General features: G+C 46.1%; 1 protein-coding gene and 1 long non-coding RNA gene across 3 annotated transcripts; one reads left to right on the top strand and one right to left on the bottom strand.

Annotated features, from left to right (window-relative positions):
- Positions 1-57,346: 57,346 nt before the first annotated feature.
- Positions 57,347-63,739, bottom strand: LOC138735562 (uncharacterized). Of its 2 annotated transcripts, XR_011339773.1 has the most exons (4): positions 63,651-63,733; positions 62,679-62,853; positions 61,744-61,994; positions 57,347-57,830 (listed from the first exon to the last, which is right to left on the bottom strand). It is a non-coding gene; the product is annotated as an uncharacterized lncRNA (long non-coding RNA). The 2 variants fall into 2 exon arrangements; XR_011339774.1 differs by lacking the exon at positions 62,679-62,853 and having other exon boundaries at positions 63,651-63,739.
- Positions 63,740-75,633: 11,894 nt separating this feature from the next.
- daam2 (dishevelled associated activator of morphogenesis 2) lies at positions 75,634-264,360 on the top strand. Its single transcript, XM_069887752.1, has 24 exons — positions 75,634-75,832; positions 95,055-95,144; positions 109,734-109,808; positions 113,020-113,114; positions 121,238-121,571; positions 125,824-125,934; positions 127,138-127,241; positions 136,708-136,774; positions 138,615-138,732; positions 140,489-140,627; positions 143,692-143,750; positions 146,763-146,953; positions 151,299-151,601; positions 166,352-166,459; positions 175,010-175,116; positions 184,800-184,884; positions 185,770-185,876; positions 188,601-188,689; positions 190,507-190,675; positions 192,632-192,739; positions 194,209-194,269; positions 207,181-207,312; positions 234,477-234,647; positions 258,043-264,360. The coding sequence occupies exons 1-24, from the start codon at positions 75,662-75,664 to the stop codon at positions 258,256-258,258; spliced, it is 3,210 nt and encodes a 1,069-aa protein (XP_069743853.1). The 5' UTR covers positions 75,634-75,661; the 3' UTR covers positions 258,259-264,360.
- The last annotated feature ends 23,998 nt before the right edge of the window (positions 264,361-288,358 follow it).

Raw genomic sequence — 288,358 nt, 5'->3', positions numbered from 1 at the left:
CATAGTACATGCTTTGTGGCGGTCTGTGGCTTTTCACGCATTTGAGTCACCATTCAGTCATGAAGCTAGTCGTGGAAAGAAGGTTTCTTTCTTTCTGTCCATCTGTGTCCAATAATTACATCACAGGCACGTAACCATGCAATTCTGTAATGAACAAAGGATATACTCATAGCGTGGATTCACCAGATTAATTTCTGGGGCAAGGAGAGATTGCGGTGATACTCACTGGAACTGAGAGGACTGATGAATCAGTTCATTGAGACATGCAGGATTACGTCGAACAGTCCAGCGCAGGAACAGACCCTTTGCCCCACCGTGTCAATCTGCATGTGTCCATTCTCTCTCTGCTCATGTAGCAATCAAAATGAGCAATGAGCAGTCAAGTTTAGTTGGTTTCTTCCGTACTTCCACCGACGACATAAAAAACATTTTGTGATTTCAGTCTGTGGCTCCCCTTAAATGCTTAAATGTGCTGTGGTAGGGGGGTGGGGATGTGCACATGGTCCCCATTGAGTATGGCTGCTCTCGAACATAATAGCCCAGTATGATCCCTTCAGTCCACAATATTGTTTCCCTCTCTCTCTACTGCCAATCTCAACCCAACCAAAATGCATTCAAACTTTTCCTCTCTCACAGTCCATAAACACATGCCTCCCCCACCCCCCCCCCCATTTTTATTACATCCATGTGCCTATCCAAAGCCTTCAATATCTCTATTGTAGTAGCATCCAACACCATGCCTGGCAATGCATTCCAGACAGCCACCACTCCCTGTGTGAAAAGAAACTTACCGCTGACATCACCCCTCAACTTTTCCCCCACTCACCAGACATCCTCTGGTATTGCTGTTGCCACCCTGGGAGAAAGGTGCTGACTGTCCAGTGTTACGAGCCCAGAGGACCCATAAACCTAGCAGCAGTAGATATTCACCAAGATAAATGGTTACTTAAACAAAAGTTGCTTTTAATTATCTTTAAACATGAAAACAGAATCAAACTTTAACTTATGACTATTAACTTAACTAACCTAACTTAACCCCCTTCTAATTCTAAGCGCACGTGTGTGTAATGTGTGTGTAAGTTCAGAAAAGTTCTTTGGTTCACATTTCAATTTCACTTCTAATTCCTCCAAGTTCACTGGTTGCAGGCAATACTTATACTGTGCACAGAATTTAACATGTATAAAGTTCACAAGGCTTTGGTGCTCAAAAGGTAAATGGTTACCGCTCAGGAATGTTCTTGTTGGTTTTCAGAGAGAGAGTTTTCTGATTCCAGGACAGCCATTCCAGTGTCTTGCTGACAAAACTTGCCCCCTTCAGGATTCTCCAGATGATAACCTCTTTCTTTTAGGTCACCACAGAGTTCCTTTTTGTTTCCATTATTCCAAGTGAAACATTAGACAGCCAGTCCTCTCTTCTTGCATGAACCACAGGGCTTTGATCAGGCTGTCTTCCAAAAGCTTTCCAGCTTGTCCTGTTCCAGTCCCAGCAACTTCTTACTGGTTGTAACACTGTCAAGTGCTCTGTCTCTATTTCTCTCTCTCTCACACACATACTGAGAGAAAGTCTGTTTGACTCTCTCTGCTTGCAAAACCACATGACCCTCTTACAACCGCAGAACTCTCCTGCAGACAATAGTGGTGCCAACATTCTCGTTCATCTATTGCTTTGATAAACTGCAATCCATTAGTGATGTCTTTTGAACTCTCTTTAAAGCTCTTGCAAAAAGATGTGAGAAGCCACTATGTCTAGCATAGCTCCAGTATTTCAAATAAGATCTGTTTTAAAGTGTTTGCATGTGACCTACTCTAACAAACCTTTCCCAAAACATTTCTCTATACTCTGCCACACCATCAAATCTACTTGTGCCTCTCACAGTGTTATACATCTCTGTTCAGTCGCCTCTCATCCTCCAAAGAGAAAAGCCATTGCTCGCTTAATCTTTCCTAATAATAAATGTTCCCTAATCTAGGGAGCCACCTTCTGCACCCTTTCTGTCACAGACATTCCCTTTGTTCTCTTCACTCCTCCCCCTTCTCTGCATGTTGAATTTTAAACTTTTTTCACATTTGTTGAAAGGACATTGCCAAGTATTCCCCGTATTTTCATTTTATTTCCAACAGTTAAATCTCATAATTTTATTTCTCTAACGTTTCTCCTCCCAACACGATGACATGCAACTCTCTCTTGACCATTCTGTCTCTCTGTATCCTTCACCCTTCCAACTTAGCATTGATTATGCATTTGCTTCATCTCCCTTTCTTTACATTCTATAATACCTTTCACTTTTCCAGTTCCGATCCAACCTTAACTGTTAACTTTTGTGTCTCCTCCATAATTGCTGCAAATCCTGCTTTATACTTACAACATTTAACACTTTTATCTTTATCTCCCTTTTCTCTGGATCACACTCCTTCTCACCCTTCTAAGATAATATACATCCTTTCATCTCCCTCCCATTTTGGAGTTAATTCTTTCACCTCTCTCTCTCTCTTTCTGACCCTCTTCCCCCACTTTCTCCCTCTCCCTCTCAATCAATCCGTTCTCTTCCTCCCATTCCCACTCCCACTCCCTGCCCTTTACCCCTCTTGACCCCACTTTTTCATCCCCGCTCTCTCCTCCCTCCCTGTCCCCTCTCCTACCCTCCAGCCCCTCCCTTTCCCCCCATCTCTCCCTCCCCTTTTGACCCCCCTCTTTCTCTCTCTCTCCCTCTCTTAAAATTTCCTGTTCAATTTCAGTGACTTATACATCCTGTCTATCCATCTCACTCTTTCACTCCCTCAAAGTTGTGGCATTAAAAGCAGGATCAATAAGTTGTTAAAAGAACACTGCAAGTCTCGGTGATTACCCAGAGTCCCAAAGCAGTCGCTCAAAAAGAAAAGCTGAGCCTGTGGAAAAACCTTAATTAAAAGATACACACTGCAGTCTCACCAGTTTCTGTCAGGAGAAAGAGATTGCCAGCACCATGACCAGACACGGCTCACCAGTTTCTGTCAGGAGAAAGAGATTGCCAGCACCATGACCAGACACGGCTCACCAGTTTCTGTCAGGAGAAAGAGATTGCCAGCACCATGACCAGACACGGCTCACCAGTTTCTGTCAGGAGAAAGAGATTGCCAGCACCATGACCAGACACGGCTCACCAGTTTCTGTCAGGAGAAAGAGATTGCCAGCACCATGACCAGACACGGCTCACCAGTTTCTGTCAGGAGAAAGAGATTGCCAGCACCATGACCAGACACGGCTCACCAGTTTCTGTCAGGAGAAAGAGATTGTCAGCACCATGACCAGACACGGCTCACCAGTTTCTGTCAGGAGAAAGAGATTGCCAGCACCATGACCAGACACGGCTCACCAGTTTCTGTCAGGAGAAAGAGATTGCCAGCACCATGACCAGACACGGCTCACCAGTTTCTGTCAGGAGAAATTGATTGCCAGCACCATGACCAGACACAGATCACCAGTTTCTGTCAGGAGAAAGAGATTGCCAGCACCGTGACCAGACACGGCTCACCAGTTTATGTCAGGAGAAAGAGATTGCCAGCACCGTGACCAGACACGGCTCACCAGTTTATGTCAGGAGAAAGAGATTGCCAGCACATTGACCAGACACGGCACACCAGTTTCTGTCAGGAGAAAGAGATTGCCAGCACCATGACCAGACACGGCTCACCAGTTTCTGTCAGGAGAAAGTGATTGCCAGCACCATGACCAGACACGGCTCACCAGTTTCTGTCAGGAGAAAGAGATTGCCAGCACCATGACCAGACACGGATCACCAGTTTCTGTCAGGAGAAAGAGATTGCCAGCACCATGACCAGACACGGCTCACCAGTTTCTGTCAGGAGAAAGAGATTGCCAGCACCATGACCAGACACGGCTCACCAGTTTCTGTCAGGAGAAAGAGATTGCCAGCACCATGACCAGACACGGCTCACCAGTTTCTGTCAGGAGAAAGAGATTGCCAGCACCATGACCAGACATGGCTCACCAGTTTCTGTCAGGAGAAAGAGATTGCCAGCACCATGACCAGACACGGCTCACCAGTTTATGTCAGGAGAAAGGGATTGCCAGCACCATGACCAGACACAGCTCACCAATTTCTGTCCGGAGAAAGAGATTGCCAGCACCATGACCAGACACGGCTCACCAGTTTCTGTCAGGAGAAAGAGATTGCCAGCACCATGACCAGACACGGCTCACCAGTTTCTGTCAGGAGAAAGAGATTGCCAGCACCATGACCAGACACGGCTCACCAGTTTCTGTCAGGAGGAAGAGATTGCCAGCACCATGACCAGACACGGCTCACCAGTTTCTGTCAGGAGAAAGAGATTGCCAGCACCATGACCAGACACGGCTCACCAGTTTCTGTCAGGAGAAAGAGATTGCCAGCACCATGACCAGACACGGCTCACCAGTTTATGTCAGGAGAAAGAGATTGCCAGCACCATGACCAGATACGGCTCACCAGTTTATGTCAGGAGAAAGAGATTGCCAGCACCATGACCAGACACGGCTCAGCAGCTTTTCATTCATTGTCTAGATTTATCATCAGTGACAAAGCTGGCGTTTATTGCCCACCGAGAACATCACAGCAGCGAAACAGGACCCTCAGCTCATCTAGTCCATGCCCAAATATTTTTCTACCTCATCCCAGATTGTGGTCCTTCATACCTCCCTCATCCACCTCACTATCCAAATTTCTCTTAAATGTTGAAATCAAACCAGCACCCACCACTTCTGCTCATTTCACACACTCACAACCGTTTGAGTGAAAACATTTCTCCCCCCCCCCCCAATGTTCCCTTTGAACATTTCAATTATCACCCTTTATCCCATGCCCTCGCGTTCTTGTCTCACACAACCTCGGGGGGATAAAGCCTGCTTGCATTAAACTTATCTGTCCCCCTCATAATTTTTTACCCCTCTGCCAAATCTCCACTCATTCTTCCGCGCTCCAGGGAATAAAGTCCTAACCTATTCAACCTTCCCCTGTAACTCAGTTTCTGAAGTCCCGGCAATCTCCTCTGCATTCCTTCAATCTCATTAATATCTTTTCTTAGTTAAGGTCCAAAATTGGACACAATGCTCCAAATTTAGCCTCATCAATGTTGTACACAGATTCAGCATGTCATCCTAACTCCTGTACTCCTGGGCGGGACAGTTGGCATAGCGGTTAGTGCAACACCTTTACGGCTCCAGCAATTGGGATCGGACTGGTATTCGAAACCCGTGCTGTCTGTAAGCAGTTTGTCTGTTCTCCCTGTATCTGCAAGGGTTTTCTCCTGGGGGTTCCGATTTCCTCCCACCATTCAAAAGGGTTCCGGGGGTGAAGGTTAAAGGGGTGTAAATTGGGTTGAACGGACTCGTAGGCCGATTTGGCCTATTACCGTGCTGTGTCTAAATTTAAAACGAAGTTAAGGCCAATGTTCCAAAAGCTCTCTTCGCGACCTCTCTATCTATGACGTCACTTTCAAGGAATCATGTATCTATATTCCCGATCCCTCAGTTCTGCCGCATTCCACAGTGCCCTATGGTTTACTGTGCAAGTCTAACTCCGGTTCGACCTCCCAAGGTGCAACACCTCACCCCCGTCAGCATTAAAATTCTGTCTGCCATTTTGCAGAATGCTGCCCGTCCTGTATTTGTCACAGAGAAATCCAGGAGGGAATCAGACACTTCATCCCAGTGAGTTTCCACCAATCACCAACCACCGATTGACACGAATCCTAGAACTGAAACGTGGGCAAAGAGTAATTAATTGCGGGATCTGGAAATCGATACAGGGCACGCCAGGTAGAGGCGACCGAGAGCATTGATGAATCGAGTGGGCTTTCACACCTTACAAAGAGAGGGGACTCGGCAGATCAGGAGAGAAGTGGTCAGTCAACCTTTTGGGTCATGACCTTTTGAACGAGACTCACCCCCACCCCCTCCCAGGCAATAAATACAGCCGAATTTCACAACAAGCTGGTCGGTCAAATATTTTTCACTGCAGACACCAGCTGTTTATTCCATATTCAGCAGGTCAATTGTAGTTTACAGATGTTTGTGCACTTTTTGAAAGCATTTCCCCTTCTCCCCCTCCCACTGATAGCAATTGTCATGCACATTGTACATATACACCGACACTCTTTCTTGTTGTTGCTGAACAGGTAGTTCATGAACAAAACCTACATAAGTTGAATTAAAAATAGTCAATAAATACAAAAGATGGATAATAAATATTCAGTTACCCCCAGTACAAGAAAATAAAAGTTACTTTACGAAAGTGACGAGCAGTCCTGGATTCATGCAACGAGGGGAGGTTCAAGAGCCTGATACCACGTTGGAAGGAAAGGTCTTTGTGCTGGTCTTTATGCTTCTGTAGAGCCTGTGACGAGGGTGATGGGTGTTGTTGGCTGCCTTCTTGAAGCACTGCCACATCTTCAGTGGTCAGATATCCTGTGGTTTACGGTCCCAGGGAGACAAATTTGGGCAAGAGGGATGAGTGGGTATCAGTTTTACTCCAAGAACAATAAACAAATGCTTTCTTCCCAATAAAACAATAGAGGGTGCCTTCTTACACGTATTTAAAGCACAGATAGATATTGGAATAGCGGGGCAATGTCAAACTGACAGGGAATGTACAACCCCCGTTCGTTTGGAAGGGTGGGAGGAAACCCACGCAGATGTGGGGAGAATGTACAAACTCCTTACAGACAGCGCGGGATTTGAACCCCGGTCGCTGGCGCTGTAACAGTGTGGCACTCACCGCTACGCTAACCGTCAATGTGGAGCATGCTCAATGGGCCACTTGGCTGACTCCTCTGTCTTACGTTCTTAAGCTGGAATTCACAGCCCAAAGGAGTTCAGGAAACAGTCAGTGAGACACTTCGAGAGGGAAGTGAAAAGAGAATAATTTGCAGGGCTGTCCGGAGAGAGTGTGTGAATGGCGTTTCTCTGCTGGGAGTTGACAAAGGCGAGGTAGTTCAACTCTGCGCTGTAACAGTCCAACTAACCAGAAGCTCGACTGCCTATTCTCAGCGTTTAACGTGCCCACAGGATGCACCTGACGTCATGTGTGCAGAAACGCCCACTTTTCTCAAAAGCAGAAGGTGGTGAATGCAGCTCAGACATCCCTCCACTTTCTGCATCTCCCGCTGCCTGGGAAAGGCAGCCAACGTGCTGAAGGACCCTTTGCACCCCAGATGCACGCTCTACTCCCATTGGGGAGAAAGTTCAAGAGTGTGAAATCATACGCCGACAGCCTTGAAGACAGTTGCTTCTTTGCAGCCATCAGGCTCCTGAATGAACCCCACAACCATGCTTTAATGCTTCCATTGCACTTTACAAATTGGCCTTTGCTCTCATTGTAACTCTATACTCTGTAATTTTGCTTTTGTTCTCCTGTGCTATATGGCTGAATGGATGTTCGAGATAACCAGTTAGGCTGCTTGTAGAAGAACCCTTCTCACATTACCAGATATAATATGAAAATTAAATTAAACTTTCATAAGAACTGTGTGGAATCCATTGAGAGTCTATAAACTCAACTGAGTTCTCTTGGTAAATAAAGAATAACTCCTGGGAAAATATTTCCCTGTGACCACATTAATAATTTTATGAGGCTGATGTCATGTTCCAATTTAAATGATTCAGCCATGACCGGACACATTCCACAATGATCTTCCCAAATCAAGGCTGACCACGTCATGTCTTTCTACTTAACACCTCCCCACCCCGGTTCTCTTTTATTGATAACTACTGATTAAAGGCAAGGAGATGCTCCATACATTTTATGATCAGGAACAATATTAAGGAGACCATAACATCAAAGTATAGAGTATAGGAGCTGGGATGTTGTGGTAAAGTTGTACAAGACTAACTAGGGAGTATTGTGTGCAGTTTTGGTCACCTAACCACAGGAAGGATATCAATAAGATGAGAGAGAGTTCAGTGAAGATTTACTAGGACGTTGCCCAGACTTCAGGAACTAAGTTACAGGGAAAGGTTAAATTGGTTGGGACTTTATTCCTTGGACCGTAGAAGAATGAGGGGAGATTTGATCGAGGTATGCAAAATTAGGAGGGGGACAGACCAAGTAAATACTGATAGGCTTTTTTTCCCACTGATAGTAGGTGAGATTCAAACCAGAAGACATGGGATAAGAGTGGAAGGGGGGAAAAGTTTAGGGGCAGCATGAGGGGGAATCTCTTCACACAGAGTGGTGGGAGGGTGGAACGAGCTGCCAGATGAAGTGGTGAATGGCGGCTCTATTTTAACATTTAAGAAGAATTGGGGCAGGTACAGAGATGGGAGAGGAAGGGATGGCTGTGCACTAGGTGTAGGTCAGTGGAACTAGGCAAAAAAAAAGGTTCAGCACAGACTAAAATGGCCAAAGGGGTTCTATCAGGGTTAATATTAAGGAGACAATAAATACATTAAGATTGGGGGTAATATCGAAGAGACCATACATACATGTTAACTCAGGGGTAATATTAAGGAAATGCAATGTACATATCAGAATTGGGAAATTTTAAGGAGACAACACATACGTTAGGATCATGGTTAATGTTAAGGAGACAATAAAATATGTTAACATCAGGTGTAATATTGAGGAGACAATAGATACAATAGAGTCCACGCTGCTGAAGATCCAGCTGCGCTGGGTGAGTCACGTCTCCAGAATGGAGGACCATCGCCTTCCCAAGATCGTGTTATATGGCGAGCTCTCCACTGGCCACCGTGACAGAGGTGCACCAAAGAAAAGGTACAAGGACTGCCTAAAGAAATCTCTTGGTGCCTGCCACATTGACCACCGCCAGTGGGCTGATGTCGCCTCAAACGGTGTATCTTGGCACCTCACAGTTTGGCGGGCAGCAACCTCCTTTGAAGAAGACCGCAGAGCCCACCTCACTGACAAAAGGCAAAGGAGGAAAAACCCAACACCCAACCCACCAATTTTCCGCTGCAACCGCTGCAACCGTGTCTGCCTGTCCCGCATCAGACTTGTCAGCCACAAACGAGCCTGCAGCTGACGTGGACATTTACCCCCTCCATAAATCTTCGTCCGCGAAGCCAAGCCAAAGAAGAAAGATACATTAAGATTGGAGGCAATGTTTATGAGACAATGCATACATGTTAAGATCAGGGTTGGCCATTCAGCCCCTCGAGTCCACTCCAACATTCAACAAGATGGCCACTGATATGATTGTAACCTCAACTCACCATCCCCAGTGAGCTTTCACCCTCCGCACATCAAGCAACTTTCGGCCTCATCCACCACCCTTCCAGGAAGATTCTCAACCTTCTGAGAGGGAGAAACGAAGTCATCTCATCTCTATGCCCAATGACTAGCCCCTCCATTTTTAACCAGTGACCCCTGAGTTCCAGGTCGTCCCACAAGGAGAAACATCGTAGGTAGAGGGACCCCTCACACCTTGGACAACTCCCTTCTCCCATCGTACTGCGATGCTCTAATTCAGCAGCTATATTTACCCAAACCCTAACCATCAACTCATCTGTCTGTCCGATTGAAACATCACTCTTTTTCTTGCCCTGCATTGTATCAGTGGGTGTGAACATTTATTTGACTCTCCTTTTATATTCATTATTTATATATCTGTTTTTTGCATATTGTCATTTAATTGACACTGGAGTAGTTGATGTAACACGTACATTTAGTTGCAGCAAATAAGAATTTTGGTGCATCCTTACATTGTACTTTTATATCCATATAACAAATAGAAATATGTGCATATATATTTTTTGTTGACGAATATTACTCAAACCATATGGTCCCGCTGGGTTTTCAGAAGCGTCCATGAGACCCCACAAGATATGACCTGTCGAGTCTGCTCTGCCATTCCATCATGGTTTCTCTGGGAAAGGGAAAGACTCGGGATGAGGCACCACTCTTTGAAATGGAGACGAGGGCCAAACTTCATTCAGTTGCGGATCTTTGGAGCTCTGGGCACATTGTTTCGAACTGAGATAGCTCGATGATGGGGCTGCAGTGGAATTGAGGTTTACCTAGAGTCCGACAGAAAAATGGAGAGGGAGACGGCAACGAGCAGCCTCGATCTTAGTGAACGTTGGGCAGGCAGGATGGGCCGCTTGTCCTTACCCCATTCCCGTTTCTTATGTTCCAATCCCACTTTGTAAGTTATGAAAGACCAAGTTGATTAACCAATCATTTGTAATGATCGGAGGGAGAGGAAAATGTAAAGCTGCAGAGCGAAAGCCAATCCTCAAGCTACAATAAAACCCCTGGTATCAGAATTTAAACCACCGGCAGCCTGAAGCGAAAAAACAGGAAAATAAATTTTCAAAATATAAAATTAAAAAGAGTAAAATGATAGATAAAACAATATGAAAGTTTAAAATTGTAGAAGTAAATGTTCTCTGAAGCAACACATAAACCTTCAGTGAAGATGGGGGTGAATACTTCAGCCAGCAAAGCGCCATGGTCGGGCTTTGCTTGTAGCAGCTGTTTGAATAAAGTTGTATGAAACAGAAATGGACGAAGAACTGGTTGATGCCGCTCACCGTTGGGGTGACTTTCTTAGTGTCTCGTTATCCCTGCTTAGTAAGAGTCGCCTCGGTCAGAGGCTTTTATCTGTAAACTTGGAGGAGGGGGGGATTAATTATCTATAATGTTATTGTTCATCTTTAGGGTGGCTCTGTGGAGGGGGAGGAATCTGCAGATGCAGCGACGGTTAAATGTTTTCAACGAAGGTGACTCGAAAGAAAGTAAAATGCTGTAAGGTTTATATAATTCATGCAAGTAAAGTTTGTTCAATGTAAGTAGAGTATTATTGTCTTTTAAACTGTTTGTTTTGAATGCAGGTGTATTAGTTAGGCATTGTAAGAGCAAGTCTTAAACAACCGGAAAATATTCTAATCCCCAAAGGTGCCAGGGGTCTTACTTTAATTGCTTGTGTTGAAGTTGTCACCATGGAACTAGGTGAATCAGCTGCCTAGCATTATGCTGAGATTAATTTTGTTGTCATTCGGCAGTTCCTGGAAATCTAGGGCCAGTCTAAAGGTGAAAGTGCAGATGAGTTTTGGCAAGAATAGCTGCCGAGTACAATTGGCAGACTGATGTCTTCTTCTGCTGGGCTCACTCCAAAATAAAGTGCAGTCCTGGAAAAGAAGAACAGAGAGCAATACAGCACAGTACAGGCCCTTTGGCCCTCGATGTTGTGCCAACCCATATATTTCTTCCTTCAAAAAATTACAAAACCCTTCCTACCCCATTGCCCTTTATTTTTATTTCATCCATGTTCCTGTCTAAGAGTCTCTTAAGTGCCCCCAATGTTTCAGCTTCCACCACCATCCCTGGCAAGGCATTCCAGGCACCCACAACTCCGTGTAAAAAGAAGTTAACCCCGATGTCTCCCCTAAACTCCCCGCCCCCCCCTTAACTTTGTACAGATGTCCTCTGGTGTTTGCTGATTCTACCCTGGGAATCAGGTACTGGCTGTCCACCCTATCTAAACTTATCATCTTGCAGACCTCTATCAAGTCTCCTCTCATCCTTCTACCCTCTAAGAGAAAAGTCCCAGCTCTGCTATCCTTGCCTCATAAGACTTGTTTCCAAATCCAGGCAACATCCTAGTAAATCTCCTCTGCACACTCTCCATAGCTTAAACATCATTCCTAAAATGAGGTGACAAGAACTGAAGACAATACTCTAAGTGTGGTCTGTCCAAAGATTTGTAGAGTTGCCACATGACCCCTCTACTCCTGGACTCAGTCCCCCTATTAATGAAGACCAGCATCCCACAAGCCTTCATTCTTTTTAAAATATATTTTTATTAATTTTAATAAAGAACTTATACAAACCAAAAAGAGTACAATTCAATAAGATGGACAGTTACACAAACTAAACAAGACGTTCTGTATAACATTAGCATACATGAATTATAAATCAGGTTGGGTCAGGTCACGTCAGGTAGCATTTTATTGTCACTTTAACAATTTAATGCAAAGCAGTGCCGCAGAATTAAAACGAGACAACGTTCTCGAGACCACAGTGATTTTACAAAAGCTGCTTTGACAAAACAGTACTACATACAATTAATTATTCAGAGATTAGACAATGGCACAAGTAAAGACTGGTTGCAAATTAAATGTTGAAAATGTTCGCCAGTTCAAGTGGAGAAGAATGTTCCCTGATCCTGAGGGGCCACTGTGGACTGATAGTCGTGCAGCTATCACAGGTCAGGTTATCGCCGCTCCAGGACAAGATGTTAAAAGTCCTCCAGCATTGAGGGAAAGCAGACCAACCACCACACAGTCATAGTTCACAGAGCTCCCAAAAGCTCTGCCGCCGTCCGCCGCGAGTCCCAGGACAATGCATCCTCCAGACCTCCGAGACTGGCACGGCTCCACAGCTCCAGTCGCCACTGAACGCCACTTCCCAACTCTGCCACTCCATCCTCTCCTCTCAACGACCAGCAACAGACACCTCCACCCCCCAACGTTGACCCGAAGCGTTTGAAAAGCTGCAAGGCCATAACAATGCAAAGTGGCTTGACCTCCTCCTCTAGGCCACATTCACACACACCATTCCCACTTACTGGAGCCCCATTCACACACTCCATTCCCATTTACAGGCCCCATTCACACACTCCAATCCCTGTCACTGCAACTCCAAGGCCATAATGACACAAAGCGGCTAGACCTCCTCCTCTATGCCCCATTTGCACACTCCATTCCCACTCACTGATGCCCCATTCACACACTCCATTCCCACTCACCAGATTCTGTCTGATCTCCATTCCCACTCAATGCGACCCCAGTCCTGCACTCCCTTCCCACTAACTGAAGACCCGTCCCTGTGTTCCTTATCCACTCACGGTGGCCCTGAGATTCTGCGTTCCCTTCCCAATCACTGGGAACCCATTCCTGTATTCCCTTTCCACTGATCAAGATTCTCTTTTACCTGATTTGGATTCCAGTTTCCTTAGGGTCGGCCCAGAACAAATGTTAGAGAGGGGTATTAGCGTGTTGAGGGGGTCACAGTGCCACACTCATAAACTCGCTCAGCCAGGGGTGGATTTGGTGATGGATGCTAGGACCTTCCTGCTGACGAACGTTAACATCATCTGCCCCTCTGACGTAGGTGTCGAGAGCGCTGCTTTAATTGCATTAAGCGTCACTAGATGCTAGTGACGCGGGAGGGAGGTATGGGCGGGTCTGACGGCAAGCGATGGCTGTGAGCATACAGAGAGCCACACAATGACCCCCCTTGGTGCTGACCTTAGGTTTGTTTATCTTACATTTCTTTTTTTACATACAATTTTTAATTGTTTACATGTATATGTTGTATACGGCTTTTTCTTGCACTACCAGTAAGTGATGAATTTAAATATACAGCACGGCCACAGGCCATTTCAGCCCATGAGTCCATGCCACCCAATTAGCCTACACCCCTGGTACATCTCAAGTGGTGGAGGAAACCAGAGCCCTCGGGGGAAAACCCATGCAGACCTGGGGGGGATCATACAAACTCCTTGCAGACAGCGTGGGATTCGAACCCCCGGCCCCAATCACTGGTGCCGTGAAGGTGTGGCGCTAACCGCTCCACCAACTGTGCCTAATTTTGCCAGGGCCACAGGCAAAAAAGAATCTCAGGGTTGTATGTGATGTCATGTATGTACTCAAACATCTGATACCCTAACATTTTCTGCAATCGTATCATCACGTGTTTACAAAAGAAATCAAATGGAAAATGTGCCAGCCCTACACCGCCCATCCCAAACCTGCCAGACTGGAGCTTTCCTGTATGTTTATCTGGTGCACGATGGCAACAGGAACACCACAAGGACGCTGAGGAATAATAACACACCACTTAAGTTACTGAACCAGCAATCTGGTGATCTAGGAAATAAACAAAATACTGCAGACTTTGGAAATCTGGACAAGGGCCAATAGAGCAGGTTGTCCATCACCCCACCACCCCCTTCACTCTGCCCTCATTTTGCTGGCTGTCTCCCCTCCACACTCTCAGTCCAAAGTGCCAACAATTCATTTTCTCCCACTGATGCTGCTCGAACATCCGAAATAATCCCAACCTTCGCCCTTCCCCAGCGCCCTGTAAGCATTTCTTTGTTTCCCAGTGGAGGCATTGAATTGTGGTGTGCATTTGCCTTCCTGGGGTTGTAGATGTGGTGGGGTCAACTCTCATGTGAAATGAAATCCCTGGTTATGTGACAGCTAGGGGATTGTGTGCAGTTCTAATTGCCACTCTGCAGGAGGGCACAATTGCCCTGGAGAGTGAGCAGGTGCTGTTGGAGGGTTTCAGTTATAAGGAGACACCGGATAGTCTCAGGGAGTACTGTGTATAGTTCCAGTGGACACACTGCAGGAGGGTGCAGAGGTGATGCACCAGGATATCGATGGAGTATTTTGGTTCTAAGGAGAAACCGGACAGGCTGGGGTTGTGGGGTTGTTTTTCCTGGAGCTGAGGAGACTGATGGAGGAACTAGCAGTGTCAAGTCAAGTCCAAGTTCATTGTCATCTGATTGCACAAGTCCAACCAGAAGAAACAGTATTTTCCAGTCCTTGGTTTAAAACACACAGCCAGATCTATCACACTCACAGACAAACAATACATATGCAGTATTCATATATACAAATAAATAAATGAATACTGTTTTCTACAAATGAGAACCTCGGATGGTCAGTGAAAGCAGTTCCTTTGGTCGTTCACCATTCTCACTGCCCGTGGGAAGAAGCTGTTCCTCAGCCTGGTGGAGCTGGCTCTGATCCTCCTGGATCTCTTCTCCAACGGGAGCAACTGAAAACTGTGTGTGGGGTGGAAGAGGGTCCTCAATGATTTTGCGCGCCCTCTTTAGACAACGATCCCGGTAGATCATGTCAATTGGGGGGGAGGGGTGAGCAGAGGGAGACTCCTTCATGGTCCTGCAGATTGACCTCCGATCCATTTCTCTGTAGCAACTGTACCACACTGTGATGCAGCCAGCCATGACGCTCTCAATAAAATTAAGACGGGTATGATTCGGATGGGGGATGAGAAACTATTACTTTTGGCGAAGGTATCTAAAATGAGAGGGCATACTTTTAAAGTAAATGTTAGTGGTCCTTTGTGTGAAATTATTTCTGGGAAAACTCCTTTAATCACGTCTATCAGGCAGTGGTCAGCACAGAACGTCCCAGAGACAGTTAGAGACAAGGACTCGATGGATAGTATGGGATGGTTCTCTTAACCGACTGTCCAGGTCATCTGGTGGAATGCCTTATCGCCAGTGCTCACTAATAAGCAGCAAGACTTGGCCTGGCTGGTGGTGAGAGGAGCCCTCCAGGTCAGATCCTTCCACACACGTTGTCCCTGAGATGACTGGTGGAATGGAGACAGTCGCCCACCTCTTTGCAGAATGTGGTACGCTAAGAATGTGTGTGGAAGGATCCAAGGGTCTTTGTCAGAATTCATCCCCAGCAGCAGTGTGACAGAGGACTCTCTTGAGTTATGGGCTGTTCCCAGGGATGCATGCAGAGACAGGGATCAAGAACTTCTGGAAGATCATCAAAGATCATTTGGTCTGCCCATAACCCGTTGGTCTTTCAGCACACAGAGATGTCGGTGAGGAGACGCTGCCGACCGACACATTCCTGGCTGCAAGAGCATGTGCTGAGTGACTCACTGAGGCTTGGTGCGGCCAACACGAGGGCGCAGTGGGGAAGGACCACAGCTGACAGTCCTTCCGCTACCAGGCATTGAGGGGCTGAGACTGAGGGGAAGTCCCTCAGAAAACAGAGGGAGGGGGAGTGACTACAGGTACCACAGTGCTAAATAGAGGATGAATGCAACAATATACATTGAAGCCTAATAGCCTGATAGTCGAAAACTAAGCAGGCTGAGGCCTGGTCAGTACCGCCCTGGAACACCAGGTTTCTGTGAGGGGTGCTGGACAAAGTGGCAACTCTCTGTCTGCCTTACGGTGGACAAAAGGTAAAGAATTTCATGTACGTTTCATTCCAAATGTGACAATCATGGAACCTTAATTTTTACCTTTGATGGAAATGTGTGGATATGGCGCTAGGGAGATGAAAAAGCTCAACGGGTTTCTTTTATGAATAATTTATTGTGAATAAAGTTTATAATTTGGGAAAAAGTAGTTTGGTCTTCACGGTATCCGAGAAAGAACATTTACATGAGAGGATCTTTGAATTGTACAATGCAATCAATGCCTGAAGGGTGTGGATAAGACAGAGAGGCTCACAGCACATAAAAAGTATCTGGACATGCATTTGAATCCCCAGGACACAAAAGGCTTTGGACAAAGAGCGAGGAATAGTGTAAATGGGTACCTAATGCTTGGCATCAACATAGTGGGCCAGTGCTGTGCGATCTTATGCAACTGGAAGTCTGGCCAAAGGGATGAGGAATGTTTTAAAGAAATGGTGAAGGGAGGTAGAGAAGGGAAGGCAGCTCCGGTGCTGAACGAAAGAACATAGAACAGTACAGCACAAGGACAGGTCCTTCAGCCCACAATGTCTTTGTCTAACATGGGGCACGGGATTCACATCCCTCCATTCGCTGCAGATCGAATAGTCCATTTGGAAGCTGCTTAAAAGTTACTGCCGTGACTGCTTCCATCCCTACCCCAGGCAGCTGACCACCTGGAGGGCAAAACACAAGACCTGTGGAGAGAAGCGGGGCACTTGGCATACCTGTATGTACAGCTGTGCTTGTGGCGCTGTGAGCATGTGTGGGCGTGTGCGAGTGTGTGGGTGTAAGTGTGAGAATATGAATGTGTGAGTTTGAATAGTTAATATATAAGTGTGTGTGTGTGTGTGTTTATCAGTCAACATGCGTGAATGTATATGTCATGAGTGTGTGCCAGTTGGTGTATGTGTGAGTGTGTAAGAATGTGAATGTGTGTGTGTGTATTTGTGTGTGTCTGTGTGCATGTTATGCAGTTTCTCTACGTTGTATTAGATCTGTGCCAGTTATAAAATATTTAAAACCACTTTGAATCTGTGCAGACTTGAGCGGGACTGGTGAATGAGATCAGCTCTCTTGATCTCAGGATGACGTGCATGGGAATCAATGAGGCATGGTGAGAGCAGGCAGTGCACTGGGGAGTGGAGAGATCAACAACAAAGAAAAGGATTAGAACAGCAACGTATTGAACTGTTGAGAATAAATAACATGCCAAACATTCAGATTGATGCCAGGAAAGATCAAGGGCAGTGCTTTCGTGCCCCCTTCCACCCACCCTCCCCTCTGTAGATGATCGCTCCATTCCACCCCTTCTCTCCACGCTCATTGTGTTATGCCTCTATTCCACCTTTTGAAGTATACGTGGATATTTTCATCTTTCTGGATGCGTCAAAGAACGTCAGAAGTACCGGTTCGGTGGTTAGAATGGTCTTCAGTCGTCCCCATTCTTCCTCGTGGTTGTCTGTCCACTTGAATTCACATTTGTCCCGTAACAACTTCCTCAGGTACATTGCTTTGGAAGACAGGTTTGGTATGAATTTACCAATGAAATTGATCAGTCCCATCACTCTCCAAACGCCTTTTTTGTCAGTGGATCTGGGCATCTCTAAAATGGCTTTCACCTGGCTCTTTTCTGGCTCCAAACCCGCCACTGACATTTTATCTCCCCGAAAGGTGATTTCCTTCACACCAAACTTCTCTGTTTAGCTTTAATCCCTACTTCTGGATTTGTTGTAGCACTTTGATGAGCCTCTCGTTATGTTGTTCTTGTGTGGATCCCCATATGATCACGTCATCCGCGTACACACGTACCCCATTTATGCCTTCGATGATGTGCTCCCTTGTCCTGTGGAACACATTCGGAGGTGAGGAAATTCTAAAAGGCATCCTCAGACAGGCCGAACGGTGTATTAAATGTACAGTATCTTGTGCTATCATCATGTAGTTTTATGTACCAGAAGCCCTGGGATGATTCTAATTTAGTGAAAAACTTTGCAACGTCTGCCTCCCTTGTAATTTCACGCCTGGTTGGAATCTAATAATCTTCCTTCTTTATATTGGCATTCATGTCTTTTGGGTCCATGCACATGCGTAGGTCACCGTTCTTCTTTTTGACACACACCATTGAATTCACCCATTCTGTGGCTCCTCAACTATTGTTATGACCCCTCGTGCCATCATTTAGTCGAGTTGCTGCTTGAACTTTTCTTTTAGTATCACTGGAACCCACTTCAGGGCCATGCACTACTGGCTGTGTGTCCTCCTTTAACTGTATCTTGTAGGTGAATGGTAGAACTCCAAAACCCTTGAAGATGTTGGGGAAATTGATAGAGTACTTTCTCTACACTGTTCTCTACATGGTCACTGTTAATGTGATACACCCTCTTGACTAGGTTTAAGTTTTCACATACTTTGTTATTAGGCAGTGATTCATGATCACCTGGGACTAATGTGAACCTGAGGTGGTGCTCTTTAGCTTTAACTTTCACCTTGAGTTTACATGTATCTTTTGTGTCAATGCTCTGTGTCATTGTATGCTTTGAGCTGTAAAGGATTTGCATGGATGTATGGCTTTATCTTCATTGCCCTGATGTCATGCTCACAGATCAAATTGACCTTCGCCCCGTGTCTAACTTGAAAGGAATATTTGTTCCATTTGCATGCAATGACACAGTCCATTTATCCTGCTCGACACTGTTCACTTTGTGCACTACCATGCCCACGAAAAGTGTATCACTATGGTGTCTTCTAGAGTGTGTACACTTTTATTTCTGTTTCCCTTTGGAAAATCATTGCTTTGCTGTCCTTTGCACTTGTAACAGACTTTTCCATAAACTGGGCATTGCTTTGGCACGTTTAGTCCCGCATTGTTTACAATTCAAAGTCTCTCCATCTTTTTGTTGGTCCCTGTATCTCATTTTTTGTTTATGTGTGTGTCGAGACACTGTGGCTACGACTATGCCTTCCTTTTCACTGTTTTTTACACTATCACTAAGCTTTTTCACGTGCTGCAGAGCTAATTCACTGGTGTGGCATATCTTCACAGTTCCCGCCAACGTAAGCTCGGTCTCTCGACGCAACCTCCCTCTCCCTTTCTTATCATTAACTGCAAACACAATTTGATCACAGATCATTGAATCTTGCAGCGATCCAAAATTACATGTTCTTGCTTTTAATTTTAAGTCTGTTTAAAAAGTATCAAAAGGTCTCTCCCTGCAGCTGCGTGCGCGAGCGAAACATGTGCCTCTCCAAGGTTTCATTTTGTTTTGGTGAACCCGAGTGTTCCGCTCCTGCCCAGGAGTTTGATGTCCACTGCTTGTGCCGGTGGGAGCCCGACATCCCCAGTCAGTTCGGCTCCTAAAAAAATTTTGGCTGACTGAGAATCCAATTTCAGATAATCGGAGTTGTACTGTATACTTCTACCTCCTAAGGACGTTGTGAACCTGGCTGAGTTCCTCCAGCATTTCTGTGTTTTGGCTACAATCTCAGCGTCTGCAGACTTCTGTGTTTCATAAGGGGGAATTTACCCCAGTTAGCCCACCTGTGGGATGTGGGAGTAAACTGGAGCTCCAGGGCGTGGGAGGGAGGAAACATTCAACAACTAAAGGAGCACGTTAACTTCACACAAGTTCAGGGTTGATGCCGGCTGCTTGGAGATTGAGGCAGCCGTTCTCGTGGTTCTTCCCACTCACATCCCACTTTAAGTAATCCCTATACCCTCGGTGCTCTGTGATTAGTCAGGGATTGCTTAAGGTGGAATGTTGGTACGAAGAAAAAGTTTGAAAATAATCATCCCTAATTGACTCGTTATGTGCACCGTTTCAGAACTCTGAAGGAAATGGGCCAATAACAATTTTTCTCAAGCAAAATATTTCAGTAACAACTGGGTCTAGAGCAGGGGTTCTCAACCTTCCCTTCCCCCCCACATCCCACCTTAACCAATCACAGAGCACCGATGGTACAGGGATTACTTAAAGTGAGATGTGAGTGGAAAGAAAAAGGTTGAGAACCACTGGGTCAGAGGGATATGAGCTGGACGTAGGCAAATGGGACCAGCACAGGGAGGCAACTTGGTCAGCAAGGGCTTGTTCCTGTTCTGTATAACTCCTCTGTGCATCCCTCTCTCATGAAAAGAGACTAAAATTGCTCTCAGGAGGAGTTGAGAAATTTGCCATGTCTTTTTTTTCCCCAAAAATAAATTATATTAAAAATAAATCTGCACACAAAGAAAGACCATACAAAGTCTTTCTGTATCCTTATAGTTTATTCATACATTCCGTTACTCTACATTGTTAAATTTGTTCTCTAATTGGCCATGTAGCTGTGGCCCCATGACATTACTCCTCCCTCTGTTGTTTGAGGAACTTTCCCTCGGTCTCAGCCCCTCAACGCCTGGTAACGGAAGGACCAGCCATTCTCAGCACGTTCTCCTGCAGGTAGAAGGTGATTTCAATGCTTGTGTATTTTTGAAAATCCAAAAATAGACTTTATTCATGATAAATTATTTACAGATTATTCACAACCTTAGTGTCATACCTGTGCATTTCCATCAATATGCATTTTTACATCTGCTCTCTAATCACAGCATTGCCACCACTAGAGGCTCCTTGTTTGAGGGACGAGCAAGAGAACTCTAGGCCGCGGTAGTATAGGCATTAGCTGCTTCAGGACAGGAAGGGTTTGGCACGCCGTGTCACGTCACCTTTTCAGAAGGTCAAGCGGTCGCTCGACGTGACCTCTGGGGAAGATTGTTGCCGTGACCCTAGGCAAACCTTTTATTTGGGGCCCAACCCCCCCCCCCCACCCATCCCCCAAAGCAAGGCCATACATTGGAACTTGCAAAAGGTTTCACTTGATTTGACAGCATTGACCTTGATTGGCTGAGCTGTCCCCACTTGTCCTGGGGGTTTACAATTTAGGTGCAGCCATGTGCGTGGATGCATGACCTGATAGAGCAGAGATTGCTGATGTGCTGTATTCGAGATCCGATGCTTTACTGGGACGAAGGCATTCAGTCAGACGAAACGTGTGTTCCTGAGGACTCCACGAGTGCCCTCTGATGAAGCAGTCAGTGGCTGAGACTGACCTCATCAGCTAACAGGTTGCTCCCCGACACTCTGTAACACATAGGGAAAGAAGTGCTGAAGGCTTACTCATGCCTTGGTGTGATTTGTTAGCTCCTCGATGGGCAGCTCGATGATCAGTAAGTCCCCCAGGTGATTTGTCATGTGTCTGTTCTTATTTGCAGCGATGCATTCAGATTCACATATCTCTGCCTGGGCTGGGTAGCCACAGCAGAGGAGAGATTTAAAGAGAGTGTGACTGGGGTGGGATGAGCCTTTTAATTTGCTGGCTGATTTTCTGAGGCAGGAAGGAAAGTGTGGGGGGGGGGGTGGAGGAGAAGGAAGGGAGGGGGTTGTATGTGATAGCATTGATGGAGGGGAGGGGAGGTGTGATGGAGGAGAAGGAGGGGAGGGGTTGTATGTGATGGAGTCGATGGAGGGAAAGGGGTGTGTGTGATGGAGGGGAAGGAGGGGAGAGGTTGCATGTGTTGGAATTGATGGAGGGGAGGGGGTGTGTGATGGAGGCTAAGGGGGGGGTGTGTGTGTGATGAAGGGGAAGGAGTGGAAGGGTTGTATGTGATGGAATCGATGGAGGGGAGGGGATGTGTGTGATGGAGGGGAAGGAGGGGAGGGATGTGTATGATTGAGTCAGTGGAGGGGAGGGTAGTGTATGGGATGGAGTGGATGGAGGGGAGGGGTTGTATGTGTTGGAATTGATGGAGAGGAGGGGGTGTGTGAAATGGAGGCTAAGGGGGGGAGGGGGTGTGCATGATGGAAGGGAAGGAGTGGAGGGGTTGTATGTGATGGAATTGATGGAGGGGAGGGGATGCGTGTGTTGGAGGGGAGGGAGTTGTGTGTGATGGAGTCAATGGAGGAGATGTGATGGACCCCATGAATGGGAGGGGATGTGTGTGAGGGATTTGCTTGTGATGGAGTTGATGGAGGAGAGGGGTTGTGAGAGAATGATGGAAGGGGAGGAGGGGGTGTGATGGAGTTGATGAATGGGAGTTGTATGCGCTGGATTTGATGAAGGGGAGCGGTTTGTGATAGAGTCAATGAAGGAGAGGAGGGTGTGTCTGTAAAGGAGTCGATGGAGAAGAGGGGTGTGTGTGATGGATTGAGCCATGCTCACAACCCTCTGCAGTTTCTTGTGGTCTTTGGCAGAGCAGTTCCCGTCCCACATGGTGATACACCCTGACAGGATGCTTTGAAAGGGGCACCTATAGTCGTTGTTAAGGGATGACATGCCAGATTTCCTCAAGTCTGTGAGGAAGGAGAGATGTGGGTGGAGACGACAGGTTACCGCAGATACTTATCCCAAGAAACCCCACAGGGCACAGCGATAAAATTAAGTTAGGGCGTTCCAGGTCAGGAAGTATCCACTCCGCACAGTACAAGTTGGTTCAATTGACACAAGCGTACCAGTGAAGGATTCAGGTTGTGCTCACCTCTGTTGGAGCCCTGCAACTTAATGCCTTTCTCGGCATTTACCCAGACTCCTTTTGGAAGTTGCTGCTTCACCTCCTTGTCGCCCATTGTCCCTCAGATCACACCAAGTTGCTCTTGCAGGGCAAGTTCTCTCCACCTTTCCAGTTGTGAGATAATCCAGAGCGTTGTCTCAGAACGTGGAACATAGAAACCTACAGCACAGTCCAGGCCCTTCAGACCAATGTGGTCATGACCTAAAAACTGACACTAACCACTGCCTAGAATTTCCCTACTGCAGACCACTCCAATTTAATCAGTTCCGTGTACCTATCTAATAGTCTCTTGAAAAATCCTACTTTACCTGCTTTCACCACCATTTACATTCCATGCACCCACATCTCTCTATGTGAAGAATTTACCATAGAACACTACAGCACAGAAAACAGGCCATCCGGCCCTTCTAATCTGTGCCAACCATTATTTCACTAGTTCTAATGACCTGTTCCCATTCCATACCACTCCAGACCTCTCCCATCCATGTATCTATCCAATATATTCTAAAAACAAGATCGAGCCCGCATTCACCAACTCAGATGGCAGCTCATTCCACACTCCCACCACTTTCTGAGTGAAGAAGTTGCCCCTCATGTTCCCCCAAACCTTTCCCCTTTCACCCTAAAGCTACATCTTTTCATACACATCTCCCCCAATTTAAGTGGAAAAATCCTACTTGCATCCACTCTAACTAAACCTCTCATAATCTTGTAAACTCTTATCAAATCTCCCCTCATTCTTCTTTGTTCCAAGGAATAAAGTCCTAACCTGTTTAATCTTTCCCTGTAGCTCAACTACTGAAGACTTGGCAACATCTTAATAAATCTTCTCTGTACTCTTTTAATCAGACTGATATCCTTCCTGTAGTTAGGTGGCCTGAACTGCACATGGTACTCCAAATATGGCCTCACCAATGTCTTAAAACAACTTCCACATAGCATCCCAACTCCAATACTCAATAAAGGCTAAGATGCCAAAAGCTTTCTTTACAACCCTGTTCACCTGCAATGCCTCCTTTGGGGAACAATGTCTCTGTATTCCCAGATTTCTTTGCTCCTCCGCACTCCTCAGTGCCTGACCATTTACTGTGTATGTCCTACCTTGGTTTGCTCTTCCAAAATGCAACATGTCACATTTAACTCTTACTCCCAAGCACCTTAAAATGATGCCCCCATTTCAGCCCTGGGAAGAAGCCTCTGGCCACTCTAATCATCTTGTACACACTTCACCCCTCATCCTCTGCCGCTCTTAGAAGTAAAGACCAAACCTATCCTCATAAGGCCTGCTCTCCAATCCAGGTAACATCCTTGTAAATCTCCTCTGCCCTGTCTCTATAGCATCCACATCTTTCTTATAAGATAACCAGAACTGAATGCAATATTCCAACTGGGGTCCAACCAAGGTCTTGTAAAGCTGCAACATTAACTCACTGCTCTTGAACGTGATCCCACAGTTAGTAAAGGCCAACACACCATACACCTTCTCAATAACGTTATCAATCTGTGCAGTAGCTTTGATTGTCCTATGAACACAGACCCCGAGATCTTTCAGTTCACCCACACTGCTCTAAGTCCTCTCATTAACATCGTATTCTGCCTTCAAATTTTACCTATTGAAATAGTGGTTCTTAACCTTTTCCTTTCCACTCACATAAAGTAATCCCTATGCCATAAGTGCTCTGTGACTAGTAATGTGAGTGGGAAGGGAAGGTTGAGAATCACTGCTCTAGACCCAATTATTACTGAATTATTTTGCTTGAGAAAGATTGTCCTTGGCCCATTTCCTTTCGAATTCTGAAACCGTGCACATAACAAGTCAATTAGGGACGATTAAAACAGTGGTTTTCAAACTTTATCTTTCCACCCACCTACCACCTTAAGCAATCCCTGACTAATCACAGAGCACCAATGGCCTAGGGATTACTTAAAGTGGAATGTGAGTGGGACGAAAAAGGTTGAGAACCATTGTTCTGAAATGAACCTCCTTGCACATTCTAGTTTAAACTCTACCTACTTCTTCTCAGCCCAGCTCTGCATCCTATCAGTGTCCCATGGTAACCCCTGGCAACCCTCCAGACTATCCACACCACCATCCACTTCTGTGTCATGAGCAAACTTACTCATCGACCTTTTCACTTCTTCATCCGGGTCATTGACAAAGATCACGATGAGGAAGGGTACGCTTCATCACGTAATATGAGCTCTTCTCCAGTTCAGTGGGCACCGTGGCTTCCCCCTCCACGAAATCACACCAGCGTCGTGTCTCAGCGACCCGCTATCAGTCATTTACTCGCCAGCCCATTTGAGCAATTACCAGAAGTTCCATGCCCAGAACTCTTATTCAGGGTTTCCCTCCTCCGTTCCATCCGAGGTTTTCATTTTGGCAAGAAGAATAAATCATCTGATTACAACCTGATGAAACAGCGTTCTCTGGTCCTCAGTGCAAATCACACGGACACACAGGCAGACCTAACACACATATAGACAAATGATACATATGCAGTATTCATATATGCAAATAAATCAATATAGGTTCATGAATATTAGGGTCTCTGATCACTTCTTTTTGTCGTTCAGCATTCTCATGCCTGTGGGAAGAAGCTGTTCCTTGGCCTGGCGGTGCTGGCTCTGATCCTCCTGTATCTCTCTCGACGAGAGCAGCTGAAAGATGCCGTGGGCAGGGTGGAAGGGTCTTTGATGATTTTGCACGCCTTCTTCAGACAATGATCCCAGTAGATCATGTCGATTGGGGGGGGGGGGGGGGTGGTTGGGGAAGGAGACTCCAGAGATCCTCTCACACGTATGGTCCTGTAGATTGACCTCCGATCCATTTCCCTTTAGCCACCATACCACACTGTGATGCATGCTTTTGAAATGGCAAGAGCTTGCAACGATGCAGAGAGCTCTGGGTTAATGCACAATCAACCAGGGCGCATCATGTGTTGCCCCTCCAGGCTGCAGCGGTGGGGTAAACCAGTGGTTCTCAACTTTTTCCTTTCCACTCACTCACCACTTTAAGTATTCCCTATGCTATCAGTGCTCTGTGATTAGTAAGGGATTGCTTAAGGTGGGATGTGAGTGGAAAGAAAAAGTTTGAAAACCAATGTTTTAATCGTACCTAATTGACTTGTTATGTGCCCGGTTTTAGAACTCCAGAGAAAATGAACCAATGACAATTTTTCTCCAGCAAAATATTTCAGTAACAATTGGGTCTAGAGCAGTGGTTCTCCACCTTCCCTTGCTACCCACATCCCACCTTAAGCAATCCCTTACTAATCACAGAGCACCGATGGCTCAGGGATTGCTTAAAGTGGGATGTGAGTGGAAAGAAGGTTGAGAGCCACTGGGGTAAACACTCTCCCTCCACAGATGCTGTCACCTCCTGCCTTGTGAACACCCCTTCCACCCACTATTCTTTTGTCCGGATGCCTCCCAACAGTTTTCCTTATCTTGGTGAAGGGCCCAAGTCCAAAACATTGATTAAGTAACTTTACCTTTGCTATATAAAGGACACTGCTGAGTTTTTCCAGCTTGGTGCGTTTTTACTTTTTGCACCAGATGCTAGCATTCCCTTGTGCCTTCAGTCCGCTCACTTATTGCACTGAGTTCAATCCCATTTATCAGCGCCGTCCTCGACATGCCCTTCCAATTAGTCTGCAGGGCATATCTTTCCTTTACTTGTGGCTGCTTTCTTTGTTGCTCTTTTAATCTCTGAGCTGTGACGAAAATGGAGAGCTGGTCTCAGAGACAAAAAGCCCCAGCAGTGGCTTTAGTGGAGATTTGAGTTCAGCTGACCTTGTTGTTCTGTGGCTGGAGGGTGACGTTTGTGATGTGTCGAGATTTAAACTCAGCTCCCTCAGATATTAGTGACTCCTGGCAGCAAAATTCATGTCCCTTTGCCCTCGGTCAGATCAATAAGCTGGCAAATGCTTTGATGGGTTTTCCCTTGCTACTTTCCGGAGGTTGCATCAGTCCTTGACTGGACAATTCTGAGCTCTGTGCCCAGTCTGACTGACTGCTCTGGTGGCTCCGTCATTGCTGCCTTGGCTGTGGGAGCCCAAACCCAAAGAGGAGGCCGGAAACCTCACTCGGCTGAGCAGAACAATCGGGGAATCTTCTCCCCCTTCTCTTCCCTTCCCTCCCACCTGTTGCTGGCTACTGAAGGCTTAATTCTCAGCGCTGCTGATGGGGAAGTCAAAGGCACAGTGGGAAGAAGAGAGAATCAACAGGAAATAGGAGGCTAACATTTTAAAAAAAGGTTAAGAATTGCCCAGGATCTGATGAGTGAACAAGAGATCAGGTGAAACTAGATGTTATATCACTACTAACATCTAGTTTCACCTGATCTTGAATTTGAGGGTAGGAGAGACAGGACAGATATGTGTTTTATAGAGACACACACACACACACACACACACACACACACACACACACACACACACACACACACGTATGAGTATTTGTGCACACACACATTCAGATGCACACATTTGAACACTCCCTCTCAGGGCATACCAGCGATAGCTGCTGTTTGTGAGGTGTGTTCCTTATTATGAAGGGCTGGGTATAAGACAGGATTGCCTCCCTTAATTCTGGCAGCTTCCTCCCCTCTAAGTGCTAAGGCTCTCTATCTGTCAATCCATGGAAGCCCAGCCGTAGTCAATGTCCAAAGGCTATTGCATCCTTTGGCCGAAGGAACACCTCATTAGTTTGCTGGGATGTGAACACAGGAGGCATAATTAATATGTTTACAAATGACACGCAAATTGGTGTTGCTATGGACACTAAGGAAGACCATCTGGGGCTACAGCAGGGCATGGATCAGTTGGGAAGCTGGGTGGAACGATGGCAGATGGAATTTAATCCCGTCAAGAGTGAGATGCTTCATTTTGGGAAGTAATTATAGGCAGGGCATATACAGTAGTTGGTAGAGTGCACAATTGAACAGAGAAAGCTGGTGGTCTTTCCGGAAAGTGACAGCATGGATCAATAAAGTGGCGGCGATGACATGTGGCATGCTCACCTTCATGGATTGGGTCAAGAACTGCTGGATATGATGTAACTTTACAAAATGCTGGTTAGATTACATGAAGTATTGTGTGCAGTTCTGGTCATGTGGTTGCATTAGAGAGAGAACAGAGGAGAATCACCAGAACATTGACTGGATTGGAGAACTTCAGATCAGAAGAGACTGGATTAGGATGGGCAAGTTTTCTCCGGCACGGAGGAGGTTGTTGGAAGGGCGATACTAAAATTTGAATTTAGACATGTAGCATGGTAAACAGTCCCTCTGGGTCATGAGCCCAAATACACTCATTTGACCAATTAAACAGCACGTCTTTGAAATGTGGGAGAAAACTGGAAAATCTGGACGAAACCCTCGTGGTCACAGGGAGAGCATACAAACTCCTTACAAACAGCGCAGGATCTGAACCAAGGTCACTGGCTAACTGCTATGCTAACCACAGATAAAAGTAGAACCATAGAATAATACAGCACTGAAACAGGCCCTTCAGCCCTTCCAGTCTGTGCCAAACTATTCTTCTGCCTTGTCCCACTGACCTGCACCCGGTCCATAACCCTCTATACCCGTCCCAACCATGCACCTGTCAAAATTTTTGTTAAATGGCAAGACTGACCCCGCATTCACCACTTAAGCTGACAGCTCATTTCACACCCCCACCACTCTCTGTGTGAGGAAGTTCCCCCTAACCTTTTCCCCTTTAACCCTTAACCTATATCCTCTCATTTTTATCTCACCTAACCTCAGTGGGAAAAGCCTGTTTGCATTGACTCTGTCTTTGTCCCTCATAATCTTATGTACCTCAGAAGTACATGAGATTGTGAGAGGCATAGAAGGAGTGAATGGTCAAAGTCATTCCCATGGTAGGGGTGTCAAGAACAAAAGGGCATAGGTTTAAGATGAGAGGTAGGGGTTTTAAATGAGATCCGAGAAGCAAGTTTACTTACACAGAGAGTGGTTGATATCTGGAATGCCTGAAGTGATGGTAGAATCAGATACAACTGCAAGTTTTAAGAGATATTTTCGACAGAAACTTAAATAGGCACATAGTTACAAATGGCATTAGTGTTTCTTTGGCTTGGCTTCGCGGACGAAGATATATGGAGGGGGTAAATGTCCACGTCAGCTGCAGGCTCGTTTGTGGCTGACAAGTCCGATGCGGGACAGGCAGACACAGTTGCAGTGGTTGCAGGGGAAAATTGGTTGGTTGGGGTTGGGTGTTGGGTTTTTCCTCCTTTGTCTTTTGTCAGTGAGGTGGGCTCTGTGGTCTTCTTCAAAGGAGGTTGCTGCCCGCCGAACTGTGATGCGCCAAGATGCACAGTTTGAGGCGATATCAGCCCACTGGCGGTGGTCAATGTGGCAGGCACCAAGAGATTTCTTTAGGCAGTCCTTGTACCTTTTCTTTGGTGCACCTCTGTCACGGTGGCCAGTGGAGAGCTCGCCATATAACACGATCTTGGGAAGGCGATGGTCCTCCATTCTGGAGACGTGACCCACCCAGCGCAGCTGAATCTTCAGCAGCGTGGACTCGATGCTGTCGACCTCTGCCATCTCGAGTACTTCGACGTTAGAGATGAAAGTGCTCCAATGAATGTTGAGGATGGAGCTGAAACAACGCTGGTGGAAGCGTTCTAGGAGCCGTAGGTGATGCCAGTAGAGGACCCATGATTCGGAGCCGAACAGGAGTGTGGGTATGACAACGGCTCTGTATACGCTTATCTTTGTGACGTTTTTCAGTTGGTTGTTTTTCCAAACTCTTTTGTGTAGTCTTCCAAAGGCGCTATTTGCCTTGGCGAGTCTGTTGTCTATCTCGTTGTTGATCCTTGCATCTGATGAAATGGCGCAACAAGGTCGGGTCAGATACAGCAATGAGCTCTCTGAACCCTTCTCCATTAACAATGGCGTGAAGCAAGGCTGTGTTCTCGCACCAACGCTCTTTTCAATCTTCTTCAGCATGATGCTGAACCAAGCCATGAAAGACCTCAACAACGAAGACGCTGTTTACATCTGGTACCGCACGGATGGCAGTCTCTTCAATCTGAGGCGCCTGCAAGCTCACACCAAGACACAGAGAAACTTGTCCGTGAACTACTCTTTGCAGACGATGCCGCTTTAGTTTCCCATTCAGAGCCAGCTCTTCAGCGCTTGACGTCCTGTTTTGCGGAAACTGCCAAAATGTTTGGCCTGGAAGTCAGCCTAATGAAAACTGAGGTCCTCCATCAGCCAGCTCCCCACCATGACTACCAGCCCCCCCACATCTCCATCGGGCACACAAAACTCAAAACAGTCAACCAGTTTACCTATCTCGGCATTAGTGTAAATGGGCAAAAAAAGGTTTCCTGGATGTGATGGGTTAGAGCCCCTGCTTTGTTGCTGTATGTCTCCATAACTACTTGCACCTTCAGGACAATGACATGACTGCCTCAGTGGATGTGTTCGTCGCTGGCAATGCGGGCTTTCACTGTCCACTGCTGCATGGACAAAGCAGAGGGTAATGCCAGAAGGTTAATTTCACGGTCTGGAAGCCTCTGACTAATGGACTGGGTGCTGGGCCCATTGTTGTTTGTCATTTCTTTCAATGACTGAGATAAAAGCATCCATGGGCACGATCAGCAAGTTTGCGGATGGCACCGAGTGAAAACGGTTGCCAAAAGTGGCTGCTGGATCCTGATCGGTTCAGCAGGTGGGTGGAAGAATGGTTGTTGGAATTTGACGTTGGAAAAGGTCAGATGTTGCAATTTGGGAGATCCTCCATGGGCAGGACCAACACAGTGAATGGTAGGGATCTCAGGAGTGTTGTACAGCAGATAAATCCAGGATTACAGATACATAGATTCAACATTCAATATATATATACCATATAGCAATTACTGTATGGAAACAGGTCACCTCGGCCCCTCTAGTCCGCACCGATTTAAGTGAACTACTCTAATCCCACCTACTCGCTCCCTGTCCATAACCCTCCAATCCCCTCACATCCATGCACTCATCCAACCTCCTCTTAAATGACAAAATTGACCCTGCTGCAACACCTCTTCCAGAAGATCATTCCACTCAGCCACCATTCTGAGTGAAGAAACTTTCTCTTATGTTACTTCTAAACTTTTTCCCCCAACTTATGACCCCTTATTCTAATCTCACCTACCTTCAAGGGGAAGAACCTATCTATTCCCCTCATAATTTTAAATACCTCTATCAAATCCCCCCCTCAACCATCTACACTCCAATGAATAAAGACCCAGTCTACTCAATCTTTCTCCGTATTCTAGATACTGCAATCCAGGCAACATTTTAGTAAATCTTCTCTGCATCCTCTCTAACATTGATATCCTTCCTATAATTTGGGAACCAGAACTGCACACAATATTCCAAATTTGGCCTCACCAATGTCTTGAAAAGTCTCATCATCCTTTATTGTCATGTAGTAATACAGAACATAAATGCACAATATTGTCTTCTGTCAGCCATAAAGCAGACAAAGAGTTGCCATTAGTGTTGGCCAGGACCCTGTACAATAAGAGAAAAAGAGAAGCAAAAGAGACTCGTTTCAGGATCGCTGAGTGTCCGTGGATTTGGCTCCAGCGCTCCTGCAGCCTCTTCAGCCGCACGGACTCCTGTTCGATTCATCAGCATCTCAAGCTCCAGATCCAAACCTCCTGCGCGATCAGGAAGCCTTCAGCGTCCGAGGCCCTTTGGGAGCCCTTCTTGCCCTCAGCACCCTCCCGAATCCCAGTTCCAAGACCTGGTTCTTTTGAGCCAGTTCCAGTAGCTCTCAACCCGTACGGGTCCCCCGATTACAAACCTCCCTCAGCCGCTGAGCCCCTCACTTGCCTACTACCATGGCCACCATTCTATAAGGTCGTCCCTTCTGCTTTTCCTTCTCAATGGCAGGTATTCTCCCTGCTGCTACCGGGCACTGGCACCCCATCTTGAGCACGGTCCTCCGTGGTTGCGTGATTTTACTTACAAATACTCTTGGCTCCATTAACAAGCTGGTTAAAGCTGTATGGAGCTGCCAGCAATAGGAATGGGCATTTGAACTCTTTGGATTAGCGCTGTTAGAACATAGAACGTAGATTACTACAGTACAGTAGAGGCCCTTTTGCCCTCGATGTCGTGCTGACCCATAAAGTCCTTTAAAAAAGTACCCTCCCTACTCCACAACCCTCTAATTTCGCTCCATCCATGCATCTGTCTAAGTGTTTCTTAAATGGTCCTAATGTTTCAGCCTCCACCACCATCCCAGGCAATGCATTTCAGGCACCCGCAACTCTCTGTGTAAAAAAAAGCTTACCCCTGATGTCTCCCCTAAACTTCCCTTCCTTCACTTTGTACACATGACCTCTGGTGTTTGCTATTCCTGGGAAACAGGCGCTGGCTGACCACCCTACCTATACCTCTCATAATCTTGTAGATCTCTATCAAGTCTCCTCTCATCCTTCTCTTTCCAAAGAGAAAAGTCCCAGCTCTGCTCACCTTGCCTCATAAGCCTTGTTTTCCAATCGAGGCAACCTCCTCTGCTCCCTCTCCACATTCTCCTATAATGAAGTGACCTGGACTGAACATAATACTCCAAGTGTGGCCTCACCGGAGATTTGTAAAGTTGCAACATGGCCTATGGACTCCTGAACTCGATCCCGAACTGTCTCCGCTCCCCACTCTCCCAGGTCAGCACAAGTGGCGGCATTACCATTGCCTTAAAACTGGTGTCAAAGGTGGATAGGGTGGTCAGAAGGCTTTTGGCATCAGTTGGAAAGGTGGTGAGGTCATGTTGCAGTTGTAGAAGACATTGGTGAGGCCACAATTGGAGTATTTTGTCCAGTTTTGGTCACTGAGCTACAGGAAAGATGTTGTCATGCAGAAGAGGGTGGAGAGAAAATCTTCGAGGATGTCATAGAAACATAGAAGATAGGAGCAGGAGTAGCCTGCTCCGCCATTCAACGAGATCATGGCTGATCTTAAAGTTCAGTACCCAGTCCCCGCCTTCTCTCCGTAACCTTTAATACCCTTATACTGAAGAAATAGATCTAATTCCCTCTTAAATATATTTAATGAACCTGCCTCTACTGCCCTCTGTGGCAATGAATTCCACAGATTCACCACCCTCTGGGTCAAGAAATTCCTCCTCATCTCGGTCCTAAATGGTTTGCCTATTATCCTCAAACCATGGCCCCGGGTTCTGTATTTTCCCATCCTTGGAAACATCCCATCTGCATCCATTCTGACCAGTCCTGCCAGAATATTATATGTCTCTATGAGATCCCCTCTCAATCTTCTAAACTCCAGCGAGTACAATCCCAATTTGCGCAATCTTTCCTCCTAAGTCATTCCTGCCATTCCAGGTATCAGCCTGGTGAATCGCCTCTGCACTCCCTCCATTGCAAGAACATCCTTCCTTAGATAAGGTGACCAAAACTGCACACAATACTCCAGGTGGGGTCTCACCAAGGCCCTGTACAGCTGCAGTAAGGTATCCTTGTTCCTATACTCAAACCTTCTTGATATGAAGGCCAACATACCATTTGCCTTTTTAACCGCCTGCTGTACCTGCATGCTCGCCTTCAGAGACTGATGTACAAGTACCCCTAGGTCTCTCTGCACTTCCCCATCTCTTAATCTGTTGCCATTCAAATAGTAATCTGCCCTCCGGTTTGTATTACCAAAGTGGATAAACTCACATTTATCCACATTGTAGTGCATTTGCCATGGATCTGCCCAGTCCCTCAATTTATCCAAATCACACTGGAGCTTCCTGACCCCCTCTTCTGTGCACACAACCCCTCCTAGCTTAGTGTCATCTGCAAATTTGGAGATATTACATCCAATCCCCTCATCCAGATCATTAATGTAAATTGTGAACAGCTGGGGTCCCAGTACAGATCCCTGTGGTACCCCACTGGTCACCGCCTGCCACTCAGAAAATGAGCCATTTATCTCAACTCTCTGTCTTCTACCTGCCAGCCAGTTCTCAATCCACATCAGTACTTTGCCCCCAATCCCATGAGCCTTGATTTTGGAAACCAGTCGTTTATGCGGGACCTTATCGAAGGCCTTTTGGAAGTCCAGGTACACCACATCCACTGGCTCTACCCCATCTATTTTACCTGTCACCATCTCAAAGAATTCCAATAGATTTGTCAAGCACGATTTACCTTTTGTAAATCCATGTTGACTCCGTCCGATCCCATCTCTGCTAGTCATATGCTCCGCTATTACATCCTTAATAATGGATTCCATCATTTTGCCCACTACTGATGTAAGGCTCACAGGCTGATAATTCCCCGCTTTTTCTCTACCCCCCTTTTTAAATAGTGGGGTAACATTAGCTACCCTCCAATCCATGGGTACTGATCCTGAGTCTTTCGAGTTCTGGAAAATAATTCTTAAACCATCTGCTATCTGAATGGCCAGGACTCGGGGACCCAAGTTATGAGGCGAGGTTGGACAGGCTGGGCCTTTATTCCTTGAAACGGGGGCGGTGATCCCATGGATAAGTACATAGTCATGAGCGGAAGCGATCGGGTGAACGCAAAGAATCTTTGGCCCTGAGTTGGTGAATCAGTAACCAGAGGAGTCAAGTTTAAGGTGAGGCGGGAGAGATGGACTGGGAACTCGATGGATAACTTTATTGCACAGAAGGTGGTGGGTGTGTGGAACCGACGGTCAGAGAGGTGGTTGAACCAGGTACTGTTGTAAGGTTCAAGAAAATATCCATGGATAGGTTTGGGTTTAATGGGATATTGGCCAAATGCAGGCAGATGGGACCAGAGTGGCGGAGACACTTTGCTTGGCAGAGTTGGGCCAAAGGGCCTATTTCCATGCTGTCTGACTCAGAAGCTCCATGACCAGGTTCCATCTGGAGGCACATCTCTGTCTGACCATATAAGAACGGGAGATATCCTTGGAAGACGGCAGCGGACCAGGTTGCTTTTAGCAACAGTGTATTTGTGCCATGATCAGCACCATGGAAGTGGGATCCTGCTCGGAATATCAGGTTATCTAATGACTTCACTATACATTCCCAGCTACTAATGTCTGTTGCAAACTCATGTCCTGAAAACCGGGTGCTAACTCTTTAACCACTGCACCACCGTGCCTTTAGATTGCCTAGGCAGAGGCTCGTAAATCTCCCCATCCTCCTCAAACCAGAGCGGATGGAGGGGGAGAAGTCACTTTATTAAGATGGACAAGATTACGTGGGGGAGAGATCGGGTGGAGAGCCAGCACATTTGTTTCTCTCTCCAGGGGAGATGATTGCAAATACTTGAGGACCTGTATTAAAGTGAAGTTTAGGCGAGACGTCAGAGGTAAGTTGACTACTCAGAGAGGGGTGGAGGCCTGGAGTGGTGATGGAGGCTGGGATATTCAAAACAGTCTTCGGCACATGGATGGCGGAACGATTGAGGGTTGTGTAGGTAGGGAAGGATTGGAGTAGGTCTATATGTTAGTATAATATCACAGACTGAAGGGCTTACAGGGTGCTGTAAAAGTACATCAATTATCTGTCTGCGCTGTTCACAGCATCAGTTTCTGAAACTGAATATTTCTCTCCTTTTATTATATTTATCCTCTTGTGGGACATTTTCATTTAGACTTATATATTTATACTGTGTATTTAATATACTCGTGTCGCTGCAGCAAGAAGAATGTCAGGGCATCTATACATGGTCCTTGTATATGACAATAAACAACATCCCCATCCCTGTCTCCGTTCCCACCATCATGGATTTCTCCATGTCCGAGTCCATTTGACATGTCCGTCTCCACAAGGAGAATAAGAAGGAAGGAGTTGGGGAAAGAGCGAATTATGACTTTAGGGCCAGTAAAAATAAAATGAAACTCCCATTTTTCGATGATGCATTGTACTGTTGAAATGTTCTTTTCTCTTTCTCACCTACCCTCCTCACCTTTGTTTCATGGTGACCCGATGTTGTCCTACGTAGAGGATGACTTTCCGAGATAGGATGCACCGTGGAGTTTTCCACAGCATTAGGTATAAATACAGGAGTAGGCATCATGGCCCATCAAGTCTGCTCCGATATTCAATCCAGAGTTGATCCATTCCCTCACTCGGCCCCACTCCCTGCCTTTCTCCCCATAACCTTTGACACCTTAACTGTTCAGGTATCTATCAACCTCTGCCTTCATCAAGTGTTTAGCCTGCACAGCTGCCCATGGTAGCAAATTCCAGAAGTTCACCACTCTCTGACGAAATAAATTTCTCCGCTTTACATGGACGCCATTCAACCCTGAAGTTGTGCCGCCTTGTCTGAGTGACCTATCCTGTGGGAAACTGCCACATCTCTTCTGTCCAAGTCTTTCACCATTGGAATTGCTTTGATGAGATCCCCCCTCATTCTTCTGACCTCCAAGATGCACAGTCCAAGAGCTGTCAAATGCTTCTCATATGTTAAACCCTTCATTTCACGAATTTTTCTTGTGAATCTTCTCTAAATCCTCTCCCATCTCAGCACATCTTTTCTTCAATCAGGAGCCTGTATTCCAAGTGAGGACTCACCAGTCCCTTATAAACCCCAAGAGGATAAACAATTCCATCCATTGACCCTTAATACTGACAAAAATAAAGCCTGGCTTGAACATCATGGTCCTACTTTGCTCTTGTGCCCTCTCCATTGTCCAGGGATTTTACATCAGGCTAATTGACCTAGAACTTCCCCATATTGTTAACCCTTCCTCTTTGGGAATTATACTTCTGTTTCTAACGGAAGGAAGTGGGTTATGTTTGTTCAGTTGTTTGAGAAGCGTTCAAAAGCTCTACGGCCCACGTGTGACATGGGATCACCAGATGTCCAGTTGAGGAGCGGAATCACCACAGCATCCCGACCACAAGGTTAACCATCTCTTGTAAAGTAAGAGAGTAGAGAAGGTGGTAAGGAAAGGGGAAACATCATGCACGCCTTCATTGGTCAAGGCGTTGAATGTAAGTGTAGGCAAGTCACGTTCAGAGAGTCCTCTGTTGCGCTGCTGCCGGGGATAAACAGTGACAAGGCCCCTTGCATCCTTCTCCCCACACTTGTAGCAGATCCACGCTCTTCAAAGAGGTGGGTGACTGTCTCCATTCCACTGCAGTCATCTCAGGGAAAATGTGCGTGGTGTGGTACATGAAGGATCTGACTGGGAGGGCTCCTCTCATCACCAGCCTGGCCAAGTCCTGATGCTTATTAATGAGCCGTGGCTATGACACATTCTGCCAGATGACCAGGACGTTCTGCTCAGGGAGCCACACCACAGCATCCCTCGGTTCTTGTCTCTTGGTGTTTGCAAGACCTTCTGTGCTGACCACTGCCTGATGAACTTGCTATCAAACGTTTTTGTCTGGAGAAACTTTTCCGCAAAGGTTAGGCAGTGCAGCAATGTCCAGCCGACTGGGAAATTGTGCCTCAGCGGGGCCAGGCCAATTCTTCGCAACACCCAACACGGGTAGGAACTCAGCACATAGGATGGACCCGCCTGTGCAGCAGTACCAGGAGCACCTTGCACCTGATGACCAGCTTCTTCCCTGCTATTGAGGGGGAGCGCCGCACCCACAGACCCAATTTTGTTTACCAGCTAACAGAGATTACATACTTGTGTCAACCTGCTTGCCTCGAGGCCGGCAATGCTCCCCCTTCCTCCCTCCACTCCTCCACCCCATTCCCCCATCCTGTTATTCAGACATCTGCCTGTTTTTCCACATACCCGAAGAAAGACTCGAGCCCGAAACTTGGGGTCCCCTTTACTTTCCCTGGATCCTACGTGACCTGCTGAGTTCTTCCAGCACCTTTGTGTATTGGACTAGACCCCAGCATCTGTAGATTTTCTAATTTACCTCTTTTCCACCTTGACACTGCCTGGATTATAAGGCACTGGTGAGACCCCACGGTGTAAGGTGAGCAGTTTTGGGGCTCCCCATTTAAGAAAAGATGTGCCGACATTGGAGAGGGTACAAGTGAGGTTCACGAGGAGGATTCCAGGAATGAAAGGGTTACCATCGGAGGAGCGTTTGACAGCTCTTGCCCTGTATTTGTTGGGATTTAAGAGGGGAATCTTATTTAAATATTTCAAATGTTAAAAGATGTGGACAGAGTAGATATAAAAAGGTTGTTTCCCTAACAATTTTTTTTTAATGCAGTCGATAAGAGAGATGTATGGAAAAAAACAAGTAGTAAATCGTGAAAATCTGCAGGCACCGTGGTTGAAGTAAAAACAAACTGCTGGAGAAACTCAGCTGGAATAAAACAAAACTTGACTGCTTCGCAGGGAAGGGGGAGCAGAGTACTAAATGGGACACAATAAGAAAAAACAAGGACAAGAGTGGGTAATTGGCTTGCTGCGTATTATCACCTCAGTTAGTGGAGAAAATGATTACGATAGGGCTGGAGGGTGACAGGGGAAAAGCAAACAGAAGGAGAAACTTCAATCCTCCAGTGCTCTTTGTGTGCAACTAATGGGATTGCCATGCTGGGAGCCAGCATGAAAACGAGGGGAGGAATGGCCTTTTTATTTCCATCCCAAGGATGTGGGCTTCACAGCATTTCATTGCCCTTCAGAAGGAGGCGGGAAGCTGCCTTCTTGAACCACCACATCCCAAGGGCTGTTGACCATCCGTGCCGTCAAATGCAAGCGGGTGATTGGAATACCCAAGTCATTTCTTGAAGAGCGCGCACCGTCACTCTGTAACATCTGATCACATTTCAGAGTCGCGGGGTCATGCTGCAGCTCCACAAAATTTCTGGTTGGACCACACTTTTGGAGAACCGTGTTCAGTCCTGCTCACCTCATCGCAGGAAGACTGAGGGTGCTTCAGAGAGGGTTCAAAGCAGATTTTAGCAGGATGTTGCTTGGATTGGACAACATGTCCCATGAAGTAAAGGCAGACAGAGCTCGGGTTTTTCTCTTTGGAGCGAGATGTGACAGCCGAAGAGTTAAGGGGCCTAGACTGAGTGGACAGCCAGCACCTTTTCCATGGGTCGAGGATAGCAAATACCAGAAGGGATATGTTTAATGTCAGGAAAGAAAAAATGTAAGGGAGATGTCAGAAGTAAGTTTTTTTTAACTCAAGAGAATAGTGGGTGCCATTGTGTACAATCAGGACATTCAAAAGACACTTAGACCAGCAAGAAAAATAGAGGGTTACGGGTGTGAGATAGAGAAAGATTAAATTGTTGTGAAATAGGTTTACGTAGGTCAGCACAACATCATGAGTGGAAGGGCCCACACTGTGCTGTACTCTGCAGGTAGATGGGATTCGTTTTAATTGGCACTGTGGTCAGCACGGACGTAGTGGCCGAAGGGTCTTTTCATGTACAATACTACTGCTCCATGTTCTATGAAAGAAGAGCCCAACTTCTACCAGTTTGACAGGTTCCTATAACCTTGTCCCGCGCAACCCCTTCATACACTTTGAAACCCTTCCTATCCATATGTCTGTCCAAATGTCCTTCGAATGTGGTCATTGTTTCTGCTTCTCTAGCCTACTCTGGCATCTATCACATCACTCTCTCACCCTCCTTCACCCCAGGGAAAACAAACCAGGCCCATCCCCAGAGGAAAATCCATCATTCCAGCCCATGTCCCGATGAACCGAAGTGTCGACTGTTCCATGCATGTTGCCTGACCCGCTGAGTTCCTCTGGCATTTTGCATGTTGGAATATCCTGGTGAATTTCCTTTTCTCTCTTTCCATTGCAGTCAGAACCTTTAAATTTAAAATTTAGACATACAGCATGGCCATGGGCAATTTCAGCCCATGAGTTCATTCTGCCCAAATTACACCGCAACCCCGATACGTTTCAAATGGTGGGAGGAAACCGGAGCCTCCCCCTCCCCCCCCCCCCAGAGAAAACCCGCGCAGACACGCGCAGAACATCCCAACTCCTTACAGACATTGTGGGTTTTGATCTCCAGTCCAGATTGCTGGCACTATAAAGGCGTTGCGCTAACTGCTACGCCAACCATGCCGCCCTATTTCCTCAGTGTGGTGACCTGATCTCCAAGTGTGGTCTAACCATTGTTCTGGCATGGATTCAGGGGCCTGCAGGGAGGTCTTCTGTGTTGTATCTCTATCGGGCAGAGCAGGCACACTCTCATCCATGGGCCCCTGCATATTTTGGCTTTGACATCCCCAGACCCCAGGCTCCTCATGCACCTGATGCTGAGGACCTTCGTCACTCAGACCCCAGTTAGGACATAGAAACAGAAAATAGGTGCAGGAGTAGGGCATTTGGCCCTTCCAAGCCTACACCACCATTCATTCTGATCATGGCTGATCATCTACTCAGTACCTAGTACCTTCTCCCTATACTCCCTGATCCCCTTAGCCACAAGGGCCAAATCTAACTGCCTCTTAAATATGAATAAGGAACCGGCTTCAACTACTTCCAGTGGCAAAGAATTCCACAGATTCACCACTCTCTGAGAGAATTTTTTTTCTTCTTCTCAGTCCTGAAAGACTTCCCCCTTATCCGTAAACTGCGACCCCTGGTTCTGGTTTTCCCCAATATCGGGAACAACCTTCCTGCATCTAGCCTGTCCTCACTGCCTGCTGTACCTGCATGCCCACTTTCAATGGCTGGTGTACAGCGACACCCAGGTCTCGTTGCATCTCTCCTTTTCCTTATCGGACACCATTTAGGGAATAATCTTCTCTCCTGTTCTTGCCTCCAAAGTGGATAACTTCACATTTATCCACATTATATTGCATTTGCCATGCCTTGGCCCACTTACCTAACTTGTCCAAGTCACCCTGCATCCTTTACACAGCTAACCCTGCCACCCAGCTTCGTGTCGTCTGCAAACTTGGAGATACTGCTTTCTATTCCCTCATCTAAGTCATTGATATATAGTGTAAATTATTGGGGTTCTAGCACTGAGGCTTGTGGTACCCCACTAGTCACTGCCTGCATTCTGAAAAGAACCCATTTATTCCTACTATTTGGTTCCTGTTTGTCAACCAATCCTCCAACCACCTCAATACCATACCTCAGCCAATACACAAACATGCTGGAGAAACTCAACAGGACACATAGCATCTCTTGGAATTAAAGCTGAACTGACTTTTTGGGCCCGAACCAGGGCATGAGGAAAAGCAGGCAGAAGTCTGAATATTATGAACTTTAAAATTAATTTTTTTAATTTTAAATGTAATTTTAGACACACAGCATGGTAACAGGATCTTCTGGCCCATATGCCCGTGCCACCCAATCACACCCCATTAAACTTCCAACACCCGTACATTTTGAAGGGAGCACCCAGAGGAAACCCGCGCGGACAGGGGGAGAACGCACAAACCCCTTACAAACAGCGCCGGGTTCTAACCCCTTGTTCTGCCCAACACCTGGACTCAAGAAGCATTGAGGGGGATATTTTGAACTTCAGTCCTTTACTCTTCTTCTCTTTGGCTTGGCTTCGCGGACGAAGATTTCAATACTAAAATAACAAGAAAGAAAATCTGTTGGAAGAACTCAGAGCTGAACAGAGTCAGTGGGAAGAAAGAGAATTATGGATGACTCGGGTTGGAAACCTTCATCTGGTCTCGGTGAAGGGTTCTGGCCTGAAACGTCGACCACTCTTTTCTCTCCCACTGGTCCTGCTAAGTTCCTCCAGCAGATTATTTGTTTTTTGCTCTGCAATCTCTCGCGTGCCTGCAGTTTCATAAAAATGAAGACCCCTGCATCTAGTATGTGGGTAAGTTATACTTAGAAACTGTGAAAGAGTCATTAACATTGAAACTAATGTATTAGAGGAAAAAAAATCCCTCTTCATTCCAAGCTGAGCAAATGGAAGAAATAGAATGATTATTCCCAGTTGAGGGAATTGCCTGAGTCATCTTCTCCTGAGTAACAGTCGGAGGTGGTCCTTGACCTTTGTATCCGGAGCTTGTCCAATGCCTGGGGCCATCAACTGCCCGAGCTTTTAATAATTTCCTCTTCACTAATGGTTCGGCTGGTCACTAGGTGGCTTGAGGCTTTTGGCAAAATCATGGATTTTAAATTTGTGGAAATCTCTGGCGCAAGCAATGAGCTACAATCAGCAGGTCAGGCTGCATCCATGGGTAGGACAGGCCAGCCAACGTTTCCGATCTGGCTTCTCCATCGCAGATGCAGGAGGCGGAGAAACCGACAAATGGTGACCAATCAAAATGACACTGCACTCGCTGTAAATCTGAAATAAAGGTCAGATAGTGAGGCGGCATCTGCGGAGGGAGAAGTGGTTAACCTTTCAGGTCTGGTGAAGGATTAACTGTTTCTCTTTCAGTGGATGCTGCATGGCCTGCTCGGTGTTTCAACCATTTTATTCTGTTATTAAAGACAGACATTAGAGTTTGGTAGGGCAAGAGATTGGGGTTAGAGTCAATGACCCTTGAATCACATGGCATGAATGAGGGCTGCACGGTTAGCGTAGGGGTTAGCTGAACGCTATTATAGCAGCAGTGACCCAGATACAAATCCAGCGCCGCCAATGAGGAGTTTGTACACTCTCCCCATGTCTGTGTGGGTTTCCACCGGGTGCTTCAGTTTCCAAAAAGCTTGGTATGTTTTGAAGGGTGGATATAAGGCGGAGCACCCGGAGGAAACCCACGCAGGCACGGGGAGAACGTACTAACTCGTTTGGACTGCGCTGGATTCTAGCGCAGGTAACTGGCACTGTGATAGTGTTGAGCTAACCGCTTCACTAGCCGTGCCACTGGAAAGTATTCTACTGCTGGATAGGAAGGCAGGGACAAAAATGGATAAGAGCAGGAAAAGGTCACTAAAGCCTGCCCTACCATTCTGTATGATTGTGGGCGATCTCAGGCGGCCTCTGCTGCTCTTCTGTGGAGATGGCCCTTAGCGCGCACACGTACACATGCATACACAAACATGCACACTCACAAAGACACACACTCACAAGCATTCACACACACATGCTAATGTGCACACATGCACACACACACACTCAAAATATGCATGCTCACACACATATAAATATACTTGTGTTCACATGCATACACACACAGCACACATACATGTAAACACATGCTTGTCTACATATGCATGCGTATTGTTATGACCCCAGAAGACCCCAAAACCCAGCACCAATATTCACCAAGATAAATGGTTACTTAAACAAAAGTTGCTTTTAATTATCTTTAAACATGAAAATAGAATCACACTATAACTTATCACAATTGACTTAACTAACTTAACTTAACGTGCATGTAATGTGTGTGTAAGTTCAGAAAAGTTCCTTGGTTCATAGTCCAATCTCACTTCTCACTCCATGTTCACTGGTTGCAGGCAATTCTTATACTGTGCACAGAATTTAACATTTATAAAGTTCACTAAACTTTGGTGCTTGAAAGGTAAATGGTTACCGCTCAGGAAGGTTCTTTTTGGTTTTCAAGGAGATATTTGTTGTACATTTACTTCCATCAGCCACTTCAGTGTTTTGCTGAAGAAACTTCCCCCCTCAGGGTTCTCCAGATGATAACCTCTTTTTTTCAGGTCACCACAGAGTTGCTTTCTGTTTCCGCTGTTCCAAGTGAAACATTAGACAGCCAGTCATCTCCTCTTTCATGAACCACAATGGTTTTGGACCAGGCTGAACAAAGCACTTAAAACCTGTCTTCCAAAGGGGGTTTTCCACAAGCTTGCCAGCTTGTCCTGTTCCAGTCCTATCTGCTGTTACTGTCTGTATCACTGCAGAACTGATCTCTGTGAGTCTCTCTCATTCTGAGAGAAAAGCCTGTTTGACTCTCTCTGCTTGCCAAACCACATGACCCTCTTAGAACAGCAGGTTTCCCTCCAGACAATGTATGGCTCTGACAAGCTCTTTCATCTGTTGCCTTTTCGTAAACAACAATCCTTTAGTGAAGTCTCTTGGGCACTCTCCAAAGCTTTTGCAAAGGCTCTGAGGCCCCTATATGTCTCGCATGAGCAGAGCTCCAGTATTTCAAATAAGATCTGTTTTAAAATGTTTATATGTGACCTACACTAAAAAAACCTGCCCCAATTTATCTCCAAAAAGCATATCCTTATTCTGACAGAGTCTGCACACTTTTGCCAGTATACACACGCATGCAGGAAGCCCTGATAAAGAGTTTTGATCCAAAACTTTGACCATTCCTTTTCTCCCATTGATGCTCCTCGACCCGCTTACTTCGTCCAGCAGACCTGCACCTAGTCCATAATCCTCCCACCCATGTACCTATCTGAACATTTCTTTAAAGTAAAAATTGAGCTCACATTAACCATTGCAACTGGGAGCTTGTTCCCTTCTCCCACCACTTTCAGTGTCAAGAAGTTACCCAGAAGAAATTTCAGCAGAAAGAAGAAATAAATGAATGGATCTGTGTTCAGGCACAGAGAATATGACATGCTATAATCAAAAGCCAAAGGCGTAATGGACAAGGGCCATCTTTCTTTTACTGGTGGATGATTAAATCTCATGCCTGATCTCTCCCACAGGACCAGAAAAGAATTTTATCTGTCAGGGCTATGAGCTCATCACTTCTCCCTTAACAACCCCTCAAATTCTTTCAAATCAACCCAGCAGATAACTATCTGTTTGTTGTGAAGGGCTGAAGAAGGAACTACGCTTGCCTGATGCTACCCTTGTGTGATTCCGTCGGGAGATGGGGCAGGAGGGGAAGGGAACCGGCTTCTCGCCCCAGACTGAGAGAAGCTCCAACACTTGCCCTGCGAGGGGATGGGTGTGGGTTCTGTTGAACAGGGCACCCATGCACTTGAGTCACTGTTGAGTCTTTTTTTTAATATTTATTGAAACCATGATACTTATATTTAAAAATCATATACAATTAATATATAAAACTTAGAAAAACAACATACATGGTATATTTATACAAACTAACCCCCTACAACCCCCTAACCAACCCACTCAACCCCACCCCCCATTAAACTATCCCCCAAAGAAAAAGGAAAGAAAAGGGGGACATTAACCAGAATAACAAATTTCATCAATTAATTACCGTGTATTAGAGAAACATCACCACCTTGCGGCCAGGGGGTTCAAAAACTCAAACCCGTATAATCCAAATAAGGGCTCCAAGTTTTACAATTAAAAAGATAATCATCATGTAAATTATATGTTATTTTCTCCAATGGAATACAAGAACTCAACCTCATATGCCATCTCTTCTCATTTTTCCAAGTAACTGCTCAACATTTTTTCGCTACAGTTAATGCCAATCTCAAAAATGCAAATTGAAATCTTTTTAATCTTAGTTCTAAACTCAACCTCTTAATATTACCCAACAAAAATACCAAAGGATCTAATGGAAGTTTCACTTTCAAAATCTAAAAATTCCTTAAGTCTATTCCAAAAAGGTTTTACTGTTTCACAGGACCAAATAGAATATAAAAAAGAACCTACTTTCTTCTGACATCTGAAACACAAATCTTAAAAAATTAAATTATATCTCCTTAATTTTTCCAGAGTTAAATATAATTGGTGAATAAAATTGTAATGAACTAACCGATACCTAACATTTATAATTTTAGTCATAATTCATCCAATCATCTTGATGAATAAGTATTCCTAATTCTTTTTCCCATTTCAACCTAAATTTATGCAAATCCAACTTAGGCATTTTTTTTCTGTAATAAGGAGTACATTTCAGATATAAATCCCTTCTTACCACCCTCTGTAAGTAAAATTTCAAACTTAGGTCGTCTAGGCAACCGTAAAGTTTGTCCAAAGTTATCCATAATAAAGCTTTAATTTGATAATAAGATAAAAGAGTATTAGAAGATATATTATATTTCTCTATCATTCTTTGAAAATAAATAAAATAACCCGCTTCATAACAATCTTGTATGAATTTAGTACCCTTTTGATCCCATAACTTCAAAAGTTGATTATTAAGTGTAAAGGGAAAAAGCTTATTTTGATGTTACGACCCAGAGGACCCCAAAACCCAGCAGCAATAGATATTCACCAAGACAAATGGTTACTTAATCAAAAATTGCATTTAATTATTTTTAAACATGAAAGCGGAATCACACTTTAACTTAACTAACCTAACAACCCCCTTCTAATTCTAATCGCACGTGTATGTCATGTGTGTGTAAGTTCAGAAAAGTTTCTTGGTTCACAGTCCAATCTCACTTCTTATTCCTCCAAGTTCATTGGAGGCAGGAAAGTTTTATACTATGCAAAAAATTTAACATTTATAAAGTTCACCAGGTCTTGGTGTTTGAAAGGTAAATGGTTATCGCTCAGGAACGTTCTTGTCGGTTTTCAGAGAGAGATTTGTTGTTCCAGGACACCCACAACTTATGTACTTCCTTCAGTCTCCTCAGTGTCTTGCTCACGAAACTTGCCAATTCAGGGCTCTCCAGATAATAGCCTCTTTCTTTCAGGTCACCACAGAGCTCTTTTTTGTTTCCCTTATTCCAAGTGAAACATTAGACAGCCAGTCCTCTCCTCGTGCATGAACCACAAGGGCTTTGACCAGACCGTCTTCCAAAATGGGACTTTCCAAAAGCTTGCTAGCTTGTCCTGTTCCAGTCCCACCTGCTTCTGCCCTCTGTAACACTGTACAAGTGATCTGTGTGTGTGTGTGTGTGTGTGTGTGTGTGTGTGTGTGTGTGTGTGTGTGTGTGTCTCTCTCTCTCTCTCTCTCTCTCTTTCTCCCTCCCTCCCTCTCTCCAAGAGAAAACCTGTTTGACTCTCTCTATTTGCAAAAACACACATGACCCTCTTAGAATAGCAAGCCCTCTTCCAGACAGTAGGCGGCTCCAACAAGATTTTTCATCTGTTGCCTTTTGTAAACAACAATCCATTAGTGAAGTCTCTTGGGCACTCTCTAAAGCTCTTGCAAAAGCTGAGAGGCCCCAACATGTCTATCATGAGCAGGGCTCCAGTATTTTAAATAAGATCTGTCTTAAAGTGTTTGTATGTGACCTACACTAACAAACCTTGCCCAATTTATCTCCCAAAAACATATCTATATACTCTATCACAGATACAAAGGAGTTTTGTCTGAAATCTTCCCTTGAGTACCTATAACTTCATTTATTTTATACCTTAATTCAATTAAATGTTTAAAAATAGGTAAATTATAATTACTCAATAACTTAGAATTCCATCTATAAATAAACTGATCATTCCTCTTCTCACCAATTGGAGATAAATCAATATTAGCCTATATCAATGAATTTTCCAAATCAAACACTCTATTAATAAATTTCAACTGTGCCGCATCATAATAATTTTGAAAACCACCTAATTTATATTTCCAAGTTAATTTTTGCCAATTTGCCAATTTATCCTTCCATAAAAATTTTCTCACCATAGAGTTCAAATCCTAAAAAAAAATGGAATCTTACAAAGAATAGATTGAAATAAATACTGAATCCTAGAAAAGAATATTCATTTTAATACAATTAATTCTTCCTATTAAATCTTTCCATCGATTCAAATCATTTTTAATTTTAGAAAGTAGCATAAATAATTTAATTCATATAAATGGCTGTAATTACTATCTACCTTGACACCTACATACTTAATTTGATCTGACCATCTAAATTTAACAATATGTTTATAAGGAGAATAATCCATGGATGCTAATCTCACTTTTTTCCTAATTAATTTTATAGCCTGATATTTCGCCATACTGTCATGTAACCGCTTCAAAGAATTCTAAGGATATGTTAAGTATATCAAAGCATCATCTGGAAACAAATTAATTTTAAATTCATCAGATTTCACTTTGATACCTTTAATATTACCATCTTGCCTAATTATCTGAGCTAAAGGTTCAATAACTAATGCAAAAAGGACAACCTTGTCTAATTGATCTACTCAACATAAAAGGTCAACATAACTATTTGGTGAGTCTTCTGAAAACAGAACCCTCCCCCCACCCACCACCACCTCAGACCCCCTCCAGCCTTACTTGTGGTGGTCAGAGGAAAATCCAAGGTGTGCATCCTCTAGGCAGTGGTGGAATCTTCCTGTGTTGTTCATCGTGGGCAGCCAGGCTAATGATAATAATGTCAAAGTCCAAATTTATAGTTGGAGCACATACATGACATCGCATATAACCCTAAAATTCTTTTCCCTGTGGGTCAGGCAGAATTTCCTATTACCCGTAAGCATAATGTGTACTCAAGAAGAAAGAAATGTATAAAAAAGATAGAAATGTAAGGAAAATTTAAAAAATGTAAACAAACTGACTGTGCAAAGGCATAAAATAAATATTCATTAGTAAATAATGATAAAGTAAGAGTCTTTAAATGACTATTGTCACATACATTGTACATTTAAATGTTTAAATTTAGATATACAGCATTGTAACAGGCCCTTCCAACACTGTTACAGGCGATTGGCTGTTGCTACCAGGCTGTTTTTGTTTTAAAATGACCCATTGTCCGAAAAAATCGTTCATCCAAAATAGGCCCAGTCCTGACTACTTCTTTTACGCAGCGGGTAGTGGGTACCTGAAATGCCTTGCCAGGGATGGTGGTGGAGGCTGAAACATTATGGGCATTTAAGAAACTCCCACACAGGCACATGGAGGAGGGTTACGGATTAGGGAGGGTTTAGTACTTTTTTCTTAAGAAATATGTGATACAGCACAACATCGAGGGCCAAAGGGCCTGTACTGTAGTGTTTTGTGTTCTAAACTTGGGTTAATTTCAATGGAGTGCTGGAGTTTGAAGGGCGAACTGATAGACTTTACAAAATTATAAGACACCCAGAAAAGATGGAGTGCCAGAACCTTCTTCCCCCCAGGGCAGTAATGTCAAATATTCAAAGGGATAGGTTTACGCTGAGAGGAGGAAAGTGTAAAGGGATGGGCAATTTTTACAGAGAGCAGTCAGTGCCTTGAATGGGCTGCTGGGGAAGCAGATAGGATAGTGATATTTAAGAGGCATTTACATAGACAAGGGAATGGATATAGATCACATGGAAACAGATGGTTTGTCAGCAGAGACATTTTGGGCTGAAGGGCCTTCCCTCATGCTCTTCTTCTACATTCACATGCATAAGGAAAGACTCGACTTTCCATTGCACTTTTCACGATGTACAGATATCAAAGTAGTTGCGGAATACACTCTGAAAAATGTCACCCCGTCTTACGTCTGCTGGTAAATTCCAGGCCGAATTCTACTTCCCATCACTCCCACTCGCTGGCCTGCATTGGTTTCTAACCTGACACTACCTCACTATTAAGAATCTTCCCTTTGTTTTGATGTCTGCGCTGGTGTCTTGCTATCTTGCAAACTTCTGAGCAATCGAAGCTTTGATCCTATAAAAGAGCTGGTCACCCATTCATGTCAAAGTTAAACAAGAAAGTCTGCAAAAGATGGCACGGTTGGTGTAGAGGCCAGCGATTGGGACTGGGGTTCAAATCCTGTGCTGCCTATAAGGAGTTTGGACGTTCTCCCCATGTCTGCGTGGTTTCCCCTGGGGGCTCAGGTTTCCTCCCACCATTCAAAACTACCCAGTCCTCAGTGGAGAGGATCAAGAACTTCAAATTCCTGGGCGTCAACATCTCCGAGGATCTGTCCTGGAGCCTCCATGTTGATCCGACCACAAAGAAGGCTCACCAGTGGCTATACTTTGTGAGGTATCTGAGGAGATTCAGAACGTCACCGAAGAATCTTGTAAACTTCTATAGGGGTACCGTGGAGAACATTCTGGTTGGCAGCTTCACTGCCTGGTATGGAGGTGCCAACTCTCAGGACAAGAATAAACTCCAGAAAGTTGTTAACTTAGCTTGCGTCATCAGGGGCACCAGACTTCACTCCATCTAGGGCATCTACATGAGGCAGTGTCTTAAAAAGGCAGCCTTTACCTCAAAGACCCCCACTACCCAGGCCACTCCCTCTTCACTCTGCTACCATCGGGGAAAAGGTACAGGAGCCTCAAGACGACCACTCAGCGGCACAAGGACAGCTTCTTCCCCGCTGCCATCAGATTCCTGAACGAACGATGAACCAAAGACACTGTCTTACCTTTGGTGCCCTATTATTTTTATTTATTTATTTTTAATAAGATGGTTATAATATGAATATTTACCCTGTCTTTCTTTGGCTTGGCTTCGCGGACGAAGATTTATGGAGGGGGTAAAAAGTCCACGTCAGCTGCAGGCTCGTTTGTGGCTGACAAGTCCGATGCGGGACAGGCAGACACGATTGCAGCGGTTGCAGGGGAAAATTGGTTGGTTGGGGTTGGGTGTTGGGTTTTTCCTCCTTTGCCTTTTGTCAGTGAGGTGGGCTCTGCGGTCTTCTTCAAAGGAGGTTACTGCCCGCCAAACTGTGAGGCACCAAGATGCACGGTTTGAGGCGTTATCAGCCCACTGGCGGTGGTCAATGTGGCAGGCACCAAGAGATTTCTTTAGGCAGTCCTTGTACCTTTTCTTTGGTGCACCTCTGTCACGGTGGCCAGTGGAGAGCTCGCCATATAACACGATCTTGGGAAGGCGATGGTCCTCCATTCTGGAGACGTGACCCATCCAGCACAGCTGGATCTTCAGCAGCGTGGACTCGATGCTGTCGACCTCTGCCATCTCGAGTACTTCGACGTTAGGGATGTAAGCGCTCCAATGGATGTTGAGGATGGAGCGGAGACAACGCTGGTGGAAGCGTTCTAGGAGCCGTAGGTGGTGCCGGTAGAGGACCCATGATTCGGAGCCGAACAGGAGTGTGGGTATGACAACGGCTCTGATAGACAACAGACTCGCCAAGGCAAATAGCGCCTTTGGAAGACTACACAAAAGAGTCTGGAAAAACAACCAACTGAAAATTTACCCTGTGATGCTGCCACAAAACACCAAATTTCATGACTTGTTCATGACAACAAAATCTGATTCTGGTATTAGGGATTGTCAGTTAATTGGATGCATTTGGGCAGCAAGGATGGAAATGGCCTGTTACCATGCTGCATGTCTGTAAATATCTATAAAGATGAGGTCAAATGCAATTCACCAACCTGCTGGGGAATTTCAACAGGTCATTCAGCCTCCATGGAAGTAAAGGGTAGCTAATGCTTCGACCCTGGGCCCTTTGTCATTTATATACTGTTGGTTATCCATTACTTTCCATGAATGATGCATGACCTGCTGAGTTTCTGTATTATATGGCACCCATTCACATCTGTATCTGCAGTGGCCCCCCCAACCCCACCCCCCATCGCCAGCTATGGAACTCTGTCCCTCAACCTTCCAGCACTCTGCCTCATTTCAAAATATACCCCTTTGTCTACAATGTTTATTCATTTTAATTTAGAGATCCAGCACTCTAACAGATCTTTCTGGCCCGCCCTGTCCAAATACACCAATTAATTGTTTTTTGAATGTAGACATACGACACGGTAACAGGCCATTTCGGGCCACGAGCCCATGCCACCCAATTTACATTTCAAACAGTGGGAAGGAACCGGAGCCCCCGGGGAAAACCCACGCGGACATGGGGAGAACGTACAAACTCCTTACAGACAGTGTGGGATTCGAACCCGGGACACTGACACTGTAATAGCGTTGTGCTAACCGCTACTCTAACCGTGCCACCCACACAGATGTTTCAGCCATTGATAATTAATAATGTATTTATTGTTCAGATGCACCGAACATCTTACTTGCTGCACTCAAGCCAGTACTTAGTAAAACAAAGCTCCACTGGTATACATTAAATTATGGACAAGGACTAGATATGCTGACATATCAACGCCTTTGCAGCACCAGCGATCGGGACCAGGATTTGAATCTGTAAAGAGTTTGTACATTCTCCCTGTGTCTGTGTGGGGTTTCCCTTGGAGCTCCAGTTTCCTCCTACTGTTCAAACATACTGGAGGAGTAGGTTAATTGGGTGTAAATTGGGCGACACGAGCTCGTGGGCTGAAACGGCCTGTTTCTGTGGTATATGTCTAAATTAAATTAAATGATCCAGTGAATGATGGTTTCAAATTCCACCAGTGGAGAATTTCAAGGATCGCAGCAACTTTTGGCAGGAATTCTGGATGGGTGGCTGCCAGCAATACCCACACCTTAGCAATGCACATCATCCAATGGAAATGGCTCCTTCAGCCCAACTCGTCCATGCCAATGAAGATGCCAATCTGAACTCATCTCATTTGCCTGTGTTTTCCCCATATCCCCCTAAAACTTACCCAACCCTACACCTGTTTAATTGCCTTTTAAACAAGGTAATTTTAACTGTCTGGGACTTGCCCTGGCAGCTCATTGCATGTACCCATCATCCTCTGTGCCCCTCAGATCCCCTTTGAATCCCTCTCTTCTCAATTTAAATCCATGCCCTCAAGTTATATACCAGTGTTTTTCAAACGTTTTCTTTCCGCTCACATACCACCATGAGTAATCCCTATGCCATAAGTACTCTGTGATTAGTAAGGTGGGATGTGAGTGGGAAGGGAAGGTTGAGAATCACTGCTCCAGACCCAATTGTTACTGAAATATTTTGCTTGAGAAAAATTGTCATTGGCCCATTTCCTTTGGAGTTCTGAAACCGTGCACATGACGAGTCAATGAGGGACGATTAAAACAGTGGTTTTCAAACTTTTTCTTCCCACTCACATCCCACCTTAAGCAATCCCTTACTAATCACAGAGCACCCTTAAAGTGGGATGTGAGTGGAAAGAAAAAGTTTGAGAACTACTGTTCTAGACTCTCTTATCCATGTGGGGGGTGGGGGGGGAACGGTGACTTTCTACCCTACCTATGCCCCTCACGATTTGATAAACTTCCCTTCCTTCTCCCCTCAGCTTTGCTGAAAAATTGTAGCCTATTCAATCTCCCCTTCAAACTAAATCCCTTCAGTCCAGGCCACGTCCTGGTGAACCTTAACCCTCTACTGCAGCTTTATCACATCCTTCCTGCAGTAAGATGAGAGTGATGGGGTCACCGGTTCCATTTTAAACGCTCTTTCATTTATTGATGGCACAGTAGAAGCTGATTCCAGTCATTTAAACCCATGCCACCCAATTACACCAAAATTGACCAACAGACCCCGTACGTTTTTGGAGGGTGGGAGGAATCCGGAGCACCTGGGGGAAACCCATGCAGACATGTGGAGAACGTAAAAACCCCATATGGACAGTGCCGGATTTGACCTGGGTCGTTGGCACTGTAATCTTCTTTGGCTTGGCTTCGCGGATGAAGATTTATGGAGGGGTAATGTCCATGTCAGCTGCAGGCTCGTTTATGGCTGACGAGTACAATGCGGGACAGGCAGACACGGTTGCAGCGGTTGCAAGTGAAAATTGGTGGGTTGGGTTTGGGTGTTGGGTTTTTCCTCCTTTTTCTTTTGTCAGTGAAGTGGGCTCTGCGGTCTTCTTCAAAGGAGGTTGCTGCCCGCCGAACTGTGAGGCGCCAAGATGCACGGTTTGAGGCGATATCAGCCCACTGGCGGTGGTCAATGTGTCAGGCACCAAGAGATTTCTTTAGGCAGTCCTTGTAACTCTTCTTTGGTGCACCTCTGTCTCGGTGGCCAGTGGAGAGCTCGCCATATAACACGATCTTGGGAAGGCGATGGTCCTCCATTCTGGTGACGTGACCTACCCAGCGCATTTTGATCTTCAGCAGCGTGGATTCGATGCTGTCGGCCTCTGCCATCTCGAGTACTTCGATGTTGGAGATGAAGTCACTCCAATGAATGTTGAGGATGGAGCGGAGACAACGCTGGTGGAAGCGTTCTAGGAGCCGTAGGTGATGCCGATAGAGGACCCATGATTCGGAGCCGAACAGGAGTGTGGGTATGACAACAGCTCTGTATACGCTAATCTTTGTGAGGTTTTTCAGTTGGTTGTTTTTCCAGACTCTTTTGTGTAGTCTTCTAAAGGCGCTATTTGCCTTGGCGAGTCTGTTGTCTATCTCGTTGTCAATCCTTGTATCCGATGAAATGGTGCAGCCGAGATGGGTAAACTGGTTGACCATTTTGAGTTTTGTGTGCCCGATGGAGATAGGGGGGGGCTGGTAGTCATGGTGGGGAGCTGGCTGATGGAGGACCTCAGTTTTCTTCAGGCTGACATCCAGGCCAAACATTTTGGCATTTTCCGCAAAACAGGACGTCAAGCGCTGAAGAGCTGGTTCTGAATGGGCAACTAAAGCGGCATCGTCTGCAAAGAGTAGTTCACGGATAAGTTGCTCTTGTGTCGTGGTGTGAGCTTGCAAGCGCCTCAGATTGCGCTAACCGCACTGCTCTCTATGCTAATCATACCACCCAAATATATATCTCTCTACCTTCCATGAATGCATTGAGATCTGCTAAACCCCTCCAGCATTTCTGTGTTTTTACCTAAGTCAACTCATAATCAATTATGAATTATTCCATCTCCAACTTTAATCATATTCCATCTTGGCAGTCTCCAATGATGTCAACATCGAACTCTGATTTCCATTAGACCCCTCCACTCAGTCTCTCTCTATTCCCTCATCCCTCTCATCTCCAGCTCCCCACGCTTCTCCCTTCTCCAATCAGAGCGTTCTCTTATTTGTCCTCTGGAGTCTCCCCCATCATCTTTCTCTTCTACTCTCCCACCTGTGCCCACATATTACCTCTCACCTGTTAGCCTGCATTCCTCCTCTGCCCCTCTCCTCCACCTTTCTCTTCGGGGCGGGGGTCTCCCTTGTTTTCGACACTCCTGAAGAAGGGCTCGGGCCCAGAACATCAACTACCTTCCACCTCCCACTGTTCGATACCTCCTGGGAGTTGTAGTGCCGCCACAGCGCCGCTACAGCTGGGTGACCTGCTGAGCTTCTCCAGCACTTTTGTGTACTGAACTGGACCCCAGCATCTGCAGACCTTCTTGTTTGCCTTCATATCTCAGGTCATGTGATATTAAAAGAAAAGTGGAGGGTGTATTATTACGGTAGGTCAAAGTGTGCTGGGTAAAGAGAAAAGTAGAGTTAATCAGTGAAAATGGCATCATCTTTTCGCAATGAGAGGACAGCTCAGAAGTCTGATAACAGCATGGAAGAATTTGGCCCCCGCCACTGCATTTGGTCTGCTGTGGCTTTGTCCGGTAGCTGCCTGGTTTGTTGGCCTGTTCCAATAATTCCACTTTTTACTGTAGATATCCAGCATCTGCAGTTTTTCTTCTGCTTTTCACTGCATTCCAGCCTCTGAATTAGATTGTAATCATTCAAAGCTGTGCAAAACACCTTTTGCTGGTCTGGATTCCTCCCCCATTGTTTGAATTCGAAGACTTTCTGATGCATCCTGCTTCTAATTTTTTTTTCCTTGAAGGAGGGCTCAGGCCTGAAATGTCAGCAATATGTCTTTGTCTCCTATGGATGCTGAAAAGACCGGCTGAGTTTCTCCAGCATTTTGGTGTGTTTACTACAAATAGTGTAAATGCAGATAGGCTTTTACTAGAGAGGTGGGGTGAGACAAGAACAGGGGTTAAGGGTGCTAAATAAAGGGCACAGTTCGACCTGATGAGTTTTTCCAGCATTTTTTCTGCAACCACAGTGTCTACAGATTTTCGTGATTTACCTTTAGGTTAAGGACGAAAGGTTAAATGTTTAAAGGGAACATTTTAAAGGGAACTACGTGGAGAGTGGTGGGAGTGTGGAGCGAGCTGCCAGCTGAAGTGGTGAATGCGAGCACGATTTTGATGTTTAAGAAAAATTTGGATAAGCCAATGGCGGGAGGGCTATGGAGAGCTCAAATGCACCGATTGACCTCCAAGCTTCATACATCTTTGGAATGTGGGAGGGAATAAAAACGGTGGCATTGCCCGAGCTGCTGCAATGGTGCGGGCCCCGGGAGAGCAGAGAGAAGAGAAAGAGCGCTCTGCCACAGGGTCCAACTGCCCACTTTTATACACTGTCTCTGTGCAGGCTTTAAAGCACATACCACCTTAGGAATTAGTAAGGGATTGCTTAAAGTGGATTGTGGGTGGAAAGAAAATGTTTAAAATCCACTGTTTTAATTGTCCCTAATTGACTCGTCATGTGCACGGTTTCATAACTCCCAGAATAAATGGGCCAATGACAATTTTTCTCAAGCAAAATATCTCAGCAACAGTTGGATCTAAAGGTTCTCATCCTTTTTCCCCCACCTTAAGTAATCCCTTACTAATCACAGAGCACAAAACAGTGGCATAGGGGTTACTTAGGTGGTATGTGAGTGCAAAGAAAAAATTTGAAAATCACTGCTTCAAAGGAACCAAATGTGGGTTATTTTAAAATCCTGTGACCACGGGTTCTGGGCCCAAGACGGCGACATCAATGATAGGCAGCAGTTGCAAGGGGTTTTACAGACTTTGGGGAAGCAGAGGACTGGCACTGGGGACCAGAAAACGGGGAGCACCACCCCCGTTCGAGAAGGAAAAGCAGAGGTGATGACTTTGTGGGGCGCTGAGCACGGTGGCTCTGAGCTGAAGAACCCACACGTGGCGAGCTGCTGAGGACTTGAGGCGAGGAATGTACGCGGGCTGCTGAGGACTTGAGGCGAGGAACGTACGCGGGCTGCTGAGGACGAGGCGAGGAATGTACGCGGGGGCTGCTGAGGACTTGAAGCGAGGAACGTACGCGGGCTGCTGAGGACTTGAGGCGAGGAACATACACGGGCTGCTGAGGACTTGAGGCAAGGAACGTATGTGGGCTGCTGAGGACGAGGCGAGGAATGTACGCGGGGGCTGCTGAGGACTTGAAGCGAGGAACGTACGCGGGCTGCTGAGGACTTGAGGCAAGGAACGTATGTGGGCTGCTGAGGACGAGGCGAGGAATGTACGCGGGGGCTGCTGAGGACTTGAAGCGAGGAACGTACGCGGGCTGCTGAGGATGAGGCGAGGAACATACGCGGGCTGCTGAGGACTTGAGGCGAGGAACGTACGCGGGCTGCTGAGGACTTGAGGCAAGGAACATACACGGGCTGCTGAGGACTTGAGGCGAGGAATGTACGCGGGCTGCTGAGGATGAGGCGAGGAACATACGCGGGCTGCTGAGGACGAGGCGAGGAACGTAAGCAGGCTGCTGAGGACTTGAGGCGAGGAACGTACGCGGGCTGCTGAGGACTTGAGGCGAGGAACGTACGCGGGCTGCTGAGGACGAGGCGAGGAATGTACGCGGGGGCTGCTGAGGACTTGAAGCGAGGAACGTACGCGGGCTGCTGAGGACTTGAGGCGAGGAACATACACGGGCTGCTGAGGACTTGAGGCAAGGAACGTATGTGGGCTGCTGAGGATGAGGCGAGGAACATACGCGGGCTGCTGAGGACGAGGCGAGGAACGTAAGCAGGCTGCTGAGGACTTGAGGCGAGGAACGTACGCGGGCTGCTGAGGACTTGAGGCGAGGAACGTACGCGGGCTGCTGAAGACTTGAGGCGAGGAACGTACGCGGGCTGCTGGCAAATGCGGTCAAGGGGCTCGCACCTGGCTGCGGACTTCTGAAGGAGTACCAGGTATGGGAACCCGGGGCACAAAAGGGCTTCCTGAATTTGTCAGACGTTTACCTCCAGAGCCCAGGCTTGGACTGATGTGGGATGCCTGGAGGCAAAGCCAAGGACACTCAGTGACTCTGGGGGGGGGGGGGGTGCGGGGGATATATACCCTCTCTCTGACTGTAAGGGGTGCTGGGCAACTTCTACTGATAGCAAATCATTTCAGTTGACTAAAGGAAATTTTGAGTAACATCACGTTTTCTGCTTATTACATGACAATAAAATAATTGTGATTCTGAAGCTTGAAAGCTGACCGTCCGGAAGGAACTCATATAAATCATCGGACGAGCGTACAAGCTCCTTAACGACAGCACTGTATTTTTTCCAATGTCGCGTAATATTCCAACCATGCCGCTATATTGGAGGTGATTAGCTCCCACCTCCCCCCCCACCCCCAGCTCCCCCTTCCTGCCTCATCATACAGTACCCATGACTAACCAGCCAACTCACTTCTGCGCCCCCTTGGAAGGAAACTTGGCACAAGCTGCTATAGAGTGAAGAGAAAAAGCTGTCACTCTCAGACAGTTTGTCTGGAGGTCGGCTCCAGCTGCTATAATTGATGTCCACGCTGCTCCACAGTGGTTAGGAAGATCACTGTGACATATCCACAGAGCCCTTTCCCTGCCTTTCCCCCCCCCTCTGATTTATTTGTGCGCGCCAACCGATGTTGCTTCAGTTGTGCCTGATGCGAGGTCTGAAGTCGAGTACGTTTCGGCATCCTTGCCTGCTTCATGAGATGAATGTTACCGGTAAATATTTGGGGCGAGATTGCCATGAACGCTCCATACTGCTGGTATGGCAGTGCTGTGCTTGTTCTGAGCATCTCCATGTTCCATTGAATGAAAGGTTTTGCCATGTGCAGATGCAACAAGATTCTTGCTTGCTGCAGCATCCCAGGTCCTTTAAAAAAAAGCAATTTGTAAGGAGAGAGGATAAACGATAATTGCCGTATATACTTGTGTAGTAGTCGATTTTTTTGGACCAATTTTTCGGGTCAAATTTGAGGGCGGTCGACTTTTACACAGATGCTACCTTTGACTGTGGTAGGTACTATATCGTTCAAGGCGTCGGGAGCTCGGATAGCTGGGTAAGTCTACGTCTGGGGCATCGGGAGCTTGGATTGGCAGGAAGCCTAGGCCCAGAGGAGAGTCTGTGGCCAGGGCTTCGGGAGCTCAGATGGGCAGGCGGCCAGGGAGAGGATCTGCGGTTGGGCCGTTGGATGGGCGGGTAGCTGGGGCCTAGATTCGTTATCAGAAGAAATTGCCCGGTGCTCCTTGCAGTCAGAGAAAGAGAAGAAAAAGAGTGAGACAAGAGTGTCAACTTCCCCCCCCACCCCAATGTCGCTGAATGTGCGTGGATTTGCCTCCAGCCCTCCCGCAGCCTCCAGTCAAACCATCGGCAACCCCGATCCAAGCCACTGACTCTATCAGTAAGCCCCCCAGTACCCTCTTGAATCCCGGTTCCAAAACCTGGTACCCCTGCAGCCAGTTTCACAAGATCACCAAATATAAGAGCAGAAGTAGACCAATCAGTGTAGAATATACAGCCAATCACTTGACCACAGTCGCCCGTGGCCTCTTTGGGTTCCTCGCCCTCGCCTCGGTGATCTGCCACTGTGGCCACCATCCTGCGGGTCATCTCCTCTGCTTCTCCTTCTCAAATGGTGGGGGGGTGATCTCCTCATATTCTGGTACCCTGCGCCAGTCCCTCCGCTTCTCCGGAATCTGAAACCCCTGGTGGCCACTGCCGATCATAGGTGCTGCTATCCTGGTTGCGGGTTTTTAAAATAAACTCCCACGGCTCTTTTAGCGGGCCGTTTAAAGCCTGTATGGAGTCGGACTGTGCGGATGGACCCCACGCGGGGAGCACGGAGACTTCGCTCCCCATTCTCTCCAGGTCCACACCAGCCATTACAGCACCTTCGGTTAGGATTGCAGTTATGGTAGTACAAGGAGGTTTAAGGGACTGATAGATGTTGAGGATAGAAAACTGTTCTCGAACCTCTAGGTTCTGGTCTTCAGGCTTCTGTACCTTCTGCGTGAAGGGAGTAGTGAGAAGGGGTTATGACCAGGACGATGGGGGTTCTTCATGATACTGGCTGCCTTCTTGAGGCAGCGCCTCATGTAGATATTTTCAGTTGTAATGAAGTATTTGGGAATGTTTTTAGGAGATAAATTGGTAAAATTAGAGTAGGTTACATACATACACACTCTTTAAAACAGATCTTATTTGAAATATTGGGGAATTCATATCCACAATATTTTGAAGAGGAACTGTGAGGAATGCTATGCACATTTCACAAGTAGGTGCTAATTGAAATGATGTCATGAAATGAATGGACTATTGCCTTAGAAGAGCCAGGTTGTCTGTTTTGGACCTTTTTGCAAGGCTCTTGACCTCTCTGCAAAGTGCTCACTCAGAGATCATTGAGAGGTTATTGTTTACCTAAAACAACAGATGGGAGCATAAGACTAATATATATTGTTTGCTGTAGAAGGTCAGGGGATTTGCAAGTGAGAGAGAGAGAGAGAGAGAGAGAGAGAAGGACATGCTGCTGGCAGTTTGAATTTCAGATCAAGAGAGAGAGAGAGAGAGAGAGACAGGAGGGAGTCTTTGACTGAGTGTGACACAGAAAGCTGTAACAAGTCAGGAGAAGCTTGATGGAACTGAAACAGAAGCTCCAGAATGGCGGATGGCTGGAAGTGCTATCTGTCTGATGTTTCTCTTGGAATGTGGAACAGAAAGGAAATCTGTGATAGCCTGAAAGAAAGAGGCTATCATCTGGAGAACCCTGATGGAGCAAGTTTCATCAACAAGACATTGAGGTAATTAATGGTGGTACCTCAGGGGTGGAAATCCTGGAAAAACACATCTCCCTCTGCAAACCTACAAGAACCTTCCTGAACGGTAACCGTTTACCTTTTGAGCACCAAAGCCTGGTGAACTTTTAACATGTTAAATTGTGTGCACAGTTTAAGAATTGCCTGCAACCAGAGAACTTGGAGAATGAGAAGTGAGATTGAACTGTGAACCAAAGAACTTTTCTTAAATTTACACACACATCATACACGTGCGCTTAGAATTAGAAGGGGGTTAAGTTGGGTAGCTAAGTTGATAGTGACAAGTTAAAGTTTGATTCTGTTTTCATGTTTAAAGATAATTAAAAACAACTTTTGTTTAAGTAACTATTTGTTGTGGTGAATATCTATTGCTTCTGGATTTTGGGGTCCTCTGGGCTCGTAACACAGTGAATGGGAGGTTGGTGCCCATGATGCATTTGGCTATTTTTGCCAGCCTTCTGCGATTCTGGGTGTTCCAAACCAGACTGTGAGTCAACCAGTCAGGTTGGTTTCTGCAATCAACCTGTAGAAGTTCAATAGGTGTTCAACGGCATGCCAAATTTCCTTAGAAAGTAGGAGTGTTGATGTCCGCATTGGACAGGGATATAAAGAAATTTCTTTTGCGAGAGAATGATAAATCTGTGAAACTGTTGCATCATGGTCATTGGGTGTTTTCAAGGGAGAGCTTGATTTGCCAGGGCATCATTGTCTTTTGAGGGAAGCCCAGGCACTGGGGCTGAGTGGGCAAATGGATCAGCTCATGATTAAATGGTGGGGCAGATTTGATGGGCTGAATAGCCTGTATTTGCTCCTCTGTCTTATAGTCTTATGTTCTTTACCTTTGCAAGGACCATGATTACATCAAAGAGTGTGAGTGGGTGTGAGGGGTTGTCAGTGGTAGAAGGGCGAGAAGTCAAAATGAAGAAGGCATATCCTGGAGAACTCATAAGTAGATCCTTTCATTTGACTTAATGAAGTCCATTTAAAACATATCTAAAATTTGGTTAGGCCACCCTCGGAATTCTGTGTGCAATTTTGCTCGTCCCATTACAGGAAGGACACGGAAGAGGTTTACCAAGTTGCTGACTGGACTAGAGGGTGAGAGTTATGGGGAGAGGTTGGACAAACTTGGGTTACTTGCTCTGGAATGTGAGGGGGAGACCTGCCAGAGGTTTATAAAACATACTATATGAGATGTATGGACAGAGGTGACAGAATCTTATCCCAGGGCAGAAGAAGGGGAGGAAGTTTAAGGGAAATGTGTGGAGCAAAGATTTGTCACAGAGAATGGGTGACTGCCATGAGTCATGTTGAAAACAGATACAAGAATAGTGTTTAAGAGGCTTCTACTAGATGGACACATTATAATGGAGAGAGTGGAAGGATAGGTCTCATGTGCAAGCAGCTTCAACTACTTGTGTCTGCGGACGTTCAATGTTTTACTTTTGTTTGATTTGCCCATCATGTCCAGCACAGGTGGTGTGGGTTAAATGGGCTTTTCCTGTGCCATACTGTTCAAAGTTCCATTAGAACTAGATCCATCAAATAAACAACTCTGAAACATCAAGTCCTCATTGCCTATCAACCTCTCTGCACTCATCCCACTTTAGAGTGGCATTGTTAGCATAGTGGTTCGCCCGATGCTGTTACAGCGCCAGTGACTGGGACTGGGGTTCGATTCCGCGCTGTCTGTGAGGAGCTTGTTCGTCTGTCATCCCCACCAACCCCCCCCCCCCCCACCTCGTGTCTACATGGGCTTCCTTAGGGGACTCCGGTGTGTCCTCCCGCAGTTCATAAACATACCAGGGTTTGTCAGTCAATTGGGTGTAATCCGGGGGCATGGGCTCGTGGGCCGAGAAGGCTAGCACCATGCTTTATGCCTAGATTTAAATTTTAAAATTATCTCCACCTTCTCATCAACTCCTTCCCGATTCTGCCATTCACCCATCAAAATATTCAATAATTTTACCAACCTGTACGTTCTAGGGCTGCGCTTGGAAACAGTAGTACCCCAGAGAAGCGGGAATCCCACAGGGCCGCAGGGTTAACGTGCAAACTCCACACAAGGCAGTGCTGGAGGTCAGGATCGAATGAGGATAAGCGCCAGTCCCTCCCGCTGCTCCACTCTGAATCCTTCTCTCCTGGCGCTGTATGATCATTTGGCACTCAGACAGAAGTAAATGCAGAATCCTTGAATATTTCCATGGCAGGAGGAGACATATATCTGATAAGCAAGAAAAAGTTAGCGCAGGTAGACAGGAGGCTCGGGTTACAATCAGATTAGCGGAGGATGAATGATATGGGAGATAGAGTTTCGATAGCTAATACCCAGCACTCCTTGGGGCTACATGTGTGTGGTTTTGTGTGATCTTCTTGCCCGATCAAACTCTAACTTTCTAGATGCCCAGATTTCCATCCAGTTTGGCCGGGCAGTCCAGATGTGAATTAGAGCTGCTTGGTTCAAAGACAGAAGAAGGAACAAAAAAGTGGTCGACATGGTTCAGTACATCACACAAATTTCCCTTCCCTCCATCTACATCTCCAGTTGCCCAGGACAGAACAGGCAGCCAACATGCTGAAGGACTGGGGGGGCGGGGGGGTGACACATGGTGGGGGAGAGGTGAAACACGAAAATCTGCAGGCGCTCTGATTGTAGTCAAAATACAGAAATGCTTGAAGAACTCAGCAAGTCTCACAGTATCCATAGGAGGTAACATATACCGATGTTTCGGGCCTGAGGCCTTCCTCAAGGTAATAATATCTTTATGTCCTGTGGACGCTGCCAGACCGGCTGAGTTCCTCCAGAATTTCTGTTATTTTGAATACTGAAGGACTTATCCCACCCTGGACACAACACACTCTTCTCCCTCCTGCCATGGGGACAAGGCTAAGGTGTGAAATCACGCACCAAACTTGAAGACATTTTCTGCTCCCACAGCCATCAGGCTCCTGAATGAATCCTTTCTTGATACAAATTCATCTTTTTTTCATTATTCTCTCTATTGTTCTGATTCACTTTGTACCCTGTATTATTGTTAGAGCTATCCTGCTAGAGTGCTCACAGAAGAAGCCTCCTCACGGTACTAGGTATAATATGACAAATAAAAAAGTCAGCGATGACTCAGACATGTCTGTCCAAGGCCTCATGTACTGTCAAATCGAGTGACTCCCCCCCCCCCCACCCACCTAAGTTCAGGAACAACATCTTCCACTCCGTCTCGGCACCCTCCAACCAGATGAAATTAATATCGACCTCTCCAATTTCCGTTAACCCCCCACCCCCCCGGTCTTTCTCTGACTCCCTTTCTTCAGCTCCCCACCACTTTCCCTCCCTTCTCCTATCAGAGGGCTACCCTCTCCCCTGCCACTTCTACCCTCCCACCTGTTACCTAGTGCTTAACCATCTTCTTCCCCATCTCCTTTCCACAGTTCTCTCTCTCCCTTCCTCCCTCTTCTCCTCCAACCAGATGGCATTAACATTGACTTCTCGGTTTTTGTTAGAGCCACTCCCCTCCACCTCCATCTTCTTCCCCATCTCCTTTCCACAGTTCTCTCTCTCCCTTCCTACCTCTTCTCCTGCAACCAGATGGCATTAACATTGACTTCTCGGTTTTTGTTAGAGCCACTCCCCTCCACCTCCATCTTGTTCCCCATCTCCTTTCCACAGTTCTCTCTCTTCCCCCCCACTCTCTCTCTCTCTCTCTCTCTCTCTCTCTCTCTCTCTCTCTCCCCTTCCCCCCCCCATCTCCTTTCATAGAGCCAAAATCAATTTTTACCCTTCCTATTATCTTATCCAGTTAGCATGTTTTGTTTGTTGGTCTCTACTCCTCCCCCTCCCGTTCTTTCCCCAGCCTTCAATTCAGTCTTTTTTCTCTCATACTTTAAGAAAGGCTCAAGCCCATAATGTTGGTGATATATATTTCCCTCCTATGGACGCTGCGAGACTAGCTGAGTTCCTCCAGCATTTCCGGGCTTTGTCCTCGTGCTTTGCTCCAGCCTGCAGCGTCTGCGGACTCTTTGTGTGTCAACAATTGTGAAAGTGACCTGAACATACCTCACTAGCCTCAACACCCACGCCTCCCCTCCCCTCCCACCGCTTCCCCCCCCACCTCCCCATCTAGGATGTGGCAACAGCCAGGTCAGATCAGCGGTAAAGAAGGCGAATGCTATGTTGGTATGCGTTTCAAAGGGGATTGTGCATAAGAATAAAAAGGTGTTGTTGAGACTCTTTGGGGCACTGGTGAGACCTCAATTGGAGCCCCATATCTTAGAAAGGAGATAGCAAGGTTGGAGATGCTACAGAGGACGTTTACCAGAATGATTCCAGGAATGAGAAGGCTAACATATGAGGAACGCTTCGCAGCTCTTGGACTCCATTCATTAAAATATAGAAGAATGAGAGGGGATCTCATAGAAACATTTCGAATAGTGAATGGATTGGACAGAGTGGATGTAAATAAGATGTTTCCCCTGTTGGGTGGTTCCAGGACAAGAGAGCACAATCTCAGAATTAAAAAGTACCCATTTACACAGAGATGGGGAGAAATGTCTTCAGCCAGAGGGTCGTGGATTTGTGGGCACATGCAGCTGTGGAGGCGGGATCTTTGGGGGAATTTAAAGGGGAAATTGATAGGTATCTAATTAGTCAGGGTATCATGGATTATGGGAACTTGGAACTAGATGCATGAACAATTTAGCTCAGGGAGATTTCACGGAGCACACTCGATGGGCCAAATGGCCTGCTTCTGTTCCTTTTTCTTGTGACCTTGTGAAAATGGATTTGAGGTTAATGATCAGATTTGGTCGTTACCTCTGCTGAGTGTTGAACGGGCCAGTAATCGGAGGTTGCCATGAGGCGGGTGAACACTCCAGCGCCTCAGTGTCAACCGGAAGGCTTCCAGATTGCTTCCATCAATGGAATACAGTAAACACCATGAATAAAAGTGTGGGACTGGTCTCTGCGTACTGAAAGTATGGATTTAACACTCGCATTCCTTCTGTGATTCACCAACCTCAGACTGCTGAGAAAGGATTTGCCATCCTCAAACACAAACAGTGAAATACTGAAAGGGTGCTCGCCTGTCGCTCTGACCCAGAGCTCAGATTAAATGTGTAGCAGTGTTGAGACATGGCAGCGGAAAGAGGAGGGAGACTTCAGCTTTGCTTCTGTAGCAGAAAGCAAGGTTCAAGATTAGAGGTTCCTTTTATTATCATGTAAGAATCACTAAAAATACACGATATACTTCAACTTTTGTCTGCCATGCATTGCTTGGCGCCCCAGCAATAGAAAGAGAAGCAAAAGAGAGGCTCTGAGTGACTGTGGATTTGCCAACATCGCTTACGCTGTCTCTGCAACTGCACAGGTTCAAACCCTCAGTGCCCCGAGCTCCAGATCCAAACCTCCAATACGTCCAAGAAGGCTTCAGCATCTGAGGTCCTTGGGGAGCCCTTCTTGGCCTCCTTTGCGCAGGAATTAAACCTTCTCTAATAATCATTTAGTTTCTCCCTTGAGCCCAATAAACATGCTCATGAAAAGGTTGCTTGGCTAAGTTTGTATATATCTAACAGTGAAAGAGAGCAAGTCACATCAGTCAGGAGATGAATGAAGTGGAGCTGGTTGGACTAGGCAGAATGAGCAGTTAACGCAACACCATCGCAGCAATAACCGCGCGGGTTCAAATCCGATGCTGTCTGTCCGGAATTTTCACCTTCTCCCCGTGACCTGCATGAGTTTCCTCCGGGTGCTTCGAGTTCCCCCATCATTCCAAAAAAAGCATACGAGATTAGTTACATAACTGGTCACTTGGGTGTATTTGGGCACCTCCACATTAAATTAAAGGAATGATGCAACTCTAAATGCATGGCCTTTGTGAGAGCGTAAGATCGCAGGAGTAGGCCACCCGGCCAGTCGAGCCTTCTCCGCCATTCAATGAGATCACGGCTGATCTGATCACCTACCTGCCTTTTCCCCACATAAAGCCCCTACAATGTAAAAATCTATCCAACCTTGTCTTAAATATATTTACTGAGGTCACCTCCTCTGCTTCACTGGTCAGTAAATTCCATGCATTCACTACCCTCTGGGAAAAGCAGTTCCTCCTCATCTCTGTCCTAAATCTTGAATCTACACCTCCTAGTTCTAGTCCCCCCACCCCCCCCCCCCCCCACTCCTGCCACTGGAAATGAGACAGCCCTGCCATTCAATGGCTGATCTGCTACAAGCCTCAACCCCTCTTCTGTGCCAGTTTTCCAAAGCCGTCAATACCTCTCTCCTTCAATCTGCCTTCAGTTCAATAAAGTTCCAGGTGAAATGCATTCTTTAAAGAGGCACAGACTTAAGTGGAGGAGAAAAAACGACCAGATGAAGTATGAATGGTGAGAGATATGTTGAAGACGGCTGCGACAAAGACTTCAAGGTTGTGAAACGACAGCGTGCACTTAATGTCTCAAGGCAAACATTGGTAACAAAATCAGTCATCGTACAGTGTGAAAATTCGACCAGTTTAGAATTCCTGGATAGTCTACAGTCAAAGTCAGTGAGATTAAGGGTGGGTGTATGATCAGAAGTCAATCTGATATTGGGCGTCGGGGCAGTCAATCTGATATTGGTCGTCGATCTCTTCGATGCTGCCAATTGACACTACATTTTCAGGAAAATGTGGGATATTCCAGGCCTGAGCCATTTGTTTGGAGTGCCAAAGGTCAGGAAGACACTCAAATAAGGAGGGGAGGTGGATGGTGGGGGGGAAGGAGCACAGAATGGTGGATACAGGCAGGAGGGGAAAGCTGAGGGGAGCAGAGGGCTGAGAAAGGTCCTCTCTGATAGAAGGAGGAAGGGAATCTGAGAGATGAGGGAAAGCGAGAGACGGGGTGGGGGGGGGGAATTTACTAGAAACTGGTGAAGTTGACGATGATGTCGTCCATCCAGGCAGAATATAAGGTGTTGTTCTCCCAATTTCCATGTGGTGCCAACCAGGCATTTCATGTGTGGACAGATATGTGAATGTGGCAATGGGGTGTGGAATTGCTGGCCACAGGGAGCTCCTTGCAGTTGCAGAAGGCAGAGCGAAAGTGCTGAATGAAACGATCTCCCACTCTCTTCCGGTGTCTCCGATGTAGAGGAGGCCACATCAGGAGTTTATGAGCGCGCGTACGAATGTGTGTGTGTGTGGGTGTGTGTTTGTGTGGGTGAATGTGTGTGTGTTTGTGTGTGTGTGTGTATGTGGGTGTGTGTGTGTGTGTGTATGCGCGCACACACATGCGTGTGTGTGCACAAGCCGACACTCATGTATTTTGCATATATGCTTGTGTGTTTATATCTGTGTGATATGTGTGTGAATATGTGTGTGCACGAGAAAGAGAGGGAGAGAGATTCTCAGGCGTAGCAAGATTGGTCTGTAATGTATTCTTCTCCCCTGGTTAATCTTCATTCATTTTTCAAACTCAGGTATAGGAATAGCTCCACAAAGTCAGGCCAAGCTCCCTTGAGTTCATTGCCGCTCATCCCAGCATAATGCATTGATAATGGAGTCAGTTTTTTAATGATACAAATCAACTTCTTATCTGCTGGCACACTGCCTGAGCCATGAATGGAAGTTAGCTCCTGGAGAATATTGTAATTCTAAACAGACAGCATGTAAAACTGTGAAAGGGCTTCGCTCTTAAAGGGACATGCACAGTAGAGAAAGGCTTTTGTTAAAAGCTATTACAGTGCCAGCGACCTGGGTTCGAATCTGGTGCTGTCTGTACATGTTCCCCATGGGCTTCCTTCGGGTGTTCTGGTTTCCACTCACCCTCCAAAGACGAACGGGTTTATGGGATTATTGGAGTATTTGAAGGGCCTTATAATGTGCTGTATGTTTAAGTCTTAAAAAATTAATCAGATTGGCAGTCAATGGTGAGACCTGAATCAACAATGAGAAAATAACTCTGTTTCAACATCATCTCGGACAAAACGGCCCCCTGATTAATACCCCAATCAACAGCCCGAGCATGCATTCCCTCCACTGCACTACAGTTATTTCTGGAGGTTACTCCATCACCAGCTCCCAAATCTGTAGCTTCTACTGCCAAGAAAGGCTTGAGCAACAGGGTGATTCTCAATGCCACCACCTTCAAGTTCACCTCCAAGTGGCACATCCAGCTGGATTTCAAATGCACCAATCCTGGATTCTGGAATTCTCGTCCTCAAAGCATTGATGAAGCTAGTTATCCGAACAGCATGGGAAAAGGCCCTTCAGCCCAATGTGTTTAGTGGGACAGTACCCCAGTGAAGGTCAGTGTGTGTGGGACTGTAACCCAGTGAGGGTCAGTGTGTGTGGGACTGTACCACAGTGAGAGTCAGTGTGTGTGGGACTGTATCCCAATGAGAGTCAGTTTGTGGGACTATCTCTAATTCTTAGAGATAGTACTTATAAACATCTGGATAGACAGGGTCTGATCAGGAGCACTCAACATGGATTTGTGGGAGGAAGGTCATGTTTGACCAATCTGATTGAATTTTTTGAAGAGGTGACTAGGAATGTGGATGAGGGTAGCACAGTGGATGTTGTCTATATGGACTTCAATAAGGCCTTCGATAAGGTACCACATGGTAGGTTAGTTAGGAAGGTGCAGTCTTTAGGTATAAATTTTAAGATAGTCAAATGGATTGAACATTGGCTGAAAGGGAGAGGCCAGAGAGTGGTAGTGGATAATTGTCTGTCAGGTTGGAGGCTGGTGACCAGTGGTGTGCCTCAAGGATCTGTATTGGGCCCATTGTTGTTCGTTATATACATTAATGATCTAGATGATGGGGTGGTGAATTGGATTAGTAAATATGCAGACGATACTAAGATAGGTGGAATAGTGGATAATGAAGAAGGTTTTCAAGGATTGCAGAGGGATTTGGGCTGCTTAGAAAAGTGGGCTGAAAAATGGCAGATGGAATTTAATGCTGATAAGTGTGAGGTGCTTCATTTTGGTAAGAAGAATCAGAATAGGACATACGTGGTAAATGGGAGAGCATTGAGGAATACAGAAGAGCAGAAAGATTTAGGAGTAACGGTACATCGTTCCCTGAAGGTAGAAACTCACGTGAATAGGGTGGTGAAGAAGGCTTTTAGTATGCTGACCTTTATCAATCATTGGATGGAATATAGGAGTTGGGAGGTGATGTTGAGATTGTATAAGACGTTGGTGCAGCCTAATTTGGAGTTCTGTGTGCAGTTCTGGTCGCCTAATTATAGGAAGGATATAAACAGAGTGGAGAGAGTGCAGAGAAGGTTTACCAGAATGTTACCTGGGTTTAAGCATCTAGAGTATAGGGAGAGATTGGACAGATTAGGTCTTTATTCTTTGGAGCGTAGAAGGTTGAGAGGGGATTTGATAGAAGTATTTAAGATTATGAAAGGGATAGACAGAGTGGATGTGGATAGACTATTTCCGTTAAGAGGAGGAAAGATTAAAACAAGAGGACATGAGTTAAGAATTAAAGGGCAAAGGTTTAGAGGTAACATGAGGGGGAACTTCTTTACTCAGAGAGTGGTAGACGTGTGGAATGAGCTTCCGGGAGAAATAGTGGCGGCGGAGTCAATTGTATTATTTAAGAAAAGGTTGGACAGGTATATGGATGAGAAGAAGATGGAGGGTTATGGGCATTGTGCAGGGAGGTGGGACTAGAGAGGGGTGTTTGGTTCGGTGCGGACTAGAAGGGCCTAATGGCCTGTTTCCGTGCTGTAAATTGTTATGTTATGTTATGTTATCCCAGTGAGGGTCAGTGTGTGGGACTGTACCCCAGTGAGGGTCAGTGTGTGTGGGACTGTATCCCAGTGAGGGTCAGTGTGTGTGGGACTGTACCCTAATGAGAGTCAGTGTGTGTGGGACTGTACCCTAAGGAGGATCACTGTGTGTGGGACTGTACCCTAATGAGAGTCAGTGTGTGTGGGACTGTACCCTAATGAGAGTCTATGTGTGTGGGACTGTACCCAAGGAGGATCATTGTGTGTGGTGCTGTACCCTAATGAGAGTTAGTGTGTGTGGGACTGTATCCCAATGAGAGTCAATGTTTGTGAGACTGTACCCCAAGGAGAGTCAGTGTGTGTGGGACTGTACCCCAATGAGAGTCAGCGTGTGTGGGACTGTACGCCAGTTAGGGTCAGTGTTTGTGGGACTGTACCCCAATGAGAGTCAGTGTGTGTGGGACTTTACCCCAGTGAAGGTCAGTGTGTGTGAGACTGTACCCTAATGAGAATCAGTGTATATGGGACTGTACCCCAATGAGAGTCAGTGTGTGTGAGACTGTATCCCAATGAGAATCAGTGTGTGTGGGACTGTACCCCAGTGAGGGTTAGTGTGTGGGGGACTGTACCCCAGAGAGGGTCAGCGTGTGTGGGACTGTACCCCAGTGAGGGTCAGTGTGTGAGGGACTCTACCCTAATGAGAGTCAGTGTATGTGGGACTCTATCCCAGTGAGGGTCAGTGTGTGTGGGACTGTACCCCAATGAGAGTCAGTGTGTGTGGGACTGCATCCCAATGAGAGTCAGTGTTTGTGGGACTCTACCCCAGTGAGGGTCAGTGTGTGTGGGACTGTAGGCTAGTGAGGGTCAGTGCATGTGGGACTGTACCTATGTGTGGAAGAACACTTTATGTTTGATGATGGTGGTGGTAGGATGAAATGCTTCAACTCTCACAGGATGAATATCTATCCATTAACTTGCACCCTCCTCCAACCCACTCCGAGCACCAGGAATTTGCCGATATTAAGCACCATAGGTGGAGTGGCTGACGTTTCTTCCCAGGTTCTCTGGGGTGTGGCTGGCCACCTACGACAGGGGAGTTGACTGCAATGGCCATCAGCCCTGGAGTGTGTAAGTGGCAGTGTCCAGCAGGAAGCTAGCTGCTGGCAGCTGGTGCCAGTGTTGAGGCGCAGGGATGTGGAGAGAGGGAGGGAACCGACAGAGAAAGAGACATGCAATGAAAAGAAAAGTTTAAGATAGAAGGATGGAGTTGGAGCGATGTGGGCACCAAGAAGGGACGGGGGTGGGGGTGGGGGACTTTGAGGGAGGCCTTATGAGGGGAAGGGAGGAATTGAATGAGGGAGAGATTTTGAGAAGGAGCTTGGGAGAGGGGCAGAAGAAATAGAAATGATCATATGCTGATATTTGTGTGTGGACTGCACTGTGTGGTGGTTGCCCGTGAATGCGAGCGTCTGTTCTTGTAAACTCGTGTATTCCTGTGTGTGTACATGCGTATTTTTATGTTTGCGCTCTGTGTATGTTTCTGCATTCTCCTGCACCAGTGTGTGCGCACTGTGTTTCTTTTTGTGTGCTCTCTTTGTGTGTATCTGCACATTAGATGTAGGGATCCTTGCGTACATGTATGTTTGTATACATGTGTATTTTGTGTATATACTCTTGTGCATGTGTGTATTTGTGAGCATGTTTATATTATTCTAAATCTGCAAGTGTGTGTGTGTCTGAGCATGTGTGTGTGTGAGTGTGTGTGTCTGTGTGGATGTGCATGTGTCTGTATGTGTGTGTGTATATGTGCATGTGTCTGTATGTGAGTTTGTGTATGTATGTGTATGTTTGAGCATGTGTGTATGTGTGTCTATGTCTGTGAGTGTGCGCGCATGTGCGAGAGTGTATGTGCGTGTGTGCATGTGTATGTGCGTGTGTCTATGTGTCTGTGTGAGTATGTATGTGTGTGTGAGCATATGTGTATGTGTGAGTGTGTGTGTATGTGTGTGTGTCTATGTGTCTGTGTAAGTGTGTATGTGTGTGTGAGCATGTTTTTATGTGTATGTGTGTGTGTGCATGTGTGAGAGAGAGGGAGAGAGAGATTATTAATATTACGCAGTCGAGTCTTGTCTGAAGTTGCCTTGCATCCCCTTGCCAGCTCTATGTAATGCTCAGTGTGCAGTTGCTGCCCCACCATTAAAGAGTCAGTGTGTGTGGGACTGTATCCCTATGAGGCCACACAGGCCTCTCCCACACCTCAGGACTGGAGAGGAAATAAGCTCCCATCCTCCAACCATGAACGACTAACCAAGAAGCCGATCCAGATCCCTCTGATCAGTTAGTTGACTGTGGCCTGTCACCCAATGCTGGTTGCCACGAATTCTTTCGCCACACTCGTGTTACCAAAAACAGAACAGGCCCGGGTAAAGCGATTATTTTTCCACCTGCAGCCACACAGCTGGGCCGGCACGGTTGGAGTAGAGGTTAGCGCAGCACCTTTACGCCCCAGTTATTTTTAGTAAAATACTGTGTCCTCACATTCACTGAAACTCCCAAAGCTTTATCATCCCAATTTTACCTCAGTGTATTTGAATTTAATTTTTAAATTTAATTTAGAGATACAGCACTGTCCCAGCCCTCCCCCCGCCCCCCAACACATGCGCCCATGCCGCCCAAATATACCCATTAACCTACAAAGCCTGTACATTTTTAGAGGGTGGGAGAGAGCAAGAGGACCCCATGGAGACACGGCGAGAAGGTAAAAACAACTTACAGCAGCCCTTCTCAATGGGGGTCCTATCTGAGGGCCACAGCACATTTAAGTAAAAGTTTTGTTTTCTTATACTCACGGAAATAAGTATTTTTTTCTCTGTCACATAGTCGGTAGGAGTATGGAGAAGAAACAAGAGCTTGACTGCTTTGCCCCTTTTTAAGATTGTAAAAATAACGCGTAAACCCTTGGAGAAGATGGGGGCAAATATTCAGCAAGAGGGCGGCCTTGGTCGGACTTTGTTCCTCGCAACTGTTTGAATAAAGTTGTGTGAAACAGCAATGGCGTCGCCCAGGCTGAAGATGCCGCTCACCGTTGGGGGGGGGGAAATTCTCTTAAAGTAGTAAGAATTGCCCCGGTCAGAGGCTTTATCTGCACACTTGGGAGAAGGGGATTTATTGTTCGTCTTTCAGGCGGGTGCGTGGAGGGGAAGGAAACTGCAGATGCAGCAAAATGTGACTGAAAATCAAATAAGGTTTATATCTTTGTACAAGTGATGTTTTGTGAATGTAAATAGAGTATTTTTATTTTTATTCTTAATGCAGATATACTTGTGAGGCATTGCAAGAGTAAGTTTCAAGCAACCGGAAAATACACTTATCCGGCATCTACCAATCCCCATAAGTGCCAGATACTAGGGGTTTTAAACTGAATTGAAAGTTTTAAATTGCCAGAATTGGCCCAGTTAATTAACTGGTTGGACACTGAGTCTGGATGCAAGATAAGCTTTTATTCTTATCGAAGCGACTTTGACAGAGTGACACAGTGTATCTTATTTTCCATCTGGACACCCTCCAGTCAGATGCTCCCCTATTTCGAAAAAGCGTGGGTTGGCAAGTTCATTGGCAACTGTAAATTGCCTCAGTCGGCAGATGCCAGCTGGATTCTGGCAGTAGTGCGTGGAGAATAAAAATATCAGCCAAGAGTGAATGAATGTTTGATGGTTGGCAGGGTCTGAAGGGCCTGTCTCCATGCCGTCTGTCTCTGGGACATGGGACGCAGCGCCTCTACCTCCTCAGAAGGTTGCGGAGGTTTGGTATGACCTCAGAAACCCTGGGAAATTTTTTACTGATGTGTGGTGGAAAGTGCACTGACCGGCCTGGTATAGGGACTCCAATGCCCCCCTGAGCGGAAAGCCCTGCAGAAGGTGACGGACCCAGCCCAGGACATCACAGGTGAAACCCTCCCCACCGTCGAGAACATCCACAGGGAATGATGCCATCGGAGGGCAGCAGCAATCATCAAGGATCCACACCACCCAGCACACGCTCTGTCCTCGCTGCTGCCATCAGGAGAGAGGTCTAGGTGCCACAAGACTCACACCCCTAGGTTTAGAAACAGCGACTACTCCTCCACCATCGGAATCTCAATCAGAGACTCACTGAAGGACTCTTACTTTCGCACTCTATTGATTGTTTCACTCTATATTGCAGTCAGTTTGTTTACATTTATTTGTTTACCTGCACACAGATCTTCTTGAGTATGATTTTTTTTGCAGTAAAAGTCCAAAAATCTGGATGCCAGAAATCTGAACCACCCGAGAATTTGGACCCTCAAACTTTTTTAATTTAGCGGGCTTTTGTATGCGTGCGTGGGTTAGGGCTAATGAGGCAACAAGCGACCGTGCTTAATACAAGCAACCTTACACAAAATTTGTATACTGTATTTTCCTTTCACAATGTTCATTTTTAAATGTAATTTCAAGCAATACCATGATCTTTTATTTGTTGAGAAAATAAATGAAGTTTACAAGTTGATTTCATTTTTCTTAAAACTGCTCATCTTGATAAATGACGTGCTAATGCGTAAACTATCAATATGTACCTGTTTGTCTCTTTAGTTCCTCATTCAATATGAATTTTAAAAGTACTGCCTGAGAATCCGGAAAATCTGAAAATCCGGTCGACTAAATCCCTGAGCAGTCCCGGATTTTGGGACTTCTATTGTAAGTGATAATTCTTCCTCGCCCACGGGAAAAATAATCTCAGGGCATTATGTAATGCACCCTCAGATTTCAGATTTTGTGTCAGAGGGGGCCCCTGAGGACCCCAAAACCCAGCAGCAATAGATATTCACCAAGAAAAATGGTTACCTAATCAAAAGTAGCTCTTAACTTTCTCCAAACATAAAAAAACAGGATCAAACTTTAACTTATTACCATTAACTTAACCCCCTTCTAATTCTAAGCGCACGTGTGTGTAGGTTCAGAAAAGTTCTTTGATTCCCAGTCTAATATCACTTCTCACTCCTCCAAGTTCACCGGTATCAGGCAATTCTTATAACACGCATAGAATTTAACATTTATGAATTTTCACCAAGCTGTAGAGCTTAAAAGCAAGGTTCTCATTAGTTTCAGAGAGAGATTCATTGCTCATTGGACACACACACAAACTGATTCCCTCCGATCAGCCACTTCAGTATCTTGCAGAAGAAACATAGCCCCATCAGGGTTTTCCAAATGATAACCTCTTCTTCTGCAGGGCTCCACAGAGTTACTTTTTGTTTCCCTTATTTCAGGTGAGACACTCTAGCCACCCATTTCCTCTTGTATGGACCACAAGGATTGTTTCAACAGGCTGAACTCAGAACTCACAACTGTCTTCAAAAAGGCATTTTAAACAAGTTGTCAACTTGCCATGCTGCAGAAACCAGTTCTTTCTCTCTCTCTCTCTCTCTCTCTCTCTCTTTCTCTCTCTCTCTCTCTGTCTCTCTCGCTCTCTCTCTCTCACTCTCTCTCTTTCTCTCTCTCTCTCTCTCTCTCTCTTCTTTCAAATCTACATAACCTTCTGAGAACAGCAAACTGCATTCAGCAGACTGTGGCACCGGACCTAATCTTCCGAGTTTGTTCATCTGATGATTTCCAAAACAATAATCCATTTCTCCACAACGTGTCCATTTAACACCTACTTGTGAAGTCTCTATAGGCATTCTTCAGTTTTTGCAAAGGCACCCGGAGCCTGGACTGTCTGGCTTGAGCAGAGCTCTGGCATTTTAAACGAGATCTGTTTTGTGAAGTGTTTGTGTTTGTTTGTGACCTACAATCTGTCTCCTTCAAAAACATATACAATATAAAATATAATATAATCTGTCACAGTACATACACGACATTACATGAAACCCTGAGATTCCCTTTTTCCTGCGGGTGCAGTAGAATTGCCACTACTAGGTAGTGCAGAAAATAAACTGTACACAGTTTGAACATGTCAACAAACAAACAAACTGATTGAGTTTGTGGTTGAGGGGGAGCAGCTGTTCCTGAACCTGGTGGGGCGAGTCTTGTGGCCCCGACCCCTCTTCCCTGACAATAACTCTGAACTTGACTTTGGACTGAGGACCTCGTCAGACTAACATGTGTTTGTCCTTTTTCAGACAATGAGCTCCAGCTAGCACAACCGACTGACCATGGCGCCTCGGAAGCGAAACCGTCATGTATTGGGATTTCTTTGTTGCTTCCGGAGTAGCGAGCATCCGGAGATCACCTTAAAGGACAGCAATGTGCCATTGCAGCTCTTGGAGTTTTCCCTGCCCATGCCGCCTGCTGATGAACTCAACGCCAGGTTCGCAGAACTCGTTGTAAGTGTATATGTGCATTCTTGTTGGTATCTGTAATGATCCTTGTGCGCATGTGTACATGTATGTTTAACTATATAACAATTAGAGCAAAGAAACAGGCCAACTTGGCCCTTCTAGTCCATGCCGAACACTTACTCCCACCTAACCCCACGAGCCTACACTCACCCATAACCCTCTATTCCTTTCCCGTCCATATACATATCCAACATCTCCTCAAATGCTACCCATGTGTACTTTTGTGCATGCTTGTATTCTTTAAGTTTAAATTTAGACATATAGAACAGTAACAGGCCCTTTCGGTCCACGAGCCCATGCCACCCAATTACACCCAATTGACCTACAGCCCCGGTACGTTTTGAAATTTGGGAGGAAATTGGAGCACCGGGAGGAAACGCATGCAGACATGAGGAAATTGTGCAAACTCCTTAAAGCCTGACAAGACAGCATCGGATTTGAACCCGGATCACTGGCGCTTCAATCGTGCCACCACATGTGCATTCTTGAGCATGTTTGTTGTGTATTATTGAACGTGTGTGTGTGAAAGAGAGAGAGAGAGCGAGTGAGAAAGAGAGAGAGAAAGAGAGGAGAGAGAGAGAGAGATCGAAATTTGTTAATATGGTGCGGCAGACTGGAGAGGAAGTAAGTTTCCTTTGGACTAGCCAAGGAGCAGGTACAGATCCCTCCGATCAGTTGACTGTAGCCCATTGCACACTGCTGGTTGCCGTGAACTCTTTAGCCACACTCGGGTAACCAAGAACAGAACAAGCTTGGGAAAAACTATTATTGTTTTCCCTTCAGCACAAGCAGTAGCAACACAGCTGCTATCTGTGTAATAATGGGCTGAATGGCCTCAGCTGATTAAATCTGCCGTTGAGAGTTTTGTTTACACAGTTGTAAAGCTACAAAGGATGGAAACAGGCCCTTAGTTCAAATTCAAGTTGATTGTCACATGTACTGAGAAGCAATGAAGTAGTTTGTTTGGTGAGCAGTCCAGCTCGAAATCTCATTCATAGCACAGCATAGATTGTACAGCAAGTAAGACACAGTAGAGAAGTGTAGAGTTACACACAGAGAGATCAGCTGATGCAGAGGAAAGCCAAGGTAATTTTACAGACAGGACTCCTTGAACCTGGTGGTGCATGAGCTCACACCCGTGAATCTTCTTCCCAATGGGAGAGGGGGTGAAGAGAAGAAGGACTGAGACCCGAGCATTGGTTCCTATCTTCCCTACGAAAGGAACGCTTCTGACCTCCTGAGTACCTCCAGAACTTTTGTGTATTGAACACAGCGTCTGCAGGCTTTCTTGTTTAACTCTTAACATGCTGGCTGTTGTCCCAAGGCAGTGGGGGTGGGGTTTACAGATGGAATCGATGGAGGGGAGGGGATGTGTATGTGTGATGGCCTGAGCCATGTCCACAAACCCATGCAGTTTCTCGTGGTCTTGGGTGAAGCAGTTCCTATCCTACACATTGATGCACCCTGACAGGATGCTTTCAAGGGTGCGTCTGTGGATACAGGTGACATCCGGATGTACTTTTCTGACCATTGTGTCAACTAGGGAGGACCAAGATAGCGATGTTTACCCCTAGGAACTTAAAGCTGTCCAGTACTGATGGCCCCCAGGGGCATCTTTGTTTGTCTTGCCTCTTCATGGAGGACCCGCTCCTTCTGCTTCTGTCCATCATGTCTCACCTCTGCTTGGCTGGCCAATCCCGTATGTCCCACCCCTCCCACCCTATGCTCTCTGCACCAGGTATCGCATTAGCTCTCTTCGGGCGTGGTGAAGGGACTCGACTCGGAAACTCTTTTCCTCCTGCAGTCGCTGCTCGACCTTCCGAGTTCCTCCGGGAGTGGGAATTGTCTGCCACAAAAATCACTTCACCGAAACATTTAAAACAAAGAATATTGGAGTACAGTACAGGCCCTTTGGCCCACAACGTTGTAATGTCCCATTTATACTTAAAATAAAAAGAAGCCCTTCCTACCTCTATTTTTCTTTCATCCAATCTGCCTGTCTAAGAGTCTCTGAAATTCTCCTGTTCTAGACTCCAAGGTGCAAGGTATTCCAGCACCTAGAACTCTCTGGGTAAAAAACATACCCCTGACGTCTCCCCTAAACCTTTCTCCCTTTACTTTGTACAGATGTCCTCTGGTGTTTGGTGCTCCTGCCATTAGGAAAAAGGGTGTTGTCTGTCCACCTTATCGATGCCCTCTCCTAATAATGTCGACCTTCGTTAAGTCACCTCTCAACTTTCTTTGGTCCAAAGGGAAAAATCCCTAGCTATGCTAACCTTGCCTGGTAAACCCTTAGGATGCCTTTGAGGCTGCGGAAGTTGCAAAAGAGATGGCGTTCCTCTGGCTTCAGAATAACCCAGGCCAGATTGTCCGTTGAGCTTACTGACCGCCACTCCTCTTGAAGCATCCCTGAAGCATCACTTGCGGCACCTGCCGCTGCCAAAGGTGCTTCAGTGACCATAGAGCCCAGGAAACGATGGCATGAGAGATGTCTGATGTTCAGCGTGGATGAAAGGGAATACCCTTGGGCCCAATTAAGGGTTGTATTTTCCAGATTCTGGTTTATGCAGCTGTTCAAAGAAAGTGATACCGAGAGAGCGGGGGAGAGAGAGAGAGAGACAGCAAGCTGGAGATTTATACACAGAATGGTTCGAGTGACCTCGCTCTATCCCAAGACCCGCCTAACAGCAGCTTGTTACCACAACAACATGGACTGAGTGCTTGACAACGCAATGGTCAGAATCCCTGAGGCTGCTGTGGTCACCAGCCCACACGTGTGTTAATATTTCCCAACTCTCGTCCTCTCTGTGTCCCAAATCACTCTCCTCCACGTTTCCAGCAGTGCCCATTTTTGAACCGAAGCCTATGATTGCCCTGTCACTGTCACAAATCCACTTTTCCCTGAGGCAATTTCTTCAGTCCTTGCTCTGTAGCCTTGTACATCAGCTTTCTTTGAAGGAACATGGATTCAAGATTCTTTTATTGTTACGTGATAGTACAAGACATGTAATATTACACGAAATTGCCTTCTGCAAGGGTGGAACATGATGGGGTAGGGAGGGGTTTAGTACATATTTCGATGTGTCTGTCACTCTCCTTGAAAGGTCGCTTCACTTACTTATGTGAACGCGACAAAACCGGGATGTTGTTGGGGTGGGGGGGGGGGGGTCATTTTCGTCCCGGTACTTACCCTCCAAAGTAGGTAGTATCAGGGCTGGCATGTTTCACATCATCTCCAGTGTAAAAGGCTTACCCACCTTTCCGGGATGTCAATGCTGTAATGCTGCAGGTCTCCCCTCCCTTTGCACCAGGATGCAGGGTCCCTGTGTAAAAGGTCGCACAGAACCGGCTCTTCTTGGTTCATTGAGAAAGCTCAGATCTGGCTTTAAACACGGGACCTTGACCGGCCAATTTAATGGGATCTCTGTGTAAAAGGAGTAGAAGAATATCCCTACTGCATCAGCCTTTGAGGAACACACTGCTCTCTGACTGAAAAGCTTATCTCTCAATATCTCTCAATATTTCTCCGCTCAGCCTAAACAGACCTCCTCTGGTATTTGCAATTATCACCCCAAAAAAAAAGGAACTGACTCTCCACTCTATCTATGCCCTTGAAGTCGCCTCTTATGGTCTGTCGCGCCCAAGGTAAAAGGCCTGGTTTGTCAAGCTTGCTTCATACGACATGTCCTCCAAACCATGTAACATCCTGGTAAATCTCCTCTGAATCATCTCCATAGCTTCTACATCCTTCCTGTGATAAAGCAGCATGAACTGAACATAATGCTCCAATCAAACTCGGAAGTAAGTGAGAAAGAGCAGAGTTTGAAACGATTATTGAACCATCAGGAACCATCCCTGGTTTCCCAGTCATTATTTATCCCTTGATCTCCGTTGCCTGCTTTTGCCTGCTTTTTCTCACAGGGCTGTTTAAACAAGCTTGTTATGTGCAAAATTGGCCCCTGGCTTTCTTTGGATTGCATTATTATAATTTCAAGCAATTCACTGTCATTTTGAAACATCCCGAATGAAAAGCAAAAGGATTTGTTTTCATTCATTCATGATCTTTGCCAGCAGCGATTATTGATCTGTGATTGACCTCTGACCTGAGTTGGTGGACCAGATCTCATGTGTAGGTCAGATATGCAAAGGCAGGAGATTACCTCTCTCTTGGGAAACCCTGACCCTGATGCTGCTCATTTGTTTTGCATTTATTTGGTTTCTGTTCAACTCAAACCTTGCTATCACGGATAGGGCGGCTATTTCCAACTTAGCAGAATGGACGACATGCAAGGTCACCATCAGAAACTCTCTTGGGGGAGGGGTGGGGGGCTTACCTGCCATGAACCTTCGTGCGCCGCCGTCACACTTCCCCCTTGTAGTGCATCCTCCAGCCGGCACTTGGTGCGCTACCGTCACCCTTCTCCCTCATCGCCCATGGGCCAGCCGGCACTTTGTCCGCCACCGTCACACTTCACCCTCATTCTGTATGTGCAAGCAGGCCCTCACATGTGCACACAAGAAGAAACGTGGCCGCATTTAACAGGTAAGTGCCCTTTCTGCCCCTTCATTCTGTCCTCCCTTTGGGCCTACACCCCCAAAGGGAGGGCAAACTAACGTCCAGCTCGAGGAGGAGCCGGACAGAGAACAGGTCTCAAAAGCCGAACTGTCCAGCCTAAAACCAGACGACGTCTGGCCTCCCTAATCACAGATCAGACCATGGATACTACACAAAGGGAATAGGTTTTAAATTTTTTAATATGTAAACATACAGCACCATGCCAGGCCTTTCTGGGTCACGAACCCATGCTGCCCAAATGCACCCAAGTAACCTACAACCCCCGTATGTTTTGAAGGGTGGGAGAAAACTGGAGTTCCCGGAAGAACCCACACAAACTCTTTACAGACAGCGCTGGATGCAAACCGGGGTCGCTGGCCCTGCAATGGCGTTGAGCCAACTGCTACACTAACCAGGATCCCCAAGGTAAGGGAGGGACGGAGAGTTCAGGGGAAATCTGACAAAGAAGCTTAATTTCACTCAGAGGGAGAATACACTGGCCAAGCAGATAGGGGTCAGGGGGACCCCCCCCTCCACCACATCCGGGCGCCACGGTCAGCACAACGCCAGTTGCGCTACCAGCAACCCCGGTTCAACTTCGGAGCCATCTGCAAGGAGTTTGGACATTGTCCCGCTGATCACCCCCTTTCCGGGTGCTCTGGTTTCCTCCCATGTTCTAACGACGTATGGGGTTGGTGGTCTATTTGGTCACATGCAGGTATTGGAGTAGTGCTCATAGGCTGTTCCTGGGCTGTGTCTCTGAACTAAAAAAAAAAATAATTGGGTGCCAAGATGAACAATTGAACTGCCGTGGCTGTGGCCTGTGTTGGTAAATGGGATCAATACGGACAAGTTGGCATGGATGAGATGGGCTGAAGGGCCTGATTCACTGAAGTTTGGATTCCAAATTTGCAACCAGTGCCGTTTGCAGAGATTTGGTGACACAGATAGATGTTTGGCACCCTTACCTTCATCAGTAAAGACACTGGGTGTTGGGGCATCAGGTTACAAGATGTAGGAGAGGCCACACTTGGAGTCTTGGTCAGCCAGCTATGGGAAGAATTCTGCTGAGAAGGGTGCACCATAAAAGATTCACCAAGACGATACTTGGATTGGAGGACTGGAGTTAAAAGAAGACTGGATGGGCTGGGTCCATACGTAATGTTCAAGAACCAAAGAGCTGTTGGAAAGAAACTGTTCTTGAACTGAGAGGTGCCGATCTTTGAGCTTCTGTACCTTCTGACCAAAGGGAGCAGTGAGAAGAGGTTGCGACTAGGGTGATGAGGGTTCTTCTATGATGTTGGCTGCCAAGAGGTTGTTGATGCTGGGGTGGCATGGTTAACATAGCAACACTGCTCCAGGGCTTTGGACCAGGATTCGAATCAGGCGCTCTTTGTAAGGAGTTTGTACGTTCTCCCTGTGCCTGCGTGAGTTTCCTCTGGTTGCTTCCACCCCTCAAAACATACCAGGGGCTGTAGGTTAATTGGGTGCAATTGGGCGTCATGGGCTCGTGGGCTGAAAAAGGCAGTTTCTGTGTGCTAAGTGTGCTTGATTGTGAGAAAGCACTCAACAAGAAAACATGGTTCCAACACCATTACTGCCCAATATGCAGTGGCCCTGACAAGCTTCAGAGGCACAAGGCAAGGAGACACAAAGGAGGAGCCCTGACGACATCCGTAAAAAATAACAAACTGGTTTATCTTGGCTTCTACATTGGGCAACATTGACATGAAGCAAAACGCTCTTAAATCAGCATCTGATGAATGAGAGGGGTGTCCTGCCACTTTTGAAGGAGAGGGGCCAGCAAGCCAAGGTGATGGCACGTTATGCCTGTTTTCTCCAACAGAACTCCCTTTATCCCGTGGATTACTTTGGCTTGCCTCTCATTTTTTTCATGCTTTCTCGAGCCTCATTTATCCTTAAGCCAGGAGCATCACTGCATGACCAGGCCTTCAGAAATAGACGGTTCTGCCAATGCAGCTGGGATGCGCGTGTGGAAATGCAGAGCGTCTGGCCAACAGGAAGCACGGTCCTTTGGACCTGAGGGTTTCCTGCCAATATGAGAGCTCCTGCCCCTCGCATCTTGGTACCTTGGGCAGGACCTATTGAAAACATTCCAGTGCCGATTTGCCATTTGCCACAGAGGGAGGGGGTAGCAAAGGAAGGAGGTGATAGGTGGAGAAGGAGACAGCAATGATCAGGGGGAGGAGGGAGGGGGAAGGGGGGGAGAACTGGAAAGTGGGAGGGGGAAAAGGCGAGCAGATTAGCCGAAAAGCAGAGAAGTCGATGTTAATGGCATCTGGCTGGAGGATGCCCGGACGGAAAATAAGGTGTTGTTCTTTCAATCTGGGAGGGATAGTACGTTAGGCCATGGACAGACACATGAGTGTGAGAGTGTGACTCAGAATTAAAATGGTTGGCTACTGGGAGGTCTCGGTTACTGTAGCGGAGGGAGTGGGGGTGCTGAGCGAAGCGATCTCCCAATTTGCAACCAGTTTCTCCGATGTAGAGAAGGCCACAAAGGGAGCACCGGAAGCAGTAAATCAGTCCTGTGGATACACAAATGAGGTGATGGAGAAAAGTTTAGGACAATGTCAGAGGCAAGTTTTTTACTCAGAGAGCGGTGGGTGCCTGGAATGTATTGCCAAGGGTGGAGGCTGAAACAAGGCACATAGATGCCAGAAAAATAAGAGGATTTAGGGTGTGAGTTCGGGAAAGGTTAGTTTGTTGTGGATAGGTCGGCAAAATATTGTGGGCTGAAGGGCCTGTACTATGCTGTAATGTCCTGTCCCAACTCTGAAACCCCGTCCTGTGTGCTTGGACAAGGAAGCAAAGTCCTGAATAAATTGGCAGTCGGGGTTTGGAATCCTTTTCCGCAAATGGTGATTGATGACACGTCAATTGTGAATTGTAAAATGGGAACTGCAAGAGTTAAACCAGAAAAGGAGCTGATGCACTAACGTGCTGGAGATATTCACCAGGCCACGCAGCACGTATAGGAAGTAAAAGGTAACCAACATTCTGGGCCTGGGCCCTTTGTCAAAGCTCTTGCCCCTTTAATCCATGTCTATGGCCAGCATGTGTGACTCATTATTTCACAGAGCTCCCTATGCCATTGCAAGCACTGAAATGTGCAAGGGAGCTGACATCAAGTCCTAATGATGATCAAGCTCTGCCTCTCTCAGCTGTACAGATCGCATGAAGCTGACAGTTAAACCAGGACAGAGCAATTTATATCGCTCCACTCATTTTGTCTGTCATCGCAACCCAGTCACACTCCTCAGTGCCTGCATGTGTGTGTCCAGATTTGGCAACAGCCGGCGCAATCCGCTCAAGGATTATTCTCCTCATTAAAGGGGAAAACAAGATCCCACCAGGTAGCTCAGATGTTTTTACAGCTGACCTCTGACACATGGCATGCACATCTGGCTAAGTGCAGCAGAAGCTTCCTGTTCCAGCTCACCCGCGGCAGGAGTCAATCTCGCATTACCGGCCGCCTACACTCAGCCGCGGCCAAGGAAAAGACCACACAGTCCCGACTGCCAGTCTCGACCCCCAGCTGCTGGCTCACTCCAACGTTCCCGCACCCGCCACCACGCCGGCGGGGATCGCAGTCGGCCGGCTCCAACCTCGGAGTCGACCTCCAAAAGGAGGCGGGATATCCCATTTTTTAAAAACTTGAGCCGTGCAGCCATCGGTGTCGCAGAAGGAGGCCATCCATCCCGTTGGGTTCTTGCTGGTCAAACCACTCTGCTCTCGGCGGCCCATAGCCCTGCGGGTTACCACTTTTTTGTGCGCTGATCCAGAGAGTTTTTTAATTCCTGCGTCAACCACCCTCTCAGTCAGGGCGTTCCAGAACCTCCTTCAGTTGTAGAGTGGAGTGACTTTTGTCTCTACTTCCCTCCAATCTTTCTAGCCAATTAATTTACATCTGCATCTCCCTTTCTGGGCCTCTTATAATTTTAAACACCTCTATTTAAACCTCTTCTCCTTTCCAAAAATAACAAACCTCAGCCAGACTGCTCATAACTAATTTTTCAGAGTTGGCAACATCCTCGTAAATCTCCCCAAAACTCCCTTTCCTGCATCCTGGTGAACAGAACCATACACAGTTCTCTAGCTGTGGTCTAACATGTGCTTGGTCCTGACAAGTGATCTCCTTCCACCTACATTTTGTGCCTTGTCCAAGAAAGTGCACCGTATATCTGTCCCAGAGATTATGAGCAGACTCTTCCCAAAGAAGTGAGCCCTGAGCTGGCTACAAAGGGTTAACTTGCACATTGCTGCTGGACCAAATGGAGGCATTAGGGGCTGCTTTTCTATTGCCTTGTTACCGACTACATTCCCAGCTATGAAAAATGCTACGACCTGTGTTCTTAAAGTGAAAATCTGAGAGCTGCGGATGCAGGAAATCTCTCCTTAGTCCTTGTCCCTTTCATCTAGGAGCCTGTGTCCAGAGCCTATGTCCTTTTCTCCCTTTTCAAGTTCTGATGTGAAAAGTTAACTCTTGATTACATAAGAAGTAGGAGCAGGAGGAGGCCATCCGGCCTGTCGAGCCTGCTCCGCCATTCGACAAGGTCATGACTGGTCTGATGATGGGCTCATCTCCACCTGCCTGCCTTTTCCTCACCTCCCTTAATTCCCCTACTATGTAAAAATCTATCCAACCATAAATCTACTTGCTGAGGTCACCCGCACAGCGAATTTCACAGATTCACCACCCTCTGGGAAAAGCAGTTCCTCCTCATCTCCGTCCTAAATCTATTACCCTGGGTCTGAAGTCCCTCTCTACTGATGAAACCTGACCTGCTGAGTGTTTTGCATTCTTGAAATGGACACACCACAGAGGGGTGACAATGGTCTGTCGCATAAGGTCATATAGCACAGAAATGGTTCCTTTACCATTATACCCTAACCCGAGGCACATCTTTCCATGTTCCCATCACTTCCCACCAGGCATCACCTACACATAAAAGGCTACTTACATTGGCAAATTCACCATCCCCTCCCCCCCCCCCCCCCCCCCCCCCCCGACAGCCTGCACAGGAGCACTGTACAACACCACAGCACAGAAACAGGCCCTTTGGCCCATCTAGTCAGTGCCGAACTATTAGGTTTATAAGTCAGTGCGTGCCTTCCATTGGGTAGATGTCACCTCAAGGTTTAGAGTTTGGAAGGTTCCATTTCCTGCTTATTTGTTGCAGTGAGAAGTGTCCCTCTGCGAGCAAGTTATCTTTTACATTCATTCTGCTGCGTAACAAGCACGATTTACAGGGAGCAGGGTTTCAACGATAAGGGATCTCAACATGCACCAGTCAAGGGCTGCAATGTGAGAAGGATGGGGACACATCATGGGAACATGGTGGGGACACAACATGGGGACAGGGTGGGGGCACAACATGGGGACAGGGTGGTGACACATGGGAACAGGGTGGGGACACAACATGGGGACAGGGTGGGGACACAACATGGGGACAGGGTGGTGACACATGGGGACAGGGTGGGGACACAACATGGGGACAGGGTGGGGACACATCATGGGGACAGGGTGGGGACACAACATGGGGACAGGGTGGGGACACAACATGGGGACAGGGTGGGGGCACAACATGGGGACAGGGTGGGGGAACAACATGGGGGCAGGGTGGGAACACATTATGGGAACAGGGTGGGGACACAACATGAGGACAGGGAGGGAACACATTATGGGAACGGTGGGGACACAACATGGGGACAGGGTGGGGACACAACATGGGGACAGGGTGGGGACACATTATGGGAACAGGGCGGGGACACAACATGAGGACAGGGAGGGGACACATTATGGGAACGGTGGGGACACAACATGGGGACAGGGTGGGGACACAACATGGGGACAGGGTGGGGACACATTATGGGAACAGGGTGGGGACACAACATGAGGACAGGGTGGGGACACATTATGGGGACAGGGTGGGGACACAACATGGGGACAGGGTGGGGACATAACATGGAAACAGGGTGGGGACACATCCTAAGGATTGTGAGGTTCATTCAGGAGCCTGATAACTGCAGGGAAGGAGCAGCCTTTCAGCCTGTTGGTGCATGCTTCCACACTCTCAAGCCTTCTCTGGTTCTCAACAACCTCTTGAGCTCTTTTTTAATAAAACATTTATAATGACACCAACATAACAAAGTACAAACCATATACAGAACTACTCCACTCTTTACATTCACAGGGAGAAAAAATTAATGTTGCATTTTACATTTCAAATGATAATCCCATTATCCTTATTTAAGATGCACTCGATCCCCCGGGAGGCCCTCCGTTCCCAGAACTCGGTCATCATCCTCTCGGAATCCGCGTGCTCCCACTCCAGCATCACACATGCCCGGACATAACACTGAAAGAGGGGGAGGCAGTCAGCTCTCCCTGAACTCTCGACTGCCCGCTGCCTTGACCCATGAATAGCCAGTGTGGCCAGGCCCTACAACAACCCCACAAGGAGATCATCCAAGCCCCCGACCCCCCCCCCCCCCCCCACCAAACTCTCCGGACTGGGCGGCCGTAGACCAGGAGCAAGGGGCTGAGGTGCTGCCAGAACTTGAGCAGCAGCCCCTTCAGCTAGCCAAAGAGGGGCTGCCACTTCACACACTCCACGTACACGTGGTGCACCGTCCCCTCCCGGCCGCAGAAGTGACAGGCGGCCGGGGAGTCGGTGAACCGACTCAGGAAGCAGCTGCGCGGCTCAAGCGCTCCTATGGCTAGAGACGCCACATTCCTTCAAAGCGGCCACCAGCACCTCCCACTGTTCGCCTGGTGGAGGAGACTGGTGTCAGCCAGCCAAGAGCAACAGCAGGTTCCCAAGGCCAACGAGAGAATACTGCCGATGATTCGGATACCCTTCCGATGAATGGAACCAGAGAAAGCAGGCCATTCTGCCCTTTGAGTCTGTGCCAAACTATTATTCTGCCTAGTCCCAATGCCCTGCACCTTGTCCATAAACCTCCATGCCCCTCCCATCCGCGTACTTGTCCAAATTCTTCTTAAATGTTAACATTGAGCCCGCGTTCACAACCTCAGCTGGCAGCTCGCTCCCCACTCCCACCGCTCTCCGGGTGAAGAAGTTCCCTTTAAACTTTTCCCCTTTCACCCTTAACCCATGACCTCTCATTTATTTGCGACAGAATTGAGCTAACTTCCTTTGACCCTTCTGACTGCCTGGGGCATGGATGGTGACAGGGTCAGGTGGAACTTGCCTCTCTTGGTCCATGCTCTCCTGAAGCTTAGAATGCAACTGCAAGCACACTGTCTTTTCTTTCCTTCAACCAAGGTGGTTGATTCAGTGATTCCTGCAGACACCGCGTGCTCCCTTCTCCAGGGATACACAGGCATGGACGTAACCCCAGAAGATGGGCAGGCAGTCAGTCTGCGCTGAACCTTCAGTTGCCCACTGCCTGCTCCCATAACTGGCAAACTTGGTCAGGCCCTGGAGCAAACCAAGCCAGAGCAATCCAACCCACCTCACTCCTCGCCAGATGACTGCAGATTTGGAGCGTGGTGTCAGAATATGAGAACCAGCCCCTTGCAGATATTGAAATAGGGGCAACAACCTCTTGCCATCCAAATAGATGTGGTGCACCGTCTCCTGCTGGTGGGTAGGGAGTCTGTAAACTGACTTAAAAATCTGTTACACGGTGCAGCTTGGCGCAACACATCCTATCCCAGGTCTCCAGTAGAATAGGGAGGACTTGCAATGAAAGAGATCTCAACCTGAGCTCCGGTGGCATTACGGGGCACAGGGGGATATCTATGCAAAAGAGCGCCGATGGCAGGGGTGGGCAATGCTTCAAAATGTACGGCAACAAGGAGTTCTCACGACACTGGGCCTTGGTGGCCGCCATGCTGTATTTGGTGTTGTTTAATTGACAGCGAGCACTAGGATGAGTGTACTGAGCGTAGAAGAAATAGGTGTGTGTTCCTTTTATGTCCGGCGGTGGTGGTGATACTCAGTAGGGAGGGGGGACCCGGAAATGTGCCATGCCTGCCATACCCTAGAGATGCCCCTGATGGGGTGGCATAGTTAGCATTGGGGGAGCATGGTTGACGTAGCAGTTAGCTCAACGCTATAACAGCACCAGAGACCTGGGTTCCAATCCAGCACCATCTATAATGAGTTTGTACGTTCTCCCCGTGTCTCCATGAGTTTCATCCGGGTGCTCCCACTCTCCAAAACGTTGTAGGTGATTGGTGTATTTGGGTATCACGAGCTTGTGGGCTGGAAGGGTCTGTTACCGTGCTGTTTGTCTAGATTTTATAAATTAAAAATTTAACAAACGGACTGCCAGCACTCTGAAGGCTGAAGATGCAGGGCTCTGTCTGACCACCACTGTGGCTTTACACATGCCTCTTCAATGCTGGAGGAGGTACAAGTGGTGCTGCAGAATTGGAGCAGGCGGCCAGAAATCCAAGCAATAAATCCATGGAGTGAGAGATCAGACGGCAGACTTGCTGAGCGGGGGAAACCAAGGGCTGAACAATGAGTGGATTTTGCACTTTACCCAAACGAACACAGCAGAAAGAACACGCTGAACAGGAATAGTCTGAGTTTACAGAGAATGGAATGCTGCTAGAACTCAATGGGTGAAGGCAGGGGACTCGGCCTGAGATGCTGACTCTTGGAGAAGCCACCTGATTGGGCAGCATGGTTACGATGCCAGTCCCGTGAGTTTGCACGTTCTCCCCTTGTCTGCATGGGATTGGTTCTGCATGATCCGGTTTCCTTCCACCCTCCAAATGCACTGGGCGTTGTAGGTCAATTGGGTCTAACTCGTGGGCCGAAGACTAAATTTAAATTTAAAAGGAATGAAGGGAACTAAATAAGTAACCTTCCTGAACTCACACAACTCAGCTTCCTCAGCCCAGCCTTTTCTTTGTGGGATGGCAATTGTTGCCGGTATGTGCGGAGATACACAAACTGCGTTTGCTTTTGTTTGCCTGCAAAGGCACTCAAAATAGTGTCACTAGCCTGGCGTCCTCACCAAGAAGAGAAAGTGAAGAGAAGGAGAGTCCCCTGAGACCGAGTATCCATAGATCCTGCTGCATCCTCCTCCTGCGCTCCCATAAACCTCTGAGGCTGCTGTCTGGTCCAGAACTCCAGGTGTCCAAGTTTCCCTCCTCAGCCTCTGGTTTCCTCCAGCTTCCACCCGCCTTCTGTAAAATTGAGGTGGGGGGGGGAGGTTGTGGGTTAATTGGTGTATTACCATTTGGCCTCCCCCACCTCACATCGACGTGATCTACCAGAATCGTTGTCTGAAGAGGGTGCACAAAATCTTTGAGGACCCCTTAGGCATCTTTCAGTTACTCCCTTCGGGGAAGAGCCAGGAGGATCAGAGCCAGCACCCCCCAGGCTGAGGAACAGCTTCTTCCCAGGGCAGTGAGAACGCTGAATGACCAAAGGAACTGCTCACACTCTCATATGAATATGAGAGAATCTCATATTCATGAAACAATATTTATTTGTATCGATAAAATATTTGTCCTGTGTACGTATTGTTTCTCTTTGTGTGTTATGTCCGGTTGTGTCTGCGTGTTTTGCACTGAGGCTGTACTTGTGCAATCAGATGCCAATAAACTTGACTTGACTTAGCTACCTCCAGCACTCCCGAGAGTGGTGGGTGCCTGGACTGCATTGCCGGATGTGGAGATGGAGACTGGTACAAGAAAGGTGGTCTAAAGTAAGAAAAATAGAGGGTTATGGGTGTGCGGGAGGGAAAAATTGGATTGTTGTGGAGTGGGTTTAGGTCGGTCAACACATCGGGGGCTGAAGGGCCAATGCTGTGCTCTTTTATCTTAATGGCTGCTTTCATATGAATGCCACTGAATGTGACCAGCTTGATCAGCGGCTGACCTTCAGCTGGCAAGCTTACCAACATATACACAAGTACAGTGTAGAGATGGACCAAAATTCTTAGTTGCTGCAGCCACACCAAGTATAAATACTGCAAGATGCCAAGACAGAAAAGGGGACAATAAGTATATAAACACGGTTAGCCTAGTAGTTCCAGCGCCAGCGACCCGGGTTCGAATCCCGTGCTGGCTATAAGGAGTTTGTACGTGCTCCCCGTGTCTGTGTGGGCTTCCTCTGGGTGCTCCAGTTTCCTCCCACCATTCAAACCGTACCGAGGGTGTAGGTCAATCAGGTGTAATTGGGTGGCACGGGCTTGAGGGCCGAAAGGGACTGTTACTGTGCTGTATGTCTAAATTTGTTTTGATGATACTTGCGTCAGATTGATGAAGGTTCAATCCACATTGAGTGCACAATCCAGGCTTGTACTTCCGAGTGGTACTGAGGTCGTGCTACACTGACAGTAGTACAGTCGATAAAACAAGACATGAAACCGAGGCTCTGCCTCCCTCTCAAAAAAAATGGCTCGGCACAGACTAGAAGAACCGAAGGGGCCTGTTTCTCTGCTGTAGATCTATGGTTCCACAGCGCAACATAGAATCAGGGAAGTTGTTTTGGCTAGTAGGTGAGACTAGAACCAGGGAACATTGGCTCAAGATTCTGGGGTAGCACATTTAAAACTGAGATGAGGAGGAACTGTTTCTCCCATCCCAGAGAGTCGTGAATCTGTGGAATTCTCTGCCCAAGGCAGTAGTGGAAGCTTGCCGCATTTAAATATATTGAAGACACAGGGATTGATCTCTTTTTTGAACAATAGGGAAATTAGAGGGAACAGGTGGGTAAGTGGAACTGGGTCCATGGCCAGATCAGCTATGATGTTGGATGGTGGAGCAGGCTGGATGGGCCAGATGGCTGACTCCAGCTTTCTTATATTTTCAGTGGCAAACAGAACAGGCCAAGTTCAACTCTGAAGCAGTCTCAACTGCCGCCTACCTGCAGCGGGTTCAAGCGGGTGGGTTGTCACCATCTGCTTGAGAGCATCTAAAGATGGGCCTCTTACGATAGGCAGCACGGTTAGCGTAGGGGTTAGCATAATGGCATGCTCCCACCAAATGGAGGGCGACAGTGCCAGCAACTCAGGTTCGAATCCAGCTCCCTCTATAAAGATTTTGTACATTTACCCCGTGACCTGCCCAGGTTTCCTCCAGCTTCCACCCGCCTTCTGTAAAATTGAGGTGGGGGGGGGAGGTTGTGGGTTAATTGGTGTATTTTGGCAGCACGGACCCAAAGGCCGGAAGGGTCTGCTGCCGTGCTGTCTGAATGGGCCTGTTACCATGCTGTACGTCTAAATTTAAATTTATATTTAAAAAAAAATAAATGCTGCCTTGCAATGCAGCCTCATCCTGTAAATAAATGGACAAAAATTGCTTCCTGGTGAAATAAAAGCATTAATGATGGCAGCAGATTGCTGTGATATAGATGGAAACATAAAATATATAGCAGCAGGTGACAGATGATTTGATCCTTCAAGCCTATTCATGGCTCATCATCCAAATTTAGTCAATACCATTTTAATTCCCCTGAACAGATCCTTCATTTCCTTCTTACCCATAGATTGCGATCCTGAATATATTCAGCAGTAAAATCTCCAGAGTAAAATCTCCAAGCTCATTTATCTCTCGAGTGAAGAAATTCCTTTCATTTGAGCCCTTATTTTGAGACTGTGACCCCCTGGTTCTAGACATTCCAACCAAAGGAAAACATTAACTCTGCGTCTACCTATCAAACTCTGTTTCGTTTGCTTCCGTGAGATCGCCTCTCATTTTTCTAAACAGAGTGCAGGCCCAGAATGCTAAACCTTTCGTCATTCAACAGGCCGGCCATCTCGGGAATCAGTTGAGTGAAGCTTCGCTCTACCTTTTAAGGCAAGTAGGGTGGAGAGACCAGACCCATGCACCATGTCTCAGATGCAATCTCACCAAGGCCAGGTATAATTGGAGCAAGCTCCCTTGCCCAAATCACCTTGCAATAAACGACAGCACTCTGTTCGCCTTCCAAAGCGCTTGCCTTACCTTCACGTTAACTTTCTGTGATTCTGCTGCAAGGAAACAGAGGTCCCCCTGAACAATAGAACCTTTCACAAACTGCCAATAGTACTCCATCTTTGTATTTACTCCAACTAATGATGCCATCTCAAAGAGCAGGAACTGTTGTCATTTTGCAAGGTAGAGCGAACTGGGGGAGGGGGGGTGCAGTTTCTCTTTGGACCAACAAAAGATGAGAGGTGACTTAAAAGATTATGAGGGATTTAGGTAAGGGGGTGAGAGGTGGGGGTGGGGTGGGAACAGCTGTCAATGGCATATACCAGAAAACATCTGTCTTGGAGGATCTTTGCTGGGAACCGACACACTAATGGCATCATTAAGAAAGCTCTTCTTAGATAGCCCTAGCCGTAGCAAAAAAATGTATTATGTCAACCTGGAAATTGGAAGATAATTTGAAAATACAACAATGGTATATAGAAATGAATAAATGTATTCCATTAGAAAAAATAACATATAGTTTAAGAAATAATATTGAAATATTCGAACAAGTATGGGAGCCTTACATTAAATACAATAGCGAAAACCTACCGGGGACAAACATTACCTAAGTTGATGGAAGGAGAAGGAAAGAAAAGAATGGACTCTGTAGAATTTCTGGTGTATTTTTGTTGAATGACAACATTGTCTGACTGGTTTAATGCAACCTAGATTGTATACCTAAAATGGATGAGAGGGGAGGGGGGGTGGGGGGGGTGGCTTGGGAGGAGGGGGGGGGGGGGGAGAAAAAGTCACTGTAAATGTGTGAAAAAGAAAAAGTGTATATCATGGCTATTGTGATTTATGGTGTGAAAAATAAAAAATTTAAAAAAAAAAGAAAGCTCTTCTTCCTCAGGAATTTGCAGAGATTTGGTATGAATAAAGTCCTAACCTGTTTAATCTTTCCCTGTAATTCAACTCCTGAATACCCAGCAGCATCCTAGTAAATCTCTGCACTCTTTCAATCTTACTGATCTCCATCCTATAGCTAGATGACCAGAACTGCACAGAATGCACTAGATTTGGCCTCACCAATATCCTATACAACCTCACCATAGCATCCCAACTCCTGTACTCAGAACCTTGATTTATGAAGGCCAAGATGCCAAAATCTTTCTTGATGCCACTTTCAGGGAATTATATATCTGTATTCCCAGATCCATTTGTTCCTCTGCACTCTGCAGTGCCCTACCATTTACTGTGTATGTCCTACCTTGGTTTGTCCTTCCAAAATGCAACAGCTTACACTTGTCTGCATTCAATTCTATCTGCCATTTTCTGTCCCATTTTCCCAGTAGGTCCAGATACCTTGGCAGGCTTTGAAAGCCTTCCTCACTGTCCACAACGCCTCCAATCTTTGGGTCATCAGTAAACTTGCAGATCCAATTTCCCACATTATCATCCAGATCATCGATATAGACAACAAACAACAATGGTTCCAACACCCATCCCTGAGGCACACCACTAATCACAGGCCTCCAGCCTTAGAAACAACCATCCACTACCACTCTGTCTTCTCCCATTCAGTCAATTTTGAATCCATTTTACAACCTCTCCATGGATATTTAGTGTCTGAACCTTCTGAACTAACCTCCCATGTAGGACCTTGTCCATGTAGACAACATCCACAGCCTTTCCTTCATCTACTTTCTTGACAACCTCCTCGAAAAACTTTTAACATGCAGAAAGCCATGCTGACTGTCCTTAATCAGCCTTTGGCTGTCCAAATACTTGTATATCTGATCTCTCAGAACACCCTCCAATAATTTATTCATCATGTTCACCGGCCTGTAATTTCCTGGTTTACTTTTGGAGTCTCTTTTAAACAACGGAACATGAGCTATCCTCTAATCCTCTGGCACCACACCCGTGGCTCAGGGTATTTAAATATTTCTGCCAGGGTCCCTGTAATTTCTACACTAGTCTCCCTCAATGTCTGAGAGAAATATTGTGTCAGGCCCAGTGGATTTATCAACCTTTATTCACTGTAAGGTAGCAAGAACCTCCCCCATATGTTCCACGTCACTACTGCTTGCTTCCCTTCCTTCCAGGCTAGCTTCCTGAGTAAATACTGATGGAAAAAAAACTGTTTAAGGATCTCCTCCATCTCATGAGGCTCCACTCATATCGTCATGTTGCACCCACACACTGACATTCTCTGATTGGTGGGTGCACGCATACAACAGTCAGAACCTTTCTCTCCACATTCACTATGGTATCAAATTAATACAGTTTATTTATAATGCATCACCACCACTCGCTTTGTCTGTTTCAATTATACGCCCATGAAGTATTTGGTCACACACAGCACTGAGTCCTGCTACAGCACTGCAATGAAACCAAAATCAATTCACCACCACACGTGCTATTATTGAGGCAATTGCATGGTCTCCGTCAATCTCTGGGAGTCTGCTTATTCTCACCTCGATCAACCTTATACCAGAAGAATGGCCACTTACTAATTTTAAAAATTCCGCAAAGAGATACCCACAAGAAATCTAAAATAGGAGCCTTCCCTTCAAATTCTAAGGTGTGGTGATGACCTACAAATCGTTTTTGGTGTCCAGGTTTTGATGGGGGCACGAAAAGTTCTGAGACCCTCGTGGAAACCTTTCTGCCGTCTGTCTGTGCGACTGTCCAGACTTCCCCGTTTAACCGGTTTCTTTGTCTGCTCTTGCTTCCAGGATGAATTGGATCTCACTGACAGGAACCGAGATGCAATGTTTGCACTGCCAGCGGAGAAGAAATGGCAGATTTACTGCAGCAAGAAGAAGGTAGGGAGCGGGAAGGTGGTCGAAGGGATGTGGCTAGCCTGGAATTGTTAGGAACCAAGCCCGATACCTGGAATGGCAGGAATGACTTATGAGGAAAGATCGCGCAAATTGGGATTGCACTCGCTGGAGTTTAGAAGATTGAGAGGGGATCTCATAGAGACCTATAAAATTCTGGCAGGACTGGACAGAATGGATGAATGATGGGAAAATCCAGAACCCGGGGCCATGGTTTGAGGATAATAGGCAAACCATTTAGGACCGAGATGAGGAGGAATTTCTTGACCCAGAGGGTGGTGAATCTGTGGAATTCATTGCCACAGAGGGCAGTAGAGGCAGGTTCATTAAATATATTTAAGAGGGAATTAGATCTATTTCTTCAGGATAAGGGTATTAAAGGTTACGGAGAGAAGGCGGGGACGAGGTACTGAACTTTAAGATCAGCCATGATCTCGTTGAATGGCTCGAAGGGTCGAATGACCTACTCCTGCTCCTATCTTCTGTGTTTCTATGGTAAAATGATGAACCTCACATGACCGGAGACGCAAGTGACTGGAAAGGCGTGAAACAGGAACAAAAAAGAACCCAATCTGCTGGAGGAACTCAGCAGGTCAATCGTCATCAGTGGTTGGAGGGAAGAATTCATCAACGTTTCAGGCCGCAACCATTCTGATGGAAGATTTGATGGTCGATCAGGTCTGATCGGTCTCGAAACATCGACCATTCATTGACTCCCACTGATGCTGCTCGACCTACTGAGTTCCTTTACCGGGGGTGGGGGGGGGGGCATTTCAGCCCAAGAGTATGTGGCACCCAATGAACGTACACGCCCAGTATGTACTCATGGGCAAAAATGTCCTGTTAACATGCTGTATGTCTACATTAAAAGGTTGCCCATCCCTGAGGCAGATTGTTGAACCTTACAGTGTCACTCTTAAGATCCCTATTTCTGTAGCTTTGATCAGATCAGCTGCTATTTTTTTGTCATGCATAAAAAAGAAAAGTCATATTGAACGAAACTGCCCTTATTCTGCCATGAGGCAGACGGACTCACCCGGCATTACTGGCGCCCCTGAGAGTCAGAGAAAGAGAAGCAAACGACAGTCCCTTCAGAGTCATTGGGTGTCCGTGGATTCGCCTCTAGCACCCCTGCGGACCCTGTTCAGTTCAAACCATCGGCAACCCAAGCACAGATCCAAACCTCTGACGCAATACTTCAGCACTCCGGGGGCCCTTCTTGTCCTCAGCACCCTTTCAAATCCCGGTTCCGATACCTGATTCTCATAAGCCAGTCTCCAGCAGCCCGCACCCTGGCGTGAGTCTTGTGACCTCTTCGGCAACATCCCGCAGACTGTGTGGGCTCCTTGTGTCCTTCAGCCTCTCACTGGTCCGCCACCGTGGTCACCGTCCTTGCGGGTCATTTCCTCTGCTTCACCTTTTCAATGGTGGGATGGGGGGGTGTGGTTGTGAGAGTTCTCCCCCTTACTGGTGCCTTGTGCCAGTCCATTGTTCACCTGAAGTGGCCACTGCCGAACACAGGAGCCGCCATCTTGGGCCTCGATCTCTTGGTTGGAGGGTTTCAGAGAAAACACTGTTGGCTCCTTTAAAGCCAGAGCTGACGGCAGTCAGACTCGGTGATAGGGCCCTTTTAGGGGAGTGCTGTGTTTCCGCTCCCTTCTCCCGGGTCAGCCGCTCTGACACCAGCACCATTTTTTTTATTGGGCTGGATCATTATTCCAGTGGTTAAATCTTTGGACTAATAATCCAAGCGGTTTGAATCCTGCTACAGCAGGATAAATCATTGGATTAAAACGTCTGAAGATAAAGATAAAATTCTGTTGGACTTGTATAGTAACTCAACGATTCTTCAATGTCCTTTCGGGAACAGACAGGTGCTTTTATCTGCTGTCTCAGTCTAACTTATTTAACCATGGCTCAGATCAATCAAGTTGCTCTCATCAAAATAAGCAAGTCTACCAGGTTAAGGCATAAATTTGTCATCACTGAAGATCTTTGGATAGAGTGAATGAGGAGAAGCTATGTAATCTGGGATGGAGGCCAATTTATTCTACACCCCTTTGAAGATGTGGAGGAAACAGAATTTACGATGAGAGTATACGGCATCTTCTCATTATTAAAAACAAGATAATTTTGCAGAAGGTGGAGGATAGTCCCGTAACATTTGTATTACAGCCATCCCAGTCACTGACAGCGGCAGAGTCAATAGGCTTGACGGACAAGTGAGTTATCCAATCATCATCATTCTGGCGGGGAACAGCAATATGAGACACACAAGAGGAAGGGAGTGATTGTACTGGAGGGAGGGCACAAGAGGAGGCTGTGCTCTGCGAACAAGCAGTTCAGTTATGAGGTGAGAATGGATCGACTCTTAGAGTTTTGCATCACGGAGATGGGCCCATCGGCCCAACGTATCTGTGCCGGCCAAACTAGTTCTGTGAAAGTGGACGCATGTACAGTTCCAAATGTCTCCTTTCTTTGTTGTTGCTTTGCAAAGCGCAAAAACTCTATTACAGCAAGAAGCAATGACTCATGCATCTAGTTTCACGACAATGGAATTTGCCACGTGGCTCACAAGTTGTATATTTATGTAGACAAACTACCAGTTTTTCCAGATCATTTGAACAGACTTTCCACATTAGTACATGTTTTCTTAGAATTCGTGGCCATTACCCCCTGTTTTAATAGTCTTTTACCATCTTTGCCAAATATGTAGCCATTCTTCTTCACCATCAGCTTTAGCCTTGCTGAATCATCGACCTATACAATGGGATGCTCTCTGCTTTTCAGCTTTTGTCACTATCTGAGACTCATGTTCTCAGTTCCATTTGCCTGGGGTAGGCTGGGATCGTTTTCCTTGGAGTGGAGGAGGCTGAGAGAGGGCCTGAATGAAGTGCACAAAATTATGAGAGGCAGACAGGGTAGAGAGCGGGAAACTTTTCCCAGTGACGCGTGTAAAAATCTCCAGGCCTCGAGGGGATTTGAAAAAAAAATTCTGCTCATTAGTGGTTGGAATTCATAAGCCACTGCCAGAGAGTGTGGTGAAGGCAGATTCTCTCACTGCACTTAAGAAGTGCCTAGGAGAACCTGCAAGGTGCACATGGCTGCAGACCCAATAAATGGGATTGTCATGGATGGGTAATTGGTGATTGGCACGGACAAGATGGGTAGAAGGGTCTGCTTCCGTGTTCTATGAATCCTCTCATTCTTCCCCAGCCTATCCCAAAGGCTTTACCGCTTGGCTCTGCTCCTCTGCTTCTGCACCCAGACGTCCGTGGAGAATTTACATATAAGGGCAAGCTGCTACTATGTTCATTGATCTCAGATTTCAGATTTATTGTCAGAGTACATACATGACATCACATACAACCCTGAGATTCATTTCTCCTTCGGGTGTGGCAGAATTACCACTAATTGGTAGTGCAAAAAATAAACTGTACACAGCGTAAAACAAGTAAACAAACAATACTGTAAACAGATAACAAGTGTAAACAAATTGACTGTGCCATACAGAGAGATCAAAAAGAAAATCAATGAAGTGCACAAGTATGAGTCCTTAAATGAGTCTCTGATTGAGTTTGTCGTTGAGGAGTCTGTTGGTGAAGGGGGAGCAGCTGTTCCTGAACCTGGTGGTACGAGTCTTGTGGCACCGACACCTCTTTCCTGAAGGCAGAAAGAAAGAACAAACCGTGTGCTGGGTGATGAGGGTCTTTTTTGATGGTTGGTGCTGCTCTCCGATGCCAGTGCTCCTTGTGGGGAGGGTTTTGCCTGTGATGTCCTGGGCTGTGCCCACTGCCTTTTGGAGGGCTTTGGTGTTTCCATACCATACCTCTGGAAGAAAGGTGAACAAGACCCAAGGCTGCCCAGTTCCCAGCACATCAAACTGCCCTGGGGTTAAAGCCAAACTATCAGCTACTTCCCGACATTCCTCGTCTCATCCCATCCACGCGAATGTTCAGCAAAATCAAAACATAGTAATTTTTAAAAATTGTTCGGAAAGAAATGGAGCTGATAAAACATGACAAAACGGTCGCCAAGACACGATATAGGATCGCTACCATATGTCAAACCTTCCACAACATCTGTAACCATTTCAGAATCTTGGCATTTCAGAACAGGATAGAGGAAGGTGTTTTCTTAATGAGAATATCGCGAACACCACGTCCAACCATCGTCTCCAACCTAATGGTATAAAATAAGCAGGCAATATATTTAAACGTGTTGCCATTAATATTTATTTAAATTTCTTGGCCTGGGATCTGTAAGGCCTCTGTCCCTGGGGCAGGAGAATATGTGTTTTGTTAAACAAATATAAAACTGCAGCTGTATGGCTTCGAATTGGCATCAGGTCCGGCTTCTAGCTGCCGGTCTCTCTTTCAGGATTTAGTCTTCTGAGAACTTGCCATCAAGCAAGTCCCTGGCCCAGGTTCTCCCATTACAGCAGAGGGTCGTGCACAGAGCTGGCAAACTTTGAAATGGAGAGGGAGAAGGATCTTGGGGTTCATGCAATGGAAACGGAGTTACTGGCCGCTCTGAGGGGTGGAGCGAAAGGAAGGAGCTAAAGGCTTTGCTTTCGCTATGTTAATTGCAGAGGCCTGCAACATGGAAACAGAGCCCTTGGCCCAACTGTTTTGACCATTTAATAATAGAACACACAACATTGTGCCGACCGACCTATGGAAATTTATTCCATAACAATATAATCCTCCCCTACCTCACACCCATAACCCTCTATTTTTCTTGCATCCATGTGTCTGTCTAGGAGACTTATAAATGGCTCTATCACCACCACCCCAGCAATGGATTCCAGGCACCAAATACTCTCTGAGTTAAAAGCTAACCTCTTTTTCTTTTTTAAACCATATTTATTAATCCGATAGAGAGAAATATGACATGTATATATTGTTTAGATATTAATTCTATGGCATTTATATAACACATTACAGAACATGAGTCACAAACCAATGATACATTGTCTTAGATAATTCTCAAAAAAAGTTATCTCTCCTTATGAGAATATCACCTCATATTCCAATATTGAGATATACATTGTGATCATCGAAATAGCCTCTTCTAGTTATAAAAGAAATAAAAAATAAGAACAAAAGAAGGAAAAACCGCCATACTAATCTAACCCCTCCCATTAAACACGGTCACCACCACATGATCTGTAAAGAATCAAACATTGGGTCTTGGACATCGGATAGAAAACCCCCCCAGAGCACTCCCTGCCTAAGTCATTGAATTATGATCATGGGCCCCATATCTTGTCAAATTCATCCTTGATCTTTTTTAACATTAGATCTAATTTTCTCTAAACTCAAACAAGACATAACATCCTGTAACCACTGCATAGGAGTTCGTCCTATCTGCTGTCTTCCCATCTTGTGTCAATGAAGTAAAAGCTACTATTCTTTTTTGTTGAATTCCTAGAAATCCTCTCTTCTAGAGAATAACCAAACAAGGCAATAAAAGGACATAAAAGCTTACCTTTGAATTCTACAGCACAGAAAGCAGGCTGTTCGGCCCTTCTAGTTTGTGCCAAGCATTGTTTGGCTAGTCCCAATAACCTGCTCCCATTCCATAACCCTCCAGACCTCTCCCATCCATCTATCTATCCAGTTTATTCTTAAAACTCGAGATCAAGTCCGCATCCACCACATCAGATGGCGGCTCACTCTACACTTCTACCACTCTCTGACTCTCTGAGTGAAGACATCTGACATCTCCCCTAAACGTTCCTCCATTCACCTCTGGTACTCTCTATTGTCAACCCAGGGAAAAGGTGTTGGCTGCCTGCTCTATCAAAGCCTGTCATATCTAAAATACCTCTTATTAGGTCGCCACTCATCCTCCGTCGCTCCAAAGTCCGAGCTCTGCCCACCTTGCAAGGCTTTTCATCATCCACGGACTTGTTGTTTAATTTAATTTAATTTAGACATACAACACGGTTACAGGCACTTGCCGAATCAACCCATAACTCCGCATGCATTTTGATGGGTGGGAGGAAACCGGAGCGCCCAGATAAAATCCATGCAGACATGGAGAGAAGGTGCAAGCTCCTTACAGATGGAACCCGGGTCGCTGGCACTGACATAGCTTAGCTAACCGTGATGTTTGGTGGTCTGTCCGGATTTGGTGGCCCCAAGTACTAGTTTCCATATTGTGCGACCTTTATCAGCTAGCTCACCGACTTTGAACAGTGGCCTTCCCACATTTGGGATCTAGACTTTCATGTTAAGGCTCTTCACCTTCCAACCAAATAGATATTTGTAATTTGGCTGTCAGATATACGAAGCTTCCTTTTATCTTCTGGGAAACAACAAAGCCCTTCCTTGGGTGATTGGCGTGAACCCATCACGGACTCATCTCTTTTGCAGCCCACTGGGCTTTATTACATTTGACCCCAGCAAGGGTTAGTGAGGTAGGGTGGGCAGTCCATTGAAAGGAAGAGCGCGTCTCTGAAAGCTGGAATACATCCCCCCATCCCTGGCTGAGAGAGTGTTGGACCAATGTTATCATGGTGCATGTGATGAAGGTCCTGTGGTAGATGCACAGAATATCAGGTCGGCCGCACTTAGATTGTTCCAGAAATGGAACTTCAATTCAGATTCTAGATTTATTATTGGAGATCATACATGACATCACATATAACCTTGAGATTCCTGCGGGCGAGTCAGAAAATAAAGAAGTGTAAACAAACTGACTGTGCAATACCGAGAGGAAAAAATTTAATAAGGTGCAAAAGTAAGAATCCTTAAATGAGTCCCTGATTGAGTTTGTCGTTGAGGTATCAGATGGTGGAGGGGTAGCAGCTGTTCCTGAACCTGCTGGTGTGAGTCTTGTGGCACCTGCACCTCTTTCCTGATGGACGCAGCGAGAACAGAGCGCGTGCTGAGTGGTGTGGATCCTCGGAGTTTGCTGCTGCCCTCCGATGGCAGCGTTCCTCGCAGATGGGCTCAATGGTGTGGAGGGGTTTGCCTGGGATGTCCTGAGCTGTCTCCACTACCTTTTTCAGGGCTTTATGCTCTGAGATATTGGTGCACCCATACCAGACTGTATCAGGACACTGTAGAAATTTGGCAGAGTTTCTTGTGTCTTACCAGACCTCTGCAAACTCCTGAGGAAGTTGAGGCACTGACATGCTTTCTTCATAATGCCATTAGTGTGTTAGGTCCAGGAAAGATTCTCTGAGACAGTAACTCCCAAGAGCTTAAATGTGCTCACCCTCTCCACCTCTGATTCCCCCCATGTTCACTGGATCGTGCACCTCTTGTTTTCCCTTCCTGAAGTCAACAATCAACTCATTGGTTTTGGTGACATTGAGTATGAAGTTGATGGTGGTGAACCATTCAGCCGAATTTTCAATCTGGATATGTGGAGCTGCCTCAGTTGGGAGGCAAATTTGCCAGAGGGAAAGTTGCAGTAAATGTCATGACCCTTCGGAGCATTGGTGACTGGAGAGATCTTGGGGTGCAAGCCCATATCTCTCTGAAGGGGTAGCATGCTTCTCTTCAGTGCGGTACTGAGTACAAATGTGAGGAAGCATGCAGTTCTGATCACCAGGGAGGATGTGGAGGCTTTGCAGAGGGTCCAGAGGAGGTTGACCCATTTATTGCCTGGATGGAGAACAGGAGCTATAAGGCAATGCTGGACAAATTTGGGTTTTTTTCTCTGGGGTATTGGGACTGTTAAGTTTATTGTCATCTGATTGTACAAGTACAACCTGACAAAACAGCGATCTCCGGTCCTCGGTGCAAAACACATAGACACACAACCAGACATAACACGCATACAGACAAACAAACATGTGCAGGGTCAGTATTCAGATATACAAATAAAAAAATGAATACATGCTGTTTCATGAATAAGAGGGTCTTTGATGGTTAGTTGCTTTGGTCATTCAGCATTCCTCCTGCCCGTGGGAAGAAGCTGTTCCTCAGCCAAGTGGTGCTGGCTCCGGTACTCCGGAATCTCTTTCCTGATGGGAGTAGAGGAAAGATGCTGTGTGCAGGGTGGAAGGGGTCCTCAATGATTTGGCGCGCCCTCTTCAAACAATGATCCCAGTGGATCATGTGGAGGGAGACTCCAGTGATCCTTTCTGCCACTCTTATGGTCCTATGGATTGACCTCCGATGTGGTCGGAGGTGGGAAGGTGAGTGTGACTCTATCCTGGCAAGACTTGCATTGACTTTCCAGTCTTGTTTAAGCTGCTGAACCGAGTTATGAGTGCAGGATACCCCAGTGGAGCTTGAACCTGCTACTTTCAGGTCGAGGGGTCGGAATCCCAGCTCCCAACTGTTTCTTTAATGGCAGCCTCGTGGGTCCTTACCTTGGTCGATTCTCTTGAACTCGTGTCCTGACCCCTGTGGTCTCAGCTGCACTGTGCTAATGAGATCTAAGGTAAGACCGGGCGATTTCAATTACTTCTGCGTTTATGACATGGTTCATAAACCAGGGCCTTCGTCAGAAAATGGAGGGAAAGTGTGGCAAATGGTCACAGAGGGACAAGTGAGTTCAGTCACAAGCACTCTGTTCCTCACTGATCACTTAACAGCCAAAGTTTATTAGAGTCATTTGAGAGTCGTGGTAAAAGGCTCAGACTGACTGTATCTTTGTTTCCTATTTGGGCTTCCTGCCTCCCTGTCTTGTAAAGCTGCTTACTTAGTATCCTACTAAGCCATTCTTCACATACCAGCTGAGCTGGGAGCTGCAGGTGGTTCGAGTTAGGGTACAGGCTTCGGACATTCGTGAGAAGCAGAATGGGTGAGATAAGGCGGGGAGTGTTGGAACGGACAGGTCAGAAGGCGCAAACACCTGGACCAGGGTTTCGGCAGCAGACAGCTGAGGCACAGGAGGAGTCCGGCCGTGCGAGGGGAAGTCCATGCGCAGGAAAGTATCCCACGTACCCTTTGACAAAGGGTCACCGAGATGAAATGAGTCAGGAATGACGATTATTTATGCTGCATTTTTCAGGGGATGTTCCAAAGCTGCACACAATTGATGAACAGTGGTCGCTGTTCTGATGTAGAAGCACATTCTTAATTCTCTGCAAACACAGTTGTATTCTTTGTTGTCATGTTAACCGAAACTCAGCGAAAAAAATTAGTTTTAAGGGGCACAAGTTGCCACACTCCGGTTCCATTTAGGGTTTAAAAAACTCACAAGGAACTGCAAGGTAGAAACACGTTTAATCAGGGACAAGATCAATCTGGGGTCTCTGCACTTTCATACAAAAGGCAAATCAGACTCTGTACTCCCTATGGATGCTTTGTGACCTACTGAGCTTCTCTTGTGTATTACCTTCAATTGATATTCACAAATTAAATTCAACTGAGAGGTTCCCTTCTCCCTGGGTCACTGCACTCTGAGGCATTGCAGACCATTCATATTATTGGTCCAAAGCTCTTGCCTTTATATAGCATCAGGCCTCTTGAAAGCATCTTTCACGTAGCAAGTGGCTTTGCAGGGTACTGTACGCAGCTGGACCCCACAGGCAGGAGCAGCTCATCTGTTGTTGCCGGCGTGGTTCACTTTCCCTTCTTGAATCTCATTGAAAGCTCATTGTGAAAAGGCACCATATGGTGTGGCGGTGAGCCACGGAGAGCAGCAAGATCCCTGGCTCGGCACAGAGTTTGTTGATTTAGTCTCCAAGCTCGAGCAGAAAAAGTGTCAAGGCTTGAAAATGCCCATTAAGTGCTGTTGAAATGTGTGATAACTCCATGATTTGGAGAGGTGTAGATGAATTGTATGTGAGTGTGTGTCATGTATACATGAGAGAGAGAGAGAGAGAGAGAGAGAGAGAGAGAGAAAGAGAGAGAGAGAGAGTGGGTGTGTGTGTGATGTATATATGAGTGTGTGTGTGTGTGTGTGTGTGTGTGTGTGTGTGTGCGCACCATGTATACGAGAATGTGAGTGTGTGATGTATACATGAGTGTGTGTGTGATGTATACATAAGAGTGTGTGTGTGTGTGTGGTGTGTGATGTAAACATGATAGAGTATGTGTGTGTGTGTGTGTGTGTGTGTGTGTGTGATGTATACATGAGTGTGTGTGTGCGTGTGCGCGCCATGTATATGAGAGTGTGAGTGTGTGATGTATACATGAGAGTGTGTATTTGTGTATGGGTGGTGTGTTCTGCATATATGGAACAAACTGGCAGCCAAAGTGATAGAGGTAGATAAAATTACATAACTTAATAGACATTTGAACAGGTATGTGGATAGGAAAGGTTTAGAGGGATATGGGAGCTAAATGAAAAGTTTCAAACTGAAATGTCGACAAATCTTTTTCTTCCACCAATGCTGCTCGATCTACTGAGTTCCTTCAGTAGATTTTTCTTTTGCTCTAGATTTCAGCATCTAGATCCTCTGTAAACATGTGGGATGAGCTCAGATGAGCAACTTGGTCGGCATGGAGGAGTTGGGCCAAATTGTCTACACGCTGTACATCTCCCCCGATTCTATGCTATCTCCATCTGCAGAGAATTGGGCCTTTACATACATTGGGCACGTGGGTGTGTTTGTTTCTCTATACACGTGTATACTCACATCAGGCTGTGGACTGCTGGAGATTGGCTGAAGGAGAACCGGCTATTGGAGCCAGGATGGAGAGGGTGCCGAGGGCGAGAGGGGCTCCCGAGTGGCCTTGGGCGCTGAGGGCTTCCTGATCGTGTTGAAGGTCTGGATCTGAGCTCGGGTTGCCAATGGTTTGGACTGAAATCTGTGCAGCTGCTGAAGCTACAGGAGCACTGAAGGCGAATTTATAGATACTCAGTGACTCTGAAGAGACTCTCTTTTGCTTCTCTCACTCTGTAAGGGGGGCAGGGCAATTCATGCAGCTGGCAAATCTTTACCTGCCCTCATTTAACTGGCTCCATGATCTCATGGCGTCTAGAATTTAGACATACAGCACGGTAACAGGCCATTTTGGCCCACGAGTCCATGTTGCCCAATTTACATCCAATGAACTTACATCTCAGGAGGGAGGAAATGGAAAAACCCACATAGATGCAGGGAGAATGTACAAACTCCTTACAGACAGCGCAAGATAAGAACCCCAGTCCCGATTGCTGGTGCTATAAAGGCATTACACTAACCGCTATGAAGCAGGGAACCCCCTAAGTGACGTGGCCTAGATCCACCTTGCAATGCTGAGTGGAAGGAAATGAATCACACACCAGATTCTTCTCCAACACCCTGAACCACACCCGAGACTTTGTTAAATATCACCTCAAACATCGAATAACTTTGGAGGGAGAAGAAAACACATTCAGGTTAGTTTTTACATAAGAATGTGCGCTTAGAATTTGTCATTGGGCCATGTTATAATTTAGATCCACCTTAAAAGAATTGATGCAGAAGAGATCCATGACAATGTTCCCAGAACAGGTAGGCTTGATTACAAGGAGAGGCTGGATAGACTGAGACTTTTCTCCCTGTGTCGGAAGCTGAGAGGTTTATGAGGCCTGAATAATAGTCGTGGTCTTGTTCCCAGGGTATGCGACAATCTAAAATCAGAGGTATTAGGTTTAAAGTGAGAGCAGAAAGATCTAAAGGGGTCATGAGATGCACCTTCTTCACACGGAGGGTGTATGGAATGAGCTGCGGGGAAGGTGGTAGAGGTGGGCCCAATTGGAATATTTGAAAAGCTTCTTGGCAGGTTCTTGGATAGGAAAAGGTTAGAGGGGGAAAGGAACTGAGTGCAGGTAACTAGGATGAACTTGGTCAGCATGGTCAAGTTGGGCTAGAAGGTCTGTTTACGTGCTGTACAATCTGATGACTCCAGCTCCTACTCATTGCGCCTCTGTGAGATCCTACAAATCGGGTGGGCTCTCTGCCAGCATCCGAATGAAGCCAGGGCCACCAGGTTGGGGGAAAAAGCCCAGAAATGCTGGAGGAACTCAGCCGGTCTTGCAGCGTCTATAGGAGGCTGAAGTGGGGCTCAGGGCCAAAACATCGGCTATCTATCTTCACCTGCAATTGGATGCTGCAAGACTGGCTGAGTTCCTTCAGCATTTCTGTGTTCCGACTACAATCACCGGTCTTGCAGACTTTCGCGTTTCCCATCGGGATTGAGGCAGAAATCCTCACGATCAGCTCCCCTCCACCAGGCATGTTGTGTGGATTGCAATATTCCCTCTTCCCCACCCAGCCTTGTATCACATAGGTGATGATGTAATGGTTAAATGATCTTAGAAATGCTGAGATCTGAGTTCAAATCCCATCACAGCGGCTGTGGAATTTAAATACAGTTAATAAAATAGTCTAAAAAGAAAGCATAATATTCACAAAACCTCTCGATTGTCATAAAAATCCACCTGGCTCACTTAATGTTCTTCAAGGGTAGGAAATCTGCCATTTTCCCTTGGGTTGGCATGTATGCGAGTCCAGACCTCAGCAGTGGGGCTGGCTGTGTAACAGCTGAGCCAGCTTAGTGCAATGAGAGGCTGACAGTAAAGCCTGACGTTGCCTGTGTTTGCCTGCACCTTGCCAAAAGAGCTAAGCCACCCAGGCTGAGAGGTGCTGTGGCGCCGGGGATCACTGCAAGTGCGTCTGGAGGAAAAGATCAGCTACCCGGAATGCCCAGGGGTGCAGCCAGTCGAGCCGCTGACTCACAGCTTTGGTGGCCCTGGTTTGATCCTCGACCCAGGTGCTCCCTGCATGGAGTTTACGCATTTTACATAGGACATAGAATGCTACAGCACAGGCCCTTCAGCCCGCGATGTTGTGCCGACACATATATTCCTTTCAAAAAAAAATACTGAACCCTCCCTACCCCGTAACCCTCTATTTTTCTTCCATCCATGTGCCCGTCTAAGAGTCTCGTAAATGCCCCTAATGTTTCAGCCTCCACCACCACCCCTGACAAGGCATTTCAGGCACCCACAACTCTCTGTGTAAAGAACCTACCCCATATGTCTCCCCAAAACTTCCCTCCCTTCACTTTGTAGAGATGTCCCTTGGTTACTCCTGCCCTGGGATAAAGGCGCTGGAAGTCCACCCTATCTATGCCTCTCAGAATCTTGTAGATCTCTATTAATTCTCCTCTCATCACTCCATAGAGAAAAGTCCCAGCTCTGCTAAACTTGCCTTGTACTTATTTTCTAAACCAGGCAACACCCTGACAAATCTCCCCTGCACCCTCTCCATAGCTTCCACATCCTTCCTATAATGAGTGCACTGTGTGGATCTTGCCCCACCCCACCTCGGAGTGATCCAGATCCCTCCAACATCACAAAGAGATGTGGGTTGCCAGGTTAATAGTCCATTGTGGGATTGGCCCTGGTGTCCATATGAGTACTTTGGATCTCGGGGTCGGGGGTGGGGGGGTGGGGGGGAACCATTGATGAGAACATGAGGGAAAATAAAATGGTCTTAGCTGGGATTAATGCAAAAGTGTGTTGCGGATTCCACGGTGTACCTAACTCCGCTTCACTCTTCATGACTCTACGAGGAGTTCATCGTCAATCAACCATCAAGCAATGACGAACTTTCAATCCTACAGTCCCAAATTCCACTGCGCTGGACCATAACGTAAAGCACTCTGCTACATTGCACCATAATGGTATGCCCATTAAGATTCTAGCCTTTACTCAAGTCAAGTCAAGTTTATTCTCGTTTAATTGTACAAGTACAACCTGACGAAACTCCATTCGCCGGTCCTCGGTGCAAAACACACGGACACACAAACAGATATAACACACATACAGAAAGCAGTACGAATGCAGCCCAAGCACTTTATCTATAAAAGTACATAAATAAATATTGTTTTGTACAAATGAAGGACGCGGATGGTCAGTGTGAGCAGTTCCTTTGGTGGATCAGCATTCTCACTGCCCGTGGAAAGAAGCTGTTCCTCAGGCTGGTGGTGCTGGGTCTGATCCTCCCGTATCTCTTCTCTGACGGGAGCAGCTGAAAGATGCTGTGTGTAGAATGGAAGGGGGTCCACAATGATTTGGCACGCCCCCCTTTAGGCAGTAGGTCATGTCGACGGGGAGAGGGAGACTCCAGAGATCCTCTGCCACTCTTATGGTCCTGTGTGGATTGACCTCCGATCCATTTCCCTGCAGCCACTGTACCACTTTCTGATGCAGCCAGCCAGGGCGCTCTCGATAGAGCTCCTGCAGAAGGTTGACAGTAAGGTGGCTGGTAGCCTTGCCCGCTTCAGTCTTCTCAGGAAGTGCAGTCGCTGTTGCGTCTTCCTGACAAGTGAAGAGATGTTGAGTGTCCACGACAGGACACTAGTTAAATGAGCTCCAAGGAACTTGGTGGCTCCACTCTCTACCACAGAGTTGTTGATGTGTAGTGGAGGGCGGTCGTTCCTGATCCTTCTGAAGTCCACGATCATCTCCTTCAACTTGTCCATGTCGAGACTCAGGTTGTTACGCTCGCACCATTTCACGAGATTTTCCACCTCTTCTCTATCGAGTGACTCATTATTGTGGCTGATGAGGCCGACAACTCCCTGCTATTCGATGACACTCTCTGCGATGTAAAGTTCAAGGAAGCTGGAGTTTGGCACTTGTATTGGTTGTAATCCATGTCTTAATTGCAAACCTTTCTTTCCTCTCCAGGAACAGGATGATCCCAATAAGCAGGCCACCAGCTGGCCTGATTACTACATTGACCGGATCAACTCCATGGCTGCAGTAAGTGAATCACACAGTGCTGTCAACATTCTGTGAATGCTTTGATTGACTTCCTCTTTAATCTTTGCCTGACCGTCTTTATCATTTTTTTGGATCTGAGAAATACAAGCCCTTCTACCCACAAAGTTGTGCCAAACATGTCCCCATCTTAGAAATCACTAGGCTTACCCATAGCCTTCTAAGCTCCATGCACCTATCCAAAAGTCTCTTAAAAGACCCTATTGTATCTGCCTTGACCCTCCTTGCTGGCAGCCCATTCCACGCACCCACCACTCTCTGCATAAAAAACGTACCCCTGACATCTCCTCTGTACCTACTCCCTAGCACTTGCGTCCTCTTGTGGCACCCATTTCAACCCTAGGAAAAAGCCTCTGACTGTCCGTTTGATCAATGCCTCTCATCATCTTAAGCATTTCTCATCCTACGTCACTCCAAAGAGAAAAAGCCGAGTTCACTCCACCGTGCTGGCTTATCCACAGTGAATTACCCATTCTTAACTGCCCTTGAGATGTTGATGATCAGTCTGCTTTGCCCTGTTGGGGGAAGGTGTGGTTGGAGAGGGAGTGACAGGAACAGGACCCAGTTACGAGAGGGGAATGGCAATGATTCATCTTCCTCCACCTGAACCCTTTGTTTTTCTTAAAATGTAAAAACACACAGCGCTGGACAAAATTAGCAGGTCAAACAGTGTACGTTGTGTAGCAAAGATAAAGGTATCTAAAACAGGAATGCAGTGTTGACGGAACCCAGCGGAGCACAGGTCCGACACCTCATCGCTCCGGATGGTCCACCCCACCCCCAGCTGAGCGCTATTCTGGACATATAAGCTGCCTGTTTCTTCCTTGACCAATCACCCTCCATTTCTCGTCCTACCGTTCGCTCTCAATTATACAATGGAAAATGCAACATGGCTGCCACCAAGGCCAGACCTCGTGAGACCTCCTTGTTGCCGTTTTTGGTGAGCTCTGGCACCTAAAAAATTAACACTGCACTCTACCCCCCACCCCCACCAACATTTCGAGGATGAGCCCTTCATACCTTGATGAAGGGCTCAATCCCAAAATGTTCCTTACGTAATTTTGTCTTTGCTACATGAAGTACGCTGTTCAATCAGTCGAGTTTCTCCAACTTTTAATTCAACCACGGTGTCTGCAGCCTCTCCTTTTTTACTTCCCTTTGTTTCTCTTGCAGCTCCCTCTCCCTCCGTCTGGCACCTGTCAATCAACTGCCTCGGCCCGTCACCCTTCACCACTCCCTGGTTCACCGATCTTCTGCTGGCCCCCCAATCTGATCCTTTGCACCATGTCCTCATCAAACTGGGCATCTCCCCCTCTGCTGCATCCCCGTTTCGATGAAAGGTTTCAGCCTGAAGCGTCGACTTTTCTTTTTCTGCCGCTCATCTGGCTAAGTTCCTCCAGCCGATTGTGTTGTCTTCCACCCCAAGATTGTCGCCGAGTGGAATCTGCAGGCGATGTTGTTTCCCTGCGCTTGCTACCCTTGACCTCTTATTGGTGTTGGGACCTCCCGAATTTTTGGGAAGGGCCGTCAGATAAAAATCAGGACCACTCCTGATTCCCAGCTCTTTTCAACAGAGCTCTCAGATAGGCTAGCAATGTTAGCATCGCGGTTCACACAACGCTAGCAACCTGGTCTGAATCCGGCGATGTCTGCAAGAAGTTTGTACGTTCTCTCCATGTCCTCCAGGACTCCTGGTTTCTTCCCACCCTCCAGAAATGTATGGGGTTTGTAGGTTAATTGATTATATTTGGATGGCAAGGATTTGTGGGCCAGAAGGGTCTGTTACCGTGCTGTATCTCTAAATGTTTAAAAAAATTAAATTAGACCCCACCAATCCTTAACAATCCATCCCACTACCCATGAACCACCTGTTCAGTGGTATAGAATGACCTGCAGACTCCTCTACCTCCATTCAGTTACATTTCATGATGGGGAAATGAGCGGGGCAGTTATAGAGCAGTTGGAGTTAGTGGAGGAAACTGGAGTACTGGGGGAACATGCAAACTCCACTCAGAGGTCAGAGTTGAACCCATACTTCTTAAAGTGACAGATCCGCTGACGGAGACTTTAAAGAAAGATGACCACTCTTCCCATCAACCTTCTGCCTTACTAGAACCATAAAACACTGCAGCACAGAAGAAGGGCCTTCAGCCCATCAAGACCGTGTCGAACTATTGTTCTGACCACTCCCATTGACCTGCACCAGGACCCTTGCCCTCCATGCCCCTCCTATCCATGTACCTGTCCAAATTTTTATATCATTAAGAAATCAAGCCCATGCTTACAACTCCAGCTGGTACCTCGAAAATAAGTTCACCCAATATTCCCTTTACTCACCCAGGGAGGCATTGTGTAGGCACAGTGTGTGGAAATTGAATAAATTCCTTTACTGATCTTAATCTTCCAAATTTTGAGGAATAGCAAAGCCTTGGGCTGCGGCAAAATGTCCCAAAGGGTCTTGACACAACAGATTTTTCCTCATGTAGGACAATAAAAGCTCAATGTTCGGAAATGGGGAGTCCTCCATTTAAGATCAAGTGAGCTTTTTTTTTCTCCCAGCTGGTAATAAACCTTTGAGACTCTTCCTGTACATTGATTGTCTTCATTAGATGGGATGTCAGAGCCCGTGATGGGCCTGGCTTTCTTTGTCACCTTCTGCAGCACTCGATTTTCTAAACTGGGCCTTGACGCAGGCAGTCAGTACCCTTTCCGCAGTTGTGGGTAACCCAGGATGACCCGCAGGTAACCCGGGGTGATCCGATCCCCTTGAAATGCAATCACACTGCAGTGGCTCTCAGGGCCTGCAGTGCCAGGAAGAGCACCCAATCTGTTCACACAAGGCGTGAGGATCTGTATGTATGGTTCAGAGCAGCCATTCACAATATATTTCTTTTGGCTACAGCCCTCTTTGGATTCTGCTCAAAGTTTGTGGGCCCCTTCCTTGTGAAGCAGTCAAGTTTAGTTGGTTTCATCCGTACTTCTCTCCTACCGATGACATAAAAATCATAAAATATATTCACATGACATGAGGTGAAAAGAAAACAAGGCTTTCACTTAAATCTACTGTGGCCCCTGGTGGGGGGTGGGGGGGGTGTGGGGTGCTGTAGGGCCTTTGTTGAGAATGGCTGGTTCAGAGGGAAGATGTTTACGCTGAGAATGATCACAGCGGTTACAGCTTTTGTTTCTTTTGCAGATGCAAACGGTATTTGCTTTTGATGAGGAGGAGATGGAAATGAGGAACACGGTTGTCGAGGGCCTTAAAACAGCTTTGAGGACACAGCCAATGAGGTACTGTTTCAGGAGGAGACATACTTGTCCGTTTTGCAATCAGTTTCTGCTGCTTAGAACAGGGATAGCCAACCTTCTGATTTTTAATCTTTAATTTAGACATACAGCACGGTAACAGGCCATTTCAGGCCATGTGCGTGTACCAGGAGTGTAGGTTAATTGGGCGCCACGGACACATAGGCCAAAATGGCCTGTTACTGTGCTGTATGTCTAAATTAAAGATTAAAAATTAAAAGGTTGCCTACCCCTGGCTTAGAAACTATCCCATGTTCCAGAATCACATCAACTCTTCCTTGTTAGACCCCAGCGTTCTCCATGCCTGACGAAAACATAAAGTACATTGTTTAACCTACTGAGTTGGCTCCCGCATTGTGTTTTCACTTCACGCACGGAGTCTGCAGACTTCTGCATTTTATAGACCACACAATTTTCATGTACGTTTAAGTATATTGCCACGAGTACTGAAGTACAGTGACAGTTGTTTTGTGAGCAATCCAGCTGGTCGACACATACACCATACAGCGATACAAATGCAAGTCCAGGGTTACCGAGAGAGATCAGTGGGAGAAAAATAAGGATGGTCGATGTTTCAGGCCAGGAATGAGAGTGTAGAGGAGAGAGAGCTGGTGTAATGAGTTAGGGCCAAAGGGGGAATTGGTGGACCAGGGAGAGATGAAAGATGATGGACAGAGGACAGTCTGATGAAGGGTTCCAACAATGGGACAACTCCCACTGATGCAGCTTGACCCATTGAGTTGCTCCAGCAGATCATTTCCTTGCTCCAGATTTCCAATGTCTGCAATCTCTGTTGCGCATGCAGAGTGGGATCATTTAGAAGGGAGAAAAGATAACGCTCCTCGACCAGTGTGAGGTTTGTTCAGGAGACTGACCTCTTGGAAGCGATGGAGTCTCATCATCAGGCTCCTTGCCCTTCAGTGTGGGCGACCATGTCCCTCCATCCAGCACGGTCTCTGGCCCTCCGAATTGTAGTTTTTGCCTCCCCTGCTTCTCCCCATGTTGTTAATCCCTCTATCATTTTCATTCTCCGTCTGCCTTTTTACTTCCAGCTTTCCAGTTGTAATAAATGTTCCAATGCATGTCTTTGCATGATGTGTCCAAAGAATTTTAATTGCTGTTTTCTGATTCTTTTAAGTAGTGTCCGTTATCTACTTTGTAGAACTTCTCCATTTGTTATCCTGTCCGTATATGATATGCACGGTGTTTTTCTGAGAAACCACATCTCTGCTGCATTGATTCTTTTTCCCATTGCATTTGTGATGGTCCTTGACTCAATCCCAATACAATCCTACAGTTTGGACTATCGAGTTTCTTTGGTATTACCATGACTTCAGTTTTCTTTTGATCAAAGTTAGGCCGAGTCTTTCACTCTTGTGTTGATTAGATAATAATTTACGTCACTGTTTGCTATCAGTACCGTATCTTCTGCATAGCAGAGGCTGCTGGTATTCTGTCCTCCTGTACGTATTCCAGGTAGGTCTTGTATGGTCATCATGATGTTTTCACCAGTCTGGTGATAGAACACAACCCTGCCTGACTCCTTGCTGATATTCACCAATCTCATTGTCTATCTGGAATCCAAATCTGGAGTCTAAATCTCTTTTAATGTTAAACCTGCCTCTACTATTTCCTCTGGCAGCTCGTTCCATAAGCCCACCACCTTCTGTGTGAAAAAGGTGTCCTAAATGTCCCATTTAAATCTTTACGTCCTTTTAAGCCCACCTGAGGTGCACTGCTGGCACTCTCCATCTCCCCCCTCACCCACCCGAGGCGTGCTGCTGGCTCTCTCCATCTCCCCCCTCGCCCGCCTGAGTCGCGCTGCCATCTCTCCCCACCCTCCCCCTCTCGCCCATCCGTGTCGCACTGCCGTCTCTCCCCACCCTCGCCACCCCAGTCGTGCTGCCTTGTCTCTCCCTCTCCCCACACCGCCCACCCCTCTACCAGCGCCAAGAGAACGGCCCCCATCTTGGTTCCCCCGCGCTGGCACAGGTACAGTGGTTTCACCTGCTGCGTGAGGGATTATGGGTAGCGATAACGGCCTTTGAGGCACTGCCGGCAGGCCAACTGAAAGCTCCACAACTCTGAACAGGTGTCAGTATAGGTTATTCGGAGGCACTTATAAAGTTGTGGAACGCGACGGGATACACGGGAGTTAAGCAAGGGTCACATCGGGTCATGTTTGGCGCCAAACTCCATCTTTGATGAGCAGATGTCAACTATCGAAAAAAGTGCCGGTTTTTGGAGGTTGCTGGTTTTCAGAATTCCGGATAAAAGGTTAGGCACTTGTACCTCTATGAGGTTATTACTCATCTCCTATACTTCAGCGAGAAGAGTTCCAACTTCCTTATCCTTTGAATTCAAACCCAACAGTCCCAGTGATATTCTTGTGAATAATTTCTTCCTCCTCTCTATCTTAATGTCATCTTGCCTATCGTTGGGTGAAAAGAGCTGTGCTTAATACTCCAGGTCTAGACCCACCAGTGTCTTGGACAGTTGTAACATGACGTACCTATCTTGTTCTAACACCCTCCTTGAACCTAGACCTTTAATTTATTTTTAACAGATATACAGCATGGTAACAGGCCGTTTCGGCCTACGAATCCGTGCCACCCAATTTACACCTAATTAACCTACTCCCCTGGTACGTTTCGAACGTGGGAGGAAACCGGAGCCCCTGGGGAAAACCCACGCAGACATGGGGAGAATGTACTAACTCCTTACAGACAGCATGGGATTCGAACCCCAATCCCAATCGCTGGCTCTGTAAAAGCTTTGCGCTAGCTGCTATGCCTTAAAATCTGTGCATTTTGTTTCTTGAACTATCCATTATTTCTTCTTTAAAATGGCCCATACTATTTTCTCTCTCTCTCTTTCTCCCTCTCCCTCTCACATTTTCCCACTCTCGTATTCCATCTCTCATTTTCCCTTCCCTCTTTCTCTCTCCCTTTCTCTCACTATGACCTCCTCTGTCTGTCCCTGCTATCTGTCTGTCAGTCTCTCTCTCTCTCTCTCTCTCTCTCTCTCTCTCTCTCTCTCTCTCTCTCTCTTTTTCATCAGCCTGAGCAAGTGTTATGCCAGGGGGAGCTTAAGGTGACTGGGGTCTTTCAAACGATAAAAATTAAAAACAGCACCATGTTGAGTCAACACTATCCAGTTACTGCAGCTCTCCTGCATAATTAGGCATGGCAAGGTTTCGGCTTCACTGCTGTTCAAGCTGGCAGCTGCCGTACTTTTGTTTATTCAGTTCCAATTAAGATCAGTGGAAGCAGGATGAGAATTAAAAAGTTGTTTCCATTTCTGTGTGAGGTTTTCACTTTAAGACAGAGAAGTCGTTTAATGCTGAAAGTTAATCTCCTCCATCCTTCCGTTTTCACTTAACGGCGGGAGGAACACCACCCTTTCCCAATGTCGGACTAGGGCTCTTGAAATCCATCCGAGTCTTCACACAGTGCAGGGACCATAGCGCACTGCACCCTCACCTCCTGCAGGCATGGCAGCAGCCGACTGTGTTTGTTGATGGTCTCCTGGGGAATGGTAGCATTGCGCTTAAGCACTTGGGGGTGGCACGGTTAGCGTAGCAGTCGATGCAAAGCTGTGACGGTGCCAGCGACCGGGGTTTGAATATGGCACTGTCTGTAAGGAATTTGTACTTTCTGCCCATATGGATCTCCCCCAGGTGCTCCAGTTTCCTCAAAACATATGGAGGGTTGTAAGTCAATTAGGTGCCATTGGACAGGACATGCTCGAGGGCCGAAAGGGCCTGTTACCATGCTGTATGTCCAAATTTAAACTTACATGAATTCAAACTCCAACATGGCAACCAGGGAATCTTAGTTTGGTTTATTCAGCGCACTTCATTCTAAATCAACCATCCTCAACAGGGGCCAAACAGGACCACCGCTCCCCCTCCCCCACCCCTGGGGCCACAGCACCTTTAAGGAGGGGCCACGGACTGAACTCATAATTTTTTAAGTGTTTTTTTTTACGTTGTCAGTCGGAGGGAAGTACAGAGGAAACTAACTAAACTGGACTGGACTGCTTCACAGGGGAGGGAGTCCATAAACTTGGAGAAGTGTCCTAAGTGGGGCATCGCCAAAACAGAGGCAGGTCTAAAGTACCTAATGTTAGAGTCAAGGAGCTGTGCAATATGAAAACAGATTCTCAGGCCCAACTCAACCATGCCAACCCAGTTGTCTACCTTGGAGAAGGGCTCAGGCCCGGAACGTCGGTTATATATTTATACCTTCTACGGACACTGCAAGACGTGCCGACTTCTTCCAGCATTTCCGTGTTTTTACCACAATTGCAGTGTCTGCAGACTTCTGTGTTTCACTGTCTACCAGTAGATATCTGGAAAATAGCGACTATGGCAAGCACTGAAATTGCGCCCCAGTCCAAACAGTTGGACACCCATCCTTTAGATAACTTTACCATAATATCAGCTCAAAAATACAGTCAATTCCTACAGTTACTCCCACCCCCGGAGCTCTAGTTTCTTCCTACATCCTGAAGATGTGCATCCTTCTAAATTACTCCTTTGAATCATTCCTCTCTCCCCGTAAACCTATGCCCTCTCACGTTAGATGCGCCCTAGCCTGTGAGGTCACCCCAAGGCCTTCTTCTCTCTGGGGTAAACACTCACAGCCATGACTTTCTCCCTTTCTAACTCAAGACCTCCAGTCTAGGAAAAATTCCTGTGAATCTTTTCCACACCCTCTCTATATGGTGTGGCGACTAGGATTATGTGGGATAACAAGAAATACATTCACAGAGAACAAAGAACATTAAAGCACAGTGCAGGCCCTTCAGTCCACAATATTGTACCAACCTATATTAATCTACTCTACCATCAGTCTAACCCAGTGGTTCCCAATCTTTTTCTTTCCACTCACATAGCACTTTAAGTATTCCCTCTGCCATCAGTGCTCTGTGATTAGTAAGGGATCGCTTAAGGTGGGATGTCGGTGGAAAGAAAAAGTTTGAAAATCACTGTTTTAATCGCTGTTAATAGACTCGTCATGTGCCTGGTTTCATAACTCCAAAGGAAATGGGCCAATGACAATTTTTCTCAAGCAAAATATTTCAGTAGCAATTGGGTCTAGAGCAGTGATTCTCAGCTTTCCTTTCCCACTCACCTTAAGCAATCCCTTACTAAGCACCGATGGCATAGGGATTACTTAGCATGGGATGCGAGTGGAAAACAAAAAGGTGAGAACCCCTGCCGTGGATGAAGTGAAAACACAATGCTGGAGAAACTCAGCAGGTCTCACAACATCTACCAATATATCGGGCCTGAGTTCTTCCATCAAGGTATGAGCACAAGGCAGGCAGGCGACTGAATAAAATGGTGGGGGGGAGGGGGGAAAGAGAGCGGGTGGAGAAGAAGAGAGGAGGAGGAAGGGGGCGCAGAGAAGAGCACAGGCTAATAGATAAGAAGTCATAGGTGGGAGGGAAGAAGAGAATGAAACTGCTGAGAAGTGAAAGAGGGCGAGGGAAGCGGGCTGATAGGAGAGGGAAGGGAAGAGAGTGGGGAGCTGGAGTAAAGGAGACCGAGGGATAGGGAAAAAAGCGGGGGGGGGGGCGGGTTAAGGGAAAGAGAAGTCAATATTAATGTCATTTTTAGACTGTAAGGCAGAGAGACAAGTGGAAAGAGTATGGTGGCAAATCTTTTTTTTGAAATATTTTTAATTTTCCATTATTAAACCAAGAGAACACATCGTTGAATGTTTCAGAGCATCTCAGTATCTTCCAACAATCTACTTTTATATGATCTTTCTCCCTCCCCCATTCCCATCCACCCCCCGCCCCCCACCCACAGAGAGAGAAGGAAACGTAGAGATACCAAGAGAGAAAGGAAAAGAGAAAGAGAAAGACAAAAGAGAGAGGCTGGGTGTGGCGTTGGCACTTCCTGTGTGTATCCATAGAAGCTGTGGAGACACCCCTTATAGAAGCTATTTTTCTTGATCCATCAGTTGGTGAATCTCTATAAGACTTTTTGTCGGGGTGTGGCTACAGCCATGCTCCTATAAGTCTTTTTGTCGGGGGGTGGCTACACTCGTGTTCCGTGTACTTCAGATACGGCTGCCTTATTTTAACAAAGGTGCTGTGTCGGTTTCTTAGATTAAATGTATTTTTTTTTTCCATGGGTATACAGCGATGTATCTCAGTAATCCACTTGCTGATACAAAGAGGTGAGTTGGACTTCCAGGTCACCGCCACACATTTTTTTTGCTATGGACAAAGAGATAAATACGAATTGTATTTGGAATTTGGTTAATTTGTAGCTTATGCCCATAAGGTTCCTGAGCAGCTACAACGCTGGATCTGGCGGGAAGATTACCTTCGTTATTCGGATTAGTATGTCGGCCAAATCCTCTGCCAAAATGGGGCTACTTTTGCGCAGGACCAGGCTGCATGAGCAAATGTTCCCTGCTCCACTCCACATTTCTGGCCCTTCTGGTTTTGCCTTGTGGGTTTTTTTTTGTGTGGTGTGAGGCAGATCTGGGGCAGAAAGTTGGATGGGACCTGTTTGTATCTGGTGGCAAATCTTTTGAACTCCTCCTCAAAGGGGGTGGGGGGGGGGAAGATCAGGGTCTCTGATTATTTTCAAAGCAACTTCTTCACAATCAAGGGGTAAAAGATGAAAGGAATGCAAACTTCATTGTGTTGTTAAATGGCAGAGCATTCTTGAGGGGCTAAATGACCTGAGAAAATTCATACCCCATTGTCCAGCTTCCCTGCAGCACTGGATCACTGCATCCCCTCTGATGGCTGATCTGATCTTAGTCTCCGCTTTCCCACCTGATCTCCGTAAGGTCCATCAACCCGCCTCTCCCCACCTGAAATAGGGACATGAATGTAATATTTTCACCTGACAGGCTGATCTATCTTTGCAAACATTGGGACTTTTCCAACTCCGACCGTGGAATATTTCAAACCAACACGTTAAACAAAATCTGCAGATGTTGGGGTCGAATGCAACACACAAACACGCCGGAGGAACTCATAGAGTCCGTAGGAAGTAAAGAGTAATTAACATTTTACACCCAGGCCCTTCGTTGGGTATCTTGGTGGGCAACCTTTCAATTTTTAATTTAGATATACAGCACAGTAACAGGCCATTTCAGCCCACAAGTACATACAGGGGGTGTAGTTAATTGGGCGGCACGGGCTCGTGGGCCGAAATGGCCAGTTACCGTGGTATATGTCTAAATTAAAAATTAAAAGCTTGGCCATCCTTGTAAGGCTTAACCTTTACTTCCCATGGATGCTAGACAACCTGCTGAGTTTCTCCAGCATGTTCACATGTGATTGATCAGACTAATTGGTTTATAACCATTCTCTATTGTTTTCTTTTAAAGTCATTCATTTCTTTGCTTGACTTGTTCATGAACTGGCTAACCTTGCCCCTGCCTGCACCCGCGTCTTTCTAGATCTTCCAGCTGGTCTTCTGGTTTGGAAATCTGTGGCAGGCACTCAACAGAGGGTGGCCCTGCTCCAAATTCTACACAGGAGAATGTGCCAGGGTATCTTTGGGATGGATAAAGGGTGTTATTCGCCCCTTGGGAAGTAAAATGGTTAGCGTGGTGCTATTTTAGTGCCACTGACCTGGGACTGAATCCGACACGGTTTATAAGGAGGTTCCATCTTCTCCCCTTGACCTGCATGGGTTTCCTCTGGGTGCTCTAGTTTCATCCCACCCTCCAATAATATTTGAACATAGGAAGTAGGAACAGGAGTAGGCCAAAAATGGCCCATCGAGCCTGCTCCGCCATTCAATACGATCATGGCTGATCTAATTTATGACCTAACTCCACCTACCTGCCTTCTCCCCATATTCTCTAATTCCTCTATTGGCGTGTGTGTGTGTGGGGGGGGGGGGGTGGGGGGGCACTGTCTTGAGGGCCAGAATGACCTGTTATTATGCTGTACAAAAAAATAGAATAGGCACTATCTCGCATGGTGGCACAGGACTGAAGTTTCCTACTCCTGCCCCTATTCTGTTCTGTTAGTGAGTTCTTGGGTCATCACCCTTGCAAGCAGCGACGGGGAAGGAAAACGCAGTAGAATTTTCACGCTAACCTTTCCACGCCTGATCCCCGCAGGTTCGTGATGAGATTCATCGAGCTGGACGGGCTTACGTGCCTGTTGAATTTCCTGCGGAGCATGGACTACGACACGTCAGAGAGCCGCATTCACACATCCGTTATAGGATGCATTAAGGCGCTGATGAACAACTCCCAGGGGCGTGCCCACGTGCTGGCTCACCCAGAGAGCATCAACATCATCTCCCATAGTCTCAGGATGGAGAACGTCAAGACCAAGATTGCAGTGCTGGAGATCTTAGGAGCGGTTTGCCTGGTGCCAGGTGGGCACAAGAAAGTACTGCAAGCAATGTTGCACTACCAGATTTTTGCTGCGGAGAGGACCCGCTTCCAGGTAATTCAGAGGCAGGGCAGTTGCTCAGCCACCACCAAAAGCTGGAATCTAGGGCATGTATGGAATATGCTTGATTGTAAGGAGGGAGTAATTCCAGGATCAAATCTGATCATGAGGTCCGGATTATATATACCTGTCTGTTTAGAATAATGGACTTGGGAGTGATTCAAGGCTGGAATCTAATCAAGGGTTTTAAATGGTTTATATCTGGTGTAATCTGATTGGGGGATGCAATATTGAATATTCCAGGATGGCCTTAAATCAAGGATTTTATATATTTTGAATGTTTTAAAAAAGATTTTATTTAAAATTTTAAATCACATCAAACGACATGGAAAGAGTAACTGTAGGAAGGTTATTTCCCATGGAAGGAGCGTTGAGGGCAAGAGGGGACACACAACTTCAGGACTGAAGGGTCTCCGTCCGCTTGGAACAGAGATGTGGAGAAATCTCATTAACCAGAGGATGGTAAATCTGTGGAATTTGTTGCCACAAGCAGTTGTGGAGGCCAGGCCATTGGGTGTGTTTAAGGCAGAGATTGATAGGTTCTTGATTAGCCAGGACATCAAAGGTTATGGGGAGGAATGGGGCTGAGCGGGGAAATGGATCAGCTCGTGATTACATGTTGGGGCCAGACTCGATTCTGCTCCTATCTGTTTGGCTTATGATCTTTATTATAATCTGATTAGGGGATTCAGATGGTTTATGTGCGGAACAATGGATAAATTCCTGGATGGAATTTAATTGAAAGGTTTATACTGTATATCGAATAATGCATACTATATCTGGGAGTGATTCCAAATGGAATTAAATCAAGAGATTTGGATGGTTTTATATAGAATAAACTGATTGGTAGATTCCGATGGTGTATAAAAGCTACCTCTGAGTAACACCAGGATAGAATCTAATCGAGGGGTTCAGATGGTTTTATTTGTGGAATAATGGACACTTGGGAGAGATTGCTATCAGGAATAGAATGAAGGATTCAGGGGATTAATATATATATCGTCATCCACACCCTTATGTGCTTCCCCACATTCTGGCACATCACACTTCCCCTATCAATTCCCTGGCCAGCAATAGATCTTTGTACAAGGACTAGTTTATCTTTCGGAAATCAAAAATAATAAAATCCTGCAGAGGTTCAATGGGGATGGAAATTTTACATATTTCCGCAGACGTGTTCCGTTGGCTGCAGTCTCCTTCCTTTGGATCATAGCACTAATCCTCACTGTTTCTGGTTAGCGTCGGTGACAGTACAAGCTGGAGCAGGTCAAACCCTGACACTGCAGCAATGAGAATCTGAAGTGTGTGTGAGGAAACCTGTCTAATATTGCCCCGTGACAACCAGCTATCATGTAAATTGGCTGAGCAACGAATGTTACAGCCCAGAATCGGATATTTTGGCACCCACATTTTGGCAATGGACGTCTGGCTGCCAGACATTTTGGCGCCGACCCTGTAATGTCTCCGCACTCCCCTCACCCCGCGATGACATCTCCGCACTCTCCTCTCCCCGCGGTGAAACCCACCTAACTGCCAGCGTCGAAATGTCCAGTGCCAAACTGTGGGCGGAAAAATTTCTGGCGTCAAACTGTGGAGGCCAAAATGTCCTAGACCCATTCCCCAATGCATACACCTCCATGCAAGACTTCTCCCTATCAACCTCTCCTCAAGATGTGAGGGAGGCATCTGGGGTCCAAGCTTCTCCTAAACCTGGTAACACCTAAAAGTTATTGCATCTTCATCACAGATAAACTTTGATTGTAAATGTAGCCTGAATAGAGTTTGCATTGATAGACCAATTGGGTTAAAGATGAAGCCCAGTGAAATTATTTTGTTGCTATTGAAGTTCCTCTGGGACAAAACTCTCTCTAGCTCCCACATTATGTGCAAACTTAAGACCATAGGACTTAGAAGCAGAATTAGGCCTTTCGGCCCATCAAGCCCGCTCCACCCTTCCATCAGGGCTTATTTAAACTAATGATTTAATCAGTCGGAAGCAAACTCTGAAACTACAGGCGAAATTAAAACAAACTGGAGTGAGGGGGTGGGGGCTTCTGAGCTTTATCATCCACTGCTATAGAGGTCCTTTTCATTGTCACATAATAACACATTAAAAATGTAATATACATGATATTTTAACTTTTCTCTGCCGTAATGTCAGCAATGAAGCATTATGAGCATTGCCCAGCACCCTTAACAATAGGAGAAAGAACCTGCTTCTCCCCCCCTCCCCACCACCCCACATCTGACAGTGCCTCCAGGTTTAGCTGCAGCCCCTCCCTCCCTCCCTCTGTGTCGTCTTCTTCCAGTCCTCAGCCCTCTGGGACTTTGGCTCCCATCCCGTTCCGGCCTCTTGCCACTTTTTCCTGATTCTAGTCACTTCAGCCCCAGGACCCGTGACTCTGGAACTCCCTCCCTTCGACTACCTGCCTCCCCTTCTTCCACTATTGGGCTCTATAAACACCTCCTTTTTTAAAAATACATTTTAGAGATCCAGCATGGTAACAGGCCCTACTAGTACATGAACCCGTACACCAATTAACATACTCACCCTGTACGTTTTGTGGAGAGTGGCAGGGAACTGGAGCACCCAGACACAGGGAGGACGTTCAAATACTTTACGCACAGCGCCGGATTCGACCCTGGTTCAATGGCGCTGTAAATGCATTGCGCGAACCGCTACACCTTTCTTGAGGGTGCGTCAATGAAAGGGGTTGGGACACTTGAAAAACTTAAGGGTACCGTGATCTCACTGAATGGAAGGTCAAACTTGTAGGAGGGACGGGCCTGTTCCTGCTCCAAATCCATGCAATCGTAAATTCCCAAAATGCCAATGAAGTTCTGCCCCACTCCTGGTAGTGGGAACCACAGCAGCCAATTTACACACAGCAGGATTCCACAAGGAGTAAAACGATAATGATTGGATAATTGGTTCTTGTGAATCAAAGTTGAATATTGGTTGGGAAAACCACTGAACTGTAACTATGGAACCAGCCCGAGCACTGGGGAGGGGTGGGTGGAGGCCATGAATCTGTCATTCTCATGGGTGGCACAGTGGAGCCGCTAGTGGAGACACTGCCTCTCACTTCCAGTGAGCTGGGTTCACTCCCGGTGCTGTCCGTGTAGAATTTGCAAGTTCTCCCTGTGACCATGTGGCGTTCCCACACCTCCTACCCACGCCCAGGTGCTCCGGTGTCCTCCCATGTTTTAATGCTGTTGACAGTTATTTGACCACCATTTGGGCAGCCAGCACCTGTTTCCCAGGGCAGCATCAGCAAACACCAGAGGAAGACACAAGTACAAAGAGAAGTTTAGAGGAGACACAGAGAGTTGTGGGTGCCTGGAATGCCTTGCCAGGGATGGTGGTGGAGACTGAAACATTGGGGGCATTTAAGAGATTCTTAGACAGACGCGTGGATGAAGGAAAAATAGAGGGTTACAGGGTAGGGAGGGCTAAGTACTTTTTTTTTTGGAAGAAATATATAGGTTGGCACAACATCGCAGGCCAAAGGGACTGTATTGCTGTATTGTTCTATGTATGAGCAAGGGATAGAATCTGGGTGGCATGGTTAGGACAACGTTGTTACAGCGCCAGCGACCGTGGTTTTTTTTAAGGAGTTTGCATGTTCCCATCTTCTGGATGCTCCGGTTTCCTCCCACTTTCCAAAGGCTTATGGGGTTAGTAGGTTAATTGGGGTATTTGGGCACACAGGCTCGTGGGCCCGAAGGGCTCGTTACCGTGCTGTATGTCTAAATAAAAAAATAATAATTTAAAATCCGAGAGAATCAGTGGGAATGTATGAGAATAAACTGGTATTACAACAGGAACACATGCCAGACGGCAGCTGAAACAATCTACTGGAGGAACTCAACGGGTCATGAGGCATCAGTGGGAGAGAAGGAACTGTCAACATCTGGGGGGGGGGGGGGTCCTCAAGGATTTTGCAAGCTTTCTTTAGACAATGATCCCAGTAAGTCCAATCGATGGGGGGGAGGAGGAGAGGGGGAGGCCATTTATCCTTTCTGACGCTCTTCTAGTCCTGTGGATCTGTGTTAGTTGATGCTTGATAGTTGAAGAAGTCTCTGCACCCAGAGATCCTGTTTTCCCGCTGATGCCATGGTTCTATAACTCCTCAGGTGCCTACATTGAGAAGATGAGGTGGCCAAGGAAGGTTGCTCTGGCTAGAGATAAAAACACTTCAGCCTTGCTACATGCATGTTGAAAACTGTTTTTCTTCCACAACAGACGTTACTCAATGAGTTGGACAGAAGCACTGGAAGGTACAGAGATGAGGCACACCTCAAAACAGCCATCATGTCCTTCATCAATGCTGTGTTGAACGCAGGAGCTGGAGAGGTAGGTTGAAAGGCCTCTCCGGAACTGCTGCTTTGCCTACTTCCCTGATCGCCCTGAGCAGTATAAAGAGATGATCCTTAACAGGAGGCTTCCACGGTTAGCATGGAGCTATGACAGCCCGAGCGACTTGGGTTCGAATCCCCCATGTCCTCATGAAGATCCTTCCCGTGACCACATGGGTTTCCTCTGCGTGCTTTGTTTCATCCCACGTTCCAAAGAAGCGTGTCGGTTAGCGGGTTCATTGGTCACATGGGTGCTGGGAGAGCCTGCATCCCTAAAGTCAATTAACATAAAGAATGAGCAAGAGAAGGTGCCAGAGGGAGGGAAATGAGGGGAGAATGAATGGCAAGTGTAGAAATGTGATTGTGTACTGAGATTCAGCATTTCACCGTGACAAAAGGTGCAAGGTGTGCGCTCCCTTGAAAGTGGAGACTCAGGTGAACAGGGTTGTGAAGAAGGCATGTGGCACGTTTGCTTTTGTTGGGTGGGTACAAAAGTTGCGACATCATCTTACAGCTGTTGAAGGAATTGGCGAAACCACACTGTGTGCAGTTCTGGTCGCCCAGCTGTAGGAAGGATGTCAGTAAGTTGGAAAGGGTGCAGAGGAGGTGCACAAGGATGTTATGGGACTGGAGAGCTTGAGTTATAAGGAGTGGTTGGGTAGATTTATTCCTTGGAGGCTAAGGGATTACCCTTATGGAGATTTATACAATCATCAGTGAAATGGATACAGTGAATGCTCACATTTTTATTCTCAAGGTAGACAATTCTAGAGCTAGAAGGTAATGGTTTAAGGTGAGAGGAGGGAGATCTGAGGAACGTGATGGGCTGACGGAGCGACCTGCCAAAGGAAGTGATAAAAACAGGTTCAATGATACTTAAAAGAAAGATTTATGGAGGGGAAGGGTTTCGATGGAAATGGATTGGCTTGAAAGTGTGGATGATCAGCTCACATTGAGCAACTAATCCCCATTGACAAGGACTTCTCACACAGAGTGTATCTTCAGATGAACTGTTGTAAACCTTCTACAGCATTGGTTGAACCTCAGCTATAGTATTATGGTCCATCTCATGCAGTTACATAACAGACAGTGCAGAGAAAGAGAGCGAGAGAGAGATGGACAATGTTGGGAAGGCACGTTGACATTGTGCATTGGATAATACAGAATACCAGGGTTTAACGATGTCTTTGCCTCCTTACAGGACAATCTGGAATTCCGACTGCACCTGCGGTATGAATTCCTCATGTTGGGAATTCAACCCGTGATTGACAAGTTGCGAAGCCACGAGAATGCAACGTTGGACAGGTAACCTGATGTGCACCAATCCATGAACATCAACCAATCTTAATAAGCCTGGGGCTTGGAAAATGAGGTTGTGATGGCAAATGTAAGGGTGGTAGGGGAGAGGTGGGGGGAAAGGGGTGGTGTATTGTTCCTAATGATATTAAGTCCCTATGAGTGTAGATCAGAAGCTAGATATCCTGCAGCAAATGATTCATGCTGAAGCCTACCTGTCATCCACTGGACATAAGGAAAGTGCATGGTACACCCTTGGAAGCGAATAGATAATCAACGTTGTGGACCAAAACCCTTCATCAGGAAGGATGGCCTTCAAGAATCTATTGCCTCCCATGGAGGCTGCCTGACCTGCTGAGTTCCTCCAACATTTTATGGGTTGTTCCAGCTTTCAAGCACCTGCAGTCTCTCTGAGTTGCACAAAGCATTTATGTTTGCTCAACATTGTTGTGTTTCTCCAGAATCTCCCTTTTCTCTGCCAAAATACTCTCCACTTTGCGTGGATGTGTGAGCTTCCAACAACACAAAGGAAGCTGACATGAAAGTGGCTTCATTGGTGCTGGAAATTCCCATCGATTGTCAACCCAGTGGCTGCAGTGTGTGCAATCTGCAAAACACACTGTGGTTTGTTCTCACCTGGCTTGTTCCAATAGCCTTTCCCAAATGGCAAAAGGGACAAAGATGTGGGGACAAGGGAACTCCATCCCTGTGCGCTCCCATCCAAATTGCAGGACATCCTAAATTGGAAATAGATCACTCGCCCTTCATGATCATTGGGTCTAAATTCTGCAATTCCTTACCCCAACAACCCAGAAGGAACGCAATGGGTAACCACAATCTCCTGAAAGGCATTTGGGGATGGGCATTGAATGATGGCTTTGGCCTCGATGTTCATATCCTCTACATGAGAAATACTTTGGTGCCTTGTACTTTAGGAGATGCATCAACACCATAGAGGGACTCCAGAAAAGACTTACAAGAGCGGTATCAGAGATATTCGGTCACTGAGAGTACCTGAATAGCGTTGGATGTGAGGCCATTTTAAGTTTAAATATAGACTCAGAACACAGGCCCTTTCAGTCCATGAGACCATGCCTCCCATTTAACCTACAACACCCTCCCCCATACATTTTGAAGGGTCAGAGCTCTCGGAGGAAAACCGCACAGACACGAGAAGAACATACAATCTCCTTACGGACGGCACCGATTTCGAGCCTGGGTCGCTGGCGCTGTAACAGCATTACGCTAACTGCTATGCTAACCATTCTGCCCACATTGGAGAAGGATTAGGAAGGATCAACGTAAGCATGATGAGCCAGAGGGATGGGGCTGCATGTGCCTCGATATATGAAGGCACAATAGATTTCAGGCGCTAGCGAAACACAAACGGCTGATTGTAGTAAAAAACGCCATGTTGGAGAAACTCAGCAGGTCACAGATGTATTGTCTGTAGCAGTCTTTTTCAAACTTTTCTTTCCACTCACTTACCACTTTAAGTAATCCCTATGCCATCGGTGCTCTGTGATTAGTAAGGGATTGCTTAAGGTGGCATGAGAGTGAAAAGAAAAAGTTTGAAAACCACTGTTTTAATCATCCCTCATTGACTCCAGATGTGCACAGTTTCAATGAAATGGACCAGTGACAATTTTTCTCAAGCGAAATATTTCAGTAACAATCTAAATAGGTCATATGCATTAAATGGTCGGCTATTGAGATGTGCAGAGCAACAAAGGGATTTAGGAGTTGTGGTAAATAGTACCCTCAAGGCTGATACTCAGGTAGATGGTGTGGTGAAGAAGGCATTTGGAATGTTGGCCTTCATAAATCGGAGTATTGAATTCAAGAGTAGGGAGGTTATGATGAAATTGTACAAGGCATTGGTGAGGCCAAATTTGGAGTACTGTGTCCAGTTTTGGTCACCAAACTATAGGAAAGATATAAACAAAATAGAGAGAGTGCAGAGAAGGTTCACGAGAATGTTGACAGGATTTCAAGGTTTGAGTTACAGGGAAAGGTTGTGCAGACTGAGGCTTTTTTCTCTGGAGCGTAGAAGATTGAGAGGGGACTTGATAGAGGTGTTTAAGATTTTAAAAGGGACAGAGAGAGTAAATGTGGATAGGCTTTTTAAATTAAGAGTGGGGGAGATTCAAACTAGAGGACATGGTTTAAGATTGAAGGGGGAAAATTATAAGGGGAACATGAGGGGAAATTTCTTTACGCAAAGGGAGGTGGGGATGTGGAATGTACTTCCGACAGACGTGGTCGAGGCGGGATCATTGGTTACATTTAAGGAAAGACTGGATAGTTACATGGATAAGAGAGGACTGGAGGGGTATGGACCGGGTGCTGGTCAGTGGGACTAGGAGGGTGGGGATTTGTTACGGCATCGACTAGTAGGGCCGAACTGGCCTGTTCTGTGCTGTAAGTGGTTATATGGTTATATGGTAATTGGGTCTAGAGCAGTGGTTCTCAATCTTCCCTTCCCACTCACATCCCACCTTAAGCAATCCCTTACTAATCACGGAGCATCAATGGCACAGGGATTGCTTAAGATGGGATGTGAGTGAAAAGCAAAGATAAAGATATATGATCAATGTTACAGGCCTGAGCCCTTCATCAAGGTATGAGCAAAACGTGAGCAGGCCTGAAACTTTGGTTTGCTACATAAAGTACACTGTGTGGCCTGCTGAGTTTCTCCAGCACTACTTTCTTTTGCAGATTTCAAAAGTAAAATTCAAACTGATGGAGCAGCCACTGTGCGGAAAGAATTTTTTTTTGCAAAAGTAAACATTATCGTCAATAAAGTTACGTACAAAGTCAAATCTGTACAAAGTCACTTCACAATCTGTGTCATCTTCATTGCTGTACATTTTTATTCATTCTCTAATTTCCAACCTTGCTCCATTGCCACTCCTGTGGCCCCCTCCCCCTGTAGTTACTCACCGTCAGCTGTTTGAGGGACTTCCTCTCTAGTCATAGCCCCTCAATGCCCGGTGAGGAAGGACTGCAAACTGTGGTCCCTTCCCACAAAGCATTTGCTGCGCCAAGCCTCATGGTGCCCCTCAGCACGTACTCCTGCAGCCTCGAATGTGCCTATCGGCAGCATTCCCTCCATGACATCTCACCCGTGCTGGAAGACCATTGCCATCGCTTCGTGTCAAGACCTTGCAGCATGACCGAGAACAGAGAGATAGATGAAAGATAGATGAAGGATGGCCGAGGTGCAGAAGGGGGAGGGTGTTGGGAGTCAGAGGCAGGTGAGTGATGGGTGGATAAATAAAAAAGGGCAGATAGAGCTAGGTCATGTAAAGGGGTGGGTGGGAGAGGGAGTCATGAAGGTGGATCTTTAATGGTGGGTCTTTTAGCTACCATACATAATGAGAAAGCATTGAGGAAGGTGTGCAGGATCTTGGACCATAAATAGATTATTGAGTTCAAGAGCAGACAAATTACCCTGAAGGTAATTAAACATTGATGGAGAGAGAAAGAGATGATAAAATGGAGAAGTAACTGAGGAGGTCAAGTGGCATCCACGAGGAGTTTCAGGTTCAGAAACCTTCATCAGACTTGGAGAAGCAAGTAAATAAAGAAGCAAACAGAATCAGCAGATACAGGAGTCCAGGACAACAAACTCAAGAACTGGAGGAACTCATCGGGTCAAGAAGCATCAGTTTGAGAGAAAGAATGGTCGATGTTTCAGGCAGAAACCCTTCAACAGGACTGAGAGTGTGAAGGGTCACAAAATTGATATTCACAGAACATTACAGCACAGTGCAGACCCTTTTCCCTCCAACGTTGGGCCGACCTATGTAAACGTACCCCACAACAATCTAATCTTTCCCTACCTCACACCCCTATCTATTTATTTTTCTTGCATGTGGCTGAGAAACCATACACCATCTCTGAACTCATCACATCCAGTCACCTCCCTGGCACGGCCTCCAACCTTCTTGTTTCCCAACCCCCGTACCACCCGTTTCTACCTCGTACCCAAGATCCACAAACTCAATTGACCCAGCAGACCCATCGTGTCCGCATGCTCCTGCCCCACCGAATTGGTCCTCCCCTTACCTTGACTTTGTGTTGGCTCCCCTGTGGTCCAGTCTCTCACCTCCTACATCCAGGACACTTCAAACACCCTCCATCACTTCACCAATTTCCAGTTCTCTGAACTCGATCACCTCATATTTACCATGGACATCCAATCCCTATACACCTCCTTCCCTCATACTAAAGGCCTCAAAGCCCTTATTTTCTTTCTGGACAATAGGCCCAACCAGTCGCCGTCCACCACCACCCTCCTCCAGCTGACAGAACTTGTCCTCACACTTAATAATTCTCCTTTGACTCATCACCCTTTCTCCAGGTTAAAGGAGTAGCCATGGGAACCCACATGGGCCCCAACTATGTCCACCTTTTTGTTGGCTACGTGGTGCAATCCATGCTATAAGCCAACGCAGGCAAGGCCCCTCAACTCTTCCTCTGCTACAACGATGTCCATTTCGATTCTGCCTCATGTACCCACGATGATCTCGATGACTTCATGCACTTTTCTGCCAACTTCCACCCCGACCTCAAATACACTTGGTCCATCTCTAACAACTCTCTCCCTTTCTTCGATCTCTCTGTCTCCTTCTCAGGAGGCAAACTCTGGATGGATATCTTCAGTAAACCCACCAACTCCCACAGCTTCCTCAACTACACCTCTTCCCACCACATCCCCTGTAAGGATTCCATTCCATGCCAGATCATCAGAGATGTTCTCCTTCTTCAAACAATTTGCTTTCCCTGTCCCACCATCAAATCGGCGCTCCTCCATTACCTGCACATCTGCCCTGGCCCCCTCGGCCCCCACCCACAACAAGGACAGGATTCCCCTCGTCGTCACCTACCACCCCACCAGCCACCGCATCCAACACATTCTACTTCACTATTTCCGCCACCAACTACGTGATCCCACCACTAGACACATATTCTCCTCTCCACCTTCCACAGGGACCACACCCTTCATGACTCCCTTGTCCATTCCTCCCTCCCCACCAATCGTCCCCTTGGGACCTATCCCTGTGACTGCAGGATATGTTCCACCTCCTCCCTCAGCACCATTCGGGGCCTCAAACACTCCTTCCAAGTGAAGCAACATTTCACTTGTGAATCTGCAGGGGTTACCTACTGCATCCTGCTATAGGGTCTCCTCTACTTCGGAGAGACTGGGTGCAGACTGGGAGATCGCATTGTTGAGCCCCTCAGCTCTGTCCGCTGCTATACCGTGGATCTCCCAGTGGCCACCCATTTCAATTCTTTCCCTTGCTGACATGTCCGTCCACGGCCTCATGGAACTGCCAGACAGAGACCACCTGTAAATTGGAGGAACAACGCCTCATCTTCCGACTAGGCCCCCTCCAAACCGATGACAATAATATCGACTTTTCTGCCTTTCGTTAAAATTTTTATTCCTTCCCCCACCCCTTCTTCCCCTGTCATCTCTCCTTTGTCTGTCTCATTTCGCACAGACATGATCTATTCCACCTGGACCCTTATTCCTCCCCCATTGTTTTTAATTCTGAGATTTTCTGATATATCCCGCTCCTGCCTTTTCTGATTTTTGCCTGAAGAAGGGCTCAGGCCCGAAACGTCAGCAATACATCTTTGTCAAAAACATCCTAGATCCTGAATAAACCAGCTGAGTTCCTGCAGCATCTCGGCATTTTTACTCAATCACAGTGTCTGCAGCCTATCGTGCTTCTGGGTGACGCTTTGCTGAACACCTTGGTTCAGTCTGCAACTCTTTCCTTTAGAACATAGGGCATAACGGCACTCTGCAGGCCCTTCAGCCTTCAATGTGGTGCTGACCCATTAAACACCTATCCCAGCATCAATATAGCCTTAGCTTGCTCACCTCTGTTAGTCTATGCCCTGCAACTACAGCCTCTGTTTCAGTCCAGTTCCATGATTAGGATGGGTTTGGATAAGTTGCTCCCCTCAGCAAGTGGTACAGTAACTAGGGGACTCAAAGGCATTGGTGAGGCCCAATCTGGAATATTGTGTGCAGTTTTGGTCGCTGAATTACAGGAAGGATATAAACAGTATAGAGAGAGAGGGCAGAGGAGAATATTGCCGGGGTTTCAGGGAAAGGTTGAGCAGGCTGGGACTTTATTCCCAGGAGTGTTGAGGGGTGATTTGATAGAGGTATTCAAAATTATAAGGGGGACGGATAGAGTCGATGTGGATAGGCTTTTTCCACTGAGAGTGGGAGAGCTTCAAACAAGGGGGCATGGATTGAGAGTAAAAGGAGAAAAGTTTAAGGGAAACATGAGGGGGGAATTTCTTCACACAGAGGGTGGTGGGGGTATGGAATGAACTTCCAGCAGTGGTGGTAGAAGTGAGATTGATGTTGATATTGAGGGAAAGGTTGGATAGGTATGCGGACGGGAGAGGTGTGGAGGGTTATGGGCTGAATGCGGGCCAGTGGGATTAGGTGGGAGATGATATTCGGCATGGACTAGTAGGGCCAAACTGGCCGGTTTCCGTGCTGTAAATGGTTTATATGGTTATAGTTAGTCCGAAAGAGGAGGGTGTGGATCAGGTTGACATATGAAGGGAATAAACCTGCAATGCTATGGGAATAGACTGTGGGAATTGAACCGGATTGTTCTTCAGTGAACTAGCATGGTTGCTGAGTTGAATAATAATCTCTCCATGATCCTGTGATTCCACTCAGAGAGCAGAAAACATTCAGGGGAGATTTAATAGGAGTGTTCACAGTCAAGATGGATTTTGATATAATAAATATGAGGAACTGTTTAAATTGGCAGGGGGTTTGTTTACACCATTAGATAAATGGCAAAATGTCAGTGGAGATGGAGAGAATTTTCTTTGCACAACAAGGTGTTGTAATCTGACGCGGCCTGGCTGAGAAGGCGATGGAATGAGAGTCAATATTTCGAAAAGGAATTGAATAAATATTTGAAAAGCAAAATATTTGCAAATAAGGAAGGATCAAGGGAGAGTGGGAATATTTGGACAACTCTTTCAAAGAGCTGGAAAAGGTGCAGTGACTAATAAGGTCTCCTTTGATGCTGTGATCCCTGTGCCCAAAGTTAATGATCTTGAACATCAAAATAAAATGCAGTTGCTGTAAAACATAAATAACAAGTTAGTTCGTCTTCTCTCTTTCCCAATTGTGATGAAGGGACTTTGACCCGAAACATCTGCTTCCATTTCCACAGATGGACCTGATCTGCTTTTTCTGCTTTACCCTAACACTTATACCCTATAGAGTATTTTCTGCTTTTAACCCTAAACCTTGGCTGATCTCTTAATCCCTCCCCACTTCCCCATACATGCATCGACATTGGATTTTTTTTTTAAAAGGTTCACTGTCAACTGTGTCAGAATCTAGAGAATAGGTCATTTTTGTGTGCTATCCAGGCAAGTCAACGCATATTTAACTGTAGCAGAAAGTGCAATAGTTCCTGACCCAGGGTATAGTGTTACAGTGAGGTAAAGAAGGCAGGATTCAGTATTACAATGGCCCCTTTCACACCGCCGCTTCCATGTAGTTTAACCAGCTAATTTAGAAGGTCCATTCCCAGTAATTGTGCAGTAGGAAACATCCCAACTTAGCAGGGCGAGTTAAATTCAACCGGATTCTGGCATTTGGTGGGGGCAAGTGTCAGAGCCGGGCTCAGTTAACTCACTAATCACCTTCTGCTCTCCCATTGTCATTGCTGGAGGCAGGACCCCACTTAAAATGCCAGGTTTCTGATTAACCAGGTGCAGTGGGAAAGGTTTCTGAGTGCCACATGCCTGGATGGAGGATTGATTTGGAAGGGGTGAATCATAGAGTGAATAATACAGTGTTATAGTGACAATGGTAGTGTTACAATAGGCTTTTTCAGGTGCATTCTACACTAAGAATTCACCTGAAGAAGCAGAAGTGGCTCTTTAAATTGCCGTTCAGGTGGCAGCGTTTAAAGCGCAACGCTGGCCACTTGAAGGACACAGTTGCACAGGATGCGGCTCTGAGCACACTCCGGCTCCTGCCCAGTGTCAGCTGTGATCAGCAGCCTGACCCTTTAACATCCGCTTTCAGCCAGCTACATTCAGGTGGCTGGGGGAGCCACTGAGCTGAGCTGATTATCCCTCTCGGAGGAGGGTTACATAGCTCGCCTCAAGAGCGCCCCCTGCACATTCAGGTGGCCTCAAAACAGCCGCACATTGCCTAGACATGCGGGGCAATTGGCCACCTGAAAGAGCGTAGTGAGTCAAAGACCGTAGGGTATAGTGTTAGAGAAAGTCAAAAAGCGCAGGGTTTTGTGCTACAAGGGCAACATGTAGGTCCAGGAGTGCAGGAGCATTGTCTTTCACCAATGAAAGGTCTGTTCAAGATTCTGATAGCAGCAGGAAAGAAACTGGCCTTGAATCTGGTTGCAAGCTCAGGCATCTTCGGACAGAAGGGGGAAGAAGAGAGTGGGTCTGGGGTTGGATGGATCTTGAGGCTGAAGGGATCGATAGAGGTGAAGGGGATTTGTGTGATGGCCTGAGCTGCATTTACATCTCTCTGCAGTTTCTTGGGCAGAGCAGTTCCTGGTACAGTATATCTAAAAAAAATGGGTAAGTACTGAGGGAGAAGAGAAACTCAGACGTATAATTTTAGCTATTGATTCCAATCCACTTTGCTATATTAAAGATATGGGATCATTTATATTTTGCCTTCGTCAAAATTAGAATAAGAAATTAACACCTGACTTCTGAATCAGGGGGATGATAAGATTACCCCTTTCCTCCTGTGACACGGCATCCATGTCATGGTACGTAGGGTCTCACCATTTGGCTGGAACTTTGTTCTATACTCACCTTGTGAAGGGAAAGATTTTTTTTTTGTTTATCCTTTCGGTGTGTCACAATTGCACTGAGAACGAGCAAGCCGCCAAATGCTTGCATAGAATTGAGAGTGGCCTGTCTGGCTGCATCATTGCATGGTAGCTGCAAAGCGTTGGACCGGAAATCAATATGGAGGATCATTGAAACCTCTGAGAAAATCACCCTCCCCCCCCGCTTTCCTCTGTTGACAATATTCACCAAGAGCGTTGCTTAAAGAGGGCTCAAGGAATTATCACATTATCTTTGACCCACTACATGAGGAATGAGGCAAGGAGCATTAAAATCTGGACTACCAGGCTGGCAAATCGCTCCTTCCCACAGACTGTAACCTTGGGTCTCATAAATGAAACAAGTAAATTATTCCAAATGTATTTATTTTATATAATATATTTATATGTAAATTATGTGATGTATATTTAATGTTTATATGTGTACCCTTTGGTTTGGAGAAACATTGGTTCATTGGGTTGAATATAAACAGTCAGATGATAATAAACGAACTTGCTGATTGAGGGAAAGTTGACCAGGAGAGTGAGAGAGGGAGAGGGAGAGAGTCGCTGACCATTTTTCTTGCCCTCTTTGTGTTTAGGCACTTAGACTTCTTTGAGATGGTCAGAAATGAGGACGAGAGTGAACTTGCAAAACGACTCGACGTGGTGAGTGATGGTCCGTGTGAACCAGTTCGCGGCTCAAACGTCATTTAGCACCATCAGATCTCCATTATGCATGCAAGGTTCCCTGTGTCAGGTGTGTTGTTTTGACTCAAGCACCTCTCACCTTAGATGGTGCCTGATGGACTTGGGTCAAATTGGGGGTCAGAGGGAATAGACACCCAACAAGGTGGGGGATGTTATGTCAACCCTACTCTATAACAATCTAACCCATCCCTACCTCACACCTAAGGCCCTCGAGTTTTATCACATTCATGTGCCTACCTAAAGGTTCTTCTGAATTTCCCTAATGTACCAGCCCCGGAAGTACATCCCAAGCACCCAATGTGAAAAATTTACCCCTGACATCTCCCTTAAACTTTTCTCCACTCATCTTAAACAGAAGTCCTCTGGTATTTGCAATTGTTTCCCCAGGAATAAGGAGCTGGCTGCCACCCTGTCTAAGCCCCTCATTTTTTGGGTTCAGTGCTAGGAAACTTAACATGAGAAAATAAGGAGTGGGCTATTCAACCTTTCAAGTCGGGTCTACCATTCAATATTCATGGGTGATCCTATATTCCTACTCTGTCCCCTGACCCCTTTGCTTCTTTTTATGTGCTGTAACCTTCTCCGTGCCCTTCCATGACCCGACCTCACTGAGGCAGAGGGTTCTCCATCTCGATCCTTAATGTCAAATGCCACATCTTGAGAATGTTCCAGAACTGTCTGTCGGAGGGAAACATCTTCCCAGCATCCAGCCAGTTGAGCCCTGTCAGAATTTGGGATGTTTAGGATTTGGGATGTGCTGCAAAGATTTACAATATTCCCAGGTCTTGGGGAAACTTAGTTACAGGGAAATGTTAAGAAGTCAGGACATTATTCCCTGGAGCATTGGAGAATGAGGGGAGATTTCATGGATGCATTCATAATTATCATGGGTAAAGTGAAGGAAAAGGCAAGATTTTCCCACTGAGGTTGAGTGAGACAAGAACCAGAGGACATAGGTTAAAGGTGAAAGGTAAAAGGCTTAAGAGAGATATTAGAGGGAACTTCTCCTAGAGAGTGATGAGAATGTGAAACAATGTGTCACATGATGTGGTGAATGCTGGCTCATTATTAACATTTAAGACAAATTTGGACAGGTACATTTGGAGGGCTATGGTCCGGGTGCAGGTCGATGGGACTAGGCAGAATATTTGTTCGACACAGCCTAGATGGGCCAAAGGGCTTATATCTATGCTGTAGTGTTCTTTAGATCCATGTTTCAATGAGTTCCCCTCTCAAGCTTTGGAATTCAATTGGATACAGGACTGATCAACCCAATCTCCACCTGTCCAGCAATCCTGCCATCCCAGGAATCAGTATGGAAAACCTTTGATGTATCCCCCCCCCCCCTTTAGCGAGTGTGACCTTCCTTTGGTACGGCCACCTGCAGTGGTCCATGAGGTCTCACCAAGGCAGGTGTTCATTCAACTTCAAAAGACTTGCAGGGTCGAACAGAGCATTTAGGAGAGGGCAGGGAGGAGGTTCACCAGGATGCTGCCTGGTACAGAGGGTATGAGTCTTGGGGAGAAATTATGGCAAGCTTGGATTGTTTCCTTGGAACATCGGAGGCTGAGGTGAGACCTAGGTGAGGTTTATAACACCTTGAGAGCTTAATGGCATCCTTCCTCCAGCTAGTGATCTGAGCTTCACAGAGTGGTCTTGCACAGTTGGGTGACTGCGGTCATTGAGAGGGCTTGGGATGGTTAAAGGAGGTGCGTGATGCACGTTGATGTTTGATGTCCTCCTTTTGCAAGCTGTGGAATTCTCTCTTGTAACACAACTCATTTCTTCTCCATTTCAGGTACATATTGACACCAGGAGCACTAGTCAGATGTTTGACCTGATTCGGAGAAAGCTGAGTCACACGGATGCCTACCCACATTTGATTTCCGTGCTCCAGCACTGCCTTCAAATGCCCTGTAGGTCAAGTCCTCCCCTTCTTCTCTTCTTCTGTCATGCCCAGAGATCAATTCTTGAATTGGAATCACAGCTAAAATTATCTTTTGGTCACCTTCTCAGATTCAGTTGCAGTTGGTGGAGTACGAGAGGGGAGAATTCCTTCACTCCGAGGGTGGTGGGAGTGTGGAATGAGCTTCTGACCGAAGTGGTAGATACGGGATTGATTTTAACATATGGACGAGAGAGGCGTGGAGGATTATGGGCCGAGTGGGGGTCAATGGGACTAGGTGGGAGAAGATGTTTGGCATGGACTAGAAGGGCTGAACTGGCCTGTTTCTGTGATGTAATTGTTATGTGGTTTACACTGGTTTTTCCCTTGCGTAGAATTTAATAGCAGGTAATTCAGCCCAACAGTTATGTGGTGGTGCCTCCTCCTCGCATCTCACCCAATCATCCCAACCTCTTGTTCCGTTCCTCCATTTGTACTTATCCGCCTTCCCCTCTGCTGGGCTACTCAGTGACTGCCTACCGCTGCCAGTGGAACATTCTACGCAGAACCATGTTCTGCAGGTGCTGAACATAAAACAGAACATGTTGGAAGCACTTAGCCAGGGGTAGAGTGGTCAGGAAAAGCCAGGGAGAAGGTATATGATCTAAAATAGGCTTTTTGATCTGGTAATCTCTCTGCACCATTGCTAAGTCTCATTTTTTCACTAAGACTGGGGTGTCCAACATATTTTGGTTGTGGGGCCTCATACAGAAAAATATAAGGAGTCATGAGCCAAACAATATTAAGCCCGGCAATTTTCAAGCACTGTTGGATCCTGTGACAGATTATGTTATATTGTATATAGATGTGTTTTAAAGGAGTTAAATTGTGGCAGGTTTTTTAGTGTAGGTCACATACAAACATAAACACTTTAAACCAGATCTCATTTAAAATCCCAGAGCTCTGCTTAAGCCAGACAGTTCGGGCCCCAGGTGCCTTTGCAAAAACTTTGAAGGATGCCTATAGGGACATCACAAGTAGGTGATAATTGGACATGCTGTGGAGTTATGGATTATTGTTTTGGAATAACAGATGAACAAACTCAGAAGATTAGGTCTGGAGCTGCTGTCTGTCTGAGTGCAGTTGTCTGTTCTAAGAAGGTCATGAGGTTTTCTTTGAGTGAGAGAGAGAGAGAAAGAATTCAGTTCTACAGTTCAGCAGTAGCTGGGACTGGAACAGGACAAGCTGACAAGCTTGTGGAAAAACCCCATTTTGAAGATGGGTTGGGAGTTCTTAGTTCAGCCTGGTCAAAGCCCTTGTGGTTCATGCAAGAGGAGAGGCTGTATAATATTTCACTTGAAATAAGGGGAAAAAAGGAACTCTGTGGTGACCTGAAAGAAAGAGGTTATCGTCTGGAAAACCCTGATGGGGCAAGTTTATTTGGCAAGACACTGATGTGGCTGATCAGAAGGAATCAGCTGTGCATGTCCATCGAGCAACAAATCTCTCTCTGAAAACCGACAAGAACCTTCCTGAGCGGTAACCATTTACCTTTCAAGCACCAAAGCCTGGTGAACTTTATAAATGTTAAATTCAGTGCACAGTATAAGAATTGCCTGCGACCAGTGAACTTGGAGGAGTCAGAAGTGAGATTGGACTGTGAATCTTTTGTTGAACTTATACATACACATGCGCTTAGAATTAGAAGGGGGTTAAGTTTATAGAGATAAGGTCAAGTTTGAAGGCCCAGGTATGTTCTTAAGAGTTGATCCTGACATGTCCTGCAGGGAAGAGGAATGGAACCAACTGCCAGCTCTGGCAGCTCCTCGACAGGATACTGCAACAGATAGTGCTGCAAGATGAGAAGGGGGAGGATCCTGATGTCGCCCCGCTGGAGAACTTCAACGTGAAGAACATAATTCGAATGTGAGTGCTGTCGTGGCTCCTTCACTGCACGTGTGTGTGTGTGAGTGTGCGTGTGTGTATGTAGTAATGTATGATTTGTACAATAAGTCCAAATAAGTGTTTGATGGCCAGCATTGAGTAGGATGTAGGTCCTTTTCCTGCACTCTGATGTGTTGATGCTCAGTCTGCATCAGGACCCCACCGCCCCATCTACACCCTGTCTCCTGCGAGTGAAGATTTCATGGGAACCAGCACCGATTAGAAGAAGAAACAGTTTCACCTTAAGTAGGCTAATTTCTTAAAAAGTAATCCTGTTACTCCTGCCCCATTTCCTGCACACACTGAGGGGATGGGGGAGGAATTATCCGGTAATGTCACGGGGATGTCAGCTACTGGCCTCTGAGTTGCCCTGTCATCAGTTGGAAGGTTGAAGGTTGAAGTCCCACCCTGCAGGACATGAGAAACCAACATATTTTAAATGTAATTTCAAAATGTTTAAATTTAGACATACAGTACGGTAACGGGCCCATGAGCTGTGCCGCCCAATTTATAACCAGTTGACCCACAACCCCCGATACATTTTGAAGGGTGGGAGGAAACCCAAGCATCCGGGAAAAACCCTCGCAGACATAGGGAGAATGTACAAACTCCTTACAGACAGCTCTGGATTCGAACCCCAGTCGCTGGTGCTGTTGCAGGGTAGCGCTAACCGCTACGCCAACTGTGCTGTCCCATTGAGCTGCCGAGGGAGGGAATCTATCGTCATTGATTGGACAAGATAGTGAATCAAGGCTCTAGCCACCCTCACTTGGCAACCCATTCTGAAACAAAAGCAAGGTCTATCTGTTTGGAGCTTGTATTTCACCCTGCAAACATTTCTAAACCAGGTGATGGTTTAGGTCAGGTTGTGGGATCATGCTTTGTAACCAAAGCTCAGATGAATGTGAGTAGATTGGAAACACTTTGAAATGATTACTTAATGTTCAGTATGGATGAATTGGGCCGAACAGCCTGCTTCTGTGACTTTAAAAAAGATTTGAAAGGAGTTTTTACCCATTGAATCCTGTCGTTCAAAGCTTATGGGGAGAAGGCTGCGCAGTGGGGCAATGAGGAAGGAATTAGATCAGCTCATTGAGGGGTATCACACCAACAATCTTGCGCTCAATATTAGTAAAACCAAGGAGCTAATTGTGGACTTCAGAATGAAGTCAGGGGATAACAATGCAGTCCTCATTGAGGGATCAGTAGTGGCGAGAGTCAAGAACTTCAAATTCCTGGGTGGCAATATCACCGAGTATCCGTCTTGGAGCCTCCATGTTGATGCAATCATGGAGAAGACTTGCCAGTGGCTATACTTTGGGAGGTGTTTGAGGAGATTCGATACATCACTGAAGTCCCTCGTAAACTTCTACAGGTGTACCATGGAGAGCATTCTGGCTGGTTGCATCACTGCCTGGTATGGAGGTGTCAACACTCAGGTCAAGAAAAAACTCCAGAGTGTTGTTAACTCAACCTGCGACATCACAGGCACCAGACTTCACTCCAGTGAGGCAGTGTCTTCAAAAAGCAGCCTCTAATCTCAAAGACCCACCCCCACAACCCAGGCCATGCCCTCTTCACTCTGCTACCATCAGGAAATAGGTACAGGAGCCTCAAGACGAGCCCTCAGCGGCACAAGGACGGCTTCTTCCCCGCTGCCATCAGATGCCTGAATAATCAATGAAAAAAAGACACTGCCTTACTTTTCATGCACTGTTATTTTTATTTATTGTTGTAAAAGTGATTTATCTGAATGTTTGCACCATGATGTTGCCACAAAACACTGAATATCGTGACTTTTTCGTGACAATAAGATTCTGATTCTGAAAATGGATCAGCTCATGGTTGAATGGTGAGGTAGACTCGATGGGCCAAATAGCCTGTTCCTGCTCCTATGTCTTATGGTTTTATGGAATGCTTCACTCGGTCAAGAGGAGTCGGCCATCTCCCCTATCGAGCCATTCAACAAGATCACGGCTGATTAGGACGTGGATTCAGCTCCACATAACTCCCTGATGGTTGAAAAATGTCTCCATCTGAATGCATTTAATGAATCTGCACCCTCTTCTCTGGGAGAAGCCATTCCTCCGTGTCTGCCTTAAATCTTCTGCCCCAAATCTTGAGGCTCTCTCCCCAAGCCCTTGCTGCACCGACCAGTGGAAACAACCTCCCGCTTCCATCGTATCTATTCCTTACGTGATTTTATCTGTTTCTGGAAGATCCTCCCCCCCCCCCCGCCCCCCCAATCTTCTCAACTCTAGTGAGTATAATCCCAGGAGACTCAATCCCTCTCATTTCTGGAACCGACCTGCCTCTAAAGATGGTGAAAGGTCACGCAGCACCCGTAGGAATTAAAGGGCCACCGTTTCGGACCTGGGCCCCCGGGAGATGTGCTGAGTTTCTCCAGCACGTTTGTGTATTGCACTCGAACTGAAGACTTTCAAACAATCGGATGACATTAACATCAACTTCTCTGATTTACATTAGCCCCCTTCTCTCTCTCTCTCTCTCTCTCTCTTGCTCTCTCCTTTTCCCTCTGTCTGCATTTCCAGAGCCATCCCATCCCCAAATCAATTCACACCTTTCCTCTCCTGTCTTCTCCCATCCATGTCCAATTATCACCTTTTGTCTGTTTGTCTCTGCTTCTCCCCCAGCTCTTTCTTCCCTTCCCCCCCCCCCCACCCCCACCTTTTTATCCAGGCACCTGCCTACATTTTACTCATACCTTTACTCAGGCCCAACATGTCATTTATATATCTTTACCTCCTATGGACACTGCGAGACCTGCTGGGTTCCTTCAGCATTTCTGTGTTTTCCCCACGTTCACAGCCATGTTTCAGAATTCCACTTTTAGCAATGTGTCCTTTGACTTTGAGGGTTCGACTCCCGTCGGTGCCCACGCATACTTCATTTGCATCTTAGTTTGTAGGCTAACCTGCAAATATTTGCAAACCTTGCCCAGTTTGCTTGGGGAAGGGTTTTAGCAGAAGAATGGGGATTTATTTACGGAGCAGCCTAATGGACGTTCAACCTTGCAACTCCACAGGTTGGTGAACGAGAACGAAGTGAAACAGTGGAAGGACCAAGCGGAGAAGTTCAGGAAAGGTAGGAAACCTCACAGGGATAATGTTGCATTCTAGAACACAGAACATTACAGCACAGTACAGGCCCCTCTGCCCTCAATGTTGTGCTGACCTGTGAAGCCTACTCCACAGCAATCTAATTTTCCCCCAATCTTCACGCCCATAACCCTCTATTTTTCTTACTTCCATGTGCCTTTTAAATCTCTCTATTGTACCAGCCTCCAGCACCTCCCCCGTCAGTGCATTCCAGACACCCACCACTCTCTGAGTTGAAAGCTTACATCTGACTTCTCCCTTCAACTAATATTTAACAGAAGTTCTCGGTATCGTTTACTGTCCACCCTCTCCGAGCCACTCATAATCTTTTGCACCTCTATTAAGTCACTTCTCATTCTTCATCGTTCCAAAGAGAAAAGCCCAAGCTCTGTCAACCTTGCTTTATAGGACATCTTTTCCAACCCAGGCAACCCCCCCCCCCCCACCAGTAAATCTCCTCTGCACCCTCTCCAAAGCACCTACAACCCTCCTGTAATGAGGCGACTGGAACCGAATGCAATTCTCCAAGTGTAACTCCAGCATCCAAAGCCAGTGAGTGATCACCAGCTCAGGCTGATTGGCTATTTTATCCCCCAATCACCTCAAAAAGGTGATTTCCCTGGAGGTTAATCATGTAAAAAGTAGACAAGCATCTTTCATCAAATTCCTGAACACCTTTAGATGCCAAAATGGCGGTCGGTTCAACTTCAGGATCTTTATATTGTGGGCCCCACCTGCCCTCCCCTAAGCCTGAGCTATCTTTGCACAGAAGAAATCTGTACCCTATTCTTGCTGCCTTTAAATATTATTATTAAACTATGGAACAGTTCAGCAGAGGAGCAGGGCCTTCAGCTCCCGATGGCTTTGCTGACCATGGTGCCAATTTAAACTTATCCCATTGGATTGCATGTAGTCGGAATACCTCTATCTCCACCAGCGTTGTCTCCGCTCCATCCTCAACATTCATTGGAGCGCCTTCATCCCTAACATCGAAGTAGTCGAGATGGCAGAGGCCGACAGCATCGAGTCCACGCTGCTGAAGATCCAGCTGCGCTGGGTGGGTCACATCTCCAGAATGGAGGACCATTGCCTTCCCAAGATCGTGTTATATGGCGAGCGCTCCACTGGCCACCGTGACAGAGGTGCACCAAAGAAGAGGTACAAGGACTGCCTAAAGAAATCTCTTGGTGCCTGCCACATTGACCACCGCCAGTGGGCTGATATCGCCTCAAACCGTACATCTTGGCGCCTCACAGTTCGGCGGGCAGCAACCTCCTTTGAAGAAGGCCGCAGAGCCCACCTCACTGACAAAAGACAAAGGAGGAAAAACCCAACACCCAACCCCAACCAACCAATTTTCCCCTGCAACCGCTGCAACCATGTCTGCCTGTCCCGCATCGGACTTGTCAGCCACAAACGAGCCTGCAGCTGACGTGGACATTTATCCCCTCCATAAATCTTTGTCTGCGAAGCCAAGCCAAAGAAGAAATGTTGCAACTGTATCTGCTTCCTCCACCTCCCCTGGCAGCTTGTTTCAGGCACTCCCCCACCCCCTCCCCATGTACAAAAAAAACCCCTGCCTCAACAATGTTTAAACATTCCCCCTTTCTTCTTGAATGTGGCCTTCTTTGTGTTTGGCGTTCCCACTCTGAGATTTAAAAAATCTGACGAGCTGCCCAACTCGTGTCATTCATGATTTCATAAACTTCCATCCAGATTCCCCACAGCCTCCATCGCTCCAAAAAAAGCCAAGTTTGTACAACCTCTTCATCGAGCTAATACTCCCTCGCGCAGGCAACGTACTGGTGAATCTCACCTGCAGCCTCCAGGGCCTGATAGAGTTGACCGTTTCACCGGAGGCAAAAGCGACGGCAGACGCTGCAATCTAAAAGAATCTTGGGTGTTGTTGTTCTCAGGCCCTGTTGATGCTTTGAGATCTCCATTTTGAAAGGACTTTAGACTTCAGTCCTTCTTCAGCCCTTTGTTAACAACAATGTATTTCTGTGACTTCAGTACAAGGAGTGATTCTGAACACCTTTTGGAGGACATTTTGCATTTATATACATCGTACAACCTCCCAAAGTGGGTAACTTTGGTGCAATAGAATGCTGATGTAATAAAACAGAAGATTTAATGTTACATGAAATTTCCATTAATCTTCTGTAAGGCAGACAAAGAGTCACCATGAGCATTGCCCAACACCCCTTACAATAAGAGAAAGAGAAGCAAAAGACAGTCCCCTCATAGACACTGAGTGTCCATGGATTCGCCGTCAGCGCTCCCGCAGCCTCTCCAGCCACATATCCATTGGCAACCCAAGCTCCAGATCCAAATCAGCGCATGCGACAAAGTGACTGAAATGGTTGTCGCTATTACAGCGTATTTGTGAACCCAGGAATAACATTACATCACTGGAGTCTTCAGGCCAGTTGAGGAAGGAAACCAGGCCTTTCTTTAAAATCATGCACTTGAGTTTAGTTTATTGTTTTGAGCTGCAGTAAAAATCTCAGTGCAATGCAAGGCGTTGCAAAATGCTGCAATTTGAGGCCTGTGCGCAGGCTTTCCTTCCAACAACCATGATTAATGCCCACCTCTTAAGAAAGAGACAGAAAGATGTCCTACTGTCTCTTTCTAGCGAAACTGCTCCCACTATGCAGTTGAGGAGGGAATTCTGGGACTGAGACCGAACGACAATAAAGGATTGGCAATATGTTTCCAGAATAGAGGAGAATATGGTGAGGACAGCCACCCCATAAGACTCTGCCTTTATCATTCTTAGCTGGATGTTGCAGGTTTGAACAAGGAAGCATGGGAATGAAATGCTATGGATTCCTATGACCAAATTAAAATCTATTTCAGACTGTGAGTGGTTCCCAATTCTTATTCTAAGATTATTTCAATTCGTCCGCATTCTTCATGCCGATAAGGGGAATAAAGATCTGACGAGGGTTTCTCCTGTGCTGCGTGGCTGTGTGATTTTTGGAATGTTCTTTCACAGAACACATTGAGCTCATGGCTAGACTGGAAAAGAAAGAGAGGGAGTGTGAGACGAAAACCCAGGAGAAGGATGACATGATGAAGACCCTCAATAAGATGAAGGACAAGCTCCAGAAGGAGTCGATGGAGTTGCGCCAAGCGAGGGACCAAGTGGTGGAGCTCAGTGCGCGTCTGAACGACCTCGCTGTCTCGGTAAGTCCCGCTCCCCGCCCTCCTCCCATGTCACCCATGCAAAGTGGAGAAGCTGCAGCCAGTGGGCGCTGCATGGATCTGAGTGACTTAATTGCAAGGTGTACTTTCGAGCACCTTTGGGAGGGGAACTTTCCATCTTGATTCTCCGTGGACAAGGCCAAGGAGGCTGGGGAAGTCAGTAGTGATGTTCTAAAGCGGGATCACATTCCAGGAGGCACTGGAGGACTTGAAATGCATAAAGACATAAATCCCGGTGACTAACTAAGTGTATCCGAGGGTACGGTGGGAAGCTAAGTTAGAAATTGCAGGAGCCCTGGCAGAGTTATTTGCAGTTAAACAGGAAGGTTCGCAGACACTGTAATTGTTGCGCATCACTCAAAAGTGGCGACGACACTCAGCAGGTCACACAGTGTCCATAGGAAATCAAAAGTAGCCAGCATTTCGGGCCTGAGCCTTTTGTCAAGGTATGAGCCAAAAAGCAGGGAGGTGTCTGAATAAAAATCTGGGTGGAGGGAGGTCAAGTTTATTGTCATCTGATTGTATAACCTGATGAAACAGCATTCTCTGGTCCTCGGTGCAAAAACATGCAGACACACAACCAGACATAACACACACACACACACACACACACACACACACACACACACACACACACACACACACACACAGATACAGTCAAATAACACATATGCAGTATTCATATATACAGACAAATAAATAAATATTATTTGGTAATTATGAGAATCTCGGATGGTCAATGTGAGAAGTTCCTTTGGTCGTTCAGCATTCTCACTACCCATGGGATGAAACTGTTTTGCAGCCTGGTGGCGCTGGCTCTGGTATTCCTGTATCTCTTTCCTGACGGGAGTAGCTGGGAGAGGAGAGGGGAAGGGACAGCGGGGTGGGGAGGAGAGCAAAGGCCAACAGGTTGTGGGTGGATACGAGTGGGAGAGTAGAACAAGAAAAAAATCTAGGAAGCGACAGGGGGAGGGAAAAGTTCTCCAAGTGGAAGGGAGTGGGCAGCTGAGACAACATGGCTTGAACATTTGCCGAGCAAGGTCCCAAGAACGGTGCCCCTAGTGGTGATAGAGAGACTTCAGCCCACCAAGACCATACTGGCCATAGGCTATGGGCCAAATGCTGGTTAATGATTAGAGGTGACTGGTTACCATTGGGATGATGGACCCAAGAGGCAGTTTCTGTGATCTGTTACTCTGTGACACCCATTCCACTTTACCCCATCTTATTCTCCACACGCTCACATTGACTCCTCCTGGATTTGACCACTCAATGACACACACACACAGAAGGCAATTTAAAGTGTGCAATTAACCTGCCAACCTGTCCCTCTTTGGGATGAGAAAGGAAACCTCGGCATCCTGATTTTCCCGACCATTCAAAAATATATATGTATATCTAAATACATATAATGAGGATACATCTGTTGCTTCCATACATTCCCTCCTCTCAGTGAAAAGCAGCTCTTTTCATCTCTGTCCAAATCTATTCCCATGAACCTTGAGGCTGCATCCCTAACTTCACATCTCAGCTATGTGGAAACAACTATCCTGCCTCTTACCCCTTTCTTAATTTTCTGTTTCAGAAAGATTCCTTCCCATTCACCTTAGTTCCAGCAAATATAGTCCCAGGTAACTCGATCTCTCCTCATACGACCTGGTGAACTTCCTCTGCACTGACTCCTAAGCCAGTATATCCTTCCTCAAGTTAGGAGACCAGAACTACATAGAGCACTCTGAGTGTGCAATTGCAGCCAGACCTCTCTGCTCTTAAATGCAACCCCTCCAGCAATGAAGGGCAACATTCCATTTGCTTTCTTGATGACGTGCTGTACTTGCAAACCAAACTTCCGAGATAATGTTCAGGATTTGAACCGGGGCTGCTGCAGCTGTGAGAAAACAGCTCTGACTCCTTGGGGTGCCATCTGTCACTCCAAATGAAGTTGTGTCACTTGATCATCATTCCCCCCCTCCCCCCCCCAACCTTAACCCATCCTACAATCTTGGTGGGAGCACGGTTGGTTTGCATTGGTGAACTCTTGGCACCACTCACCTGCAAAAATTCCCGGACCTTGGCTTCAACCCATCAGTGGATCCGGGGCCACGAGGGATAATGATTGAAGAGGTTTTAAGTTGCACGAAGGTCCCATACCAACTCAGGGCCAGGCCATGGTTTGCTGATGGCTTAATGAAGATGGTTGTGGCCTCGGTCTATTCTGAGGTGGTTGGAAGTTGTGTAACGCCACTGATTTACCGTAGATGGCAAACAAATAAAGAATACACTCGCTCATTTCTTAAAGCACACCGTGAAGTCATCATTCTTTTATTATTCACTACCCAGAACATTCAACGCCCCAAACACCACCCAGGTAAACTCCCCTGACCTTCTCATTGGCTCACTACCACACGGGTGAACCTGACACTCACTCTCCTCCTCCCGTCGAAGGTAAGCACGTGACAGTTGCACAGTGATTCCATGCCCAGTCCCTCACTGCAGTGCACCATAGAGCTTCACAGAGCGACTTCAAACGGAACAGTGACTGAAAATCACTAGAGTCCTGCACTTGAGTACTTGCTACACTGAGTGGAAAGAAATAGGTTGAGAACCACTGACCTCAAACTTCCCATTACTCCGCCCTTTCAGAATTCGACCAAAAATTCTTCAATTTTGGGTAAATTGTTGTTTCTTGCTGAAAGTAGATTGGATGGAAAACAATGCTTATGGTATCCTTTCCTTCATTGGGCAAGGCATTGAATGTAAAGGTAGGAATGTCATGATGCACCTATATAAAACTTTGGTTAGGCCTCACTTGGAATATTGTGTGCAGTTTTGCTCCCCCCATTACAGGATGGATGTGGATGCTTTGGAAAGAATAGAGAAGTGATTAACCAGGATGCTGCCTAGATTTAGAGGGCATGAGTTATTAGAAGGGGGTGGACAAACTTGGATGGCTTTCTCTGGAGAGTCTGAGGCTGAGAGGAGGCCTGGTAGGAATTTACAAAATTATGATGGGGTAAACAGTCAGATTCTTTCTTTTCCCCAGGCTAAAAATGACAAACACACATTTCAAGTGTGGGGAGGAGTGGTTTAAAGAAAATGAGCGGGTTCCATTTTTTATGTAGAGAGTCTGGTGCCTCAGTGCACCTTCTCCGTGGATCATCATCTTGTCGTGGTGGAGAAGCTCGCTGAGATCCCGAGAGCGATGTTGTCTAGAGCTATGATCCTGGTGGTGCCACCCAAGGCGGTAAGGTCGAGGGTGAGGTCCAAAGAAAAATCTAACCAAGACCTCAACGGTGGAACCAGCAGGTGCCGAACTCAACGGCTGTGAAGGCGATCGAAGGCTGCAATCAATCTGTCAGCTCCAATCATCGTGGTTTCCATGCCCATTGGAATTAGTTGCCCGATTTGTGAAGTACCGTGAGCTCCATGGAATGCAGTGTCAAGTGTACATTAAACAAATACACAGGTGTTTTCGCTCTGAGGATCATCAGATCGAAGGCCATCATCCTCAACTACAAGGGATTGCCATGACTGTGGTGCCTGTGTTAGTAGTGGAAGCAACTAGGTTCACAGGCTTCTAGGTAGACATAGCTTTAGTGCAATTTATCAGATATATGCTTTATATTCAAACAGCAGAGATTTAGTTCAATTTGGGATCACGTTCAGCATAGGCTTTAGTGGGCCGAAGAACCTGTTCCTGTGCTGCTATGTTTGAGGGTCTGCATCTGTATCGGAAGTGGCCATTTCCATCTGTTATTACTTTGGTTTAGTTTTCCCTTTCTATTTGACTCGTTTGATCTACTGGACATATTCCGCTGCCTCACTCTTGACAAGGGAATGGTTTGCGTAGCGGCAGCGACCCAAGTTCGAATCCAGTGCTGTCTTGTAAAAGTTTGTACGATCTCCCTATGTCTGCCTGGGCTTCATCCTTCGAAACGGGGGTTGTAGGTTAATTGGGGTATTTTGCCCAAAGTGTCTGTAACCGTGATGCAGGTCTGCATTCAAATTTAATTCACATCGGCAAAGACGATCGCGAATTGCCACAGTAAATCATCTGGGCTCACCCCATCAGAGATATTTCCTTTGTTCCACCCACCCATCAACCTCCTTCGCTGCTTCCCTATTTATTTCCTCTCTCTCACAGTTCTGACGAAGGTTCCTGGATCGGGAACATCAAATGCTTCTCCCTTATGCAGATGCCCGCCTGACCCTCTGAGTGTTTTCAGCTGTTCACAGATACACCCATCAACTTTTATTTGGAAGAAAGTCTCGCTGTTATTGTTCTGCCTTCTCTCAGGATTGTTTCTTTCTTGTCTTCTCATTGCAGAATGGAGTTGGCCTTTCCTTTCCTCTCCCCCCTCCCCCCCCGGGTGGTCCCTTCCCCCCGCCTCCTCCTCCAATGCTGGGCGAGCTGCCCCCACCACCCCCTTTGCTCCTGTACGACTTCCCACCCCCTCCACCCCCTCCCCCGCCTCCCGGTGGCCCGCCCCTCCCACCCGGGGCTCCCCCATTCTTCGGCTGCGGCATGACAGCCCCACCTTGCCCTCTGACCATCGGAGGTATGAGGAAGAAGGCGATCCCACAGCCATCCCACCCAATGAAGTCCTTCAACTGGAACAAGCTGGCTGAGGTAAGGGAAAATCATCTTCTTCGTAACAACAGATTGAATTCAGGAGGTGCCTTCTGCCCTCGAGAGCTGAAGAGCTGGCATTTCAAGTTTAGAAAAATAAGGGGGAGGGGGTCTCATTGAAACCTATGGAATACTGAAAGGCTTGGATGGGGTGGACGTGGAGAGGATGTTTCCTATGGTGGGGGAATCTGGGACCAGAGGGCACAGACTCAGAACACAATAGAAAAGAGATGAGGAGGAATTTCTTTACCCAGAGAGTAGAAGATTTGTGGGATTTATTGCCATGAACGGCTGTGGAGGCTGTGGATATTCAAGGGAGAGGTAGATATATTCTTGATCAGGAAGGGAATGAAAGGTTACGGGGAGAAGGCTGGGATTGAAAAGGATAGTAAATGAGCCATGATGGCAGACTCAATGGGCCAAATGGCCTCATTCCACTCCAATGACTTACGGGAAAATGTAAAGGGAGTAGATACAGTTAACGGCAGGACCCTTGAGAGCACTGTAGTGTAAATGGATCTGAGGATTCAGGTCCACACCTCCTTGCATATTTAATCAAATAAAGTTGCTGCAGAAGGGGATTTTAACTTTCCAAATATTGACTGGGAAAGTCACGGTGCAAAGGCTTCAGATGGGGTATTCAGGAAAATTTCTTCCCGGCAAAGTGTCCCAGACCCACACAGGAGAGGGCAATGTTTGACCCGCTCTTGGGCAATTGGGAAGGGCAAATGGATGAAGTGTCCGTGGATGAACCTTTGAGGGAAAAGCAACCTCCACCACCCCCCCCCCCTCTGTTCTGTTTGGTTCAAGATGGTTAAGGAAAGTGTAAAAATTTTGAAGTTTCACTGATCCAAATTTAGAAGGATTCTGGGGTTCTGGAAAGACATTTTCCAAACTTAAGATTAGTAATGATCCTTGTCTGTAAATTGCTTTGTTTGGTTCCTCTTGTGAGTCAGATGCACTCTTCCATCTGGATCTCAGGAGAAAGTTTCAGCCCTTTACCACGCTGATAGCCAGATGAGCAATTTTATTGAAATGGAAAGATGACTCTTCGCCTACCCATACCCAGTGGTTACACGATGTGAGGTCCTATTTAAGATTGGAAAAAACTGGATACATTAAAGATGGAAAGTTTCAATTTATAAAGGTGTGGGGGCCCATTAATAGAATGCTATCGTGATCGGAAGAATTAAGATGTGTTTTGAATGCTCTGGAGATTCTCTGTCCGATGTCTTGAGGTTTGTTATCCGATCTGCAATTCCTCTTTATTCATATATGCACAAGGTAACCTTGATTAGAGGGAGGGGATTGATTAGACGTAGTTTTTAGGGTTTTTTTCTTCTTTCTTTTTTATTATTATCAAATTTAATGGGCAAATATGGGTTTAACTTGGTTATTATGGATCAATATAGTTTCATGTGTGGATTAGGGAATTGTCTGTGTAGTTTCATCATTTTTTCCCCTTTTTTTATGCTTATATAATTAGTTATGTCCTTAAAAGGAAAAATCTGTATGTAAGTTTACATGTTAAATTCAATAAAAAATATTTAAGGAAGAAAGACAGTTATTCAGAGAGACAGGGTGGGGCTACGAGCTGAAATTCGGAATTGGGGCGAGGCTGACTTTGAAGTTTAAGGATGTGAACTCGCTCAAGTGGATTGGGACAAGTTTGAAGGAAGAGGATCTGTAGGAAAATGGGAAGCACAACATGTGTTGACAAGTGTCCAGGGCAAGCACGTAACGGTGAGAGAGAAGGCTCAGACATGGAAGAGTAGGGAAGCCGAGGGAATTTCAGACTCTGGTCAAGAGCAAGGAAGAGGCGTGGGACAGGTTGAAGAATCAGGTGTATTCCTGAAGGAGTTTTTGGAACGGGGGAGCAAGCAGATTAAGGGCGGCGCAACACCTTTATAGCGCCAGTGATCGGGATCGGGGTTTGACTCTCGTGCTATCTGTAAGGAGTTTGTATGTTCTCCCCGTGTTTTTCCCGGGGGCTGCGATTTCCTCCTACTGGGCATGTAGGTTAATTGGGTGCAAATTGGGCTGTATATATAAATTTGAAAACAAATTATAAAAATTTAAATAGGGAAAAAAAATTTGATAGGAAAAATTTAGAGCAGCAAGTCTCAATGGGAACCAAGGAGCTCTCTCCCCCCACCGGAGGCCACAGCACCCTGAAGGGGGAGGGGTGGGGGGGAAAGGACTGATATAATAAATATTATTAAAGTTTTTTATGTAGTTGGAAGGAGAGAAGTTCGGAAGAAACCAACTAAACTTGTCTGTATCACTGAGTGGGGGTGATAAACTTTGAGTGGATTCCAGAGGGGACCAGAGCCAAAAAAAGATTGAGAATGGCTCGTCTAGAGTGATGTGCAGACAAATGGGACAGACTGAGAAATGCATTGCGCTTGGCATCGATGGTTTGAGCTGAGGCGATGGTTCTGATTCTGTGCTGTTTTACTTTGTGAATCCAACCTCTGAATTGGCAAAGACGGGATTATTGTTGCTTCTCGCGAGGAGAATTAATTATGGTCAGGATATTGGGGAAGTCTTCACAGTCCTACAGAATTATGTCTTGGGATCTTCTTGGCAGTAGAGTAGGGAGGAAAATAGTAAAACACAAACCATCTGCAGAGACTGTAATTAAAATAAAAACAATGCTGGAGGATCTCAGCAGGTCATACAACCCACTTTATACTGTTACGAGCCTGAAGGACCCCAAAACCCAGCAGCAATAAATATTCACCAGGACAAATGGCTACTTAAACAAAAGTTGCTTTTAATTATCTGAAAACAGAATCACCCTTTAACTTATCACTATTGACTTAACTAACCCAACTTAAATCTCAGTACACATGTATGTAATATAACCATTTCACCATATAACCACTTACAGCACAGAACAGGTCAGTTCAGCCCTACTAGTCCATGCCGTAGCAAATCCCCACCCTCCTAGTCCCACTGACCAGCACCCGGTCCATACCCCTCCAGTCCTCTCCTCTCCATGTAACTATCCAGTCTTTCCTTAAATGTAACCAATGATCCCGCCTCGACCACGTCTGCCGGAAGCTCATTCCACATCCCCACCACCCTCTGCGTCAAGAAATTTCCCCTCATGTTCCCCTTATAATTTTCCCCCTTCAATCTTAAACCATGTCCTCTAGTTTGAATCTCCCCCTTTCTTAATTGAAAAAGCCTATCCATATTTACTCTGTCTGTCCCTTTTAAAATCTTAAACACCTCTATCAAGCCCCCTCTCAATCTTCTACGCTCCAGAGAAAAAAGCCCCAGTCTGCACAACCTTTCCCTGTAACTCAGACCCTGAAATCCTGTCAACATTCTCGTGAACCTTCTCTGCACTCTCTCTATTTTGTTTATATCTTTCCTATAATTTGGTGACCAAAACCAAATTTGGTGAACAAAACCAATAGTACCTTGAGGGTACTATTTACCATAACTCCTAAATCCCTTTGTTGCTCTGCACTCCTCAATTGTCTACCATTCAATGTATATGACCTATTTAAATTTGCCTTTCCAAAATGTAACACCTCACATTTATCTGTATTAAATTCCATCAGCCATTTCTCAGCCCACACCTCCAGCCTTCCTAAATCACCTTTTAATCTACGGTAATCTACCTCACTGTCCACAACACCACCAATCTTTCTATCATCCGCAAACTTGCTTATCCAATTCTCCACCCCTACATCCAGATCGTTAATATATATAACAAATAATAGTGGACCCAGGACCGAACCCTGAGGAACTCCACTAGTCACAGTCCAATCTCACTTCTCACTCCTCCAAGGTCACTGGTCGCAGGCAATTCTTATACTGTTCACAGAATTTAACATTTATAAAGTTCACCAGGCTTTGGTGCTTGAAAGGTAAATGGTTACTGCTCAGGAAGGTTCTTGTCTGTTTTCAGAGAGAGATTTATTTTTTGCTGGACACCCACAACTGATTCCTTTTTTAATCAGCCACTTCAGTATTTTGCCAAAGAAATTTTCCGCCTCAGGGTTCTCCAGATGATAACCTCTTTCTTTCAGGTCACTACAGAGTGCCTTTTTTTTTTCTCTTATTCCAAGTGAAACATTAGACAGCCAGTCCTCTCCTCTTGCATGAACCACAAGGGCTTTGACCAGGCTGAACTAAGAACTCACAACCCATCTTCAAAATGGGGTTTTCCACAAGCTTGTCGGCTTGTCCTGTTCCAGTTCCAGCTGCTGCTGCTGACTGTAAAACTGTAGAACTGATCTGTGTGTGTGTGTGTGTCTCTCTCTCTTAGCCTGTTTGACTCTCTCTGTTTGCAAAACCACATGACCCTCCTAGAACAGCAAGTGCCCTCCAGACAATGCAGCTCTGACAAGTTCTTTCATCTGTTGCCTTTTTGTAAATAACAATCCATTAGTGAAATTCCCAAATCTCCAAAGCTTTTGCAAAGGCTGTTGGCCCCGACATGTCTAGCATGAGCAGAACTCCAGTATTATAAATAAGAACTGTTTTAAAGTGTCTATATGTGACCTACACTAAAAAAAACATGCCCCAATTTATCTTCCAAAAACATAACTATATTCTGTCACAATACAGCAAAGATAAAGATACATCAACAACGTTCCAGGCCTGAGCCTTACTTCGAGGTATGAGCAAAATACAGGCTGTTGCCTGGATAAAATGTTGGGGTGGAGGGGCTGGGAGTGGAATATAGGTCCACAGCTGAGAGGTCATAGGTGGATAAGGGAGGGAGAGCACACCAGCAAACAGGAGGATGGCTCTGTGAATGGAGAGGGAAGGTGATGGAGAGCTGGAGAAAAGGAGGCAGAGCAGAGAGGGAGAAAGGGAGAGTTCTTGCAGAAATTGGAGAGTACGATGTTAATGGCATGTGGTTGGAGAATGCCCAGGTAGAATATCAGGTGTTGCACCTCCAATTTAGAGGAGGAATATATTTAGTGCATGACACAATAGATTCCACCTCTGACAGTGTGGCACTCCCTCGGCTGAAGTTCCAGCCGGGATTCCAAGGTCAAGTGGAAGCTGCTTAGAGGTGAAGGTGAGGGAGCTGAGGTGCATGCGGAATTTCCAGATTGCGGGAGGTTAAGGGAAATCAGAAAGGTGGTGTCGCAAGAGAAGATCCAATTGAATGGCAGAGCAGGTTTAATGGGCTGAGCAACCCCTCTCCCCACCCCCACTCCTGTTTCTTGTGACTCCAGACACCTTGCGGTGGTTGAAAACCAATGATCCTCAGAAAAGGCAAAGCCAATGGACTGAAGCTTGCAGTGTAGGGCTACATTTCTGGACAAATTTGTTCAAAGAACTGTCCCACCAGTATCCAGCTGTTTACCTGTTAGCCTCTCCTCCTCCCCCCCCCCCCCCTTTACCCTCCACCACACCCCGCACCTTTTTAATCCAGACTTATTGCCTGATTTTCAGCTCAGGTCCGAGCTGTTGACCTCCGTTCTCTTCATATGGGCACTGCATGACCTGCTGAGTTTCTTAAGCAAGCTTGGGTCCTGTTTTGGAAATGAACATCAATGCCTATCCCAATCCAGGGCATGAGTAAGTAACAGACATCCAAAAACCGCCCTGCCTCTTGTTCTGAGTGGACGTCGAAAGCTGGGGAGGTTGGGGCATCTTTGTGCAAGTAAGAGAGAGTGTGCTCACGCCGTTCTGAAGTTCTTGATATTAATTCTGACAGAGACCTCTCTGGCACTCTCATGTCTGGCAAAATTCCCACCTATTCTCTTCCAATCTTCCCACGCGCATCCCCATTGAGAGAGGAACTTTGGAGCTGTGAATCAGAGGAATGCTTTTGAATAAAAAGGGCAGCACAGATTGTGTGTTGGTTCGAATCCGATGCTGTCTGCAAGGAGTTTGTGCATTCTTTCCGCCTGCATATTCCTCAGGTGCTCTGGTTACCAAAGACATGACGTCACAGGGGTCTACAAGATTCTGAGAGGCAAGGGTCTGCCAGCACCAGGGATGACAGTAGCAAATAGAAGAGGACATTTGTGTAAAGTGAGGGGAGGAAAGTTTAGTGGAGACGTCTGGGTCGGTTGCATTGTCAGGGGTGGTGATGGAGGCTGGTACAATAGGGACATATAAATGATCCCAGCACATCGATGCAAGGAAATAGAAGGTTATGGGTGTGAGGTAGGGAAAGTGTAGCTCAACCTTTTTCCACTCAGAAACCGCTTTAAATAATCCCTATGCCATCTGTGCTCTGTGATTAGAAAGGGATGGCTTAAGATGGTATAGGAAGGTTGAGATAATCGTAACTCATTGACTCGTTATGTGCACGGTTTCAGAACTCCAAAGGAAATGGGCCATTGACAATTTTTCTCAAGCAAAATATTTCAATAACAATTGCCCTTCCCACTCACATATCACCTTAAACAATCCCTTACTAATCACAGAGCACCGATGACATAGGGATTAGTTAAAGTGGTATGTGAGTGGAAAGAAAAAGGTTTGGAACACTGGTGTAGATTGTTGAGTAGGCTTATGTAGGTCAACACAACATCATGGGCTGAAGGGCCTGTACTGTGCTGTTCTGCTCTATGTACAGGGTTTGTCAGTTAATTGGTCATAAGGGTGTATTTTTGGAGCATGGGCTCGTGGGCTGGATGGGCCTGTTACCATGCCGTATCTCCAATTATTTTTTTAAATTAAAATTTAATTTAATTATAAGTGAAGCACATAGCAATTATGTATTGTCTGCCTTTATTCTCCCTCTTCTTTCATAAAAAAAAACTTTTCCAGGATCTGAGTATTAGTGGTGAGTTATAGTCCAAGTCTAATTGCCCCAGAGCAGTGATTCTTGCTGAATCAGTTCAAAGTCAACCACATGGTTGAGTGCTGGAGTCACCCACAGTTCAGGCTGGGAGGGGAACAGTAGATTTGTTCCTCTGAGGTGTATCAGTGATCGAATCGGATGGGCTTTTGCAGCAAAACTCTGGTACTGACATAGATGCCTTAATTAATAACAATTTCCTTGCTTATCAATTCCAGGTTTAGCATTCTTACTTTAATCTTCCAGTGCAGCTGTGATGGTTGGGTCAGCCTCACACCCCACACTGAAACATCTTTGGGGAAACATAACTTTTAAAAAATTTAGACATAAACACAGTAACAGGCCCTTCTGGCCCACGAGCCCATGCTCCCTCCAAGTACACCTATTAGCCTGCAAGCCCCGTAAGTTTTGAAACGCGGGTGGATGATGGGATTGCTCTGCATGGACTGGATGGGCTGAATGGCCTTCTGAAATAAGTCAGAAACCCATCAAAGAAAGATCAGGGAGTACTGCCCCTAGAGCTATAGCTAAGACACAGCAAGGAGTTCTTCAAAACATACAGCCTCCTTTCTCCCTTCCCCTTATTCCCTCCTGTCTCCAATGTCACTTGGTTTGAGAGTGCTTCTTCAACTTTCATCCCCTCCCATTACACAACTTTGCTGGACTTTCTGCCAGATTTTTACCTGTATCAACTGTATATAGGAGTTATTCCTAATAGAACACAACACACTGCAGCACAGAACAAGCCCTTCAGCCCACAACGTTATGCCGATCTGTATAACCCTACTCACCATAAAATCATAGAACATCACAGCACAGAAAACAGGCTCATTGACCCTTCTATTCTGCCTAGTCCCACTGGTCCGTAGCCCTCCGATCCATGGACCTGTCCAAATTTTTCTTGAATGTTAAAATAGAGCCCGCATTCACCACCTCAGCTGGCAGCTCGTTCCACACTCCCACCACTCTCTGTGTGTTCTCCCTAAGCCCATGGTTTGAAGCCAGTGGGCCACAGCATTTATCCATGAAAAATGCAATACTTTAAATTAGATAAAGATGTGTTTCCTACAGAGCTGCCTTTGAATGGGCCATGGCATGTTAGGCTGGAAGCCAAGTGGGCCTTAGACCAAAAAAGGTTGAGAACCACTGCCCTAATGTTTCCCCTAAATTTTCCCCTTTCATCCTTAACCCATATTATCACACCTAACCTCAGTCTAAACCAGTGGCTTTCAAACTTTTTCTTCCCACTCACATATCACCTTAAGCATTCCCTATGCCATAAGTGCTCCGTGATTAGTGAGGGATTGCTTATGGCGGGACGTGAGTGGAAAGAAAAAGGTTGAAAACCACTGTTTTAATCGTCCCTAATTGATTAGTTCCATAGCGCCAACGGAAATGGGCCAATGGCAATTTTTCTCACGCCGATATTTCAGTAACAATTGGGTCTAGAGCAGTGATTCTCAGCCTTCCCTTCCCACTCACGTCCCACCTTAAGCAATCCCTTACTAATCACAGAGCACCGAAGGCACAGGGTGTTATGTAAGTGGAAAGAAAATGTTTGAAAACCACTGGTCGAAATCTACACCTCACACCCTTAACGCCATAGGTTTCTTGCATCCATGGGCCTGTCGAAGAGTCTTTTAAATGCCCCTATTGCACCAGCCTCCACCACCATCCCGGCAATGCATTCCAGGCACCCACCACTTTCTAAGTTAAAAAAAACTTACCCCTGCTGCCTCCCTTAAACTTTCCTCCACTCACCTTATACAGATATCCTATGGTATTTGGCATTGTCACCCCAGTGAGAAGGTACTGGCTGTTCACCCTATCTCTGCTTCTCAGCCTTTTGTTTGGTTCTTTATAGGACTCAGCTCAACGGTTATGAGCTCTCTTCCCTGTGAAGCAGTTCATTCCGAACTTCTTTCCCACCGACAACGTAAGAAGCAGAAAAAATATTTTATGATTTCAGTCTATGGCCCCTTAAATGTGCTGTGGCCCCCGGCCTAACCCTAACCCTACCCTTACCTTTTCCTTCTCCCCCATCTCCCCAAATGTCCACTCCTGTTGAGATTCGAAGGGCTGAATGAATGATTATATGAGTGGGAGCTGCAGGACTTTATAAACGGGATATTTTTATCTGCTAAATCCATCTGTCTTGCTCCAAACATAACATTTGTCTTGGCATTTTGGGGATGGGTGCTTATCTGGATCAGAATGTATAGTTTCCTGCTTTTAATGTCAGTGGTTTGAACCAGGATAATCACCAACGACATTGCTGCCAATGGCACCATCAGCAGGGCTGGAACTTTCTCCTGGTGACACATTCCTTGTTGGAGTCAGGACCACCCGTTCCAAGCAAATTCCTCTCTATCCTTCCCTTGCTCCACCTCCCGAGCCACTGCTCTGATCTGACTCACTCCAGTGGCACATTCAGTCTGACAGCTTCAGTATCCCAGATTCAATCCTGCCTCCCCCCCCCCCCCCCCCCCACCCGGCGCGTTGTCTGCTTGGAGTTTTCACGTCTCTCCTTGCGGCCGTGCGTTTTTCCCCTCTGGGTCCTCTGGTTTCTTTCCACATCGCAAAGATTAGCAAGTCAAGGGGCAACTGTGTATTGCCCAATGCCCCCATGTGTATAGGTGTGTCATTTGTTTTAGACATACAGCGTGGTAACAGGCCATTTCAGCCCAAAGAGTCTGCGTCACCCAATTACCTACAACCCCCAGTATGTTTCAAACAGTGGGAGGAAGCGAGAGCCCCACTCCCCCGGGGAAAACTCACGTGGACACGGGGAGAATGCACAGACTCCTTATAGCAGCGCAGGATTTGAACCCCAGTCCTGATCGCTGTAAAGGCATTGAGTTAACCACTACGCCAATTGTGCTGTGTAGCACGATGAAAATGGTGGTGGTGGGGGGGGGGGGCAATGAGATGGGTAATCAGTGGTTGACACAGATTTGGAGGACTGCTTCTTAAATTTATGATTCCTCAATCATGTCTTTCATCCTGCTTGCTCATTTATGCAGTACCCCATTTAAACAAGATTTTAAAAAAATTCTCACTGTGTCTATTTTTTAATCTCTGCCATCTTCTCCCACCTTCCACTCACAGGGAAACCCTTTATGACCCGGAAACCGTCATCGATTCTGGTCATTTCACCATTGTTAGGATTGCATTCAGCTCGCACGGTGCTGATACAGGGTCCCAGGATTTATTCCCCTGTCTCAGCAGCCCTGCCGGCTTTTTGCTCCAAACTTGTAGAAGGGCTCAGGCCTCCTCTGGACACTGTGTGACCTGCTGAGTTCCTCCAGCATTTCTGTGTCTTCATTATTAGCCCTACATGGCCCACACTGGAGGGCACGCGTTTAAGAAAAAGAGATCAGTGGGGCAAGTTATTTTTACACAGAGAATGTTAAGCGCTGGAGTGAATTGGAATTAATGATTCATAATAGTAATGTAAGTAAATTTGTTTCTGTTATGTATAATTCACTTCAAAGGAAAGCCCCCAAACTAGGGATGCATAAATCGAGATTAAGATGGGAAGTAGATTTAAACAGACAAATGAATGAGAAAGATTGGATGGAACTATTTAAGGATTAAAATTGCAAAAATTATAAATGTTACATATAGGTTAGTTCAATATTTTTTTTGCATCATTTCTATTTGACTCCACAAAAACCAAACAGATTGAATCCTGCATTATCAGATTTATGTTTTAGATGTAGACGTGAGATTGGACTTTTTTTTTGCATTTTACTTGACAGTGCCTGAAAGTTAAATATTTCGGGTTGGAGGTCAGTAACTTTTTGGAATGAATTTACAAGGGATCAGTTCCCACAGGATCCGATGTTATTTTTTTATTGAGTAATATTAAGGTTTTAAGTCCTAAATTAAAATTAAGTGGGTATCAAATTGAATTTGTACAAATTGACTGAGCAGTTTCTAGCAAATGTATAGCAATATCATGGAAGTCAAATAGAGATTTAGGCACGGAAAGATGGCACGCAGAACTCCATGGCTGTAGACCACTTGAGAAGATTACTTACTGTTTACAAAATTAATATCGTATATTTTGGAAAATATGGTGCCCATATTTTTAAAAATGTGGGTTTGTAAGCTGAATAGAGTCTCTGAAGACCTTATCTCTTGGTAACCTCCAATATTAGATTTTATGGTATAAACACTCTATTTCCTTGGCATTCTCTGCTCCTTCTTTCTCCGTTTTCTATTTTCTTTGTTTCTTTCTAGAGCTTTTGGGGGGAGGGGAGATGGAAGGGTGGTGGGGGTGGTTTATATACCACATGTATAACTTTTTGAAATAACTTTTGAATTGAATAATGCAATTATTATTGTGGTTTAAAATTTGTAAATGAAGAGAATGTTGGGTGCCACATGCAGGCTTCCAGGAGTAGTGGGAGGAACAGTTGGCATGAAGTTTGGAGGAGTTATCAACAGTATAGAAGGTTGTCATAGGTTACCAAAGGATATAGGCAGGATGAAGAGTTGGGCAGAAAAATGGCAGATGGGGTTTGATCTGGATAAGTGTAAAGTGATGAGTATTGGAAGGACAAACCTGAGGGCAGAGTACGTAGTTAGTGGCAGGATTCTTAACAATGTGGAAGAACAGAGGGACCTCAGGGTCCAAATCCATCCGTTTCTCAAGGTGGCCACACAGATCGATAGGGTATTTAACAAGACTGGCCTTCATTAGGCAGGGGATTGAGTTCAATGAAACTCTGGTTAGACCACACTTGGAATATTGTGCTCAGTTCTAGTCGCCTCATTACAGGAAGAATGTGGAACTTTGGAAAAGATCCAGACAAAATTTACCAGGATGTGGCCTGGATGGGAGAATGTGTCTTAATGAGGCAAGCTTATCTCTTTGGAGCGAAGAAGGATGAGAGGTGACTTAATAGAGGTCCAAAATATTATGAGAGGCATGGACCGCCAGCATTGTTTTCTGGGGTGACAATACCAACACCAGACCACATCTTTACAAGGTGAGGGGAGGAACATTGAAGGGAGACATCAGGGGTCAATTATTTGCACAGAGTAGTGGGTGCCTGGAATAAATTGCCAGGGGTAGTGGAGGCTGATGCAATTGGGACATTTAAAAGAATCTTAGACAGGTACATGGATGCAAGAGGAATGGAGGGTTATGGGTGTGTAGGGAAAGTTTCGATTTTTCTACATAATTCATCACAACATCTTGGGCCGAAGAACCTGTACAATGCTGGGGTGTTTTACGTTCCGTTACATCTTTTAAGAAGTCTCTAGATAGACACATAAATTTGAAAGGAATCAAGGGATATGCATCATGTGCAGGCATCAGAGTTTTTGTTTAATTTGGCGTCACAGTCAGCACAGACACTGTGGGCCGAAGGGCCTGTTCCATTGCTGTATTGCTGAATGTTCGACACCTCTCTCTTCAGCCGATGAAGCTCCTTCTGGTCAGCTGCACTTTTCGCACTTGTCTTGTTCATGCACAAAGCTTGGCTCGATCCACGACTCTGTTCCATGAATGTTTCTTCTGCATTCGAGGTCCTAATGGAAGCAGGTTTCTAATATTCTGGAGGTACATGTCAACCCCACTGCACATGAACATGCATCCACCAGCACCAACTCTCACACTGATGTGCACACATGTGCCCTCACATCAGCACACACGCCAACATTCACATGCTCCCACAGACAGCCACCAAATCACTAAATGTGCTCTGCATACGCTCACTTGCACACATACTCCAATACACACACTGACACACACACACCACACACACCCCCACACACACACATGCACACACCCACACACACACACATACCACACACACCCCCACACACAGACACCCACACACACACATACCAATCACACGCGCATGCACGCACACCCACACACAGACACCAACACACACACACACTCACACAAACACACTCACACACACACACACACTCACACACTCACACACACACACTCTCACACACACACACTCACACACACACACTCACACACACACACTCACACACACACACTCACACACACACACACACTCACACACACACACTCACACACACACACATTCACACACACACACACTCACACACACACTCACTCACACACACACACACACACACACACACACACACACACACTCACACACACCTAAACTACAACAATGCAAAGAATAATAAACGTGATCAAATATTGGTGAGAAAGGTTCTCCTGTGAACAGACCAACAGGTGATCTCCAATATTGCAATACAGCCTCAGAATTTACAGAATTACAATGAAAAGGAAAGTCAAGTAGCACCAAGGAAGGGCAGCAGAAGAGCAGCGTTGTTGCCGTTACGGAGCCCAGCCTATTGGTCTCCACTTTCCCTCTCCCTGGCAAGAGGAGGAAGAGAGCGTGTCCAGGAGCTGATGTTGGCTGGATGGCAGGAGAGGTGGATGGGAATCCTTGGGAGGAGAGGGACGTTTTGGTTATAGTCCCTCAGGGATCTGTTCTGGGACCCTTACTCTTTGTGACTTTTATAATTGGTGAGTGTGCCTCAGAGGCACATCAGGCTCTTTCAGGTGGGTACCCCCGACAGCCGCATAGGGGTAGAATATGTGGCTTTACGTCGGGGTATTCTGGCCACCTGAAAGAGCCTATTGTGGACATGGCGTCTCTCTTATATTTTAAATGAGATCTCTTTTGTGAAGTGCTTCTCTGTCTGTGGTGACCTACACACTAAGACCCCTCCTCCCCCACAATCCATCTCTTTTAAAAAACATATTTATATATAATATGAAATATAAAATACCTTATCTCTCCTGCAAAGTCTTTGAGTCATCTTGATCTGATTCTAAAAAAAGCATACCAACATAATGGGTGTAACCAACACTGAAACTTCCTTTGTTGACTCCTCTCTTCACATTATACAATCCCCACCCTGTCTCTGTTCCTACTTCAGATGCTGCTGTGATAATGTGTCTTATTTTCAAGGTTCAACATCCCATTTCACCAGTTCATCCTTCAAAGTTGCCACTCGCACGATTCTCATCAAAATCTCAGTTGCTGTTCAAACAAAATGGTGGAAGTCGTCATGGTGGACGAGGAAGTGGAGGGATGGATAAGTAACTTTGCTTATGAAACAAAGGTTAGGGGTGTTGTGGACAGTGTGGAGAGTTGTCAGGACATTGATGGATGCAAAACTGGGCTGAGAAGTGGCAGATGGAGCTCAACCCAGATGAGTGTGAAGTGGTTCATTTTTATAGGTCAAATATGGTAGGACTATTGGCACTGTGGAGGATTAGAGCGACGCTGGGGTCCAAGTCCATAAGACACTCAAAGCAGCTGTGCAGGTTGATTCTGTGGTTAAGAAGGCATATGGTGTATTGCCCTTCATTAACTGTGGGATTGAATTCAGTAGCTGAGAGGTAATGTTGCATCTTGGTCAGACCCCACTTGAAGTACTGTGCGCAGTTCTGGTCACCTCACTACTGGAAGGATGTGGAAGCCATAGAAAGGATGCAGAGGACATTTACAATGATGTTGCCAGGTTTAGGGAGCAGGTTGAGTGAACTATGTTCTCCACCTCAATCGCATCCTCTCAACCACCTCTGATCCAGGGTTAACAGACCCAGCCTTTCCAGTATTTAATAACTGAAAGGCTCCATCCCTCTCCAAGCTCCAGCACATCCTTGCTATCGTGCGGTGACCAGAACTGTACGCACCATTCCAGCAGAAGTCTGACCGATGTGTTTACTGAAGATAAACCTTGATATCTCACTTTCCTGGGTCATACGAGGGTGGCGGACTGAAACTGGTCGAAGAGGTGGTTTTTAAACAGCAGTTCCAGGTGACAAATTGGAAGAGATTTTGCCTCAAATTCCACTGATGTCAGGGTTAAAAGAAAATCACATCTTACGGTGTGAGATCTGCCATGCTTGCAGCATCACCCATGTCTCTGTGGTTGACTCTTGCAGAACAGAATTGGAGGCACAGTGTGGGCTGAAATCGATGACATCCGAGCCTTCAATGTTCTAGACCTGGAAGATTTCGAGAAGATGTTCTCAGCTTACCAGAGACAGCAGGTACACTCTCCCTTTCCAATTGTATTATGTATTGTGGGAATTTTATTCAACTACTGAGCTTTAAGGTGCCTTTTATTGTCATGTAATAAAAATGTAATATACACGATACACTTCAACCTTTGTCTGCTTAAGGCAAACAAAGTGTCGTTATGAACAATGCCTGGCACCCCCAACAATAGAAAGAGAAGCAAAAGTGAGTCCCTTTAGTGTCCATGGATTCACCTCCAGGGCTTCTGCAGCCGACCTGACTCCTGTTTGGGAAACTGAGCTCCTGTTCAAAGCCTCCAAAGTGATCAGTGCCCCAAGGCCATTCAGAAGCCCTTCTCGCCCTCTCGACATAGGAACATAGGAAGTAGGAACAGGAGTAGGCCAAAAATGGCCCATCGAGCCTGCTCCGCCATTCAATACGATCATGGCTGATCTAATTTATGACCTATCTCCACCTACCTGCCTTCTCCTCATATACCCTAATTCCTCTATCATGTAAAAATTTATCTAACCGAATTTTAAATATGTTTAATGAGGCAGCCTCAACCACTTCCCTGGTTAGAGAATTCCAAACATTCACTACTCTCTGGGAAAAACTATTTTTCCTCATCTCTGTCCTAAATCTACTCCCCCGAATCTTGAGACTGTGTCCTCTCATTTTAGTTTCCCCGGCCAGCTCAAAAAACCTTCCTACATCTATCCTATCCATACCCTTCATAATCCTATATGTTTCTATAAGATCTCCTCTCATTCTTCTGAACTCGAGCGAATACAATCCTAGACGATTTAATCTTTCATCATAAGTCAACCACTTCTTCCCAGGGATCAACCTAGTAAACCTCCTCTGGACCGTATCCAAAGCCAGTATATCCTTTCTCAAATATGGAGACCAGAACTGGACACAGTACTCCAGGTGCGGTCTCACCAGTACCTTATACAGTTGCAACATTGCCTCCCTACTCCTGAATTCAATTCCTCTAGCGATGAAGGCCAACCTTCATCGACCTCCAATGCCAGGATCCCATTAGCGAGTCTCCAGCGGCCCGCTGCCTGCGTGGGCCCATCTACCGCAGGTTGCCAGCAGCCCACAGCCTGGGTGAGTCCTTCGACTCCAAGTCACCAACCGCCCCAGTCTCGGGCGGTCAAGTTCAAGTTCACTGCTGTGTGTGCTGAGATGCAAGGGAAAGGATCATTTTGCGTGCTATTCAGCAGGTCAAACCCTTCATAAGTACAGCAGATAAATGACGGAACCGAGTGCAGGGTTGCAGAACAGAGCAAAGGCAACATTATTTTACTGGTGTGAGGTTTGTGCAGTAGTTTGCGTGACTTCATACTGGTGACGGGAGGAGAGTGGCGGAAGGGAGTGTGCACAGGGTGGGATGAGCCTCTTAATATGCCGGCTGCTTTTCTGAGGAACTGCTGGTGCAGTCCATGTTGGGGAGGGAGACTTGTTTGACGGTCGGAGAGGTCCTTTCACAACTCTGCAGTTTCTTGCGGCCTCGGGCGGAATTCTTATCCCATGCGCTGATGCATCCTGACTGGATACTTTTGAGAGTTCATCCATAGAAGTTGTGAAAAAAAAGAACTTGTTGGGCCATTGAGTCACAGAGTTTTACAGTGTGGAAACAGGCCCCTTGATTCAAGTTGTCCATGCTGGCAAAGCTGTCTAACCAAGCTATGCCTAGTTGCCTACATTCAGCTCATATCTCACTGAACCTTTCCTATCTTTGTATCTTTCTAAATGGACTCCAGACACTACAATCATACCTGCCTCTACCATGTCCTCGGCAGCACGCTCCATAGAAACTCCACCCTCAATGTGAAAAATCTTTCTGCTCTCAATAAATCTAGGCCTTTTAGTTTTAATTTAATTTTAATTTTGACATCCAGCATGGTGACGGACCCTTCTGGCCCATGAGCCCATGCCGCCCAAATAACCCCAATTAACCTACATCCCCCTTTGTGTTTTGGAGGGTGGGAGGAAACCAGAGCTGCCTGGAGGAGACCCACGCGGACACAGGGAGAACGTCCAAACTCCTTACAGACAGTTCCGACCAAATTCGAACTTGGGTCGCTGGCGCTGCGCCGGTCACTACACTAACTGCGCTGCCCTCCCTTGAGAAATTGTCTGTGACTATTTGCTTTGTCCATGCCCCTCATGATTTTATAAAGCTCTGTAAGGTCGGGCTCAGTATCCTCCACCCCAGGGAGAAAGTCCCCAGCCTTTTCAGCCCCATAAAGACTGCCAGTCTGGGTCGCACAAGGCAGGAGACTGAGATTAAGTTCCTCTTACATCAATACAGTGCAGATTCGACAAGTTGAAGCACTTTTTCCGTTTGCTGAGTTTTCTGAGATCCTGACTTTAAGTTGTATTGGGATTTGACTTCATTCTTTTAGATCAGAGATCCAGGTTTCTTCAGTACCGTCAGCACCATTCTACCATATTTCCTGTGTAAAAATAGCTTTCCAACCAGATCTGTTATTTTTCCCTGTAACATTTAGTTCTCATAAGTTTGCGCTGTTTTGGAAGTACCCATTAAATTCGCTTCCAACACCCTTTCCTATTTTAGATTGTTGCAACTCACTGCAGACAAGTAAAAAATCCTCCCCCCTCATCTCAACTTTGATTTATTCTTCCTCTTCTGTGACTCTCTGTATTTGGCCTTGTGGTTTTCTTCTTTGTACCCGGCAATTTTCCCCACGCTCCCTGCTCACTCATGACTGTGAAGCCAAATAACGTTTCAACTCCATCGAGAAGTCTGCAGATGACACCACGGTAATAGGCCAAATCTCAAACAGGAATGAGTCCAAATATAAAAGAGAAAGAGGAGCCAGCAACTTGGTGCCAGGACAATGACCTTTCCCCCAGTGTCAGCCAGACAAAAGAACTGGTCATCGAATTCCAGAAAAAGGCCCGAGCCTGTAACCACATCTGGAGCGCTGAAGTGGAGTAAGCGGACAGCTTTAAGTTCCTTGCCATAAATATCTCCAATCATCTGCCCTGGTCCAGCCACTATGTCGAGGCGATGCCCAAGAATGCTCGCCTACGCCTCGACTTTCTCCGAGGTCACCTGCATCCCTTAGTGACTTCTGCAGATGCTCGATCGTTTCCAATATAAACCATATAACCATTTACAGTGCGGAGACAGGGCCATCTCGGCCCCTTCTAGTCCCCACTGATTTACGTGAAACTCCACAAGCTCCACCTCCCCGCTCCCATGCCCGTAGCCCTCCAACCCCCTCTCATCCATGAACTCATCCAACCTCCTGTTAAATGGCTGAATGGACCCTGCCGCAACCACCTCTTCCGGAAGGCCATTCCGCTCAGCCACCACCTCTCTGAGTGAAGAGGCTCCCTCTTATATTACTCCTAAAGTTTTTCCCCCTATCCCTTAACTTATGACCCTGTGTTCCAATCTCCCCTACCCTCAGGGGAAAGAGCCTATTAACATCTACTCTATCTATCCCCGTCATCATTTTATATACCTCTATCAGATTCCCCCCTCAACCTTCTACGCTCCAATGAATAAAGACCCAGTCTAATCAATCTTTCTCCCTATTCTAGATACTGCAATCCAGGCAACATTTTTTGTCAACCTTCTCTGCACCCTCTCTACTTTATTGATATCCTTCTTATAATTTGGAGACCAGAACTGCACACAATATTCCAAACTTGGCCTCACCAATGCCTTAAACAGTCTCAACATCACCTCCCAGCTCCTATATTCTATGCTATGATTTATAAAGGCCAACATACGAAAAACCTTCTTCTTTACATGAGAATCCACTTTCAAAGAACAATGAACCGTTATTTCAAGATCTCTCTGTTCCTCTGCATTCCTCAATGCCCTCCCCTTCACTGCATATGTCCTGTTTTGATTATTCTTCCCAAAATGAAGCATTTTGTACTTATCAGTATTAAACTCCATCTGCCACCTTTCAGCCCACTTTTCCAAACAGTCCAAATCCTTCTGAAGTCCATGAAAACCCTCTTCTCTATCCACAACTCCCCCTATTTTTGTATCGTCCGCATATTTACTCTCCCAATTTACCTCCCCGTCATCTAAATCATTAATTAAATGACCAACAACATGTGGGGCGCATGACTGCGTGATTTGGGAAACGTTCCACCCAAGACGGCAAGAAAGTGCAGAGAGTTGTTAGCCCAGCTCAGGCCATAACACAAACTCTTGTTCCCTCCTCATCGACTCCATGTGCACACTTCCCATAGCCTCAGTAACACAACCAATACATTACTGAATTCATCCCAACCTGTCCGCACTCTCTTCACCCCCACCCGGACAGGAAGGAGATTCATGAGTGTTAAGATCACACACCACCAGGCTCAAGGACACTTTATTTCTGCTGTTATCAGACTCTTGAATGAACCCCACACTAGTAAAATAATATTGCTCTGATCTCTGGTTTTACACCACCTTTTGTATTATGTTTTCCACTGAGGTTCGATGTGAAGGGAAAACCCTGATGACATCTCTGATGACCTACTGATTACCTTCAGGAATTTGTGTTTAAGTAATTTGGCTTGTTTTACTTAGCACTGCGTAACTACGAAAATCTGTCAGCCCTGGGGATAAAGGAGTTCTCCTAGTCCTCCAATCAAACAGTAAAAGTGCCAGAGTAGGGATAGCTTTTGTTCTGCGAAAGTACGAGAAGAATCAACCTGTTTACCTCCTGTCTTCTGTTTATCTACGAAAAATGTTTTTTCTCTCTGTCTGCCCACTATGCATGTGTGTATGTGTATGAATGGCATATCTGCATGGCTGTTTCTGTGTGTGTGTGTGTGTGTGTGTGTGTGTGTGTGTGTGTGTGTGTGTGTGTGTGTGTGTGTGTGTGTGTGTGGTATATGTGTGTGTGTGTGTGTATGTGTGTGTGTGTGTGTGTGTGTGTGTGCATGTGCTTGCATGTATATGTGTGTGTGTCTGCATGTGTGTGTGTTTATTGTGCGTGTGTTTGTGTGTGTGTGTGTGAGAGAGAGAGAGAGTTTATTGTGTTTGTGTGAGTTCATTGTGTATGTGTATGTATGAATGGTATGTCTGCATGGTTGTTTCTGTGTGTGTGTGCGAGTTGATTGTATTTGTGTGTGTGAGTTTATTGTGTGGTGTGTGTGTGTGTGAGAGAGAGTTTATTGTGTGTGAGTGTGAGTTGATTTTGTGTGTGAGTGTGAGTTTATTATGTGGAGTGTGTGTGCCTTTAATATGTGTGGTGTGTGGTGTATACGTGTGTTTACATGGTGTATACGTGTGCCAATGCAAGTATGTGCCTTTGTTTTTAAGAAATGAAAGAAATACAGTATGCGCTGGTACTTGAAGTGAATTTGGATCATTGAATCTAAATCTGCCACTGCAGTTATACATGTTGTTCATGCATGAGTGTAAAGTGTATGCAGATAGTTTATCAAGCCCTGCCGTCTGGCTTGCCTGCTCCATTCTTGGCAGAGTGATCTCTTAGTGATTGCGCAGAGTTGTTGAAGAATTCATCCATTTCCCTTGCAAAATGGGTAAGTGAGGGTGAATATCTTGCATCGGGCACCAAATCGAGCATTCAGGACGGGATCCCTTCAGCAGATTAAATCTACATTTTCTGTTTGTAAGGCAGTTCTTTCTTTTAAAGCCAAAATTTGATCACCTCCGCTTTAGACCCATATAAGGCTGTGAGCTCCCTCTTTCCTGCTGCCTCCCAGCCTGTCAATCATTTAAGCCCAGACTTGACGGGCTCCTCAGAAGTAAAATAGAAACGAGTGGCTGAGAATATGTTCCTTTGTAAATATCCCTGCTGTGTAACAGCTGATCTGCCCAAATCCCAAATTGGGCCTAGCATATTCTGCGTCTCTTCCTGATGGAGGCCATTTGGCCCACTGAGTGTCTGCCAGCTCTCAAAAGAATGACATTAATCCCATTCCAATCAATGTGTTGCAAATGTGTTTATTGCCATGCACATCACAGTGACCCAAATGCAATGAGATTCTTGCTTGCTGCATTAACAAATAATAAGAATAAATTAAATTACAAAATGAAAGGTGAAAAAATAAATATAATAGGATAGATAAATATTCACACCTGCTATTATTGCTCCTATTTCCCAGGAGTGTATTCTCCCTCACACATAAGCATTAACAAACCCCATTCCCCTGTTACTCCTGCATGGCACCTCCACCAGGATCATTTGCATTGAACACTACAACCCATCTGGTCCATCCCGAACCATTATTCTGCCCAGTCCCTTTGAGGTGCACCCAGACTATATCCTTTCATGCCTTTCCTGAATGTTAAAATTAAGCCCGCGTTCTCCACTGCAGCTAGTAACTCTTTTCGCTCTCTGCATGAAGAAGTTCCCCAAATGTTCCCCTGAAACATCTCACCTTTCACCCTTAACCCATGTCTCCTAGTTCTGATCTCTCACCCAACCTCAGTGGAAAAAGCGTGCTTGAATTGACTCTATCTGTACCATCAGAATTTTACACTCTTCTACACTCCAAGGGATAAAGTCTTAACCTGTTTGACCTTTCCCTGTAATTCAGTTCCCCAAGTCCTGGCAGCAACCTTGTAAAATTACAGTGGCCAATTAAACCACAGCAGCTGGAGGAATGTGCAAACTTCACAGAGACAGCATCCGAGGTGAGGATCAAAGCAGGGTCACTGGAGCTGTAAGGGTACCTGCACAGCCTGCAACATAATGGTACCTGCCTTGACTGTGGTGGAGACCTACCAAAGCTGATCCCATTTGCAAGGATTAAGCCCAAGTCTCTCTACTCTTTTCCAATACAAATACTTATGCAAATACCTTCTAAACATTTGCCTCCAACACCTCCTCAGCCAGTTCATTGAACCACACTCTTTGTGAACGCTGTTTCGTCTGGTTTTATACGTACAATCAGATGATAATAACACTTGAAGTTGACCTCAGATCTCCTTTAAATGTCTCCTCTCTCAGCATAAGGTTAACCTGGACCCTCCATTGTTAGATTCCTCTCTCCTGGGAAAAAGACTCTTGTCTGTAGACTTGGGAGTAAATAGAGTTTCCGGTAGATGCCTCCACTCCATCTTTTCCACCTGCTTCTACTTTAAATAACATGACCACCCTACCCTGGCCCATTGATGCACGCATCTTGCTGGAGAATATCAAGTGGAGGGCACTTGGCCCTTCAAACTTACCCCCCCCCCCCATTCTAATAAAATGTTATTTTTTAACATCATGGCTGAAGCTGAATCCAGTCATCGAGACCCGTGGTGCCCAATCACACCCAAATGACCTACCAACCCCTTTCGTTTATGGGAGGAGGGGGAACCCATGCAGACACAGGGATAACATGCAAGTGCCTATAGACAACGCCAGATTGGAACCCCAGTTCCTAACACTGCAATAGCATCGCCCTAGCACTATGTGAACTGTGCCTCCCATTCAACATAATCGTGGCCACTTTGACGCAGCTTCAAGCAACAAATGGGATTGATTTGGACCAGATCCATGGACTAAGCACTCTCCCCACACTCCCTCTTCCGGTCAAGAGCCCCACCCCCCCTCCCACATCCCCACCCCCCACATTTAAACTTAAATCATCTGACTGTTCAGAAGTAACCGGACAAAGCAGTGTTCCAGTGCATCCATGTGCGTGCAATTCACAGCACATAGTAATTTAAAATAAATAAATAAATATATTTTGGTATCATTTACTAGAGAACATTATAGCACAGAATCAGGCCCCTTTAGCCCTTCTAGTCTGGGCTGAACCATTTTTTTTATGCCTAGTCCCACTGACCTGCGCCCAGTCCATAGACTTCCACACCCCTCCCACCCACGTACCTGTCCAAATTCCTCTAAAATGTTAAAATTAAGTCCTCATTCACCATCTCAATTGGCAGCTCATTCCACACTCTCACCACCCTCTGTGAAGGTGTTCCCCCTCACGTTCTCCCTCAACCTTTTCCCTTTCACTCTTAACCCATGTCCTCTGGTTTGTATCTCACCTACCCTCAGTGGAAAAACCTACAGTTACACTGTCTGTCCCCTCATAATTTTAAATACCTCTCTCAAGTCTCCCCTCATTCTTCTACGCTCTGGGGAATAAACACTGTTCATCCATCTCACATCCTGCGGGAAGAAGCTATTTCCCACCCTAGCGGCCCTGAGTTTGATGCTCCTGTACCTCCCGCAGTTAGGCAACCTGCTGAGTTTCTACAGCATATTTGTGTTTTGGACCTGACCCCAGTGTCTACAGATTTTCTTGTTTAACTCCATGGACCACCAGTGATCCACGGGCCATGGGAAACACTGGCTGTTAACTTTAGTTGCTCGCTTGCTTTCTGCTGAATTCCCGACTCACTCTGGCATGTTTCATGTTCCTTTCTGCCCCGCTGCCATCGTTCCTGCTCAGGACCTGATCAGTACTCTTTCAAAGCAGGTCAGTGCGACATCCGCTTACTTTGCGCCGAGCCATCGCTCACGTTGACTTTGCCCTTCACTTTCTCTGAGCCAGTGGCTGGTCGCCTGGTGGCCAATTTGTCTGATGGAGTGCCGTTTACCTTTTCTTTCCCCCAAACGCAGAAGGAGCTCGGATCAAACGAGGACCTCTACCTCACGATGAGGAAAGTGAAGGAGCTCTCAGTCATCGATGGACGGAGGGCTCAGAACTGTGTCATCCTGCTGTCAAAGTAAGTTCAAGTCCGTTGTCACATGTATCAAGGAGCAGTGGTAGGGTTTGCTTCACATCCAATCTGGCTGGAGATCTACAGCAAGTAAGGCCCAACACAGAAGAGCAGTGTTACCAGGAGAGATCAAGTGGGGCAAAGGCAACATAATGTGACTCCAGTTCGATTCATTGCAGAATGTGATACCGACAGGAAAGAAACTGTCCTTAAATTATCCCGCACTCATTAATCGTCTTGGGATTGGTGGGAGTTGAAGAGAACCTGGCCGCGGTGGAATGAGTCTTTTAACATGTTGGCTGGTTTTTCAGGGCTGCAGGAAGTATAGATGGAGAGGGTGTATGTGTGATGGCCTGAGCCATGATCTTAACCCTCTGCGGATTCTTACGGCAGAGCAGCTCCCGTCCTTCGCAGTGATGCATCCTGATGGGATTTTTTAAAAAAAAGACATTTTATTTACAGCGCCGTAGAAGCCAATTGCACCTACTTAAATCCGTGCTACCTAATTTCATTCAAATTAATCGACAACCCGGTATGTTTATGGAAGGTGAGCGGAAACCAGAGCACCCAGGGAAAGCCCACTCAGACACAGGATGAAGGTATAAACTCCTTGCAGACAGCGGCAGATTAGAACCTGGGTCATAGAAACATAGAAGATAGGAGCAGGAGTAGGTCATTCGACCCTTCGAGCCTGCTCCGCCATTCAACGAGATCATGGCTGATCTTAAAGTTCAGTACCCCGTCCCCGCCTTCTCTCCGTAACCTTTAATACCCTTATACTGAAGAAATAGATCTAATTCCCTCTTAAATAGATTTAATGAACCTGCCTCTACTGCCCTCTGTGGCAATGAATTCCACAGATTCACCACCCTCTGGGTAAAGAAATTCCTCCTCATCTCGGTCCTAAATGGTTTGCCTATTATCCTCAAACCATGGCCCCGGGTTCTGGACTCCCCCACCATTGGAAACATCCCTTCCGCAACCATTCTGTCCAGTCCTGCCAGAATTTTATAGGTCTCTATGAGATCCCCTCTCAATCTTCTAAACTCCAGCGAGTACAATCCCAATTTGCGCAATCTTTCCTCATAAGTCATTCCTGCCATTCCAGGTATCAGCCTGGTGAATCGCCTCTGCACTCCCTCCATTGCAAGAACATCCTTCCTTAGATAAGGTGACCAAAACTGCACACAATACTCCAGGTGGGGTCTCACCAAGGCCCTGTACAGCTGCAGTAAGGTATCCTTGTTCCTCTACTCAAACCCTCTTGATATGAAGGCCAACATACCATTTTCCTTTTTAACCGCCTGTTGTACCTGCATGCTCGCCTTCAGAGACTGGTGTACAAGTACCCCTAGGTCTCTCTGCACTTCCCCATCTCTTAATCTATTGCCATTCAAATAGTAATCTGCCCTCCGGTTTGTATTACCAAAGTGCATAACCTCACATTTATCCACATTGTAGTGCATTTGCCATGGATCTGCCCAGTCCCTCAATTTATCCAAATCACACTGGAGCTTCCTGACCCCCTCTTCCGTGCACACAACCCCTCCTAGCTTAGTGTCATCTGCAAATTTGGAGATATTACATCCAATCCCCTCATCCAGATCATTAATGTAAATTGTGAATAGCTGGGGTCCCAGTACAGATCCCTGTGGCACCCCACTGGTCACCGCCTGCCACTCAGAAAATGAGCCATTTATCCCAACTCTGTCTTCTACCTGCCAGCCAGTTCTCAATCCACATCAATACTTTGCCCCCAATCCCATGAGCCTTGATTTTGTAAGCCAGTTTATGCGGGACCTTATCGAAGGCCTTTTGGAAGTCCAGGTACACCACATCCACTGGCTCTCCCCCATCTATTTTACCTGTCACCATCTCAAAGAATTCCAATAGATTTGTCAAGCACGATTTAACCTTTTGTAAATCCATGTTGATTCCGTCCGATCCCTTCTCTGCTAGTCATATGCTCCACTATTACATCCTTAATAATGGATTCCATCATTTTTCCCACTACTGATGTAAGGCTCACCGGCCGATAATTCCCTACTTTTTCTCTACCCACCTTTTTAAATAGTGAGGTAACATTAGCTACCCTCCAATCCATGGGTACTGATCCTGAGTCTATCGAGTTCTGGAAAATAATTCTTAAAACATCTGTTATCTGAATGCCCACTTCCTTAAGTACCCTAGGATGTAGATTATCAGGCCCTTGGGATTTATCTGCCTTCAATCCCATCAATTTCCCCAAGACCATGTCCTTAGAGATACTGATTTCTTTCAGTTCCTCCCTTGCATTAGTCTTTATGCTTCCCAACATCCTTGGGAGGTTATTTGTATCCTCTCTTGTAAAAACAGAACTAAAGTAAGAACTTAATTGGTCTGCCATTTCCTTATTCCCCATTATATATTCCCCTGATTCCGACTGCAAGGGACCTACTCTGGATTTCACCAATCTTTTCCTCTTGACATATTTATAAAAGTTTTTGCAGTCGGTTTTTATATTTGCCGCAAGCTTACTTTCGTAATTTATTTTTGCCTTCTTGATTAACCCCTTTGTCCTCCTTTGGTGCATCTTGAACTGCTCCCAGTCTTCGGTTGTGGTACTTTTTTTGGCGAATTGATATACTCTCTCTTTGGACCTAATGCTGTCTCTAATTTCCCTTGTTCTCCACGGTTGAGTCACCTTTTTTGGTTTATTTTTATGCCAAACCAGTATAAACGATTTTTGCAATTTCTCCATTAGATCTGTGAATGCTTTCCATTGTCTATCCACAGTCAACTCCCCCATAAACACCACCCAATCAATCTTACTCAACTCCCGTCTCATACCATCATAATTCCCTTTATTTAAATTCAGGACCTTAGTCTCGGTTTTAATTTCATCACTCTCCATGTCGAGTGAGAATTCGATCATATTGTGATCGCTCCTACCCAAAGGGCCTCGTACAACAAGATTGTTGATTAGCCCCTTATCATTGCATAATACCCAATCTAAAATGGCCTGCTCCCGAGTTGGTTCCTCGACATATTGGTCTAGATAACCATCCCGTAAACATTCAAGGAATTCCTATTACAGCACCAGGGACAAGGGTCCCTGGTGCTGTAATAGTGTCATGCAAACCGCGCCACCCAGTGGTGCACCCGTCGAAGTTATTGAGGGATGTGGATGACGTGCTAAATTTCCTCAAGTCTCTGAGAGACTAGAGGCACTGGTGTGCTTTCCTGACCCTCTGTATCGGCACAGGCAGACCAGGACAAGGCGCTGGAGATGTTCACTCTTGCAAACTGATTGATGCAGTCCAGGATCCATCCATCTTCTAGAGGTCTATAACCAGATCCTTGGCACCCAGATAAAGCAGTGAAGCAGGGAACCTATTGACATCTATGGGTGGTGAGCTCCAGAAGATCATATGGTGAACCAAAACGGCATCCACCTCGCTCCCTGTGGGGCATTATCTTCTGGTGTTAGTCATTGGATGGCTAACCAAGCTGTTTACATGAGTTCACTTCAAGAGAATTCAATGGGACATTCTAAGGTTATACAAAAGTGCTTTTTCACGGGTGCCCATGAGTCAGTTTTGTCCATTAGACTGAAAATACACAAAAATGACTTGATACAGTCACTGTACCTGCTCTGGATTGTTATCATGGCATTAAAAAGAAACATAAGCCTGTAAAGAAGAACAATTAACATAAATAGAGAGAGGGAGAAATTAATCCTGCTGTTCATAGGAACGAATGTATGGACGGAGATCAGATTTCTGAATTTAATAATATTGTGTGAGCTTATTCGTATTCGTATTGTGTCCATAAGTCAAGAGTCCATAATTCAGTGACAATTTCTTTCTTTCTTGTTCCATGTCTTTGTCAAGCCTTCATTTTTACTTTCTTTCTCTCTTTCTCTCTTTCCTTTTCTCCTATCATTTTTATCTTGTTTCTCTATTTCCCTCCTTTCTCTCTTCCACTTTCTCTCTTCTTTTTTTCTTCTACTCTCTTTCTCTTTTGCATTCTACTGTTTTCCTCTAATTCCATCTATCTAACTATCTCTTGCTTTCAAAGTTTTCTAGAGCAGCAGCATATCCTCCTGACTCCTGTAGTCAGTATCCCTACCAATGAAGGTAAGCATGCCGCCTGCATTCTTCACCGCCCTATCTACTGCTGTCACATCTGACACGAAGCTATGGACTTACACTCCAAGATATTTCTATATGTCTCTGTTTCTCTGGATCCTACCGTTAACTTTCCCCTTACACATGACCTTCCAAAGTACCATACCTCACACGTTTCTGGATTAAACTCCTTCTGCCATTTCTCCACCCATATCTCTACCCTCTTCTGTCCTTTGACAACCTTCTCCACAACACCACCAAGCTTAACCAATCAGTCCATCTACATGTTCATCCAAATCATTTATATCTGGCACAAACAGCAGCGGTCCCAGTATTGATCCCTGCGCTCATTCACCTGCAGTTGAATAAGGCCCCTCCACTACCCTCATTGCTAAAAAGAGATCAGAGTCTCGAGAAAGGGTCCCAGCACAGATCGCCGACCACTCATTTTTCTCCATGGGCACTGCCTGACCTGCTGAATCCCTCGTAGTTTGCATGAACCTTCAGAGATACTTTACTGCTCCCTCTGCCTTGTCGTTTCTTAGACCAGATAGGCTGGTCAAGCTAGGGTTGGCATTGGCTCGAGGGACGACGTACAAGATCAGACAGAGCAAATTGAGAGAAGCCGCTCCAAACAATTCAAGGATGGGGAGCACAGGTTTAAACTTTTGGGAAAATTTATGGGGTGGTGGTTGGGGCAGCATGTGAGAGAAAGATTCCAATCTGGTCTTCACGTTCATTCTGGGTGATCGGAAGCAGAATCAAGCAGTCCCTGATGGAAAGCCAACTAAAATTCCTACATGCAGGGTCGGTGGGGAGGGCGAGGGAGCAGACTTTGGGGGAGGGGAGGAAGTAATTCAAGTTATGCGAATAAGAAATCCTTGGGAAGACGTGACAAGCACCAGTAATAACCCTTCACAGGGGAAACTAATGTATGCCATCTATTCTCCTTCAAAGTGTGTTTGGAGCTTGGGATCCAGAGCAATGTGGGCTTGTGATGTAACACAGGCACCAAGCACATGCAAGAGATTTATTAGGGAATTCTGCAGCGGGCATAGAAAACAGTCTGGTTTTTAAAAAATGCAAACATAATTTACCAGTATCTCTATTTTCATTGCGCACTCAGTCATCCATGGAGACGATGGTATGTTTAACCCATCTGATAAAAAGTCCAATAAAAATTATTTTCTCTGAACTTTGCCAATACCTCAAATAATAGGGGAAGCTCCCTTGTCAGGTAATACATTATATGGACAAGCCTGGTTGCAAACATGCCCTTCTATCGTGCAGATTTGGCTGGACTCAAAATAGAATAATTTTAATTTTTTTAAAAATTTAAACATGCAGCACGGTAACAGGCCATTTCAGCCCATGAGTCCATGCTGCCCAATTGACACCCCATTAACCTACAAGCCTGGTCTGTTTCAAATGGTGGGAAGAAACCAGAGACCACCCCCTGGAGAAAACCCATGCAGACACGGGGAGAACGTACAAACTCCTTACAGACAGTGCGGGATTCGATCCCCGGTCCCGATCGCTCGTACTGTAAAGACATTGCGTTAACCACTATACCAACTGTGTCACCCAATCTCAGAATCTAATAGCTCATCATGGACTAGATGGGCCAAAGTACATGTTACTGCACTATATAACTCCACAGCTCTATGACTCCGTTTGGACGGAATGTTTCTCCCAATACAACTACACTCCTTCTCTATTCCAGAGTCATGTGGGTTGATAAGGTAATTGTTCACTGAATATTTCCCCGAGTTTGTTGATGAGTGGGAGAATCAACTGATGGGAATATGAGAATGGCTTTCAGGGAAAATGATCATGGAAGTTAGATTGCCGGTGTAACTTCAAGAGGCTGAAAAGGGCCTCCTCCTGTGTGGTAAGGAGATCAGAAATGGACAGAGGGCTCTTTGGAAAGGGTGGGTCCCAGACAGTTTTTTTCTCATTCCAAATGTACTTTACACTCAGTGTCACAGGACAGGAAAAGTTTACCTCAACCAACACCATTAGTCTTCACTCCGTTAATGACATCTACAGGAGGCAGCACCTCTGGAAAGTAGCCTATCTTGTCAAAGACCCTCACTGCCGCTTAAATTTGTAAATTTAAATTTAGACGAACACCACAGTAACAGGCACTTTCGGCCCTCAAGCTGTCCTGACCAATTAAACCCAATTAGCCTACAAGCCCCAGTACATTTTGGAATGGTGAGAGGAAACCAGAGCCTTTAGGGAAAACTCACGCGGACACAGGGAACATCTTGAAATTATTTTCTATATTTTTTTTTGATTATTTTATTTATATTTTCAAATCAACATGAAAACGTGAAAATCGTCAGTTACATAGAACAAACATAATATTATTTGATGTTGATTTTGAGCAAGGAAAGAAAAAAACAAGGAAAAAAAGGAACAAGATCTAACGCTCCACCACCACCATCCACCCGCAGTGGGGGTGGGGGGGTGGGGGGGAGAGGAGTGAAATAGTCAATAGAATTTAAGAGAGAAAAGAAAAAGAGACAAAAAAAAGAAAATAAATTTCATTGGATTCATCAATCTCTTGCCAAGGGACTTAACCGAAATCCCAGGTGGTTCACAGATGCAGGGGGCCAAGGGCGGGGTTGGGGGGTGGGGGGGAAGAGGCTCTACATCTTCGTGTTGAAGATATAAACTCCAAATTTTTAGAAAAACGTCGTGTTTTTTCCGTAAGGTTATAGTGCTTTTCTCCAGGGGAATACAAGCATATATTTCCGCTTTCCAGTGAGTTTTATCTAGATGGGAATCACATTTCCAGGTAACCATTATACACTTCCTGGCCACCGCCAATGTGATTTTTACAAATTCTAATTGGTGTTTTGGCACCCTCATTTTAGGTCTTACATCTGCTATATTTCCCAATATAAATAATTCCTGATATCTGTATAAATTGAATCTTAGCAATTTGTTCTACAAGATTCCCCAAATCTTCCCAGAGAGGCCTCCCCTTGGAAGGTGACCAGGTTAAATTCAAAAAATGATCCTCAACTTTTTTCATCAATCAGTATTCCCAAATCTGTCTCCCGTCTTTGTCTAGATTTATGTAACCCGTTTCTATTTGAAGTAGGAAATTGGCTTTTGTAATAAATTTCTTTATAGTTCCCTTTTGAACCAGACCTGCACTGCGGTAAGGTAATCTTTGGGCCCAATTTGTTCCTCAAATAAGATCTTAATTGAAAATAGCCGAAGATAGTATTATTAGTGTGATGAGTTATATTATATTATATATAAATATCTTTAAAAGAGATAGATTGTGGGGGGGGGGGGGGGTGGGTTTCATATGTAGGTGACTTCACCAAAGACATCTTATTTAAAATGCAAGAGCTTTGCTGAAAGTGAGACGGGGTTGAGGCACCAGTGTCTTTGTAAAGACACTGAATTGTTTTGAAAGGAAATTCAAGAAGCAGGTGCAAATGGATCAAAGCCCAGGCTCAAAGTGGTGATAAATATGATTCAAGGATTAGGTTAGCCCTGCAAAAGGTTCTGGTTTTTACAAGCAGAAATAGTGGAAAAGTCCAAACAGAATTTCTCTTTAGGGGAGGGAGGGGGGAGAGAGAGAGAGAGAGAGAGAGAGAGAGAGAGAGAGAGTTCAGCAGTAGCAGCTGGGACTGAAACATGACAAGCTGGCAAGCCTGTTGAAAACCCATTTTGAAGATGGGTTGTGAAAAAACCCTTGCAATCCTTATGAGGAAATGCTGGCTAGAGCATTTCTCCTGAAATAAGAAAAACAAGAAGAACTCTGTGGTGACCTGGAAGAAGAGGTTATCATTTGGAAAATCCATGATGGGGCAAGTTTCTTCGGCAAGACACTGAAGTGACTGATTGTGGGAAATCAATTTGTCCAACAAGCAACAAAAATCTCTCTGAAACCAACTATAACCTTCCACAGTATAAGAATTTCCTGATACAGGTGATCTTGGTAGAGTAAGAAGTGAGATTGGACTGTGAATCAAAGGATTTTCCTGAACATATGAACTTAGAATTAGAAGGGGGTTAAGTTAGGTTAAGTTAATAGTAATAAATTAAAGTTTGATCCTGTTTTTATGTTTTAAGAAAATTAAAAGCAACTTTTATTTAAGTAACCATTTGTCTTGGTGAATTTCTATTGCTGTTGGGTTTTGGGGGTTCGTCCGGGATGCCATATTTGTTTTTTAATTGATCAAGTAACATTAAATGCCCCTGCTCATAACAATCCTCGATACACCTGTTCTCTTTTTGGCACTAGATGTCTAGGACTTTATTGTCTTTTGTTAAAGGAATAAATCTATTTTGAGCTAAAGGCATTTTAGGGCATAGTCCCGATTTGATAATTTATTTTATTCCAAATATTAATTATGTTTTAATAAGGAGGCTTCTTTTACACCTGAACAATTTTGAATTCCATTTATATATAAAATCTACTCCAATCCTCTCTCCAACCTGACCCAGCTTTATTTGTGCCCAAGAAGGCTTGTCTCCTTCGTTAAAGAGAGAGGTGAAAAGCTCCATTTGGACTTCCCAATAATATTTGATGGTCTGGGAGCTTCAAATATTCCATCTCATTATCCCATGATAATTTATCAATAGAGATTCTGGGTGGCTTACCCTTCCAGACAAATTTCCTGAGGCTTTTGTTTGGTGATGGAATCATAATGTCTGGAAGAGATATTGAGCTCTTGGCAAGACATTCATTTTTATACAGTTGACCTGGCCAACAAGAGTTATTGGGAGAGTCGTCCATTTAGGAAGGTCTTTCCCAATTCTCTGAAACAAGGGAAGATGGTTCAACTTCTGTAAGTTACTATCTACCTTTATCCCTAAATATTTTATACCATTTACCAGCTACTTAAATTGTGAATTTCTCTGGATTTATTCATAATTCACTTCTGTAAGTGGCTTAATTTCGCTTTTATCCCAATTGACTTTATAACCCAAAACTATCCTATAAACTTCCAGTTTAAAGTTTTTGGAATGAGGTTGCTGGCTTTGCAACCTATATTAGTACATCGTCAGCAAATTAATTAATCTTATGCTCTTCCTGATTGACCTTGAATCCTTTTATGACTGGATTTCATTGGATAGATTTTGCTAAAGGCTCTGTAGCAAGGATAAAGAGAGCTGGAGATACAACCCTGTCTACTGCATCTGGATGATGGGAATTCTGATGAAATTTGCCCGTTGGTAATCACTTGGGCTTTAGGCTCAGAATGTAGAGCTTTAATCAAAGAGAACATATAAATTCTTTACAGACAGCACAGGATTTAAAGCCCAGTCCCGATTGCTGACGCTGTAACAGTGTCGCGCTAACCACTTCACCAACCTTGCCGTTTCTCACTGCTACCATCTGAAAGTAGGTGCAAGAGGCTGAAAACGAACACCCAATGTTACAAAAGCAGTTTCTTCTCCTCTGCCATCAGACAATGAACCACGGACACGACCTCGCTTTTTCTCTTCATTTGCACTTAATGGTTAATTTTTTTAAAATTTATTTATAGCAGCTTCTTGCACCGGCAACACTCTCATGATGAATAAATTCTCTTATGATCCTCCCATTAGGTTGAAGCTATCCAATGTGGAAATCAAGCGGGCAATCTTGCAAATGGATGAACAGGAGGACTTGCCCAAGGACATGCTGGAACAAGTAAGATTGTCTCTTGGCGCTGTGCCAAATGCTGCAACGGGCCTAGAGCTGAGCATGTTGAGGGATGGTGCAAAATGTTAATTCGCTGGCCTGGCTGGGGTGAGTGGAGGGATTGGACTCCGTGGCCTTGTGGAGCACTGCTCCCTCCAAGCCATATGCATCACACATGTTTTGCAACCAGTGGAGTTAATGTGCGCACAAAGGAGTTCAAAGTATAGAATAAGTATAGAATAAAATCTTAACTAAATACATGACTTCATGCTTGTATTATATTAAAACAAGCCAATACTGTTTTATTGGCCTTGAGGGACAGGCTGTGCCAAAATGATCTTGAAACAATTTCAAGTTGACATTTGCACAAGCATTCTGAGTGCACATACTTTTGTCACAGGAAAAAAATGGGCACAACATAATATTTTTGCGCAGTGTGACTACTAAAAATTAGAGGGAACATTGCTTGTAGGTGCCCAAAGACTACTAAGAGAAAATTGGCTCCTGCATTGGAGGAGAGTTTTGAAGCTGAGGAGAAGAATGGGCTCATTTCAGATTGGCTTGAATACTTTTGCGACCAAAAAGGCTGTTGTCATAATTAGAACCTACTTCCAATTCCGAGGCTCCTGGATCCAACCAGCCACTTTATTGAGTCAGAGGGTTTGAGCTTGTCAAAGGAGCACGACTAGGACATTGAGGCCTGAGTCACCATTCTATGCGGACAAGGCTGATCCTCTCCCTCGATACCCTATTCCTACTTGGTGTTCAGAAACCTGTCAACTCAGTGGCCAGAGGTTCCATGCCAGGGCTAGTTCGAGGTCCCTTCAGGTCACTGTAAGGAGACTGTGGCCTGCTTCTGTGCTCTAAATCTTTGACTCTCGACTTCCTTCGCAGCTCCTCAAGTTCATCCCCGAAAAGAGCGACATTGACCTGCTGGAGGAACACCGGCATGAGATCGATCGCATGGCAAGGGCTGACCGCTTCCTCTACGAGATGAGCAGGTGGGTCAATCCAGTGTGAAGCGTCACATTTTGGAAGGTCATACTTGAAGACAGAATACATGGTTAGTAGCAACATTCTTCACAGTGTGAAGAACAGAGGGACCTTGGGGCCCAGATCCATAGATCTCTCAAGGTTACCACGCAGGTTGTTAGGGTAGTTAAGAGAGCCTATGGAATGCTGGCCTTCATTAGCCAGGGGATTGAGCTCAAGAGCTGTGAGGTAATGTTGCCGCTCTATAAAACTCTGGTTACACCACACTTGGAGTATTGTGTTCGGTTCTGGTTGCCTCATTACAGAAAGGATGTGGAAGCTTTGAAGAAGATGTAGAGGAGATTTACTAGGATGTTGCCTGAATTGGTGAATGTATCATATGAGGCAAGGTTTTTAATTTGGAGCAAAGAAAGATGAAAAGTGACTGAATAGAGGTCTACAAGGTTATGAGGCATGGATCGTGTAGACAGCCAGCACCTTTTTCCTGGGGTGTCAGTCAACACTGTCAAGGTAGAAGAATATACAACAGAACCGTAGACCACACAAGACATATTTATTAAATTACTCTAGCTGGAATGAACAATAGTAATTTCAGGTAGACAATGTTATCTTAGTCAATAGCGAACCTCATTCAAAGATCACAGTGAAACAGCACAGTATTTACATCATTTTTGCCATTATATCTCTTACAGGTTGATAAACATATCTCTGAATTTGTTTTAAATATATTTGTTGCAGTTCCTCGCTAACATCGTTCCCAATCTTAAGAAATGTACATGATTGATGCCAATCAGCTAGTCAGATATTGTCAATGTTATTGAAACGTTAATATCTGACAAACAGATGAAATCCTGTCTAGTAGGTCTTGTGTCCAATGCTAACGAGTTTCAAGATTTAATTAACCCATAGATCGACAGTCTTGGGAATTAATTGAGCTCTTAAGATTAACAAAGGAGAGGAAAAGTCAGATTAAGATTGACGTGGAAGGGGATCATTATTGGTGCCTGTTGTTGAAGTGCGAAGCCTTCGCCTTTTGATGTTGTATCTTGTGGTTGACAGATGTAGTGGCTCAGACCGCTGTTATCTGCCCGAGACCCCAGTTATAAATGGGATCGGTATTATGACAGTTCCTGCTTGATCGGTAGGTTCTTAACACCTCTGTGATCTGTTGAATAATGCTCATTTTGGAAGTGGGTTGAATGGCTAATTGGAATGTTAATTTTGTAGACTGGGAGCCCCAAGTCTTGTTCTTAGTGTGCAAAATTTACACCTCTCTATAAATTAGCCTTAACAAAGGCATTTTTTTCTTAATATTTGTGGCTTCTGGATGACACAAAAATAGAATCTTTTACAACAAAACCAGACACCAGAGGACATCTGTACAAAGTGAAGGGAGGAAAGTTTAGAGGAAACTTCAAGGGTAGGTTTTTAACACTGAGAGTAGTGGGTGCCTGGAATGCCTTGCCAGGGGCAGTGGAGGAGGCTGGTGCCATAGAGAACAGTTAAAAGGCTCTGAGACAGGCACGTGGATGCCAGTCAAATAGGAGGGTTATGGGTGTGAGGGAGGGAAGATATAGGTCAGTGGTTCTCAACCTTTGTCTTTCCACTCACATACCACTTTAAGTCATCCCCATGCTCTGTGATTAGTAAGGGATTGATTATGGTGGGATGTGGGTGGGAAGGGAATGTTGAGAATCACTGCTCTAGACCCAATTGTTACTGAAATATTTTGCTTGAGAAAAATCGACATTGGCCCATTTCCTTTGGAGCTATGAAACCGTGCACATAATGAGTCAATAAGGGATGAATTAAACAGTGTTTTTCAAACTTTTTCTTTCCACTCACATCCCACCTTAAGCAATCCCTTACTGGTCACAGAGCACTGATGGCATAGGGAATACTTAAAGGGAGTGGAAAGAAAAAGGTTGAGAACCACTGATTTAGTTTGTTGAGTAGGTTTGTGTAGGTAAGCACAACATTGTGGACCGAAGGGTCTGTACGCTGCCACAATGTTCTATGTTGTAATCAATAATGTCCTGTCGGCCCTTCAAGGCCAGCTGGAGAAGGCAGTAGGCCAAAGACACTGCCTTTCTTTTGGTGCACTTTTTTTAAAAATTTACAGTTGTAAGGAGGTGTTAAATAATTGCATTATGATGCTTCCGCAAAGCACCAAATATTGTCAATTTTACTTATGTAAATATGTAATTGTGTGGGTATGAGTGGAAAAAAAAAATGAAAATCTGCAGACACCGTGGTTGAAGTAAAATCACAGTGCTGGACAAACTTAATAGGTCAAGTAGCGTCCTTTATATAGCAAAGGTCAAGATACATAACCAACATTTCAGGCTTGAGCCCTTCATCAAGGAATGTGTGTGTATGTGTGTCACCGTGGTCCAGAGTAACACTGTTCCACCTGGTTGTATTCAGATGATGATAAACTTGAACCACACACAAGAGTGAGCCCACTCTCTGTGTACCCAGACCATCCTGCTTATCTTCTTCTTCTTCTTTGGCTTGGCTTCGCGGACGAAGATTTATGGAGGGGGTAAAAAGTCCACGTCAGCTGCAGGCTCATTTGTGCCTGACAAGTCCGATGCGGGACAGGCAGACACGGTTGCAGGGGAAAATTGGTTGGTTAACCAGCGGGCAAAGCACAGTCCTCCACCGCACCACCCCCTCCTCCGACCACCACTGCCTCAGATCTAACACTGGATCTCTCTTTTAACCCACAGAATCGACCATTACCAGCAGCGCCTGCAGGCTTTGTTCTTCAAGAAGAAATTTGCAGAGCGAATGGCAGAAGCAAAGCCAAAAATCGAAGGTAAGTCTGTCGAAAGGTTGGAGCGAATAGCTGGGCTGTGGAACATCTGCCTGCTGTAAAGCATGGACACAGACAGCTGTGGATATTTTTACCTGTCTCCTGTTCTTCTGGAGTGGTCGAGGCAGGTGCATTTTTTAATCATTTGGTAATTAGTGGATGGATTCTCTGCCACATGAAGGGGCTATGTTCCAGAGATGTATGATGCAGTGATCATTGGGGGGGGGGGAGGATCAGAAGTTGGGGGGGGGAGAATCAGAGGTGGAGAGGGTGAACAGATTTAAGACCTTGGGAATTCACTATCTCAGAGGATCTTTCCTGGCCCCAACATTGCCATCGTGATGAAAGCCCGTTGACGCCTCTACTTCCTCAGGAGTTTGCTGAGGTTTGGTCTGACCCCGGCAAATTTCTACAGATGTGAGCAGGAAAGTGTGCTGACCATCTGGTTTGGGGACACCAATACCCCTGAGTGCAAAAGGTAGTGGACACAGCCCAGGATATCGCAGGTAAAGCCCTTCCCACGATTGAGATCGTTTACAAAGGAACACCGCAGCAATCGTCAAGGATCCACAGCCACCAGCCCACACTCTAATCTCGGTGCTGCCGTCAGGAGAGAGGTATATGTCCCACAAGACTCTCACCAGCGGGTTCAGGATCAGCTGGGTACAATTTTTGTTTTTGCACTGCCAATAAATGGTCATTCTGCCTTGCCCCGCAGGAAGAATCTCAGGGTTGTATGTGCTGTCATGCATGTACTCAGACAATAAATCTGAAATCTGAATTTGTTCATTTTCTTACACTGGGACAGTATGATGGTGGAGCTTGTAGAGTTGCTGTCCTCACTGACCCAGGTTCAAGCCTGAACAAAACTTCTCGGTCCCGAAACATACTGAGAACTGAAAGGGTTGGATAGACTGGATATGAAGAAGATGTTTACAGTGGTGGGGATCCCAAGACCAAAGGACACAGCCTCAGAATATAAGGATATCCCTTTAGAACAGAGATATGTTAAATCGCTGGAATTCATTGCCACTGATGGCTGTGGAGGCCAAGTCATTGGATAGACTTGAAGCAGAGGTTGATAAGTTCTTGATTAGAAGGGGGGTGTCAAAGGTAATAGGGAGAAGACAAGAAAAAGAGATTAATATCTGCCATTATTTGAATGGCCTAGCACATTTGATGGGCCGAGTGGCCTAATTCTGCTCCGAATTCTTCTGGTTTGATCTCCAATGGAGTTTGCACACGTTCTCTGTGACCAGGTGGGTGTCTTCAGGTGTGACAGCTGAAGTCACAGATCTGGAAGCGGGCCCTTCGGCCCTCGAAGTATGTGCTGACCACCAGCCGCCCATTTACACTAATCCTACACAGATCACATTTTTACTCTCCCACTGCCATGCCCAAAATCCCGTCGGTTGTCCTCACCCTCCCCCCCACCCTTCCCCGATTCTACCACTCACCAGGAACAAGACGCCAGCCAAATGACCCACCCTCCCGCATGTCTCTATGGGTGTGCGGGGAAATCAGAGGAACCCCCCAAGGAAACCCATGTGGTGACAGAGAGAACATGCCAACTCCACGCAGACAGTGACATAGATCAGGATCGAGCCTAGCTCACTGTTAGGCAGCAGAATGACACAGTGCTGTTTCCATTAGTAATTGGAATGGCAATTGGAATTTCAGCCATTAATTTTACAGAAGGCAGCAGTCAATCCTTTGGTTTTTTTTTCCTGCTAGCAGTATCTTGAAGGATGTAAATAAAAGATGTTTTGTTCCAAAAAGTTGATCACAAGCTAGTTTCTTTTGACCATTCCCAATGGCAGGAATCCTCCAGGCTTCCAAAGAGCTGTGTCAAAGCAAGAGGCTCAAGCAACTGCTAGAGGTGGTACTTGCATTCGGAAACTACATGAACAAGGGCCAGAGGGGGAACGCTTTTGGCTTCAGGATCTCCAGCCTCAACAAGATCGGAGACACCAAGTCAAGCATTGACAGGTACTCCAGGAGCTGCCAGGTTGACCCGATCTGGTCAGAGGTTGGAAAGGGAATTCTGTCCTGTGGCATTTTTCAGAAATCTCTTTGCCAGAGGTACAGATAGAGTGTGGAGCTTGCTACGGTAAGGAGTGACTGTGGCTACCAGCGGATGTCTTGTCAGAGAAGCTGGATGTGTTCATGAGGTGGGAGGGGAGAAGGAAGATGGGCCAAATGGTTAGTTTCTCTTGCAACCTCCCTCGCTCCAAAATTGTAACTGGGAACATTACACTCAGTACAGGTCCTATAGCCCACAATGTTGTGCCGGACTACACAATCAAATCCTTCCCTACCTCACACCATAACCCTCTATTTTTCTCATAACCAGGTGCCTATATGTCCCTATTTTACCAGGCTCCATCACTCCCAGCAATGCATTCCAGGTGTCTGCATAAAAAGAATCTCCCCTAAACTTTCCCCCACTCACCTTAAACCAAAGTCCTCTGGTATGGGCCATTGCTGCTCTGAGGGAAAGGTGCTGGTGGTCCCTGCTGTGGCCCTCATAATCTTACAGAATGCACTTCTCATCCTTGGTTTGGAAGATCAGTCCAAACGTATGGGATTCCTTGTGTTTTCTGTCCAGTTTCTTGAGCCTCATCGTATCACCTAGACAGAATTCAACTCATCGACAGTCTTAAGCAAAGCCATCAGGCCTACACTGGTGGAAATAAAGTGTGCACCGATAACATTGACTAATACAGGTATGAAATCTTTTATCCGAAATTTGGAAAACCAAACATTTTCTCCATGAATGTTGTCTGCATGCATTTGGCACCAAACATGCCCCGACATGACCCACGCTCAACTCACGATTGAATATCCCATGTCGGCAATTAACGGAACCCTAGGGAATCCTTACTTTATAGATGCCAGCAGGAAAAAATAAGAGTCCAACGCCTCCAATTCGCCTCGCACGGACGCCCGATTCATCACAGACGGTTCGACGACCCCCCCCCAGCACCACTAACACAAACCCCCTCCCCCAATCTAGCACTGCTACCACAGCCCCCACCCACCCCCGTCCAGAGACTCTTCTAGTTGGGAGCGTGCCTTTGTTTCACTTAACGTGCTGCCGTTTGGTTTCATTGAGAGGTCCGAGAACTTTTCTTCGGTACGTGGCACAGCAGTGGGGCGGGTGGGGTTTCGCCTCTTCCAGTTAGAGTGCCTCTTTGATTTGCACACATTGCGATTGCTTACCGTACCGCCGTTACTATTATCTGAAAGATTCCAAAAAGTGTCTGGACCCAAGGGTTTTGAATAAAAGATCTGTACCTGCATCTCCTCCAACTTCTTTCGCCAAGGGGACTGTTGCCTTTGGGGATATCCGATTAAAAAACAAAATCTTTATTCCTGACCCTCTTCACAGTATTTTCTGCAGATGTATCTTGAAAACAAGGTCAATTGTTTTGACCTCTGTCTTCTTCCCAACTCCTGCTAAATAGATGGCTGGTGCGCACTAACCACTTTGGCGAAGGCAGACGTCCTTGTGGGGGGATAGTAAAAGTAGAGAGGTGCGGGAGGAACTCAGCAGTGTCCATAGAAGTTGAAGATGTATAACTCATGCTTTGGGCCTGAGCTTTTCAAGGCTAGGGCTTGAAACATCGGTTTTATATCTTTGCCTCCTATGGACGCTGCAAGACCTGCTGAGTTCCCCCCCAGCACTTTATTTTTTACTGCAATCAGAGCATCTGCCGACTCTAGTGTTTCACTATTCGTGGGAGATGATCACTTCCTCTTGTGGTTGAGGGACTCTGTAAAAACCCACAGAAACACCGGAGGGACCCAGCCCATCTCACAACTTCCATAGCAGGTAAAGGTATATTACCGACATTTCGGGCCTGAGCCCTGCTTCAAGGTATAAGGTGGGAACTCAGATATACGCACAACTCATGTGAAATGTCATTGATCTCTCAATTCCAGAAGCATCTCACTGTTACATTATCTGATCATGATCTTTGAGAAGAGCTACCCAGAGATTCTCAACGTCCATTTAGATCTGCTCCATGTTCCAGAGGCAGCCAAAGTCAAGTAAGTAATGTGGTGTCCCAATAAACGCACGCACGCACGCACGCACGCATGCACGCACGCACACACACACACTTTGTGACCCTTCGGGCCGCCCATGCCGCAGCTCGTAGAAATGCTGCCTAACACCAAAGACCTGGGTTTAATCTTGACCTTGGCTCCTGCTCATGTGGAGTTTGCGTGGTCTCTGTGATTTTTTTTTAATTAAAATTTAAACATGCAGCACGGTAACAGGCCATTTCAGCCCACAGGTCCGTGCTGCCCAGTATACACCCTATTAACCTACACCCCTTCCCTCTCGGTACATTTCAAACAGTGGGAGTAAACTGGGGCCCCCATGGAATTCCCACGCAGAGACGGGGAGAACATACAGACTCCTTACAGCATGGTGTTCGATCCCTGGTCCTGATCGCTGGCACGCTAATGGCATTGGGCTAACCGCTATGCCAATTGTGCCACCCTTAAAAAAAATCAATTGTTGCATGGGCCGGGAATCGAACCAGGGCCTCCAGTGTGGCAAGTGACAATTCCGCCATTGAACCACCAATACAGTGTGCGTTCTTGCAGTCGCCTGGTTTCCTCCCACATCCCAAAGACATTTGGTATGGTTGGTTAATGGGCCGCCACAAGATGCTCCAAGGGTAGTAGAATCTCAGAAATTAGTGTAAATAGTTTTTCTGGCCACTATAGAGTTAGTAAGTCAAACAACCCATATCTGTGCTGTTACTCTCTGCTCCGAGTTCAAATGTACCCAATCACTCACAGACAGGGTACACAGAAGCATGCATACACACCCACACTCAGAAAAACACATTTACATTCCCAGGGGTGATAAATATGCACAAAAAATATACAAAGGTCTATTCATGCCCACATTAATACAGCAAACACATCTCTGCCCCCCAGCAAACACATACAATACCAGACAGAGCCATAACATGGGCAGATTTTATCTCTCTAACACGCCATGATGTAATGGGCCCACTAAGGAAGTCATTGCAATATTTTAGAGGGGACCAGGTAAATTATCCTTGTCCACCCAGCCCATGTTGATCCCTCAACTAACATACCTTTGGAGGGAAGGAGGAGACCAGATGGGCAGTATGGTTAGTGCAACGCTATTACAGCGGTAGCGACCTAGGATTGAACCTGGCACTGTCTGTAAGTTTATCCCCATGACCTGTGTGGGTTTTCTCCCAGTTTCCTCCAGCATTCCAAAGATGCTTGGGGTCGGTAGGTTAATTGGGTGTAATTGGGAAGCACGGTTTCTTGGCCTGAAAGAGCCTGTTACCGTGTGGTATCGTTAAATAAAAACAAGTTAAGAGAAAGATTCAGCTTCTTTGATCTCAAACCTTTGACAGAAATGCATTAAAATGTACCAAGAAATCTTGAGGGTGGATGGGGAATTCAGAACGGCATGCAAAGTATGGCTATCTTTCTGAATTTAACTCATGGTGTTTACTTCCACACAGCCTGGCGGAACTGGACAAAGAGATAAACAATCTAAAGAATGGATTGAAGGCTTTGGAATGTGTAAGTATCACAAGCTCAGGGTTTTATGTCCTAAAAACATGCAACAAGAAATAATTCCGATGAATTATTACAGCACAGAAAATAGACCCTTCGTCCCTTCTAGTCTGTGCCAAACTGTTGTTTTCCCTAGTCCCACTAATCTGCACTCAGTCCGTATCCCTCCATACCCTTCCCATCCATGTACCTGATCAGATTTTTCTTAAATGTGAAAATTGAGCCAGAATTCACCAGTTCAGCTGGCAGTTTGTTCCACACTTCCACCACTTTCTGTGTGAAGTCTCTCCTAATGTTTCCCCTAAACCAATGGTTCTCAACCTTTTTCTTTCCACTCACATACCACTTTAAGAGATCCCTGTGCTATCGGTACTCTGTGATTAGTAAGGGATTGCTTGTGGTATGTGAGTGGGAAGAAAAAGGTTGAGAACCTTTGAGAATCACTGCTCTAGACCCAATTGTTACTGAAATATTTTTCTTGAGAAAAATCGTCCTTGGCCCATTTCCTTTGGAGCTCTGAAACCGTGCACATAACGAGTCAATGAGGGACGATTAAAACAGTGATTTTCAATTTTTTTCTTTCCACCCATGTACCACCTTAAACAATCCTTTATTAAGCACAGAGCACCTATGGCATAGAGATTACTTAAAGTGGTATAAGAGTAGAAAGAAAAAAGTTGAGAACCACTGTCTTAAACATTTCCTCTTTCACCCAACCTCAGTGGAAAAAGCCTACTTGCATTTACTCTATTGGGTACCCCTCATAATTTTGCGTATGATCCAGGGAATAAAATCCTGACCTGTTTAATCTTTCTCTGTAACTCAGTTCCTGAAGTCCCTACAATATCTTAGTAAATCTCTGCACTGTTTCAAATTTATTGATATCTTTCCTGTAGTTAGGTGACCAAATCTGCACATAATGGTCCAAAAATTGGCCTCACCTATTTCTTATACAACTTTACCATAATATCCCGGCTCCTGTACCCAATAGTAAAGCACGAAGGCCTTCAGACACCATGCTAGACTTGATCTGCAGACTCAGCAGGTCGAACAGTGTCCTTTATATAGCAAAGATAAAGTTACATAGCCAACGATTTGGGCTTGAGCCCTTCATCAAGGCATGAGAAAATATGCTTCTTCATACCCTTATGAAGGGCTCAAACCCAAAACATTGATTTACTGGTATTTTTTCTTTAGTTTTGACACATAAAGTACACTGCCTAACCTCCTGAGTTTCTCCCTAGTGTGACACCACTTTCATGGAATTATAGTAAAACCTCGTTAGAATGTGGTAGTTGGGGTCCAAGATTTCATACCATGTTACAGCCAAGTCGCACAACAGATGCATATATGTCAGAGTGCCCACGGATAATCAAACCCAAATAGCCACCCTCCCCGCTACCTGACAGCCCCCCTCCCCATTGCCGACAACTCCCCTCCCCACTACTGACAGCCCCTCCCCCCGGCACGGTACTTCGGGGGTGGGGCAGCTGGCCCGGGACTTCAGGGTCAACAGACACCCGCGCTATAAGTGATTCAGCGGATTAACGAATCACGTTCTAACGAGGTTTTACTGCATGTATTGGTATTCCCAGATCCTTCTGTTCTACCACTCTCAGAGAATGGTCTCAGATTTGAACCACTAACTGTTGTTTTTTTTTTCGACGGGCACTACTGTACCCGCTGTTTTTCTCCCCCAGTATTTTCTGTTTTTATCTCAGATTTGCATTGGCAGTAGTTTTGTACGTGGTTTTGTTATGTTTAACTCTTTAATGGTTTGTGGATTTGCCATCTTTTTAGTAAACCTACTTGCCCCAGTCCTGAGGAGAGAATTAACCACATTGGTTGCCCTGGGGTTCGCATAATTATTCATTTCTTTTAATGAATTAATTTTAGAGATTCAGTACAGGCCCTTCCGACTCATGAGCCCCTGCCTTCCAACTCCACCCAATTAACCTACTGACCCCATAGCACTTTGGAATGGGGAGGGAATACCAGAGCATCTGGAGGAAACCCACGCACGCACGGGGTGAATGTGGAAAATCCTTACAGACAATGCCAGATTCGAACCCGAGTCTCTGAAGTTGTAATAGCGTTGTGCTAACCGCTGGTTAGCTGTGACTATATCCATCATAACAATAGCAGATTTCACCCCCAAAATCTTAATGGGATGAGACGTTTTAATAGCAATTCACTAATTGCTGTTATTGACACCATTTTGGTTTAATTGGAGTTCCCCAGATACTGCAGTGACATTGGAATGTCACTAAATCAGGGCTTGACCCACTCCGAGGGTAACCAGGGATGAGTAATAATTGTGGTAAAGCCCATGACGTGCAACTATTTTTCTCCCAGGCTGTCCCCGAGCCATTGAATACCAAGCCAGGGCATTGGCAGAAAGCTCGTCACTAAAAGTTAGTTTGCGGGTATTTTAGTACGCAAATGGGAAGTTGGCCTTCATTGCCAGAAAGATTGAATTTAAGAGCAGGGAGTTTTCGCTGTACGGGTGAGGCCGCTTCTGGAGAACTGGGTGCAGTGGAGGGATATGGGTCAAACACAAGCAGGTGGGACATTTTAGTCAATGTGGGCAAGAGTCGTGAAGGGCCTATTTCCATGCTATGTGACTCTTATGACTTTCTTCCGGGTCTACAAGTTTGCCAGCCTCCACTCTACCTCTCTGCCAGGCCGATGTGTGATCACGGCACCTCAAAGCTTGCAGCAGGAAAACTGGACTTCAAAATGGCAGGTGGAATTTAATGTGGACAAGTGTGAGGTGTGGCACTTTGGAAGGACAAACCAGGGTAAACGATGGGGCACTGTGGTGCTTGGTAGAACAGAGGGATATGGGAATGCAGACGCATAATTCCCTGAAAGTGGCGCCACAGGTAGATAGAGACATGAAGAGGGAGGGCTATTGACCCCTTCTTCTTCACGATTCAAGGTGCTGAGAACTGGTGTTGAGATGTTGTGGAAGACATTGGTGAGACCAAACTTTGACCATTGTGTGCAGTTTTGGCCATCCACCTGCAGGAACGATATTAATAAGATTGAAAGGGAAAATCCACAAGGATGTTGTCAGGACTAGAAGAACTGAGTTATAGGGAAATGTTGAATAGGTTGGGACTTTATTTTTGGGAACATCAGAAAAAGGAGATTTAATACAAAATATTTAAGGGAACCATTAGGGGAACTGAGAGAATGGTGAAAGTGTGGAACGAGCTCCCAAAGGATGAGGCGGATAAAGATTTGATTTAAACATTTAAGAGCAATTTCGATAGGAACATAATTGGGAGGGATATTGAGGGCTCTGGTGTGGGCACAGGTCAATGGGACAAGGCAAGATAATAGTCTAGCATAGATGAGAGGGGCCGAAGGGCCTATTTCTGTGCTGTATTATTGTTCAGTCGTGTGATTCAGCCTAAGTGTCATGCTCAAGATGTCACATTTTCAATCACTGGTGCACAGATTTGCATTACAGGTACACGATCCTTTATCTGGAACTCTTGGGGGACAGTGTGTTCCAAATTTCGGATTTTTCCGGATTTCGGAAAGACTACCCGAATTGTGCTACCGTATCCACCCCAACCCCCTTCCAGTCACCCGGCCGTCTCCCCAAACCGTGGTCCCTCGGACATCGCCCCCGACCACCGGTCCCTCAGCCGCCTGGCAGTCTCCCCCGATCGCCTGTCCCTTGGCCACCCGGCAGTCTCCCCGACCGCAGTCCCTCGGCTGCCTCCCCCGACCACGGTCCCTTGGCCGCCCTGCCACCTCCCCTGACCGCGGTCCCTCGGCTGTCTCCCTCAACCGCGGTCCCTCGGCTGCCTGGCCGTCTCCACCTACCGCAGTCTCTCGGACGTCTCCCCCAACCGCGATCCCTCGGCTGCCCAGCCGTCTCCCCCGACCACTTGTCCCTCGGCTGCCCGGCGGCCTCCCCCGACCACAGTCCCTCGGCTGTCTCCCCCAACCATGGACCCTCCGCTGTCTCCCCCAACCGTGGTCCCTCCGCCTCCCGGTCGCCTCCCCCGACCGCCAGTCCCTCGGCCGCCTGCCCTGACTGCCGATCCCTTGGCTGCCTCCCCCGACCGGCGGTTCCCACTTGCCAGATTTTGGAGCTTTCCAGATTTTAGATGTAGGATCGTGTATCTGTAGTGAGCATGACCAGTGAAGCATGCTGCCAAATTTAGGAGGTAGATTTAGATCGTAGTTGAGGTTAGGTGGTGAATCAATTCAGTGCAGTGCGTTAGAAATTGAGCAGCCCAGATCCCTTCATTCACAGTGCATCATCGCCCTGAAGTCCACTCGCTCACCATCGAGAGCTCTGCAACCCACTTTGTATCATGGCCATGTGGTCTCCTCCTGCTTTACATCACTTCCTCTCCTCATGGCATGCCTAGATCCATGAAGTATGAACACTCATTTGGATATCCCCCTCCCCCCATCTAGGTCCTTGTACATTATTTCCTTCTTTGTCAGGAACCCACCTAGATGACTAACCCCACACTCTTCCTTTATGTTCACTCCTTTCCCCTTCTCCCTACCCACTATATTCTGTATTTCTTCCTGTCTGTAAAACACCTTGAGGTCAGGAGTTAAGAATTAAGCGGCAAAAGTTTAGAAATAACATGAGAGAGAACTTCTTCACTCAGAGAGTGGTGGCTGAGTGGAATGAGCTTCCAGGAGAAGTAGTGACGGCAGTATCCATTTTGTCATTTAAGGAAAAATTGGATAAGTATATGGATGGGAGGGGAATGGAGAGTCATGGGCAAGGTGCAGGTAGGTGAGTACTTGGTTCAGTGCAGTCTAGAAGGGCTAAGATGGCCTGTTTTCGTGCTACAATTGTTGTATAGTTATATGTGATACCAAGCATTATTTTGGCCTAATTCAGACTTAAAAATGATCCGACCCACCAAACTTTGATTCTCCAGTCATATTGCTTGGATCTATGTGTTGCTTAGAGGTCAGGAGAATGAGCAGTGACCTTATCGAAATCTAGATGGGGTAGATGGTGAGATGTTTTCATTAGTGCGTGAGTTCCAAATGAGGGGACGCAACTTCAAACTAAGTGGTCGGTAATTTACAACTCAGAAGTGTACAATTTTCTTCTCGCAGAGGGTGGAGAAGCTCTGGAACTCACTGCCCCAGAAAGTGGTGGGAGGCTTGAAGTTCAGTGGCATCAATGGCACTGAGAGCTCACTTCCCTGAGCACCTTCACTCTGACTGCATCAGTGCCAGGGATCTCCCAGGAGCCAATCATTTCAATTCTACGCCCCACTCCCACACTGACAAGTCTGTCCATGGCCTCACAAACCAAGGCCACTCATAAATTGGAGGAGCACCACCTCATATTCCTCCTTCTCTGCTAGGCCACTCCCCATTCTTCCTCTCTTCCCTATCCCTCTAGCTCTCCACCCTTTTCCCTCTCCATTCACAGAGCTATTCTCCCCCCGGCATTTTCTGTGGTGCCCTCCCACCCTTATCCACCTTTTACTTCCTGCCTATGCTCTCCTCTTCACTCCTTCCTCCACCCATCCACATCATTCAGGAGTCTTCCTACATGTTACTCATAACAAAACTTTGATCTTTACTCTATAAAGTAGTTGGCTGACTTTCTCCAACGTGGTGTTTTTACTGTAATCATTGCGTCTGGAGACTTTTGTGCTTTACCGGCGTCAAGTTCAAGTATACTGTCAGCTGTGCAATGAGAAAGTTCATTTTCCATGCAATCCAGCCCAGCCATAGTACCGCACTAAAAAAAACACAAGAGGACAGAATTACAGGGAGAGATCAGTTAGAATAGAGGAAAGGCAACATTATTTCACAAATAATATGGCTGTGTAGCGAGTGAAAGAGCGAGACCAACAGTCGGTGGGGCCGTTGGAACTCGCGAGCTTTACTTTGACTAGCCCGCTGCCCCTTTCAAGGCATTCGAAGCTCCCGCCCCTGCGCGCTATCGCGACGTCAGCGCGCCACCTGCGCGCATGGGGGCCCCGAGCTTCTGCCGGGAAAGAAGGCCGCGTGACGTCATCTTTAATGCGGCGGCTCCAATGGCGCGCGCATAACATGCGGAGCCCGTTCGCTTGGCCAGCCACAGCAGCATCATTGCCGCAATTTACACTGGGACGAGAGAACGTTTCGAAAGAGAGGGGAATTGAGGGCTCTGGGGAACGGACACAAGAGTAGGCTTGGGGTAGATCGCATTGAATGGGGAGGCAGAAATGTGGGCCCAAATGGCCTACTCCTGCTCTTGTTTCCCGGTGTTCCAGTGTCTTGCAGATGCAGCATTGGATTTGAATTCAGAGGGGCTGGAATGAATCCCAGCTCTGAGGGAACTTTGAACTTGTTTACTTTCTGTGAGAATTTATTTTTTGATTGGGAGGGAAGGGTGTAGAACCTTTACTTCTTTAAATGAAATCAGAACTTTCACATCAGAAAACAAAAATAGAATTACATTTTTTTTTGCACAACTTACAAGGGAAGAAGTCCACATGGGAGCTGATGAGATTTATTTGCAACAGGGTACAAATTGTTTAGTTTATATGTAATACCAGGGAGCTTTCAACAACCACTTCTGCATCTCAAAGCAAAGCTGCTGCAGTCAGCAAAGAGGAATGTGCTGTTTACGTGCCTGATGACCTATCTGTGCCTGAGCACTGGATTTATCAGTGATGAACGAGAGGAATGTGATTATGTGTGTGAACTCCATGTTTGTGGTCATCGTGGGTGGGACGGGTGTGGAAATGAGTTTGAACCACGAGAACTGGTCTGAAGGTCTTTGTCCGAGTCCCCCTGCAATTGCCAAGGGACCTCCGTGGTCATGCCCAAGGTCATGGCCTGAAGGCAGAGGCGCAGATAGACAACAATGCAAAAACAGGCCCTTTGTCCCATCACATGTCTATCCTCAGGGTGCAGCGCGGTTAGCGCAACGCCGTTGCAGCGCCAGTGTCCCAGGTTCAAATCCGGCGCCGTCAGTCAGGAATTCTCCTCGTATCTGCCTGGATTTCTTCCGGTCACTCCCACCCTTCAAAACGTGCAGGGGCTGGATGTGACGGAGTGGCACCGGCTTCTGGACAAGAAGGGCCTGTTACTGTGCTGTGGGGCTAAATTATTATTATTGAAAATTATCAGTTATCTATACGTATCAGGTGGATTTGAAGGACTTGACAGTACTTCTTCTGCGCTGGCCAAATGATCCTCGGAAACCCCAGCGAGCGGAGGGATACAAGAGAGAAGGCATCTCTGCCATCCAGATTGTAATGGGAGTTTAATCTTGGGTTCAGTAAATACACAAAGGTGCTGGAGAAACTCAGCAGGTCCTGCAACGTTCATAGGAGACAAAGCTATATAACCACCGTTCTGGGCCTGAGCCCTTCGTCAAGGTTTGAACAAAAAGCAGGCAGGTCAGGGGAAGAGGGAAGAAGAGGCAGGAGGACGAGTACAGGCCAACAGCCAAGAAAGCTCATATCCTTGTCATCTGTCCTGAGGTACTGGGAGAAACTCTGCGCTCACTGAGCAAGAACAGCAGGTAATACAAGAATAAGATCAAAAGTGCACAGGATAGTGACACAATAAAGTGAAGAATATCGTGATGTACAAAAGTGACAGGTACCACGTTACTGTTAAACCATGCAAGGCAGTACATCTCTTACTAATGCAGGGTCTGTTCAAAAGTCTGGCAACAGGGGGAAAAATCAAGGACAACTAAACGTGGGCGATAATTTTTTGACATTTTTTAATTTTAATTCGGACGTACAGCATGGTAACTGGCCCTAGTTTGCCCACGACACCCAAATACACCAATTAACCTACAAACCCTGTACGTTTTTGGAGAGTGGGAGGAAACCAGAGGACCCGGAGGAAGCCCAAAGAGGTCATGGGGAGAACAGTGAAACCCCTTACCAACAGTGCTGGATTTGAACCCCGGGTTGCTGAAGCTGCAATAGTGTTGCACTGACTGTGCGGACAGGAAGTCAATACAGAGGATTATCAAAAGAGCCGGGAAGATCACTGGGGTCTCCCTTCCCTCTGTTGACGACATTCATCATGAGTGTTGGTTTAATAGGGCTCAAAGAATTATTGAGGACCCTTTCCATTTATCCACCCAGAATATCTGAGAACCTTAGAACACGACAGCACAGTAACAGGCCCTTTGGCCCTTCTAGTCTGTACTGAACTATTATTCTGCCTGGTCCCATTGAGCTGCACCCAGACCATATACCTTCATTCCTCTTAAATGTTAAAATTAAGCCCACATTCAGAACCACCTCATTTGGCAGCTCGTTCTGCACTCCCACCACTCTCTGTGTGAAGAGGTTGCCTCTCACACACTCCCCCTAAACTTGTGTGTGCGCGTGCGTGCGTGCGTGCATGCGTGTGTCTGTGTGTGCGTGCGTGAGTGTGCGTGTGTGTCTGTGCATGTGTGTGTGCGTGCGTGCATGTACGTGTGTGTGCGTGCGTGTGTGTGCGTGTGTGTGTCTGTGTGTGTGTGCATGCGTGTGTGTGTGCGCGCGTGCGTGTGTGTGCGCGCGTGCGTGTGTGTGCACGTGCGTATGTGTGTGTGCGCGCATGTGCGTGCGTGTGCGTGTGTGTCGTGTGTGTGTGCGTGTGTGTGCGCGTGCGTGCGTGCATGTGTGTGTCTGTGTGTGCGTGCGTGTGTGTCTGTGTGTGCGTGTGTGCGTGCGTGCGTGCGTGCGGCGTGCGTGCGTGCGTGCGTCTGTGTGTGCGTGTGTGTCTGTGTGTGCATGCGTATGTGTGTGCATGTGTGTGTGTATGTGTGTGTGTGTGTGTGTGTGTGAGTGTGTGTGTGTGTGTGTGTGTGTGTGATCATGTGTGTGCGTGTGTGCGTGCGTGCGTGCGTGTTTATCGTTTCCGATAATCCCAAAAGCTTGGGACCGGACTTTTTTCGGTTAACCAGACTTTTCGGATATCCAGAAATGTATTTGAGCAACCCTGTAGCAGCACAAGACTGTATCAGCGGTTAAACAACAAAAAATTAGAAGGCTTTTTAAGCATGAAATAACATTTAATTCTTACTTAAAAACAATGTGATCTCTGCTAACAAAATAAGATAAATGCAGATGCCAGGACCTGCCCACTACTTTCACTGATCCTCAACACCTCCCCACCACTGTCACCGATCCCCGACACCTCGCCAGCACTTTCGCCGAATCCCTGACATCTCCCCACCACTGTCGCCGACCCCAACACTCCCCACCACTGTTGCCCATCCCCGACACCTCCCCACTGCTGTCACCAATCCCCGACACCTCCCCGCCACTGACACCCATCCCTGACAGCTCCCCACCGCTGTTGCCCATTCCCAACACCTTCCCACCGCTGTCACCCATCCCCGACACCTCCCCACCACTGATGCCCATACCTGACACCTCCCCACCACTGTCAGCGATCCCCGACACCTCCTCACTGCTGTCGCCCATCCCCGACACCTCCCCACCACTGTCGCTGATCCCCGACACCTCCCCACCGCTGTCACCCATCCCCGACACCTCCCCACCGCTGTCGCCCATCCCCGACACCTCCCCACCACTGTCGCCCATCCCCGACACCTCCCCACCACTATCACCATTCCCCGACACCACCCCACCACTGTCGCTGATCCCCGACATCTCCCCACTGCTGTCACCGATTCCCAACACCTCCCCATCGCTATCGCCGATCCCTAACACCTCACCTTCTCGGAGCCATTCAGCATCTGTCATCCTGGACGGTTGTGAGCTCTGTTGTTACCAAACTGGCTTCAACATGAGCCTGTTGGGTGAAAATTTGTTTTTCTACTTGTGATGTCACGTCGCAAAAAAGTTTGGATGTCTGAGATTTTCGCTGCATGTTTTGTGTGTGTGTAAGTTCATCAGGAAAAATACTATTTTGTCTGGTATTATATGCACAGTGAACTTGAACAAATAAAGTGAATTAATGCAGAGTTAGTATGAATGGATGGTTTACGTATGGCACGAACTCAGTGGTCTGAAGGGACTGCCTCTGTATTCTATTCTAGAATGGGAGGGCATAGGTTTAAGGTGATAGAGGAGAGATTTTAGGGGGACCTGAGGAGCAACCTTTTTCACTGACAGGATGGTCCATATCTGGAATGATCTGTCACAGGAAGCAGAGACAATGATGTCTAAAATGCATTTGGCCAGGTATGCGGGCAGGCAATTAGTTGGCATTCACAGGTTGGGCCGAAGGCCCTGTTCTGTCCTGTGCTGTGTGACTCCATCTGTCTGACTGCGGGTGTGTGTGTCCATGAATGGTTCGCAGCTGGGCTCGCATGTTCGGACTGCCTTTAATTCCCTGTCTTGCCTCGGATTAGTGTCTGTCGCTCAGCTGGGCCAAAAGCAGCACATGTAACCCTCCTGATGAAATGTAATTACATTTCTAATCCTACAGCTCTCAGCAGATAGGCACAGGATGTGGCTGGAACCCAGTGGAGCTGATTCTTTTGTCTGATAAGGCACTTTAGCACTGAATGCCAGGGTCTTAGTGCTCATCCAGGTTCTGGCTGAGAAATGAGTGGGAATACCCTGTGAGATGTACAGCCCCTTTAAGAGGATCCTGGTATACAAACTGATAAGACATTCTGATGGTGACATTGCACTCGACTAGCTGATTCAGAACTCCCCGTGAGAGCTTCCAGTAGTAAACGGTGCTGAATGGGGTTCTTGTGGTTGTTTCACCAGAGTCCAGATGTTGAAATCTTCCCCTCATAGAACATTACTGCACAGTATAGGCCCTTTGGCCCATGATGCTGTGCTGACCTATATAAGCAATCGAAATCTTCCCAACCTCACACCCATAACCCTCTATTTTACTTACAACTCCATGTCTATCTCAGAGTTCTGTCAATATCCCAATTGTACCAGCCTCCACCCGGCAATGCATCCCAGTCACCCACCAATCTCTGTGTAAAAAAAACCTTGCCCCTGACGATACTCTAAATTTTCTTCCCATAAACACTTCTCCTCTGACTTTAAAAAGATTTCTACTGTCATCCTGGGGAAAAGTTGTTCACCCATTTGTGCCTCTCAACCTCTTGTAGACAATCTCAGTGAACTTCCCATGTAATGAAGAGGCAAAGATGGGAGAGGTTTCTTTTGATGAAATGTTCCTGCAGAAGATACTTCCTTAATGTTACAGATATAGACCATTCAGCCCGTTGGGCCACTCCCAGTCCTATCAATCCCATTCCCCTTTATGCCTTTAGCCGTGAAACCTCTCTCTCTCTCTCTCTCGCTTCCTCTTTGCCTCACATGTTCAACTCCCTTTGTGTTTATTTTCACCACAGACACACACTGCAAGGGCAGCGCGGTTGACGTAGTGGTTAGCACCACGCCTTTACAGCACCAGTGATCGGGATGCGGGTTCGAATCCCGGGCTCTCTGCAAGGAATTTGTACGTTCTCCCCGTGTCTGCGTGGGTTTCCTCCGGGAGCTCCAGTTTCCTCCCATCATTTGAAATATACCGGGTGTAGCTTAATTGGGTGTAAATTGGCGGCACAGACTCGTGGGCTGAAATGGCCCGTTACCGTGCTGGGTGTCTGGATTTAAATTTTCTCCTTTTTAAATACTTTTATTGAAATTGATGTTCCACTTTGAAAAATACAGCATACATAATTATATTACATATTGCAAATTTTAAAAAATACATTGCACTTAGATCATCCAAGCTACTCCACATTCTCAATTAAACAAATTATACTACAGTAATATTTTATTATAAAAAGAAATTCTAAGCCCACTACCAAAAATGAAGCTGTTTGGCAAAGAAAGGAAAAAAAATCCCTCATTAGAATAATAAATTACCTTATTAGTCAACAGAGAAGATGAGGGAAGATTTGATGGAGGTTTACAAGATTATGAGAGCAATAGATATAGATGAGAGTAGGCTTTTTCCACAGATTGGGGGAGATAAATTTGAGTCAGAGTTTTAAGCTGAAAGGGGAAAGGTTTGGGGGAACATTAGGGGAAAGTTCTTCACTCAGATGGTGGTGGGATTGTGGAATGGGCTGCAATCTGGTGTGGTGAATGCAGGCTCGGTCTTAAGTTTTAAGAATAGATTGGATAGATAGATGGATGGGAGAGGTCCAGAGGGTTATGGAATGGGTGCAGGCCAGTGGGACTAGCAGAGTGGTGGTTGGCACAGACTAGAGGGGCCAAATGGCCTGTTTTCTGTGCTGTAGCATTCTGTGAGATACAGGGGTGGTGATGGATGCTGGTACAGTGGGGACAGTCAAAAAGACTCTTAGACAAGCATATGGATGTAAGGGAAATGGTGGGTTATGTGTTGTGTGAGAGGGTTAATCCTAGAGGTAGGTTTACACACTCTATAAAATGTACGGGCTGTACTGTGCTCTGTTCTATGAAACTGGAGTATCCAAAGCACCTCATTTTCCACGTGTCTTCATGGGTTTCCTCCAGATGCTCTGGTTTCCTCCCACCTTTCAAAACCCATAGAACATTACAACACAGAAACAGGCCATTCAGCCCTTCTAGTCTGTGCTGAACTATCTTTCTGCATAGTTCCACTGGCCTGCATCTGGATGATATCCTTCCATACCCCTCCTGTCAATGTACCTGTCCAAATTTTTCTTAGATGTCAAAGATGAGTCTATATTTACCAGTTCAATTGGCAGCTTGTTCCACACTGGGCATGGGGATTATTGATTAATTGATGTATTTTGGGGAGCATGAGCTGGAAGGGCCCTATTACTGTGCTGTATGTCTAAATTTAAAATTTAAATTTAAGGGAATACCATATGATCACAGTCATATTCAGGGTAGACCCGAGGTCGGGATTGATCCCAGTTCTCTGGTGCTGTGCGCCAACATTTCTGCCAGCGGTGCAAGTGTGTTGCACAGTAGAATTTCCCCCACATGACCTTCTCCTTCCCTTCTCTCCTCCAGGAGCTTGACTACCAAAAGAGCCACACGCGGATCTCTGAGGACAAGTTTGTTCCCGTCATGAGTGACTTCATCACTGTTGCCAGCTTCAGCTTCTCCGAGATGGAGGACCTTCTGACTGAGGCGAAGGAGAAGGTAAGCCAACCGCTCATGGTACCCTTTTCTCTGGAGAGTGTAGGGCCAGTCCTCTCCGTCCTAATGAACGACACAGGAGATGATCAGATGCTGGAATCTGGAGCAAACCCCACTCTGCTGGAGGAACTCAGCACATCGGGCCGCCTCAGTGGGAGGGAAAGAGCGGTTGACTTTTCAGCTCTGAGCCCTTCACCAAGACTTTCCAGCCTGAAATCTCGACCATTCTTTCCCTCCCACTGTTGCTCCTCCACCCAATGAATTCCTCCTGCTGATTGGGTTTTAATCTGGATTCAAATACCTTTGATCGTCAGGAAGAGGATGACATATTGGACAACTACAATTGTTGCTTCCAATTTAAAGTGTTTGCTGATGTTCAAGTGCAGACAATGAGATGCTTTTTAGGTAATGCAGAGCCTCCCTGTTAAACAGGGATCTAACAATCAGAGCAGTGATACTTCATTCAACCTCCCTGTTAAACAGTGTTACATCACTGATGACAGGTATCTTAATGCTGAAGCTCTGCTTAGCAGGGGCCTGATCAGCAGATCACGCTGTTAATAGGTGACCTGGTGTTGAAACTTCCAGTTAAACAGAGGTCTGGTAACCCTGGACAACAATTTGTTTTTTCAAAGCATTTTCCTCCTGAAAATTAAAATTGGGGATTACGATAGACAACTTCAAGCTGACTACAATGGTAGTTTAAGATTTGTAGAATCATGTAGGAAGTTGGCAAAATATTGCAATAACTTTTATTACATTTAGCATGGTTAATCACATAATGATGTTGACACATTGAATAAGTTCAACTGACTGAAAAATATTTTTTTGGCTCTATCAATTAGACCCGACAGACCAGAAGTTGCGATTAATAGGCTTTAATCGCTATAAATTACAGGTAGAACTTGCATGCTGTTGGTCCGATTCCAAGGCAGAACTGAGGGAGGGGATTGAGCAATTCTGCCTTTATCAGGAATCCTCAAGGGAGAGAAGTTACAGTATCGGGGGCAGGCCAATCAGTACAATGCATGTATTACAGGGTGCCACCCCTTCTTTTGAAATAAAGCCCGGCGGGGTGAAGTGTCTGAGTCCATTCAGAGTCTCTTTACAGGTTTAGTCTGTCCAGTGGTTTCATCTGTCAAACTGACCATCACAGTGCCGGCTGTGGTTTTGGTGTAGGCTCCTGGGCAGTGTGGTTTGGATGGCTCAGTTGGGGCTGGTTCGGGGGTGGAGAGTGTGGGTTGGGGGTTGGGGTGGTGCAGCTGGTGCCAATGGTGGGGTCGGATACCCGATCTTATCCCTGGTAGTCATGAGGGAAAGGGAGGGGCTGGCTGATCCAGGAAGTGCCTCAGTTGTGGGGGGTCCCGAATGTGCCAGGTCCCGGACAGAGACTGAGTACCTCCACTCATCCTGGTACTGCACATAGACATACTGGGGGTTCGCGTGGAGGAGGTGGACCTTCTCGACTAGGGGGTATGTTTTATGGATTCTGGTGTGTCTCCGGAGTAGCACAGGCCCTGGAATCATCAACCAGACTAGTAGTGTGGTTCCTGACTCCGACCTCGTGGGGAAGGAGAATAATGTTTTATGAGAGTTATCATTTGTGCCAGTACAGAGTAAGGATATGCTAACGTGGAGTGCTTCTGATGGTAGGACCTCTTGCACTGAGGGCCTCCTGACTTGAGGGCCAGGAGTACTGCCCTCCAAATTGTGCCATCCTCCCTTTCCACCTGGCCATCCCCTTGGGGGTTATAGCTGGCCTTTGGCCATAACTCCTTGCTTATGAACAAGGACCCCAGCCACTGTGGATGTCACTGGGGTTTCCATAGAGTGTGAAGAGGCTACGCAGGGGCTTGATAACTGTGGCCGTGGTCATATCTGGGCAGGGAATGGCAAACGGGAAATGTGAGTATTCATCAAAAATGTTGAAAATATACACGCTCCGGTTTGTGGAGAGAAGGGGACCCTTGCTGTCCATATGTAGATGTTCGAAGAGGCGGGTGGCCTTGATCAGGTGAGCTTTCTCCGGCTGGTAGAAGTGAGGCTTGCACTCTGCACAGACCAGGCAGCTGAGAGTCAGTTCCCTGATGTCCTCAACCAAGTACGGGAGGTTGCAGGCTCTCATAAAGTGATAGAGCCTGGTGACCACAGCATGGTAGAGGCTGTTGTGAAGGGCATGGAGGCGGTCTGCTTGCGCATTGGCGCAAGTACCCCAGTACAGGGCATCGGTAGATAGACAGTTCAATTCTCCACCTCTGAATCTTGACGTTCTTAATTTTTCTCTGCTATTTGTTGTTAAATATGAATGCAACTGCACATTGGTCAGTCAGCAGGGTTAACGGTTTGCTGGCTAGATAATGCCTCCAGTGGTGCACAGCTTCCACTATGGCCTGGGCCTTTTCTCAATGGCTGAGTGCTAGAGTTCAGGGCCTTAGAAGGTACAGGAGAAAAATGCCACCGGCCTGCCCGCCTGGTTCGTCTAGGGCATGCATCGCTGCCTTGGGAATGTCGTCTTTGATGCAAGTGAAGGCCACTTGTGCTTTTGCCGATGGGGAAAGGTAATAGTTTTTACCGGGGGTGGCCTTTGTCTGCATAATTTGGGTCCCATTGTACATAATATGTAAAGAACCCCAGGCACCTTGTCAGAGCCTTGAGGTTATATGGGGGGAGTGGGAGCTCCAGCAGGGGCCGCATATGTTAAGGTTCAATCCAATGACTCCATTCTCCCACACACACTCTAGTATAGCCAGACAAGAAGTGCGGAATATGCATTTCTTCTGGTTATACGTGAGATTTAGGGCTTTAGCTGTCTGGAGAAATTTTTGCAGGTTAGCATTGTACTCCTGCAGGTCATGGCCACTGGTGGTCACGTTGTCCAGGTAGGGGAACGTGGCTTTCAGTTGGTGATCGTCCACCATTTGGTCCACCTCCCTTTGGGAGTCTGAGACCCCGTTTGTGACTCCAAAGGGAACCTTAAGAAAATGGTAGAGGTGGAACGCCGTGTATGGACTGTCCTCTGGGCGGATCAGGACCTGGTGATAGGACGACTTGAGGTCGATAATGGAGAAGACCCAGTACTGGGCAATCTCATTCACCATCTCGGCTATGCAGGGGAGGGAGTAGGCATCCAAGAGGGTGAACCGGTTGATGGTCTGGCTGCAGTCTATAACCATCCTGTGCTTCTCTCTGCTCTTTTACCACCACTACCTGTGCTCCCCAAGGGCTGGTGATGCCCTTTGCCAGGATTCACTTCTATCCCTGGGGCTGTATCGCCTGCTTTTAGTTGCCAGAGGCTAACAATCGGGAGAGCCGTTGGACCTGGAGGATGGAGAGACCACAGGTCGCAGTGGGTGGTGTTCATGTTGCAGATTGGCTGTGTTTGGGGAAACAGGCGGGTGATTTAAAAGTTGGTTATTATGGACAGTGAGGGAGGGGGTGTGGTGGCTCATCTTATTGCATCAGAACACTTTTAAGAGCACTGTGGAGCTAGGTCGTTGGAGATGTTTAAAAGGACTTTTAAAAGATTTGGGAATGGAGGGCCGCAGAGGAGGAGTTGAGGCAAGCAGCATCCAGCCGTTGGACGGTGGGCTTGTCTCCCGGAGCTGAATGACCTGCTCCCGTTTCCTCGCTGTTGCGCTGGAGAAACTCAGCAGATCCCGCAGCCTCCACTGGACGAAAGGCAATCAATGTTTCTGCAGCTGAGCCCTTTGTCAGGAACCTAGAGAAACAGGTAGAGACCCGAATAAAGAGGGAGGAGGACGAGGAGGAGATGAGGGAAGAAGGAGAAGGGGGGGGATAACACTAGCAGCCCATTGACTGTTCCTTGTTACCGAGTTAGCTATTGGTATAGCGTGCCTAGCAGGAAAAAGGTACCAATAGGCATTTTGTTCATAGTTTAGTTGCTGCAAATTACAACAAAAAGATTACCCAGAATGCACGTTGCCCCCAAGATGACTGCGGTGGAGTGCAGACAGTCGCCCCCATTTCTTGCGGAGTGCAGATTCACTAAGAGTGTGTGGAGAAGGATGTAAGGGTCCATGTCACAGCTTATCCCCAGCAGCAGCGTGACAGACATCTAGAACTGCTGGTAGACCATCAGCTCGGTGAAAGACGCCCTTTGCTCTGCCGAAAACCGGTTGGCCTTTCAGCAAATGGAGATGCTGCCGACTGGCGCATTCCAGACGGCAGGAGTGCGTGCCGAGGGACGCACTGAGGCTTGGCGCAGCCAACGCTGGGGACCGTGTGGAAAGACCACAGTTCAGCGACCTCCTGTTACCGGGTATTGAGGGATTGAGACTGAGGGGAAGCCCCTTAGACCAAAGAGGGAGGGGAAGCGACAAGGTGCCACACTGGGTGGTAATGCTGCTGGATGGAAAATGAATGCAACAATGTACAATGATGGAACTGTAATTAAGGGCGCGAAGAGACCTTGAACGGTTTTCTGCTTCCAAATAATTTATTTTAAATAAAGTCTATTTTTGGTTAAAAACAAATGCTTCCAATTGAACCACCCAGTGCTATAAAGAGAGATCCTATTGTTTCCAAAATGCATTGTATAAAATAAAAGTTTGAAATAAAATTAAACATCAGCCACAATCGCCACGCGATTTTATTCTTAGATTAAAACAACCTGACTTCCAGGACAGGCCATGAACATATGCAAGGCACAGTGGGTGGTAAACCAACAAGTTGCACTGGCTTCCAAGCATGTGGTAGTGTTTGATTTGCATATGGTTCTGCCTGCAGTCATTGCTGGTGGCCTTTTGCTTTGGCTGGGAGGCCCCCCTCCTTCTCCTTCTCCCCCTTCTCCTTCTCTGCCTTGTCCTTCTTCTCCCTCTCCTCCTTCTCTTTTTTTTATTTAAATTTTTTATTTTTCACACCATAAATCACAATAGCCATGATATACACTTTTTCTTTTTCACACATTTACAGTGACTTTTTCTCCCCCCCCCCCCCCCCCTCCTCCCAAGCCACCCCCCCACCCCCACTCCCTCTCATCCATTTTAGGTATACAATCTAGGTTGCATTAATTCAGTCAGACAATGTTGTCATTCAACAAAAATACACCAGAAATTCTACAGAGTCCATTCTTTTCTTTCCTTCTCCTTCCATCAACTTAGGTAATGTTTGTCCCCGGTAGGTTTTCGCTATTGTATGATAGGTACATGGATGGGGGGAGGGGCATGAAAGACAATGGTCTGGGGGTAGGTCAATGGGACTAGGAGAATAATTCAGCACCGAAGAGATGAGCTGAAGGGTCTATTTCTGTGCCGCAGCGTTCAACGGGTCCAATTATTCAAATTGCCATTGTTTTCAGGATCTGAGGAGCCTATGATAGAGACCTTTAAGTTTTTAGGCATGAATATCAGTGACAATTCGTCCTTATCCAACCATGTTGACGCTACAGCCAAGAAAGTGCATCAATGCCTCTACTCTCTGAGAAGCCAAAGGAAATTTGGCATTTCCACAATGCCTCTCACTCATTGTTTTGCAGTAGATGGCACCACAGAAAATATCCTGTCCAGATGCATCACAGCTCTGCCCAAGATCGCAGGAAACTGGAGAGAGTTATGAACACAGCTCAGGCCATTACACAAGCCAGCCTCCTGTTACCTCTGGAAAGTAGCCAAAATATTAAAGGACCTGTCCCCCAGTCATACACTGTTTTAGCCCCTAGATTCCCACTCTTCTCCACCTTCGCATAGGGCAGAAGATTCATGAGTTTAAAAACATTTTACACTAGATTGGACAGTCACCTACTGACATCTCATATGTAGCACAGCAATAAGGGAGACACAGTTAATGAAGGGCGGCACTGTTGGCCAAGGGCAGCAATGGCCGTCAGCGTAATGCCTTTACCAGTGATCGGGGCTGGGCTTCGATTCCCACGCTGTCTGTAAGGAGTTTGTACGCTATCCCCGTGTCTGTGTGGGTTTTCTCCAGGGGCTCCAGTTTCCTCCCACCCTTCAAAACGTGCCGGGAGGCATAGGTTAATGGGGTACAAGTTGGGCGGCACGGATTCGTGGGCCGAAATGGCCTGTGACCGTGCTGTATGTCTAAATTTAAATTTACATCAGACCAAGAGTGCAGATTTACAGATGATGATCTGTTGTAGGGAACAAAGTCAGCATCATTTTCCTATTTGGGGTCCGTATAAGAATTACAGTACAGAAACAGGACATCTCGGCCCCTCTAGTCCATATCGATTTAAGTAACCTCCTCTAGTCCCATAACCCTCCAATCCCGTCACATCCAACCTTCTCTTAAATGACAACATTGACCCTGCTGCAACCACCTCTTCCGGAAGGTCATTCCACTCAGCCACCACTCTTTGAGTGAAGAAGTTTCCTCTCATGTTACTTCTAAAGTTTTGCCCCCTAACCCTTAACTTATGACCCCTCGTTCCAATCTCACCTACCCTCAAGGGGAAGAGACTATTCACATCTACTCTATCTATTCCCCTCATAATTCTAAATACCTCTATCAAATCCCCCCTCAACCTTCTATGCTCCAATGGCAGGAAAGGAACAGTCCTTGAATCTGGTGATTGCACACTTGGGAATCTTCTTCCCGACAGAATTCCATCTGGAATTTTAGCCTCAACATCCTCTGCTAAGATTCCAGGAGCCATCATCTTCTTCAGTGGAGACTGGTGTAAAGTCTTGATTCAATACTTCACCTCTGTCCATCCACAAGGAGTGGATTTCCATTCTCGTTTCTGATCACCTCCACAGCTCCTCCTGCAACCTTTTTTTCTGTTCATATCTGTGTGATGCACTTCGATTCTGGGCTGCACGATTGGCATATGGGCAGCTGGGTTAGCGCATTGTCTTTACAGAGCCAGTGATCAGGACCTGGGTTCGAATCCCACGCTGTCCATAAGGAGTTTGTGCGTTCTCCCTGTGTCTGCGTGGGTTTCCCTGGGGGCTCCAGTTTCCACCCACTGTTCAAAAACATACAGGGGATATAGGATAATTGGATGTAAATTGGACAGCATGGACTCGAGGGCCACAATGGCCTGTTAATGGCCATAATGGCCTGCATTATGTCGATTAAATATTTAAAATTCTTCATGTTATTCTTGGCTGAAAATCATTTATTTACATATTTCTTATTTTCTTTTATTCCCATCCAACTTTTAAGTGTTAATCCCGATTCCATTGGGCAGGGAAGGTTTAGAGTGTTTTTTTTAAAAAAGCTTTAGACATACAGCACAGCCTTTCCTCCCATGAGCCCGTGCCGCCCAAATACACCCCTTGTGTCCAATTAATCTACTCACCCTGTACGATTTTGGAGGGTGGGAGAAAATCCACGCAGATCACGGGGAGAACATGCAAACTCCTTACAGACAGTGCCCGATTCGAACCCGGGCTGCTGGCTTTGTAATAGCATTGCACTAGCCGCCATGCCAAATGCGGGCAAAGGGGATTAACTGGTTCAGTATCGTCGAGTTGGCGTGAAGGGCCTGTTTCCATGGTGTGTGACTCCGTGATTTGAAAGTGATGTGTTCTTTTCTCTATTCTAGTCTCTCCTTGGTTGTCCAAACAACTTCTCTCTCTTCTCCCTCATGGGAATGTAGCTCGACTAAAACATCTTCCCACAAAGACCTCCTCTTGTTCCGTTGCAGTTATGCTTGGGAACTGATTGCACTTCATCCAGAACAGATCTGTTTCCATCTTAATTATATGGTTCCTTCTCCTCCATTTTCTACCTTGCAATGGTCTTCATCCTTTTTCGCTAAGGTTTATGATATCTCTATTGCTGTTCTTAGACATTGCCCACTGGATCTTAGCTTGAGTCCTTCCCTAAAATAACTCCTCCCCCTGCCTACCCTCCTCCCAGTATTTTGCTCCTCGCCTGCCGACATTGTGCTCATACTTGCTGAAAGACTCAAGCCCGAAACATTGCAATGAACCTTTATCTTTGCTGCATTAGGTACCCTGTTTGACCGACTGAGTTTCGCCAGTAATGCCATCTCCCTTGTTTCACCAAACATCAGTGACCATTAACATTGATTCAGTTCGATCAGAGGTGAAAGCCGACTTTTACCACAGCTTACCATTAACACAGCAATGAAAGGAGTACAGAAGCAGCCTCCGAGTTATTTCCAGACAGTTTAAATATATCCCTCCCCTCACCAGACACAATTGGCTGGCATTTCAGCCTTAGAATAATTAATTTTGCCCTTGTTCTCTGGTGAGCTTCAGCCTGTTTTGTGTGGGCTCTTTGCACTCCAGGACAACAGAAAGCAAGGAATACGCCTTGTGTGGGGCAGCAAATCACTTACAGGGGCAGACTGGCTGGAGCAGATGTGCTGTGAGCCTTTATTCTCCCGGACCCCAATGTGGCAGCTCTTTGAATGTGAGACCTCCTTTGTATGCTGAAGATAATCTCCTTACACTGTTCGGTTCACAGGGGCTGAGTGTAAAGCTGCACGTTGCTAGGAGACACTTCCTGTTCTCTACACTAAATCTTGGATGAATGTTTGTAAAATCAGTGGAAATCAACTAAAGATATACGCACACACACACACACACACACACACACACAAACACATGCTTCTACGTATCTCTCTGTATGACATGGCTGTGAGCGATTATATTTTCAGTCTGTGCGAATACATTTTAAATTTTTTTACATTTAGACTTGCAGCACGGTAACAGGCTATTTTGGCCCATGGCATCCAATTACAGACAAATAACCTGCAACCCCCGATACATTTCCAACAGTGGGAGGAAACTGGAGAATTAGGAGGAAACCCATGCAGACACGGGGAGAGCATACAAACTCCTCACAGATAGCGCCGGATTCGAACACCGGTTCTGGTTATTGGGCTAACCACTTTGCCAAACATGCCACCCGTTGTGTGACAAATTTGGATGTGCTCTATGTGGTGTATATGTGTGTGTGTGTGTGTGTGTGTGTGTGTGTGTGTGTGTGTGTGTGTGTGTGTGTGTGTGTGTGTGTGTGTGTGTGTGTGTGTGAGTGCGTATGTGTGAGTGTGTGTGTGTTTGAGTGTGTGTGAGTGTGTATATGTTTGAATGTATGTGCAATTGTGTGTGTGTATGTGTGTTATATGGCGAGCTCTCCACTGGCCACCGTGACAGAGGTGCACCAAAGAAAAGGTACAAGGACTGCCTAAAGAAATCTCTTGGTGCCTGCCACATTGACCACCGCCAGTGGGCTGATATCGCCTCAAACCGTGCATCTTGGCGCCTCACAGTTTGGCGGGCAGCAGCCTCCTTTGAAGAAGACCGCAGAGCCCACCTCACTGACAAAAGGCAAAGGAGGAAAAACCCAACACCCAACCCCAACCAACCAATTTTCCCCTGCAGCCGCTGCAACCATGTCTGCCTGTCCCGCATCGGACTTGTCAGCCACAAACGAGCCTGCAGCTGACGTGGACTTTTACCCCCTCCATAAATCTTCGTCCGCGAAGCCAAGCCAAAGAAGATGTATGTGTATGTTTGAGTGTATGTGTGTGTGTATGTGTGTGAGTGTAAATCATGAGACTCTCCTCCTTCTTCAATCAACATTATCCTCGAAAAAAGCATCATCCTACTTCCCCTCAAACCCCGGGCAAACATAGTTAGGACAGGGCCACACCAGGCGCTGCCGCACCAGCTCCAGCCGCTTTGATAATGGACGCTGATTTCTTCATCTTGTTTCTTTCACCCAGGAAGCACCAGTCCTGCCTATCATTGCAACACTTCTCTCCTCTTTGGGACCATCTAAGTTGGCTGATCACTTCTGATTGCCCCGGACAATTCTGTGACAAGCACTTCCCATTGTGGTGAATGTGGTGTTCCAAATATTTCCTGCATTGGCCTCTCCGATAACTGCTGTTCCACACCATTCCCTTTCCTGAGAAATACTGCAAGGCAATCAGTGTCTATGAACAGAGCTTAGCTTACTGATAGGACATAGTGGAGCACAGTAGTCGAGGAAGAATTTCTCTGTGCACGCATTCATGTGTTTTAGAAGGTGGGAGGAAATTGGAGTACTTGGAGGAAACCTTCACAGACAGGATGAGAGTGTACAAACTCCTTACTGTAACAATATTAATATTTGGGGAGAATTTATAAGATTTAGAGTTGGTCATATACATACACACATTTTAAAAGAGATCTTATTTGAAAGACTGAAGAATTCGCATTGCAGGATCTCTGGAGAATGGAAGCACCTTTCACAAGTAGGTGTTAATTGAACTGACTTCATACAATGCTTGAACATTGTCTTGCTGAAGTCATGCTGTCTATCAGTGCTCACAGAAAGGTCAATTCTAGATTGTTTACCTAAGATAACAACAAGAGGAGAAGAAAGAACTCCTGTTGTTTGCTGGAGACCTTGAGGGTTTTGCAAGACATGAGTCATATGCTCTCTTTGGAGTTTCAGTTGGAAAAGAGAGAGAGTTGAGTTAACAGCTCAGTCAGTGTGTGGGACACTAACAAGTAATTGAAAAGTGCAATCCAGGGAAAACTCTTTGAAACTGATGAAAGCAAGTTCCAGAGCAGTGGATGGTTGGAAGTGCTATCTGTCTGATGTTTCTCTTGAAATAGAGGAAGGAATGGAACTCTGTGGTAGCTTGAAGAAAGAGGTTACCATCTAGAAGACCCTGATGGGGAAAGTTTAATCAGCGAGACCCTGAGGTGACTAGTGATGGTACCTCAGTTGTGGAAACCCTGGAGCAACAAATATCTCTCTGCAAACCCTACAAGAACCTTCCTGAGTGGTAAACATTTACCTTTCAAGCACCGAGCCTGGGTGAACTTTATACATGTTAAATTCTGTGCATAGTATGGTGATTGCCTGCAACCAGAGAACTTGGAAGAAGGAGAAGTGAGATTGAACTGTGAACCAAAGAACTTTTCTTGAATTTCTTTGGCTTGGCTTCGCGGACGAAGATTTATGGAGGGGGTAAAAAGTCCACGTCAGCTGCAGGCTCGTTTGTGGCTGACAAGTCCGATGCGGGACAGGCAGACACGATTGCAGCGGTTGCAGGGGAAAATTGGTGGGTTGGGGTTGGGTGTTGGGTTTTTCCTCCTTTGCCTTTTGTCAGTGAGGTAGGCTCTGCGGTCTTCTTCAAAGGAGGTTGCTGCCCGCCAAACTGTGAGGCGCCAAGATGCACGGTTTGAGGCGATATCAGCCCACTGGCGGTGGTCAATGTGGCAGGCACCAAGAGATTTCTTTAGGCAGTCCTTGTACCTTTTCTTTGGTGCACCTCTGTCACGGTGGCCAGTGGAGAGCTCGCCATATAACACGATCTTGGGAAGGCGATGGTCCTCCATTCTGGAGACGTGACCCATCCAGCGCAGCTGGATCTTCAGCAGCGTGGACTCGATGCTGTCGACCTCTGCCATCTCGAGTACTTCGACATTAGGGATGTAAGCGCTCCAATGGATGTTGAGGATGGAGCGGAGACAACGCTGGTGGAAGCGTTCTAGGAGCCGTAGGTGGTGCCGGTAGAGGACCCATGATTCGGAGCCGAACAGGAGAAATTTTCTTGAATTTACACATACATTAAATACACGTGCGCTTAGAATTAGAAGGGAGTTAATTTGGGTTAGTTAAGTATAGAGTTCAGTTCATGTTTGATTCTATTTTCATGTTTGAAGTTGATTAAAAATAACTTTTGTTTTGAAAGCCACTTGTCTTGGTGAATGTCTATTGCTGCCGGGTTTTGGGGTCCTTTTGGCTTGTAACATTACAGACAGTGGCAGATTCAAACCTGAGTTACTGGCGCTGTAATAGAGTTGTGCTTAACAGCTACGCTGAGCATTCTGCCTTACATTAAAATTACATTTCTCTGTTCATGCATTTATGTGTTTTTGTATATGTGTGTGTGTGGGTGTGTGAGAGAAAGTTCATATTGTCAGAGTTGTGACTGAGTATATAGATATGTTTTTGGGAGATAAATTGGGAAAGGTTTGATAGAGTAGGTCACATACGAACACTTTAAAACAGATTTAAAATACTGGAGCTTTTGCAAGAGCTTTGAGGCCCTGTCATGTCTAGCATGGGGCAGAGCTCCAGTATTTTAAATAAGATCTGTTTTAAACTGTTTGTATGTGACCCACTCTAACAAACCTTTCCCAGTTTATCTCCCAAAAATATATCTACATACTCTGTCACAGAATACGGACATGATATCATACACAACCCTGAGATTCGGTTTCCTGTGGACCAGGCAGAATTTCTACTTATCAGTAGAGTATAAAATACTGTGCTCAAGAAAATATATGTTTACAAATGAGGGAGATCTAAACAAGAAAGAAGTGCAAATAAATTGGGCAATACCAAAGAGAAATATTCAATAACAAATAAAGTGCACAAGTCAGTCCCTGATTGAGTTTGTGGTTGAGGAGTCTGATGGTGGAGGGGGATCAGCTGTTTCTGAACCTGGTGGGGCGAGTCCTGTGACACCTCCACCGCTTTCCTGATGGCAGCAGCGAGAACCGAGCGTGCTCAGGGTGGTGTGGGTCCTTGATGATCGCTGCTGCTCTATGATGGCAGCGCTTCATATAGACGTACTCAATGGTGGGGAGAGTTTTGCCTGGGCTGTGGCCACTACCTATTGCAGGGCTTTCTGCTCAGAGGCATTGTACCAGGCCGTGATGCAGACGGTCAGCACACTACAAATCTGTGGAAGTTTGCCAAGGTTTTCAATGTCATACCAAACCTCCAGAACCTCCTGAGAAAGTAGAGGCGCTGACATGCTTCCTTCACGATAGCATTCACATTCACGTTCCTCCAAAATAGTCACTCTCGGGAATTTAAACTTGCTCACCTTCTTCGCCTCTGATCCCTCAGTGAGCTCTGGATTTCTCCTCCTGATATTCCTTGGTTTTGGTGACGTTGAGTGTGAGGTTGTTGTTGGTCCACCACTCAGCCAAGTTTTCAATCTCCCTCCTGCATGCTGACTTGTCACCCTCCTTTATACAGTGCACTACTGTGGTATCGTCAGCAAATTTGTAGATGGTGGTACTGTCCTACCAACCCACGAAGATGGAGATTTTGTGCGCACACGCGCGTGTCTGTGTATGTGTGTGTGTGTATCTTTGTGTCTGTGTGTATGTCTGTGTGTGTATGTGTGTCTCTGTGTGTCTTTGTGTGTGTGTGTTTCTGTGTGTGTGACCTTCAATAACTGTTTACAATATATGTCAATAGTTGAGAGGAAGGAAGTGAGATTTGTCAATTTGTAGCTAGATTTGATGATGGGACTAATAACTTATAGAAGAATATTGCTGCTTAGTGAAGGGATTTAAAAAAATGGCAGTGGATTATGTTGTGGGAAGATGCAAAGTTGTTCACTTTGAATGAAGGATTATAAAACTGATTATTACTTCAGTGGAGAACAGACAGAAAGAGAATACAGAAAACCAACATGATCATCTGCAGACGCTGTGATTGTCGAGTGATGCACAAACCTGCTGGAGAAACTCAGCATCTATAGGAAGCAAAGGGTAACCAACATTTCGGGGAGGGTGTCAGTTCCCTATCACAACTCAGCTTGTTTTCTCTCTACCCTCCAACCTATTAGACTATGCCCCTCCCCCCCACCCCTTCCTCCCTCCTCTCCTCCTCCCATTCCCCCCCCCCACATTTTTTATAATTCAGACGTTTGCCTGCTTCATGCTCACACGTTGACAAGGGCTCAGGCCTGAAACTTTGGCCGCCCTTTGCTTCCCACGGATGCCGCGTGGCCTGCTGAGCTCCTTTGTCTATTGCAATGCAAACACTGCAGGTATTTGAGAGAGCTGTTGGAATACTGGGTTATATTTCGAGGGGTTGGAATGTGGAGGCAGCTTATGAAGGTCTTCCAGGATGATCTTGGGACTGCCCGTCAAGGAAAGGATGAATAGGTCTGCCCGTACTCAAAACTGAGTGTAATAATATAGCTATGAGTTTATTGACATTGTATAACATGCTCATGCACTGAAATTCTTACTAACCAAATGGATATTTCATGAAAAAATACTACAAATGAACACACAGACGGCAGATGACAGGTCTTGTCCTGTATTCATTGGAATTTTAAGAGAATAATGGGGGAATCTCACTGAAAAAATTGTCCAGTCTGGACGGAGTAGATGTGGAAAGGTTGAGTCCAGGGCACAACTTCAGGGCAACTGCTTCAAACAAAGGCGCATAGACATTTCTTCAGCCGGAGGGTGGGCAATCTGTGAAATGCATCGCCACAGGTGGTCGCAGAAGCCAAGTCATTCGCTGTTTTTTCAAGATTGGTAGGTCCTTGATTAGCCAGAGCATCAAAGTTTATGGGGCTGAGTGGGGAAATGGATCAGCTCATGATTAAATGGCAGGGCAGATTCAATGAGCTGAATTGCCAATTTCTGCTCCTCTGCCTTATGGTCTTATAATACTCTAGACACAGCCTTGTGATCTAACTTAGGAATCACATGCAGATGCACCAACAAGAACCAGCAAGGCCTCTGATCTTCAGGTCTGAATCTTCCCTGCCATGCTCATCCACAGCGATTATATTTCTGACATCAGCCAAATATAAGATTGGTGTTCAGGGTTCAGCGCCATTGAACGTAAAAGGCTCAGGGGAAGCCTTGGTGGATTTTCCTGGAATGGGGTGCTAATCATTCAGAGGAAAATATGCTTTGGGAAGTCAAATTCTGGTCAGACTTCTGGAGTAAATGGCCAGGACCTTAAGAGTATGTTATGTGCAAATTGATCTTTGGCACAGGTCCATAGCTCACTGAAAGAGGTGACGTTCATGGATGGAGGAGGGACGAAGGCATTTGGTATGCTTGCCTCGAAGGTGCTTTGAAGTTGCTCTTGTACAAAACATTGGTTAGGACAGTCATTCTCAACCTGTTTTTGGCTTTGACTCCCCCCTTAGGATTCTGCTCAAAGTTTATGGGCCGCCTTCCCTATGAAGCAGTCAAGTCTAGTTGGTTTCTTCCGTACTTCTCTCCTACCAGAGACATAAAATGCATTTAAAACATTTTATGATTTCAGACCGTGGTGTCTTTGGAATGTGCTGTAGCCACTAGGGAAGGGGTATGGGAAACTGTACGCCCCCAACCCCACCAGATGAGAATGGCTAGGTTAGTTGGAGCATTGTCTGCAGTTATGGTTGCCACACTACAGGAAGGATGTGGTAGCGAAAGAGAGTGCAGAAGAGATTTACTAGGATGTTCTCCAGAACGAAGGGGTGTAGTTGCCAGGAGAGATTGGATAGACTGGGTTTATTCTTATTGGAACATAGGAGGCGTGACCTTGTTGAGATTTATAAAATAAAGTTAAAATTATGATGAGCATTAGATTGGATGGATAGAATGGTTTCCTACATCAGGGGAGTATCGGGGAAACAGGTTTAAGGTAGAGGGGAGATCTGAGGGGTAAACTTTTCATACAGAGAGTGGTGAGCATTTGGAATGGCCTACCAGAGGAAGCAAATGGAATCACAACACAAAGGCATTTTGGGCAGGTACTTGGATGGGGCATGTGGGGCTCATGCAGCCAAATGGGTTTGGGATAGATAGACAACAATGCTGGCATGCACACGCTGAGTTGTTGGAGGCCCTTTTCCGTGCTGTACCATCCCATGATCCCATGAAAATTGTAGAACGTGAAGTTGAGGGCATCCACAAGCACATTTGTCTTGTGGGCTGAAGTGGAGTTATCAGAAGAGCGTAATAAATAGGAGCAGGGTAGGCCATCCGACCCGCCGAACCTGCCCCACCATTTCAATGTGATCATGGCTGATTCGATGATAGGTTGATAAAAGAACATAAAATAGTTGGAGCGGCACACTGCTGCCTACACTCCAATTTACATTAGGGCAGCACTTAGTGTAATCCCATTCCCCACTCTCTTACCTCTGGCCTATCCTTCCTACTGTGGGAAATCAGGAAACACACAACACGTCAGGTAGTATCTGTGCAGAGAGATCCAGTGTTAATATTTCACACTGGTGGCACTTCAAAAAGCTGGATCCACACAGACATCAATTCTGTGCTGTGAGTACTTCTGCTGCCGGCTTTAAGACGGGACTACAATGACACACACCCCCCACACCCACCCATGCCTTTTACACAGAAGGCGGGGCCCAATAAAGGTGCAATATTCCCGCCGTGAAGATACTGTGTGAAAGGGGCTTCTGTTTAGCTCTCTTGCTTTTGATGTTAATGTTTGAAGGTGTAAATATAGGTTTGAAACCTCTGTCTATTTCCCACACCATTCACTGTAGGGTAGAACCCTCTGTCCCATTTCCCACACCATTCACTGTAGATTACAACCCTCTGTACCATTTCCCACACCATTCACTGTAGATTAAAACCCTCTGTACCATTTCCCACACTATTCACTGTAGGGTAGAACCCTCTGTCCCATTTCCCACACCATTCACTGTAGATTAAAACCCTCTGTACCATTTCCCACACCATTCACTGTAGGGTAGAACCCTCTGTACCATTTTCCACACCATTCACTGTAGATTAAAACCCTCTGTTCCATTTCCCACACTATTCACTGTAGGGTAGAACCCTCTGTTCCATTTTCCACACTATTCATTGTAGATTACAACCCTCTGTACTATTTCCCACACCATTCACTGTAGATTAAAACCCTCTGTACCATTTCCCATACCATTCACTGTAGGGTAGAACCCTCTGTCCCATTTCCCACACCATTCACTGTAGATTACAACCCTCTGTACCATTTCCCACACCATTCACTGTAAGGTAAAACCCTCTGTACCATTTCCCACACCATTCACTGTAGATTAAAACCCTCTGTTCCATTTCCCACACCATTCACTGTAGGGTAGAACCCTCTGTACCATTTTCCACACCATTCACTGTAGATTAAAACCCTCTGTTCCATTTCCCACACTATTCACTGTAGGGTAGAACCCTCTGTTCCATTTTCCACACTATTCATTGTAGATTACAACCCTCTGTACTATTTCCCACACCATTCACTGTAGATTAAAACCCTCTGTACCATTTCCCACACCATTCACTGTAGGGTAGAACCCTCTGTACCATTTTCCACACCATTCACTGTAGATTAAAACCCTCTGTTCCATTTCCCACACTATTCACTGTAGGGTAGAACCCTCTGTTCCATTTTCCACACTATTCATTGTAGATTACAACCCTCTGTACTATTTCCCACACCATTCACTGTAGATTAAAACCCTCTGTACCATTTCCCATACCATTCACTGTAGGGTAGAACCCTCTGTCCCATTTCCCACACCATTCACTGTAGATTAAAACCCTCTGTACCATTTCCCACACCATTCACTGTAAGGTAAAACCCTCTGTACCATTTCCCACACCATTCACTGTAGATTAAAACCCTCTGTTCCATTTCCCACACTATTCACTGTAGGGTAGAACCCTCTGTTCCATTTCCCACACTATTCATTGTAGATTACAACCCTCTGTACTATTTCCCACACCATTCACTGTAGATTAAAACCCTCTGTACCATTTCCCATACCATTCACTGTAGGGTAGAACCCTCTGTCCCATTTCCCACACCATTCACTGTAGATTACAACCCTCTGTACCATTTCCCACACCATTCACTGTAGATTACAACCCTCTGTACCATTTCCCACACCATTCACTGTAGGTTTGAACCTGCTGTACCATTTTCCACTCCAATCAATGCAGGTTAGAACCCTCTGTACCATTTCCAGCAGGATTTGCAATAGGTTATAACCCTCTGTCCTATCTCCGGCACCATTCTTCCAACTCAGTTCCGTAGAGATCATTTGACCAAACATTGGACATTCCACACAGCTGGCGGCCGGATTCCCAAATCCCTTCCCTTCACTCCTGTGTGATTACAACCTTCAATTAACTACATTAGCCAAGATATTCTGGAGTAATTCCATTGACATTAAACTGTACCACATCTTCAATATATCCTGAAGCAAGTCATAATTGAGATTGGATGGCTTGCATTTGTAGTGGGGTCAGGATATGCTGGGACTTTTATCCCTGGGCTGAAGGAGGCTGATGGAAAATTTATATAGATTTATAAAACCAGGAGAGTTACAATCACAATGTTTTTCCCATTGTGGGGATTTCAAAAATTAGAGACAGTCATTTTAAGTTGAGAGAAGAAGGATTTGAAGAGGACTGAAAGGTTTTCCTCAGTAATGGTGGAGGGTTTGTGGAACAGGTTGTCAGCAGAAATAGTAGAGGCAGGTACAATTACAATGTTTAAAGGACACTTGGGCAGGTACATAGATAGCAAAATGTTAGACGGATGTGGGACAACCCCAGGTAAATGGGATCAGCTCAGGTGGACAAGATGGGCCAAAGGGCCTGCGTCAGTGCCATATAACTCCCCCACTCCACCGGAATGCCTTTTTTGCTATTTTACCGAGGCCATCATTTTACACGCATCACGATCCCGTAAATAAAGGAAGGGGAGCAAAGCTGGCCAAGGGTGGCCTCTCGTCAAGAACATTCTGGCCCCCTCTTCCAGCAAGGCCTTGAGATCTTTAGGTTCACCTGAGAGGTCAGACATCTGGTTAACATCTGTACGGAGCTCCAGCAATCCTGAAATGTACACTCTCTGGGCTGAGCTGATGTGTTCCAATCACACTGTTGATCCTGGTTCAATTAGCATCACCAAATATAACAATCCACCAATGTAATGAGCTGCAGAGGTTGTTGCTGGTAGAGCAAGTTCAAAATCTGGAACAGCCCATCTATTCTGTTCTGCCCTGTCATTCTCCCTAGTCCCATTGACTCCGTAGCCCTCTGTACCTCTCCATGTGCCTGTCCAAATTCTTTGTAAATGTTGAGCTAGCATTCGCCACTTCAGCTGGCAGCTCGTTCCATACTCCCACTACTCTGCATGGAGAAGTTTCCCCTCATGTTCCCTTTAAACATTTCCTCTTTTACCCTTGACCCAGTTCGTGTCTCAACTAACCTCAGTGGAAAATTCCTCCTTGAATTTACTCCATCTAATACCTCCCCTCATGTTCCCTTTAAACATTTCCTCTTTTACCCTTGACCCAGTTCGTGTCTCAACTAACCTCAGTCGAAAATTCCTCCTTGAATTTACTCCATCTAATACCCCTCATAATTCTGAACACCTCCATCAAATCCTCCCTCATTCTTCTGCGTTCCAGGGAATAAAGTCCAAGCCTATTTAACTTTCCCCTATAACTCAGTTCCTCAAGTCCTGACAACATCCTTGTAAATCTTCTCAGCACTCTTTCAATCATATTGATGTCTTTCCTGCAGTTAGGTGACCAAAACTGCACGCAATGCACCAAATATGACATCTTACACAACTTCACTATGATATCCCAACACCAAACCACAGGTAGTTTGATAATTCTGAAACATTCAGATACATGGATCCTTAATAGTTAAGTTACTGGTCATGCAGCCAGAGATCTGAATCGCTGATCCGGAGACGCGAGTTCAAATCCCAACAGGGGATCTAAGGAATTTAAATTCCTAATTAAATAAATCTGGAATCAAAGCTGATAATTGTAACCGTCAAACTACTGGTTGTTCTGAACATAAAGTCACGTAGCAGACAGCAGACAGTGCTTCTCTTAGGGTACACTCATGTCCTTTACTGAGAAGATGTGGCGTTCTCACTCAATCTTGACTATATGCGAGTCTGAACCCACTATCTCATAATTGCCTCCTCCATTCTAGGGGAAATTAGGGATGGGAAATAAAAACTGGCATAATTGGATAATGTCGTTTTCATTAGAACTCCAAATTCGGCCCCAGTGATAAACAACTTCACAATAACATCCCGATTCCTGTATTCAATACTTTGATTTATGACACCATTTTCAGCGAATCACTCCCTCAGCCATCTGGAAGAAATGAATATGGTGCAGGTGTGATCTTGGGCAGAAGGTAAGGTTCAGATGGTCAAACCTGAAGCAATGTACAATCACAACAGGCGTTGAGAGGAATGAGGGATACCTGAGAGTTTTGTGGCAAGGAACAAAATATAATTTAATTAGGTTTATGCGCCCCTCAGAGCTGCCCCCTCAGTCCCGTTCCCCCACATTTCCATGCAGCTCCCACTGTCTCCCAGATCCTTCTCCACAAGGGTATGATCACTCATTCCACCAAGCCACAGCAGAGGGTAGTTTGTGGTGCCCCACTGAACTACTGCAGGTCGATGGGATGTGGAAGGGAAACCGGAGCACCCAGGGGAAACGCACGCAGCCAAAGGGAGAACATGTAAACTCCACAGAGACGGATTGGAAAAGGACGCAACATGAACTTCAAGCCATAGAACACTTCAGCACAGAAACAGGACCTTTGGCCCAACTTGTCTGTGCTAAAATTATTATTCTGCCTATACACCTGGACCATCGCCCTCCATAACCCTCCCATTCATGTACCTGAATAAATTTTTCTTAAATGTTAAAATATAGCCCGCATTCACCACTTCAGCTGGCAGCTCGTTCCACACTCCCACCACTCTCTGCATGAAGAGGTTCCCCTTAAACTTTTCCACTTTCACCATTAACCTATGTCCTCCAGTTTTTTATCGCAGTCGAAAAAGCCCATTTACATTTACTCAACTTGCATTTACATTCCAGCTAATTTTGTATATGTCACACAAATCTCCCCTTATTCTTCTACAGTCCAGGGAATAAAGTCCTAACCTGTGAAGTGTGAGGTGCATCATTTTGGGAAGAATAACCAAAACAGGACATATGTTGTGAAGGGGAGGGCACCGAGGAATGCAGAGGAACAGAGGGATCTTGGAATTATGGTTCATCGTTCTTTGAAGGTGGTTTCTCATGTAGATAGGGTGGTGAAGAAGGCTTTTGGTATGCTGGCCTTTATAAATCATAGCATAGAATATAGGAGCTGGGAAGTGATGTTGAGACTGTTTAAAGCATTGGTGAGGCCAAGTTTGGAGTTCTCGTCTCCAAATTATAGGAAGGATATAACTAAGGTGGAGAGGGTGCAAAGGAGGTTTACAAAAATGTTGCCTGGGTTGCAGTGTCTAGAATACGGAGAAAGATTGAGTAGACTGGGTCTTTATTCATTGGAGCGTAGAAGGTTGAGAGGGGATTTGATAGAGGTATTTAAAATTATGAAGGGGATAGATAGAGTAGATGTGAATAGGCTCTTTCCCCTGAGGGTAGGGGAGATTAGAATGAGGGGTCATAAGTTAAGGGTTAGGGGGCAAAACTTCAGGAGTAATATAAGAGGAAGCTTCTTCACTCAGAGAGTGGTGGCTGAGTGGAATGATCTTCCGGAAGAGGTGTTGCGGCAGGGTCAATTTTGTCATTTAAAAGGAGGTTGGATGAGTGCATAGATGTGAGGGGGTTGGAGGATTACGGGCAGGGAGCAGGTAGGTGGAACTAGTGGAATTTCACTTAAATAGGTGGGGACTATAAGGGCCGATATGGTTTGTTTCCGTACTATAGTTGTTGTATGGTTATATGACTATATGGTTTAACCTTTCACTGTTCTTCAAGTCCTGGCAAAGTCCTTGAAAATATCCTTTGCACTCTTTCAACTTCCAAGGCTAACTTCTAAAGCTCTTTTTTTCCCAAAATTCAGAGACACAGCATGGTAAAAAGGCCTTTCCAGCCCGTGTCACCAAAATACACCAATTAACCCCATACATTTTTGGAGGACAGGAGGAACCCAGAGTAAACCCACAGTGGTCACGGGGAGAATGTGCAAACTCCTTGCCAACAGCGGCAGATTCTCACCCGGGTCACTGGCGCCATAATAGCTTTGCGCTAGGCTCGCCCTATCTGGGAGCAGCCTCCAGGATGTTGTCTTGCAAGTTTAACCGAGTCCAGGTGATGGATTTAAAATGCAAGCCCAGTGGTTGGCAGATAAAAAGCCTCCTTCAGTTGTTTTGGAGCTCTTGACGGGGCATTTTTCACATCGTACACAGGTTTGCGAACGCTACAATGTGCCTTATAAATCACAGTCCATTGCTTCAATGCCCAAAGAGGCCTGTGGGGATCACGATGTGTGAGTGTTGTGTGCAGGATAAATAAGCAGTGGGTCTCTGAAGGAAAGAATGCATTCCCTGTAGGGTAAATGAGCAGGCTTTAAAACCTGGTGGAAAGAACAACCTCATTATAATCAGTACACAGTTCCAAATTCCCTTAATCTTGGCTTTGGGAAATTTACAGCCATTCCCTTATCATGTGGTTTTATTATTCTGCAGTGATGGTTAATGCAAAGGCCTCCCGCTGTATAATCAGTGTGTTGACTCTCGCTCAGCTTCCCCAATGTAATCCCGAATTGCTTCTTTGCCACCTTGTGGCTTCACGCTTAACACTGCTGTCTGATCTCCAATTCAGCACTCTGGGTTTTTAACGCTGTACCCAAGGTTCAAGTTTCCTTTTATTGTCACATGATAATACAAAGGAGAGTAAAATCCTAGAATCCTGTGGGATTTTTGCACAGTATTTTTAAAGTGCAGGTTAGAACACTGGGTCTCAACCTTTTTCTTTCCACTCACATACCACTTTAAGTAATCTCTTTGCCATTGGTGCTCTGTGATTAGTAAAGGATTGCTTAAGGTGATATATGGGTGGGAAGGAAAGGTTGAGAATCACTGCTCTGGACCAATTGTTATTGAAATATTTTGCTTGAGAAAAATTGTCCTTGGCCCATTTCCTTTGGAGTTCTGAAACCATGCACATAACGAGTCAATGAGGGATGATTAAAACAGTGGTTTTCAACCTTTTTCTTTCCACCCACATCCCACCTTAAGCAATCCCTTATTGATGGCATTTTTCTTTGGCTTGGCTTCGTGGACGAAGATTTATGGAGGGGGTAAAAGTCCACGTCAGCTGTAGGCTCGATTGTGGCTGACAAGTCCGATGCGGGACAGGCAGACACGGTTGCAGCGGTTGCAGGGGAAAATTGGTTGGTTGGGGTTGGGTGTTGGGTTTTTCCTCCTTTGTCTTTTGTCAGTGAGGTACCATTTCATCAGATGCAAGGATCGACAACGAGATAGACAACAGACTCTCCAAGGCAAATAGCACCTTTGGAAGACTACACAAAAGAGTCTGGAAAACAACCAACTGAAAAACCTCACAATGATTAGCGTATAGAGAGCCGTTGTCATACCCACATTCCTGTTCGGCTCCGAATCATGGGTCCTCTACCGGCATCACCTACGGCTCCTAGAACGCTTCCACCAGCGTTGTCTCCGCTCCACCCTCAAAATTCATTGGAGCGACTTCATCCCTAACGTCGAAGTACTCGAGTTGGCAGAGGCCGACAGCATCGAGTCCACGCTGCTGAAGATCCAGCTGCGCTGGGTGGGTCACATCTCCAGAATGGAGGACCATCGCCTTCCCAAGATCGTGTTAATGGCGAGCTCTCCACTGGCCACCGTGACAGTGGTATGTGAGTGGAAAGATAAAGGTTGAGAATCACTGAGTTAGGACAATACTCCTTGGAACAAAAAAGAATGAGGTGAGACTTGATAGAGATTCATAAGATTATGAGGGTATAGATGTGAGTAGGATGTTTCTACTTAGATTGGGGTAGATAAATACGAGAGGTTGTAGCTTTAGGTTGAAAGGGGAGAGGTATAAGGGGAACATTAGGGGAATGTTTTACACTCAGAGAGTGGCAGGAGTGTGGAATGAGCTGCCATCTGATGAGGTGAATGCAGATTCAATCTTGAGTTTTAAAAATAAATTGGATAAATACATGGATAGGAGAGGTCTGGAGGGTTGTGGAATGAGAGCAGTTCAGTGGCCTGGCACAGACCAGAAGGGTCGAATGGCCTGTTTCCTGTTTTTTTGTGTTCAAATTTAAGGAGAATAAAGAAGGACGAACAGGTAAATTTTGATCGTTTATTAATGAAATATTTTCTAATATAAAATACAAAGTACAAAAGCACCAAATACATTTGTATTGTATACATTCATTTCCACGACTTCTGTGCATCTGGGGTGCATACACACATGCAAGCGTGCGCAAAAAACCCCGCTAAATTTAAAAGCGTTTTTGAAAAGTCTGTATTCTTGGGTGGTCCAGATTTCTGGCTTCCAGATTTTTGGACTTTCAGTGTATATGATCTACTGCAGCTTCTGCCTGCCGTAAGGCAAACAAAGAGTTGCCATGAGCATTGCCCGGTGGCTCTCACTATAGGAGAAAGAGAGTTCCTTCAGAGACACTGAGTGTCCATGGATTCGCCTCCAGTGCTCCCACAGCCTCTGCAGCCGCACAGACCAACAACGCCAACTCCAGATCTAAACCTCCGATACCTTCTGGAAGCCTTCAGCACCCGAGAGGCCTCCTTGCCCTCAGCACCCTCTCAAAGGCCATTTCCGATACCTGATACCCACGTGCCAGCAGCCCACAGCCTGTGTGGGTATGCTTACCTTGGCATTTGTCCCTTGGAGTGACCCGTTGAGCTGGGTCCTCTGGTTTGAAACATTGACGGTGTGAGGCAGGTAATAGTTCACCTCCCTGCAAACACGCCTTCCCCATACAAATCGGCACTCCTTTAGCAGTCCCGATGCCCATTCTCCCTCCAGTAGAAGTCCCTGCACAGCCACGTGAGCAGCTGCCCTCCTTCACCCACCCGAAAGCATTTTGATCCCTTTCATTTTGGTGAGCTCTTTCCATTCTTTCTCCCCCTTTGTGAAGCAATTTCCCGATCTACTTCTGGACCTGCGGAGCGCGACCTCCCAATGCTCCCCTCGGCAGGATTTGAACCCATGACCTCTGGGTCACCGGGCCAGCTCTGTGAGCTGTGCGCTGTTGCAGCCCTATCTGTAGAAGCCTCAGTTCCATAAAACGTCAGATTTAAATACCCAAGTCCGTGCACGCTCCCGGCAGACGGTGCAATAATTGATTCTATTGCAGGCTTCTGCACAGTGGGGTCTTGTGTCTGGGGAGCTTTGACACAATAGTTCTCACATTTGGCTGTAAATCTGCAGTGAGTAAAATCAGCGAATGGGAAACAAATGCAAAAACGCTCTCCCGTATCTCTGGCCATGTGGCTACCTCTGCCTTTGGCAGCCTCGACTTCAACAGCAATACTCTGGAACTCCCTCCTTAAATTTCTGTCCTTTGACTTGCTGTTGTACCTTAAATCCACTACAAGGCCCCCCCTCAGTCTTCTGTGCTCTAAGGAATAAAGACCCAGCCTGTCCAACCCCTCCTAGTAACCTAAATCCTCCTGTCCCAGCAGCATCCTGGTAACTCTCCTTTGCACCCCTTATAATTTATGATGCCCTTCTTACATCTGGATAACCAGAACTGCACAGAGTGAGGTGTTTAAATGCTGGAATTTACTGTTTCAGCTAGTTATGTCGGGGGGCAGGGTGGTTGGGGGGGGGGGGGGGTGTATGCACGCATGTGGGTGTGTGTGTGTCTGTGATACATACAAATAGATATATGAAGAGATATAGCTAGATAGATATACTGTAGGTACACACACATAAATAGATAGCCACACACAGATATATGTGCATGTGTACATGTATGTGTCTGTGTTTGTGAGTGCATATGTGTGCGCATGTTTCTATGTGTGTATGTGAGTGTGTGTGTGTATGCATGTGTGTGCGTGTGTGTGTGTGTGTGTGTGTGTGTGTGTGTGTGTGTGTGTGTGTGAGAGAGAGAGAGAGGGAGTGTGTAATGATACCATGTTCCCAGAGTGGGCTCCAGTTGGTGATGTAATGGTGTGCCCATGAGCAGATGAGTCGGGGTTGCCCTGAAAAGCACATTCCACGTGGGATACATTTGAGCTACAGACATAGGAGACTTTCATCTGTCTGGACTGTGGTTAAGCCAAGTGCTCAGAGGTGAAGGGTCACAATGACATCATTCCTGTGGAGCTATATATAAGTTGGTCTTAGAAAATTTCACACAGTTCCCACACCAGACTGCGTTATAAATAGCAGCCTTGTTTTTTCTTTAGTCAACTGTTGAAGCATGCACAAATGCTTTAGTCTTTGGTTTAAGAATCTGCAAATGACTGAGCAGCTCTTGAAGTAGTTATGTGGCTGAAAAGAATTTCTCCGGTCCGACACAGATAAAGGTGATGACCTCTGTTAATTGTAGCCATATTTTCAAGGTTCAGCCAGAAATAAGTTATCAAAGAATATAAGGAGGCTTGTAAGGGTGCTTATGAGATCGAGTGTAAGGGGGCCCTTGTGGTGCCTCTCATAGAGCAGCTGCCTCACTGCGCCAGAGACCCAGCTTCATTCCCAATCTCTGGGGCTCTCTTTGTGGAGTTTGCACGCTCACCCTGTAAGCGCAAAGGTATGGGAGTGGAGAACCACCGGTATAAACGGAAGATCAATTAGCACCCAGCAGCACCAGGGCACTGTGGTGGGGTTGTCCAGGGTGTGATGGGTCCTTCAGAATCTTGGGTGCCTTTCCAAGGTATTCATTTCAAAGTCAATTTAGGATGGATAATAAAAGACAGTTTCCTGCATCCCCTAATGTAGTGGTGTTCAAACTGCCCCCCTACACTCACATACCATCTTAAGCAACCACTCTGCCGTAAGTGCTCTGTGATTAGTAAGGGATTGCTTAAGGAGTTATGTGGGTGGAAAGTAAAAGTTTGAAAACCACTGTTTTAGTTGTCCCTCATTGACTCATTATGTGCTGGGTTTCAGATCTCCAAAGAAAATGGGCCAATGACAATTTTTCTCACGCAAAATATTTCAATAACCATTGGGTCTAGAGCAGTGGTTCTCAACCTTCCCTTCCCACTCATATCCCACCTAAAGCAATCCCTTACTAATCACAGAGCACCGATGGTACAGGGATTACTTAATGTGAGTTTAGAGGGCGGTTTTGAAAACCACTGCCTTAATTAAAGCATTCTCATTATCCAATGCTAGATATATATATATATATATATATTGACAAAATATAACAAAGGAGCATATAAGGGATCAGGTTTCCTGATCTGAAACGTACTGTCTGTCGAGTCAAGAACCACCATGAGGGGGAAGGACTGACCTTGGGGAAAGAGCGGGCGAATGGCAACGATGGGATTATTCGAGGAGGAGACTCAATGGCCTTTTACTGATAGTTCTGTGATTTGGAAGGGGTGTTTTGTGAAATGACACTGAGAAAGATCATTGATGAAAGCACCTTTGCTTCTATTTGTTGAAAATGTCTGGGAACTCTCACTCAAAACAAAACTGCCTTTTTTTTCCCCGTTCACAGTACTCCAAGATGCTGAAGCACTTTAGTGAGGAAGAAGCAAGGATGCCACCGGATGAATTCTTCGGCATATTCGACACATTCCTGCAGTCCTTCGCTGAAGCGAAACAGGACCTGGAGAACATGAGGCGCAAGAAGGAGGAGGAGGAGCGCAGGGCTCGCATGGAAGCCATGGTGAGGAAAGCAGAGGGCATGGAACATTACCGCACAGTGCAGGCCCTTCAGTCCACGATATTGTGTTGTCCTATGTAAACCAACTCAACAATCTAAACCTTCCCTACCTCACACACACAGCCCTCTGAGAAATCTTTGAATGTCCCTATTGTACCAACCTCCACCATCAGCCCCGACAATGCATTCCAGCCACCCAACCCTCTGTGTAACAAAAAATCACAACTAATATTTCCCCTAAACTTTCCCCCACTTACCTTAAACATTTGGTATTTGCTATTGTAGCTCGCTGTCCACCTGACTAAGCCCCTCAGAATCTTGCCCCTGTTTAGTCACTTGTTATCCTTCTTAACTACAAAGAGAAAAACCCTAGCTCTGCTAAGATTGCCTCATAAGACACGTTCTCCGATCCTCTGCACCCTCTCCAAAGCCTCCAGAACCTTGAGGGATCTAGGGATTTGGACCCCAAGATCCCTCTGTTGTTCTACACTGCAAAGGATCCTGCTATTAACCATGTACTCCACCCAGTTTGACCTTCCAAAATGCATCACATCATATTTATCCAAATCGAACTCCTTCTGTCACTCCTCCACCCATCTCTGCATCTTGTCTATTTCTGATTGCTACCTGCAGCCACCTTCTACATTATCCACAACACCTCCAACTTTCACAGCGTTTGCAGCCAGGTGATGGGATGGGAGCTTTGAAATGACTCCACCTGTGTTTGCTGTTGCTGGGAAAGGGAGGAGGTTCACAAAGGGTCTTCATCTGTTTGATAAGTAGCTCTAATGCTGGGAGTGATGTGTATTATTAGCCGCTTTCAGGTGCTTGAACGCAGATAATACTCCAGCAGATGCGGCTGGGGGAGTGCAGCTGGGATGTTCAGGTGGCCACCTAGAAGACGCCTTTAAGTCACCTGAACGTGCCAGCTGAAGGAGAGCCGCGTCCGAGTGAACACCTGTGGACTGTGGCTGTAGTCTTACTGCTGCTCTCAGGTGCAATGGGGGAGCCGGAGATTATACCTACAGGAGGAGGGTTAGGTAAGTGCTCCTCCTGGCCAGGTTCTCCACTTTCAGGTGGCCACCCAACAGCCGCATTGGAGTACAATAGGCGGCTTTACATCGGGGTATTTTGGCCACCTGAAAGTGCCTAAAGCATGATCTTCCCTGCTCTACACCCTCCCCATCCCTACCATCTCCTCCTACAAATCTCCAGTTGCATTTTGGAAGGACAAACCAAGGTAGGACAAACACAGTAAATGGTAGGGCACTGAGCAGTGTGGAGGAACAAAGGGATTTGGGAATACTGATATATAATTCCCTGAAAGTAGCGTCGCAGGTAGACAGGGTTGTAAAGGAAGCTCTTGGCATCTTGGCCTTCATAAATCAAAATATTGAGTACAGGAGTTGGAATATTATATAACTTCATCATAACATTGGTGAGGCCAACTTTGGAGTATTGTGTGCTGTTCTGGTTGCCTAGCTCGGAACGATATCAGTAAGATCGAAAGAGTGCAGAGATGATTTCCTAGGATATTGCTGGGTCTTTAGAAGTTGAGTTGCAGGGAAAAATTAAACAAGTTTGGACTTTATTCCTTGGAGCGTAGAAAAATGAGGGGAGATTTGATAGAGATTTACAAAATTATGAGGGATATGGACAGAATAAATGTGAATAGGCTCTTTCCTCAGAGATAAATATGAGAGGACATGGCTTTAGGGTGAAATGGGGAAAAGTTTAGGGGGAACATTGGTGGGAGTGTGGAATGAGCTGCCATCTGACGTGGTAAATGCAGGCTCACTCGTTTCTCAAGAATAAATTGGATAGATGTATGGGAGACGTCTGGAGGGTTATGGACTAGGTGCAGGTTAGGGGGACTAGCAGAGTGATGTTTCGGCACAGACAAGAAAGACTGAATAGCCTGTTTTCTGTGCTGTAGTATTCTTTGGTTCTAAACTACAACTCAATTCCTTGCATCTGCTCCCAGGGTGAGATCTTCCATTCCAGAACATCTGAGATGTCCTCCTTCAAAAGATGTGACATCCCCTTTACTGCCATCAACCTGTATCTCCTCTATTTTCCCACACATCTGCTCTGCCCCCCCCCAAGGCACAACAACAACATGATTCCTCTGTCCTCACCAACCACCCACCAATCTCTGCATCTAACATATTATTCTTCGCAATTTTCACCACCTACTACATGATTCCACCTCCAGATATGTCTTCCCCTCTCCTCCAGATACATCTTCCCCTCTCCTCCAGATACATCTTCCCCTCTCCTCCAGATATATCTACACTTCTCCTCCATTCTCTGCTTTCAACAGGGGCTGTTCCCTCAATGGATCCCTCATCCTTTCATTCCTTCCCTCAATACCTACCCCCATGACCACGGGAAATACTGTACGTGCCCACAGCTCATCCCTCCCCATTATTCAGGGCCCAAAACAGTCCTCCCATGTGAAGCCACTTTGTCCTTGTGAATCTACAGAGGTCATCTACTGCATCTGGTGCTCACATTGTGGCTTCCTCTATGTCTGAGAGACTGGATTCAGACTGGGAGATCGCTTCATTGAACACTTTCACTCCATCCATAGCATTAACCTCCCAGAAACTGTTCATTATAATTCCACACCTCATTCTCACACGAACCTGTCTATCACTGGCCCCAGACCGAGACTGCCCATAGATTGGAGGAACAACACCAAATATTCCATCTGGGCATTCTCCAGCCAGCTGGCGTTGACATGAACTTCTCCACTGTATGTTAAACCCCTCCCCCGACTCTCTCTTTTTACCACTATCCCCTTTCGTTCAGCTCTGTGCCCCTTCGCTTCCCTATCCATTCATAGAGCCATCACCTCAACTTTGTTTTTTCATGGTCCTCCTACCCTTATCCATCTTTTAACTCCTGCCTATCAATCTGTGCTCCTCCCCCCACTGGCCCTTCCTCCTCTCTCCTCTCCTCTTCTTTCCCCACCTTTTTATTCAGGCCCCTGCTTGGTTTCTGCTCATACTTGGTTGAAGGGCTCAGGCCTGAAACCTTGATTATCTCTATATTTCCGAAGGATGTTGCGTGACTTGCTGAAGTTTCTCCTTCCCACTTCTCCATTGATACCACGCATCTGAACACCAGAACCTCATATTTCCACCTCTGACTCATTCTCCCCCTCAATCCCCCTTTCTTTCCTTTATCGCACTCTGTATAGCCCACCAGGGTTTTCGATTTAACCTTGGAATAGGCAACAAGGAGCAAATGAAAGACTAGAAGAATATAGAAAATGTAAGAAATTACATAAGGAAATCAGGAAAACAAAAAGAAGACACGAGGTTGCCCTAGCAGATAATATGAAGGTAAACCTGAAGGGTTTCTACAGGTAAAAGAATACTAAGGGACAAAATTGATCCCCTTGAAGATCAGAGTGCCCGTCTATGTGTACAGCTTCACGGGATCGGGGAGATCTTAAACAGTACTTTTTAATGTCAGTATTTACTCAGGAAACTGACATAATGTATAAGGAAGGAAGGAAAACAAGAAGTAGTGGCATGGAACATATAGTGATTAAAGAGGAGGAGGTGCTTGCTGCCTTACAGTGAATAAAGGTTGATAAATCCCCCTGTCCTGACATGATATTCCCTTGGACCTTGAGGGACATGAATGTAGAAATTACAGGGACTCTGGCAGAAATATTTAAAATGTCCTTAGCCATGGGTGAGGTGCCAGAGGAGGGGAGGATAGTTCATGTTGTTCCATTGTTTAAAAAAGGCTCCAAAAGTAAACCAGGAAATTACAGGCCGATGAGCCTGACGGGTAAATAATTGGAGGGTGTTTTGAGAGATCGGATATACAAGTATTTGGACAGCCAAGGGCTGATTAAGGAAAGTTAACATGGCTTTGTGCATGGTGGGTCATGTTTAAAGAATCTTATAGGGTTTTTTTTTAAGGAGGTTACCAAGAAGGTAGATGAAGGAAAGGCTGTGGATGCTGTCTACATGGAATTTATTAAGGCCTTTGACAAGGTCCTGCATGGGAGGTTAATTCAGAAGCTTCAGGCACTAAATATCCATGGAGAGGTTGTAAACTGGATTTTAAAAAATATTTTATTTACAATTTTAAATCATATGACATTAATTATAACATATTGATACAAACATTATATAATTGAATAAACACCCCCCCCCCAACCTCCTTCATCCACTCCACTAACACCCTCCCTCCTCTCCTACCCACCTACAAAGAATAAAGGAGATTATCACTAAGGACAATAATCAACTTTTTAGCTGCGGAGACCAAGATACCCATCGGAACTGACCAAGAGATTAAATTTTAATACCAAGGGTTTTTAAATATGGGCTCCATACTTTTACAAAAGAATTATATTTATCCCTCAAATTATACGTTATCTTTTATAAAGGAATGCAAAATTTCATTTCAGTCTGCCATCTTTGCATTCTTAAAACTAAATTTGATTTCCAAGTAATAGCCAAACATTTTTTTAGAAACTGCCAAAGCAAAATGTAAAAATTCAATTTGGTACATAGTCAAGTTGTAAACTGGATTTGAAATTGGCTAAATGGGAGAAGACAGAGAGTAGTGGTGGATGCTTGCTTCTCAGACTGGAGGCCTGTGATTAGTGGTGGACCTCAGGGATCGGTGCTGGGACCATTGTTGTTTGTTATCTATATCGATGATCTGGATGATAATGTGGGATATTGGATCAGCAAGTTTACTGATGACACTAAGATTGGAGGTATTTTGGACAGTGAGGAAGGCTTTCAAAGCCTGCAAAGGGATCTGGACCAAATGTAAAAATTATCAAGAAAATGGTAGATAGAATTTAATGCAGACAAGTGTGAGGTGTTGCATTTTGGAAGGATTAACCAAGGTATGACATACACAGTAAATTGTAGGGGTACTGAGGAGTGTGGAGGGACAAAGGGATCTGGGAATACAGATATATAATTTCCTGAAAGTTTTATCACATGTAGGCAGGGTTGTAAAGAGAGCTTTTGGCATCTTGGCCTTCATAAATCAAAGTATTGAGTTCAGGAGTTGGGATGCTATGGTGAGGTTGTATAAGACATTAATGAGGCCAAATTTGTAGTATTATGTGCAGCTTTGGTCGCCTAACTACAGGAAGGATATCAATAAGATGGAAATAGTGCAGAGATTTACTAGGATGCTGCTGGGTATTCAGGAGTTGAGTTACAGGGAAAGAATAAACAGGTTATGACTTTATTCCTTAGAATGTAGAAGAATGAGGGAAGATTTGATAGAGGTTTACAAAATTATGAGGGGAACAGACAGAGTAAATGCGAGTAGGCTCTTTCCACTTAAATTGGGAGAGATAAATGTGAGAGGACATGGCTTTTGGGTGAAAAGTTTAGGAGAGAACTTCACTCAGGGAGTGGTGGGAGTGTGGAACGAACTGCCATCTGACATGGTAAATACAGGCTCACTCTTAAGTTTTAAGAATAAATTGGATGGATACATGGATGGGTGAGGTCTGGCGGTTTATGGAATGGGTGCAGGTCAATCGAACTAGAAGAATGATGTCTCAACACAGACTAGAAGGGCTGAATGGCCTGTTTTCTGTCCGCTAGTTTTCTGTGGTCTGTGGCTCCATATCATATATTGCTTGATATGCCTAAAGACGCCTCGCTGTACAGTAAATGTTATGTACAAGTTGCACTTATAAAATATGTATGTGGGGTTTTGAATTGAGCAGGTCCGGCATCTCTGTTAATTTCCAGAGAGTTCCTGGGGGACACAGTTACATTTTAAAAAAATGTTAATAAATTATTTACAACTCGTTAGAAGCCAATTCAAACCTGTGCTGCCCAGTAAACCCAGTTATCCTACGAACTCCCATATGCTTTGGACAGTGGGAGGAAAATGGGAAAAACCCATGCAGACATGGGTAGAACGTACAAACTCCTTACAGACAGCGCCCAATTCAAGCGTGGGTCGCTGGCACTGTAATAACATCATGTAGAGGTCCAGGTGTGATCAGAGTTAGGGTTATGCCCTTCTAAAACTTAAAGGAATGGATGGAATCAAATTGACAGAAGATAAAAGGTGGCTTAATTGGGGTGTAGACAGGGTGGACAGGCAGCATCTTTTCCCCAGTGCAACCATAGCGATTTCCAAATGACATTTGTTTAAGGTGAGTGGAGGAAAGTTTAGGGGAGATGTCAGAGGTAAAATTTTTTTAGATGGTGGGGGTGGGGGGCTGGTATAATAGGGACATTTAAAGGACTCTTGGATAGACACATAGATGTATGAGAAATAGAGAATTATAGGCTGTGAGGGAGGGAAGGATTGGCTTTATTCTACAGAAGACTTGAGCTGGCCCGAATCCAAGCTAGGAAAGTGCAGGGAAGGGCTCAACCTTTATGGCCTAGGCCACAGGGGAGGAGTTCAGGGGAGAGTGTCAACAGAGGGAGGGCCAGCCCGTGCCTTTACGAGCTAATGCTATGTACAATCCATATCATTACATCTACATAGGTCATCGTGGGTGAGGGCTTGTTCTGTAATATAATATTTTGTGTTTCTGCTGAGGAATTAGTCGGGACAAAATATTTACATACTTACATTTGATTGGTTGCTGGTTCAAACCTTAACATTTCTCATGATGGTTTGGTGCCTTCTTTTTCCTGGGTGTGACTGTCGGCATCTTGCTTTTTTAATTTTACTTTTTAAGATATTAATTGTGAGCACGTGCCTCCCAAGTACACCCGTGTGACAATTAGCCGCCAACCTCATTTGGAATGTGACTCTGTTCTGAGGTGGCTAACGAGGCCTTCAGTTCCTCTGCAGATGGGGAATAAGGTGGATAGCCCACGCTGAACGACCTATGCCATGTTGACTATACCCATGCTCAACCTGGTTCCAACTGACTTGCTCCCAGACCATAGCTCTCAATACCACTCCCATCCAATCTTCTCTTGAATGTCAAAACTGAGCCCACATTCACCACTTCTGCGGGCAGTGCATTTCCACACTCCCGCCACCCTCTGAGTGAGGAAGTTTCCCTTTCGCTCTTAGCATGCGTCCTCTTATTCTTGTCTCGCACAACAACCTCAGTGGGAAAAAAAGTCCACTTGATTTTATAGTATCTATTCCCATCATAATTCAGTATACAGTACGTTTCCCCATATCTGAAAAGCTTGAGGTTTTTTTGGGGTTATTGGGTTTTCTTGGTTAACAGAACAATGGCTCAGTAGCGTCAACAGAATACTTGTATCAGTGGTTAAACAAGAACAAAAAACAAGCATCAGGCTTTTCGAGCATGAAATAATGTTTAATACATACCAAAAAACAAAGTGATCTCTGCCAGAGAGCTTCATTGGTCTCAAAGAGGAGTCAAAGCCCCACATGGGCAAGTTGGGTGATAAAAGTTTTGTCATGTCATGTTGGTTAATGGAACTTCGGATAAGGGGAAACGATCTGCACCTACATCAAGTCTCCCGTCATTCTCTGACTTTTCAGGGAATAAAATTCTAACCTGTTCAAAAATTCCTGGCAACATCCTTTGTGAATTTTCTCTGTGTCCTTTCAATCTTACATCTTTCCTGCCGGTCGGTGTCCAAAATTGCACATAAAACTCGCCAATGCATTATACAACTTCCAACTTAGCATCCCAACTCCTGCACTCAGTATTTTGATTTCTGAAGGCCAATGTGTCAAAAGCTCTCTTCTCAACCCTATCTAACCATGACGCTACTTTTAAGCAATTTTGTATCTGTATTCCCAGATCCCTCCGACGGTACTCCACTAGGCTGTACCATTTACTGCACACGTTCTACCCTGGTTTGTCCTCCCAGAGTGCAGCACCTCACACTTGTTAGGATTAAATTCCATCTGCCATTTTTCAGCCCACCTGGTCCAGATCCCTCCGCAAATTTTGAAATCCTTCCTTACTGTCCACTACTCCAAATGTTGTGCCACCTGCAAATTTGCTGATCCAGTTTACCACATTATCATCTAGATCATTCATATAGTTGACAAACCACACTGGACCCAGCACTGATACCTGAGGCACACCACTCATCGCAGCCCCCAGTTAGAGAGGCATTCATTTACTACCACTCAAGGTTCTCCTGCAAAGCCAATATTTAATCAATTTACTACCTCATCCTGAATACTGAACCTTATTGACCAACCCCCCATGTGGGACTTAGCTTTTGCTAAATTCCCTGTAGACAACATCCATGGCCATTTCTTTATCGACTCTGCTGGTAATCTCAGTGAAAGTTTATAAGATTGGTTAGACATGATCTAACATGCACAAAACCATGTTGACGATCCCTAATCCGTGCCTGATAATCCGAGTGTAGTAAAACCTCATTAGAACGCGGTCGTTGGGGTCCAAGATTTTCATCCCGCGTTACAGCCAAGTCGCGGAACAGAAGCTTATACGTCATGATTCAGGAAGCAGGAAAACAGAAAACTGTGACTCAAACCCTATAATAAGACCTTTAAGACCTTTAAACTCCACATATTAACATATAAATCTTGTAAATGAGTCATAAAAGTCCATTTTTGAGTTTGTGGCTGTTAGCCTGACATCCTATAAATCAATGTTTGGGGTCCACAGACACCCGCGCTATAAGCGATTCCGCAGATTAACGAATCGTGTTCTAATGAGGATTCACTGTATTTGTATATCTGATCTCTTGGGATAACTTGCAACAATTTATCCCCTACTGATATCAGGCTTTTGGCCTATAATTTACCGGATTACTCTCTGATCCGTTCTTAAACAGGACAACATTAGCATTCCTCCAATCCTATGGCATCTCACCCATGGCTCAGGATGTTTTAAATACCTCTGCAAGGCCCCCTGAAATACCTGCACTTGCATCTCTCAAGTTCTGTGGGTATATCCTGTCAGACCCTGTGGATTTATCCTCCTTGATTTACCTCAAGACAGCAAGCGCCTCTTCCTTTGTAATCTGTACCAAGCTCATGGTGTCACAGCTGTTTTGCCTCAGTGCTATAACCTCAGATAGACTTTATGTATCTATCTTGAACCCTATTAAAACATTACTATCATATCTTCTTTCGCCACCAACCCTGGCAGCCCATTCCAGGCACCAACCACTGTCTGTGTTAATAAAAACCTGCCCTGCACGTTTCTTCAAATTTTCCCCCTCTCACCTGAAATGCAAGTAGTTTTCATTTGAGGATTCTCAATGTCTGTCCCAACCTCTGTCACGTCTCCCCTCAAGTCTCTGAAGCTCCAGAGAAAACAATCCAGGTTTGACCAACCTCACCTTACAGCTCATTCCCTCTAATCCAGGCAGCATCCTGGTAAATTTCTCCTGTACCATCTCCAAATCTTCTGCACCCTTCCCATCATGGGGCAACCAGGCAGAAAAGAGGGAAATGATTCCATTACCTTAAACATGAGGAGAAATGGTTGGGATAGACACAGTAATACAGCAGATAATGTTGCTGCCTAACCACTCAATGAACCATTGTACCTGGTACAGGTACACCAGGTCCTTCCCTCACCCTTGGCCTCATCATTGTTCAACTCCTTCAAGCCTTCACATTTTAAGGTCCAACAGGCCTTCCAGACCTTCTAGTTTGCGCCATGCTATGCTTCTGCCCAGTTTCACTGACCTGAACCCGGATCATATCTCTCCATACGCCACCATCCATGTACCTGTTCAAATTTTTCTTAAATGTCAAAGCTGAGCCCGCACTCACCAATTCAGCTGACAGCTCGTTCTTCACATTCACCACTTTGTGATGAAGAACCTTTGCCCTCCCATGTTCCCTTTAAACTTTTCCCCATTCGCTCTTCTAGCTTTCTAGTTTTTATCTCAAACAACCTCAGAAAAAAGCCTGCTTGCATTTACTCTATCTATACCCTTCATAATTTTGTATAACCTCCATCAAATCTCTCCTCATTCTTCTGTGCTCCAGGGAGTAGAGTCCTATCCTGTTTAACCTTTCCTTGTAACTCAGTTCTTTGAACCCCAGCAACATTCTTGAAATCTCCTCTGCAGTCCTTCAATATTATCGATATCCCTCCTGTTGTTAGGTGACCAAAACGACACACAATACTGCAAATTTGGCCTCCCCATTGTCTCCTCACACAACATTACCATAGCAAACAACTCTGAGACACAAACTTTAATTTATGAAGGCCAACAGGCCAAAAAACTCTCATTGTCACTCTATCTGCATGTGACTCCACTCTCAAGGAATTATATATCTTGTATTTACAGACCCCTCTATTCTTCCGCACTCTTTAGTGCCCTACTATTTACATTGCTTTTTCTTCCCAAGTGTAACACCTCTCATTTTTCTCCATTAAATTCTGCTATTTTGCAGCGCATTTTTCCAGCTGCTCCAGATCCCTCTACAAGCTTTGAAATCCTTCCTCGCTGTCCGCTACACCTCCAATCTTTGTGCCATCTCTTCAAATGGATTTAACCATATAACCACTTACAGCACAGAACAGGCCAGTTCGGCCCTACTAGTCCATGCTGTAGCAAATCCCCACCCTCCTAGACCCACTGACCAGCACCCAGTCCATACCCCTCCAGTCCTCTCCTATCCATGTAACTATCCAGTCTTTCCTTAAATGTAACCAATGATCCCACCTCGACCACGTCTGTCGGAAGCTCATTCCACATCCCTACCACCCTTTGCATAAAGAAATTTCCCCTCATGTTCCCCTTATAAATTTCCCCCTTCAATCTTAAACCATGCCCTCTAGTTTGAATCTCCCCCACTCTTAATTGAAAAAGCCTATCCACATTTACTCTGTCTGTCCCTTTTAAAATCTTAAACACCTCTATCAAGTCCCCCCTCAATCTTCTACGCTCCAGAGAAAAAAGCCCTAGTCTGCACAACCTTTCCCTGTAACTCAAACCTTGAAATCCTGTCAACATTCTCGTGAACCTTCTCTGCACTCTCTCTATTTTGTTTATATCTTTGCTATAATTTAGTGACCAAAACTGGACACAGTACTCCAAATTTGGCCTCACCAATGCCTTGTGCAATTTCATCATAACCTCCCTACTCTTGAATTCAATACTCCGATTTATGAAGGCCAACATTCCAAAGGCCTTCTTCACCACACCATCTACCTGAGTATCAGCCTTGAGGGTACTATTTACCATCACTCCTAAATCCCTTTGTTGCTCTGCACTCCTCAATTGTCTACCATTCAATGTATATGACCTATTTAGATTTGCCTTTCCAAAATGTAACACCTCACATTTATCTGTATTAAATTCCATCAGCATTTCTCAGCCCACACCTCCAGCCTTCCTAAATCACCTTTTAATATACGGTAATCTTCCTCATTGTCCACAACACCACCAATCTTTGTATCATCCGCAAACTTGCTTATCCAATTCTCCACCCCTACTTCCAGATCGTTAATATATGTAACAAACAATAGTGGACCGCCGATCCCTGAGGAACTCCACTAGTCACCGGCCTCCAATTGGACAAACAATTTTCTACCACTACTCTCTGACACCTCCCATCCAACCATTGCTGAATCCATTTCACTACCTCTTCATTTATACCTAATGCGTCCACCTTTTTTCCTAACCTCCTGTGGGGAACTTTGTCAAAAGCTTTTCTAAAGTCTAAATAGACAACATCCACAGCTTTCCCTTCATCAATCTTTTTTGTAGCCCCCTCGAAAAACTCAATCATGCTGATTACTCCCTAGCAATCCCTGTACCTCCAAATATTTGTAAATACCATCCCTCAGAACACTTTCCATCAACTTGCCCACCACAGTCGTCAGACTCACGGGCCTACAATTCCCAGGTTTACATTTAGACCCTTTCTTAAACAGCGGAACCACATGCGCCACCCTCCAATCCTTTGGCATTACCCCCATGGCCAGTGACATCCTAAATATCTCTGTTAATGGCCCCACTATCTGTCCTCTAGCCTCCCTGAGTGTCTTTGGGAATATTTTGTCCAGTCCCGGAGATTTATCCACCTTTATCTTTTTCAACACAGCCAACACATCCTCGGTTATCCTTATATGCTTCATGACCTCCCCACTATTTTTCTTTTCTTCAACTGGTTCAATTTTTTTTTCCCTAGTGAATACTGAGGCAAAGAAATCATTCAAAATTTCCCCTTATTTCCTCAGACTTCTCACTCAGCCTACCTTCGCAATCTACAAGGGGTCCAATTTTATCCATCACTAATCTTTTACTTTTAATGTACTTATAGAAACCCTTTGGATTTATTTTTACTCTGTCTGCCAAAGCTTCTTCATGCCTTTTTTTGGCCCTTCTAATTTCTTTCTTAAGATTCCTTCTACACTCCTTGTAGTCCTCCTTCAAACTCTCAGCTCCCTGTCTTTATACCTCTTGTACACCTCCCTTTTTCTCCTAACCAAATTTCCAATATTCCTCGAAAACCAAGCCTCCCTATGACTTCCAGCCTTTCATTTGATCCTCACTGGGACATATCTACTCTGTACCCTCAAAATTTCCTTTTTTGAATATCCCTTGGGATATTCCCATTTCATTCCACACAGATAATGGGGCTTGGGTTGGATAGTAAATTTCCCCTCGCCAAGGTGTTTGGACTATCCTGGTACAAGAATTGTTTGACTCAGGACTGGCGTTGATGAAAACATGAGACAGAATAGGTTGCAAAGAAAGACATGGGGAAATGGTGCCGATGAAGTTATTTCAAGAACAGCATGGATTTGAAGGGGTGAATCACCTCTTCCTCTGTTTTAAGTATATGTAGGTATGCAGATACATGCACTGTTGGAAACCCCTTGAAGTTCCAAACCTGTAATTGCTGTTTTCCCATTTCTCTGAACAGATTTTGGATTTTTTGGAATAGCCCTTAGATTAATATTCCAACCCGTAATTCTATATCTAAATGGGTTTTGAGCAAACCACCCTTAATTGCAATTCAAACTAAACGTGACAAGTCACTGACAAATCCTTTCCTCCTGAAACATTCCCCAAATGTTTTTATTCCGTGGGTGCCTAATTATGAGAAAATCCCATTTTCCGTTCTTGCTAGGGAAACTTTTACCATGTGTCTTTGAATGAAAGCAGTTCGCAATGTGGGAAATTTATTCTATTCATTCATTTACATTTTCTGGGCAGCAATCCAAACTCTCCTGAGCAGAACTTGTGGTGTGATTTCACACCTGGGAACCTTTCCAGGGAGCAAACTTTGAAACCGCTCAGAGCCTGGCTGATTTTGGGTGCTCTGTATGGAGACTGGAGGTGTTGCGGCTCCATGCGCAGGTGCATGGCTGAGGTCAGTGAGGCCACAGGGTGTATGGGTGTCATTGGGCGGACATGCACTGGACCACATCGACCCCAGTTCAGTGCCCGTACACACCAGTGGGCAAGTCAGATCACATTGGTTAGATATGTTCAGGCCTCAAGTTGGGTTGGCGTGCACATCCAAAGGGCCGACAGATGTATAGAGGCTAACAAGTCGGGAGGATATGTACAGGGCATGTTGGGTGGATAGGTACAGGTACACCAGGCAGATATGTACAGGGCACAAGTCAGACGGATATGTGCAGGGTATGAGTCAGGTGGATATGTACAGGCCATGAGTCAGGCAGATATGTTCAGGCCATATGTACATATATATAGGCCACATCAGGCAGATATGTACAGGTGACATCGGGTGGCTATGTATAGGCCTTGTCAGGCGGCTATGTACATGCTATTAGGTGGATACATACAGGCAACATTAGGTGGATATGTGAAAATGACACCAAGCAGCACATGTAAGTGCCTCAAATTAGGCTGATATGTACAGGTTGTGTCAGATGGATATATATAGTCCACAAATCAGGCAGATATGTGCAGTCTATAAGTTAGGTGGACAGGCGCAGGGCTCAGAGCAAGCCCACGTTTGAAGGCAACCCACAGAGTCCAGTGTGGGGAAGCTGGAGCTTGTTGCTAGATTCCAGACATTCAGCAAAGTCCTGGGACTCTGGGCAAATCACCCTTGGCCTCATCATTGTTCAACTCCTTCAAGCCTTCACATTTTAAGGTCCAACGGCAACCCTGCGCAATAGCCCAATCCTCCAAATGGCCTCACGTCAACACCTTCAACTCATTGCCCAGCCAGCATGGGCAGTTTCAGATATTCTGGATGAAGAGCCAGGGATTGTGGTCTTCATCAATACCAGAACAAGAGATGAGGTAGCGATTGGTATTGAAAGCAGAGGTCTCGACAAGAAGTAAGATGCTTAGACGAGATATGGAGAAATATTTTTTTCACTCACCAGATGATTACATTATAGAACACATCCCCAGAGAGAAGGAAGCAGGTATCCCACATCATCTTATGTCTGGATAAGCACTTGAATTGCCCAGGTATGGAAGATTCCGGAGCCAGTGCTGGTAAATAGGATTAGGTACCAATGGTTGTTATGGACAGGATGGGCCAAATGGCCTGTTTCTGTGCTGTCAGCCCATCTCTGTATTTCCTGCATTGTCAGGGAGGTGACACTACTGGACTTGGTTCTAAGAAAATAAAGAAAATGAAGTAGACTTCACTGGTGAGCATCCAGGAACAAGTGATCTTAATATAATAATTCTCAGCCTAAGTATGGAAAAGAATAGAAGTGATTCCATGGTAAATGAAGTCAATTGGAGAAGGGTCATTTTAAATGGGATGAGAACAGATCCCGTACGGGTAAACTAGAATCAAAGCCCAACAGGTAAAACTGGAATTGAACAATGGGAGGAATTCAAGGTAAGGTTTTAATCTTCAGGGAGAAGTTTAGAGAAATTAAAGATGGACTTTCTGGATGAACAAAAATTGGAGATGGTGGGAAAGTCTATTACCTATGCCAGGTTTAACCCGGCTCTGTCAACAAAGTTGTCAAACTAGAAAGTCTACAGATGCTGGGTCAAGCGCAATATGCAAAAATGCTGGAGAAACTCAATGTGTGTGTGTGTGTGTGTGTGTGTGTGTGTGTGTGTGTGTGTGTGTGTGTGTGTGTGTGTGTGTGTGTGTGTGTGTGTGTGTGTGTGTGTGTGTGTGTGTGTCTGTGCACATGTGTGTGTTTATGCATGCATGTGTGATTGTGTGCTTGCCTGTGTGTATCTATATCTATATTTTTTTCTTCTTTTGGGTTGGCTTCACGGACGAAGATTTATGGAGTGGGTAAATGTTCACGTCAGCTGCAGGCTCGTTTGTGGCTGACAAGTCCGATGCGGGACAGGCAGACACGGTTGCAGCGGTTGCAGGGGAAAATTGGTTGGTTGGGGTTGGGTGTTGGGTTTTTCCTTTTCTTTGCCTTTTGTCAGTGAGGTGGGCTCTGCGGTCTTCTTCAAAGGAGGTTGCTGCCCGCCGAACTGTGAGGCGCCAAGATGCACGGTTTGAGGCGATATCAGCCCACTGGCGGTGGTCAATGTGGCAGGCACCAAGAGATTTCTTTAGGCAGTCCTTGTACCTTTTCTTTGGTGCACCTCTGTCACGGTGGCCAGTGGAGAGCTCGCCATATAACACGATCTTGGGAAGGCGATGGTCCTCCATTCTGGAGACGTGACCCACCCAGCGCAGCTGGATCTTCAGCAGCGTGGACTCGATGCTGTCGACCTCTGCCATCTCGAGTACTTCGACGTTAGGGATGAAAGCGCTCCAATGAATGTTGAGGATGGAGCGGAGACAACGCTGGTGGAAGCGTTCTAGGAGCCGTAGGTGATACCGGTAGAGGACCCATGATTCGGAGCCGAACAGGAGTGTGGGTATGACAACGGCTCTGTATACGCTAATCTTTGTGAGGTTTTTCAGTTGGTTGTTTTTCCAGACTCTTTGTGTAGTCTTCCAAAGGCGCTATTTGCCTTGGCGAGTCTGTTGTCTATCTCGTTGTCGATCCTTGCATCTGATGAAATGGTGCAGCCGAGATAGGCTGTATCTATATATCTATATATTCATATATACAGTAGATATATACAGTATAGACACACACACACACACACACACACACACACACACACACACACACACACACACACACACACACACACACACACACACACTCAGGGCTGAAACGTTGGAAATATGTCTCTGCCCTACTCACCTTCATCAGGAGCCCTGTACAATGTCCACCTTCGAAGACCAATTTTAATTTCCTGGTTAGCCAGTGTTTAAGATCCAGTAAACTAGACCTTCCAGCTCCCTGCCCAACCTATATAACAAGCCAACAAAAAGACATTCAAAGGTATTTTTAAAGCATGAGTATTTTTTTTAAAGATGCAGCATGGTAACAGGCCCTTCTGGCTCACGAGCCCACAAGATCCAAATGCACCCATGTGACTGAATAACTTTCTGACCCTTTGCAAAGTGAGAGGAAACCCCTGCAGACATGTAATAGCGTTGCGCTGGCATAAAATTTCCTACAGGGTTTTTCGCCATCTGAGATAAGCAGAGATTTATCATTTATTTTTTTAATTTGGAGATGTAGCATGGTAGCAGGCCCTACGGCACATGGACCAGCACTGCCTAAATGCTCCCATGTGACCAATTAGCCTAAACGTATTTGGAGGGTGGGAGGATTAGGTCAGCACAGTAAGCGGAGCAATTGGTGCAACGTTATTACAGCACCAAGACCCAGGTTCGAATCCAGCGCTGTGTGTCGGCAAGGGTTTCCTCCTCAGATTGGTGTATTGGGGCAGCACGGGCTCGTGGGGCAGAAGGGCCTTTTACCATGCTGTATGTCTAAATTTTAAAATAAATAAGAAACCTCAGCACCTAGGGAAAGACCGAGTTGACACAGGGAGAAAATGCAAGATATTACAGACAATACCGGATTCGAGCCGGTTCACTGGCGCAGTAACAGCATTGCGCTAACCATGCCACCCAATTTGTCTTAAATTCCTGGACCACCCTAGCATGAATCTCATGCTGCCCCACCCCTTTCCCATCACCAAGCCATCGCGCAATTTAATTTGATTTTTTAAAATTTAGACATGCAGCCCACGAGCCCGTGCCACCCAATTGCACCAAATTGACCTACAGCCCCCCCCCCCCCCCCCAGTGCACTTTGAATGGCAGGAGTAAACCGGAGCGCCCCCCCGGGGAAAAGCCACACAGTCATAGGGAGAACGGGGATTGACGTGGGGGAGAGCCCCACCCTAGTTCTGACCGCTAGTGCTATAACAGCGTGGTGCTAACCCCCTACGCCGATTTTGTGTTGAACTCCTGGACCACCCTGGCATGAATCCGGTGATCTTGAGGACTCCTCCCCCTCCCCCGCTGACTAACTGCCAGCAATATGAAAAGAAATGTTGCCTTTCCAATGTGACAAATTGTGCGGGGAAAATTAATCCACCAGAACACACATGTCAAACTCTGGCCTGCGGGCCAAATTTGGCCCGAGATATAATTATATTTGGCCCACAAGATCATATCAAAAATGTATTAGAGGTGGCCCGCTGGCCGCCGCACCAGTATAGCGCATGCACAGTAACCGCTGGGTCCCAGGGTGAGAGAGAGAGAGAAAAATCCTGGTCCTTGAAAAGTAGTGGTGGGTGGTTTTATAAACACGATGTCGTGTACCCCCGCCCACCCCCCCCCCCACCGCAGCGCGGTCTGGTCGGTGTCAGGGGAAGCCAAGGCCGCTTCCCAGCACCCGGAACCCCAGTGGCACAGCGTTTCTTGGAGCTGCAGATGGAGTCGGGATGCCAGAGGGAAGATTGGGGCTCCCCGCCGGGCGATGGGGGCGCCGGCCGCCAGCCGCCCTTCGCCTTCCCACCGGACCAGCGGCGGGTGCCCAGAGTACACGTGGAGAGCGAGGCTGGTCAGGCAGGTAGGGTGGAACCCCCCCGCCAATCTCGGGAGTGGCGTGGGCTGGATCGGGATTAGCCGCGCTCACCTGCTCCTCCACCGCTGACCGGGATCCCAGCGCGGTCCTGAGCGCGGAGACTGCCCTGGAAAGGTCCTGGGACACCGGCACGGTAAGAAAAGGGGGTCCGGGAGAAACTCAGCAGGTCAAGGGGGGATCTGGGAGAAACTCAGCAGATCAAAGGGGGATCCGGGAGAAACTCAGCAGGTCAAAGGGGGGTCCGAGACAAACTCAGCAGATCAAGGGGGAGGGGTCCGGGAGAAACTCAGAAGGTCAAGGGGAGGGGGTCCGGGAGAAACTCAGCAGGTCAAGGGGGGTCTGGGAGAAATTCAGCAGGTCAAGGGAGGTCCGGGAGAAACTTAGGGGGGGCCTGACCTCGCCAGGACCGTTGCCCACTCACCCTCCCTGCCGCAGGCCGACCCGCGACTCACGGTGACGGGGCCGCTGATCCGCCGAGATGCCGCCCTGCAGCGAGAGCCGATGCCCCCGCACTGTCGTTGTCCAACCCGATCGCCCACAAACCCCGCCCTCCCGCACACGGCCTGAGTAAGGATTATGAACTTTAATCTCAGGATAAAATGATCTTCCATTAGTTTCATGTCACAGTGATAAATATATTCCTGGTTAAAAATGGTCCTGCACCTGGATACAAGCTCATTAGGCATAAAACTTGAAAAGTGTGTAAATCAAAGGATATCTGTACCAATGGAAAAAGGGCATGGCAAATAACCCTGCTAGAGTTCATGCCCACAATCAGTCACCCATTTGATTGTTTCAGGAATCATGTTATTCTCCCACATTCTCAATAGCCCTCAGATTTTACTATTCGACAGCACACTAGCAACATTTGACAAATCCTCTATAGAGAAATATTATGTATTGAATATTTTATTTCTCATTTGTTAATGCTTCTGGAAAGAGTTTATCCAAAACTATTATTAAACATTTATTTTAATAAGAAAAAGTTTAACATTACATATGTTGAAAGAAGAGAAAACATGCAGATGTGGTTGAAAATTTTCAATAAATATTTAGTTCGGCCCTCGACTTAGTCCAAGTTTTTAATTTTGGCCCTCCGTGAATTTGAGTTTGACACCCCTGCACCAGAAGATGTTGAGTGTTTTAAGGGCCTCTCCCCCTCCCAAAATCCTCTCTCCTCGGTTCCTTTGTGCGGGATATGGAAATGATTCGGTGCTGCAGCTTCTTGCCATGTTCCCCCTGGATTCCTGTGAACCATTCACTCCCAGGGTTTCTGCATACCACAGAGGCATGGGAACCGCTCACTCGTTTAACACCAGACGTTCTGTCAAGCCTCTGCTGCTGCCCTGGAGTCTCTGAGAATCCAGGATTAACCGTCCCTGTATTCCTGTTTGAAACCCCAAGCCACACTCAGTGCTCAGATTTTGCTTTTATTTGGACATTCTCGGCCGCATTTCTTCGTCTTGGATGTTCGGACATTCCACGCCAGATCAAAAAGGTGGAGTTTATGTTTTGTTTCTTCAACTGGAATTCCATTTTCCCTGCTCCTCCCTGACCTTTAACCTGACCTCCATCTCCAGCCCCTCCCCTCTCTGTCTCCCTGGGCTGCAGCAAGCAAAACATTCTTGATAGGAGGCCAAGTCAAAATGAGTGTGGGACTGAGCTGGATATTACGATGGGATAAAATTCTAGGAAAGAAGCATCTGGAACTTCTATAACAGGAACAAATGTTGGTTTACAAAGAAATTGTAAATCACAAAATGTATGGAGGCAGATAACAATATTGGTACATGGTACATTTTAACTTTTCACAGTCGTTACTTGTAGAAGAAGAGCTATAGAAGTTTTTAAGAACATCGAACGTAGAACAGGAAAGCACAGGAGTTGGCCCTTCAACCCACGTGTCTGTGTTGAGCATTACCCCAAACAGTCCTTTCAAGCGAAGCAACACTTCACTTGTCAATCTGCTTGAGTCCTCTACTGCATCCGGTGCTCCCGTTGTGGAGTCCTCTGCATTGGAAAGCCTGGAAGCAGACCAGGAAATCACTTCGCTGAACACCTCCTAATGCGCTAACAGTAACTCGGAAGTTACAGAACGACAGGTTTTTATTCACAATAAACTTGAAGAGTATCCCATTCTGTGACCCAGGCTCGGGGCGGGGTGTTATGCCGTTGAAACCTTTAAACAGGATGGAGCCCCAGGTACAGTCACAGCAAGGGGAAGAGTCCACCACATTCACCCCTTGTTTTTCTATTTTTTCCAGCGGGGTGAAGTGGGACGGAGGTTCTTACAGATTAAGTCTGTCCGGTGGTCTGGTTTATTGTTGTGGCCGTCAGAGAGTCAGTTGCTAGGCTGTTGCTGAGTCCTGGACCTCCAGCGCTGCGTCGACTTGCTGGCTGCGCATCAATGACAGGGATCACCCAGGACCCAACCATTTCCTTTCTGCACCCCATTCTGACATATCTCTCCATGGCCTTCATGCTCTGCCAAATCAGGGCCACTCGAAAATTGGTGGAGCAATACCTAATATTTTATCTGGGCACGCTCCAACCCGATGGCATTAACATTGAATTCTCCGGTTTCTGCTAGACCTGCCCCCCACTCCCCCATTCTCCTCCTCTTCCCTATCCCTCTGTATCCTTCCCTCCCCTCTCCGTTCACAGGCCCATCTCCACCCCCCTATTTTCTGTTGTGCCCTCCCTCCCTTATCCAGCAGAGTTTCTCCAGGACTGTTTTTAGTTCAATCTGCAGACTGTCTTGATCTATTCCACATTTCAACTTCTGCCTGCTGTAGGCAAACAAACTGTCACCTTCAGCCCAGCGCCCCAAACAGTAAGAGAAAGAGAAGCAAAAGAGAGCCCCTTCAGAGTCCCCAATTGTCCATGGATTCACCTCCAGCCTCTGCAGCCACACAGGCTCCTGTTCAAACTATTCACTGCCCAAGCTCCAGGGTACGATCAGGAAGCCTTCAGTGTCGGCAGCCCTTCAGAAGCCCTTCTCTTCAGCACCCTCTTGAACCCCGGTTCCGATACCCGGTTACCGCGAGCCAGTCGCCAACAGCCTGTACATCCTGCAGACGCTGAGGCCCCCCACTGGTCCGCTGCAAGGTCGTCTCCCATGTTTCTTCTCAATGGGGAAAGGGTGGTGGGGGGCTTCTCCCTGTTTCTGATGCTGGGACCAGAAGGGTTGAATTACAAGGAGAGGCTGGACAGACTGGGACCATTTCCCCTGGAGTGTAAGAGATTGAGAGGTGACCTCATGGAGACAGAGGTGTGTAAACAGATGGGTGGAAAGAGAGGCATGGAAACAGAGGTGTGCAAATAGATGGGTGGAAATGGGGGCGGGGGGCATAAGTGAGATGCATGATCTTTTTCTGTGAGGGGAAACTTAATGGCATCGATTGAAGTTAAAAGGAGAAAAGGTGAAATAAGTCCCAAGGAGCTAACTTTACACAGGGTGGTAGATATTCAGGACGAGCTCCCACAGGAAGAGGTAGAGGTGGGGAATAATTGCATCATTTAATCGACATTTGGCCGGCTGCATGGATGTTAATGATTCAGGCAATATGGGTAAAGGCAGGCAAATGGGATTACCTCAAACAAGCACCTTGGACTGCTGATGCTCTGGTTTCCATGGTGAGTCATTAGGTACTTTCAGATTGCAGCACCCGGGTAGCCCTCCTGGGACCCAGGTGAGATTACTGGGTCATGTGCACCTCCTGCACCTTTCAAATAGCAGCCTACCTGTTAAATTGCCAACCCAGCAATTTAAGTGGGGGATCCCACCCCTGCGATGACGTGGGTGAGTGGTGTGTCACGCAGCCACTGTTCCCTGTGTTCTTCCTGTTCCCTTTCTGTTTAAAGTTCCAGAGTAATCGGGCGAGCCATTACCCTTTCAAATAGGCGGAGGAGGACACCCGGGTAAGTTTTACTGGGTTCCCTGACCACCTCTGAGGTAGGTCTGGGACCCAGGTGGACTTTGACCGGTTCAGCCCTTTCAAATAGCCCTATACCTGGGTCTTTAACCTAGTAAATTGCCCGGTTCAGCCCATTTTACAAGGCAATTTGAAAGGGTCTCTCTGACTCCAGAGAGCTGGTCTCCTTCTCCTGGTTAACTGCACCAAAGGTATTTGGGGAAAGAAGGACTGGGCTAAATGCAGTTTGTGCAGATTTAAGCTTCTTTAGCACTGCAAATTGAAAATTAATTTACCAGAACTATTCCCGATTCCCTCATTACAACCTCAGCTCCCACAGAGGTCGCACCAGGCCACGGCCTCGGACCAATCTGCAGCAGGGCTTTGACATTTCGTCTTATTACAATCTGTGTTTCTCCCACATGACCGAAAGTGTTTGTCCCCTTGTTTGCATTCTTTCTGCCAAATGAACGTGAGGGCTAACCTATTCAACTGCTCGCGGAAGAATCCTCTCACTGTGCTCAGTCTGGCACACATTCTTATAAACTCATATTTGCACATGGACACAAGGACATATTGACACGTTTAACATGGACACATACACACACACAGACATCAACACACACATGCATGTACACACAGACATCAACACACACAAACATGAATGTACATACACACATGTACACACACACATATACAAATGCACTAGTAGATTTATTTGCACAAGTACACACCTGCATGGACACACTTATAGACTTACAGTATATATACACACAGTGTGACAGTCATTCATGATCACTCACACGCAAGATTTAAATGCTCCCCCTGCAACATATCCATGTCATGGACAGATTAAAGCACACACACATTCACTTACACAGGCGCACCTTCACATGCACACTGGCTCCGAATGCCACTGTAGATTGCAGTCAACTGCACACGCGATAAGGTAGATCCCATAATATTCTGCAGCTTGGTAGTGAGAAAAACAACATGAAAATACTTAATTTGATTCTGGCTGTACATTATTGCATCCAAATAATTTGATCCGATTCCAGTCTGTAATCACTTTCGGCTATTGATTATTCTATATATAAACCTCCTGAACCCCTCAATCAGATATCAGTCTGTAACTTCTCCCAGGTATTGATTATTCTATATGTAAAACCAGTGAACCCCTTGATCAGATTTCAGTCTGCAATCCCTGCTGGCTATTGATCATTGATAGGGCCTGTTCAATAGTGGCATGGATCTGGGGAGCCGAGGGATCCTGGAGTACAGGTACATAGAACCTTGCATCATCGGTAGATCGGGTGATTAAAAAGGCTTTTGGTACATTGGCCATCATTCAGAATATATATTTAATGTAGAATTTTGGAGATCATGTTGTGGGACTAGTGGGGGTGAGACATTACAGATGGCACGGGAAAGTTGGGCCAAAGGGCCTGTTTCCATGCTGTATGATTTTATGACTCCATGACTTGATATGTATAAGCCCCATGCACCCTCGGTGAGATTCCAGTCTGTAACCACTCCCAGGTATTGATTATTCTACATGTAAACCCCTTGCACCCCTCGATCAGATTCCAGTTGACCCTCTGCCATCTGTGTGTGCTTTATCCAACACTGCTGGTGTTTGACCTCCTTCCGTTTGTGTTTGTCCCACCCCTAGCTGAAGGAGCAGCGGGAGAAGGAGCGTCGACTGAAGAAGTCGCGGGCAGGCAACGTGTCGGAGGAGGTTGGGGAGTTCGACGACCTGGTGCTGGCCCTGCGCTCGGGCGAAGTCTTTGACAAGGACCTGTCAAAACTGAAGCGGAACCGCAAGCGTTCGGGCAGCCAGTTGGTGGAGAGCAGCCGAGAGCGGGCAGTCAGCAAGCTGAATTACTGAGAAGCGCGGCCACTGCTGTCCTCACCAGGAGGGACTCCCTGGACCAGAAGGAGCTCTCCCCACCCTTCACTCTCACCTCACATCCCAGGATCACATGCAAACATGCACACTCACAGACCTACACGTACACAAACACACACAGAGGCATAAATGCATGCGTGCACACACACACACACACACTCACACACACACACACACACACACACACACACACACACACACACACACACACACACATTCCCTCACACACCTACACACACATACCTACACATACACACAAACACACACACACACACACACACACACGCACAGAGGCATACATATGCGCGCACATACGTTCAAATCCACATACCCTTACACACGTGCGCGCGCACATACACACCAACATACACACAAACTCCCGCCCTCCACAACTCCCTCCTCCAAGACCTCTATGTCCTTCCTGATCCACCAGAAAAGGAAGGTAGGGCAGGAGAACCCAAAGTGTCCCTCTCTTCCCCTCCAGTTGCCTTTCTCCCCAAAGGTGGGAGCTCAGGCTTCAGGAATGCCTGAGGGAACAGAGCAGCGACCTGGAGAGACACCATAGCTCTTGTTATTGTTCGCAACATCAAATTTTGTTCCTCAACGCTGGCTCCCTCAGCCTTTTCCTCCGGTGCTCAGCCCATGTGGGGGTGGGCGAAGGAGCGGTGTTTGCCCATGTGTTTGTGTCCCAGTGCACCTTGGTACATCTCCCCTGTTTCAATGCTTGCCTTCACACCAGAAGTCTTTCACGTGGTGGTGCGAATGGGGCAAACAGAAGCATTTAAGTGAAGTCAAGAATCAACCTCCTGCACAGTGGGAGAAAATCCTAAAGGATAAACTTGCAGATGCTGGAAATCTGAAATAGAACCGGACAAAAACTCAGAAGGCTGGGCAGCGGCTGTGGAAAGGGGAAGAGGTGGCCAACGAAAAGGTCACATTGTATGGGCTCTGCCCGACCTGCTGAACATTTCCAGCTTTCTCTTCTCTGCTTGTGCAGCTAGGCGCCTGTTTGCATCTCAGCTGGGATGGCGGATTGGGACTCAGGGACCGGACAGGACTATCCCTCGGCCATCCTGTCCTTTGAACCCACCGCCGTCAATGCCCAGCTGCCCACGGACATTGCTGGGAAGTAAATGACTGGGCCTCCCGGACAACTAATTAAAAGATGTGCTGTCTGCATCTCAGGCAGGAGATTCCCAGTGCTTTGGAGGTCAGTGAAAACAAACGAAGCAAAAACAAAACAGTATTAAATGCAGTCAGTGGGTCTAAAATCCACCTGTTGTTACCACAAGGAGATAGCTACAATTACTGGGCCTATATTGTGCAATAATTTTTTAAGCTTTACTTGTACATATATATATACATATATATATATATAAAAAAATCTTAAAATTTTACTTTGTAAGGAGAAAGGTAGTCCTTTTGAAGTGTAGACTCGTCGCATACAGTGACTAAAATGTGCATGTTCAGTTCTTACAGCCCTTTAATTCACTACTTTGATCCACACCCTCTCAGCCGCCACATCGCTCGACTTTGACTCCCCCCCCCCCCACCCATCAGCCACCACTCAAATATTTACCAGCATTTCAGGCCTGAGCCTTTTGTCAGGCACTTTGGCTACGTATCTTGGCTCCCTATCGATGCTGCAGGACCTTCTGAGTTCCTCCAGTACAGGGTGGGGTGGAGGGTGTAGGTTCATTGGGTGTTAATTGGGCAGGGTGGACTTGTGGGCTGAAATGGCCTGTTACCATGCTGTATGTCTAAAACATAAGGAAAGAGACCCTTTGGCCATGCTAACCATTGTACACGCCTACATTAATTCCATTTAAGAGCACATCGGCCATTGCCATCTCCTTCTTGGGTTTGGCGGACTCCTTACAGCCCTCTGAATTGGCGCAGCCCTCAGGCAACGAACAGTACAGCCACCTTGAACTGTCAGGTCCGTCACACGCAGTGCCGCTTGATGCATGAAACACTGCGCCAAAAAGAGAATGCAGTCAAAGATAGCAGAAAGTTCACTGAGCGTAAGGAAGGGGTCATTCCAACAGGCAGGCATGTCATGGGAAAGCATTATTGGTTGTGCTGGGGTTCTGTCAAAGAGTGGAGAGATTATTAATGATCGCGGGCATTTGTCCAAGGTCCGACGGAAAGGAGATTATTTCTGCAGATGTGCTAACCAGAGCCTCCTGTGCGTATTCTGAAAGCAGCAGAGGACATCGAATGTTCCGTGAATTGAACTCCAGGGAGGGAGGAAGAAAGAAGGATGGCTGGAGGTAAAGACATGGATAGCACCTGATTTGCCAGCAGTGCAATCCTTCAACCTCCCCCCCCACCCCCCCCACCACCTTCTCACTTTGAAACAAGCCTATTTAGAACATTACCAGTGCAGTATTGGCCCTTCTGCCCATGATGTTGTGCTAACTTGCTTTTTCCTTGCCTAAGTTGGGAGGAATGTAAGGATATGCCCCACTTGGGAGCAGAGGAGTCCTGGGACTCACGATCCAGAGGCCCGAGTATGGAGCTCAGAGTCAAATGAATCAGCTGAAATTCCCAGATTTTTGGCCACCAAATTCCACGGGTTTTTGTCCAACGCTGACTGCTTTGAGGGAATGAATCTGCCATCCTTAACTGGACTGTCCTCTTCGTGTGTGACTCCAGATGGTGTGATTTAGACAGGTTCATGGAGAGAAAGGTTTTGGAAGGATCATGAAAGTGAACTAATTCAGTGAACAACTGGATCACCTCATAATAGTTCAGACCTGATGGCCCGATAGGCCTAATTCTGCTCCCATGGCTTGTTACTTTATTGTCAAACACATTGCACAATGCACATGTGGACCGAAATTCTTGTTTACTGCAGCTGAACAGGTTACTTAAAATTTTTAATTTAGAGATACAGCACGGTAACAGGCCCTTCTGGCCCACGAGTTCTTACTCCCCTAATCTTTCTTCCCTTTGCTTTGTACAGATGTCCTCTGGTGTTTGCTCTTCCCAGCCTGGGGGACAGGCGCTGGCTGTCCACCCTATCTATGCCTCTCATAATCTTGCAGACTTCGATTAAGCCACCTCTCATCCTTCCTCATTCCAAAGAGAGGGACCCAGCTCTGCTAACCTTGATTTTCCCATCCTACTTCTATTTCTTTAATTTCTGTTAATGTCCCAAAAAATCTATGGGTCTTCAAGCTGGAGCCTCCAGGATAGAGAATTCCAAGGATCCAGCTGCCACCTTATTGCAGTGTACACTCACCTGCCCCGATCCTGTGGCAAACTTCAACTCACTGGGAGAACTGGAGCAAGGCACCAAGTGCTGAAAGAGCTCAGCAGGCCAGACAGGATCTGTGGTAGGGAATGGCTGGCCAACGTTTCCAGCCTAAACCCTTCATCAGCTCACGCCATCATCACCTGCCACCCTTCCTGTTGGCCGCCACATTGCTGCAAAGTCTCTTCAAGATGCCACGGCCCTGGAGAGGTTGTCCACCGCTCTCCGATGGGGGTTCTCTCTCGCTCAACCCCACCCACCTTGTGGTCCCTGCTACTCTCCAGCTCCGCGACCACGTCTTCACCCAAACTCGCTCCTTTCTTTCCTTCCCCCTCCCACCGGTATTTACCTGTCACTTGCCAGCCTGTGCTCCTCCCCTCTCCTTCCCCACACCCCCTCCTTTTATGTGGCTGGCCACCCGGTTTGCTATCCCTGATGAAGGCTTTTCGGTCTGAATCATCGACTGTCCATGGAGAGGACATAATGTAGAACATGACAACACAGTTCTGGCCCTTCAACCCACAATGTTATGCCGACCTATAAAAACATACTCAACAATCTAATCCTTCCCTATCTCGTACCAATTTTTCTTACATCCACATACCTGACTAACAATACAAAATATTGTACCAGCCCCCACCACCACCAATGCATTCCACCACTCCAAAACTTACATCTGACATCTCCCCTTAATATTCCTCCCCTTTCCTTGTTCAGATTAAAAAAAAATTAATCATGACAGTACAGTAGCAGGCCATTTCGGTCCACATGTCCGTGCTGCCCAATTCACACCCAGTTAACCTACAACTCTGCTACGTTTTGAACGGTGGGAGGAAACCGGAGCCCCTGGGGGAAAGCCCACGCAGACACAGGAAGAACGTACAAACTCCTTGCAGATGTCCTCTGCTATCGTCGCCCCAGATGTTGGCTCTCCACCCTATCTAAGCCCCCTCATAATCTTCTGTAACTCTACAAAGTCACCTCTCATTCTTTATTGCTCAAAGGGAAGAGCCCTCGCTCTGTCAGCCTTTTTTCATTTAACATGTTCTCCAATTCAGGCAACATCTTGGGAAATCTCTGCACCCTCTCCAAAGCATCGCCATCCTTCCTGTAATTAGGCGACCGAACTGAATGCAGTACTCCAGGAGTGGTCCAAATGACTTGTTGAGTTTCTCCAGCATTTTATATTTTCTCACCCCACTTCCCCTTATTCTCACCCATTCCATTTAAGCACCTTTATCCCTGACTAAGTGATCTCCCATTCGTCTAACTCTAGGTAACGGGGGTTCACACCGGATTTATCAGTGCTATCCATTTTCAAACACTCGGTGTGTAGAGAAGATGAGGATGGGAAGGGTGCTGGAGAGGTGGGAAGGGGTGAGGGGATGATGGTGGAAGGCAGGACTTGTCTTTGGGATGCGGCCCACAAGAGTTGGCAAGACGATTGTGCGAGGGAAAGTTAAAAGACAGCAAACGTTTACCTCGCCCAACAGTACAATTGGAGCAATGTCAGTGAAATCAGTAAGTGGAATATCAGGCAGGTCGGGTGAACAGGAGAAAAAGCTGGCATTGGTAGTGATGACCGTGGAAGCATCAGTTCACTATTAATTACCCAAGTCATTGTGAGGAGCAAATCTGCTGCCCTTACACATTCAGAGCTGGGCACAACTAATGATCCACCAATGTGGTGAAAGAAGAGTCAGAATCATTAATTTCTACAATGTGGCTCTTTGGCCCAACCCCTCCATACCCACCATGATGCCTTCCTGAGCTCGTCCCATTTGCCTGCAGTTCCTATCCCTGCACAGATAGACCCTGCTTTACGAATACTCACTTTACACAAATTTGCTTTGATGAAGAAATCCGTGTTCGCTTTTACGCAAGGATTTTCGCTTTTATGAAAGCAGCGAGCCCTTATAGGGGCTGTGTGTGCACCCCCAGCCTTTCTCTCCTATACCTCCCACCACCCCAACTTCTGAAGACTCGGCCTAACTACACTGCATATACATTATTTCTACTTTGTAGGCTGTGTATTTATCATACCATTCCTGCCTTTAATAAATGTTAGTGTTATTTTAGGCTTTATGTGTTATTTGGTATGATTTGGTGAGTTTCTTGGGGGGGGGGGGCGGTCTGGGAACGCTCAAAAAATGTTCCCATAGAAAACATTCTTCGCTTTACACCATTTCGGCTTCTGAAAGGGTCCGTGGAAGTGCTCTAGTTTTGTAAAGCGGGGTATACCTCTATACATGGAGTGAAGTGCCAACAACATTAGTGGAGGCAGGTACAACAGGACCTTTTAAGGGACTATTCGATAGGTACATAGAACCGAGTTGGGGAATTCCAGGCAGTTGTTAGTGTAGGTTATTAGGGCACCACAACACTAGGGGGCGAAGGGCCTGTAGTATGCTGTCGATTTCGATGCTGTAATCGTACTTGCTTCTACCACTCTCTCTTCCACATGCCAACCACCGTCTTGTGTGAAAACTTTGCTCTTATAAATGGTTCCCCTCCCACCTTTAATCTGCGTCCTTAGTTTGAGGCTCCCCTATGCCTGGAAAAATCCTATCATCGTCTCTGTGCCCCTCATGGTTTTATAACCCCCTGTGAGGTCACCCCTTCAGCCTCATTCACACTGGGGTTTAATAGCCCCAGGCTATCGTCTCTCCTAACTCAAGCCTTCCAGCACTGGACCATCCCTGTGCATCTTTTTTCTGCATCCTGTCTGCAATAGCCCGGCAAGGTCATCAGGTGGCGACAAACAGTGTCAGCCTCGCCACTGATGCCACGTTTAATGGGCCACCCTAAATTGTTTGAGTGAGTTGGAGAATCTCAGGAGGTGGCGGGGGGGGGGGAATGGGGGATGGGATTGGGAGAGATTTTTTTTTTAAGTGTGATAAATTTCAGATGAGTTTCTCCTAAGATTTTTCCCCCTTACCCTGAACTTGTGTCCTCTTGTTTCAACCTCCCCTCCTCTCAGGGGGAAGAGTCTACTTGCATCTAGTCTATCTATTCCCTTCATAATTTTAAACACCTCTATCAAATCCCCTCTCAACCACCTACATTGCAATTAATAAAGTCCTAACCTCTTCAATCTTTCTCTGTACTCTAGGTATTTTAAGCCAGGCAACATCCTTGTAAATCTTCTCTGCACCCTCTCCATCTTCCTATAATTTGGAGACCAGAACTGAACACAATAATCCAAACCTGGCCTCACCAACACTTTAAACAGTCACAGCATCACTTCCCATCTCTTATACTCTATACTATGATTTACGAAGGCTAACATACCAAATGCCTTCTTAACCACCCTGTCAACATGGGAATCCACCTTCAAGGAAAGCTGCACCGTATCTCCAAGATCTCTTTGTTCTTGTACATTCCCCAATGTCCTCCCCTCACTACATATGTCCTATTTTGATTATTTTTTTCCGAAATGAAGCACCTCACACTTCTCTACATTAAATTCCATCTGCCATCTTTCAGCCCAATTTTCCAGACAAATCCCTCTGTAATCCTTGAAAACCTTTCGCGCTATCCACCACTCACCCAATTTTCGTATCATCTGTGTATTTACTTAGACCACACATGTCAAACTCTGGCCCGCGGGCCAAATTATATTAGGCCCGCAAGATCATTTCAAAGATGTATTAGAGGTGGCTCGCTGGCCACCGTGCCAGTATAGCGCATGCACAGTAATACAACAAATCCCAGAATGCATTGGCGTCAGCCTGCTAATCGCCCCCACCTCCTCTGTTTACGTTGCAGGGTCTCACCGTGGACTCTGGTTTTGGGGCCTGGTCGGTGTCAGGGGAAGCCAAGGCCGCTTCCCAGCGCCCGGAACCGGAGGCCTCGGGCCTGACCTCACCAGGACCGTTGCCTACTCCCCCTCCCTGCCGCAGGCCGATCCGCGACTCACGGTGACGGGGCCGCTGATCCGCCGAAATGCCGCCCTGCAGCGAGAGCCCATGCCCCCGCACTGTCGTTGTCCAACCCGATCGCCCACAAACCCCGCCCTCCCGCACACAGGCCTGAGTAAGGATTATGAACTTTAATCTCAGGATAAAACGATCTTCCAATAGTTTCATGTCACAGTGATAAATATATTCCTGGTTAAAAATGGTCCTGCATCTGGATACAAGCTCATTAGGCATAAACTTGAAAAGTGTGTAAATCAAAGGATATCTGTACCAATGGAAAAAGGGCATGGCAAAAAACCCTGCTAGAGTTCATGCCCACAATCAGTCACCCATTTGATTGTTTCAGGAATCATGTTATTCTCCCACATTCTCAATAGCCCTCAGATTTTACTATTCGACAGCACACTAGCAACATTTGACAAATCCTCTATAGAGAAATATTATTTATTGAATATTTTATTTCTCATTTGTTAATGCTTCTGGAAAGAGTTTATCCAAAACTATTATTAAACATTTATTTTAATAAGAAAAAGTTTAACATTACATATGTTGAAAGAAGTGAAAACATGCAGATGTTGTTGAAAATTTTCAATAAATATTTAGTTCGGCCCTCGACTTAGTCCAAGTTTTTAATTTTGGCCCTCCGTGAATTTGATTTTGACACCTCTGACTTAGACAGTTAACCACCCCATCATCCAAATCATTAATATAAATTATGAACAACAGGGGACCTAGCACCGATCCTTAAGGCTCGCCGCTCGTCACAGGCTTCCATCCTGACAGACAGTTGTCCACCATGACCCTCTGCTGTCTCTCCTCCAGCCACCTCTGAACCCATCTTACTATTTCTCTATTAATCCCTAGTGACTGAGCCTTCCTTACTAATCTTTCATGTGGAACCTTATCAAAAACTTTGCTAAAATCCAGATAGACTAAATCAACTGCCCCACCTTCATCCACCTTTCTTGTCACTTCTTCGAAAAACTCAACAAGGTTCGTCAAACATGACTTCCCCTTCATAAATCCATGCTGGGTTCTCCTGATCAATCCTTGCCTATCCAGATATTTATACACACCATCGCTAAGAATACCCTCCATAACTTTTCCTACCACCCAAGTCAAGCTTACAGGCCTATAATTGCTTGGCCGACACCTTGTGCCTTTTGTAAACAACGAATCTACATTAGCAACCCTCCAATCCCGCGGCACCACACCCTCCTCCAGCGATCGTTGAAAAATCACTGACAGTGCCTCCGCTATTTGCTCCCTGACCTCCCTTAACGTCCTGGGGAAAATCCTATCAGGACCAAGAGACTTATCCACTTTTACTGATCCAGAAGCTCCAAAACCCTCTCTTTACCAATCCCTATCTTTTCCATGACTAAGCCGTTTGCCTCACTTATCTCACATAGTCCAATGTTCTTTTCCTTCGTGAACACAGATGAGAAAAAATTGTTTAATATCTCTCCCATTTGATACAGTTCCTCGCACAGTTCGCGGCTCGCATTTTCCAGCGGTCCTATTCTATCCTTAACCCTCCCTTTACTATTCACATATCTGTAAAAACCCTTTGGATTCACTTTTACCTTATCAGCTATTGACACCTCATACCTTCTTTTTGCCTTTCTAATTTTCTTCTTCTGGTTTTTTCTACAATCTATGCAATAATCATACATCTTATCCATTGCGGTGATTGAATGCTGGCATGCACCATATGGGCTCAAGGGCCTTTTTCCATTCCAGATGTCTTCATGTAACTTCAGTAATCACTGGGGATAAGTAACAAAGACCATTCTAACCAGCAATGCCCCCATCTCGAACAAATATAAATTCTCAGCTTTAGACCAGCAAAGTTGATCTCCCTGCATGTGGCCTTCACCCTCGTTAGGTTCCTGGAAAGATTAGCGAATGGAGATGAGGAGTTATGCAATCCTTAACATGAATTTCATGTGGTGGTTGTTAGCGGAACGTTTTGAGCCTCGAGATTGCTGATAGACGATGCCTGCCTCATGCTTATCCCCCTCCTCAGTCGAGACCTAATCATGAGGTGGTGTGTACAATTCTCAAGTCTCTGTGACGCACGATTTTGGATCTGATTGTTGCCTTCGATTATACTGGACAATAATTTTTTTTTTCAAAAGATTTGCTTCCTGATTTAAAATTGAGGATTATGATAGACAACTTCAAGCTGAACACAAGGATAATTTCAGATTTTCTGTATCATGTAGGAAGTTGGAGAAACATTAAATTAACTTTTATTGAATTTAGTATGTTTAATCGCACAATGATGCTAACACATTGTGTGAGTTCAACTGACCTAAAAATTTTTTGCCACTGATTTTCATTTGGACTCGGCATCTGATGCCTCTCATGTCAGTGTCCAACAACAGTTGGCCAGCATGGATGGATTCCAGTTGCCCTGATACCTCTTTCCCCTGGCCACAATGTCCTGGTGAAACCTTTCACCACGTTCGTCACTGACTCACCCAAGACCAGCAGGGAAGACGTCCAAGTGTGAATGCAGAAGATGAATGAAGTAGACTTAAAATATGACGGGAAATCACAAAAATAGGCTATATCTAAAAGACGGTATGTGATAGAAAATATTTAAGGTGATTTTCGTGATCAGCAGCCTAAAATCCATAAAATGCACCCAATGGTGTTCAGGAAGCAAAATCTTCGTTGTCTAGTGTTATCCTTTATCGCAACAGAAAGATGAGGGAAAATGTGAAAGAGAGAGAGAGATCAGTCAGAGCAAAGTAACTTTATGCGCTGGACAAGAATCAAATATTAGCATATTTAGATTTTTTTTTGGAAAATTTATCCAATTTTCATTTATTGCCAACCCATAACTGCCCTTGAGAAATCGGTGGTGAGCTACCTGCTTGAAACACTCCCTCAGGAGGGAGTCCCAGGATTTGGAACAAATGACAATGAAGTAACTAGCGACAGGTTTCCATATCGTATTGGTGTGTGACTTGTTTGGGGGTGGGTGGGGGAATCTGGAGGCGGTGACGTTCCCCTGCTTCTGTTACTTTTATCTATCTCGGTGGTAGGCAGGTGCAATGTGAGTAGTCTGGGCGAGGCTCACCCTGTCCCCAGCGCCTTTGAATGACAGAGCTCCTTATTCCAGCAGACATCAGACCACAAGGATGTTCATACACAAGCTTACCATTCATCAGTCATTGCTACCTGTCAATCTAATCCAACCTCAGAGGGCCTCTTGAGCTACAGGTGGGGCCCCTCAGATCCTTGAGGATCTGTTGTTCAGATTTCACAAGGAACAGAAGAAGGTCATTTGGCCCATCGAGTCTGCTCTGCAAATCCGCCCTGAGCTAAACTGTTCTCACTTCTAGTTCAATTTTCTGCCTTTTTCCCCATATCCCTTGACACCTAATTAGATACCTGTCCATCTTTCCTTTAAACTCCCCCAATAATTGGCCCTCTACCGGTGTACGTGGCAATGAATTTCGCAAATCCATGACCTTCTGGCTGAAGAAATGTCTCCTCAACTCAGTTACAAACGGGTACCTTCTAATTCTAAGACCTCTTGCCCTGGATTCACCCACTGAGGGAAACATCCTACTTAAAAATTGTCAATACCAAACTTTTCAAAAATACGAGAGTCGTACAGCAGGAAACAGGTCACGCCGACCAAAGTACCCCATCCACACTAGTCCCACCTCCCTGCATATAGTCATCCTATCCATGTATCCACCCAAGTGTTTCTTGAAAGTTGCTACCACCTCCTCCTTTCCACACACCCGCCCCCTTCTTTGTAAAAATAGTTATCCCTCAGGTTCCTCCCACCCCCCCACCCCACCCCCCCCACCCCCCCCCACGTCACCTTAAACCAATGTCCTCTGGTTATCGATTCCCCGACTCCGGACAAAAGACGCAGTGCATCCACCTGATCTATTCCTCTAGCGGAGTAGGTTTATAGGGGTGGGTGCCACATCATGGGTCACGGGACTCGTATTGCGCTGTGCTGCTCCAGGTTGGCTTGCAAGCTCCACTGCACAGGCAGCCCCAGACATCAGAACTGAACGTAGTTCTCTGGCCCTGTGATGCGGTGCCTCTCCCAGCTGTGCCCCTCTGCCACCCAGCACGGATTTGGCTAAGGGTCTGAATTTGTAAGGCAGCAGCACTGTTTCATTGACCACGCTCTGGTTTTTTTTTATTCAAGCCCCTCGTAACGTTTCAGCCATTATCCATCGCTAACTGAGGACGTATTCGACAGTACAGTCTGAATATTCAATCCCTCTGAGAAGATTTACAAAATGGTACCACCTTTCTTGTTCCTTTGGGACATCCTAAAGGACTCTGCGACCATTTAAAATGGAATCGCGGCTGTGATGGAAGGAAAGCGCCGACCAACAGCGAGAAAGCGCTTTTAATTTTAATTTAGACGCGCAGCAGGGTAACAGGCCCTTCCGGCCTGCGAGCCAGTGCCCCTCCAAATTCACCAATTAAACCCCCCCCCCAATATGTTTTTGAAGGTGGGAGGGAAAATGAAGCACCCAGAGGAAACCCACACAGACACGGTGAGGATGTACAAACTCCTTACAGGCAGGGCCGAATTCAAACCCAGGCCGCCGGTGCTGTAACAGCATGGTGGCTGACCGCTACACTAACTATCCTTTCCTTTATCTTCGCCAAAGCAAGCCAGCGAGACCAAAACAAGAAGTATCTTGACTGTCTCCCCCTCTCCACTCCCCCCTCCCCTCTGGCCTGCTGGAGGAAATCTTCCCACGCCGACGATCAGAGATCTTAAGGCCACTCCCCTCCGCAAAGAATATGAGGCTGGACGTGAAGAAGACAGTGCGGTGATATTCTGGCACTGCATCTACAAAGAAGCCATTGATAGGCCTACTTTTCTAAAACATTACCTAGAATAACTGATAAAACATATTTTTAAAGAATATAAAAGATTGTATTTAAGAGTACATCTTTCTTGTTTTGTTAAATATTGTCATTTGACATAAATATTTTGAGCTGTGTATGTAACACAACGGGTATGCCCAGTAATAACTATTAAGCGGAATGGTAACTATATCTTTATACTTTTAGGTGAATTCAGTTACTAGAAATGCCACAGATGTATTAAACATGCTGTACAGTACTAAAAGCTGGCCTCTGTGTAATATTTTGTGCTTTTTTTAAAAAATAAATATTTGCTCCTTCACTTCTAAGTTGGCATCTGGCTTGGTCTATTTCACCCTGGGCTGAACTCAGTGGAAGGAGATGGTTGTGGTTCATGTCCATCTTCCGATGTTCTGGGTTGGCGACGTGACTCTGTTCCACGATTCCAGTCTGGGTCTCAGCAGGATGCAGGAGGCCAGAGACCACCGCTGCCTGGATCAACCATGTGCTTTGGCCCAAGTCTTGATTGTAAAACTCGCGGCTCCTCGATCCACTTACTGCGCTGGTGCATCTAAACCAGTGGCAGATTTCATCAAGGTATCGGTGGGGGGTGGGGGTTCAGAATCTGAGCTTGTTGTCATGAAGAATTCAGGAAATTCGGTGATTTGCGGCAGCGTCACATTACAAATATTCATATTATAACCATCTTACAACATTACTATAAAAAAAATTACAATTAGAGTGCACGTGTCTTTGGTTCCTTGTTTATTCAGGAATCTGATGGCAGCAGAGAAGAAGCTGTCCTTGTGCCGCTGAGTGCTCGTCTTTAGGCTCCTGTACCTTTTACCCCAATGGTAGCAGAGTGAAGAGGGGATGGCCTGGGTGGTGGGGGCCTTTGAGGAAAGAGGCTGCTTTTTTTAAGACACCGCCTCACATAGAAGTCCTTGGTGGAGTGGAGTCTGGTGCCTGTGATGTCGCAGGCTGAGTTAACAACCCTCTGGAGTTTATTCTTGTCCTGAGAGTTGGCAACTCCAGACCTGGTAGTGATGTAACCAGCCAGAATCCTTTCCGCAGTACACCTGCAGAAGTTTTCGAGAGTCTTCGGTGACCTACCGAATCTAATCAACACCTCACAAACTACAACTGTTGGTGAGCCTTCTTTGTGATTATATCAATGTGGAGGCTGCAGGGACAGATCCTCGGAGATGTTAACAGGGCCTCGCCAAGAGACCTTTACTGTTGGCAGGTAGATAGAGGATCTTTGTCTTGCAAGCGTCAGAATCAGGTTTAATATGCATCACAAAATTTGTTGTTTTGCAACAGCAGTATGGTGCATTACAGGCGCAAAATTGCTATAAATTACATTTCCATGTTTAATGATAAGAAAACTAGTGTAAAAAAAAAGAGAAAAAACGGTGAGGTGGTGTCTGGTTTATTTCCCATTCAAAAATCCGATGGTGGAGGGGAGTAAGCCACTTTTGTATTGGTCTTCAGGCTCCTGTAGCTCCTTCCTGATGTGAAGAGGGCCTGGCCTGGGTGGTGAGGGTCTGTGATGATGGAGGCTGCTTTCTTGAGACACCACCTCTTAATGGAGTGAAGATTAATGCCCATTAACTTTAAGACCCAATAATAAAATCATCATGAAACGTAGGAGCAGAATCAGGCCATTCAGCCCATCAAGTCTAGTCCACGGCTGATGTATTTTTCCTCTCAATCCCATTCTCTTGCCTTCTCCCCATATGTTTCAACACTCAGATCAATAACTTACTGACCATTTTAAATGGTGTGGCCTCCACAACCGTGTATGGCAATGCATTCCCTAGATTCACCTCCCTCCGGCTGAAGAAATTTCTCCTCATTTCTCTTCTAAAGGGACATCCCTTCATTATGAGATTGTGTCCTCTGGACCTAGACTCCCCCACTACTGGAAACAAGTTTTGTATGCTTCAGTGAACAATTCAAAGATTCAAGGTTCTTTTGCTGTAATGTAATAGAACATGTAAGATTACTCAAAATTGCCTTCTGCTGGGCATAACGTAAACAAAGAATCGGTATTAATATCGCCTGGTGCCCCTTACAGAATGAGAGAAGGAAACGCCAAAGAGGGTCTCTTTGGTGACACTGAATGCTTCCGCAGCCTCTGCAGCTGCGCAGACCCCTGTTCAATCCATATAACCATTTATGCGTCAGAAACAGGCCAGTTTGGCCCTGCTCACCCACACCGAACATCTTTTCCAATTTAGTCCCACTGACCCGCATTTGGCCCATAACCCTCCACACCCCTCCCGTCCATATACCTATCCAACCTATCCCTGAATATTAACATCAATCTCGCTTCTATCACCATTGCCAGAAGTTCATTCCATACCCCCACCACCCTCAGCGTGAAGAAATTCCCCCTCATGTTTCCCTTAAAATTTTCCCCTTTTATCTCAATCCACACTCTCTCGTTTGCTCTTGTTTGAATCTCCCCCACTCTCAGTGGAAAAGCCTGTCCACATTGACTCTATCTCTCCCCTTAATTTGGAATACCTCTATCAAATCACCCCTCAATCTTCTACACTCCAGGGAATAAAGTCCCAGCCTGCTCAACCGTTCCCTGTAACTCAAACACTGAAACCCCAGCAATATTCCCGTAAACCTCCTCTGCCCTCTCTCTGTACTGTTTATATCCTTCCTGTAATTCAGCGACCAAAACTGCACACAATATTCCAAATTTGGCCTCATTTATGCCTTATATAATTTCAACATTACACCCCAACTCCTATATTCCTCTATGATTTATGAAAGCCAACACACTAAAAGCCTTCTTCACCACCCTATCCAGGTGATTCAACTTTTAGAGAATTATGTACCTAAATCCCTTTGTTCCACTGCACTCTTCAATTGTCGACCATTTAACGTGAATGTCCTATTTTGATTAGTCCTACCAAAATGTAGCACCTCACATTTATCAGTAGCCTGGGCACTAGATCCAAACCTCTGGCATGATCAGGAAGCCTGAGGCCCTTCTGGAGCCCTTCTTGCCCTCAGAACCCTCTGGAATCCTGGCTCTGATAATGGGTTCCCAGAGCCACTCCAACGGGCCGCACCCATGTGGGTCCCCTCACCGCATTGCTCACTGCCTGTCTGAGTCCCACACCGGCTGATGCTAAGCCCCTCACTGGTCTGCTGCTGTGGTGGCCATCCTTTAAGGTCTGGACGTTGTGCCCCTTGCTGGTTCGCCGCTGTAGGGTTATTTTCTTTGCCTCTTCTCAATGGGAGATGGGAAGGGGTTGGGTGTTCTCCCCATTTCTGATGCCCTGCGCCGGAATTTGCAACCCCTCGTGACCACTGCCGGAAGCTCCTCGAACATGCCATTTGACGCCTGTACAATGCTGCTGGTGTTTGGGCCAGTCAGTTGAGCCCTTCGAAGCAGCATGGTTTCTCCACCTTCCTGGATCTGCACCAATGGTAGCACTGCCGTTATTTTCTGGGTTGGAGGTTGGTCTGCACATTGGCCTTGGCTCTGGAGTGTTGCCGTTGCAAGTTGAAGACTTTTCCATTTGATCTGGAGGAGCTTCACTCCTATGTGCAGTTCATTGGCGAGGCATTGTGATGAGGAAGATGACTAATCGTGTCCAGAAAACTTTTTTTTATTGTAATAAAGAAACTTGGGTTCTTTCATAACTATAATTTATTCACTTTAGAATGCACAGCTGTGGTGATATGTAATTATACCACTAGGTCACCAGGGTGACCCCTGGTGACCTTGTATATAAACCCCTTTAAAAAATTGTTATTTCCTCCCCCCCCCCCCCCCCCCCCCACACCTGTCCTCCTTCCCTTGTTTGTAAGTTCATAAATTCAAAATTTTTCTTGGCTTCCTCTGCCCCCTGGATCTCCTCAGTAGTGGTATAGGGTTGGGGAGTGCGGTCTGCCTTTTGGCCTTTCTTGGTGGAGGTGTGGGAGTGGGAAGTACTAGATGGCCATGTGGCCATGTGGGCTGGGGATCCTCTTGTATGGGATTAGGTCCTGCCATTGTGATAGTACAGATTCTATCACTAATGTGTATATGTACAGATGGTTGTGTAGGATGACTGTGATTGGCTGAGAGTGTAGTCACACCTCCTGGCAGGTCTTAAAGGATTGCTCCTAGCCAGACCAGGTCATTCTGGACTGATCGACCTACTTGTGATATGGTCCAGTCTTTTAGTTAATAAAAGCCTTGGTTTGGATCAACAAGTCTTTGGTTCTTTCGACGCGCTCTATAGCCATGAAGTCTAGGGTGGTGATATTTTGTGGGGCAGGCATACCCAGGGTCCTGATTTCCGGGGTGGGTGGTCTAGTCCTCTGGGGTGACTCGATGGACGACTGTTCTAGTGACTGCCGCTGCGCTCCTTGTTGATCCGTAGACATCAGTGCTTCCTCCGCATTGTTCACACATCATTAATTTTGATGCACACAGTGGCATCAGATAAAGTCTGGTGTGTCCTTCGTGTCCTTCCATACGATAGCACTTGGCGTCATATTCATCTCCTGAAGACTGTGTCCTCTGCTCCGTAGCATTTGTTCAAGATGGCCGGCTGCACATGGCATTCTTCTTCTTCTGTTTGTCTGTGGAGAAAGAAGAGCTTTCCCGCCTAATTAGCATGAGAACGGGTCTTGGCTGTGGCCTTGGGGCTTCTGCAGACTTTTGCATAATGCCCACATTTTCCACAGTTGGACAGACATTTTCTCTGGCAGGGCGGAGGGCTCTGGGATGCTTTCTTTGTCCACAGAAAAAGCACTTGGGACCCTCAAGGTCTGCTGCTACTGCTGTGAATTCCTGTGAGGCAGCATACTTTTCTTATCGTGGGTCTAGAGAGTCTAGCAGTGTGACGTTTATCCCAGCCCCAGGGTCCTGTGAGTATTCCTCCAATTCTTTCCTGGTGCTTTCTAAAGCTTCTGTAATAGTCTCTGCCTCATCTAGCCCCACATTCCTTTCCCCAGCAATCGATGTCTCGTCTCAGTGGACCATATGCCCACAATAATTCTGTCCCTAATAAGGTCCTCCACATACTCCTGAGCTGATACTGCTTTAAACGCAGCTTCTAGCCAGGTCTTTCAGAGCGAGTATAAAGTCTCTGGCACTCCCCTACTTGTTGTGACCTGGTCATAAGTCTGTACCGGGAGTGGAGTTCACTATGCCCCTCACTGTAATCCCTCTGTAAAATGCTCATTGCCTCTTGGTAGGACCTGGCATCCTGTATAAGGGTGGTCTCCCAGCTGCGCTAACAGCAGCATTAATAGCTCTTTATTCGATGCCTCAACACCCTCCACATAATTCAGAAAGCATCTCTGCCAGCAGCCGAAGTGCGTGCCGGCTCCGAGATTTCTGGGGTTGAGCTCCAGCCTATCTGATCGCAGCACATGGCTAAGCCACAGTCTCTGGTCCCTTAGGTGTAGGAAGGGTGGACCCTGGGGTACTGAGAGCTGCTGGTAGAGCCTCTGTGGGGCTTGTGTCTGCTGGAGGAGTAACCTGGGTGCTTTGGGCTGTTGGCTGAGTCTCTGGCTTTGGGACATTTGCAGCGGGCTTAGGAGGGATCCCTGCGGTAGCGTCAGGTCTCCACGGTACTGGGGAAACTGCTGCTGGGGGAGTGATGGTAGCGGTGTCTGCTTTCCCTGGCTCTGGAGTGGTCAGGAATTCTGCATATATGTGGCGATCGGGAGCATGACTTGTGGAGATCCTTCCACCCATGTTTGTAGTGGCCCCTTTCTGATTGGACCGGGGTTTAGGATTGGCGGCACCTGTACCGGCGAACCCACGGGCAGACAGGGCTCTTGGCCATTTTTACCTGCCCTATCGTACTTCTGTGGTCTTCCCTGCATTCCACCACGATTCCAGTACAGTGGTCCCTCGCCGTCTCTGTCCTCAGATGCATGTGCGTGCTAGTCGTCCCCAGATTCCATTCCTCAGGAAGACTCTCCAGTTGGTCGGGAATGCGCATTGGAGCAGAAGCAGCTTCCATCCTAGTAGCTATTATATTAATTTATTAAATTGTACTGACAATAACCACACCAGCAGTGCGAGTATAAGACAGCTTTAATAAGCTAATATGTACACTAAGAGGTCTTGTCTCTCTGCAAGATGAACCTGGAAAGCTAGACTATAGCTCTGGACTGCTTTATATACAAGGTCACTAGGATGACCCCTGGTGACCAAGTAGTGTAATTACATATCACCACAGCAACCTCATGGAAGCATCCAATTTGAATCTACTCCTAGCTGCAACAACTTGTCTCTGATTCCCTCTAGTGGTCAGGATTGTCACTAGCACTCTATCATTACAGACAACAATGGAGCTTTGTTCGACACTGGATTTCATGACTGGATACATTATTGGTATCTTGCTAGGATGCTATGTGGAGCACAGAAAAGACAGAGACAAGATTCAAAGGAATTTAAAGGAAAGTGCAGCACAGCCCCTCCCAGTTAATGGAGTCAAAGGCTGTAGGGAGGTGAAAGAAAGCTCATCTCAACTGGTTCTGTTCTGTGAAGCTGAACGCGGGCAGGTTCAGCTCATGGTAAAGGCTACGTCCGCTGAGCCGGGAGATGGAAGGAAGCCATACTGATTTGGGGAGAAGCTCTTTGTCCTCAGGAAGGGGTGGGTAAGGAAGACTTTCAGCAAGGCTGAAGAAGGTTTGAGCTCTCTTCCCAGTCCCTGTTAATGGTGCGGAGGTGGAGACGGTAAACATCTTTCGGTTCCTAGGAGTAAATATCTCTCGTGCCCTGTCATTGATGTTCAATAGAATATAGAAATTTAAAGCAACTGTAAAGGCCTTTGGGGCCACAGTGTTGTACCAACCTAATTATCTACTCAAGGTGCAATTCTTTTATTTTCATGCAATAAAACAGGATTAATATTACACAAAATTGCATTTAGTCTGCCGAAAGGCAAAGATTCACCATCAGCAGAAATTCCCCAGTGCCCCTTACAGTCAGAGAATGAGAAGCAAGAGAGAGTCTATTCAGAGTCACCAAGTGTCCGTGGATTTGCCTCCAGCATGCCCGCAACCTTCGCAGCTACGCAGAGTCCAGCCCAAATTGCCAGCAACCCGAGCTCCAGATCCAAAGCTTTGGCGCAACCAGGAAGCCTTCAGTGTCCTCGGCACCCCCTCGCATCCCTGTCCCGATACCTGGTACCCCTCCAGCCAGACTCAGGCCAGCCTCCAGCAGACCGCAGCCTGCCGTGTGTCCTTTGACTGTGGTTGCCTGCAGCTCTAACAACTGCCTAGAATTTTCCCTACACTGCTTCTAAGTCCAAACCATTGATAAATTTCTCAAAATTCAAGGCTTTGTTTTTGCCTCACATGCAGTTTAAAGCTTTCACTTTGCTGCAGTTTCCGGAAGTGAAGTACAGATGACCTGTGAAAGCCCAGCTCAGCCTCAGCTAAAACTCTTGAATATTCTCATATGGATGTTCTTATTCTGAATTTGAAATTGGAGCCCACAGAGACAGGTAACATTAGTTTTCTAGATGTAATCATTTCACAGACTATTTCAACATAGTACAGGCCTTGAGCCCTACAATGTTGTGCTGACCTATAGAGCCCTACTCAACAATCTAACCCTCCCTTCCCTCCGCAGTGAACTGAGATTCTCCGGTGGTGTGTGGTACTGATGGCCGGCTCCGCCCCTATCTACCCATATATAATCCTCGTTTCCCGCCTAAACCCTGAGCCCTTCTAAAGACCCTACCCTCAGTTATAAGCTAATAAAAGTGTATGTTCTCCTTCCAATCGTGGGAGCTTTTATTCACGCTGCACCCTCAAACCCATAACCATCCATTTTTCTTGCATCGACCTTGTTTAAGAGCCTTTTAATTGTCCACATTGTTCCCACCTCCATCACCATTCCATCCAGGAACACGCTACACTCTATATTTTAATTGAAATTAACAGCTGTGCAAATGATTCTGATGCCAAGTACACAGACTGTACAACAGGCTTTAATTAGCTTAAACTTTGAAAACCAGTCTTAGTATCTTTGCTGGTTCCACGTTGGAACTGTCCCCCTAAGGGGCCAGTGATTGACAGCTGGTAGGTGGGGCCAGCCTCCCAGGTGGCCTACCTGCAGGTACAGTGGTTGCCCCCTGCAGTAGGCCAGTAGGAGTGTGGCCAGCGTAATGGTTGTACCACCACAAACAGGCCCTTCCAGCCCCCGAGCCCGTGCTGCCCCAAATACCCCAATTAACCTACAATCCTCATACGTTTTTGAAAGGAGGAAGGAAACCGAGTGCCTGGAGGAAACCCACGCAGACACAGGGAAGTTTCTTACAGTCAGGGCAGGATTTGGCCTGGGTCACTGTAATAGCATTTCCCTAACCACTACTCTCTGTGTATAAAAACTTATCCCTGACATCTCTCCTGAGTGTTCCACCCCTCGTCTCATAGATATACCCTCTGGCATTTGCTGCTGTCGCATGTGGCAAGGTGCAGTGAAAGAAAAAATTTGTTCAGCGAGCAGTCCATCTGGACATCCCGTGGATAATACATAAATAAAACACAGGGAGAAGTGCACTTATAGAGAGAGATCAGAGCAAAGGCAATGTAATGTTACTTGTTGTGAGATTCATCCAGGAGTCTGCTAACAGCAAGAAGGGAACTGTCCTTGAATCAGGTGACGTGTGATCTTGCAATCATGGAGGGAGGAAGGGATGGGGAGTGTGGCTGGGGTGGGATGAGCCCTCTAACTTGCTTTTCCAAAACAACGAGAGGTATCGATGGGGTGGATGGAGGGCAACAGGTTTATGTGATGGTCTCAGCTATGTTCACAACCCATTGCAAATTTTTAGTCTTTGGCAGAGCAGTTCCCAGCCTCGCAGTCATGCCTCATGATAAGACGCTTTCAATGGTAAACATTGTTAAGAAAAGCAGGTGACAAGCTTCTGAGGAAATAGAAACAATAGTCGGCTTATTTGCCCATCGCGTTGACACAGAGCAGGTTGAAGTGTTTAACTGGGGAAGGGCTTATCAGGATGGGAATGGGCAGGAACTGGGGAGAGTAAATTGGGACCAGCTGTTCTCAGGGAAAAGCACAGACACGATGTGGAGGATGTTTAAGGACCACTTGCATAGTGTTCTGGATATGTTTTCCAACTGAGTCAGGGAAAAGATGGTAGGATAAAGGGATCATGCTTGGAAAAAGAGATGAGATAGCTATTTAAAAGAAGCATACAGAAGGTTTAGGACGCAAAAGTTAGGAAGGGGCTCCTGAGAATTATATGGTAGCCTGGATGGAATTGAAGAAATAACTTAGGGGAGCTAGAAAGGGGCACGAGGAGGCCTTGGCGAGTAGGATTATGGAAAACCCTAAGGCGCTCAACGCATACGTGAAGAACAGAAGGACAATGACTCTGAAGGTAGGTCCACTTAAGAGTATAATAGGGAACATGTGCCTGGAGGCGGAGAAGGAAGGGGAGGTCATAACTGAATGTGTTGCTTCAGTGTACACCAGAGGGACCTTGGTCAATGTGAGGTCAGTATAGACCAAGCTTATTTACTGGCGCAGGTTGAGGTTAAGAAAAAGCTGGACCTTCAAAACAATCAGCTTAATAAGACCTTAGGTCCGAACGAGATATACCCCAGGCTATGACAAGGAGCAAGGGAAGAGATTTCTGGGGCATTGGCAATGATTCCTCCCTGGCTTCAGAGGAGGTGCCGAAGGATTGGAGAATGGCAACTTTGTTGGGAAAGGTGATCGGAAGAATCCTGGGAATTATAGGCCAATAAGTCTTATATCAGATGTGAGCAAACTGTGGCAGCAGTCTCTTCAGGACAGGATTTATGATTTATGAGAACTTAGAGAAGCATGGCCTTCTCAGCGATAGTGTGGGTTTGTCATTCCTCACGCGCCTACTTAAGTTTCTTGAGGAAGTGACAAAACAAATTGATAAAAATAGAATGATAGATAAGGGGTATATGGATTTTAGTTATGCATTTGACAGGTTCCCCATGATTTACTCATTCATAAGGAATGGGATCCATGGAACTTTGGCTGCGTAGATTCAGAATTGGCTTGCCCGCAGAAAGTAGAGGGTAATATTTGAGGGACCATATTCTGCCTAATCATTAGTGGTGTTCCGCAGGGATCTGTTTTGGGACCCCTGCTCGTTGTGTTTTTAATAAATGACATGGATGAAGAAGTGGAAAGTGTCATGATAATGAATATGTATGAGATATACCGGAAGTCACGTGGTATGAGAGAGAGATAAGAACACAGGCAGGAGAACAAAGGAAACTGGAAAATAAAGACACTGAGAAGTTTACCTGATAAAACTTGTGTTTGATGTTTTATTAACTTCACATTTCGGGCCACAAATGTGACATTGGCGACGAGGATGAAAGAAGCTTGAAGAAAATTAAAGACTAAAGAAGATTACGGACAACTTCAAGGTGATAAGAATTTTCTCTTTGACTCAGTACTTTTGGGGCTTGAATATTTCCTCATGGCTGGTGCAGACAGTGACTTTCTAACACATAGTGGAATTGCTCATTTTGACCCGACTGGTGATGCAAGCACTGTAAGTGTGAAGTGGAAGGCATGGCTGGAAGAATTTGAATCCTATGCCGACAGTCGTGGCCTATTTCTAGATACCGGTTCTCTTTGGCTTGGCTTCGCGGACGAAGATTTATGGAGGGGGTAAAAAGTCCACGTCAGCTGCAGGCGCGTTTGTGGCTGACAAGTCCGATGCGGGACAGGCAGACACGATTGCAGCGGTTGCAAGGGAAAATTGGTTGGTTGGGGTTGGGTGTTGGGTTTTTCCTCCTTTGCCTTTTGTTCGTGAGGTGGGCTCTGCGGTCTTCTTCAAAGGAGGTTGCTGCCCGCCAAACTGTGAGGCGCCAAGATGCACGGTTTGAGGCGTTATCAGCCCACTGGCGGTGGTCAATGTGGCAGGCACCAAGAGATTTCTTTAGGCAGTCCTTGTACCTTTTCTTTGGTGCACCTCTGTCACGGTGACCAGTGGAGAGCTCGCCATATAACAGGATCTTGGGAAGGCGATGGTCCTCCATTCTGGAGACGTGACCCATCCAGCGCAGCTGGATCTTCAGCAGCGTGGACTCGATGCTGTCGACCTCTGCCATCTCGAGTACTTCGACGTTAGGGGTGTAAGCGCACCAATGGATGTTGAGGATGGAGCGGAGACAACGCTGGTGGAAGCGTTCTAGGAGCCGTAGGTGGTGCCGGTAGATGACCCATGATTCGGAGCCGAACAGGGGTGTGGGTATGACAACGGCTCTGTATACGCTTATCTTTGTGAGGTTTTTCAGTTGGTTGTTTTTCCAGACTCTTTTGTGTAGTCTTCCAAAGGCGCTATTTGCCTTGGCGAGTCTGTTGTCTATCTCATTGTCGATCCTTGCATCTGATGAAATGGTGCAGCCGAGATAGGTAAACTGGTTGACCGTTTTGAGTTTTGTGTGCCCGATGGAGATGTGGGGGGGCTGGTAGTCATGGTGGGGAGCTGGCTGATGGAGGACCTCAGTTTTCTTCAGGCTGACTTCCAGGCCAAACATTTTGGCAGTTTCCGCAAAGCAGGACGTCAAGCGCTGAAGAGCTGGCTCTGAATGGTCAACTAAAGCGGCATCATCTGCAAAGAGTAGTTCACGGACAAGTTTCTCTTGTGTCTTGGTGTGAGCTTGCAGGCGCCTCAGATTGAAGAGACTGCCATCCGTGCGGTACTGGATGTAAACAGCGTCTTCATTGTTGGGGTCTTTCATGGCTTGGTTCAGCATCATGCTGAAGAAGATTGAAAAGAGGGTTGGCGCGAGATACCGGTACAGTTGAACAAAAAGCGCAGAGAAGGGCGTTACTCCTTTTCACTGCAGGACCCTCAGTTCGGGAAACATTTAAGATACTTTTGAAACTGGAAGAAAAGATGAGTACTGGAAAGTTGTAGATGCATTAAATGCACACTATGTAGTGACACCGAATGCTACATTTCAACGCCATTTGTTTCGGAGAACGAGACAAGAAGATGGCCAGACAATTGCTCAGAACGTGACGAGACTACGCCAGCTAGCTGTTGGATGCAATTACATGCCAGCTGATTTGGACAACCAATTACTGGATCAAGTCGTACAGCACTGCAGATCAGATAAACTCAGAACACGTCTACTGGAAAGAGGGAGTGAGTTGGAACTCACCGATGCTTTAACCATTGCTGCTGCATTAGAGGCTGTTGAAGGGCAATTTCATACCATGACCCTGAAAGACAACTCAAGCCAGCAAATTAAGAGGCTCTCACATCGCCATAACCAGCCAAGATATACGTCGACTCAGGACGTGGAGTGTTATCGATGTGGAAACCGAGGTCACTTTGGAAAAGACCCATATTGCCCGGCCAAAGGCAAAGTTTGCAGAAAGTGTGGAGGTAAGGACCACTTTGCAAAGAAGTGCAAAAGCAAGTCCAATGCAGACCAGAAGAGGAAGAGTACAACTTCCAAAGGCAAAGCCTGGGGGAAAGGAAAGTATCCTGGAAAGAAAGATACTATTCGCCAGATAGACGGTGACGATGATGATACCCAGGAGGAACAGAGTTCTTACCAATTTACGTTGAATGAAGTACATCACGAGAAGGTCCCAGTGATCATTGGTGGAGTGACAGTTCAGGTCATTGTAGACTCAGGCAGTGACAGTAATGTGATTGATCGACATTTATGGGAGAAGTTGAAAAGGAAAAAGATCATCTGTACCTCAAAGAAGTGTTCCAAGAAACTGTATCCATACACAGCAACCAAGCCATTGCAGACCATTGGATGTTTTACTGCAACTGTTGAAGCTGGAGATAAGTACACCGAAGCAGAGTTTATGGTCATAGAAGAGAAGGGAGAACCATTGCTGAGTAGAAGCACAGCGCAAGACCTGGCAATACTTCATATTGGAGCTTGTGTCAATTCAATTCAGTCATACGAGGATATGAAGCAAGAATTCCCCGCAGTCTTCCAAGGAGTAGGAAAGCTGAAAGGTCGACAATTGAAGATAGCGGTAGATGAAACGGTCAAACCCAAGGCACAACCAATGCGCTGAACTCCGTTTGGACTTCGTGGGAAAGTCGAAACCAAAATTAAAGAATTGATCGAACAAGACATTATAGAACCGGTGGAACATTCGACACAATGGGTCAGTCCCGTAGTAATTGTGCCCAAACCAAAGGGTGACATAAGACTATGTGTTGACATGAGAATGGCCAATGAAGCTATAATTAGAGAACGACACCCTATACCAACAGTGGAGGAAATACTTCAAGAACTAACTACCAGCAAGGTATTCTCAAAAATTGATCTGAAATGGGGCTATCATCAATTAGAGCTGGATCCAGGTTCCCGCGATTTGACAACATTTGTGACTCACTGTGGATTGTATCGTTACAAGAGACTATCATTTGGAATTAATGCAGCTTCGGAGATCTACCAGTATGAAATCCATCGAGTGATTCAAGACATTCCTGGAGTTGCCAACATTTCTGACGACATCATAGTCCATGCACCAACGAAGGAAGAGCATGACAAACGGTTGAGGCGTGTACTATCTAGACTACAGGAGGCAGGCCTTACCGTGAATGGAAACAAGTGCCAGTTCGGTGTGTCAGAAATAGACTTCATGGGACACAGACTTACACGGAAAGGACTAAACCCTGCAGAGGCCAAGGTGAAAGCTATTGAAGAGGCACGTGCACCTCAAAATGCAACAGAGGTGAGGAGTTTCCTGGGATTGGTCAATTTTTGTGCAAAGTTCATTCCTAATTTCGCTACAGTGGCAGAACCACTAAGGAAACTAACCAGGAAAGGTGTACCATTTCATTTTGGATCTGAGCAGAAGAAAGCGTTCACAGCGCTGAAGCAAAGCCTGACAGATGCAAAAACTCTTGGATATTACGATCCGGCGGCATCAACCAAAGTCATAGCGGATGCCAGCCCGGTTGGTTTAGGAGCCGTGTTGGTCCAGATGCATGATGGAGGACCAAGAATCATTGCCTATGCCAGCAGATCGTTATCAGATGTGGAAAGAAGATACTCTCAGACAGAGAAAGAAGCACTAGGACTTGTATGGGCCTGTGAGAGGTTCCATGCATATTTATACGGCATTGAATTTGAACTCATCACAGATCATAAGCCATTAGAGGTGATCTATGCACCTAGATCCAAACCATATGCCAGAATAGTGAGATGGGTACTCAGACTACAGCCCTACAAATATAAAGTAATCCACATTTCAGGGAAAACAAACATTGCAGATCCGCTGTCCAGATTGGTGAAGGATGGAGGTCCACATTCCAAGTCAGAATTGGGAACAGAAACAGAGAGCTTTGTACGCTTCGTAGCTATTCAGTCGACACCGAAAGCTGTGACTACGAAGGAAGTCGAGAGAGAATCCGAACGTGATCCAGAACTCAAGGAAGTAAGAGAATGCATACAGAGTGGACAATGGGACAAGTGTACTCACAAGGCTTACATTCCCATTAGAGACGAACTTTGTTGCATCGGACAGTGTGTATTGAGAGGTTGCAGATTGGTGATTCCGCAAAGATTGAGACTGAAGATCGTATCCTTAGCGCATGAAGGACACCTAGGTATTGTTGGTATCAAGAAAAACCTCAGGACCAAGGTATGGTGGCCAGGTTGTGATAAAGACGCAGAGAAATTTGTTAAAACTTGTCACGGATGTCAAATCACAAGTAGGAGTAATCCACCAGAACCGATCCGGAGTACACAACTTCCAACAGGACCATGGATCGACGTAGCTGTTGATTTTCTTGGACCTTTACCGACGGGTGAATCAATTATGGTAGTGATAGATTACTACAGCAGATACTATGAGTACGTGGTGTTGAAGTCCACAACCACTGAAAAAACAATACAAGCGTTAGCAGAGATATTCGCAAGATATGGATTACCTGTTACATTATACTCTGACAATGGTCCACAATTCATTTCAGAGACATTTGCAGAATACATGAGGACCACAGGTATCCACCATCATAAAGTAACTCCGAAATGGCCGCAAGCCAACGGGGAAGTAGAGAGACAAAATCAGTCCATTGAAAAACGATTGAGGATTGCACACGCAGAAGGACAAAATTGGCGAGAAGCATTGCTATCTTATGTGGCTGTCTATCGAGCAACGCCTCATGCAACCACTGGAAAAAGTCCTGCAGAAGCATTTTTTGGGAGAAAAATCCGCACAAAAATGCCAGAAATAAAGGAAATCCGAGATGACCAGGAGATGAGGGACCACGATGCTGAAAAGAAAGGTGCAGCAAAGCTGTACACAGATTCGAAACGTGGAGCCAAGTACTCAGACATCATGCCAGGAGATAATGTTCTAGTGAGGCATGAAACTGGTGGTAAGCTAGACACACCTTATTACCATCAACCCTATACTGTCGTATCCAGAAGTGGCAGTATGGTGACAGTCAAGTCTCCGACTGGAATCCTGTATAAGAGAAATGTATCAGGTGTAAAAAGGTACCAGTCCAGAGATATATCGAGCGAAGAGGTTGAAAGGCCAATACGAGATGCTGAAACTAAGAGACCTGATGATGTTCCAGAGGCAGTTACCAGCACTCCTGATGAAGTGACTAGAACGCCAGAAATACCTGAAGCCGTGGCGAGCAGTATTGCCGATGCTGAGAGTGAACACCCGAGAAGCGACGACAATATCGCAGGCAGGCCGAAACGAAACCGGAAAGCGCCCAAACAATACGAAGACTTTGTGCCATAATTTTAATAAGAACTTTGGGACAGTATTTTAATCTTATATCATAAAGTGCACGTATGAGTGCTGTAGGAAGTAAATTTTATGTAGTTGAGTTATTGTATTACCATTAGTTACGATGTTTGTAGGTTTCCGAGGGATATTGGTAAGTGAGGGTAAAGTTTATTTCTGATTAAAGGAGGGATGTCATGATAATGAATATGTATGAGATGTACCGGAAGTCACGTGGTATGAGAGAGAGATAAGAGCACAAGCAGGAGAACAAAGGAAAACTGGAGAATAAAGACACTGAGAAGTTTACCTGATAAAACTTGTGTTTGATGTTTTATTAACTTCACATTTCGGGCCACAAATGTGACAGAAAGATGGATCAGTAAGGTGGCGATGACATGAAGGTTGGAAGTGTTGTATGTTACAGCAGGATATAGGCAGGATGCAGAGTCGGGCAGAGGAAGTGGCAGATGGAGTTCAATCCAGATAAGTGTGAGGTGATGTATTTTGGAAGGTCAGACAATATATGTTAATGGCAGAATTCTTATAAGTATGGAAGTACAGGTCGATGGGGTCATTAATAAAGTTTATGGTATGCTTATTCTCACCAGTCAGACGATTGAGTTCGAGTCATAAGGTACTGTTGCAGGTCTATAAAACTCTGGTTAGAGCACACTTGAAATATCGTGCTCTGTTCTTAATGCCACATTGAAGGAAGTCTGTGGAAGCTACAGAGAGGGCCACAGAAAAGATTTACCAGGATGTTGTCTGTTTTGGAGAATGTGTCTTATGAACTCAGGTTAACAGAGCTGGGAGTGAACAAGAATGAGAGGCAACTTAGTAGCGCTCTGGAAGATTATGAGAGACATTGATAGGGCGGACAGCCAGCACCTTTTCCCTGGGCCGTGAATAGCAAACACCAAAGGACAACTGTACAAGGTGAAGGGAGGAAATTTTAGGGGTGACTTCAGGGGTACCTGCAATGCATTGCCAGGATTGGTGAAGGAGGCTGGTACAACAGGGACATTTGAAAGACTCAAACTTAAACAGGCAGATGGATGAAAAAAAACAGAGCATTATGTGTGAGAGGTAGGGAAGGTTCAGTTTGTTGAGTAGGTTTATATAGTTCGGCACAACATCACGGGTCAAAGGGCCTGAACTCTGCTGTTATGCTCTTTGATCTATGTTCAATGTACGAACCATGTCACCACCCCAATGAAGTAGCTGGCACTGATGAAGAGATTCCCGGCTTCTCCACCAAGCAGGACCAGGACTGGCTCAATAAGGATGACAAAAGATCTAGCTAACTAACCACAGGAGCAGGGGCAGGAGTTGGCTGGTCGGCCTGTCAAGCCTGCTGCACCAGGCAATGAGAATGCAGCTGATCTGGCCGTGGACTCATCTCGACCTACCTGCCTTTCCCCCATAACTTTCAATTCCCCCATAGTTTCAACTGTATCTAACGAGCCAGTCTTGCTTGCTTCCTTGGGCAAAGAATTCCAAGGACTCACCACTCTAGAAAAGTAGCATTTCCTCCTCGTCTCTACCCTCCGTCTACTTAGCCCCTTGAATCTTGTGGGTATATCCCCTCATTCTAGTCTCACCCAGCAGAGGAAACAATTTTCCTGCATCCATTTTGTTTATCCTTCTCATAATTTTATGTGCTCCTGTAAGATCTCTCATTCTTCTAAATTCCAGGTGATTTAACCTGTCCACATCTCCAGAATCACCCTTTTGCACGACCTCCAATGTCAGTGTATCCTTCGCCAAGTAAGGAGACCAGAAGTGCACACAGTAGTCTAAGAGCGGCCTCCCCAGTGTCTTTACAGTTGGAACAGAACCTCCCTGCTCTTAAATTCAATCCCTCGAGCAAAGAAGGCCAATATTCCTTTTCCCTTCTTGATCGACCTGCAAACCCACCTTTTGCATTTGAAATTTAAATTTTTCTATTTTAAATATAGACATACAGCACAGTAACAGGCCATTTCAGCCCACGAGTCCATGCTACCCAATTAACCTACAGCCCTGGTACCTTTCGAATGGTGGGAGGAAACCAGAGCCCCCGGGGGAAAAGCCCACGCAGACCCGGGGAGAACGTTCAAGCCCCTTGCAGACAGCTCATGATTTGAATGCTGGACCAGATCGCTGGCGCTGTAAAGGCGTTGCGCTAACTGCTATGCCAACCACGCCATCATGGTTTTCATGCACAAACACTACCAAGTTTCCAAGGTGCATTCTTTCACCATTCAAATAATGATCAGATCTGCTATTTTATCTTCCAATGACACACATTCACCAATATTGCACTCC

This window comes from Narcine bancroftii, chromosome 6 (assembly GCF_036971445.1).
Source record: "Narcine bancroftii isolate sNarBan1 chromosome 6, sNarBan1.hap1, whole genome shotgun sequence".
Classification (NCBI taxonomy): domain Eukaryota; kingdom Metazoa; phylum Chordata; class Chondrichthyes; order Torpediniformes; family Narcinidae; genus Narcine; species Narcine bancroftii.
This window is presented reverse-complemented; position numbering and strand designations above follow the sequence as displayed.

Coding starts and splice junctions, on each gene's coding strand:
- daam2 (XM_069887752.1), top strand. CDS start 75,662: ATGGCGCCTCGGAAGCGAAACCGTCATGTATTGGGATTTCTTTGTTGC. Junction 121,572..125,823: donor CGGAGAGGACCCGCTTCCAG/GTAATTCAGAGG, acceptor CTTCCACAACAG/ACGTTACTCAATGAGTTGGA. Junction 188,690..190,506: donor AGCAAAGCCAAAAATCGAAG/GTAAGTCTGTCG, acceptor TCCCAATGGCAG/GAATCCTCCAGGCTTCCAAA.